This window comes from Delphinapterus leucas, chromosome 13 (assembly GCF_059928025.1).
Source record: "Delphinapterus leucas isolate spDelLeu-1000000601 "Yukka" chromosome 13, BTC_Dleu_Yukka2, whole genome shotgun sequence".
Lineage (NCBI taxonomy): Eukaryota > Metazoa > Chordata > Mammalia > Artiodactyla > Monodontidae > Delphinapterus > Delphinapterus leucas.
This window is the reverse complement of record NC_143141.1, coordinates 66,880,564-67,168,921: the sequence shown is the minus strand read 5'-3', so window position 1 is coordinate 67,168,921 and position 288,358 is coordinate 66,880,564. Positions and strand designations below refer to the sequence as shown.

The 288,358-nt window shown below is 36.7% G+C and overlaps 1 long non-coding RNA gene across 1 annotated transcript; it reads left to right on the top strand.

Annotated features, from left to right (window-relative positions):
• The first annotated feature begins 74,786 nt into the window (after positions 1 to 74,786).
• Positions 74,787 to 278,720, top strand: LOC111174892 (uncharacterized). Its single transcript, XR_002644584.3, has 3 exons — positions 74,787 to 74,841; positions 100,329 to 100,473; positions 277,162 to 278,720. It is a non-coding gene; the product is annotated as an uncharacterized LOC111174892 (long non-coding RNA).
• Positions 278,721 to 288,358: the final 9,638 nt, after the last annotated feature.

The following is a 288,358-nucleotide window of genomic DNA, read 5'->3' as shown; positions in this document are numbered from 1 at the left end:
CCACAACAAGAGGCAATAAATTCTCAGTTAGTTGATTTCCTCCCTGAGAAGGTATTCCATAGCAGTGAGGGCTTTGCTAAATGTTCAGTGAATGAATGAATAGATGGATGGTTAGACAAATTTGCAGCAGTGGGAACTTCAGATGAAGAAATGATTGCTTTCTGAGTGTGCAGTGGTACCTTATTATTTGTCAATAGAAGGACTTTGTAAGTTGCATCCACAATCAAGTAAAGCTAATGTGAAATATCAAAATTCATTGGGAATCATTTAACATATACAAAAGAGTTGCATGGTATTAAGGACACAGACAAATGCAGTCTGCCAAGACTCAGTCAGGGTCTTTAAATTAAAAGAAAAATAACGAACAAATACATAACCTAGGATTGTGTTAAATACAAAGGGCTTTAGGGTTAGGCAGGAAGACATCTAGATCTTTTAAAACCCCCTCAATGCAAAATTCAATCAAATGATCAACCTGGGTGAGAACTGAAATAAAAAGTAGGTTGTGTGAACTGCAAGAATAAATTGTTTTGAAGTACTGAAAGTTTGAAGTATTGAAAAGGGCTCAGCCTCATTGTGTAGGTTTGAAACAAATCTCTCTAGAAGTTGACAGCTCCATGTCTCCTGTTCAAGATGTTATATAACCTCAGTTAACTGAGATAATTTTCTTCCTTAGTGGGTACACATATTTCAACTCCAGGATACTTAAAATTAAGAACAAAATTATTAAAAAGTAAAAATATTAGAATTAATTTTTAATCTTTGGAAGATACATGATAGATACTTTTCATCTATTTACAAAGTTTAAGATAATTTGATGTATTAGTGTGATAATCTTCTAAGCCCAATAATTTAAAGTGTAAAATTGAGTGAGAAAAACATAATTGTAGTAAAACATAATTGCTATGATTTTCAGTTGAAATCTAAGTTTATGTGGTGTTTTGAAATATCTAAAATAAATTTATATTCACAGTTCTTATAAAGTTGATTTAATTTATGTGAACTATTTATACTATAATCTGGAAAGTTTTGTGTGCTAAAGTAGACAATTAAAGTACTTTAAAATATAAATTCACTTAATTAAATTTGCAAATGTAATTGAAATATTTGAGGTTATGCAATAAAATTTGTAAAAGGAGCCAAGCATTATTCAAAGTCCCTTGAAAGTAATTATTTAAATTTGCTAGGTTTATAAATAGAAAAATAAGATTTGTATGCTAAACTTAAAGATTTAGCATAAAAATAGGGCTTTGAATTATAACTGTAATAATCTGAATATTAATTTAGAATACAAAGCAAACCACTGTCCAGTCTTTTGAGGGCACTGAAAACGCTCACAGCAACATTAATTTTATCTGATACTGCTTTACTAACGTTTATTAGAGTTAGGTTTAGCTTAGCTCTCACACCCCTAGGTGTTCATTTGATGCTGATTGAGTGAAAATGTCATAGGTAACTTAGGCAGCAATAGTAATTAAACTTGCAAATGCTAAACCTGAGGGTACTAGGTCAAGGAGGGCAGAATATAAAGCTAGTAAGGGAGAGTTTGTTAATATGGGAAAATTCTCCTGTGATATACTCTGACACCCAGTTTTAATATGCTTAACATCCGACACCAAGTTTTTGTTTTGTTTTAAGATGTTGGGGGAGGAGTTTATTAACTAATTAATTAATTTTTGCTGTGTTGGGTCTTCGTTTCTGTGCGAGGGCTCTCTCTAGTTGTGGCAAGCGGGGGCCACTCTTCATCGCGGTGCGCGGGCCTCTCACTAACGCGTCCTCTCTTGTTGCGGAGCACAGGCTCCAGATGCACAGGCTCAGTATTTGTGGCTCACGGGCCTAGTTGCTCCGCGGCATGTGGGATCCTCCCAGACCAGGGCTCGAACCCGTGTCCCCTGCATTCGCAGGCAGATTCTCAACCACTGCGCCACCAGGGAAGCCCCCGACACCCAGTTTTAATATGCTTCTGTGAAAACTCATAGAGGCTTGGAAAAGAGATTCCGGAACTGGCATGGCAGACCATAGAGGATGGAATCAAAAGGCCCAGAGAGAAGCATGCATGGTGTGTCGGTCCACTACATAAGACTGGAAAGCCTAGCAGCTGACTGGTAGCCTAGCAGCTACCTGAAAAGGGCCTCAGGGGACACTGCATATACCACAGCAATGTATAATGCTCTGGTGAGGGGCACTGACATCAATGGGAAGCACTGTAGTGCCTATTCTTTTTAGGCCAGGGCTGATAGTAGTAGATGCCAAGACCCTACAATAGCAGAGGCCAATTGACAGCTCTTAGGTGTCTAAACCAATGGGGACATGATTACCTTTATGGGCAGAAAAGTTAGAACAGCATCTATAAGGATCTATGGAGATGGATAACAGAGAATGCTGTTTCTAGGGAAAAGATAGAGAGGGGCAGCCAGTGAGAATATTGCTTAATATATACAACCCAAAGAGTTCAAGAATAGGTCAACAAAAGGCTGAGGTCAGATACCTCATTAGAAAGTCACTAACTCTTGACCAGCTTTAAAAACTGATCCTGCTATCAGACCCAGAAACCATCGACTGAAGGAAAGGCCAAGACACATGAGGAAGGACCATACAACAACAAGGCAAGTATATACAGTAATGATTCACCTAGTTCTTCCCTATAAGACCTACAGCTCTTTACTTTGGAAACCATACACTGAGAAATGAGGACTAACTGGACCTTTCAAGGGCTGTTGGATGTGGGGTCTAAGTTGACTCTGTTACTCAAGGACCCAAAGCACCATCATTAAGGCTCCTCTGATAGAGCAGGCACAGATGAGTCAGACACTTGACTTATGGCTCAGGTCCATCTCACTGTAGGTCCACTGGGTGTGTGGACACATCCAATGGTCATTTCCCTGTTGCCCAATGTACGATTGAAATACACTTAGCATGGATAAAACCTTCACGCTGATTCTGTGACCTATAGAGTAAGAACTATGAGAACCTTGAAACCCTCACAAATCAGGTCAAAGCTAAACTTTACCTGAAACCACATCCTTACTCCTGCTTTCCTCCTTTTTTGAAGGCTGTTCCTGAATTGCACTTCTGCACTAAGTCATGTGCATTTGAATCCCTGACTCAAGTTCTGTCCCTAGATAACCCAGTCTTCAACCCTGTATGAGTTACCATATTGAACTATATCTTAGACTGTTTGTAGTAGATATGGTAAATCACTATAATTTAAGCATTTTGTAAGTTGGAAATGTGAGTTATATATTCATAAACCATATCTCTTATAGGAAAGTTAGATTTTTCTTTCAGAAGTTGATACCACATTTTCTTGGACATACTAAAAATTTGCCAAGTAGATATTGTTGAAATGAAATCATTGTCTGGAAACTATGTCTGAAGCCTAAAGCTGATTTTGATATTGAAAGTAATCTATACTTCTATAATTCCTACTTGGTTTCTCTGAAAAATATATAGAAGACACCAGTTTTTCCATGGTACATTACAAAGATGGATCTTTCTATACTTTTTCAGGTACTAAATCAAGGTTTCTTAGTTGTGATAGGTTTTTCCTAAAGGTTAAAGTGCTTGGAGTTCTTTCTCCATACTTTGATGTACATAAATTAGAGCTATGGTTAAGCCTTGATATTTTCCTATGGCATATTTTGCTGGACACTTTTATCCAATTTATAGGCCCAAATTTATTTAAGATTAAAGAATTATCTTGGTTTCTTCTACATCTCCTTTGAGTTTGGGGAAATTAGAAATACACACACACACAACTCTCTAGAGAAAATGGAAATTAAGAGATTGACAGCTGTCTCCCAGTATCTATTCTCTACTTCCTTCTCATAGAAATAGAATCTATTTTTAACTGTCACATGACCGACTAGACTAAGTTCTGGACAATAGGGTGTTAGCAGAAGTGAAATGTGGAACTTCTAGCTCATGTCCTAAAAGGGAGGGGCATGGCTTTCTCACACCCTGCCTCCATTCTGTCGCTTGGAACACGAACATGATTATATCACATCCTGAACCAAGATGACATCTCAGGAAAGGAGAAGCACCAGGGCCCTTAAGTGACCACAATGTAGTACAGCTGTTACAGAAACCTGTTATGTGAGAACATAAAATACTTCTATCTTGTTTAAATCACTGTTGTTTTGGGTCTATGTTACATACAGCTGAAATATCCTAACTATAATATGTAAACTTTTAAGTTTGATACATTATCTGCAATTTCCCAAGTTTATATATTTTTGTGATAATTAAATCTTCCCCCACCCCCTGTTCTTAGATCAAAAGTGAAATCAAAGTGAGTGGGTAAGGCCTGTTCCATATAAAATATTTTTCTGAGGAATACTGAAAGGAAAATACAGCTATAAATTACTAACTGAGGACCTTTCTGAAAAGGTATAGCTGATACCAGTAAAAATAATTGAACTGTGGGACCATGATTGCTTTACCTCTTAATGTTATCCTTGATTTTATAGGGTTTAAGTTTATAAAAGGCTCAGAAAAAAAACAGCATCATGTGGTATCACAATGTTGATTAGCATTAAGTTGATCCCAGGCAAATTAGCAGCTGCAGAATCTTTAAAAAGATCTCATTCAGGTCAATTGTTATGTATACCTTTCTGGCATGCCTATTGAGAACATATCTGAACAAAAATAGATACAGAATAATACTTGTCTATCTCTTGCAATTGCTGAATTAGAGCCATATGCTTTTCTAATACTCACTAGTACATTATAGAGTCAGCCTCTCATGATAATGAACCTCAAATCAAATGATTCTGAAAGCTAAGTAGATACTGAGTCCCCATTTTAGTGTTCTTTTTATAAAGTATTTGTATTTTAATGTCTGTGAAATTTTGATTACAGTTTTTCCCAAGTAGTATTTTGACCTCAAGAAAATGTTTATTAAGCACATCATCCCTGACTTGTTTTACTACCGTTACCACTACTGTTACTACCAGCATATAACACAGTGGGTAATGGGTGGAGAAGAAGGGAGAGAAAAGGAGAAGGTGAAGGGAAGAAAAGAGGAGAAAATAGGAGAAGAGTAGGAGAGGATTAAGGGAGAATAAATGAAAAAAGAGAAAGAGAAGTTGGAACAGGACTAGTAGAGAGAAAAAATGAAATTACAACTTCAGCTTCAACAGAAATAAGTTCAGTTCCATGAAAGCCTTTGCAGATAAGGCTTTACACTGGGACCAGAGTTGTGTGTTTCATGTCTCTAAGTGGCTAAAAGTTTAGCTATGCTGTAAAAATACAAGCTAATAACATAGGATGAGGTCTGACTCTCTGAACTAAATACTTATTTCTTTGGGCATAACCTGTGCTAGAAATTTAGCCAAATTTCCTTTGATAATTTCTAGTATTTTTTCTTAAAACTCCTTGATAAACATGGTTAAGAGAAAAAAATATCCATAATATCCACCTCTATTTGTTATTGATCATCTTTTCACGATAAAGGATTGTCTTTGATAGATTTTACAGTAAGTTTCTCCAGATAGCCTTGACCTCTTTAGTATAAAATGAAAGACCTTTAGTATAAAATGAAAGAAAAAAAATACCTGGGGAGTATATTTAGAGGTAATGTTAACTGCATTTGGTTGTCATGGAAACTGAAAATTTTTAAATGATGATGAAGTGATTGCCAAAAAACACACACAAAACAAAGCACTTGCATGTAGTTGTTATGGTAACTGTTCATTCTGACAAATATTTTTCCTTTTTCTCTAAATTAATCATCTGAAATACTAGTGTCTCAAAATTGCTACAATGATGCATTTAATATAAAATGTATGTTATACTAAGGACAGATGTTAGCTTGGAAATATCTTACACTTATGTGAAGTAACATAACATCTGTATGTGTGTGTGTGTGTGTGTGTGTGTGTAAGTTTTAGTTTATGCACAGAGAGAGACATCCCTAGATTGTTAATAACTAAGAGTCACTGTTCCAGGCTAGTTGTTTTGAAGGCTGCCTCAGTTGGGAGAAGATGGGCAGTGATTCAGGGAGACTACTAGCAGGGAGGAAGTAGGTTGCTCTGCTCACTGGTGGTAAAGACAGGGGAATGAAAAAGAATTAATATTTATTAAGTATTTAAAGAGCTGGGAACTAGGCTTTTACATTTGTTGTCTTGTTTAGACCTAATAGTTATTAGTTCTTTGTACTAGTATTAACCTTTCAGGTTAGTACTGTTCTCATTTTACAAGTGAGGACACTGAGTCTCAGAGATGCTAAATAACTTGCCCAAGATCATAGGTGAGTATGTATGGAGCCAGAATCTATATATTTCTGTATTAAAACCCATCCTACTCCTTTGAAAAATGGCTGATTCTAGGACTGGAGTAGAATATACTCAAGATGAGCCTGGAACATCTTGTAGTAATGGAAAGTAAGATAGTTTTAAAAAAAACCAAACCAAAAGAAAACCTGGTGGCGCAGTGGTTGAGAGTCCGCCTGCCCATGCAGGGGACGTGGGTTCGTGCCCCGGTCCGGGAAGATCCCACATGCTGCAGAGCGGCTGAGCCCGTGAGCCATGGCCGCTGAGCCTACGCATCCGGAGCGTGTGCTCCGCAATGGGAGAGGCCACAACAGTGAGAGGCCCGCGTACAACAAAAAGCAAACAAACAAAAAAACAGATGCATTGAATAGGGTGTGCCAAAAGGGACACAGGAACCAACTGAAAGAGCTCCCAAAGGCTAAGGCTTGAACAGTTTGAACAACAAAATAAAGTATATTGGATTATATTTCAAAGCATAAAATAAATGTTCCTGGATCCATACTTATGTAGATGATTGAATAAATAAATACATGGGGAGAATAGACAAATTTTCTATATAAAAGTTGTCCAAATAATTTATATGGGTGCTCCTCCCTCAGGGAGGTGGAACGTAACTCTCCATTCCCTAAGTGTGGGCTGTGCATAGTGACTTCCTTCCAAAGAGTACAATATGGAATGGAGAAAAGAGTAACTGTACAGTGGAGAAACCTGGTAAACACTGCCTTAGCCTGGTGAACAAGTTAACATCAACAGTGGTAAGTCGTATTGATAGTATGTACCCTTGATATGTGTAATTAGAATGACACTTGACTTCTGTGATCTTCCTCCCCAATGCCCAAATGCTACCAATTAAGGGTCACTCTACAAAACACCTTGGTGAAAAAAGACATTGGATAAAAACTAAGGAAAATTGAATAAAATATGGATAGTTAATGATAATGTATTGGTAGTAAATTCATTAATTATGACAAATGTATCAAAATTTAATGTAAGACATTAATAATGGGGAATTGGGGTATGAAGTATATGGCAATCTTTTTACTATGTTTGTGATTTTTCTGTGAATCTAAAACTACAAATATTAAACATTCTACATTCATTATACCGCAATGTAGGCCTTCCTGTTTATAACTGCTTTTCTTCTTGACATTCATTTTGTCATAATTTTACCTGGAAAATCATAGTTATGCAGTGGGGAATGTGATTTATGTCTGGTCTTCAACCCAACTCTGTATCTCCTAGGGATTTTTGTGTACCCCAGGCTTAAAAAAATAATAGAATGAGGAACAGAACATAAACTATAACATGTTTCTTACACCCATTTTCACTTTTTGACTACCTTTTCTGTCTGCCACTGTATGAAAGTCCTTTGACTTTGTATTGATATTGATGTGTGCCAATGTTACTCTGGGCAAATTACAGATCTAATACTAATTTTTCTCAAAATATTGCAAATGTTAATATTTATCATGGCACCCTTAATATAGTGCAGAAATCATTTGTCTCTGCTGGTAATAACTCCTTTAATAAAAGCAGCTGTATGTAGGCTTAGAATAACATTTTTATTATTTTTTAACATTTCTATTTTAATCAGGAAAGTTCAACATGAAAAAAATCTTACAGGTACAAAGAGGCTGTCAGGTTTTGTGCAAATTTTGATGGTATTCCTTAGATTTTTATTTCTTGAAAATTGGTGTTATTGGAAAAACAAGGAAAAACAACAGTGAAAAAACTTGTGAGTCCTGTGGACTTCTACTGGCTTCAAGAAAATGCCAGGTGTCAAGGGGTCAAGTTTCACTGGTGTTTGTCACAGGAGCCTCAGCATATCAGCCAGACTTTCACTTGTATTTATTTTATGCTTTTATTATATTTTATATGTTTTAGGGTCTCTCAAGTGTGCTTTTATGTTTTCACTCTCTTAAATAGAATATCTCTTATAACTGTGTTCCATGTGACACAGCAGAATGTAGTTGTCAGGACCACAGTGAAGGGATGATAGACAATAGATGTAACTTTAGACTTATTTTTATCACTTATTAACTGGTTCTCAGTTTCCCTATCTGATAAATACTTGGCCAGTTTGTTGGTAGATCAAGTAAAATAATTTGTGAGAAAAAGTGCTTGTAACTATAAACACATAAATTAGAGAATTACTCCTATTACTATTGATGAAGGAAAACTATATAGAAAGGAGCAAAACTAGTTGTTTGAAATAAGGCATGCCTCACAAAGGATGAAGACAGGCTTCACATAAGTGCCTATAAGACCAGCAGTGTCACCTTCCACACATGATAATGAATTATCTTTCCTATGGTGCATAGATGTGTTTTCCACATGACATATTAATGGGGCATACTTGACCTGAACTTTTAAAAATGCCTTGTCTATGTATGTTTAGTGCTATTCCAGCTCTGCAGAGTGGGCCATGTATGAAGGCCATGGACAGGCAAAACCCAAGTTGGTTCCCATTATTTGGGGAGAAAAACAAGGAACAGTCAAAACAGAACCACAGGGACCAATGTATACCGAGAATTGTGTAATGTTGGGGGTATTAACATTCTATTTTATAGAATTGGCCTGTTGTATATTCAACTCTTCCTTGACTCTTCTAGGAAATGCTTGATCTCTTCTTTTCTTGGACAAAGTTCTCAAATAAGTAATCTGCTGTTTCCATTTCTCCTGTAATTCAAATTCTACTCCAAGAAAACCCCAGTTATGCTGTCTATGGATGGAAGAGTTAGAAACAGAGCCAACAAAGTGTTGAAAAGGTTTCTTGACATTTCCAAGGCCCTCTGGCTAGAGGATGTGCTAAGGATTTAGGTTGAGGGAAGTAAATCTGTTCTTTTAAGAAACTGAGTTGAAAGAGAGAAGAACAGAGGAGTCAAGTCCTACACTTGGGGAAATATGTCTACAAGTTGGAAGTGGGAAGAGGAGTTAGTGAAGTAAATAAAGATGGGATCTGAGGGGTACGGAGAGAGTGAAGATAGAGCAAAGACAGAGCCATCTCATGGAAGATTACACATCAGCAAGAACAGCTTTATTTTTGCTGGATTTCTTTTTTGGATTGCTTTTGAATAAAAGCTTTTGCACATTAAAACAATGTGTGAAGATCAATAGACTAGAAAATCTTCTACCTATCAATTCTAATTCAAGCATTACTTCCTCTGAGAAATAAAAAATAAAAATAAACACAGGCATTGACTACACCACTACATTACAAATCTAATTTAAGCATCTCTTCTTTCATTTGAGTGAATCATACTGTCTGTTTATAGCCTTATTTCAAAATGCATTGTACTTGAAATTCCTTACTGATGAATTGGGAACTGTAATTAAATGCATACTGGGAAAACATATTAGTTTGAGAGTGGAAAAAAAATAATTTTCACTAAAATAATATTGGAATATGGACAGTAATTTTATCAGCGACTACTCCCTCCACTCCCGACTCTTGAGAAACTTTGGTAGTTCGTACATCTCATTACATCACATTAATATTAACAAGCGTAGCAGCAGTCTATTGTGGCACTTCTGTTTTTGATTTTTCCACTTGATGGAATAGATCCTGGCTAGTGGAACAATGTTGGCCCAGTAATGATTCCCAATTTAATATATCTTTAGCTTCTCTCTTTAAATCTTGCACATTTTATCATAGACACCAGCATAAGTGAAGAGCTATAATCCTGTTGGCATTATCTACTTTCCTATCTGGAAGCACTGTGGAATTTCTATTTCCTTTTGGAACCAGTGGAGTAAATAGGAATAGGAAATCTTACCAAGCTATGAATTGGCATGAGAAGGGTAGTAACTATTAGGTTCCAACCTTTTTTGTATTCATGGGACTTTGTTTCTTATTGAAGTAAGAAATAAGAACAATTGTAATTGTTATGTTGAGTAATTTTCTTTATCCAAAGACCTCTGCTTCAATTTCACTTGTATTATTTTTTATTTATTTCATGCACTTATTGCCTAGAATGGGCTAATTCACATTGAAAATAGTCATTTCTTTAAACATAATAGTTCAGTAATAACAGTATATAAGGCAAATTGTGTTTTCCAAATTCAGGTCATATTTGGCATTATTTGGGAAACCTTCACAGAGGCTGACCTAAAACTCATCTCTAGAGTGCCTGCACTTGGAAAGTGGTACGCCACTCTGTCTTTGAAAAAATGATGCAATTTAATATTCTAGGATCTTCGTTGTCATAGGTGTTATAGTTCATGCACCAATCTTTTCCTACCGGTGCAAATAGAAAAGCCAAAGCGGCTCTGGCCAAGTTCCAAGAACATTTCAGTGCTCTTCCAAGCCACTTGGAAATGGACTTCAGTGATGCAAATAAGCAAGATAAATATACCGTTTAAACAGCAACTAATCAGATTTGTCCCCGTTTTCTTTCTGCTTAATGAAAGGTGTACTCTCAAAGGCTACATAGCTCATAGGTACCTCTGTCTTTGTTTTGTAGGCTACCCTGAATACCTGCATTTGCTTTGCAATGACTTTAAATGGGTCTCTAAATTTGTGGTGTGTCCATCTAACCAATATTCATCTTCCTAACATGGAAACCCCTATAAAAGCCATGTTCTTTTTTTTTTTTTTCTAGAACCTAGAACCGTGCCTGCTACAAAAAAGATATTAAAGGTTTGTTAAACATGTGAGTGGAGGTTTGAGTGATAGGTGGACTGTATTCTATCAATCTATAGGTATAAGAGTAACTCCCACAGATGAATTATTCTCTCTTGTGAAGTTAAATTTTTTTCTAAACTCTGTCTTTTTCCTTTTCTGTCCTGTTCTTCTTTTGAACCTTTCACTCTGCCAAGTGAGGATCCAAATGTCTAGTTCTCTGAAGAAGGCTTCACTGCCCTGTTGATCCTCCTACCAAATTCTTTTAGCCTTCCAGCTCTCACAACCTACCACCATCACAGACTGTTATGTTGCTTTTAAAATGGATTTTCAGTGTCAATCTTCCACAACAAAATATATGTTAAAGTTCATAGAGATTCACAGAGTTTCTATTATCTGTGTACCTGCTCCTTTCTTTGCACTCCTCTGTCATGTGGCAGAGGTCAGAAACAACCTGCATGTTTTATGACTGGAAAGAGATATGAAATAGGAGGCTTATCCTCCCTTTCTTGTCTGTCTCCAGAACACAGAGAGTAGTTTACTGCTTAAAAAAAAGGTTTATTTCTTGAACTCTATGTACCACGTGGATGAGAACAGGGAAGGGGTGATCCTGGCAGCTTGAGACACAGCTGATTACAATGAGGAGAAAACCAAACAAATGTTTTAGTGTTTAAAAATCACTATTGGTGGGCTTCCCTGGTGGTGCAGTGGTTGAGAGTCCGCCTGCCGATGCAGGGGACACGGGTTCGTGCCCCGGTCCGGGAAGATCCCACATGCCGCGGAGCGGCTGAGCCCGTGAGCCATGGCTGCTGAGCCTGCGCGTCCGGAGCCTGTTCTCCGCAATGGGAGAGGCCGCAGCAGTGAGAGGCCCGCGTACCGCAAAAAAAAAAAAAAAAAAAAAAAAAAAAAAAATCACTATTGGTACTGAAATACATAGGACTTGGAAGGAGTTCTGAAGACATGGAGAAGTATGCAGACTATGGGAGAGATTGCCTAGTTCTCAGTTTCTCTAAGGAAATGAAACTGACAAATATCATCACAGAGTAATTATGCCAAAAAGCAATCAAAATGGTGAGTAGATATAATTAGCATTTTTTGTGATCTACAAATCTTTAGTAATAAATTTTAAAGTAATAATGACATTTGGTTTCATTTTACACTGAGCCCTTTAATTCTGTCCAATGTTTATAGGTAAACATCTTCCTGAAATCCTCAAATTTGCTGCCATTATGATGAGATAGGAAGAAAAGAGTGCTGACACAACACACCTGTGCAGTACTCATAAGTAAGGCATAGCTCTGACAGCCATTGAACATATATAAAATAGCCACAGCAACCTCAAGAAAGATTGAGAAAGTGACAGGTTTTATTTTACATAAAAAATCATTTTAATGGAAACCCTTACACCCAACTTTATAATAAAATTAACAGTAAAGTTAAGCCTATAGAGTTGAAAGAGAGGCCAGGATCATATTCATGTTCAGTTAATGAAATACAAAGAGGTGACTCTTTTTTTTTTTTTTTGCGGTATGCGGGCCTCTCACTGTTGTGGCCTCTCCCGTTGCGGACGTGCAGGCTCAGCGGCCATGGCTCACGGGCCCAGCCGCTCCGCGGCATGTGGGATCTTCGCGGACCGAGGCACGAACCCGTGTCCCCTGCATTGGCAGGTGGACTCTCAACCACTGCGCCACCAGGGAAACCCAGGTTACTCTTTTGAATCTCAAAATGAGATCCTGAGCGAATGCTGAAGAGTTTAAGTGTGGCAAAAGTATAATTTATCCTTTACTTTTATATAACTGTGATGTCCTCTCCCTTGGAGTATTTAAGGAATGCATGCAGATTTTGTTACCTTACTCTAGAATCAAATAACTCAAGTGGGAGGTAGTCAAAGAATAAGAATCAAAATTATTAAGAGAAGGAGATGAGGATATGTATAAAACAGCTGCTGTCAAAGTCAAAACTTAATGATTAAACTGCCCATTTTTGAAGAATAAAAGTTAAAATGGATAATTATGTGAGAGATAAAGAGGCCCTTAAAAATATATATATATATTAATTTATATATATATAAATTAATCAAATTTTGATGATGATCTGATACTAAGGATCACTCTATTGAAGTTCAAAAGAAGTTCATTTATACCCAACATAGTTTATGATCTGGGACATCATGAATTTTAAAATAAAGTCTATAAATGGCTATAAATAAGTTTTGGAAAATATATTATGAAATGCATGCTGTTTGGGAAATAACCCTAAACTTTTGCTGCTAATTCAAGGAGTGTATTAATCTGTTGTACACATGACACATACTTTGGTGCTTCTGTCAGAGAAAAAGTCACTGAGCTGAATGGACAAAGGATCCATTCTGGTGAGGTGTTTATCTTCTTAATTGAACTTATCATTTAGGAAATGGTGATGCTAAGTGTGCTGAGATATGGAAAATGTAAAGAGCTTTATTTCTTATAGCTGTACTTCCTGTTCATAGCTGGCTTCAGACTGACCATTGGATGGAATAGGTTTAGGGATGAATATATACTAGTTGAACACAGAATAGTGGATTCATATCATAGTCAGCTTCAGAGGAAAAAGGAGAGGCCTTTTTTCCTTTCTAGAAAGTATGGACATAATCCATTTCTGTGCAAGACCAAAGTGCCTGGATGAAGAGTAGACATTTAATGAGTCATTTCACATGTTAAATTTTATTATACAACTGAACACAGCTGTGAAAAGATTTTTTCTAACATCACATGTGGAAATTTTCTGAAAGACCTGACTGATTTTTTTTAGAAATACATGAAAAAATTTTTAAAAAATATCTATTCACCTATGTATTTTGATCTTGCTTGCACACATCTAGTTCTTTAATGCAGACACTCATATCCCAGTTTAATTCATGTATCCATATTTATTGAGTGCCTTGTTATGGTAGGCAATATTTTACATCCTTTTAGACATGCTGGCTTTCCTTCCTGTCACTAGTAAAACGTGCTGAGAATGAGTTAAGGATTTTCAAGGGTGATCAACACATATCACTATGACAAAATAAGCTTTTTCCTATTTGCCTCACACTACCCAAGGGTTAGCTGGGGCAGAAGAATCATCCACGGTGTCATTGTGAAGGAAAGTGATGGGTACCTAATCATATTTTCCAGATATCTGAAATTCTAACTATAGTTAGTCTGCAATAGCAGTTTCATGAAGTTGACAGTTTCTGTAAGAACATATAGAGCATAGAATGCATGTTGGGTCCAAGTTAGTGTAAATAAGAGTCTTATTTTTAGAGAATTAAGTAGACAGATAAGGTTATATATGTGTCTTTCACATGCTATTCATTGACAAACTTAGATTTGCAAGAATCTGATGGGAAATATGATTACATCAACACTAGGTCCTTTTCCCTATTGCCTCTTTGTTTCACTATATATACCTGAATTCAAGATAATATTTATAGTCATTCCCTAAGGTATCCTTGACTTGAGTAGCACAATTAAATTTAAAATGGGTTTAGTTATTTATATCTTCAAGAGGCACTATTGCCTTTTTCACTGGAAACCCAGCAGAACTACGAGACCCTAATTTACTTGCACAAAGTGATGCTTAGACCTCTAGGCCAAAATTGTAGATATATTTGAATTAGATAGTTTAAGTTTTATAACCCAATATTCTTACTTGTTGCACTGGCTCCTCAGCACTAAAATGATGGAACCTAGCAAACCTAAGGAGGACTGATGGCCTAAAGAAATATTTCCTTCCTTGTTGAGAACAGACTAGTTTTTGACTGTTGAGACTGTTCAGATATCCTTACCTCATACTCAGTAGTATCCAGATTGTGACCTCCTTGATGGTAGGGGTAGTATTATGTTTAATTTTTGATTCTAGTGTGCAGCACAGCTTAGCATAGAGCTTGATATTTGCTAAGAATCCATAAAATATAAGTCTAGGCTTTAATTTCAACTTGGGCAGGAAACCTGAAAGGAATAGTTGCCTTTGTATGATATCCATGCAGCACTGGGTCAGTGCTAAGCACCTTCAGTTCCTCTTGCTGGTTTTTGATCCGTATGTCCCTGGACACTGACCCCTGAAAATCAGTTATCCCTAGATCTGTGTTTGAGTCATGCATCTCTTGATCCATTGCTGTTCATCTGGTTTCTAAGTCTTTACCTCACTGATTATTTGGATTCAAACCCTATCTCCTTTCATTACACAAAGATATCTTTGACTTATATAGTACAATTAAAATCAAAATGGAATTATTAATTTGTTCCTTGACTGTTATTTTTTCTTTGTTCACTTAAAAACGGCATCTTGCTGTTTGCTCCTACATCATCCTAGGCCCACATTCATAAAAGAATTTTAAAGCAGGAAGGCCCTTAAAACTAGCTTGCCTCCACAAGAACCTCTTTTTCTGAGATAAAAAGAGGTTTTGAGGATTAGAGAGTTACGCAGTTTGTACAATTTCACATAATGAGTTAGAAGTATAGCTGAGGTTCTACTTTCTCCACACATCATTGACTTCCTCTGTTCCTTTAGAATGTTCATCTGGGTCTCAGACCTTGCTACTATTTCTATTTCTTAGATGCCAAGACTCACTCGATTGTCTCAACTTTCTCCTAGGAGTCTGTATCATGTTTCTAGATCTCTTTACTTCCTGGGAATGAAGATTAGTGTTAAGCTTCAGACACGGTCCCAAAATTTCACCAGGAACACAATCTTCTGGGTTTCTGATAGCTCCAATAGCACAACATCAGAACCTGCTTTAGGGGTTCCAGAACCCAGGGCCCTCTTCAGTTTTTAGAATGTAGATTTAGTTCCTCTCTCTCCAGAGTATGAGGAGTTTAGCTTTTGCACTCCCTTTCCACCCATGTAAAACCATGAACTCAGTATTCAGTCTATAATTTAAACCTTCTATCTTCTTGAGCCTTGGAAAAACATCCTATTGATATGGAATCAGTGCCTGCTTGGCATCTGCATTAGCCTGCCCCTTAATGAGTTTTTCTACTACCTGCTGATAGTGCCCCCTCAGTGACAAACTTTCCACTCTTCAACCCCTGACCTACTTCTCTCCTTGAGAATCACCTTCTGTTTATGACGGGTTAAGTATAAACTGACAGCCACAGGTACAGAGAGTGACGTACCCAACACCCAGTTCAAGTCCAGTTCTTCCACCTCCAATTTCTTTTATTTTCTTATTTTCCAGGCATCTGCATCATTGGTAATCCATTTCTCTTTCTTGTAGATTTTGTCTGTATTTCCCTGTTGCCTTCTTTTCTCCTTCTTCCCCTGTCTTCTCTTCCTCCCCTCTCTCTTTCTTTCTCTCTCTTTCCCTCTGACCCTTCCTCTCCCTCTTCCTTTTTGTCTCCTGAATCCTTATCTTCAATCTGTAAACATTCTCAAGTTTCTCTGATTCTAAAAAAAAACCAAAGACCTCAAACTCCCTTAGCCATACATACCACTTTAACTATCATCCAGTCTCCTTCCTATAAAAGATATTTCAAAATTATATTTCCTCAGCTTTCCTTTACTTCTCAACACACTGCAATCTGGCCTCCAATTTGAACGCTCTACTTAGATGACTCTTGCCCCCTTTAGCAACAATTCTGAAATTGTCAAATTCAAGGAGGACTTTTGGGGGTTCTTTTCTTCTACTTTTTTATTCTTCCTTGATTATATGTATCAGAACTTCGCTTCCCACCTGTCATGAAAGTGTTGCTGTCAACAAGGGATCCATCTTTATCCATAATGACAAAAATGTACTCTACCTAGGTAATTTCATTCACACTCAGTTTCAAGTACAACAAATATTCAGATCACCCTTAAGTCATGTGTCCTCTCCAGATTTCTATTTTGACTCATATGCAACCATCTGAAGGACATCTTCACCTGTAAGTTTTATAGGTTAAGAATGACGATATAATTTACTGCCCAGAACAAGAGACTTTTGAGAGGAAAGAGGGTGCTATTACTAAGCTAGGATAACAGGCATAAATCAGCACTGTTCAGGCAAAGCACGATGCATGATCATTCTATACAGGTACCTCAAGCTCAGTGTCTAACACAGAAGTAAACTAGTCAACTTTATTTCAAACATTACCTTCACCTTATATTCTCAACATTATTTATTATTGCCGCCAACCATCTGGTCATCCAAACAGGAAAACTAAAAGTAATCTCTGACCCCTCCTGCTCTTTTACCCCATTCCTGAGTTTACCTCCTGAGTATTGCTTGAATGTGTATCTTTCTCCATATATTTACAACTAATCAATATGGCTTACAAAATATTGAAAAATAGAAATTCAAATAAATGTAAGATGTTATTTTTCTCAATTTAGTGGTGTTTAAGGTATGCATTGTATTGATATTATTAACTCATGGCCATTTGAGGAACTCTAGCCTGCTTTGGGAAATTTTGGTCTCCTATTGGCCTGGCACGCTAAGCTCTTCATGGTCAGGTAATTGTCTATATCAGCATTTTCTGTTTTCTCCCATATTCACCTAACACCGTCAAATAAAGGTAATTGCAAACGCTTAGCTTGATATAGAGAAAAAAAATGCAATTTTCCCCAGTGGCCTTTCTGACATTTTGTTTGCCTGTCTCACTTGTCTTCCCATTTCAGGCCTCCTGGGACTTCTCCCAGGTGAGGCAATTATTATTAGTATGATTTTAGTTTGCAAGCTGTCTCTAATATGCCAATGGGTAGCCCCAAACTAGTAAATAATTACATATCATACAAAAACACTGTTTGTCTTTTTACTATAAGCTTCACAGCCCCAGAGCAAATTAATCTTCTCATTGTATGCTCTGTTACTTATAGTAAATATATCACAAAATATAGTAGAAAGAGAAAATAAAATCTTTTGATCACCAGAAGAAAATGGTCAACAAACAAGTCTGATTACTGTTAAGTGTTAAGGCTTGTCTATGTTTCCACATCTAGAAAACACACTGTAGGAGTCAGAGTTAAGTTACTTTTATCTACATTTTCATTTGATAAAGAACTTTATTAGCAAATGAAGTAGCTTTAATATAGTAATAAAAGTAACATAGAAACTGTATTATTCCTTCTTTCAATTCTTATCATCAATAATTGGCCTAAATGGCTCTATTTTTCTTGCACAAAATCTAGAACTTTAACTTCTATGTGCCCATTTTCTTTGTCTTTCCTTTGATTGCAAAACAAATTTTCTCCTTTTATCCAAAGCTAGTCTCTCCCTCGGCCCCACCTTTCCTTTGTTCTGGCCTCCATCTCCTTTCATGTCAAGACTATGTTCCCATAGTCACCCTGTCTCTCTTTTGCATCACAAATTGCCTCCCCTTTCCCCACCTACCTCTCTCTTCCTTAATCTTCTCCATCTTGGCAGGTTGCACAAACATCTACTTACCCACCCAATCCTCAAAGCAGGTGTCATTCTTAACTTACCACATTTTATCATCTCCCAGCATCCAAACCATTCTGAAAAATTTTGCTTCCAAAGAACATCTCAAAACTGTCCATGTCCCTTATCTTCCCTCCCTCAGCTCTAGACTAGGCCACCAATATCTCTCACTTGGGCTCTCTTGTTTCCCTAATATTTAGGCTTTACATTATAGCCAGAGGAATCTTAAAAATGTAAATCAAATAATATAGCTCCCTTGGTGCAAACTCTTAAAAGCCTTCTAATATATTCAAACTTCTTACCATGGCTCTACCAGAGCCTCTTAGTCCTGCATGATCTGTCCCAGACTTTCTTCATACTCAGCTCACATCACTCCTTCCCTTGCTTGTTTCTCTCCAGCCATACTGGTCTTCTCCTTCCTGAATATATGACAATAATGCTGTAGGTGACCCTTTGTGTACCTATTGCCTTCAAAGCTGTTCACAGAGCTACCCTTTGTCATCTGCCTGCTCAAATGTCACCTCCTTAGACTTTATTGGTCACCATTTTCAAAATTATTCCTTCCATAGCCATCCACTGTTAGTCTCTATTATGCCCTCCTACTTTATTTCCTTTATGGCACTCATCGAACAAAAACTCTTAATGATCTGATTTTGCTATTTGATCACTCATTTATTGGCTGTTTGTTCCCACTTAAATGTAAGCCCCAGGAGAGCAGGGACCTTGTCTTTCTTGTTACCAGTGTGTCTTCAATACTCATAACAGTACCTGGCACACTCACAACTCCAGGCCCTGGTGTGAAAGACACCCCATAGAGTTTTTCAACATGGATCTCTGAGTCCATGTCTCTCGTTTTGGTTAATCTGATATATTTTTGTGTGTGTGCTTTTAGGTTTGTATTTACCTGAGCCTTTTCTTTCCTTTAGTCTTACTGGGACAACGGATTTGACATTGTATAGAAGGAAAGAGCCACAAGAGGTGTGCAGAGTTCCCATGGCTACCATTTTAAAATGTGAAAAGTCTCCACACTAAGAGATAGAGTGCATTTGAAAATAATGACTAATTCCTATGAAGTTATTGGATCTACAAAATTAGAGCCAGAGAAACAAAAAATTCAATTTAGTGATGTAACAGCCTAGGGGGAAGGTTGCAGAGTTACATAACAAAATGGCAGAATGAGGCAAGGATGTGACTCAAGCACAGGAAAATGGGTTACATTACCACCTTCCTTCTTCAATTAAGGACTCTAAGGTAAAGTGCCTAAAAATGGAAGTCAGCCTGACAGTTGGGATTGTAAGAAAAAGTCACCATGGATATTTGTAGCTCCAGACCTTATATATCTGGCCTATATTTCTGATCCTTAAATGACCTTAATAACCTTCTGAGAAGATGTGTAGGGTGATATAATTATTTCCTTAACATCCTTAACTGCAGGAAGATTTAGGGTTAAATGTACAAATTACTGATAGAATCGTCTCTATAGCATTAATTCTTTTGTGCTAAGAAAGAATTTGTCCAAATTTAGGGTTTTAGCCAGTTGTAATATAAAAGCGGATTTGGCTTTTTAAAGTAAAAAATTAACCTTGTGATTCTAATTTAAAATATGTCATTGAGTAATTGCTTTAGACTTGTAATTTACTAAGATGATGTATTGGGAAACTTAAAATACTTTAAGAATCACCATATTTTTAGTTTTAATTCTGCTGGTTTTATTAAAAGCATTAGGGGAAATTTTATTTTATAAGTTAGCCAAACTACTTAAACAGGAACTGAAATATATTAAATTTATGAATGCAATTTAAAACATTGACGGTGTTAAGTTTATAAACGTGATCATGGTTAAAATTCACTGGATATATAAACAGAATAAAAAGATTTGTATGTTGGATGTAAAGCTTAAGGACAAAAATGGAGTTTTGAATATCAGAAATAAACAACTAAATTATATTTTTGGAACTTAAATTTACCCTCGAGACATCAAGTCTAGTGAAATTGGAGGTAGAAGGAGATTTGCACTTGAATCAAAGAATTTCTTGTATTATAAAGAACCAAAATAAGTCACATTTTAGGTCATGAGCTGTCACAGACAATGCAAAGTCAGTGTAATAAGAAATTCTGAGTTTTAGTCTTATCTCTCAAACTTTGTTCATTGCAGTAGTGTTGTCTGCTCTCAAGTAGTCTACAGAGAAGTAGAAATTTTCTAAGTTGACCTCTTATGAGCAACTCACTACCACAGGCACTCTGTACCTCTTTCATCCTCACAGAAAACTTGCCAAGTAGGTACTGTTATTCCCATTTTTAAGTGATATAAATGATTAGGTGCCTTACCTAGTCATACAGCTAGAAAGTGACAGAAGTGAGGTTTGAACCTCACACTTTATAATATTAAAGCTTGTGCTCTTTTCACCTAACTTACTTGCTAATGAGTTACTGTGTTATTAAGCAAAGTAGCTACAATTACGATCAGTCTTTATTGTACGTCAATGCCTTGACCTTTAAGTATCAACTGTCAGGTAAGTAGATGGGTGAACTTTTTTAGGGTGAAAGAATGAGAATAAAAAAAGTGACTTTTATCTCCCTCAAATTGTACTAGGTGGGCAGATGCTTATTTTTTGGATTTTCACTGTTTGTTTTTATATTTTTTGTAAACAAGGGATACAATCACTATACTCTGACAATGATACGTCAAATTGTGATGGCAATTAATTTAGAACTTCAGAAACTTCTGTAAATAATGTGATGTGTAGGAGAGAATTTTAGTAATTTTCACTATTTTATAGGTGAACTGGCCAAGGAGTGTGTGTGTGTGTGTGTGTGTGTGTGTGTGTTCCCATCTTCTGTGAAACCTGTATTAGCAAGAAAATGTGAGGTTGACATTAAGTCCGTGTAGATTGGGACACTGACCTTTATCAGGGTAGAACAAAGAGTAATTAGCTGTTTTGAGGTTTTACTGGTTAGGTCCTGACCTGTTGAAGAGAGTCAGCTGTATGCCTGATGCTTTTATGGGGCTACAGATGACTGACTGTCAGACTACATTTATTCAAATTAAATTATGAATAATGAATAATAGCAGTTTTTAAAAATATCATAACAAAACTCACCCTCAGGTCATTTGTGTTGGGTTCACCATGGCCCTCAAGCAGTTCTCAGCTGGGGAGACACTTATGTGGATCAGCTTCTCTGAGTTTTTGTTCAGGATAAAACTGAATGTAATCAGAATTACAGAATTATAGAATTATAGAATTATAGAATTACAGAATTATAGAATTATAGAATTATAGAATTATAGAATTACAGAATTATAGAATTATAGAATGAAAGTAATCTTTCATTCTATCCTGTTCATTCATTCTCTGAGGTTTCATTCTGAGACATCTCTCTTTGGCTTGTACATAGATGTCTTTTCTGTGTGTCCTCATATGGTCCTCCTTTGATCTGTGTTGTCTGTGCTTTAATCTCTTCTTCTTATGAGAGCACCATGCATATTGGATTAGGGCCCACTATAACAATCTTATTTTAATGAAATTGCTTCTTTTAAGGCCCTATCTCCAAATACAGTCACATTCCAAGGTATTGGGGATTAGGGCTTCAACATATGAATTTTGTGGGGACACAGTTCAACCTATAACTGTAAGAAGTAAATTCATCTTTGTTTTCCTCCTGCACCAAGCTGTAGCTGTAGATCTTATTTCTTTAATATAGGTTGGTTTTGTGTCTCTCCCAAAAGATACGTTGAAGTTCTAATGTCTGGTCCCTGTCAATGTGGCCTTACTTAAAAATAGGGTTCTTGCAGATGTAACCAAGTTAAGATGAGGTCATACTTGATTAAGATGTGTCCTAATTCACCATAACTAGTGTCCTTATAGGAAGAAAAAGCCGTAGAAACACACACAGGAGAGATGGTGGAGGCAGAGTTTGGAGTTATGCAGCTGTAAGATAGAAATTCCAAAGATTCCTGGTGGCCACCTCAGGAAGCTAGGAAAAATCAAGTGAGGATTTTACCCAGAGTCTCAGACGGAACATTAATTTGCTGACATCTTGATTTCAGCCTTTTAACCTCTACAGCAGTGAAAAAATAAATTTCTATTGTAAGCCATTCTAGATATTGGTAATTTTTTAAAAAACCTTTATTGGAGTATAATTGCTTTACAGTGGTGTGTTAGTTTCTGCTTTATAAGAAAGTGAATCAGCTCTACATATACATATATCCCCATATCTCCTCCCTCTTGCGTCTCCCTCCCACCCTCCCTATCCCACCCCTCTAGAGGGTCACAAAGCACCGAGCTGACCTCCCTGCGCTATGTGGCTGCTTCCCACTAGCTATTTTACATTTGGTAGTGTATATATGTCCATGCCACTCTCACTTCGTTCCAGCTTCCCCTTCCCCTTCCCCCTGTCCTCAAGTCCATTCTCTACATCTGCATCTTTATTTCTGTCCTCAGGAGATGGATTGTATGGTAATTCTTTTTTTAATTTTTTGAGGAATCTCCATTCTCTTTTCCATAGGGCTGCACCAATTACATTCCCACTAACAGTGCACAAGGTTCCCTTTCTTCCACATCCTCACCAATGCTTGTTATTTGTTGTCTTTTGATAATAGCCATTCTGACAGGTGTGAGATGATATCTCATTGTGGTTTTGATTTTTGCATTTCCCTGATGATTAGTGATATTGATCATTTTTTCATGTGGCCATCTCTATGTCTTCTTTGGAAAAATGTCTGTTCAGCTCCTCTGCCAGCTTTTTAATTGGAGTGCTTGTTTTTTGGTATTGTTTTATGAGTTCTTTATATGTTTTGGATATTAACCACTTGTTGGACATATCAATTGTAAATATCTTTTTTTCCACTCAGTATGTTACCTGTTTGTTTCATTAATGGTTTCCTTCCCTGTGCAAAAGCTTTTTAGTTTGATGTATTCCCATTTAATTATTTTTGCTTTTGTATCCCTTGCCTGAGGAGACAAACCAAAAAAAATATTACTAAGACCAAAGTCAGTGTGTACTGTCTATGTTTTCTTCCAAGAGTTTTATGGTTTCAAGTCTTACATTTAATCTTTAATCCATTCAGTTGGGCATATAGATATTTTCAAGTGTTATACCCTCTTGTTGGGTTGACCCCTTTGTAATTATGCAGTAGTCTTCTTTGTCTCTTGTTACAATATTTGTTTTAAAGTCTATTTTGTTTGATATAAGTATTGCTACTCCAGCTTTCTTTTCATTTCTGTTTGCATGGAATATCTTTTTCCGTCCCTTCACTTTCAGTCTGTGAGTGTCTTTAGATATGATGTGTGGTAGCATATATATGGGCCATATTATTTCTATCCATTTAGCCATCCTATGTATTTTGACTGGAGCATTTAGTCCATTAAAGTAATTATTGATAGGTATGTACTTATTGCCATTTTGTTGATTGTTTTCTTTTTGTAGTTCTTTTTTGTTCATTTTTTCTTTTGTTCTCTTCCTTTGTGATTTGACAACTATCTTTAGTGTTATGTTTAGATTCCTTTCTCTTTATTTTTTTAATAGATAATTAAAGGTTTTGGTTTGTGGTTACTATGATGATAATATATAATTACAAATGTATATAGCTATTAATGATCTCTTAAATTTGAATGCATTCTAAAGGCTCTACATTTTTAACCCTCTTTCCACATTTTTTGTTTTTGATGTCATATTTTGTATCTTTTTATATTGTGTATTCCTTAACTACTTATTGTAGATATAGATGGTTTTACTATGTTTGTCTTTTAACCTTCTGCTAGTTTTTTAAGTGGTTGATCCACTACGTTGATTATGTTTGCTTTTATCAGTGAGATTTTTTTCTTTCATAATTTTTGTATTTCTAGTTGTGGCTTTTTCTTTTCCACTTAGAAAAGTCCTTTTAACATTCCTTGTAAGGCCATTTAGTGGTGAACTCCTTTGGCTTTTGCTTGTCTGTAAAACCCTTTATATCTCCTTCAATTCTGAATGATAATGTTGCTAGCTAGAGTATTCTTGGTTGTAGGTTTTTAAAAATTTCAGCACTTTGGATATATCATGTCACTACCTTCTGGCCTGTGAAGTTTGGGGTAAAAAGTCAGCTGATAGTCTTATCTGAGTTCCCTTGTATGTAACTATTTGCTTTTCTCCTGTTGCTTTTAAGATTTTTAATTTCTAATTTTTGCCATTTTCATTTTAATGTGTATTGGTGTGGACCTCTTTGTGTTCATCTCATTTGGAAACCTGTGCTTCCTGGACCTGGATGTCTGTTTCCTTCTCCAGGTTATGAAAGTTTTCAGCTATCATTTCTTCACATAAGTTTTCTGCCACTTTCTATTTCATTTCTCCTTCTGGGACCCCTATAATGGAATGTTAGTATGATTACTGTTGTCTCAGAGGTCTCTTAAACTATCCTCATTTAATTCTTTTTACTGTTCAGCTGGAGTGATTTCTACTACTTTGTCTTCTAGATCACTGGTCTGTTCTTCTGTATCATCTAATCTACCATTGATTTCCTCTTGTGTATTTTTCATTTCAGTTATTGTATTCTTCAGCTCTGATTTGTTCTTTTTTGTATTTTCTAACTCTTTGTTGAAGTTCTCACTGTGGTCATCCATTCTTCTCCTGAGTTCAGTGAGAATCTTATCATTACCTTAAACTCTGTATTGGGTAAATTGCTTATCTCTATTTTGTTTAGTTATTTTTTCTGAGGTTTTTGTCTTGTGTTTTCATTTAGAACATATGTCTTCTTATACTATCTAATTATTAGTGTTTATTTGTATTAGGTATGTCTGTTTAATCTCCCAGTCTTGGTGAAGTAGCCTTAGGTAGGAATTGTCCTATGGGATCCAGCGGCATACTCCTCTCTAGAGCCAGATGCTTCAGGGATATTCCCTATGTAGGCTGTATGCATCTTTTTGTTGTGATGGGGATGACTACTGCTGGTGTGCAGGTATGTGTGGCTGTTCCCTGGCCTAGCTGGCTGCAAGGTTCTGCCATGTACAGTTTCTGCAGTTATGCTAGTGGGTAGAACAGGTCCCCGACATTGCTGGCTGTGAGTTCCAGGGATGCGTGACTGCTACAGGTACATTGTGGACAGCCTAGTCTCCCAGTGTGGCTGGCCATGATGCCTTGTGGTGTGAAATTTCTGCAAGCACACTGATCAGCTAGAGGGAGAGTTCCAAAATGGTGTCCATTAATTCCAGTCTCAACATGATAGACAAGATCACAAAATTGGCTTTCCCCAGCATCTTAGTCCCAGCTGCCATCTGCTTCTCCAGGACCCTTTCAAAGATCAGAAAGTGGGCCTGACCCCAGCATCTTTCAAAGTGCTCTCTCTGTGCTGGTACTTGGATCAAGTGAGATTTTGTTCATGTCCTTTGAGAATGGAGACTTGCTTTTCTACAGCCCTCTAGCTCTCCCACATATAATCCCCACAGATTTTAATAGCCATAAATTTTGGAAAGTTGTCTTCCTGGTACAGGACCCCTGGGCTGGGGAGCTCAATGTGGGGATTAGACTGCTTATTCCTCAGGGAGGACCTCTGAGTTGGGATTTTCCTTCTACTTGTAGGTCATTGCACCAAGGGTGTGGACCCTGTTAGTTGGCTTCTTTGCCTCTTCTACCCATTTCATTTTGGCTTATTCTTTATATCTTTAGTTGTAGAAAATCTTGTCTGCTTTCTTTGGGTCTCTCTCAGAGATAGCTCCTCTACAAGTAGTTGTAATTTTGGTGTGCCCATTGAAGAGGGTGAGCTCAGGATCTTCCTGCTTTGCCATTTTTATCCAGACCCCAGAATTTGGCTATCTTTAATGTTTGCTATAACTGTAGATATATGAAACTTCAATTTCCTTTAGCTTCTTTTTTTTACTCCCCTGTTATCTTTAGGTTTCCCTAGAAATTCCTTCTTAAATAGGGCCTGAGCCTTTCAGTTCTTCCAGCTGTAATCCTCTGTTATTATACGGAAGCCCTCATAGTAAGGTGTGGGGAGGGGAAGCATTGTATAATCTTATGATTAGGTCTAGTTTTGTAGTGATCCTGTTTCCCACACTTTGTCTGGGCTGCTCCCAGCCAATGGCTAAGCAGAGCAGGGATAAGGCCAGCACATTTCTTAGAAATGGAGGACTTCTCTGAAAGGTGACTTTAGATCAAGGACTTCCACTGTCTTTGTCAAACTTCCTTAGAACTGCACTGCCTTCTAAAACTCTTCCACTCAACCTCCCTTCCTTCCCACTTTCCTTCACAAGGACCAGACCAGGATGTGGTCTGACAGCCCTCCTGGCCTCCCTCAGGTTCCTTCCCAATTCCCTTCATTTCTTCTCATAATTCTGTTCCACATTTAATCCTGTTTTGGCATATGCTTCTCAGAGGACCTAGATTAACACATCTATTTATATTAAAATAAAAAGATAAGTTATAGAGTATTAATTGGTTTTTAAGGCCAAACACAAAAATTCAAAGGCATTCTGTACTTTTGGTTAAGTGATTTGCACTTTAATTGCAGACCTCTGTAGTTAAAGATTCATCTTCCTCTGATAAAGTTATTTTATTGGAAAAAAATGTAACATACTTTGCTGGTCTAACCAGTAGGTTCTCATCAAATGCTTATGAAGTAATTCAGTGCTTCTTGTAACTGACTTACTTTTAAAAATAACTTCTAAAAAATATATAAAATTGAACATCTGAATTCCCTCTTTGCTACATATCAATGTTATCTTGTATAAGCATACTGATGAACCCAATTGGGCTTAAATTGAGAGAGCATTAATGATAGTCTCTGAGGTTCTAGCTGAAGTTCTTGTTGTCAATAAGCAAGCGGTCATTTAGCATGTCCTCTATTGGGAATCATTTTGATCAATTTAAAATATTAAATTACCTTAATTGGGGAGACTATTTTCTCCTGCTAATACTAATTTCAAATACAAGGGTATAACTGTTTAACTTTTTAGAATTGACTAGTATTTTCCCTACAATCTAATAAATAAAAGAGTTCCAATCGTATGTAAATTATCAGTTGTTACCAATTTAACCCTAAGGAGTAGCATCTCCTTTCAGAATTTGGAGGTATTATGTCTCCATCTTGATCTTATTTCTTCTGTCATTAGCTGTGGTCCTGAATGCATCTTCCTTCTTTTTGTGATATATAAGTTAGGGTAATTATTAGCAAAGTCTAAAAATGATAAAATAACTTCTACATTTAACAAACATTTCTTTGTTTTGCCAACTCTTTATAAGCGAAACATTGGATTATAAATTTTATGATGAATTTAGGAGATTACTCATATTTTTGCTTTCTTATAACCTTTACTAGGCATTTACCAGGTGGTAGAGGATGAAATGTTCAAGTAGATCCCTCCTAAGTGCATAATAAAAACTGGATATGATGGCCTTTAGATATATAGAATGTTCTATCTATCATCTATCTATCTGCCTATCTTTCAGATGTTAAAAACAAAAATATACATTGGAAACAATACTGTGTATTTTGTAAAGTTGTGATTTTAAGGTAAACAAGAGATAGTATTATTACAGTTTATCTACTCATTAAAATGTGAACTTCACATTAGTTGATTGTATAAATATTTTGTTGAAACACATTGTAGGTTTGATCATTCATTTCAACCAGAAAATTATGAATTTCAATTATTACCAGATATATTTATCTGGATAATTCAAAGGTGGTGAACTAAAGGGTAGTGCTAAAGAAAGAAAGGAAAAAAGAGAAATTATTTTAAAAGTAGAATTGGTACTATTAATGCCGCCTGAAAGTATGTGAAAAATCATGTAAAATTATTCAAGCTTTAGGGAATTGTAACAATCCTGGGAAAACAATGGATAGGGCAAGAAGAATGATTATACAGCCATATATTGGAGCTATTTTATATATGCGTTACTGGCATTTACATTTTTAACTTAGAGAAACATAGTACTGTTTTACATATTTCAGCACTATGACTTTATCAATAATTATTTTCTAATAAATATATATAAACATATGTATACATGTATACATATGTTTATATATATCTTACAGAAATGCTATATTTTGAGACCTTTAAAAACCACTTTTAGGTTTTAAACATTTGGCAGGGACTGCATGCCCAATTATATAATGAAAATCATTAGGTAAATGTAATTAGTTTATTACATATATACTGTAAGTTCTACTTTGTGGAATGTTATTATTATTATTTTTTTCTTGCTAGATTGTATTGTTGGAAGGAATTGAAGTTAAGGAGCTGGTGCCTCCCTCTTTGTCACAGATTAGAGGAGGTGAGGATTGGTTTGAAATGAGTGTGGCACTGCCCTACAAGGAAGTAAAAGACTTTCTTTCAACTTGAACAATTACTTTATTTAGGACCTAGAATATAAACTCTAGCTAAATCCTCATTTTATATTGCCTCACAGATACAGTTTTTAGTGATGGTAGGTTTTTAGTCATAACAAGTCGGACAGTGTGGAAGCCATTGTGAGTGCTATTTTTGCTCTACCAGTATAAGGGCATTGTGTTTTGTTCTTTAATTAGCAGGACATCCATGGAACTGTTGTACGAACTAAGTGAAATTTTATATGAAAATCATTTTGCTGAAGAGCAGCAAAGTCATTTTGTTTGATAACAGGGGGAAGTAGTATTAATATTAAGATGATTTAGCCATGTTGCATTTTATTTCAGTGATTTCTTTCTTAACCATTTTTAGCTAAACCTGCCAGCTCAGTATCTGTAATTATGGCACATAGTAAAACCAGCCAAGCTGTTAAGTACACGCTCAGATGTGGAGCTACTGCTCTAATATATCACTCAATCATTTTCCATTATACAATGCAACATTAGTCACCATTATTGTAGTGTGCAGCCTTGATAAACAATGCTAAAGGAGAAAATGTAGGGAATATTGCCTGTTTTTTTAATCTCTGCATCTACATTATGTTTCTCATGTGGTTCTCCTTGCTTCAATTCATGTGGTTTCAGTTGTTAAATTTGCACAAATTCTTAACATAAAAGTATCCCCAAATGTGTATGTTGTAATTAGGTTGTAATTCTGAGCAGAGGTTCTAGTGACATTTAAGAGCAAACTGAGGGGCCGGTGGGATACTGCCAACTCTGGGGAATTTAGAGAGGGAATAACAGAACTAATTTATGCAAGTCTAGGAGCTGATGATTTTATGCACAGCTACTTACAAAATAGGAAATTTCTTAGTTGTTGTCCCCCTTTATTTCTCTCAGTTCAATCCTTACATCACAACTGTTATATATCTAGTGCTTTAGTTTGCATCAGTTAAAATAAACTTATTAATTGCAATTTGCTTTGTTCAAAATATCTGTCTTCACCTCTAGGAGAGCATCATATTGGAACTTCTAGATTTTAAACTAAACATCTCTCTCTAAAAAATCTCACAAGTTTTAACCATTGAAAATTTGGGACCTGATGAACAGAACTCTTTAAAGTTCAGATGACATACTTGCTAAATTAACATGAGCCAACTTACACCTGAAGATTTTAAAAACTGTGAGAAAAACATTGATCTGTCATACAAAAGGAATTCAGAACACAAACTAAACAACTTACGGCAGTCAGCGTTTTGGGTATTTGGTGAGAAGTTTCAGGCGAAGTTAAAGCCAAAGATGGCACTCAGAGTTCTGGCCCTAGACTGAAGTGAGCCTTGCTCTTTGTGCCAAGTTTTTGCTTTGTGCAGAGCCTGATGTGTCCCCACCCCACATTCAAGGGTAGGTCCTCCCTATGAACCTCCTTTCCCCTTCAGAGGGTGGCCTTCAGATTGTGCCCTCTGGCCTTAGGACCTTTGCCACTGGGTCTGCCACTGCTTTACTGAGAGTGGCAGCCTGTACATCATTGAGTGCAGTGTCCCCACTCTTTATCCAGGTACTGCATCACTCAGCCTGTGCTTCTGCTTGTCCTGGGAGTGTTTCAAGTGCTTCCTGTCTTGGCCTTGCCGCTTTTCAGGCCACGGAGGGGAACAGAGGTCGGTGCCTTCTGATACAGTCTGTTCTGTCCTCCAGCACCCTCAGCTGAGCTGACACCAGCCACAACTTCAGAGCCAGTCAACAGTGTTGTCAAAGATTCTTTCTGTTTCAAAACCAAAAGGAAAATTAAATTTTCAATAACCTCACCACAGTCGCCTCTGTAGGTTCATAGCAAATCAGAGTGCCTGGGCATAGCAAAGAAATGGTATCAAAAGACCACTTTCATTTGAAAATGGATCACCGGTGGGAGTATCTGACCATGCCTCCAGTGTGGGAAATAAAATCAGGAGTTTCATTCTATGTTCTTATTTTGTAGATATGGAACTGAAGAAAAAGAGACTTGTCCAAGGGATTTAGGTTGCTTCCTAAAGGAGAGGTCTGATATAAAAGCTTCTCTTCAAATTTGTCACTAGCTCATGAATCTCTGGATTTAGGTCCATCCTGTGTTTTTAATACTTTGTTTTCCTGAATTCCAAATGTCCTTCCCCTTCCTGTGTGCTAATCCAAATCCTACTTAGCCTTAGCCTGTTTCCTCTGTTAGGATTTTACCAATTAGATAATCTCACTTTAACTTCTTTCTTTTTAGGGTCCGTATGCTTTTAGTGTCAGGACTATAGAATTTAATTGGAAAAGAATTATCATTAAAATACAGATTCTGATGCGGTACATCTGAGGTGGGACCCAATATTCTTCATTCCTGACCAGCTCCCAAGTGAGAGCAATGCTGCTGGTCCCTGAGTCATTTTGTATGATGCACAGTATAAGTTCACTGATTCCTAAGTACTTCACTTTTTCTTTTTATTTCATAACTTTAGGATTTATTTATTTTTTTAACATCTTTATTGGAGTATAATTGCTTTACAATGGTGTGTTAGTTTCTGCTTTATAACAAAGTGAATCAGTTATACATATACATATGTTCCCATATCTCTTCCCTCTTACATCTCCCTCCCTCCCACCCTCCCTATCCCACCCCTCTAGGTGGTCACAAACCACCGAGCTGATCTCCGTGTGCTATGTGGCTGCTTCCCACTAGCTATCTATTTTACGTTTGGTAGTGTATATATGTCCATGCCACTCTCTCACTTTGTCACAGCCTAAGTACTTCTTGTGAAGAAGAGCTGTGTGGGCATCATCTGGAGCCATTTGTAAAATGCCAATTCTAGGGTATTTAACTTCTTAACCTCTCTAGATAGTCTTCTAATCTGTAAAATGGAGATATTATTACCTACCTCGCAAGATTTGTATCATGTTTGTACAAGATAATATACGTAAGATGTCTGGGCTGTAACAGGTACTGAATTTATTGTGATTGGGACGTGATATTTTAGTTTTATGTATGTTAGTTCTCCTCTCAACTAGATTGCAAGTCATTAGAGGGCGGGGATCAATGGTTTTCTCCCTTTTTGGTCTAACCTATTGCTATCACACAGCTGAGAGCAGAGCAAATGCTTAATAGATGTGTAACGATGTGACTCAAAAGGAACTTCCTCTTGGCCTTTTCATGTTTGGTCTCCCAACTCGCATTAGCCAGTGTCAGGTAGTTCTGTTTCTTGGATCCTACCCAAAGGCTGCTGAATTTAACACTCATGCCCTGAGCAACTGTCCCATGTCCATAGAAAGCTGACCTAACCCCAGATTATGCCATGCCCAGTGGAAAATCAGAATGCTGGGTAAACTCGAAGGCCAGTCTGAGATTCAGATCTATTGTAGCTTGGGTTTCAAACTCAGAATTTAATCCTGCTTCATACTGAATTTCCAAACCAACCTACACTGTAACTAATCTGACTACTCTGGATTACCCAGGAGTAAAGGTGACCTGACATTAATCCAATAATTGCTTCATCACATTACCACTGTACTTATTTGTTTACTCCTCTCTCTTTGCCACCAGACTGTAAATACCTTGCAGGCAGAGTATGTATTTTACCTTTGGATTCTCAGTAGCATCACAATATAAGATGTATAGTAGATGATAGTTTCATGGGATAACTCGAGACCTGTGTACCTTTTCTGGATTGGAATGAGAGAAAATAAACATTTACCTGATGTTTATTAGACTTATCTTCAGAAGTTAAATTAACTTTTTGCAATCAAGTCATTTGCTTTTAATTTTTGCTGTGATCCTGGCCATGTGTCCCCACAAAAAAATATTTCTAAGCCAAATCGTCATAAATAATTGTAATAGTGGTAAGAGCTATTCTTGATTATTTACTATCTGTCATGCACTTTGCAAAATTCCTGTCAAATACTCACAGTAATCCTGTGAGGCAAACATTATATCCATCTTACAGATGAGGATACTAAGTTCCCGTAAGTTAGAAGTCATGGATTCAAACCTGGATTTTTCTGAGTGTAAAACTGTGCTCTTGATGATTCTGATATATAGCTGCCCTGTGTTCTAATTTAAAAAATTGACTTGAGAATGGAGTAAACCTTTCAATATTATGTTTAATAGAGACATGAATAATTTTTACAAATCATTAACAACTGCATTTCAGGCAATAAATAATCACTCCTAACCACTAGAAACCAGAGTGAGCTTGGCATAATGGAGTTTTCACAGACCTTAATATCAGGGCATTAGAATATGAATCTCATCTCAGCAACCTACTTGTTAAGTAGCCTAGGACACATTTCATAACAGCTCTTTATTTCAGTGTTTGCATCCATAAAGTGGGAATGATGATATTAATTGCATGATTGTTGTTAAGTTTAATGATAAGTAAATATTTGGCATAGTGTCTTCCACATAGCCCACTCAATAAATAGTAGCCACTTTCATCATCCTCCTACTCTACCTGGATATCCTGCAAGTTCTTTTTAGCTCAAAAATTTCCAACCAAGGGCATTGTTTTTCTCCAAATTTCTGCTTTCTTTGTCTGTTTTTTTTTTCCTGCTAATTTGGTGACAGGCATGTGTCAAATTTTATATCAAGCTTTCTTTAAGGAAGGAAACCTAAGAAGATTAAAATCCCCTCTTAGTTGGGACATTTTATTAAAGGAAAAAAGAATGATCAAATAATCTCGATTAGACTAAATACAAGAAAAAGAGAATATCTGGTTAAATGGAATTCCTCTTGACCAACAATTAGCTAGATTGGTGGGTTAAAAGTTTCCCAGAAGGAATCTTAAGCCATTAGCATTTATCAGAAAATTGCTTAAGCATTTTACAGGGTATGTTAATTTCTCTTCCAGAGGAGATTGGTCGTTTCATCGTGAGAAAGGTTTTATCTTCTACTGGGATGGAGCCATGTTGCCTTACCTCTTTCTCCATTAACAACATCCTGCTTTTCTGGCCCAGAATGTCTCTTCCCAGACTGTGGTCTCTTAACTAATCATCATATCTCCTGTCTCTCTTGAGCCAATTCATCTTCCCTACTATAAATGAAACTGTCTTTCTAAAATACAAACCTAATCATTCCACTCACTAAGTTTAAAAGCTCTCCATTGCCTGATCATTGAAATTTTAAGTCTTTAGCTTGTTCCTTCACAACTTGTTCCCATCCTCCTGATCAGACTTATTTTCATTTGCTCTTTTTAATGAAAGTTTTCTTCTGTTTGTAGAAAGCCCTTTGCTAGCCCTTTACTAGGTGTTCTAAGGACTTGACACACCCATGTATCCTTCTTTATGCTTTCTCCTTCTTGTCCTTTTTGTAAAATTTGATTCATCCTTAAAGACTTTTATTAAGTAATACCTGTTCTCTGAAGTATTTTTCATAAATATCCCACTGGGATGAATATTGCTCTTACCTCCCAAGCAATTAATTAACCCTCCAATATTTTATTCAACAAACACTTATATGGAACCTAATATGGGCCAAATACTATATTAAGAACTTTATAAATATTAACTCATTTATATTTAATATAAATATTAACTTATAATGACACTATGAAATACAGTCCTTTGTATTCTTGGATGCAGAACTTGTGAATACAGAGGGCTGACTGTACTATGTTATTTCATATAAGGGACTTGAGCATCTGCAGATTTTGGTATCTGAGGAGGTCCTGGAACCAATCCCCTGCAGGTACCGAGGGAGTCTGTAGGTATTAATTTTATCCCCATTATAGGTTAAAACCCTGAGGCACAGCAAGGTTAAGTTACTTGCCCAAAGTCATACAGGTAGTAAGTGTCACAGCTGGGATTGAAACCCAGGCAATGCAGTCCTCAGGAGTCCATGTTTTTAACCACTATGCTACTATGCTAAAATGACTCTTGTAGACCATCATACATTGCATTAAAAATATATTTTAGCGCTTATTACATTACAGTGTTTTTATTTTTATATACCCACTTCCCCTGCTAAACTCTTTAAGGATAGAAACTAATTGCAATTCCTGGCTCAGCACCTGGCATGAAATGAGTGCTCAATAAATGCTTGTTGAATTTAGTTGATTAAGATTAAAACTATTTTGTTTTTCTTCCCTTTGCTGGTAAATGGACGTGCACGGCAGTAGTTTGCCTTGAGGTTTGTTTATACTCAGTGGGAGGAAAGGTAAGAAGATAAATGCAAGTTAGTTTAGCAATAAAGAAAGGCAATACTAGTAAATGCTCAGAAAATACCATTAAATACTATTATAGCAGTTCTTTTCAGAAATGAATATTTACTTTAGGTATGTAGTGAGGGAGACAGAAGGTTACACAATAATAGAGCAACTAGCAGGCCCTACTTCAATAATGCACGTTAACTGACCAAATGTCAGTGGAGTCACACACACAATTCATGCAAGTCATTGAAATAAATGTGTACACTTTGAACATTGCTAAATGAGGTTGACCTATATTCTTATGAAAGGGAAATGCTGTTTCTAGTAGAAATCCTGATAGCTCAAGATGGAAAAGCTGGACTAGTTGAATTGTCAGAGGAAAAAAAAATAAACAAAACCCTTCAGAGGGAAAAAATAAAAGAGGATCAAAGAAAAAATAATCATTTAGGCTTTATCATTATCATTTATGAATATTCTCATGGAATCATTTTGTAAGTACATGAATAAAATCTAATATGACTATTGGATTACATGTTATATATGATTTGCTTCTAATTCTTCAGTACAGATTTAACTATATAAAAGAACTAGAGCTTAATATCCAGTAAAGTTATAGATTCAAAGTTAGAATTATTTAGATGAAAGCTACTTCAGAACATATTGAGTGCAAACTCCCATCTAATACAGATTTTGCTATTGTTTCTATAGTATTCTTTAGAAATAGTTCATTCTTACTAAACCCATCCAAGTCAGGAAACTAAATATTTCACACAACAATCCTTTCCATTGTTGCTCAACACCAGTAGTTAGAATGGCAATTAAGTAGAATAATTTTAATTGCAGTCTCATATGAAGTTCAGTGCTAAAAAATACCTTTATATATATATATATATATATATATATATATATATATATAAATGAAATAGTTTGCAATAAAGTACAGGTTTGCTACAAATAAGGAGATTTGCTGTAGTAATCTATCATTTAAAGAGAGGAAAAGGGTACATCTTTACCAATAATGTTAACATAAATAAGTGATCAGGTAATTTCACATGATTTTTATACCTTTGGTTAGTCTTAATTAAAACTCTGCCTATAGCACTTTGTTGGCAGTAGGGTTAATAAATGTGTTTCAGAATAGCATGTCTTTAAATGCATTCTTTAAATCAGCTGCGTTATCAATGTTATCCCATTTTGTTTAAAAATACCTAGTCTTTGTACTACTGAAGTTACTAGAAGGGAGACATTCTAAACACTATCTCACAAAATGCTCAAAACTATGAATTTTCTGTTTAGTTATCTCTTCCCAAATAAGTATCCGGAGATAAGTGTCCCTTTTGTTATATGGCAGATTTCTTCCTATTGAATGCATCACTATTAAGTGCAGAACACATTTAAATCATTGGTGACATCATAAAGACTTTACATTTGAACAGCTGAAATATTTCTTTTACTTTTTTTTGCATCATTAACTTACAAACTTAACATGTATTTGGTGTCTACTATGTGCCAGATAGACCTTCCTTAGAAGCTAAGAGCATCTAGTGTTGGAAACAAAACAAAGAAAAATGAAACTACATAATATTCTCTATATTAAGCATTTAAAATGAATAAAACTAGTTGCTAAGTGTTTTAAATGTATTTTCTGTTATTAAATGCATCTATTGCTGGCATTTATTAAACGCTTACCATATGGCAGTCACTATACTAAATGTTTTATAGATACTTGTTTATTCCTCAGAATAATCCTTATAGAGTAGATACTTTTATTACTAATGTTTTATCCATTTTACAGACGAGAGAAGTGAGGCACAGGGAGCCTCATGACATTTTCAAGGTTATACAGCATCTCATTGGCAGTGCCTGGACTCCATGGCTGTATAGGAAGTGTTAATGAAAACAAACTCCCAAATTATTACTTTAATTGTATACTTAAAAATATCTGCAGGAGAGCCTTTCATTCTTTTTTTATTAAGACACAGACAGTAGCAATAGAAGGTAAGAAAACCATCTCCACAGACAAATGAGAAAAGCCAGACCTTTTATTTAGAAGGAAACTCAGGTTTGCTGATGAAGATAATAAAGTCTTCTATTGAGATTTTAGTGAGAACCTGAAAAGAACATTTAAAGAGGCAAATGATCCAGTAAAGTCTCTTTGAGAAGCAAAATTCCATAATTAGGAGAAAATGGTAAATTGATTTGTGACAGAGAGACTTGTTCAAGTCCAGCCCCAATATTAGAAAAATAAATGACACAAAGCAGGTCCCTAGATGGCATTTTACTTATAAAAGTTTCTTCACAGACTGGCTGAATGGATACAAAAACAAGACCCATATAAATGCTGTATACAAGAGACCCACTTCAGACCTAGGGACACATACAGACCATAAGTGAAGGGATGGAAAAAGATATTCCATGCCAATGGAAATCAAAAGAAAGCTGGAGCAGCAATATTTGTATCAGATAAAATAAACTTTAAAATAAAGACTGTTACAAGAGATAAGGAGGGACACTACATAATGATGAAAGTATCAATCCAAGAAGAAGATATAACAATTATAAATGTTTATGCACCCAGCATAGGAGCACCTCAATACATAAGGCATATGCTAACAACCGTGAAGGGAGAAATCGACAGTAACACAATAATAGTAGGGGACTTTAACACACCACTTACACCAATGGACAGATCATCCAAACAGAAAATAAATAAGGACACACAAACTTTAAATGACACAATAGACCAGATAGTTTTAATTGATATTTACAGAACATTGTACCCAAAAGTGGCAGAATACACTTTCTTCTCAAATGCACACAGAATATTCTCGAGGATAGATTACATCTTGGGGTCACAAATCAAGCCCTGGAAAATTTAAGAAAATTGAAATCACATCAAGCATCTTTTCTAACAACAATGCTGTGAGATTGGAAATAAATTACAGGAAAAAGAAACTGTAAAAACACAAATGCATGGAGGCTAAACAGTGCACTACTAAATAACCAAGACATCACTGAAGAAATCAAAAGAGAAATAAAAAATACATAGAAACAAATGACAATGAAAACACGACAACCCAAAACCTATGGGAAGCAGCAAAAGCAGTTCTAAGAGGGAAGTTTATAGCAATTCAATCTCACCTCAAGTAACAAGAAAAATCTCAAGTAAACAATCTAACTCTACACTTAAAACCACTAGAGAAGGAAGAACAAAGAAAACCCAAGAAGTCAGTAAAAGAAAAGAAATCATAAAGATCAGAGCAGAAATAAATGAAAGAAATGAAGAAAACAGTAGCAAAGATCAATAAAACTAAAAGCTGTTTCTTTGAGAAGATAAACAAAATTGATAAACCCTTAGCCAGACTCATCAGGAAAAAAAGGGAGAGGATGTAAATCAATAAAATTAGAAATGAAAAAGGAGAAATCACAACTGACACTGCAGAAATACAAAGGATTATAACAGACTACTACAGACAACTCTATGCCAATAAAATGGACAACCATGAAGAAATGGACAAATTCTTGGAAAGGTACAATTTTCCAAGACTGAACCAGGAAGAATTAGACAATATAAACAGACCTATCACAAGTAATGAAATTGAAACCATAATTTAAAATCTTCCAACAAACAGAAGTCTAGAACCAGATGGCTTCATAGGTGAATTCTATCAAACTTTTAGAGAAGAGCTAACACTGATCCTTCTCAAACTCTTCCAAAAAATTGAGGAGGGAGAAACACTCCCAAATTCATTCTACAAGGCCACCATCACCCTGATACCGAAACCAGAAAAAGATATCACAAAAAAGAAAATTATAGACCAATATCACTAATGAACATATATGCAAAAGTACTGAACAAAATACTAGCAAACAGAATCCACGAACATATTAAAAGGATAATACACCATGATCAAGTGTGATTTATCCCAGGGATGCAAGGATTCTTCAATGTATGCTAGTCAACAGTGTGATACACCACATTAACAAATTACGGAATAAAAACCATATGATCATCTCAATAGATGCAGAAAAATCTTTTGACAAAATTCAACACCCATTTATGACAAACACTCTCCAGAAAATGGGCATAGAGGGAACCTACCTCAACATAATAAAGGCCATATATGACAAACCCACGGCAAGCCTCCTACTCAATAGTGAAAAACTGAAAGCATTTCCACTAAGATCAGGAACAAGACAAGAGCCCACTCTCACCCCTCTTATTCAACATAGTTTTGGAAGTTCTAGCCATGGCAATCAGAGAAGAAAAACAAATAAAAGGAATACAAGTTGGGAAAGAAGTAAAACTGTCACTATTTTCAGATGACATGATACTATACATAGAAAATCCCAAAGATGCCACCAGAAAACTACTTGAACTAATCAATGAATTTGGTAAGGTCGCAGGATACAAAATTAATGCACAGAAATCTCTGGCATTCTTATACATCAACAACGAAAAATCAGAAAGAGAAATTAAGGAAACACTCCCATGTACCACTGCAACAAAAAGAATAAAATACCTAGGGATAAACCTGCCTAAGGAGGCGAAAGACTTGTACTCAGAAAACTGTAAAACACCAATGAAAGAAATCAAAGGTGACATAAACAGATGGAAAAATATACCATGTTCTTGGATTGGAAGAATCAATATTGTGAAAATGACTATACTACCCAAAGCAATCTACAGATTCAATGCAATCCCTATCAAACTACCAATGACATTCTTCACAGAATTAGAACAAAAAATGTTACAATTTGTATGGAAACACAAAAGACCCCGAATAGCCAAAGCAATCTTGAGAAAGAAAAATGGAGCTGGAGGAATCAGGCTCCCCAACTTCAAAGTATACCACAAAGCTACAGTAATGAAGACAGTATGGTACAGGCACAAAAACAGAAATATAGATCAATGGTACAGGATAGAATGCCCAGAGATAAACCCACACACATATGGTCACCTAATCTATGACAAAGGAGGGAAGAACATACAATAGAGAAAAGACAGCCTCTTCAATAAGTGGTGCTGGGAAAACTGGACAGCTACATGTAAAAGAATGAAATTAGAACACTACCTAACACCATACACAAAAATAAACTCCAAATGCATTAAAGACCTAAATGTAAGACCAGACACTATAAAACTCTTAGAGGAAAACACAAGAAGAACACTCTTCAACATAAATCACAGCAAGATCTTTTTTGACCCACTTCCTAGAGTAATGGAAATAAAAACTAAAATAAACAAATGGACTTAATTAAACTTAAAAGCTTTTGCACAGCAAAGGAAACCATAAATAAGACAAAAAGCTACCCTCAAATGGGAGAAAATATTTGCAAATGAAACAACAGACAAACGATTAATCTCCAAACTATACAGACAGCTCATGGAGCTCAATATCAAAAAAGCAAACAATCTCATTAAAAATGGCCAGAAGACCTAAATAGATATTTCACCAAGAAAGACACAGATGGCCAAGAGGCACATGAAAAGATGCTCAACATCACTAATTATTAGAGAAATGCAAATCAAAACTACAATGAGGTATCACCTCACGCCAGTCAGAATGGCCATTTTCAAAAAATCTAGAAACAATAAATGCTGGAAAGGTTGTGGTGAAAATGGAACCCTCCTGCACTGTTGGTGGGAATGTAAATTGATACAACCACTATGGAGAACAGTGTGGAAGTTCCTTAAAAAACTAAAAACAGAACTACCATATGACCCAGCAATCCCACTACTGGGCATATACCCTGAGAAAACCATAATTCAGAAAGAGACATGTACCACAATGTTCACTGCAGCACTATTTACAATAGCTAGGACATGGAACCATCCTAACTGTCCATCGACAGATGAATAGATAAAGAAGATGTGGCACATATATACAATGGAATATGACTCAGCCATAAAAAGAAATGAAATTGAGTTATGTGTAGTGAGGTGGATGGACCTAGAGTCTTTCATACAGAGTGAAGTAAGTCAGAGAAAAACAAATACCATATGCTAACACATATATATGGAACCTAAAAAAAAAAAAATGGTACTGATGAACCTAGTTGCAGGGCAGGAACAAAGATGTAGACATAGAGAATTGACTTGAGGACACATGGTGGGAGGGGGAAGCTGGGGCGAAGTGAGAGTAGCATCGACATACATACACTGCCGAATGTAAAATAGTTGGCTGGTGGGAAGCAGCAGCATAGCACAAGGAGATCAGCTCGGTGCTTTACGATGACCTAGAGAGGTGGGATAGGGAAGATGGGAGGGAGGCTCAAGAGGGAGGGGATATGGGGATATATGTATGCATATAGCTAATCACTTTGGTGTACAACAGAAACTAACAGTATTGTGAAGGAATTATACTCCAGTAAAGATCTATTAAAAAATAAATAAGCTTCTTCTAAGAAGGTTTGCATAGTGCAGCTCACAAACTGTTACCTTCAACAGCAGCATCTATTACCCCCTGTGTCTTTCTGTCCTCAGAAGAGAGCACAAGAATATGAGGATTAAAGACATATTGGATCTAATTTGGTCAAGGAAAATTCTTGCAAGTGAAGAGATCTATTTATCTTGTAACTAACTACCTGCTGAGTTTTTTATGCCACAGTTTAAACACTGACTCACCTAATTTTTACCAAAACTTTTACAGATGAGTAAACTGAGGCTATGGTTTTAAGATGACACAATAAATTATGGAATCAAATTTAAACCCAGGAGGGTTTCTTGTACATCTGCAGTGACATGCACCTTCCTCCAAAACCCTTCATTCCATTAATCAGTGCTTTCCCCACTCTACCTCTGTTGGTAGCTTATCTCTTTAAAATACCTTTTTCTCAAGTTTTTAAAGCACCCACAACTAGACTCAGTCCCCTAGGAAAGGTTTAATCAAGGGTGTAATTATGCAATAATAAGGCTCCTATGAGATACTGCATTGTTTAGCTGTCTACAATAAGTGAATGATGAATATGAATTTGCCAACATGGAAGGATATTCTACTTATATGTGAGTTAATTCTGACAGATCATCATGTGAAAGAAATGCCCATGCCACTTAAAAACATGGTGATATTCTGTAAGTGTGGTGTACTTTTAGCTGTCAAGTAGAACTTAGGTGAGGAAAGGATATGGAACTGTCAAAAACTTGTAGGCTGACAGTGTTATTCAATGCAGATTGTAAAATAAGATGATGGATTCTTTCCAGAGAAGTGTCTCTCTCTGTGGACATGAATCAGTGTCATACTATCACCAAAGCACCAATCTACTTTGGTCATAGTACAGAAAATAATTGGCTATCCTAAGAGAACTTGAATTGTCTTTCTAGACATCATCAAGAAAGAACAAAATTCAAATTTGTGATTTTATAAATAGCTTAAGAGATGTTCAGAATAAAGGGACCATTATGTATATATAAAAAACTATTCCTAATTACATTATAAATTTAAAAATAAATAATTGGATAGGAGATGACATATTACACCAAGGGAATGACTGAAAAGTCCTGAGCAGATTCATTTGACCTGACTTAATCTGAGGATACACTGAGAAGTGATAGAGACCATTTAGAAGGCTGTGAAACTGCAAACCACCATGTGCACTACATGGACATTGGCTCTTCATGAGGACTTGAGCCATGTTTACCACAGAACTGTGGGAATTTTGTTTGATAAGTGTGGCCTTTGATATTGGCAGGGGCACGAAATAGATCACTCAGGGCAGAGGCGTGGTGAAGAAAATCCAGCTAGAAAGACAGTCTAAGCATATGTTTTATAATCAGTCCACTGTAACAGTTGGAAGTGACTGTGGCAGAGAATGTGAGATTTGTATATAGCATCTGAGGCCCTGCTCTTCCACTTATAATTCACAGGAAGTCTCTGAGTCTCAGTTTCTTCATCTGTAGACTTGGAATAAAAATACCTACATTATAGCATTGGTAGGAGGATTAATTATTTCATGAGGTATAGAATGGTAATCAACAAATGTTTTTATTATGATTATTATGAACAAGATTGGAACATCTACATGTACCTGTCCGGTTTTGCTAGGCTCTGTGAGGTGTAGCATGACATTTCAGACAAATGTCTTAGGGAGATGGATCTCTGGGAATCTGGGGGAGGAACACAAAAGCACAACAAATAGAAAACAATAGATAAGGGCTAAAATATTGGTCTTTGCTGATTGGCAAAATAGAAATTTACATATTTATTAGCCAATTTTCCTAGTTAACTTTCCTTCTTACCCCAGCCACACACACAGAAACAACCTTGCCTGCAATGAGCTGGTTCTTTGTAGCTTACACAAAGGATGATCCCCCAGAGCCTGAGGACAGGTAGGAGATTGCACTTCCTTCTTTCCCTCTCTCTGTCTCTCCGTCTCTCTGTCTCTGTCTCTCTCTCTCTCTATATATATAAACATATGTGTATATCCTTGTAAACAGCACCCAGATCATGATGCAGAGCATTTCCTTCACTAGAAAAAACCTTCATTCCCCTTCCCAGTCGATAGGCCTCTTCCAAGAGTGTTCCAAGGATGCGTATACTGTCCTGATTTTTATCGTCGCAGATCACTTTTGTCTGTCCTTGAACCCCATATAAATGGAATCATGGCAGTATGTATTTTTTATTGTTTAGCTTCTTTCACTCAGCATTTGTCTGTTAGATTAATCTATGCTTTGAATGTATCACTAGTTATTTTCTATTGCTGTGTAGTATTTCATTATTTGCCCATCCTACTATTGATGGATGTTTGAGCTATTTTCAATTTTGGGCTATTATAAATAAAGTTGCTATACATATTCTCATACATGTCTTTTGGTGGCCATAAGCATTCATTTCGCTAGGTGTATATACCTAGGAGTAGAATTGCTAGGTCATAGGGTATATATACTGTGAAATATTTTTCCAAAATGGTTACTATTAATTTATATGCCCACCAACAGTATAAGAGAGTTCAAATTGCTTGGTATTCCCAGTGTTCCGTTTAATTATTATTTTTATTTTTATATATATGAGTATGAGGACAATGCTGTTTTACCAGGTCTTCAGGGAAGGAAACCACACATTCATTCACAGAAATTAAGATAGAACATATCTGACCACAGTTGTTCTTGACTTAAATCTTTAGCCTGGCTTTTGCCTGGCTATATGGTATCACTCCATCACTTCTAGGTTTGGGGCACATCTTCAGCTTCCTAATGCATTTTGCATTTTGCTTATTCTACTATGGTAGTTCCACAGACTCTTCTAGAGGTGTTCCATTTTGTGACATCTGCAAACATGATTCCGCTACATACTTATCTGCTGACTAAATGTTGATTAGCAGTGACCCCAAGAATAGATGAGGAAGGGTCAATTCTCTGGACTATACATATCACAGCACTATTCTCGCACTTCTAATTTTAACTGCCTTTGCACAGTAGACATTTGGTAAATATTTCTTGAAATGAGTTGACTTATTTTTTTTTCTCTACAAAATAACTTTAACTTGTGCTTTCTCCTGTTATAAACGTTGCATTTTCCTGGAAAATTGCACATGGTTTGTATATTTATCTGAAAAGCCTTAATTTGTCTACTTCAACGCTTTCAGTCTTAAATGATATGATTGGACTAAGCGATATTGTGAGCTTTCTAAAACATAAATCTGCACATAATAGTGCTCAAAAATTAGCTATTAACCATTTTTAAGCAGGACTTAGAACAGCAGTATAGGCAACTTAGCATTTTGAAAATTATTTGCCTCAGACCTGTGAAAGAATCTGTTAGATACTAGAGACAGTACCTTTAAAATTCTCATTAAAATTATTTGCCCATGCATTAGCAGTTTGGTGGACTAACCATTACCATACCCACATAACATGTCCGGAAACATGTGTTATCTCTGACTTTCTAACAGCTCTGTAAAGTTCTCATTTTACAGAAATAAAATCTGAGTCTGGGAGTTAAAATTGTATTTGCCTAAAGTATACATATTCTAAGTGGGAATTGTCATCATTAAAGTACAAATATATTTGATATCAAATTTCTTTAATATATGATAAAGTGAAATTAATAAAGTTGACCATAATTGATATGATTTTAAAGCACTGAGCAAGTGAAAAGAGATGAGAATGCTGTAATTTTTTTTTAAATTGCAGGCACCCATATTTTTACAGGGATAGATACAAACTGCTGTGTTGTCCACATGTGAAAGGAACTGGGAGAGAACTGAGACCTCTTACTCATTTTCTTTCTGTTTGTTCTTTTCTCAAAGCTTTATTTGAAACATTTCTAAAGACTTTCAGAGCATATTATTTTCCCTTTATGCTGAAAAAAGCCTGCTTATTATAGCTTACTTTCTATTATTATCTTGCAACACATTCCATGCTGTCCTTTGTCAAATCTCAATGGTGTGGCAGTTTGCTCTTGATGATTACTTTGTTGGAGACCTGCCTTATTTTTTCTACTGTTTACTTTTTCAAGTAAATGTCTGTATATGTTTTTTCTTTCTATTTTCATCAATGCCGTTTACCTTCTTACAAATTCTAACTTATGGTGTGTCTGTCTGACTTTGAGCAAATGGAATTGAAAAATTCTGTAGTATCAATTCATCTAGGCTAATTTGTGCATGTCTAAATACATGTCTTTCTGAGCCCCATCAACTATGGAGCTAAACATTGGATCATGGTGAGTGAAACCAGAATTTTTCAGCTGAATTTAATCCTAGTATTAGCCTAGATTTGTTACATTTAAGAATTTACATATTCAACTACAGAAAAACCTATTGGTGTTAAAAATAGGCTTATTTGATCATGTGATTAATTTATACTCTAAATATCAATCAGAAAAGCTGATAGAACCATCATCAGATGAATTTTTTTACTATACCATTTTTTTTCTGTTTAATATTCACTTCCTTCCAATTCTTGATGTTAAAATTTCAATGTTAGTAAAAAACACAGAATCTGAAAGGGCTCCATTTGTCTAGTTAATATGAATTCTATTAAGACTCAGGACATCTCTCTTTTCTACTGTACTGCTCTGACATTTAGGTACTGCATGAAAGCCAGTTAACTATACACACAGCTGCCAAAGTTATCACCTGAGCTTCATTTCAGATAAAGTTACTACTTTCTTATGTCCAGAGGAAAGTAAGCCATAAATTCCTACCTCAAAAGTAATAGTAACAGGGTGATGACAATTGAATAGTAATCACAACCATATATTAATTGTTTTAAGCTGCAGGGGTAGGGACAGATGATTGTCACAGATTGTCTCTGCAGGTCCCACTGAGACTTTAAACGGTGACTGTCTGTCACCTCTTCATTCTAAATTGTTGCTGAGCTACTCCCCCCACTTCTTCTCCTTCATCTTATATCTTCTTTGATTCTTGTCTCACAAATTATCAAAGCCTTTCCCAGAGTTTCTTTGTCGTCATTATCATATATATCCAGATGGGAATATCTTCTTGTCTGGCCCAATTTTCAGAAATGCAGTTTCTGTGTATGTGTTAAGAGAAAGGGAGTCCTGTGGCTGAATAGCTAGCAAACCTTTGACATCTTTGGCTGAATGACATCTCCAGTTTTTCCCAGGCAAAGAAAATAGCTTTTAGAACACTGATTCAGTCTTATTGGGGGGATATATAAAAAGGAGCTTCTGATTTCAGTAATCAATAGCATATTAAAATATCACATTTCATATATTTTAAGCAAAATAATGAATGTCCAACTATATTATTGTATGTATGTATTCATCTTCTTTTCAGAATTTTAGACTTATTGGAAATAACGCTTATGAACATGAATTGACCCTATATTCAGAGGTCTTCTCTGACCCTGTATTCCAGAGATTTAATAATTTTAAATTTCAAATCAAAAGCTTTGAAGTTACATGTTGTTTTATGCATTTAGGATAGCTGGTTGTCATCTCCTATAGCACTAAGTTGCCTTTCATAATAACTTATCACTCCTGATTAGGACTGTGGGAAGGGACAGTGCAATATTGGCTGCAAGAATTGACAAAGTAAAGTCAGAAGCCCTGGAATAATCTTGTAACTGCAAGTTTTATCTTTAGTTTAAAATATATTAATAAAACAACTGAAGCTAAAAGGTCATCCACAGCTTGAGGTTGAGGACATTGTTTTTGTGGCAAGGCTCTCTCCTAAGAATGTTTAACTAGAAGATTGCACAGTGGGTGACAGCTCTTCAGGTACTGGGCAAGCGCCAGGAGACCTCCCTAATAAGGTGTAAATATGGAGCTGATGACCATCTGTGTCCCATCAGGTAGAAAGTTCTTGGGGACCATCCATCCCACCTTGACATATAATGCTGGCCAAATGTCTTAGGATCTTCCTGCTGTTTTAAGCTTCTCTAATATGCAGCTATTTTTTCTTAGTATTTAGCAATAACAGTATTTTTGTGTTGCCTGAGTAATTCCTCTTGTGACTAGAGACTAGACAAAAGTTGTAGGAAAGAACAGAAATATTAAAACAGATACATTAGAGAAACAGTTTTCCATACTGGTGTAGTGCATGCTGGATGCTGACTCCAAGACTCTGAGGTTCTTCACAGAGCCATCCCTACATACAGAACTTGATGTGGCTTCTTGTAGTTCCAATTATGCTAACTAGGATGTGGGGCTCTTAGCAAGGTTCTGAAATAGAAAGTGCCTTTTGTAGACAGGTAATGAAGTCCAGGAAATCTGATGGTGCAAAGGTGACTGGGGTTTTTGCCTCTTAAGGGAAAACAATCTTTTTCAACCGCCTTTCTTATAGTTGTATATGTTTAGGAAAAGCCCACTATTTTCAAAAAATGTTCAAAAGACAGTAATTTCCCAGTGTGAGCCTACATTTTTTTACCCATTACGCACAGATTCTGCTTTGTGTCCCTTCTAAAATGTGTCCACATCTTAACCTAGCTGATGCTGAAAATTTCGTGCATTTATCACTCCACCTCATCACTACTGAAGTTCTTTTTTTTTTTTTTTTCTTCTTGTTTAGTGGACTTTTGTTTTAGGAAAAAGAGGTTAGATTTACAGCCTTGGGAATGAAAGGTGTCTCTTTTGAAAAGCAGAATAAATATTATATAGAGAGTGAGAGCATTTGTGCAAATGCAGGCAAAGAGCTGTTTCTGCTCTTTTCGGCTCCTCAGCATGCGAATTCCCGCCAGTGCTTGCTGACATTTTTAATAACAGCATGAGTAGCCAAGAAACCAACTGAAGACCTTGTGACTAAGTGGGAAAAATGCATAATAGAAAAAGGAGTGTGTAGTTAATCCTTCTTTCTGGGGTAATGGAATCAGAGCATTGGAGCAGAGACTCCCAAATTATCAGTATCTGACTTAGCATGCTTTGGGTTGTTTTCAATAAAATTTTTCTGTCTGATTCATTTATATAACTCAGAAAATAGAAAGACGATCCTATTCACAGCACAGTTTTAGACCATCTTGAAAGATACAATGTATAAAACAGAACTCTGCCCTGAATAATAAATGGCTAAATTATTGTGCAAGGGAAGTATGGAGTTATTGGTACAGAAAATAAGTACTATAAGAATTCAGAGTCAGAAAAGTCAATACGAGACAAGTGGACAGGAAGGCTTTATGGGAATAGGTAGAACTTGACCTTAATCTTGAACAATAAGTGGACTTTTTTTGATAGGTGTAGAGGGGGAAAATGGTAGCAAGAAGCACTGAAGGTGGGACTAAGAAGAGGTTGGAAGAGTCCGTTCTCAGGTGTAAAGTGATCACGAACACTTGATGGAAGGAATGGAATCCAGCTGTGGCAACTCAGTAGGTGAGGAAGTCAACATTTGCTTTGGGGAATGAATAGTGGTTAAGCTATAACTTTTTTTTTAAAAATTAATTAATTTATTTATTTTTGGCTGTGTTGGGTCTTCGTTTCTGTGCGAGGGCTTTCTCTAGTGGCGGCAAGCAGGGGCCACTCTTCATCGCGGTGCACGGGCCTCTCACTGTTGCGGCCTCTCTTGCTGCGGAGCACAGGCTCCAGACGCGCAGGCTCAGTAGTTGTGGCTCACGGGCCCTGTTGCTCCACGGCATGTGGGATCTTCCTGGACCAGGGCTCAAACCCGTGTCCCCTGCGTTGGCAGGCGGATTCTCTACCACTGCGCCACCAGGGAAGCCCAAGCAGTAACTTTTGAAAGAATTTCTCTTTCTGGCTCCTCTTGACCATGAGAGACAGAGTGATAATTTCTTTAATTACGAGTTAAGTAAGAAAGAGGTGTTCAAGAAGGTAAGATTTTGAAAGCCACATTTGGAAGGAACGAGTTGGCTGTGATGGCTTGCCTGCGGATACTTTGAAGGTAGAACTCCTTCCAATCTTAAACTAGTCACACCTGGATCTGTAGAGCTCAGGTGAGAGGGTCTGGAAATCATTTTGAAAACAGAGATAGATAATAAAGATCCTATTGCTATACCAGTCTTCCAGGTGCCTATATAAGATAGAACTTTACAGCAACTTTATGAGGTAGATTTTACTATGCTCATTTCAGAGATGAAAAATTTCAGCTTCTAGGAAGTTATTTGGCTTGTTCAATGCCCCACAAATACAGGGTGACAGAGCTGGGGTTTAACTTCAAGAGCTTCTGCCTTTGCACTCATGCCCTTTCCATTAACCTGTATTACTTTGTCACATTATGTGGGTAGAAAGTACAAAACAACAATGGCAGTGATCTAGAAACGTACACATTTTTTTCTAAAGGCTAATCATCACACAGATGAAATTAAACCAGAAACAGATACGAGATAGGACATAATTTAGTGCTCTTCTACAAGTCATTATTATAGTTACAGAGATTAAGGTTTGTGCTTCTTTTCTCATGCATCCCATCAATAAACACTACTATACTCCCAGCTCTCCATGTTTGTATAGTTTACAGAGTACTTTAAAAATGTTTTAAAATAATCTTCACAAAAATTCATTAATAGCAGGTAGGGTATGGGCATTATTTCCAATTTTTGGAAAGAAAAACTGAGATTCCAGAGGTGCTAAATGGTAGAGCTAGTAGCTAAATCCAGTTTTTGTTTCTAAATCTAATGGTGCACTTAGTTCTAGGTATCTCAAATGCCAGCACTATGTCACCCATGTTGGCTTTTGGAAAAATGACTAGGTGTGATCTGTTCTTGTTTTTTATCTGACCATCACAGCTATTGCAGCCTGAAATACTATTCTAAACTTTATAGAAGATACTTCTCTACTTATAATCATTTTCTTTATCATTTTCTAATCCAGAGTAGTTTATATTTCCCAGTTAGCTATTCTTGGAATGGTTCTCAGGTTACATCTCTATTTTCATCTAATTTTTCAGTTACTACTTTTAAGATTTCTTAAAAAATATAAACCACTACCCCTCACATCAAACAGGATAAAAAAATGTTAATAGCCCTGATTATTATATATTAGGACTTCGAATCTGGTGTCAGTGGAAGCATCTATATGTCTTTCTCTTTTTGCATAAGTTCAGTCATGGTTAATTATTCATTGAATAATTTCATGTCATTGAAAGGGCAGAAAAACAATATGGGGAAAAATCCTGGTTTCTTAAATTACACTGATCTTTCCTTATAGATAATATGGATAATGGCCTCCTTTTAAAACTAAATGAGGTTACATATTGGACTTGTAAGTTTGTCACAGATTTACCTCACTTTTAGCACCCAGGACCCTTTGAAGCCATTTGGAGCCTCATGCTGCTTTTTTCCATAGTCTTTGCACCCTGATGGCCCAGGCACACTTAGCTCTGCCATGTCGAGCCCTGGGAGAAAGTCAAGGTCAAACTACTTGGCATTTTCCACACCAGAAGGCAGAGTCATTGTAGGAAATGGGTGACAGCCCCTGTATGAGAGGGAGAGAGAGAGAAGCAGCATGCATTTCCTATTCACTCTAGTGTAATGCGAGGCTGGGCCTGCAGGGTCCCCTGTTATTGCATTCTCTTACCTAAGGTAATCCTGAGAGGTATTACCACTGGAAGAAAAATAGAAAATGCAATGGGATCATCCTCAGCATTAACTATATTTAAATGTGTTCACTAGTCTTGAACAGTTCTCACACACTGATAATGAAATAAGGAGAAATTTCTTCAATGAGAAAACTACATTCTAACTCTGAGATTAAGTCAAAATAATTGAAAACACATGTAGGGGGAGCAAAATATGCCACCCCAAAATGTGTCTCTTTGGCATAAAGATTTTTTTAGACTGATCATTTTTAAGAAACAGAAAACCCAGGGAATTTTTCTTGTTACCTCCCCCTAACTGCCTAAAAGAATTTAGATAGAGCCCTATTCCAGGAAAGAAGCTATCAGATAGATAATTATAATATGAACTAGGTGTGGTAGACAGGGAAGAACCTATCAGAGTCTAAAATTTCTCTCTGTCCCATTGTCTCTGCATGGCCCAGCAAACATTTATTTACCAAACATTTGCTTTTCATCTCCATGTGAGTTGCTTCCTCCCCTTTGAAGTCCCAAACCATACCCCAAACTTCCTCTTTTGTCTGAAGATGGTATTTAAGGTGAGGGCTTCAGCCATTTTGGAGAGTTACCCAGTTTTCCTGGGTTTCTCCCATGTATACATACTATTAAACTTTGTTTAATATTTCTCCTGTTAATCTGTCTCATGTCAATTTAATTCTTAGACCAACTGGGAGAACCAAGAAGCGTAGAGGAAAATTTCTTCCCTCCAAAACAAGGTAACAATGGAAAGATTCCTGTGGCTGTGGATACCACGGGCTCCATGCAATTGAAAAGGAAAAATGCACACACAAAAAGAGTATCTGAAGAAAACACATGAGGAATGAGCATCAAAGAAATCAATAGGAAAAATCACCTCCCCTAAGTATAATGTCAAGGAAGCTCTATTGGAAAAAAATGTTGTAATACCTCCTCCTAGAGGAGTATGCAGAGGTAAAGGCAAGCATTTTTAAGACTAGAAGAAACTACTCTGGAATTTAAAACAAAAACTAATAATCTAGGTGACAGAGACCTATAGAAGGTGTTTATGTGTTCCGTGGGGAAAATAAAATTAATGAAAAAATGAACATATTGCATTTATACACAACATATGTTTTATGCTATTCTAGTCCTAACACAGTATTTTTGTTATTCCAAATGATTAAGGATCCACTGTAATCCATTAAGTTTTTGTGGAATGGTTATATAGAATGACAACTCAATATTCTGCTGCTCTCCACAAAACTTTTGAAAGGCTTGGAGAATATACTTGGGTAGGGGAGGTTTTCCTTCTACCCTTCTAGGTTTTTGACTGAGACATCCCTGTAATAAAAAGACAGATTAACAGGAGAAAAAAAAAATAGAAGTTTAATAACATGTATACCTCCTGTATATGTGGTAGATACCCAGGAGAACTAACTCCCCAAAATGGCCCAAGCCACAACCTTAAATACCATCTCTAGCTAAAGACAGAAGAAGATGTTGGAGGGTAGGGGATTCAGTTATGGGAGTTTATCAAGAAAAGCACAGTAAACAAGAGTATGGCTGTTATACAGATTTAAGTCGTTTCCTTCTCCATTGATAAGAGTTTCCAGAGATTTGGTCATCTTTCTCTTCCTGGTACAGAGAGGAAGACACCCTTACAAATGGACATTTCCCTTATAAATGCAAATGTTTCTTACAAAAGGATAACTTCTACTCAGTTTTCAGAGCTTCTCCTGTGTCTGCTGTTTCTTAAAAATAATCAGCCTAAGATAATCCTTATGCCAAAGAGATATTTTAGCGTGACAAATTATGCTCCCTTGAACTTGTTTGCTACAAGAAAAGAACCACAAATGTACCTGGCAGGTTTTATAAATATACTTTTTCTTTAAGTTGGCTTAAATGTGTATTTTATTTATTTTTTTTGCAACAACTGTTTCTTTTTTTTCTTTTGGCTGCCTTGGGTCTTCGTTGCTGCGTGCGGGCTTTCTCTAGTTGTGGCGAATGGGGGCTACTCTTCATTGCAGTATGCAGGCTTCTCATTGCGGTGGCTTCTCTTGTTGCAGAGCACGGGCTCTAGTTGCGTGGGCTTCAGTAGTTGCAGCGCACGGGCTCAGTAGCTGTGGCTCGTGGGTTCTAGAGCGCAGGCTCAGTAGTTGTGGCGCACGGGCTTAGTTGCTGCGCGGCATGTGGGATCTTCCCAGACCAGGGCTTGAACCCATGTGCCCTGCATTGGCAGGCAGATTCTTAACCACTGTGCCACCAGGGAAACCCTAAACGTGTATTTTTAAAAGAAGAGGGGATCAGACCTGGCTGATACTCAGCTGTAAGCTGAATAGGTTATATAACTTATATCCTTTATCACTGGTCAGTATCCAGAAAGAATCAGTTAAATACTTAGACTATTACCTTGAAGTTGGGCATCTAGTGGACTTATACCTTTTTCATTTTATACAATATGAATTATTACAACATGTTTTGGCCCCAAATCAGAAGAGCAGCATATTCTGTTTCACAAGGTTTATTGTCCACTTCAGATAGAAAAATAAAAGGTATTTGCTAAGAGTTCTATGTCCTTTTCTTAAAGAAAAAAAGAGTAAAACATTTATTTCTGAATGCTGAATGAGAATATGAATATAATTGTGATATTTTTATTGCTTAATATTTTAAATTACCTAGACAATACATATTGTTCTTAACCTTAGAATAACTATACTGTCTTGTATACTAATATTAAGAACACTATTTTAATTTTTAAAATTGCAGTTATGTATATTTCTTCTTTCATTTAAAAATTTTCTGAAACAAGAAAAAACCATACTAAATTTGTATGATGAAAATATATTTATGATTTATTTGTGCAGAAAATAAAAACAATAAAGTCAAAAATTATACCTTCTCAGACATAATAATTGCAAGAAGCTGGCAATATTTAAATATTGAATGTGGGCTTTGAATTATTTCTCTAGGAGTGGTGAAAGTTCTTTGCTTCTTATTTACTATGAATTCATTGAATATCAGATGCTATCGCAGGCAATGAGATTCCAAAGGGGAAATCCAGAGTTTCTTCTGGGTTTATGGATTTGCACCTGAGTCTCTCTGGTGTTTAAGGGTGTATCCCTATCTTTTCATTACATGATCCTGATCTTTTTATGCACTGAGGCTGACCAGGGCCCAAAGTGTATTCCATAACTGTGCAACTGGATAATATTGATATTAATCATAATGACATAGGCAAATATTTATTTAATGCTTACTATGTGCCAGACTTATTTTAAATGTTTTATATTACTGAATCTTCACAAAATACCCATGAGAATGTTCTTATTGTCCCTGTTTTACAGATGAGGAAGACAAGGGAAGGGCCAAGATTGAAAAAGTTTAACTTGTTAATGGCACAACTGATGTGAAGAATGTATTTTGACTTTCATATGTATTGATATAACCTTGAACCTAATAACCCAACCAGTCAGGGACCTTTTTAATGTTAGTAATGTGTCATGCATGAATGGTGTTTCTACTCAAATGGACTGTGATCTCTTGAGGAATATTTCTGTTGAACTGTCTGAAGAGATTAATTCAGTCTTGGGTGAACAAGGAATCCTTCATGTGTTTATTGATAAAGTTGCAGGGCTCCATTCTCAGTGGTTAGGATATGGTCCTCTGGCCCTCTGTGAACTGCTTCTGAATCAGAGCTAGGCCTGGCTCTGAAAGGTTTCCTGTCCCTCATCCAGGTTTCCCAGAGTGCATCAAGCTTTACCTTTGGAGAAGGTGCTCTCACCTTGAGAGGCTGTGCTGATCTTTTGTTGTTACAGTACTCTGGTACCTTCTCTCTTTGAATCCTTCCTACAACCTAAACCTTCTTATATCCTGGATATTTCTGCCCTACCCTCATCAATTTGTTTTTCCTTCCTAGCAATTCTTTTTCTTCTGAAGCTCTGTCCTTCTGGGGGTTTATGTGAGATATCTGCTATTATTCCAGAGATTCTCAAGTACTTTCACTAACACAGCCCTTTTAATTTCTTAGTGACTCATTAGGTATTTGTTGCACTCACCCACAACTTGGAGGCTGTGGGGCCATCTTCCCTTTCAGCTAGTTGTTCTCAGACTCAGTTTCCATTTATAGTAGCATCCTCTCTCATTGGAAGGATATGTTGCCTATTTGGGGTTCCATCTTTGATTCCATTTCACTTCCTGCTGCTCCTGCCACACAATTGCTGTTTCTTCTAGACCCTGCTCTTGCGGGGAGGGGGTAAAAGGAGAGGGGGGAGGGTTTGGGTACACCCATCCACAATTTAGAGCTTCTGGGATTCCTCATCACCCAGTTTGTTAACATCATCGATGTTTCTCTCTGCTCCATTGCCCTTTTCCCTTAATTTCATCTGAAGACAATTCCTTTCCTCTTATCCTTTCTTAGTGGAATTCCTGTTCTTGTTTCATAAATTCAGCTTCTTCTCTTACCTCTCTGAGGGTATTAATATAACTTTTTCCTCTATCATCGTCTTCTTTTCTCTACATATTCTCCTTTTCTTCAACTTGCTTATTGCTTTTGTTTGATTTGTTCTGTACTTGTTACATGGGAATCTTTCTTCAGATAGTTTGAACCTGGCAAACTTAGGTTGTTTACTCAGATAAACAACCTTTATTTGTGAGTTTATCCACTGGACTAAAGGCTTTGCTGTAGGGTGATTTGCCAGGTCTGTTCTTTGAGGAGCCTCTGATGTCAGTAATTTTAGGTTACCCCCACTAGAACTGGTCAGATTTCCTGGAGAAGGACCTTTCAGTTTCTTGTGTGGAGGGAATAGAATTAATTGCCTTATCTGAAAGCAGACTCAAGAAATGGCATTGAATCTGGGCCTCAGTATTCAATATGTGTGTGTTCTCTTATCTTCCTGTTGCTGGTATGGTGTCCCTACCTTCAATCTGTTCCCAAACCCCAGGATCCTCTATATTAACCTCTGTAAAACATAAACCTCTAGTCTTATAACAAGATAGGGGAGAGGATATTTTGTAGAGGAGGATAACTAACTACATCTTGAAGAGTCTGTTTTCAGACCAATCTTCATTCCGTTTTGCAAATATAACTTTTGCCACCAGTTCTTTGTGGAGAATCAACAACGTGCATCAGATTATATCTCTGCTTTTTTCTGACTGCTAAGTCAGTTTAAGGTTCTGTTTTCCAGGTTCCAAAATTTTATTGTTCTTCTTTCCTATTTTGTTGCCTTTTTTGGGGGGGTTATGATGTTTGAAACATCTTTTACCGTTGTTTTAATGAAGTTTTTTAAGGGAATTAAAAATAAATTTATGCATTCAGTGCACTGTCATTAACCAAATGTTAATGTGCTTTGATAAATACTCAAGCATATGAAAAATCTGTATATATTTATGGGTCCTACAATATTTTGGGCCTCCTTGAGGACAAAGATTCTATATCTTTGAAACATTTTTTATTCTCACTTCTATATCATAATTGTCACAAGAACTGGGAGTTCTCTTATGTTCCAAGTCCCTCTGCAAGCACATTATCTGTTTTCCTACAGGAGAGATATTATCCCTTACTATGTTAATAATCTACTACATAGGAAAGTGCCCATCATAGACCTTTAATTTTCTGAAAAATTACTACCTTATATGAAAACTATAAAATGAATCCCTTGCCATTTTTTCCCCATACCATTAAATTCTGAACCATTAATCTTAGGTATTAATCACAAATGCCTAAGATTAAGTTTTAACTGTAACAAATGGGTGTTTCCACTTTGAAAAAGGTTGCTCACCCCTTTCCTTTCAACCAAAGTTTCCTTTATTGGATTTGTGTTCCTAATTATTTCAGAAAGACTTTTTAAAAGAAAACTGACTAATTATTTTTAGTATATTTTTAAACTTATCTATTGTTGTAAAGCAAAGTACCCCAAAACCTAGTGGCTGAAAACAATAATTTATGTTGCTGATAACTTTGTGAGTCTAGGAATTCTGGAAGGGCTTGACTGAGTGGTTTGTCTCTGATTCATATGACATCATCAGAGTACCCCAGACGTAAGGGATCTGGTTCCAAAAGGATGTCTTCCCTCACATATCTGGCACCGTAGTATTTTCTGGCCTCTCTCTCCACCTCGCGTCTGATCTTCTTTGTCCTCCTCATGTATCTTGGGCTCTCACAGCATGGCAGTCTCAGGCTAGTCAGACTTCCTACATAGCAGTTGGCTTCCTCAAGAGCAAATGTTCCACGAATAAGACAGGAAATGTTTCCCAGGACAGGAAGTAGGAGCTGACCTCAGCCTGGAAACTAGGATAGCATCACTTGTGTTACATTCCATTGATCAGAGTAGTCACAGAGCCTGCCCATACTCAACGGGAGGTGACATAGAGACCATCTCTCAATGGGAGGAATGACAGAAAATTTGCAGCTATCTCTAATCTGCTAATCAGTCTCTCTCTTTCCCTCTCTCTCTCTCACACACACACATATATACACACAAACACACACACAATAAACATATATACATACTACCTATAAAAAGATTTGAGGGCTTCCCTGGTGGCGCAGTGGTTGGGAGTCCGCCTGCCGATGCAGGGGACACGGGTTCGTGCCCCGGCCCGGGAAGATCCCACATGCCACGGAGCGGCAGAGCCCGTGAGCCATGGCCACTGAGCCTGCGCATCCGGAGCCTGTGCTCCACAAGAGGGGAGGCCACAGCAGTGAGAGGCCCGCGTACCACAAAAAAAAAAAAGATTTGGCCAATTTCAGAACCTAAAGCAGTACATCTGCAAAATGGTTGACAAAACCCATAAACACCAGCCATATATAGGAGAACCAGAGATCCCCTACCCCTTTTTCATTACTGTTTTCTAATGATATATTTTTAGTAGAAGTTCTCCCCATAGCTATGACTGATATCACTTCTGATCCCAGAGCAGGGGAGAACAAAACTTCACTGAATGAATTTTCTTAAGAGCCACCAACCTACCTATAATACAATGCTGAGATTGTCACTTCATTCCCCAGAGGGTGTGGCTCTGTTTGGACAATTCCCCACTTGCCATTAAGTTGGCAGAGGAAGAATATAAGGTATCTCTGCCAAGGAAATGTCATCTTTCAAAGCAGCAGCAGGCAGGAGCTATGGTGGCAGCTCCTTAATACCAGAAAAATAATAACCTCACAGAAGAGATGATCTGGACTGATCTAGCTGCTTGACCTTATACAAATAGTTATATTTTCTATGTGCCTTCATTTATAAAATAGAGCCAATAATTTTGTTTCCAAGGGGTTGTTGTGAGACTAAAATGAGGACAGTCATATAGAGTCACATTACATGGAAAAGAATGGGATATGGGTTTTTTGTCTATTATTATTAACATTATTATTATTAAGGAACAATATGAAAATGTAGTGGTATAACCACTTACAGGGTTGACATACTTTAGCATTCATTATATCTAACTTATTAATATTTAATATCAAAATATTGAGTTGTATAAAAGGGCTGTACAGAATCATTGAATCAGTGCCAGCTACAAGTACATTCAAATAGTAATTACCATAAGGAGCATTTTAAGATCATTTCGAAACTTCCCATAGGATGAACACTACAGCTTGTCAGTACCGTCCCTCTGATCTTTTCATATGGAAGTCTACTGAGGCTTCATCCTAAAACCATGAGATTTATCTGTACTAAATTGCAATAAGCTCAAGCTTTTGCCTGCAAGATGTGATGCAGTAAGTCTGTCCCTTTCCTTACTTGCATCTGGATGGCAGCTCATTAGGACATGGTCCTGTCAATATGATTATCATCATCACCATCATCATTTCACATATTCTAATCACATGTTGGTTTCAGATAATGAAAAAAAAAGTGACTTCAGCCTGCATCCCTGACCTCAGTCATCTATCATTTTGAGAGTGATCTGTTGGTATTAGAGGGGACTAAATATAATTACATGGTTGGGGGAGTGTAAACTATCCCCATTGCTAGGAAACAAACCAATACAGCCAGTCTTTGCAGCACCCCATGTGGCACAGCGGCATCACCTATGAACGAGTTCTTGGTATGAAAGAAGGTTTGCTCTCTTACCTGTGGCCTGGAGCTTGTGATCCTGAAACAATTCACTTACTAGAATTTTCTCAACAAAAGGGCACCAGCTTCAGAGACACACAGATCTGGATTCTAATCTTGGCTGTATTACTTAATGGCTTTTTGTCTTAGGGAAAGATAATTAACCACTCTGATACTTGAGTTATTCAGTTGTATAATGTTTATATTATAAAATTATCATAACAATGCATCTTTTTTTAAAAACTTGTTACCATATGGACACTCCCACCCACGTTATTTTGAAGCAATTACCAGATATGTTACATCTTGAAGTATATCAATGTATATCTTTAATACTAAAGAAATTCCTTAATAACATAACTTCTGTGAAATTATGATACCTAAATTATTAACAATAATTAATATTATTATTATTAATTCATAACATCAAATATTCAGCCAATGTTCATATTTCTCCAATTGCCTTGCAATTATTGTTATATTTTACAGTCTTTGTTTGCATTGGGATCAAAATAATGTCCCATATTAGTTGATATGTCTTTTAAGTGTCTTTTTAAAAATAAGTTTTTTGGGCTTCCCTGGTGGCGCAGTGGTTGAGAGTCCGCCTGCCGATGCAGGGGACACGGGTTCGTGCCCCGGTCCGGGAAGATCCCACATGCCGCGGAGCGGCTGGGCCCGTGAGCCATGGCCGCTGAGCCTGCGCGTCCGGAGTCTGTGCTTGGCAACGGGAGAGGCCACAGCAGTGGGAGGCCCGCGTACCGCAAAAAAAAAAAAATAAAAAAAAAATAAGATTTTTTTTTTTTAACATCTTTATTGGAGTATATTTGCTTGTAGTTTTCTTTCTTTGTGACATCCTTGTCTGGTTTTGGTATCAGGGTGATGGTGGCCTTGTAGAATGAGTTTGGGAGTGTTCCTCCCTCTGCTGTATTTTGGAAGAATTTGAGAAGGATAGGTGTTAGCACTTCTCTAAATGTTTGATAGAATTTGCCTGTGAAGCCATCTGGTCCTGGGCTTTTCTTTGTTGGAAGATTTTTAATCACAGGTTCATTTCAGTGCTTGTGATTGTTCTGTTCATATTTTCTATTTCTTCCTGGTTCAGTCTCTGAAGGTTGTGCATTTCTAAGAATTTGTCCATTTCTTCCAGGTTGTCCATTTTATTGGCATAGTGTTGCTTGTAGTAATCTCTCACGATCTTTTGTATTTCTGCAGTGTAAGTTGTTACTTCTCCTTTTCATTTCTAATTCTATTGATTTGAGTCTTCTCCCTTTTTTTCTTGATGAGTCTGGCTAATGGTTTATCAATTTTGTTTATCTTCTCAAAGAACCAGCTTTTAGTTTTATTGATCTTTGCTATCGTTTCTTTCATTTCTTTTTCATTTATTTCTGATCTGATTTTTATGATTTCTTTCCTTCTGCTAACTTTGGGGTTTTTTGTTCTTCTTTCTCTAATTGCTTTAGGTGCAAGGTTAGGTTGTTTATTCGAGATGTTTCCTGTTTCCTAAGGTAGGATTGTATTGCTATAAACTTCCCTCTTAGAACTGCTTTTGCTGCATCCCATAGATGTTGGGTCATCGTGTCTCCATTGTCATTTGTAGTTATTTTTTTATTTCCTCTTTGATTTCTTCAGTGATCACTTTGTTATTAAGTAGTGTATTGTTTAGCCTCCGTGTGTTTGTATTTTTTACAGATCTTTTCCTGTAATTGATATCTAGTCTCATGGCGTTGTGGTCAGAAAAGATACTTGATACAATTTCAATTTTCTTAAATTTACCAAGGCTTGATTTGTGGACCAAGATATGATCTATCCTGGAGAATGTTCCATGAGCACTTGAAAAAAATGTGTATTATGTTGTTTTTGGATGGAATGTCCTATAAATATCAATTAAGTCCATCTTGTTTAATGTATCATTTAAAGCTTGTGTCTCCTTATTTATTTTCATTTTGGATGACCTGTCCATTGGTGAAAGTGGGGTGTTAAAGTCCCCTACTATGAATGTGTTACTGTCGATTTCCCCTTTTATGGCTGTTAGTATTTGCCTTATTTATTGAGGTGCTCCTATGTTGGGTGCATAAGTATTTACAACTGTTATATCTTCTTCTTGGATCGATCCCTTGATCATAATGTAGTGTCCTTCTTTGTCTCTTCTAATAGTCTTTATTTTAAAGTCTATTTTGTCTGATATGAGAATTGCTACTCCAGCTTTCTTTTGATTTCCATTTGCATGAAATATCTTTTTCCATCCCCTCACTTTCAATCTGTATGTGTCTCTAGGTCTGAAGTGGGTCTCTTGCAGACAGCAAATATATGGGTCTTGTTTTTGTATCCATTCAGCCAATCTGTGTCTTTTGGTGGGAGCATTTAGTCCATTTATATTTAAGGTAATTATCGATATATATGATCCTATTCCCATTTTCTTAGTTGTTTTGGGTTCGTTATTGTAGGTCTTTTCCTTCTCTTGTGTTTCTTGTCTAGAGAAGTTCCTTTAGCAGTTGTTGTAGAGCTGGTTTGGTGGTGCTGAACTCTCTCAGCTTTTGCTTGTTTGTAAAGGTTTTAATTTCTCCATCAAATCTGCATGAGATCCTTGCTGGGTTGAGTAATCTTGTTTGCAGGTTTTTCTCCTTCATAACTTTAAATATGTCCTGCCAGTCCCTTCTGGCTTGCAGAGTTTCTGCTGAAAGATCAGCTGTTAACCTTACAGGGATTCCCTTGTGTGTTATTTGTTGTTTTTCCCTTGCTGCTTTTAATATGTTTTCTTTGTATTTCATTTTTGACAGTTTGATTAATATGCGTCTTGGTGTATTTCTCCTTGGATTTATCCTGTATGGGACTCTCTGTGCTTCCTGGACCTATTTAACTATTTCCTTTCCCGTATTAGGGAAACTTTCAACTATAATCTCTTCAAATATTTTCTCAGTCCCTTTCTTTTTCTCTTCTTCTTCTGGAACCCCTATAATTCAAATGTTGGTGCGTTTGATGTTGTCCCAGAGGTCTCTGAGACTGTCCTCAGTTCTTTTCATTGTTTTTTCTTTATTCTGTTCTGCAGTAGTTATTTCCACTATTTTATCTTCCAGGTCACTTATCCGTTCTTCTGCCTCAGTTATTCTGCTATTGATCCCATCTAGAGTATTTTTAATTTCATTTATTGTGTTGTTCATCATTGTTTGTTTCATCTTTAGTTCTTCTAGGTCCTTGTTAAATGTTTCTTGCATTTTCTCTATTCTATTACCAAGATGTTGGATCATCTTTACTATCATTATTCTGAAGTCTTTTTCAGGTAGACTGCCTATTTCCTCTACATTTGTTAGGTCTGGTGGGTTTTTATCTTGCTCCTTCATCTGCTGTGTGTTTTTCTGTCTTCTCATTTTTCTTATCTTACTGTGTTTGGGGTCTCCTTTTTGCAGGCTGCAGGTTCGTAGTTCCTGGTGTTTTTGGTGTCTGTCCCCAGTGGCTAATATTGGTTCAGTGGGTTGTGTAGGCTTCCTGGTGGAGGGGACTAGTGCCTGTGTTCTGGTGGATGAGGCTGGATCTTGTCTTTCTGGTGGGCAGGTCCATGTCTGGTGGTGTGTTTTGGAGTGTCTGTGGACTTCCTGTCTTGCTAGTTGTTTGGCATAGGATGTCCAGCACTGTAGCTTGCTGGTCGTTGAGTGAAGCTGGGTGCTGGTGTTGAGATGGAGATCTCTGGGAGATTTTCGCCGTTTGATATTATGTGGAGCTGGGAGGTCTCTTGTTGACCAGTGTCCTGAAGTTGACTCTCCCTCCTCAGAGTCACAGCACTGACTCCTGGCTTCTGAACCAAGAGCTTTCATCCACACGGCTCAGAATAAAAGGGAGAAAAATAGAAGGAAAGAATTAGTAGAAGTAGAAAGAGAGAAAGAAAGAAAGAGAGAAAGATAGAAAGAAAGGAGGGAGGAAGGAAGGAAGGAGGGATGGAAGGAGAAAAAGAAAGGAGATAAAGTAAGATAAAATATAATAAAGTTATTAAAATAAAAAAATAATTAAGAGAAAAAACAAACAAACAAAAAAAAACGGCCAGGTAGAACCCTAGGACAAATGTTGGAAGCAAAGCTATACGGACAGAATCTCACACAGAAGCATACACATACACACTCACAAAAAGAGGAAAAGGGAAAAAAATCATAAATCTTGCTGTCAATGTCCACCTCCTCAATTTGGAATGATTCATTGTCTAAAGGAGGGAAGGAAGGAAAGAAAGAAATAAAGAAGATAAAGTAAAATAAAGTTATTAAAAAAAAAAAAAAAAGGACAGATATAACCGTAGGACAAGTGGTGGAAGCAAAGCTATACAGACAAAATCCCACACAGAAGCATACACATACACACTCACAAAAAGAGGAAAAGGGGAAAAAATAGTAAATCTTGCTCTCAGTCCACCTCCTTAATTTGGGATGATTCGTTGTCTATTCATGTATTCCACAGATGCAGGGTACGTCAAGTTGATTGTGTAGCTTTAATCCGCTGCTTCTGAGGCTGCTGGGAGAGATATCCCTTTCTCTTCTTTGTTCTCACAGCTCCCAGGGGCTCAGGTTTGGATTTGGCCCCGCCTCTGCGTGTAGGTCGCCGGAGGGCGTCTGTTCTTCACTCAGATAGGAGTGGGTTAAAGGAGCCGCCGATTCGGGGCCTCTCGCTCACTCAGGCCTGGGGGAGGGAGGGGCACGGAGTGTGGGGCGAGCCTGCTGCGTCAGAGGCCGGCGTGACGTTGCACGAGCCTTAGGCGCGCCGTGCGTTCTCCTGGGGAAGTTGTCCCTGGATCCCGGAACCCTGGCAGTGGCGGGCTGCACAGGCTCCCCGGAAGGGGGGTGTGGATAGTGACCGGTGCTCGCACACAGGCTTCTTGGTGGCGGTAGCAGCAGCCTTAGCGTCTCATGCCCGTTTCTGGGATCTGCGCTTTTAGACACGGCTCGCGCCGGTCTCTGGAGCTCCTTTAAGCAGCGCTCTTAATCCCCTCTCCTCGCGCAGCAGGAAACAAAGAGGTAAGAAAAAGTCTTGCCTCTTGGGCAGGTCCAGACTTTTCCCCGGACTCCCTCCTGCCTAGCCGTGGCGCACTAACCCCCTGCAGGCTGTGTTCACGCCGCCAACCCCAGTCCTCTCCCTGCGCTCCAAGAGAAGCCCGAGCCTCAGCTCCCAGCCCTGCCCACCCCGGCGGCTGAGCAGACAAGCCTCTCAGGCTGGTGAGTGCCGGTCGGCCCTGATCCTCTGTGTGGGAATCTCTCTGCTTTGCCCTCCGCACCGCTGTGGCTGTGGTCTCCCCTTCAGCTCCGAAGCTTTCCTCCTCTAACACCCACAGTCTCTGCCCGCGAAGGGGCTTCCTAGTGTGTGGAAACCTTGCCTCCTTCACAGCTCCCTCCCACTGGTGCAGGTCCTGTCCCTATTCTTTTGTCTTTGTTTATTCTTTTTTCTTTTGCCCTACCCAGGTGCGTGGGGGGGTTTCTTGCCTTTTGGGAGATCTGAGGTCTTGTGCCAGCGTTCAGTAGGTGTTCTGTAGGAGTTGTTCCACGTGTAGATGTATTTCTGGTGTATCTGTGGGGAGAAAGGTGATCTCTGTGTCTTACTCTTCCGCCATCTTCCCGCAAGCCCTCAAAAATAAGCTTTGTATTTTAGAATAATTTTAGATTTACAGAAAAGCTGCACAGATAGTACAGTGGGTTCCTTAATGTCCTTTACTCAGCTTTTGCTAATTTTAGCATCTTATAAAACCATGATACATCAAAATGAAGAAATTAACATTGATACAGTATTATAAACTAAACTACTGACTTTATTCAAGTTTTACCAGTTTTACCACTAATCCAGGATCCATTCCAGGAGGTCATATTATGTTTAGGTTTTAGACTCTTTTAAACTCTAGTTTCCTCCTGCATCTTTTTCTTTTTTACAATGTTTTTCTATGAGAAATCAGAAGATTTTTCTTGCAAAAGTTCTCCAATGTAAACTGGAGCTGTATGTTTGTGCTATTTTAAACATGTTTATCTTTACCTTGAATTTATCATAAGTTGATATTAGATCTAAATGTTTGATCAAATTCAGGTTCAATTTTTTTTAATGTATTCAGTTAGTATTGGATAAACTACTTAATAGGCAGTGTAGTGTACTTCTGTAAGGAGATTCATAAGTATGTTTTTTCCTCTTTCTGATGTTATCAGAAACTGGTGATCATTGTTTAGGTCCATTAATCCATTAGGGCATGGCAGAATGGTGATTTTCTACTTCTATCATTTTTCACTCTGTATCAGTTGAAATATTTCCAAAAATAGAAATTTCTCCTCTTCAGTTACAGTATAGCTCATATAAAAAAGCAGAATAAATAATTAATTTCCCTCCTATATTACTAGTTTCAATTTGGTAATGTGGTAATTTCCAGGCATATTTTAGTGATTTTTATCTGTAATGTACTCTATTTTCATGGTTCCAGTTCAATTTTTAAATTATTTTTTATTGAAAGATTATTGGTTAGAGCAATTTTAAATTTACAGAAAAATTGAGCAGAAAGTACAGAGATTTCCCTCTCAAATATTCCTACTCCCCACACAGAACTTCTCCTATTATTCACATCTTGCATTAATGTGGTACATTTGTTACAATTAATGAAGCAATATTGATAGATTACATTAGAGTTCACTCTTTAAGATGTTCATTTCTAATGGTCTTGACAAATGTATAACTTTATCAGATAAGATGATAGCAAATATTTTCTCTCAGTCTGTGGATTATCTTTTAATTCTTTTAGGAATGTCTTTCACAAAGCAGATGTTTTTAATTTTAATGAAGTTTAACTTATCAATTTTTTCTATTATGGATTGTACTTTTGGTGTTGTATCTAAAAAGGCATTGCCAAATCCAAGGTCACCTAGATTTTCTCCTGTGTTATCTTCTAAAAGGTTTGTAGTTTTACATTTTACAATTAGGTCTGTGATCCATTTTAAATTGTTATTTATGAAAGATATAAGGTCAGTATCTAGATTTACTTTTCTGTGTGTAGATATCTAGTTGTTTCAGAACACTGTTGAAAACACTATTCTTTTTCTACTGAATTTATTCTGCTTCTTTGTCAGATCCATTGACTATATTTGTGTGGATCTATTTCTGGAACCTCTGTTGTGTTCCACTGACTTATTTCTGTATTCTTACCCCAATACCACATTTCTTGATCACTGAAGCTTTACAGTAAGTATTAAAATCAGGTAGTACCAGTGCTCTAAACTTCCTCTTCATTATTGTGTTGTCTATTCTGGGTTTTTCCCAGATAAACTTTAAAATCAGTTTGTTGATATCCGTAAAATAATCTGCTGGGATATAGACTGGGATTGGGGTTGTGTTGAATCTATATATCAAGTTGAGAAAAACTAACACATTAACAATATTGTCCTTCTCTCCAAAAACATGAAATATTTGTTTGTTTAGATCTTCTTTAATCAGTTTTTGACAGTGTTCTTCATATAGATCTTATACGTATTTTCTTAGATTTATACCTAAATATTTCCTTTTGAGGAATGCTAAGATAAATGGTACTGTGTTTTTATTTTCAAATTCCAGTTTCTCATTGCTGGTAAATAAGAAAGAAGTTGGCTTTTGGAGGCTAACCTTGTATCCTGCTAACTTGCTATAATTGTTTATTAGTTCCAGGAGTTTTATTGTTGTTATTGTTTCTTTGGAGGTTTTTTACAAAGACAATCATGTCATATGTGAACAAAGACAATTTTCTTTCTTCCTTCCCAGTCTATTTACCTTGTATTTTATTTTCTTCTCTTATTGCATTAGCTAGGCCTTCCAGTATGATATTGAATAGGAGTTATGAGAGAGCACATTCTTGCTTTGTTCCTAACCTTAGGGGAAAAACCATCTATTTTCTCAGCATTAAGTAAAATGTTAGCTGTAGGTTTTTGGTAGATATTTTTAATCATGTTGAGGAAGTTGCCTTCTATTCCCAGTTTGATGAGAATGTGGGTGTTGGATTTTGTGAAATGCTTTTTCTGCATGTATTGATTGAATTTTCAGTAAGATTTCTTGGGTAGTCCCTTCTTTGTTTTCAGAATTTCTTCATATATTAGAAATATAATGCTTCAAGTGACAATAAATTTAAATGAAATTAATGTGTCTAATGTCAACTCAAGACTCAAAATTATCTGATAGGCTGATATGTCAAGCTGAAATCCATAACAGACAAAAGTTAAATCCTGCATATCTCATTAAGTACAAGATGCGAAAAAAAAATTGGCTTGGCAGGAGTTCTTGGAAGAAATATGTAGCAAAATTTTGTTGGCAAAAATGTTAATATTAGATAACAGCATGACCTGGCTGGTTAACAACCATTTTGTAGTATTTAGTTTCTGTTTTCTGGGTGGCAAACTTTGAGAGAGTCCATGATGAAAGAGAATGTGTTGTGCATTATTTTCATAATTATCACCCTGTTGCAAGGATGTGCTGAGACCTCCATACCATGAGATAATATAGGTAATAGCAAGAATAGAAGCTAGAAAAATGGAGGACTTAATGTAGATGCATGATAAACAAATGAAAATATTTAATGGATTGCTATGTAAAAGATTATTTAGATATGTTCTTTATTAGCACAGAGCAGAACTAAGGGTAGCAGCTAAAACTTAAAACATATTTTAACTAACTATATATGTATAATCTTGCCATTAATATACTTGAGGTGTATCATTCCTTTTTAGTCAGTGATGGAATAAAGCAAATTCCTGGGGTATGCTGTTGTAGAGTTGCTACATGGGATGGAGTGTTAGGTTAAGAGAAATCTGAAGGGAACTTACCACTCAAAGTGAGCTCTTAGAACTCACTTGAAGAAATATATTCTACAATAGAGCACATGGTCTGTGTGCAGCCCTGGGTGGGGATACTAGCAGCCAGGGTAAGATGGAGAGAACATAAAAGAGTAGCTCGCCAGAGAGAAAGCGTTGGTAAAAGTGAAAAATAACAGAAAATACACCTTCCTCACTGCTCTGGGAGTAAATCTGCGAAAACATGCTCTTCCAATGGTCCATCATTAACATGAACACTATATCCTTCATGATTCCCACACCAATTTTGAAAGGCAGCTCAATTTTGCAGGGCTATTTCCTGGAAATAAGAATAGCTCTGGAAAAAGAAAGCAATTGAGGGAGAATGTTCAGGAATGGGACTGACCTCAAGAAAACAGTTTTGCTTTGAACTTTCTGTGGAGCAAGAGAACTTAAAAGCTCCCACCTCGAATTTTACTCTGTTTGCTTATAATCAATAGCAAAACAGTGCTCACATTCAGTATATAAAGGCTCATACGAGAAGGAATTTTAGGTGCTATGACAGAAAGAGACGTCTATAAGCAAGTCATGAAGATGATTCAGCAAGTTACAACTGTTTTATAAAGAAGCATTCCTTTGGTTGAGGTCATTTATTAGCAAGGGGTGAACCTCTAGAAAATAAATGGTTAGAAGGTTTGTTTTTTTTTTTTCATCTTTAATGTGAACCACCTAATAGGATTTTTTTAACATGGTGAATAATTATTAGTTGGTATTCTATTCTCTGGTATGAATAAATTTAAACTTAATACTTTTTTTTGTTTAAGGGTAACAGTGAAGATGACAATGGCCTTGCTCTTTTAAATAACTCCATTACAATTAGGAAGACAAAAGAAACCATAACTTTAGCAGATCATTAGAATTAAATTTGATACCAATTACACTGTCAAAAAAATTAATATAATTGAATTTATGTCAACAAGCTTTGACTATATTATTTATATAAAGATAGTTAAGACTCAATATAATCAATCTTATGAAGCATAGATGTAAATAATATAGTTGGTATTGGCTGAAGAATTCCATGTAGAATGAAATCGTACCTTCCTTTGATGTCTTATACAACTATTCAGTTGTATAAGGCATATTCAGTTGTATAAGGCATATAGTGCTAGTTCCCTATTCAGGGCATATTCAGTGCTGTGGCTTTCAGTTTTTCCTTTAAATGTTAAAACTCTCATAGTAAGAGACCTAATTGACACATTTCCAATTATTCTTTTCTTTTATGCTATTCTAAAAATGTGTCACTGACATTGAAGAAATGCCCCAATTAGGAATATAAAGGCTTAAAGCTGCCTCCTGTTGAGGGAGGCACATGAACCTTGTAAATGAACTCTTGTCATGCCCTACACTGTGCTTCATTGACATGAAGCACTGAGAACCCCTCTCTGTAAACTGACCCATCTAATCTGTTCTCCTTGTTCATGGGAAATCTGTGTAAAAATACACATTCATCAGTAGAATATTTGAAAGAGATAACTTTCCAAAAGCAGCAGAAGTAATTTTTATTATCCCTTCCAGTTGAATTTGTACTGGAACAAATTGCCATATTCTGCCTCTAAACAAAAGCTGTTTCTGAAGCAACATGGTTGCATCTGGCTGATTTTAAATTGTGACCAGTGGTGTGATTCTGACACAGTTAGTCCAATTGTCTGGCTAGATTTCTGGTGCTTATTAACCTCTTAAAGTAAAAGAAAGAAACATATTCAGTGAGTATAGTTACAGGCCATTAATGCCTATCCTTTCTCTTAATGAATGAGATACATAAAAGCAAAGAAAAAGACATTTTCTCAAATGCAAAAATGCCACTCTCCACTAATGTTATTATAAAAGGTATACTCGTACAAACTTCCAAAAAATTTCCATGTGAGAAAGGGGGAAAATACTAAGGAAAATTTAAGGGTGGCAAAGAGATTTAATTTCAAAAACTAATGCCCCTGGATGCTGCAGTTTTGTGTTGCCGTTTCTGAAACTGTGTCTCTCCTCACCTAGAGGTGAAGAGTATCAGAATACATTGGTGAGAGCTACCAAGGACACGCAAGGAAGGAAAGCCTGTGTCCCCTGTATCTAGCATAATAGAGCTGATTCCTGCCAGGTTAGAGTAATAATGAGTTAGAAGTGAAGCAGCACACCAAAGACAGTTGATAATGTAGGACTTCAGGATATATCAAATTTCTAGATAACTCCTCTTACCAGTAGAAAGGTCACAGATGGATAACTGACAAGTCAGGTCAAGAGAACATCTAGATTAAAGAAGTGTGGACATTTAGCATTTACTATTGAAATCTTCTATCCCTCCTAAATTACTCCTTTGTAATAAGTATATTCTTATTCTCTCTGGAATAAGTATATTCCCTGTGTAGAGCAGGTGCTTTTGAAGCAAAGGACAAGGTTTCCATCCTTGTATGAACCACCTAGCTTCAGGAAAAAATAGCAAAACATAAGACAAACATAGAAAAAAAAATTTCACAAGAGTAACAACAAACATAAAGTCTAGCAAGTAAAATTAGAAAAGCAACTTAAAGGGTATGCTATGCTAACACAAACATATAAAAAATGCGTAATTTTACAAGGCCCAGGGATGCCTTATTGACTGTTATAACCAGGAGTGGTTTTTAGCATTTGAAAAATGACTTGGGATTCCCAAACAATAACTACCTCATATATATAAGTGTGTGTGTATATATACGTGTGTGTGTGTGTGTGTGTGTGTGTATAAAAGTGGTTAGCTTTCAAGGTGGATATTTTCTGAGGACAAAAACAAACTTCCATTGTAAGACAAACCAAATTAACTCATACATTTGATATAGTCATTTAATAATTCAATCACACCATGGACCTGGCACTAGAGATGCAAAGATGATGCATGTCAGAAAAGATAGGTGTCACTCATATATAATTACTTAATTTATAGTTGTGTTAAACGCTATTGAGAAAACATATTTACAGTTTCATTTGAATATTCCATTGACATTATAACCAATTTAACAGCTTAATGGAATGAAATGAATTGCTTTTTAAAAGATTTTCTTCTTTCGGCCAAGAAAAGAAACTAAGTTTAAGAACAGAAAGAGGGACTTCCCTGGTGGCGCAGTGGTTAAGAAACCGCCTGCCAATGCAGGGGACATGAGTTTGATCCCTGGTCTGGGAAGATCCCACATGCCGCAGAGCAACTAAACCCATGCACCATAACTACTGAGCCTGTGCTCTGAAGCTCGCGTGCCACAACTACCAAAGCCCACGTGCCTAGAGCCTGTGCAACAAGAAAAGCCACCACAATGAGAAGCCCATGCATGCGAGAAAAAGTAGCCCCGGCTCATGGCAACTAGAGAAAGCCTGGGTGCAGCAACAAAGAATCAATGCAACCCAAAATAAATAAATAAATAAATAAATTTATAAAAAAGAAGAGAAAGCAATAAGAGCAACTTCCTGTCAGGCTGAGCTTCCCAATCCATTAGCACGGTAATTTTTTAAAAAAATTTTATTGGCGTATAGTTGATTTACAATGTCATGTTAGTTTCAGGTGTACAGCAAAGTGAATCAGTTGTACATATACATGTATCCACTTTTTTTGGTAAATTCTTTTCCCATATAGGCCATTACAGGGTATTGAGTAGAGTTCCCTGTGCTATACAGTAGGTCCTTATTAGTTATCTATTTTATATATAGTAGTGTGTATCTGTCAATCCCAATCTCCCAATTTATCCCTACCCTTCCTTACCCCCTGGTAACCATAAGTTTGTTTCCTACATCCGTGGCTCTACTTTGTTTTGTAAATAAGTTCATTTGTAACCATTTTTTTAGATTCCACCTTTAAGCGGTATCATATGATATTTGTCTTTCTGTGTCTGACTTACTTCATTCAGTATGACAATCTCTAGGTCCACCCATGTTGCTGCAAATGACATTATTTTGTTCTTTTTTATAGCTGAGGGACTGGGAATGTTTTTTAAAAGTATATATCAGAATACATAAAGATTGGCAATTTTAAAGGTGCATGAGGTTGTATGATAGATTAGATTTGCTATGGTTTAAAATAAGGTTTTGGGACTTCCCTGGTGGCGCAGTGGTTAAGAATCCGCCTGCCAATGCAGGGGACACGGGTTCAAGCCCTGGTCCGGGAAGATCCCACATGCCGCTGAACAACTTAAACCCGTGCGCCACAACTACTGAGCCTGTGCTCTAGAGCTTGCGAGCCACAACTACTGAGACCGCGTGCCACAACTACAGAAACCCACGCCCCTAGAGCCCGTGCTCCACAGCAAGAGAAGCCACCTCAATGAGAAGCCCGTGAGCTGCAACGAAGAGTAGGCCCCACTCACTGTAACTAGAGAAAGCCCACACACAGTAACAAAGGCCCAATGCAGCCAAATATAAATAAATAAATTTATAAAAATAAAAAACAATAAGGTTTTTTAAATACAGGATTCACTGTATTTAATAAAAGGAAAATATAATAGCTTAGGCAATGCATTTGGCCCATTAGCCTGTGTTCTTAGCCTACTGGGCCTTTCTATCCTCTCATTTAGGAATGCCTTTCATCTCCTTCAAGGTTAGCTCAAGCACCACTTCCTTACTGACACTTACTGGGATCAGTAGTTGTTGGAGGGGGTCATTGAGAGGACGTGACCACTGGATTGATCCATGAGCTAGACCAAGGGCATGGGAGGCTCCTCACCATCTCCCCTGTCTTTGGAATGCACATTCGGCCCACTGTTCCCACAGTGGGAACCGTTTTCAAGGACACAGACTTGAGAGAGTAAGGTGTTGTTGAGACCATCTGGACTAAATAAATAGGTGACTGAACCTAATTAAGGCCTCTGTATACACTTTTAAGACTCTGGTGGCAGATGCAGCAATCCAGTGGTTTTCAGCTGCCTAAGGCAAGCCTCATATGTAAATTCCCTTGCTTATGAAACTCACCACCTACCAATCTGGAGTGGCCTGCCTCTATCTTCAGTCTCTCCTTGCCCTCTGGTACTGGTACCAATTTGGAGACCAACAGTAGTAAGAACTAATAGTTCTTTATTTTTTTTAATCCCTGTTGTGTTATTGACTTTGGTGTCTTTTATAGTTCTTACCACATTAACCATTTAACTTTATTTTCAACTAAGTTTAAAAATTAACTGAAGGCTAATCTATCTAGTCCATCTGATTTTATTTTTTAAATTATGCTTTTTCTACTTTTAGCAGTTCAGTAGTAGATTAGTTTATTAGTCTTATTGATAGGATAAAAAATGGTGAATTAAGTATTTGCTCATAGAAATGTCTTTTTCTGTGTCATAAGACAGTGTTTCTGGATGAAAACAGTAAAATGAGAATCATATTTATTTAAATATCATAAAATGTCTGTCAATAATAGCAATTATAAATAGCAATGAACAGAATTTAATCAAAACTTCTCTTAACATAAAGTTTCTCAATCACACTTCATGAAAAATTGTTCTTCAAAGTTTTCCTCGAACTATGCAAAGATTGATAATAAATCAAATGTAATAAAGAATTAATTTTCTTAGGACAAATTAAATAACCAACTAAAGTCATTTTCCATTTTCATGATTCTGGAACCAAAACTATCTACAACCACCAACTTCCTTTCTGCATTAGCATGACATTACTATCCAGTTAACTCTTGCTCAGGAAGAGAAAAATTGCAAATAACTTTATCGTTCATTCTAAGAACTTCCCAGAAGCCCATTTAAAATGAACATAAGACTGTTCAATTTACAGTAGGTAGAATGAAAAGACTGCTTCTGAAGACTCCCTTTGAAACTCTTTCCTTAAAGCCTTAGCTTGCTCTGTCCATCAATCCTAAACTATTATATTATGAACCTTACCCCAATCCTGATGAAATATGTTGCTTTAAGCCAGGCTGCCAAACCTCATAGAAATCTCAATTTTGCTGTTCCTCCTCTGAAATGCTACCCAAATTCTGTTGAGCTAGTTAGCACTCCTACCGCAATAAGCAATAGACTCAATTTTCCCTTATCAACTGAAAATTTTGGTAACATTTTATCAATTCTTATTGAATAACCAAAGTCTCCTTTTTTCATTAACAAATTAGAGTTTATGCACACCAAACAAATTGTCTTCCAGGTTAGTTTTGAGTTCAGTAAATTTCTGGTTAAAAAAATAAAGTCTGTTTAAAGTAGTACTTGGCCTTCTTATGGAATGTATAAAGCTGTATTTTGATAAGGTGGGTAATGTTTGAAATTTCAAATCAAATATATCCAAGCTTTTATTAAATACAAAACTGCAACCGAAACCATTTCCTTTGACCGTTTAGTAATGTGGAGTTTATATATGAATGCTTTTTTTTCATTCAGGTAAAAAGTTTGAAATTTTCTGTTCCAATACTACAGAAGCAATGAGTTTCTTAAGTTATCATAGATCACTTTGGCTTCAAGTTTTTTTTTTTTTTTTTTTTCTGATGTACCTATCCTTTACTTGATTCTCCTATACAACTTCTTCTCAGAATAATGGTGTTTTAGCCGTTTAGGTAGCTTAAAGTAACTGAAACCGCATTAGCTTAGAAATTGGATGGGCCTGAGTTTTACTGTTTACTCTGTTTCATACTACCTTTGTCACTATTGAAAATTACCTCATCTTTTTAAGCATCAGTTTCTTCAGCTGCAAAATGGGAATAATATTATATAACTCCTAGGTTTGCTGTGAGGGTGAAATGGAATGGGAAATGTAAAGTACTTAGTACTGGCCTGGAATGTAGGAGGTACTAAGTCAGTGATAACATCTTAATTTTTGTTATTTACCATGTTATCCAAGGGCCTCACTTTAACGAGGGTACTTTCTCCTTCTAGATGACTCTATTTTTTGCTATCATATGCCTATCACTACACTGTTTCTTTAACTGGGGTACTTCTTTAGCTCATGGCACTTTCCTCCAAAATGTTCCATAAAAGATAAGCTTTCTCAGAGCCTACATTTCATTTGTTCAGGGAGCTCCACCTTCCTGCAGAGCTGTAAGCCTTAGTTTAAACTGTTATCCAAATTGTGGGCCAAATGCATTGCCTAAACTCTTATTTTTTTCCTTTTCTTGAATATAGTGAATCTTGTATTTTAAGAAATCTTATTTTAAACCATAGCAAATCTAATCTATTGTATAACCTCATGTACTTTTTAAATTGCCAGCTTTATATATTCTGATACACACTTTTTGAAAGCACAATTCGACAATTTTGTGCTCTGGTTTTGTATATAATGTATATACCTAAGACATTTTATGCCTCATAGTAACTTTTCCAACATTTTATTTCAGACAGCTCTACAATAAAGAATTGACCTCTCCTTGTCCTCAAGCAAAGGATACCTGGTAAGTTCCAGAAGCATAAATTCGTGTAAGTAATGGGAACTTTAGAGTTGCAGTCAGTAAGTGATTCAGAATACTCTGTGAGGGGACAGCTCCACTGGATAGCTCCCCCACACATCTAAAGGCATTGTGCCTTCTTTGTATGCGAAGATAATTCTACTGATCTTCCGTAATCAGTACAGTGTCTGTTGGATTTCCAATAGCAGGATTAGAATTATAAATTCTAGAAGAGTATAATGTAGAAGGACCTTGAAGTTTATCTAGTCCAGTTACCTTATAAGCAGCCAGAGGCTTAAAGACTTGCACAAGGTGACACTGCCCATTAATAAGAGATTCGTCTCTAGTACTCAGATTCTGTAACTCCCAGCTCAACACCGTTTATGCTTTACCTCAGATTTGGTTTGATTCATGCTCTTTCTCACTGTCTCCACTGGATTAATGATACATATTTGTTAGATGGATGACCAGAGGTGTTGTCATTTTTCTAAAGAGATGTCCATCTACCCTCTTCAGCTCAACAGAATCCATGCAACTTTATAGAATCCATGCAACTTTATGGAATCCATGCAACTAAATAACTCCTTTATTTCTGTCAACTTTGGAAAAATGAGAAAAAAATTTCACTACCAGGCATTGCATTGATCCCATTAGAAAGCCTTTTCATCATAAACAACAACAGATAGTTGTTCAACATTCACTGTGCTTATGGGATACTTTATCATTTTCTTTTCTCTCATTCTGCTGTAGGTATCTCTGTCAATCTGTATATCTCTTATAAAGAACAACTTTTGCTTAAAATTGTTCTCAGCTTTCTTGTACTCAAAGAAATAATCTATGTCTGAGCCTGCTTTTATACATATGCATTTGCTTTTGGGAAAATGCAAACCTCACACACTGGTTAAACTAATACATATGGCTACTCCATAGTAGGCCTCCACCATGAGAGCAAGATAGTCAAACTGCCTTCTACAATAGACATTTTATTTTTCAATACCAAACAAACATTCCTGTAACTGTATTATTTTCTTATAAATAAATAATTTAAAAGAGAAAATGTCACAAAGTTACTCTGGCTATTATGAATATGGTACAAAAGGGATAGAAAGAAAGACCAGTTCAGTGCTTAATGGGTTATATTCTTGCTGAGAACTACTGATGATTGGAAGATGATAGTGGTCTTGGAGATAGTAATAAGTGTATGGGTTTGGAAAAGTAGAGCCAAAGAATTTGCTGATGAGATTGGATATGGGGTGTGAGGAAAAAAGGCACAGTCGAGCATAATGTCTGGAACTCTTGAAAAGAGATGGGAGTCATTGCTGGATAGATAGTATGTTAAAAATGCCATGGACATAGAGACGGTCACACAGGAAGAGCGTGGAAAAGGTAATTGGGTTAAGTACTGAGCAAAAGGAATAGAAAAGTTGCATCCAGTGAGGCAGAAGAGATAAGCTAATACTAAAATCCAGAATAAGCTACTTTAGAGCGGGGGGAAGGTCATCTGTGCCAGATGGTGCTGAGAGATTGGTAAAGTGAGGGCAGAGGAATGCACATTGACCTTGGCAACTTGCAGCTCATTGGTGATCTTGAAAAGAAGGATTGTAGTAATGTGATGAGGAGGGATGAGCAATCAGAGTAGAGGTGAAGAGAGAATGGAAGTGGAGGAAATTGGTGTTAGCAGGAAGAAAATTAATTCAACAGATTTGGAGATGAAGTAAATAGGGATTGAAGTTGATAAGACAATTAGGGTTAAGGGAATTCTTTTTTTTGTTTTTGTTTTTTTTGCGGAACGTGGGCCTCTCACTGTTGCAGCCTCTCCAGTTGCGGAGCACAGGCTCTGGACGCACAGGCTCAGCGGCCATGGCTCACGGGCCCAGCCGCTCCGCGGCATGTGGGATCCTCCCGGACCGGGGCACGAACCCATGTCCCCTGCATCGGCAGGCGGACTCTCAACCACTGCGCCACCAGGGAAGCCCTCTTTTTTTAATATAGGTAAACAAACACAAAATAGAATCATGCAATGTAACTCTAATTTTGGTGTGGAGAAAATGTGTAATTTTCTCTACTGCTATGCTTGCCTTCTTGTTAGCTGCCACCTGCTGGCTAGAGGAGAAGAAAGTTAAAAAGTGTTTTTTCCAGGTAAAAGTTTAATTCAAACTGACTACTTAAATTATTCTTAAAAAGATTTCTAGAGATTGGTTCAAGATGGCAGAATAGGTGGACGTGCATTCACTCCCTCTTGTGAGAGCACCAGAATCACAGCTAACTGCTGAACAATCATCGACAGGAAGACAGTGGAACTCACCAAAAAAGATACCTTACATCCAAAAACAAAGGAGAAGCTGCAGTGAGACAGTAGGAGGAGTACAATCACAATAAAATCAAATCCCATAACTGCTGGGTGGGTGACTCACAAATTGGAGAACAATTATACCACAGAAGACCACCCACTGGACTGAAGGTTCTGAGGTCCACATCAGGCTTCCCAAGCTGGGGGTCCGGCAGTGGGAGGAGGAATTCCCAGAGAATCAGACTTCAAAGGCTAGCAGGATTTGACTGCAGGACTTTGTTAGGACTGGGGAAAACAGAGACTCCAATCTTGGAGGGCACACACAAAGTAGTCTGCTCATCAGGACCCAGAGGGAAGGAGCAGTGACCCCATAGGAGACTCAATCAAAACTACTGTTAGTATTGGAGGGTCTCCTGCAGAGCCAGGGGGTGGCTGTGGCTCACCACAGGGACAAGGACACTGGCAGCAGAAGTTCTGGGAAGTAATCCTTGGTGTGATCCCTCCCGGAGTCCACTATTAGCTCCACCAAAGAGCTGGGTAGGCTCTAGTGCTGGGTCTCCTCAGGACAAACAACCAACAGGGAGGGAGCTTAGCCCCACCCATCAGCAGACAAGTGGATTAATGTTTTACTGAGCTCTGCCCACCAGAGCAACGTCTAGCTCTACCCACCTCCAGTCCCTCCCATCAAGAAGCTTGCACAAGCCTTTTAGATAGCCTCATACACCAGAGGGCAGATAGCATAAGTAAGAAGAGCTACAATCCTGCAACCTGTGGAATGAAAACCACATTCACAGAAAGATAGACAAAATGAAAAGGCAGAGTACTATGTAACACATGAAGGAACAAGATAAAACCCCAGAACAACAGCTAAATGAAGTGGAGATAGGCAACATTCCAGAAAAAGAATTCAGAATAATGATAGTGAAGATGATCCAGGACCTTGGAAAAAGAGTAGAAGCAAAGATCGAGGAGATGCAAGAAATGTTTAACAAAGACCTAGAAGAATTAAAGAACAAAAAAAAATAGATGAACAATACAATAACTGAAATGAAAAATAAACTAGAAGGAATCAATAGCAGAATAACTGAGGCAGAAGAATGGAAAAGTGACCTGAAGACAGAATGGTGGAAATCACTACAGTGGAACAGAATAAAGAAAAAAGAAAGAAAAGAAATGAAGATAGCCTAAGGGACTTCTGGGACTACATTAAATGCACATTCACATTATAGGAGTCCCAGAAGGAGAAGAGAAAGAGAAAGGACCTGAGAAAATATTTGAAGAGATTATAGTTGAAAAATTCCCTAACATGGAAAAAGAAATAGCCACCCAAGTCCAGGAAGAACAGAGAGTCCCAGGCAGGAAAAACCCAAAGAGAAACACGCTAAGACACATTATTAATCAAATTGACAAAAATTAAAGACAAAGAAAAATTAATAAAAGCAACAAGGGAAAAATGACAAATAACATACAAGGGAACTCCCATAAGGTTAACAGCTGATTTCTCAGCAGAAACTCCACAAGCCAGAAGCAAGTGGTACGATATATTTAAAGTGATGAAAGGGAAGAGTCTACAACCAAGATTATGCTACACAGCAAGGATCTCATTCAGATTCAATGGAAAAATCAAAAGGTTTACAGACAAGCAAAAGCTAAGAGAATTCAACACCACCAAACCAGCTCTATAACAAATGCTAAAGGAACTTCTCTAAGTGGGAAACACAAGAGAAGAAAAGGACCTACAAAAACAAACCCATAACAATTAAGAAAATGGTAATAGGAACATACATATTGATAATTAGCTTAAATGTGAATGGATTAAATGCTCCAACGAAAAAACACAAGGTCGCTGAATGATACAAACAAGACTCATATATATGCTATCTACAAGAGACACACTTCAGACCTAGGGACACATACATACTGAAAATGAGGGGATGGAAAAGGATATTTCATGCAAATGGAACTCAAAAGAAAGCTGGAGTAGCAATACTCATATGAGATAAAATGGACTTTAAAATAAAGAATGTTACAAGAGACAAGGAAAGACACTACATAATGATCAAGGGATTAATCCAAGAAGAATATATAAAAGTTATAAATATATATGCACCCAACATAGAAGCACCTCAATACATAAGGCAAATACTAACAACCGTGAAAGGAGAAATAGACAGTAACACAATAATAGTAGGGGACTTTAACACCTCATTTACACCAACGGACAGATCATCCAGACAGAAAGTTTATAAGGAAACACAAGCTTTAAATGACACAATAGACCATATAGGTTTAATTGATATTTATAGGACATTCTATCTGAAAACAGCAGATTACACTTTCTTCTCAAGTGCACATGGAACATTCTTCAGGATAGATCACCTCCTGGGTCACAAATCAAGCCTTGATAAATTTAAGAAAATTGAAATCATATCAAGCATCTTTTCCGACCACAACGCTATGAGATTAGAAACCAGTTACAGGGAAGAAAATGTAAAAACACAAACACATGAAGGCTAAACAATATGTTACTAAATAAGCAAGAGATCACTGAAGAAATCAAAGAGGAAATCAAAAAATACCTTGAGACAAATGACAATGAACACACGAAGATCCAAAACCTATGGGACGTAGCAAAAGCAGTTCTAAGAGGGAACTTTATAGCAATACAATCCTACCTCAAGAAACAAGAAAAATCTGAAATAAACAAACTGACCCTACACCTAAAAGAACTAGAGAAAGAAAAACAAACAAAACCGAAGGTTAGTAGAAGGAAGGAAATCATAAATATCAGAGAAGAAATAAATGAAATAGAAACAAAGAAAACAATAGCAAAGAAAAATAAAACTAAAAGCTGGTTCTTTAAGAAGATAACGAAAATTGATAAACCTGTAGCCAGACTCATCAGGAAAAAGAGGGAGAGGACTCAGATCAACAAAATTAGAAATGAAAAAGGAGAAGTTACAACGGACACTGCAGAAATACAAAGTATCATAAGAGACTACTACAGAAAACTCTATGCCAATAAAATGGACAACCTGGAAGAAATGGACAAATTCTTAGAAAGGTATAACCTTCCACGACTGAACCAGGAAGAAATAGAAAATATGAACAAACCAGTCACAAGTAATGAAATTGAAACTGTGAGTAAAAATCTTTCAACAAACAAAAGTCCAGGACCAGATGGCTTCACAGGTGAATTCTATCAAACATTTAGAGAAGAGCTAACACACATCCTTCTCAAACTCTTCCAAAATATTGCAGAGGGCGGAACAGTCCCAAACTCCTTCTACGTGGCCACCATAACCCTGATACCAAAACCAGACAAAAATATTACAAAAAAAGAAAATTACAAACCAATATCACTGATGAATATAGATGCAAAGATCCTCAACAAAATACTAGCTAACAGAATCCAACAACACATTAAAAGGATCATACACCATGATCAATGGGGATTTATCTCAGGGATGCAAGGATTCTTCAATATATGCAAATCAAAAAATGTGATATACCATATTAACAAATTGAAGAATAAAATCCGTATGATTGTCTCAATAGAGGCAGAAAAAACTTGACAAAATTCAACACCAATTTATGATAAAAACTCTCCAGAAAGTGGGCATAGAGGGAACCTACCTCAACATAATAAAGGCCATATATGGCAGACCCACAGCACACATCATCTCAATGGTGAAAAAGTGAAAGCATTTCCTCTAAGATCAGGAACAAGACAATGATATCCACTCTCACCACTATTATTCAACATAGTTTTGGAAGTCCTCTCCATGGCAATCAGAAAAAAAAAGAAATAAAATGAAAACAAATTGGAAAAGAAGAATTAAAATGCCAGTGTTTGCAGAGGACATGATACTATACATAGATAATCCTAAAGATGCCACCAGAAAACTACTAGAGCTCATCAGTGAATTTGGTAAAGTTGCAGGGTACAAAATTAATGCACAGAAATCTCTTGCATTCCTATACACTAACAATGAATGATCAGAAAAAGAAATTAAGGAACAATGCCATTCACCATTGCACCAAAAAAAAAAAAAATACCTAGGAATAAACCTACCTAAGGAGGTAAAGGACCTGTACTCCAAATACAATAACACACTGTTGGAAGACATCAAAGATGACACAAACAGATGTAGAAATATACCATGTTCTTGGACTGAAAGAATCAATATTGTGAAAATGACTATACTACCCAAAGCAATCTACAGGTTCAATGTAATCCCTATCAAATTACCAGTGGCATTTTTTACAGAACTAGAACAAAAAAATCTTAAAATTTGTATGGAGACACAAAAGACCCCGAATAGCCAAAGCAGTCTTGATGGAAAAAAGGGAGCTGGAGGAATCAGACTCCCTGACTTCAGACTATACTACAAAGCTACAGTAATCAGCACAATATGGTACTGGAACAAAAACAGAAATATAGATCAATGGAACAGGATAGAAAACCCAGAGTTAAACCCATGCACATATGGTCACCTTATCTTTGATAAAGGAGGCAAGAGTATACAATGGAGCAAAGACAGCCTCTTCAATAAGTGGTTCTGGGAAAACTGGACAGCTACATGTAAAAGAATGAAGTTAGAACACTCCCTAACACCATACACAAAGATATACTCAAAATAAATTAAAGACCTAAATGTAAGACCGGACACTATAAAACTCTTAGAGGAAAACACAAGAAGAACACTCTTCAACATAAATCACAGCAAGATCTTTTTTGACCCACCTCCTAAAGTAATGGAAATAAAAACAAAAATAAACAAATAGGACGTAATGAAACTTAAAAGCTTTTGCACAGCCAAGGAAACTGTAAAGAAGACGAAAAGACAACACTCAAAATGGGAGAAAATATCTGCAAACCAATCAATGGACAAAGGATTAATCTTCAAAATATATAAACAGCTCATGCAGCTCAATATCAAAATAACAAACAACCCAATCCAAAAATGGGCAGAAGACCTAAATAGACATTTCTCCAAAGAAGATATACAGATGGCCAAGAGGCACATGAAAAGATGCCCAACATCACTAATTATTAGAGAAACGAAAATGATAACTACAATGAGGTATCACTTCACACTGGTTAGAATGGGCATCATCAGAAAATCTGCAAACAACAAATTCTGGAGAGGGTGTGGAGAAAAGGGAACCCTCTTGCACTGTTGGTGGGAATGTAAATTGATACAGCCACTATGGAGAACAGTATGGAGGTTCCTTAAAAAACTAAAAATAGAATTACCATATGACCCAGCAATCCCATTACTGGGCATATACCCAGAGAAAACCATAATTCAAAAAGACACATGCACTCCAATATTCATTGCAGCACTATTTACAATAGCCAGGTCATGGAAGCAACCTAAATGCCCATCGACAGACGAATGGATATTGAAGATATGGTACATATATACAATGGAATATTACTCTGCCATAAAAAGGAATGAAATTGGGTCATTTGTAGACACATGGATGGACCTACAGACTGTCATACAGAGTGAAGTAGGTCAGACAGAGAAAAACAAATATTGTATATTAATGCATATTTGTGGAATCTAGAAAAATTGTTCAGATGAACCAGTGTGCATGGCAGAAATAGAGACACAGGTGTAGAAAACAAATGTATGGACACCAAGAGGGGAAAGCAGGGGGTTGGGGCTGGTGGTTGGATGAATTGGGAGATTGGGATTGACATGTATACACTAATATGTATACAATAAATAACAAATAAGAACCTTCTGTATAAAAAAATAAAATAAACTATTCCTAAGGAAGAAGTGATCAAGTTGCCTCCCCCAGCTTCTCTCTAATATAGCTTCTCTCTCTTTTATTTGAGAGGAGGGTGTTGCATCCCTGTGGTGAAGGGAAAGACTCAGATCCTGTGTGGTACCATATTCTCTCCTAGTTGATGTTTTTTATTCCAGGTATTTATTGTTGAAGTCCATGGCTGCTCTACTTGATGATCTGCTCACTCTCATGGGTTCTCTGTCTTAGTCAAAGCTCAAGGATTCTCCCTGGCTCTCTCAGCATCCACTGTCATCCTGAGTCCTTGCCATTTCTTGTGTCCTACCTTCTGGTCCAGTGCTAGGGACCAGTCAGTGCTCCAAAGTCATTTCATCAGACAAGGCAAGTCCCAGGGAATCAGCATAGCATCCATGCACCCACATGATGAGGGCACATCCAGATATTTAAACATCAAGGCCATCCTCTGCCTGACCACACTGTACCCCCAAATCCATAAAATTATGCTTTGGTTTGGTTCACAGATCCAGTCAGTCAGAGATTTACTCTTTTTCCTGAGTCATAAATGTAGAGCACCCAATGTCATTGGTGATACTTTCATTAATCCAATGCAACTGAATTCTACACTGCAACCAAAACCAGGGAGAGGATTATTCAGACAATAACATGTGATGTCCTCCCCATCTCTGGAGGCAAAAAGAGGCAAGCTTTAGTACACACCCCATCTCTTTCTGCCTTGATGTTCTTTACTTAAATTTTAATTCTCTATGTTCTCTCTCAGTGTACAAAAATGGGAGGTAAAGGAGTTTAACTCTTCATTTTATCCTTCAGGGTGAAGGATTCCTAAGACCAACTAGGAGGAAAGTCATGCACTAAGAAAGGCAAATTCTGAAGTTTCATTAATTATATTTAACATATTACCCCGTGCATATTTTAATGTGTTGGTGATAATGATCTAATGGAGAGAAAGAAACCAATAGGGATAATTTTAGGGGAGAAGACCTTGTTGAGGAGAAGAAATGGGACTCTAAACCACAAATGAATGTGTTGACCTTTGATAAGACTAGAGACGCTTCACCCACTTTAACAGCAGATAACAAGGTAGGAAGTGTGGGTGTAAATACAGGAGGGTAGGAGACGTGACAGAAAAAACATGGATTTCATCCATATTCTCCATAAGATATGAGACTAGATCATCACCTGAAATTGAGAAGAAAGAGTGCCAAAGAATTTCACTTATCTGAAGAGAAGATGAGAAATGTTTTATAATTATTTTATTTTATGTGAATATTTTTCTCCCATTTGGAATGTAATCATATTTCAAATTATTCATGACCTCACCTTTATACTTATGTTAACCCCTCAAAAATTCTTTTTTTTAATTTTTTATTTGGGGTATAGTTGTTTTACAATGTTGTGTTAGTTTCTACTGTACAACGAAGTGAAATTCCCTGTGCTATACAGCAGGTTCTTATTAGTTATCTATTTCATACATATTAGTGTATACATGTCAATCCCAATCTCCCAGTTCATCCCACCCCCACACCCCACATCCCCCTGCTTTCCCCCCTTGGTGTCCATACATTTGTTCTCTAAACCTGTGTCTCTGTTTCTGCCTTGCAGACCAGTTCATCTGTACCATTTTTCTAGATTCCACATGTATACATTAATATACGATATTTGTTTTTCTCTTTCTGACTTACTTCACTCTGTATGACAGTCTCTAGGTCCATTCATGTCTCTACAAATGACCGAATTTCATTCCTTTCTATGGCTAATATTCCATTGTATATATGTATACATCTCTTTATCCATTCGTCTGTCGATGGACATTTAGAAGAAAGCTTTTTAAAAAATAAATGTTTAGTCTTACTAGTAATCGAAAAGTTAAATAATAAGTTATGAATTTATAGCTTTTATGTATTAGAAAAAAATGTTGTAATGCTCAGTTATGGCAAAGTGATGGTAAAATTTGTAACATACATTGTGTAAATGCAACTGAAATAAACAAAAATGTTTCATCCATTAAGTCTTCATTTATTCAATAACTACTTATTGAGTACCTGCTACTTGCCAGTCATTATTCTAGGCACCAGGATTGTATCAGAGAATAAAACAGACAAAAATCTCTATCCTTGATAAGCTTCCCTTTCAGTGGGATGAGGAAAACAGAGATATTAATAATAATAATAAAATATCAACAATGATTACCAGTTGAGGACTTATATGTTCCAAGTACTTTGATTAACTATTTCTATTCATCACACTATTTAATACTTAAAATAATGTCCCAGATTGTATAATTTTCACAAAAGCCTTATGAGGTAGTATTGTTAACCCTCGTGTCATGGATGAAAAGACTGGGAGCTTACGAAAACCACACAAGATAACACAGCACGTGACAAAAGAGATTCTGCCTCTCTCCTCAGCCTCGCTCTTCTCTCTTTACGATAGGCCCAGAAAATCACAGGGAGCCTAATTTTTGAGGAATAATGTATTGAACTACATAAGGATAAAACTTTCATAGTATTGTCAAAGAGAATAACATGAATGGAAATAAAATTGGAGTACACATGGCAGCAGATGGAGTTTATAAGGATCATGCAACACATGGGAAGACAAAAAGTGACAGTAAATGAGTGAAAAGGAGCACAGTGGGTTAGTTCGTCACATTTTAAGCACTATTCTCTGCACCCCCAGTTCCAAGGCATCTACCACCTAATCTGTATGAAAAGCTATTGATCAAAACTAAAACTTGTATTTATAATGCAGGTCTGTAATTGCCAAGAAATTTAACTATTCAGTAAATGAAAATTTATTCATAATGTGTGGTGGTCATTATTGTCAAGCAATTTTTTTTTGTTAAAAATCTCAATTTCAGAATCTGGACATGACATAGATTATATCAAACTACCTTAATTTGGGGAGCTTCAATGGATACTTATGTTTAGGTAGGGAGCAATATGTCTGGCTGGGGATACCTGTGTTCCTACCTAGAGACAGAAAATAAATGTGGATTATAGAATTACACTTCCAGTAACTACCCCAGCTACTTCCATTTTACTGCCATCTCTCACCTGGATTCCTAACAGGTGTCCCTGCTTCTACTTTTGCGCCTACCAATCTATCTTCATCTACCAGTTAGAGTAATCATGTTAAAATATGAGATGATGTCACTCTTCTGCTTAAAATCTCACAGTGGTGCTCCATTTCATTCAGGTTCAGAGACTACAAGGCTTTATATGTTTAGGTGTCTATAACCTTTATCATCTTAAGTCCTGCCACCTTCCTCTTTGTATACTTCATTCCAGCCACACTCATTCCTGTCCCATTTTTCCGACATGTCAGGCAGGTTCCCATATTAGAACCTTTGAGCTAGGGGACAGTTGCCTCTGCTCAGAAGACTCCCAGATACTTGCCTGACTAACTACCTTCCTCTTGGGGGCCCTTGCTCCAATGTCTAAACGTCACTTCTTCCACAAGACAGGTCTACTTCCAGCTCCCTCTTACTTTACTTTGCTTCAAACATGCTCGCAATATATCCATTTGTTAACAATAATTTCACTTTCCCTATGTCCCCCTGCAAGAAGGTAAGTTCTAGGAGGGAGGGATGTTAACCTATTTGGTTTACTATTATATGTCAACTTCTAGGTACATAGTAGACTATCAGTAAATATTTTATCAATGACTGGCTTTTTAAAAATATCTGTAACCAGCATTTCACTGCTGAATACAGTGACCTGCACAGAGCTGTTATTTGAAAAATAGGTGGATTTATTTATTTTCTAAACTTTGTAGGTGCTCTCAGATCTCCCTGATCTAATTTTCCTAGGACTTATACTGGCACTTACTTTCATATTTGTCCCTTCCTTATGGAGGAAACTCTGTCCATTTTCCTAATATTTAGAATTTAAGCATTTCAGTTCTTCGGGTGAAGTCAGTAGCTTGGAGATTAATCTCTCTCCTGTTTTCTCTTTGCTTGCCCTGAACAATTGGTTGCCTTTCCTAGTTGTGCCAAATTGGGGGCTAGACCACCATGTGTCAATTCCTTATTATTCCACTCACCCATCTCTCACTTTATCCTGTATATACACATATACTAAAGACATAAATTTATATTGCTAATAATCATGAGAATCATCTGGTCTTGATCATAGCAATTTTTTCATATCCACAAACTCTTCAATATATTTTGATATATAGGTCTTGTTATATAGGTCTTGATATATAGGCCTTGTTAGGACATTGCTCTGGTTCTCAATTTTCACAAGGTTTCCTTCTTAAAATTCTCCCTGTGGTTTCTAATGTACAAACTGGTAATTTTACTTTATTTTTATTCCTTCTCTCTCTTGAAGATAGAATATTCTATAAATCCTCTTTCTTGGAATATAGGGAGATCTTTTCACAGAGCTGTTTTGTCATTTACCTGTGAGGATAGATGGGACAGATTTGGGATTGATGGAAAAATTTCCAATTAGATCTATGTTGCCTTCATTTCCAATGAAAACAACAACATGGGTACATATGTATATCAGTACAGTCATTTGGTGTGTTTTAAAAACTCCCTGGTTAAGAGTAATTAGAAAAGCACTTCAGTTCATGGTGATGTCACACTGAGTAATATAAACCAACCCTCTTGCTGATTATAATTTAAAAATATAGATGGATTTTAAAAAACTTTCTAAACATCAATTAATTAACAAGATACTGAGGAATAACTAGAGTAACATGTAAGAGAAGAAAGAATTCAGAGAGATGAGCCTGGAGTTTGGCACATCTTTGGTCCAGGAGCATTTGCTAATCCAGAGGAGCTGCTGAGAAGGTCTTTGACAGAGTTTCAGGACTTCAGGGATAAAAGTTGGAGTCAAGGGTTTGCCAAAGGCAAGGTCCCTGGATGAACTTCCCTGTCTTAAATTTGAGAACCAAATCTAGGAAGAAGATTGAGTCAGAAGTAAAACAGTCTTAGAACAGATTGCAGCCCATGTCAAGTCACTTAGGTGCCACAGAAAAATTGGATGAAGGTGAACCTGTAAAACTAGGACTTCCAGGCACCTGTAAAGTAAATGAAAATTCTCCCTGGAAAATAATAATATCATCTTGAGCCTCAAATTATTTCAGCTGAAGTTTTCGAATGCTATGTCTGGCAACAAAGATAGGAGGCACAGGGAGAGAAGTCAACATGAAAGGGAACCACTACAAACAGCCCATAGGTATGTCAGAGTGGAAATATTATGCTAAGATTGGGGAAAAATATTATGTTCACTATACCCATAGAAATTAAAGTTGAACTTAAAAATATTATCAAGGATATGGAAACTAACATATTATGATTTTAAAGAAAAGAACTGACTAGAGGGCTTTCCTGGTGGCGCAGTGGTTGAGAGTCCGCCTGCCGATACAGGGGACACGGGTTCATCCCCCGGTCCGGGAAGATTCCACATGCCGTGGAGCGGCTAGGCCTGTGAGCCATGGCCGCTGAGCCTGCACATCCGGAGCCTGTGCTCTGCAACGGGAGAGGCCACAACAGTGAGAGGCCCGCGTACCGCAAAAAAAAAAAAACAACTGACTAGAAACTCTAAAACTGAAAAATAGAGTAACCAAAGTTAATTACTCAGGAGATGCATTTAAGGACAGGTTAGATACAGATAAAGAAAGAATTCATGAATCAGAAAATAGGTCAAAAAAATCCATCCAGAAGGAAGTGGAAGACGCAAAATATAAAAAGTGAAAAATAAAGAGACCTGGAGTATACAGTAAGAAGGTTTAAATATTTACTTGGAATTGAAGAATAGAGAAAAGTAGCCAAAAGGCAGAAGAAATATTTGCAGAAATAGTAATTTTCCAAAATTTTTGGAAGACATCAAGTAACAGTGTTACAAAGCCCCGTGAATTTCAAGTAAACCTGAGAAGCCTAATTGGATGGAAAAAATAGTATAAATCAGTGAATTTTATTCAATTGAATTGGAGGGTATTTTATTAGAAATACTCTGTTAATTCCCTAGTACAATTGATGTAAACCATACTAGGAAAAAGTTTGCTGGTTAGGGGTTCCACTTTAATCAATATATCTTAAAGGATTTGGAATTAACATACTTGTTTGAAAGTATATCTAAAAAATTATTGAAAGTGGTTTGTTTTATAAATTGGTTATACATTTTTCTTATATGATATATTTTCCTTGGAGTCCAATTTGTTTTCAACAATGAAAGGAAAATAATCGTAGCAATATACAAATTATCACAAATTGAAAATTAATGTGTTCTAAATTTATATATACTGACTTTAATATAGTGAGATGAAATCATCATTGTCCCATCAGGTTTCAAACTTTATATGAAACTGTTTATATAGTTTTAATATGATATTAAATTAAGCAAAACAGAACTCTCCAATCTCTGGGCTTCTGCTGCCCTCCTCTTTTGTTTAATTTTTAAAAAATGTTTTTCTTTGGTGGACATATGAAAAGGTTGAATAATGTAAACAAGCTTGGAGGAAAGCCTTCATACTTCTGTATATCTACCATCTAATTTTTTAATTAAGAGTGCCTGTAGATGACATCTCCAGACACTGTCATATATTGAGAGAGAGTATGTAAATGACAGAGGTTCCTCGTTTCCCAGTTTTCTTCTTCTGACTTTCAGACACTCTTTGTGCTAAATTTCCAATCTAAAGCTGAGATGAAGCCTCCAATTACAGAATGCAACTGTCCTCCTTGAACTATAGCTACCGGATGGTAACGTCAAAAATTCCCCACTAGAGGCTTAACAGGGAGTCAAGTGATGAAAGGAAATGAAAGAAATCTTGGCTGATTTTCATGAAATAATCTCCTGCCTGGCACAAGCCCATATTGGGCTTCAGAGTGATCTTCAGAGAGACCTGGGGAATGGAACTGAATGAGCCTTCACAGCAGGGCAGCAGTGCCTGTGAGACACACTGGGGCGTATTCAGGGCAGAAAAAATAATCAGAAGTTGGTAAATCTTGGTAAAGCCCGACACTGGTATCCCATTCGTCAGTGACAGTGAGGTCAAACCACTTCCCCTTCTCCATGTGCTAAGGAGAGAATTTCAGGGTGCATTACATATGAAATGGATGTTACAAACCATTTTTTTTTTTTTTTTTTTTTTTTTTTTTTTGCGGTACACAGGCCTCTCACTGTTGTGGCCTCTCCCATTGCGGAGCACAGGCTCCGGACCACAGGCTCAGCGGCCATGGCTCACGGGCCCAGCCGCTCCGCGGCATGTGGAATCTTCCCGGACCGGGGCCCAAACCCATGTCCCCTGCATCAGCAGGCGGACTCTCAACCACTGCGCCACCAGGGAAGCCCCATTTGGTTTTTTTTATAACATCATTTAGTGAGAGGTGCTCATCTTATTTCTGTCACAAGCAAGGATGAAAATGTGTACTTTCTGAAAGAGGGGAATGGGGATTAGAAGGAAATTAGGGCAAAGAAGTGTGAAAATAAGTGGAATTAAAATGGGGGGATAAAACAGATTTAAAAATAACAAAATAAAAGCAAAGTAAAAGTATGTATTGAGTACCATATTAGTACCTGATAATTTCATATGCTTCTTATGGAAACCATAATGGAGAAAATTAAAGTGAGGAAAAAATGTAAAGAAGAAATTAAAAACCTTCTATATTAAAATACACTCAGAAAAGTTTTAGTCTGCCCTTCCTTTCCTTCCTTCCTTTCCCTTTCCTTCCTCCCTCCCTTCCTTCCTTCTTTCCTTCCTTCCTTCCTTGCTTCCTCTATTTCTCTTTCCTAAAAGCTACCTTTTAAATTAATCTTTGAACTCATATCATAGACATTTTGGGAAAAAGATGCCTTATTTTATCTTTTATAAAACTTATGGTCTGGTGTATGTAAATTCCTGATACTACTTCCAGTCATTTGGTCTTAAGTTTTGAGGCCTAGGGAGCTATGTGAAATCCCTCTCAATTGTCCTAAAGCTATTCAAAATGAGTTTCCTTCGAGACTTGGCAATGGTTAAAAAAAAAGTAATAAATCTCCTCCAGTATCTCAGAATATAAGTAGCCTTACTTTTAAGTATGCATTGTGCTATATTCCAGGAGAGAAGTCTTTGCCATTGTGGGTCAAAACCTTTTAGGTCTACCAGACCTCTAGAGCTGCCATTTAGGTCCCACTAAATGGCTTTCCAGTTGTAACAAGGGCTTGTCCCTACATAGTGGCATTTCTGAACTAAGTTAGGACATTTCTATCCAGGTTTTCTGTGTTATGTAAATTCTTTGGGGGCCAGTTTCTTCTCCGCTGCCAGAGTGAGACTTACTGGTAAAGAAACCCAAAGTGGAATAAGAATAGAATAGTGAGTGATGGTGGCAAGTTGATCAAATTCTCAGCCAGAAAATTGAAAGGGAGATATCACATTTTGAAGTTGAGGCAAAAGTGTAATAATCTAGAGAAACTCCTCTAAAGTCTACCAACCAGGGAAAAGAGACTAAATAGGAGATCCAGTAAGTCAAAATGACATAAAATCAAAAACATCAAAATGACATCCATCTAAATTTATTATATATCACCTTTAAGGAATGAATCCTCCCCAGAATAACTTGCTGTACTGTCTCAGGTACTAAAAAATGGCCTTAGAAGTTAAGTCTTAATAGGCTCACTGAGTTGGTCATCTCTGCTCATGTTTTAACCTCTGGGCTGGTCTGAATTATACAGTAGCACCAGAGATGATAAAGGAATCTCATAAAAAGGGACATATCTGATCAAATTTAATCTACTTATTTTATTTTACAGGGGATTTTCCTTGATCCTAATGGTAAGAACAGAGAGAATATACTAAAACCAGGCTAGTTTAAAATTAGTGCAAGATATCTGGATGAGAAATCCCTCCTTTTCCTCCTTCCTTGGATATCTATTAGGAGCTGCAACACTCTTGGATTCATCATCTGAGCAAAGCAATCAAAGGTCTTTTCTCTGATGTGACCATTCTCATTACATTCTCTCCCAGTTTATGGCATTATTTGTCCATGATTTTCTAAGTATGCAGTGCCTATCTGTATCAGAGAGTATGTATCAGGGACATGGTTTTCTCATGTAAGGATAGGGTAGGATGGTGTAATCATGTAATGTAACCCAAGAAAATTAATGGTGCTGTATGAGTGTGTGTGTGTGTGTGTGTGTGTGTGTGTGTGTGGCAGGTGGGGTTGTTGCTTATAACATTTGGGAGAATTAACTCATGAGTGCCCTGATGTTTTTCCAGGTTGATTTTTTGGAACACTGTCCCTCTCAGCTAAATGTGTTGTTACAAGATGGGCAGAAGGGTGAAGGATAGAGGTGGGGATGTGGTGCTGGAAAACTGAGAAAGCTTCTTACCATATTTATGCATAGTTTGGCTTTTATTCATGTTTCGATCTTACATTTAAACTTTTTTTATTGCACTATAGTATTTACAATATTGTGTTAGTTTCAGGTGTACAGCAAAATGATTCATTTGTATATATATATTCTTTTTTAGATTCTTTTCTATTATATGTTATTACAAGATATTGAATATAGTTCCCTATACTATACAGTAAATCCTTGTTTTTTATCTATTTTATATGCAGTGGTGTATATCTGTTAATCCCATACTCCTAATTTATCCTTCCCCACCCCTTTCCCCTTTGGTAACCATAAGTTTGTATTTTATGTCTGTGACTCTGTTTCTGTTTTGTAAATAAGTTCATTTGCATTACTTTATAGATTCCACATATGAACTTCTTGTTGACCTGTATGAATTTTTTTTTTTTTTTCTGGCCGCCCTGCATGGCTTGTGGGATCTTAGTTCCCTGACCAGGGATTGAATCCAGGCCCTCAACAGTGAAAGTGTGAAGTCCTAACCACTGGATCTCCAGGGAATTCTCAAAAAACTTTTTTCAGTAGATTGTTAGAAGGTAAAAGGAGAAGAAGAGAATAGCGAAAAAAGATTATCATAGAAGTGGAAAACATATAGGGTTGAAAGGTGTAAAGTTATGCATGTAAAAATAAGTGGGGAGAGGGAGAAACTAAAATGTAAAGTTCCATAGTAAGATATTTAAATACATTAAGCGTTTATGGAAGGATTCAAAGCAAGAAAAAAGGCTTAGTGCTAACAAGATTTAAAAATAATCAAATGAGATACAAAAAAACAAGAAATGAGGACCCATGAGGGAGAGCGAAAACATTTCAAGTTGGATCCAAATATAGCTCTAATTAAGAAATAAAAAAGGTCAGGAGCAAAAATATAAACATTATTTTAAAAGTAGAAACATTTGAAGTAAATAAATTATTTTTAATAAGTAATTGAAACATAAATAATATATTTTCAATATACAGATAAAAAGTTTAGCTTTAAGAGAAAAGTAAAGGAGACTAAAAAAAATTCAGATTAAAATTTTCAAAAGAATGATTCAAAGTAGACAGAGTTAGTCATAAATTTCTTAGTTTGGATCTAATTTCTCCTGGTTAACAGATCCCTACTGAAACTATTTCCCTGATATAACTACTTTTCACCTGTCTCAAAATGCCCCAATAGCAGGTAAGATTTTAAGCCTCTAGCTGTGAAGGACACAGTTTGGCACCTTGATTCATCAGGCAGATAAGTGATCTAAGAAAATAGAGAAGAGGTGGGAAGAGGAAGAATCCCTAACTGCCCCAAAGACCCCAAGGAAACATTCTACTTTTTACTGATTGCCAAAGACTTTCCCAGAAGAAAGTGAAACTTCAAAGGTTATTAGGACAAAGCATGGGGGACAAAGTCCAAGGTTTAAGCAAGGATCACAGCAACTACATTCAAATAGCAATAAATCATATTAAAATGCTTCATCTTTGATGGGAATGTTCATAATTTGACTCTTCTTTCCAATCTTCTTTCTCTGTGTTCTCTTTTATTTGGCTTATATTGTAGCCAAACAGAAGAGTTTAATGTTACTTGTGCTTAGAGGCCACACAGATTTGAGCCTTTGTTTACACTGTCTTCTTCTTGACTACTCTCCCCGCCCATTCATATGAACATATCTAAATCCTCTCTCTCTCTCTTTTGTTTTTTTTTTTAATTGAGGTATAGTTGTCTTACAATAGTGTGTTAGTTTCAGGTGTACAACATAGTGATTCAAAATTTTTATAGCTTATACTTACTCCATTTATAGTTATTATAAAATGCTGGTTATATTCCCTGTGCTGTACAATATATCCTTATAGCTTATTTACTACATACATAGTTGTTTGTACCTCTTAATCCCCTACCACTATCTTGCCCTTAGCTGATCTGTTCCTTTGTATCACTTAGTCTACTGTTGATTCCTTCCAGTGTATTTTTTTATTTCCATTATTGTATTCTTAATCTGTGTTTGGTTGTTTTTTATACTTTCCAAACTTTTGTTAAAAACTTCTAACTTCTTGGTCTGACACACATTCTTCTCCTGAGTTCTTTGATCATCTTTATGATTATCACCTTGAACACTTTCTTGGGTAGAATGCCTATCTCTGCCTCATTTGGTTCTTCTTCTGGAGTTTTATCTTGTTTCTTTGTTTTGAGCATGATCCTCTGTCACCTCATTTTGTCTAATTTGCTGTTTTTATTTCTGTGTATTTATTTGGTAGGTTGGTTATGTTTTCCAACCTTGAAGAAGTGGCCTTTTGTAGGAGATGTGTATACATCTCAGCATCACACTCCCTCCTGGCCACAGGAGCTATATGCTCTAGGGGTGCCCCCTCTGTGTACTGTGTGGGTCCTTCTGTTGTGGCAGGCTGACTACTGTGAGTGGTCTGGTGTGTGTGGCTGGCCCCTGGCCTGCTCGGTTGCCAGGCCCTGCCTTGTTTGGAGGCTGCCAGCCACTGATTCATGGGGTCAGGTCATGAGGCAGCTGGCTGCTGAACCCCAGGGGGCCTTGGGGCTAGTCCTGGCTCACTGGTGAGTGGAGTCAGGTTCCAGGAGATATCAGGTCTTATGCTAGCCCACAAGTGAGTGAAGCCATTTACTGGAGCTAATGCCAGCACACTGGTGGGCAGAGCTGTGTCCTGAGCTCTGGCTACAGGGCCCAGGAGACGCAGAGCTGGTATTATACTGTTGGTGGGTGGGGCTGGTTTCTGACATAGCTGGCTGCAGGGTCCAGGGTGTTCTGAAGCTTGTATTGTCCTGCTGGTGGGTGGTGCTCTTGCCCAGCGAGTCCCAGGGCTGGTTCTGGCCTGTGGATGGATGACATGGGTCATCACAGCAGGCTGTGGGGCTGCAGTTGTCCTGGAGTTGGTGTCCACCTACTAGTGTGTGAAGCTGGTCCTGAGGCTAGAGGAGGCTAGCTGGTGTGTAGGGCAGGTGTCTAGAGGAGGCTGGGTCTGGTGCCTGCCCAATGGTGGGTGCAGCTGGTTCCCAGTGTCTCTGACTGCAGGCCCCTGGGGTTCTTGTGTCTAGTGCTTGCACACTGGTGTGTGAGGCTGTGATCTGTGCCCTCTGGTGGACTGAGCCATGTCCAAGGGCTACTGTGGGCTCAGTGGGTCTTTAAGGCAGCCTGTCTGCTGGTGGGTAAGGCTGTGTCCCAGCCCAGTTAATTGCTTGGCCTGAGGATTCCCAGCATTGGTGCCTATAGGCTGGTGGGTAAGTGCAGGGCTGGGTCCAGAGACTAAAAGCTAGAGGGAGGATTCCAAAATGGTGTTTGCCATCACCAGTGTCCATGTTGTAGAATGAGCTCCCAAAAATGGCTGTTGCCGGTATTGACGTCCCCAGGGTGAGTTCCAGTTTCCTCCTGCCTCTCCAAGAGACTCTCCAAGATCAGGAGGTAGGTCTGACCCAGACTCCTTTCAAATTGCTGCTTCTGCTGTGGGTCCCAGGGAGTGTGAGATTTTGTTTGTGCTCTTTAAGAGTGGAGTCTCTACTTCCCATAGCCCTCTGGATCTCCTTAAAGTAAGCCCTGCTGGTCTTCAAAGCCAGGTGTTCTGGGGCTCATCTTCCAGCACAGGACCCCCAAACTGGGGAGAACCTTGACAGTTGTAATTATTCTGTCACCCAGGGGTCACCCACCCAGGGGTATGGGTCTTGAATATACTGCAACTCCACCCCTCCTACCCATCTTGTTGTGGTTCCTTCTTTATATCTTTAGTTGTAGAAGATCTTTTCTGGTAATGATGCCGAAAAACTCGCCCTCTGTGCACCAGTGCCAAATCAAATCTCAGAAACAGAGTTTTAGGTGAAGTAGAAAAGAGGAGCTTTATCACTTTGCCAGACAAAGGGGGACACAGTGGGCTCATTCCCCTCAAAAACTATATGTTCTAACCTGGGAGAATTTAGTAAGGAGTTTTATAGCAATGGTTCAAGGGTGGAGTTGCTGATAAGATTAGGGTGTGTGCAGGGCCTGCCCTCCTTTAATCTGGTCTCAGGTAATCTCTTGATGAGCTTCTCTGATTCCTTTACTCTGGCTTCAGGTGGTCTTCTCTGGAATGAAGAATGCTAACACCTTCCATTTTTTGGAGGTTTTAGTTCTGTAAAGAGCTCAAAGATATTGTTATGTGTATCCCTTGAAGCAGAACCAGACCCTTCCCCAAGGTTGCACTATTGTATCTTGGCTGCTTCTCCCTTGTCTCTGCATCCCCTCTCTTCCCTGATTAGCAACAGTTCGAATCTGCCATTTGGAACTCAGGGAAGGTCATGAAGGCTGGAGTCTGTTCCCTACAAACAAGAAATGGGGGGCATGGAAAGTCTTCCATGCCCAGGAGCCCCACAGGGTCCTGCCTGGTTTCAGTAGGTTCCAGTTTTTTTCATCAATAGTTTTTCTGCAAATAGTTGTAGTTTTTGTGTGCCCATGGGAGGAGGTGAGCTCAAGGTCTTTGTACTCTGCTATTTTGGGAACTCTCTCTTCTCTATATTTTAAAACAACTTCAAATGTCATCTCTTCCATGAAGCTTCTCTCGTTTTGTGAGCCGAATGCAGTCTATTTTTTCTGTCTTATTGACCCCATTGACATTTAAGTGCTCAGCATTCTCTATAATATGTTAAAGTTACTTATAAAGATGATTAATTTCTTCTACTAGATCATAAGCATTTTGAAGAAAGAGTCCATGTCTGATTAATCCTGGCAACTTTAATTAAAATTAGTACTCTGCCTTTCCTGTGTTAAAAGGTATGATTCAAAGATAAATCATTACTTTCATTCATTCATTCATTCTCTCCTTTATTTATTTATTCAGTAAACATTGAGCGCGCACTTTGTCCTAGGTTCTCTTCTAGGTACTTGTGTCATTAAGGAACTTTAACTTTGGTGAGGAAAGATATTTTATTAACAAATTAAATATGTAAAGTATATAGTATGTTAGATGTGATAAGTGCCATGGAGAAAAGTGGTTGGATTTTTTTTGTATTCAGTAACAGTGGAAGCTACTTGCATTGCCTGAGTTCATCCATCTTCAAGCATGGTTTCTGGTTGTGGAGCTACCATTACTTGTTAAATGACACATAGTAGGGAACAACATATGGAGTAACTTGCTTTCAATTCCTGCCACCAGGGTCACTGTTTCAAAAACAAACCATAGAGAGCTGAGCACATGGGGCTGCAAAGTACTGACCACTTCAATCTTCTTATTTTACCTTTGTGACTGAGTTCACTGATCTTCTCAGGGTTTCCATTTAATGGAATTTGATTTTTTAAAAGATCCATGACTGAGTTTTTAATGTCTTTCCTGATGTCAACAATTCATCAAGGATTTTCTAATTATATTACACTCCTCTGAAATTGCACATTCATTTCACACTTCTACTCTGGAGAAGACACACTCTAAACTTAACTTGTCTACCATAGTGACAATATCTAATTAGAAGGAAGACTAAAAAATTCCAGTTTTGACTGTATATTTTTTAAAATATCATATTTTACTCTCTGTCATTCTTTTATCAAATCTTTCTTGTGCATCAGCCTGTAAGAAACACAGAATAAAATTCCATGACTGTGTATTTTCCCTCTCCAAATGCATTTGAGTATAAATCATTTCATTGACTTTAAATTTCTGAAATTGCATATATGTAAATACTACTGGTGAAAAATTTTTAAATAAAAAGCCAACTAACTTCTACTCAGATATCGCCGAGTAAATGCTCTGAGGAGATTCAGATTTAATTGGAGAGATGTAAAACTAGTCCAATTTTATACTATACTTGAAAAGATTACCTTAGGTATCTTGTACCTTTTAGTCTCATATAAAGACTTTGTAACTATGAATCTCTATCAATTAGAATTAAATTTTTTTTTTTTTTTGCGGTATGTGGGCCTCTCACTGTTGCGGCCTCTCCTGTTGCAGAGCACAGGCTCCGGACGCGCAGGCTCAGCGGCCACGGCTCACGGGCCCAGCCGCTCCACGGCATGTGGGATCTTCCCGGACCGGGGCACGAACCCATGTCCCCTGCATCAGCAGGCGGACTCTCAACCACTGCGCCACCAGGGAAGCCCTAGAATTAAAATATTTTTAATTAATGAATCTCATTTTAATTGGAATAAATTTTTACCAGGGTATCGACTGTTTTAAAAAAGAGTTTAAGATTTAAAAGATACATATTTTTTCTATGTAAAAATAGAAGTAAGAACCCCAATATCAATAAACTAATAAGAATCCAAAAGAAAACTATAAAATAGAGAATTCAAGTGTGTTCTCTTTAATTATTTATAACTTTTGGATCATTCATAAGCTTTAGCATAAAGTGAATTTTACTGATACAGTGTTTTTGTCTGTTTGATTGTTTACTTAAGAAGGAATGCTGGTAAAAAGTTTTTATGAGTCACATGAAGGTTTATTCTCAAGACCTTGTGAAATGGAGCAGGACCGTGTGGGGACCTCCCAAGTACAAATTCCTTCCATGTCCCCTGTTTCTTGTTTGTAGAAAATAGGCTTCATTCACTTCATTCAGCCTCCCTGACCTTCCCAGAGTCCCAAAGGGCAGATTCAAATAGTTGCTTATCAGGGAAGGGAGGGAATGCAGAAACAAAGGAGTAGCAGTCAAGAAACAATAGTGCAGATGTGGGACAGAGTCCTGGTTCCTCTTCAAGGAATATAAGTGACACCTTTAAGTTCTTCTGTAGGAACTAAGGCCTCCACCCAGGTGGAGGATGGTAACTTCAGGCTGAGCACAAGGTTCCTGGAACACTGCCCTGTTACCTCACCACCAACCAATCAAAAGAAAGTCTGCACATAGTGGAAGAAAACGAAGACTCTGACTCAACCCCCAAATGACTCTCCCTTTAAAAACTTTATGGTTGATCAGAATCTTCAGAATTTGTTTTTGAACATGAGTCCACCTTTTCCCCAGGTTGCCAAACTCCTGAATAAAGCAACCTTTCCTTTTTTAACCAACACTTGTCTCTTGAGTACTGGCTTTCGAGCAGCAAGCAGCCAAACCTGAGTTTGGTAACACTTGCATCAGTTTTTTTCTGAATTAAAAATCATGCAGTCTTATTGATGGTAGTTATTGGATGGATTTACTTTGTCCCTGGCACTTTACATGTAGGTTCCCATTTTATAGACAAGGAAGTTCAGTCTCAGGAATGACAAATGATTTGCTTCAATTCATTTAGCTGCTAAGTAGAAGAGCAGGACCTCAAATCCATGTCTGCCTTGTCCTAAGCCTTACCTCTTTACTTTGTTCCCTATTTCCTCATCATAGAAAGGCCACCTTTCCAGGTCTTTTGATATTTCTATCTTTACTTTTACCTGTCACCTTTGTATGAAAAAATAACTTGGTGTAGTGGTAACAAGAGTTTCAACTACAGTCTTTTGTTTGATTAAAAAATAATAGCACTGTACCTCAGATACTATGTACATATACTCATATACTGGAAAGTTAACAAAATAGACATGATTCTAAAACTCCAGAAAGCAGAAATGAAAACAGCTGTGGGAGCACAGACACAGAATTAGGAAATCTGTCCTGGTAGATTGGGGAGGTTTTGCCTTAGCTGATCTGTAAGAAGTGGGATTTTATTTGATAGAAAATAGGCACCAATAATTGGTAGTTTCCTTTCTTTCTATCTATGAATCTCATTCCCGAATTTATCAGTGACTAAAAGGATCTATGGAATACGTGGTTATAAAACTTGAATGTGTACATTCTTAGGAAGGCTAGATGTATTTTGTAATAAAAACTGATATCAGAGGAATTGTTCTCAAAATATGTTCTGGTCATTAGTTTTCATTAGGGCTCTTTTATTAGTATTTTTTTCTTTTAATCAACTTCAAATTGATCATTTTTCTTAACCTGCTCTAAACACTCACTGTCTATAAAATAGTGGTTTTGATGTGTTATTTTCTACTCATTGTAAACAATCAAACATGTTCAACATCCTTTGTTTAATTCATGCATATGCCACATAAAGTAATTTTGTATGCTACTACTGATATACATATCACACTCAGATATACTGTTTTTGTTTTAATTCTTGAGATGAATGACCTAATCAGCTCTTCTCATCTTTCTGATATAGGTCGCCAAAGAGATATGTTCCTGGATAGTCAATAAAATGACTGCTCTTGAATAGGCAGGTGTGGAACCACACTCAGTCCAATCAGTTGTGATCAGAGTTTGGGATCACCTGATCCAGAGTCAGCTCAGCAGGGAGCATGGGTAAGGTAGGTGATGACAATGAAACTTAACAGATATAAATGTTCACATTCATATAAACACTTACCAAATGATAAGTAATGAAGGCTTGCCTGGGTAATAGTTCAAAGGAAAAACTGATGTTGGTTTTGTTCATCCTAAAATTACTTTAGACTAAAATATGACAGAACATGTAAAGAAGCACACTGATCAACTAGTATGTGATGAAGATGGGAAGGCTCTATAATTTATAGGATATGTGAAATGACTTTATGAACAATTGGAGACTTCCCTTAAATTGTTGTCATATAGAAGAGAGGAAACACCAGTGCTGTATTACTCCGATGGGCAGGAGTAGAGAGGGTGGGTTTCGGAGCAATGTGAGGAAGAATTTTAAATCAGAAATATCCCGAAGTAGAAAGATCTAGTGGTGGCCAAGAAGAGGTCAAGTGCCCCTCTTTCGAAGAGGTAGGAGACATTTTTGAACCAAGAGAGAAATTGAACTTGATGATTATGAATCTTAACTTTAAGAGTATAAGAAATAAGTTAACTATTTACTCTTAAATTCATATATAAAAATAGGTTGTGCTAGGTGTTTACAAGAACAAATCTTGAAAATTTCATAATACTGAGTTCAAAGTGCTTAATGATTTCCACATATATCCTCCATTTTTAGTCATAAGTTTTTCTGAAAGTCTCATTTTGGAAAGAAACTCTCGATATTCAATTTCTGTTCTACAGAGATTTGTGTTCTTGTAAGTAAGTATTCTGAGTTCCAAGTAGTTAATCAGACTTAGTAAGGACTTTCTTGGGATGGTAAATTTAACTAAGCTGTTAGCTGTTAACCTTTGAAAACGTGAATCTGAACAGAAGGAAAATGTCCAATCTACAGACTGCTTTCTTAATATTTGGCTACAATGTTGCTTAATAGAGGTTCAGAGTGTACACTTTTTAAATAGACTTCGAAATATCATGTGGATATTCTTTATACTCAGTGAGGTGTAATACATTAACATTGTTACCACACATGTTGGGTAAAGGAAAGATAGCTTTATTGAGGAAACTGGCAATCCTGGGGAGAAGGTGGCCTCATGTCCCTAAGAACCAAGTCCCAACTCCCCAGGTTTTGCTCAGAGATTATATAGGGAAAAGAGGAAGGAGCTGCGTGCTGGGAAGTAGGTAATCTTTCTATTTTCAGGGATGGTTGTCTCAATCACGTGTTTCCAAGTAGCTGTCAAGTCTTGCTTGAGGTTGGAATATTATCTGAGCCATAAATCTTTGGTTAGCTATTCCTGGAGAATAAGGCACAAGGGTATATCCTATAGAACAACTAATCTTCAATCTTGATATGCATCAACAACTTGGTCCATCAGCAGCAAGCTAAGTTAATGCTGAAGTAGGGTAGAGGAGCTGAGAGTCTCTAGTTACAGTCTCACTGCCTCAGTTACAATATTTAACTTCCAGCTATGGATTAGTGTTGGTTAAAAAAAATAAATACAGGGTTTTAGTTAATGGGTGGGCATGTAGTGAAGAATGTCTAATCAGTAATCTCCCTCTACCCCAGATAATAGTTAGTGGTAGATCTTAAGGTCTGCTATTCCTGATCTTGCTGTTTTGAAATTACATTCATGATATGTAGAGTATTCTGATTCTGCCTGGTTTATTTAAGAGAACTTGGAGAGTATATTTCTGATAATAATGTTGATTGAAGTCACTGTTACTCTCAAGAATCTCCAGAGCAGGTTCTGAGAAAGAACAGATGTTTGTATATTCTGTTACAAATCCTGTAATTCTCCCTATAGCAATGCTGGATCATAATGCCAGAAAAGGTCTCTTTTATATTATTGAAATATATTTTAAAAGAATAATTTGATTTAAAACAAATTCAAAGCCAATTGCTCTAAAATCCCACCAAACTTACCTTAAAGTCACTGAGAACCTTGTGGCATCTCTAATGTTTATTTTCCCATATGGTACCAAACTCAGAGAACTTTGCCCACCGTGCAGCAAATTGACATGAGCAAGAAGACAAACAGAACAAGACAGGAAGATATTTACTGTACGGACTTTTAAGAAGCAATGGCTATTGACAACTCAACTTTGAACTGAAGATAGAAAACAATAAGCTACATATAGTTGGCTGAAGTGATAAATAACCATAGAGCCATGAATTATAAATATTCATACCAGGCAGAGGGGCAGGACTGCCTAGTGGAATGATAGAATCAACCATGAAGAAGATAACACTGGGCAAGATAACGTAAGTGACAGTTATTGGGATCAGACAGGAAGAACTAAATGAGTTAGATCTCCAACGATTAAGATATCAGAATGGGGATAAGCAGTAATGTATCAGTTAAGTGAAGAGTGGAAAGGTCAAGACAAGAAGTAACCCCCAAAAGAAATACCAGATATGGAAACAGTAAGACCTAAATAGTTCAAAGCCATTTGAGGTTCCTGAACAATTCTGGGAAAGCAGGTGCCCAGAAAAAATTATGACTCACGTTCATTTGAGTCAACCCTACGCCCAGATAGAATTCTAATTATTATTTAATTACTGATTTAATAATATGAATAATAATAAATGTTAATCAATTATTAAACTGATATTATTCTTAAATTCTATAGAGTAAACATTCTTCAATTCTTCTATATCAAATACTTCAGTGTCCCTATGACACTCAGCCTTCAGCAACCCCAAACCCAACACTCCATGTGCAAGTTCATCAACCTGTGTTAGTGAACCTACTTGTTCTGGTCAAATTAGTTCCATACACCTTCACTGATGACTATTTGGAGAATTGTTCTAAATACTCTTTATCAGTACACACTGTTGTTGAAATTCTTTTTATGTAAAAGTAAACTTTAATTTCTAACATGTCACTTAATGTCCGTTAATTTTCCTTTTAGATAAGACTATGTTTTGTCAAATATCAGTGATATTTGATCAAGACAGTAGGAAGCAGTATTTTTCCATGTTAATTTTCTGGTTATAGGAATCAAATGTAGACTTGGCACCTGCCTACCAAGCTCTGCCAAAGAATGTAGTTAGTGCTTAAAGAAATTCTACTTTTGACACCAGAACTAAGAGTGTGTTGACAGTTCTTTAATGAAGATTTCTGATACAAATCAATGACTTTCTCCTTAAACACATTATCTTCAGGTAAATGCTAAGATTAATGGGTTATATTTAGACAGTTAAAGTGTCAACAGAATTGCTTCTGTTATGCTGATACTATTTTGTGTGCCAGATATATGAGGTATACTATCCAGATGATAAAAATTGAGGATGTCCCAAAGTAAGCAAAAGCTCATTACATTCACCTCTCAATTACTTTAAAAAAAACAACAAAAAACAGATTACTTAATAGGCTTAACTCTGTGCCCCTCACTTCTGCATATTCTTGCTGCCAGGATTTGACTGTTCATTTCTAGCCATTTGACAGTCCACTAGCACTGTCACCAAAAAGGTGGGAAGGGAAGAAAGAGGAGGTGTAAATCCAGTCAATCAATTTCATAGCTTCATAGCAGTGATGGTGAATGCTTTGGTGGAGGAAGAGTTTTACACAAATGGCTAACATGAAAATTTCAGTGTGTTGCCTGATATTACTGTTTCCTGTAATGCTCTAATCTCTAGTACTCTCAACAACTTGACAAGTTGCACAGCAACTTGAAGTAGATATATATCAACTCAACAGCATTGCTGATGTTTACTCATGTGACACACCTTAGCATTTTCTGAGTAATATCTTGTAGATCACTACCATTATGAAATATTCATACTTTTTGTTTTAAAAAATCTAGCAATTTTGTTTTCTGTTGTATTTTGTGTTTCAGTAAAATAGCTGATTCATTCTGTGATTTCTAACAATCCAACCACTTATTAGAAGGTGGTGATCACTTGAATGCTTTGTTGATTGTGATAAATGGCAGAATAAATAGTAATATGCTGAGAGTCAAAAACCACAAAAATAAATACATACAAAATAATATCCATCAACATATGTTAGGCAAAATATCTCCTCTGCAGATACATCATACCTCTGCCATGTAGAGAAGGTTTTATGAGATTCACTTCCAATTTTAGATTGTTTAATTTCTAAAATAATGGTTCTTAATGATATGGCAAATTACAATTCTTCAAATTCTTAAGAATTACTGGCATAAGTCTTTGTGTAGTTCATTTATAACATAACTACAAAATGGAAGAGGGAAATATTTTATTCTCATTTATATTATACAAATAAACATTATGCTTTTAAAATATCTACTTGCTTGGTAAATTTCTACTGTAGATTTTATTGATGAGGCTAATTATTTTTTTACAGTAGCCCTCAGAAAGCTATAACTCAAATCTAAGTTGTTTCTGGATCTTTTTATTTATGTGCAACCATAACTGATACCTTATCTGATATAAATATGTATATTTTAATGCACAAGGATCTCTAGTACTGTTTATACCGCTTGTTGAAACTGTGAGAGATGAGCATAAGATAAATTCCAAAATTTCATTTTCTCCAACTCTGTTTTGACTTGCCTATTGTTTCATCTTTCATCTATTAAGGGAGAATATCTCATCAAATCACTATCAGTCATAAAATATACATTAAAAACAAATAAATCCAGCATACATTTATTGTCATAGCAGTATCTCCAGTATACTAGAGCAGCATATTCTCCCAACAAAAGATGTTTTCAGAAATAAAATCAATCAGAAAATTTAATACACTTCATCCAAATTAAAGTTTTCCATATAAAAGCAGATAAGGTGCCTTTGGCTATTACCAGTTCCTTGCATAGATGGGCCCACAAATTTAGAATACATCTGTTGTAAGCCAGGCAGTGGATAAACCTTGTCTTTTTAAATGTATCGACAATATTGCTGTCTTGTTTATTAGAAAAAACTGATTTTTTATAACACATTACAAAAATAGGAGTAGGTAACCAATCACCTGAGAAATCTACTTCACTTCTGATGAAAAAAAAAATTAAGTTGGCAGCCTACCAATTTATTTTATAAAGAGCACTGAAGTGGGAATATGCAGAATGTGTTTTCTCATGTAGTTTACAAGTCATTGCAGTACAAAGAAGAACCTTTAATTTGGTAGTTAAGGAATTTCCCCAAAGCTCTGGATGGCACAACATATAATTTTTGAGACATCTCTCTCTTCAGAAGAGATTTCATAGAGTAGGAGCTACACCATCACTGTGATCAACGTACATATGCTTTATTATTTTTTTAATAGATCTGTATTGGAGTATAATTGCTTCACAATAATGTGTTAGTTTCTGTTGTACACCAAAGAGAATCAGCAATATGCATACATATGTCTCCATATCCCCTCCCTCTTGAGCCTCCCTCCCATCCTCCCTATCCCACCCCTCTAGGTCATCTTGAAGCACAAAGCTGATCTCCCTGTGCTATGCTACTTCTTCCCACTAGCTAACTATTTTACATTCCGTAGTGTATATATGTCGATGCTACTCTCACTTTGCCACAGCTTCCTCCTCCCATCCCATGTCCTCAAGTCGATTCTCTGTATCTACCTCTTTATTCCTGTCCTGCAAATAGGTTCATCGGTACCATTTTTTTTAGATTCCGTATATATGCGTTAGAATACAGTATTTGGAGTCTGACTTACTTCACTCTGTATGACAGACTCTGGGTCCATCCACCTCACTACAAATAACTCAATTTCGTTTCTTTTAATGGCTGAGTAATATTCCATTGTATATATGTGCCACATCTTCTTTATCCATTCATCTGTTGGACATTTAGGTTGGTTCCATGCCCTGGCTATTGTAAATAGTGTTGCAATGAACATTGTGGTACATGTCTCTTTTTGAATTATGGTTTTCTCAGGGTATATGGCCAGTAGTGGGATTGCTGGGTCATACAGTAGTTCTATTTGTAGTTTTTTAAGTAACCTCCATACTGTTTTCCATAGTTGTTGTATCAATTTACATTCCCACCAACAGTGCAGGAAGGTTTGCTTTTCACCACACCCTTTCCAGCACTTATTGTTTCTAGATTTTTTGATAATAGCCATTCTGACTGACATTAGGTGATACTTCATTGTAGTTTTGATTTGCATTTCTCTAATAATTAGTGATATTGAGCATCTGTATGTCTTCTTTGGTGGAATGTCTATTTAGGTCTTCTGCCCATTTTTTAATGGGATTTCTTGGTTTTTTGCTATTGAGCTCCATGAGCTATTTGTACATTTTAGAGATTAATCCTTTGTCTGTTGCTTCATTTGCAAATATTTTTTCCCATTCTGAGGGTTGTCTTTTTATCTTGTTTATGGTTTCCTTTGCTGTGCAAAAGCTTTTAAGCTTAATTAAGTCCCATTTGTTTATTTTTGTTTTTATTTCCATTACTCTAGGAGGGGGGTCAAAAAAGATCTTGCTGTGGTTTATGTCAAAGAGTGTTTTTCCTATGTTTTCCTCTAAGAGTTTTATAGTGTCTAGTTTTACATTTAGGTCTTTAATCCATTTAGAATTTATTTTTATGTATGGTTTTAGATAGTGTTCTAATTTCATTCTTTTACATGTAACTCCAGTTTTCCCAGCACCACTTATTGAAGAGGCTGTCTTTTCTCCATTGTATATTCTTGCCTCCTTTATCAAAAATAAGGTGACCGTATGTGCGTGGAATTATCTCTGGGCATTCTATCCTGTACCATTGTTCTATATTTCTGTTTTTGTGCCAGTACCATACTGTCTTCATTACTGTAGCTTTGTGGTAAACTTTGAAGTTGGGGAGCCTGATTCCTCCAACTCTGTTTTTCTTTCTCAAGATTGCTTTGGCTATTTGGGGTCTTTTATGTTTCCATATGAATTGTAAACATTTTTTGTTCTAATTCTATAAAATGCCATTGGTAATTTGATAGGAATTACATCGAATCTGTAGATTGTTTGGGTAGTATAGTCATTTTCACAATATTGATTCTTCCAATCCAAGAACATGGTATTTTTCTCCATCTGTTTATGTCATCTTTGATTTCTTTCATCAGTGTTTTATAGTTTTCTGAGTACAAGTCTTTCGCCTCCTTAGTCAGGTTTATTTCTAGGTATTTTATTTTTTTTGTTGTGATGGTAAATGGGATTGTTTCCTTAATTTCTCTTTCTGATTTTTCATTGTTGGTGTATAGGAATGCCAGAGATTTCTGTGCATGAATTTTGTATCCTGGAACCTTACCAAATTAATTGAGTAGTTCAAGTAGTTTTCTGGTGGCATCTTTAGAATTTTCCATGTATAGTATCATGTCATCCACAAACAGTGACAGTTTTACTTATTGTTTTCCAATTTTTATTGCTTTTATTTGTTTTTCTTCTCTGATTGCCATGGCTAGGACTTCCAAAACTATGTTGAATAAGAGTGGTGAAAGTGGACATCCTTGTCTTGTTCCTGATCTTAGTGGAAATGCTTTCAGTTTTTCACCATTTAGTATGTTGCTTGCTGTGGGTTTGTCATATATAGCCTTTATTATGTTGAGGTAGGTTCCCTGTATGCCCATTTTCTGGAGAGTTTTTATCATAACTGGGTGTTGAATTTTGTCAAAAGTTTTTCTGCATCTATTGAGAGGATCATATGTTTTTTATTCCTTAATTTGTTAATGTGGTTATCACATTGCTTGATTTGCATATGTTGATGAATCCTTGCATCCCTGGAATAAATCCCACTTGATTATGGTGTATGATCCTTATAATGTGTTGTTGGATTCTATTTGCTAGTATTTTTTTCAGGATTTTTGCATCTATGGTCATCAGTGATATCGGTCTATAATTTTCTTTTTTTGTGATTTTTTTTTCTGGTTTCGGTATCAGGGTGATGGTGACTTCATAGAATGAATTTGGGAGTATTTCTCCCACTGCAATTTTTTGGAAGAGTTTGAGAAGGATGGGTATTAGCTCTTCTCTACATGTTTAGCTCTTCTGTAAATGTTTGATAGAATTCGCCTGTGAGGCCATGTGGTCCTGGACTTTTGTTTGTTGGAAGATTTTAAATTATGGTTTCAATTTCATTACCTATGAAAGGTCTTTTTATATTTTGTAATTCTTCCTGGTTCAGTCTTGGAAAATTGTACCTTTCCAAGAATTTGTTCATTTCTTCGTGGTTGTACATTTTATTGGCATATAGTTGGTTGTAGTAGTCTCTTATAATCGTTTGTATTTCTGCAGTGTCAGTTGTGATTTCTCCTTCTTCATTTCTAATTTTATTGATTTTCGTCTTCTCCCTTTTTTTCTTGATGAGTCTGGCTAAGGGTTTATCAATTTTTTTACCTTCTCAAAGAACCAGCTTTTAGTTTTATTGATCTTTGCTATTGTTTTATTTGTTTCTATTTCATTTATTTCTCCTCTGATATTTATGATTTCTTTCCTTCTACTGCCTTTGGGTTTTCTTTGGTCTTCTTTCTCTAGTTGTTTTAAGTGTAGGGTTAGGTTGTTTATTTGAGATTTTTCTTGTTTCTTGAGGTGAGACTGAATTGCTATAAACTTCCCTCTTAGAACTGCTTTTGTTGCATCCCGTAGGTTTTGGGTCGTCATGTTTTCGTTGTCATTTTTTTCTATGTATTTTTTAATTTCTTCAGTGATCTCTTAGTTATTTAGTAGCACACTGGTTAGCCTCCATGTATTTGTGAGTTTTACCATTTTTTTCCTGTAATTGATTTCCAATCTCATAGCGTTGTGGTTAGAAAAGATGCTTGATACGATTTCAATTATCTTAAATTTTCTGAGGCTTGATTTGTGACCCAAGATGTTATCTATCCTGGAGGATGTTCTGTGTGCATTTGAGAAGAAAGTGTATTCTGCCATTTTTAGGTGGAATGTTCTATAAATATCAGTTAAATCTATCTGGCCTATTGTGACATTTAAAGCTTGTGTTTCCTTATTTATTTTCTGTTTGGATGATCTGCCCACTGGTGTAAGTGGTGTGTTAAAGTCCCCTACTATTATTGTGTTACTGTTGATTTCTCCTTTCATGGTTTTTAGCATTTGCCTTATGTATTGAGGTGCTCCTATGTTAGGTGCATAAACATTTATAATTGTTATATCTTCTTGTTGGATTGATCCTTTGATCGTTATGTAGTGTCCTTCTTTGTCTCTTGTAATAGTCTTTATTTTAAAATCTATTTTATCTGATACAAGTACTGCTACTCCAGCTTTCTTTTTATTTCCATTTACATGGAATATCTTTTTCCATCCCTTCACTTTCAGTCTCTATGTGTCCCTAAGTCTGAAATGGGCCTCTTGTAGACAGCATATATATGGGTCTTGTTTTTATATCTGTTCACCAGTCTCTGTCTCTTGGTTGGGGCATTTAATCCATTCACATTCAAGGTTATTATTGATATGTATGTTGCTATTACCATTTTCTCAATTGTTTTGGGTTTGTTTTGGTGGGTCTTTTTCTTCTCTTATGGTTCCTGCCTAGAGAAGTTCCTTTAGCATTTGTTGTAAAGCTGGTTTGGTGGTGCTGAATTCTCTTAGTGTTTTTTTGTCAGAAAAGCTTTTGATTTCTCCATTGAATCTGAATGAGATCCTTGCTGTATAGAGTAATCTTAGTTGTAGGTTTTTCTCTTTCATCACTTCAAGTATATCCTGCCACTCCCTTCTGGCCTGCAGAGTTCTGCTGAAAAATCACCTGATAACCTTATCGGAAATCTTTATGTTATTTTTTGTTTTTCCCTTGCTGCTTTTAATATTTTTTTCTTTGAATTTAATTTTTATTAGTTTGATTAATATGTGTCTTGGTGTGTTTTTCCTAGGGTTTATCCTGTATGGGACTCTCTGTGCTTCCTGGACTTGGGTGACTGTTTTATTTCCCATGTTAGGGAAGTTTTAGACTGTAATCTCTTCAGATATTTTCTCAGACCCTTTCTTTTTCTCTTCTTCTTCTGGGTCCCCTATAATTCGAATGTTGGTAAGTTTAGTGTTGTCCCAGAGGTCTCTGAGATTGTGTTCAATTCTTTTCATTCTTTTTTCTTTTTTCTGCTCCTCAGCAGTTATTTCCACCATTTTGTTTTCCAGCTCACTTATTTGTTCTTCTGCTTAAGTTATTCTGTTATTGATTCCTTCTCGTGTATTTCTCATTTAAGTTATTCTGTTGTTCATCTCTGTTTGTTCTTTAGTTCTTCTAGATCTTTGTTAAACATGTCTTGTATTTTCTCCATCCGTGCCTCCATTCTGCTTCTGAGGTTCTGGATCATCTTTACTATCATTTATCTGAATTCTTTTTCAGGTCTATTGCTTATTTCCCCTTCATTTATTTGGTCTTGTAGGTTTTTACCTTGCTCCTTCATCTGTGACTTATTTTTTTGCTGTCTCATTTTTTTTTTTTTTTATAAGTGGGATTGTGTTCCTGTCTTACTAGTTGTTTGGCCTGAGGTTTCCAACACTGGAGTTTGTAGGCTGTTGGGTACAGCTGGATCTTGATGCTGAGATGAGGACCTCCGTGAACCTCAGTCCGATGAATATTCCCTGGTGTCTGAGGTTCTCTGTTAGTCCAGTGGTTCGACATGGAGCTCCCACTGAAGGAGCTTCAGCCCGACCCCTGGGTTGTGAACCAAGATCCCACAAGCCATGTCTGGTGGCAAATAAAGAAAGAGAGAGAACAATAATAAAGTAAAAAATAAAATTAAACTAGGAAACTAACAGCTATGTTAGAAAGAATATAAAAATAAAAATATAGATGAATCAACAACCAGAAGGTACAACAGTATCACAAGAGTAAAAAAGAGGAGGAGGGAAAAGAGAAAAAAAAAACATACAGGGAAAAGACCTTGGCTGTGGAGGGTGGGACCTAAGCAAGGGTGAGGTTTGGGCAGTGGGCAGGGCCAATGCTCAGAACCCAGAGGGCTGGAAAAGGCCCTGGGGGCTGTGGGAGGCTGGGGCTTAGGCTCAAAGAACAGAAGGGGCCCAGGCATGCTCCCCACCCCTTGTCTCAGAGGGCAGGGGCCCCAGCCCAGCAGGCTTCCAGGGCTCAATTTGGTGGGGCAAATGCTCTCCTCTCCTCTCCTGCTCCTCCAGGACCAGAGAGAAAACTTTGGAAAACTTGTATCTATAATTAAGAGCTTAACAACTTCTTAATACTTGAAGAATTTTGTAATAAGATTGCTGGTGATAGTAACTAAAGCTATATTTGGTTATATTATTGTGCAGTGAGGAGTTAACTCAGCAAGCTTGGGTTGTTAAAATTCTGCACATTCCAAAGAAAGAAATGGCCCTTGACTAACTCATGGTAGATAACATCTGAACCTTGCAATGTTTTGCCTGATAAGAGTGTTTTATATGCCTAAATTTCTGGACCATGCTCTATCAGCTCTAGGGAGCTGAAGACTGATTAACCACAGTCACTCATGAAAGCAGTATGTCCTCATTAACTGACCCCCAATACAATCTATGGACACCAAGGCTCAGGTGAGCTTTTTAGGTTGGCAATACTTTGCATGTGTTGTTACACATTTTTGCTAATACAATTAAGTACATCCCTGTGCTACTCCTTCTGATGTCTTGAGCTTGAGGGTGGGCTTAGGAACCCCCAACACAATTATAATAAAGTGTGTCAACTTTGGAAGAACTTTGTAAAGTGAATGACCAATGCACAATGTAACAAAATCATGCATAGATAAAAGATGCATAAAATGCAAGGTAGCTCAATAGATTTTAAAGTACAAAAAAGTTTATTGATTAGTATCAGATTCCACAGTGCAACAGACCTCTAAGAAACTAGTGCCACCTGTTGAGTTTTAGCGTAATACTAAAAAAAAATTTCCACAATTATCTGAAAAGGATATTAACTTACTCCTCCCTTTTCCAATGAGTCATAGCTTTATAAATCCCCATTTTCTTCCTGTGCTTCAACCAAACCAATATATTGCAAAAGATTGAATGTAGAAGCAGATGTGAGAATTCCGCTATCTTCTGTTAAGCCATACATTAATGAGATTTATAAAATAAAAAGCAATGCCACTGTTTTCACTAAATTGTCTTCTGATTTGGAACTATATTTATAATAAAAATATATTATTTATGTTAATAAGTAATGGCTTTAGTATTGTTATTTTAAGACTAATTAATAAATACTTTAAATTTTTCTCAATTTTAAATCTAAGTATAGCAATTAGGGATAGGTAAAATTCATGTAAACAAAAGGCTCTTGTAATCCTAGGAATTTTTAAGAGTATAAAGGGGGCTTGAGAACAAAAAGTTTGAGAACCACTGGGGTGGTAGCTAGATGTATTCCTTCTTCCACTTCTTCCAGGTTGCTAGCTCCCTTCTGTTTAGTGGGACCTGAATAGGAAGAGGGCTTTGTTCCTTATTTAATTTGCCCTGGTGCATTCCTCTTTTGTTTTCTCCCTCTTTCTTTGGCTAACACTGGCTATTCTTTGACAGCTTCTGTGTGGTTGGTATCTTAAATGCTCTTGGGTGCCTGGTTGATTTTTGTTCAAAGAATGCAGGGTATACAATGTCTGGAACCAAGGCAACCGTTCTTTCTACTTCTCTTTAGGGCCACATTGTCTCTCCAGTCTGTTTATCTGTGCATGTTTCCCTGTCTTTTTTTTCTTCTTCAACTAGTTTTAGCCTAAACATGGGTATACTTTACAAGTGCAGCAAGTCTTATCTCTTAAACCACAATTCTCAACTTCACTTCCAACCCTTGACTATATACCACAGTCTCTTCCTTTTGGGTCTCCTTGCCGGTCAGGTAAGCCCCTTTGGAGGGTTAATAGTTAGTTGAATCAAACCTAGCTAAGTTCCTTAAGTCCACATGGCCCTGGATACAAATGTGCCCTTGCCGTGTGTCTTAGTTTAGGCTACATGACAAAATACTATTGACTGGGTGCCTTAAACAGCAGGAATTTATTTCTAACAGTTCTTGAGGCTGGGAAGTCCAAGATGAATTTACTTCCCTGCTAAGGGCTCTATTCCTAGCTTGAAGACATCCACCTTCTTTCTCTGTCCTCAAATGACAGGTATATAGAGACAGCTCTGGTCTTTTCCTCTTCTTTAAGGACAGTAATCCCATCATGAGGCCCTATCCTTATGATCTCATTTAAACCCAATTATCACCCAAGGCTCCACTCCTCAGACCATCACACTGGGGGTTAGGGCTTCAACATATGAATTTTGGGGAGACACAATCATTCAGTCCACAACATCATGGCAGTTGATATGAGTGCAAACAGCTCCACTGCTTCCCAAGACCAGGAATACCAAATCTCTCTTGTTCCCCCCACACACTTGCCTCACAGCTCTTGCCAAGTATCAGGTGGTTCTCAGGGAGTCCCCCCTCACTTAGGGAAGTATTACTAAGGAGGAGAAAAATAAAATCCTCCAAGCTTTGGATTCTTATTGTTAGGATTGTTATTACTCCCTCTCTAACTCTCCCCAGTTGTCTTTGTAGAGACTAGAAAAGAGGTAGGAAAGGAATAGTGGAGATGGTTAGGTCTAGAAGAGCGGGTTCTGCTAACATTTAGGATATCCAAGAGGAGATCCATGGCCCAGAATGTTTACAACTTCCTTTGGAAAAGAAGGTTCTTAGTACATTGTCCCTGCCTTTGGATTTCACTAGCCAATTCTCAGGAGGTGTCACTCAACATTCGTTACATCTATATCAGAATTTATATGTAACAGGTATCTGAATAAATATTCCAAAGTCATACATGGATTTTGAATTGTGTATTACATGCATAGCATGGTGTGTGTGTGTGTGTGTGTGTGTGTGTGTGTGTGTGTGTTAAGAAAATCTCTTAACAGAAATATTTTGTAGGGAGCTAAGGAGTAGAATACATCTATTATAGAAACGTTTAGTGCAATTTTGGCAGATCAAACTAAATTGCTGATAGGTGTAAACTCTTCCAAAGAGAAAATAACGCGTTTTAGGTCAGTTTAACCAATACTTATAGAACATCTGCAAAAGGAGTAAGCTGTCGTGTTGCCTCAATAAGCTTGTCTTTCAGTGGAAAGACATATATAAAATTAGTCTATTTGGTTGAAGTATGTTACATAAGTTAAAATCAAGGAACTGTGGAAAATGTAGGAGGGAGGAGTGGTTCCAGCTGGCATGCTAAGGAAAGAGTTTAGATATCAAGTTTGAGCTGGAGTAGAAAAAAACAAAGAGAGAGAGAGAGGGAGAGAGAGAGAGAGAGTGTGTGTGTGTGTGTGTGTGTGTGTGTGTGTGTGTGTGTTTTGGCCAGGTGAATATAATGATTGGATTGTAATTGATTAGGAAGAAAAAATAAACCCTAAACCTCTAGGAGAAATGTATGAAGGCACTAACTGGGAAAACACATACTCCAGGGTCAATAGTGTAGGCAGTAAAAGAGTTAGGAATATGGGATAGGGATGGGTTTTGGCTGAGGATAAGAGTGGCAGGTAGCATGGCTTAGACTAACAACACACTGATGGAGAAAACCTCCCTGCCATTTGGGTGAATAAAATTTTTGTGACTTAGATTATTTAGTAATAAACAGTTGTTTTTATCAACATTAGTACTAGTTATTTACTACATTAGAAAATACCCTAATACTACATACAATTCAATTCTTAAAATTATTACCATGAAATCTGGCCTTTCAGTCTTTTTTCCCTTTTAAAAAAGGCAGGAATGACTCAGCAAGTTATTTTGTAATGAGAAACTGTAAAATCATAGGGTACTTACTTTCATATATACTCTGTGTACCTGTTACCCCATTTACCAAGAATGCAAATTTTGTTTCTTGTCCCGTGAAAGCCAACTAGTGGAATTACAAATAACAAATAATTCTAGATAGAAAAACAGAAAGTGGCAAAATCCAGACTTATTAACTGTGGCTACAAAAGCACCAAAAAGTATATCAGTTGCCAAAATATATACTATTGTAAGTTGGTATTGAAGCATCCTTTTGGCCTGAGATATGAAGTTAACCTCTGGCAAGGTCAATTCACATCACTCCAGACTTGGGAAGGATGAATCAAGGTCACCAAATCTGTTCTGTTTAAGAAAGATTAATGATAATCATCCGAAGAAGGTTGGGTGGAGGTTTGCACAGGGGTGAGGAAAGTGAGGGGACAGGAAGGGTCCTCAGTTGTGGTGGCTACCAAGTGGGACGGCTTTCCAAATGAAAGGAAGGTTGATCCTTGAGGAAAAGTTTCAGCAAGACTGGAAGAGGCTGGGATGAGATGAGGTCCATCCTGAGAATCCAGAAAGTACATGTGAGGAAAGAGCTGCAGTTCAAAGTAGCTTTTGGGCAGGATTTCTATACTCTGCCTCACACTGAATACCAAATAACCTCAACTTTCATTAACAGATAATAAAATAAAGTAAAACAACATAAAAATAAAAACCCAACTCCTTGCCAATCACTAACAATTGAAGAATAAACAAATAAAAAACCTATTTTCTAAGCTGTCCCTCAATACACCAAAGAAATAGAAACCACCTCACCAATTAAAGCGGGAATTTCCATATTATTCATCTTGAGTTCTTTAATTACAATTGCATGGTGGTTGTTTTAAATATTCATAAAGTACCTACAAAGAATTTTGGACTCCAGGGAGTAAAATAAATTGAAATAGGTCCTGCTTTCTCCAACTTACATTTGAAACCTCTTTATATAGATTTGTTACTTTTTATGTTACTTCTAATGTTACTTATTAAATGTTTATGTTACTTCTAATGTTACTAATTAAAGGCAGGAATTCTAGCACAGTGCCTGGGATAATGCAGATGATATTCCTTTCTAGGCTTTTATTAAATTTTCATTCTTTTTTCTTTGGATCCATCTTCAGCTGGCAAGGTTTTCAGAGAAGTCCAAAGTACTTGACATGGAAAAGGAAAATGCTGTAGTCATAATCCACCAAGAAACTTCTCTTTCTAGATATAGTAGGTGATAAACTTCACACAGGAATGAAACATGTTTGCCCTTGCAAAATGACAGCCAACCCAGAAATTAAATAAGCTCATATAACCTGGTTAAACCAGATAGGTAAGTCTTTTCTTCCCCTACAAGTGAAACAGTAGTTGACCCACTGTACTAAGTATGATAATCTGAGGTAAACAATCCAGTTACCAGTCTACTGAAAGCTTCCTTGAGAAGTGCGAAGCTTCTGTCTGTCTTCTCTACCAGAGTCACTCTTATCACATCTAAATATGTACTGAAGAAAGAATTTAACCCAATTTCAAAGATGCAGTTTTTTACATCCTAAGCAAATAGCAAATGGAACTAAATCATTTGCTGTTTTAGAAATGTGGTAGGAGCTTATCATAATAAAAGTTATTATTAGGTAAACTTGGCTGGATCATAAATTAAACATGCCTGTAAAATATAGTTTCAAGATAATATACTCTACCGTAAGTAGTACACTTACATAAGCCTATAAAACTATTATCTCCAAGATAGTTGTGTTCAACCTGAGCTTCTCAATTAGTGTCGTAACACATTTCTGTTCTTCTGAACACTTTTTTCTTTTATAGTTAGAACACTGTAGAGAATTTAGATTCTAGGAAAATATCTTCTTTTTAATAAATTAAATGCTGAATGGCCTTTCAGATTCACAGTTAACATCTGTTACCCATAATTAATTGTCATCATTAATGAAAACAAGTGAGCTATTAGCACAGAGTGAGTCAGTCCAGTACGTTTTACATTTAAGTTGGGTGAACTGAGGCATTTTCGTTTTGCCATCTTTCTCAGTATAAGATATTTCAAAGGATTGACTGTTGGAAGAGTTCCTCCTCAGCAGTGTGTGAGTTCTACCTGACCACCACAGGTCTCTCACTCCCATGCAGTAGCTAACTTTGAAGAGAGCAAGTGTCTACAGTGGTTTCAGCAGCTTCAGTGAAGTTTTCTTCCTTTGCATGGCTAAGTACACTTACTTGACGTTTGTCTTTTTCACTAAGGATCATCTGAAAGTTCAGAGATAACAGAACTATTTAAATATTGGAATTAAATGTAATAACTTTAATTAAACTTGTCTTTAGAACTTTTGCCTACTACCGTAATCTGCATCCTGTTTTTAACATCAACAAACATTACATGGTTTAAAAAAACATGGGAAAAATTGATAGTGAAAGAATAGAATGGAGAGGGGGAGCCACTGTGGAAACAGTTATTTTTCTTACTATTTTGTTTTTGCCACCTTTCTGATTTGTTTTTAAATAGGTAGCAAGACTAGATGTGCTGCTTAATAATTCTGATTTAATGATTCTGATATGATTGTTTTCACTGAGAAGGCATAGCTTAAAAATTCCAGCAGGACTTGCAAGTTAAAAATATGAAGAAGGGGCTTCCCTGGTGGTGCAGTGGTTGAGAGTCCGCCTGCCGATGCAGGGGACATGGGTTCGTGCCCCGGTCCGGGAAGATCCCACATGCCGCGGAGCGGCTGGACCCATGAGCCATGGCCACTGAGCCTGCGCGTCCGGAGGCTGTGATCCGCAACGGGAGAGGCCACAGCAGTGAGAGGTCCACGTATCGAAAAAAAGAAAGAAAAAAAAAATATATATATATATAAAGAAGAAGAGGAGGAGAAGGAGGAGGGGTCTGGGCAGGGGGAGGAGGAAATGGAGTGGAAGGGGAAGAAGAGGGAAGGGGAAGAGGAAGAACAACACAAGAACATTTGAAAAATCTCATGAATTAATAGAAATCTTCTTAAAGTTTCATGACATTTCTTTTCAAGAGTAGTAAAAAAGATATCCAGCTGTTGATATGGACTTCTCACTGGAGTTCTTTTCTCAGGAAGCTGGAGTGAGCCTAACCAAACCTGACAAACTTGAGTTGGTTTCTTAGAATTGCAGAGGGACCAGAGAAAATCAACCTGCATAATAAAAGAAAAGCATTTAATAGGAGGAGAAATTAAAGAGATTTTGTTAGTAAGGTTAGAAGCATGAAAGAAAAGGATAACTGTGTTAGACTGGATCCTCCAACAGCTGATGCCAAGATAGGATTAAACGTGCTAACATTTTAAGTGAAGCAGCTGCTAGAAAAAATATGAAGGGAGCCTAAGACGGCTGGAAGAGCTTTTAGACCACAGTGCAAGTCTGACCCTGAGTGAAAGAGAGGGAAGGAAGGTCGAGTGCAAACATTCTTGACTACTGGACAGTCTGAGGAATGTTTGGCAAGGCTGTCAGGTGGTCCTCAAGCCAGAGTCAGATGTCAGAGGTCCTGAGTCTCCTAGGGGTCGAGCATCATATCTGCCTTAGTTTCCCTGGCCACTATCAGTTGATTGTTCAGTGCCTCTTCCATGGTGGGTATTTTCCTCTGGACATTAACATATGATATAGAAATCTTCACATTTGGTGCTTACTTGAATATATCAATTCACATTTCTCTACTCCAGACCCTGGAAAGTCTCTGCTTTTTCAGCCTTTTTTCTTGCATGACCTAACTAGATGGTCAGGCCATTGGCCATTACCCAGTAAGCTCTCTCTTCCCACCTTGGGCCACTTCTCTTTCCACAGGTCCACTATTAGTCATTTCCTCAGTTCCCAAATTAATAAATAAAACAGAACTGGACTTTGGCCATCGTTCCACGTGTCCCCTCTATCCCCCCATCCTGATAGAGAGCCAGGATGGTGATTTGGGTCTCTGGGATCAAGATAAACTCACACCTTGTGTTTGTAAGTCCTCAAAATATTTGGTTATTCCACCTTTCCTCAGTGTATAGTCACCCAATAAATAGGTCCCTTTGTGGAGAGTCTGGGGAATTATCATGGTATAAACTTGTCATAGTGTTGCAGGGTCCTTTCTTCTAGGGACCTGAGCATCTTTTTAGTATTGATCCATATCTGGGAACTGAACAAGGGATTGTGGCTTTTTATTGGGTGATCACCTTCCATTACCTTAAGCACTTTGTTATGTGCCTGTCTGTTTTGCTATTAGTTCCACATTCCTTGCTGGTTACCTCCTTGGCTATACCTCTGACCTTGCTGGTCTTTATGGAAGTTATGGCCTCTTGACTTCTGAGAGTAAAGCCCCATGACTTGGCCTTGATTATTTCAGGACCCAAGATCCCCATGAGTGTTAATGAGCTCAGCTTTGTCACCTACCATCCTAGGTCTTGGGACCAGGGCCTGCAGAGGATAGCTACTAAAAAACTTCTTAGTGATGCTGGTGCCCTTTCACTGTTGCATTCCTGATGGCCTTGGTGAATGCATTGTCCTTTGAGTCCTCTTATAGAACATAATCCTCTGATGTGTCATCTGGCCTTCTGTAGCATATTCATTGTAGCATGCCCATGTCCCTCAGCCTCTTTATTCCTTTCTCTACATCTACCAGGGCAGGGAAGTCATTTCTATCTCACTGTGATTAGCTGTCTTTTTTTCAAGGCTTCTAAGAACCACTCCAGCAGCAAGATTTCTCCATCCTCTTGGGTCCTGTGTCGTGAAAATGGCCCTCAAATCAATGAATTTCTGCAAGACAGCCTTATGTTCTAGCCCCTCAATCACACACATTCCAAGTCCAATCCCAGGAGCACTCGTCTGGCTCCTGCTGGTACATGTGGCTAGCTTTTTTGCATTTTTAAAGTGGACCCTGCAGGTCCCAGCAGGGTCTTGCTTGGAATTTAATCCTAGTTGTTGGCCTGGGAACTAGAATGGAGGTGGGAGAAGTTCCTCAGGAACCACCTGTTGCCTTACTGAGGCGAGGCTTCTTCAGCATTTGCTAGGATGGTGGAAATGCTAGCATCTAGTAAGGAAGTTTGAGCCACCTCTTCAAGCCCAGAGAATCCAGGGTGTACTGCAAACATCTGCTCAACATGTAGAGCAAACATCTTCAAAGCTTTCCATCTAGATATCTCCCTCCCATGTTTTGGGACTCTAGATTTCTCCCACCAGGTTCCTGACCTTTATATACACACTTGCCTTGACTGAACATTCAAATATCTTTGGAGCTCTCCTACAAACAATTACATATTCAGTTCGCTTCTCCACTATGTCTGCCCCTCCACTGCAGGAGAGAAGAAACTCTTTTTTTTTTTTTTTTTTTTTTTTGCGTTACGCGGGCCTGTCACTGTTGTGGCCTCTCCTGTTGCAGAGCACAGGCTCTGGACGTGCAGGCTTAGCAGCCATGGCTCACGGGCCTAGCCGCTCTGTGACATGTGGGATCTTCCCGGACCGGGGCACGAACCCGCGTCCCCTGCATCGGCAGGCGGACTCTCAACCACTGCGCCACCAGGGAAGCCCGAGAAGAAACTCTTTGTAAGCTACCACGGAGGCTCTCTGGCTCCCACACTTAGCTATTAGGTGCTTGTTAATAGATCCTCAGACCCTTATTATCTTTCTGCATGTCATCGATACAACTTTGAAGTAATCAGCCAACTTGGCTCTCTTTGTAAGTATTGAACCTGTAATTTTCAAATGCCTGCATCATTGCACCTGGCACAGAATTCCCCTCCACCAGTACATTTTCTAGATCACCATTATAAAATCTTTAGCAAATATGCTACCATCTTGTGTCAGGCGCTATCTGTACATCACTTAACAACCAGGATGGAGTTCCCTAGGTGGGTGAGCCAGTCCTAAGTCCCCATTTTACTGCCTGTTTTCTGGTACCACTCCTGGTACCACTTCTGTTAGTCCCTCTGAGAAGCAGATGCCAAGATGGGATTAAATATGCAAGAATTTTACTAGGGGGAAACTCTGGGAGGAAATGGGGAGGGAGCCCAGGAAGGCTGGAAGAGCCTTGTAAACTGTAGGAAAGCAGGAAGCAAAGGTGAGCAGAAGTGTCCCAGTCAGCTGTGTGTCCTCCTGTAGTTTTGGCAAGGTCATCAGCAAGCCCTTGAGTCAAATACCTATGTCTCCCAGTATCAGACCTGCTTTAGTATCCCTGCAATGGTCAGTCATTGGCTGGAAGCAGTTTCTGGGATGCTGTGTGGCCTGGGCCCAAATGTGGTAATGGATTTCAGAGCACAAGAGCTGGCCAATTTTGGTCCCTGTTGTTGGAGGTCTGCAGCTTCCATTCTTATGGCCACGCTGACCAACAAAGGTGGAGGAAAGATATCTGTAGACTGGGCCCCCACTCTGATGTCCATACTTAGGGGAATCAAAGCAAGAGGGGGTGCTTTTTTCTGCAAGGGAATCCACTGTAAGGAAGGATTTCGTTCTCAATGATTCCATGCTGGAACAGACTTTCATTGAAGACTTTGGAATCATTAAGCCTGAACCTTTCTATTTATAGGGTGTTAATTTAACCAATTATGGTGTCCAAGTGGGAGTGGAGGGGGTCATGTGGTATAGAACTCATATGTCTTTACATAAGCACTAAGTTTTTCCTTTTGTAAACAGAGAAAACAGGTTTCTCTTTAACCTCAGTAATTCTCTGAGTCTTTAATCTTCAAAAAGTTATTATGCAAATTGGGACTCTCTTATAAGGTAATTAAGTGTACAATATTGGCAAGCACTACAATGATGTAATGTTTACTCAGTGCTGAAGTAAAGCTTTTTTTTTTACATCTTTATTGGAGTATAATTGCTTTACAATGGTGTGTTAGTTTCTGCTTCATAACAAACTGAATCAGCCATACATGTACATATGTTCCCATATCTCTTCCCTCTTGGGTCTCCCTCCCTCCCACCCTCCCTATCCCACCCCTCCAGGTGGTCACAAAGCACCACCAAGCTAATCTCCCTGTGCTATGCGGCTGCTTCCCACTGGCTATCGGTTTCACATTTGGTAGTGTATATGTGTACGTGCCACTCTCTCACTTTGTCCCAGCTTACCCTTCCCCCCCACCATGTCCTCAAGTCCATTCTTTTCCTCAAGTAGGTCTGCATCTTTCTTTATTCCTGTCCTGCCCCTAGGTTCTTCATGACCGTTTTTTGTTTTTTTTTTTTTAGATTCCATATATATGTGTTAGCATACGTTATTTGTTTTTCTCTTTCTGACTTACTTCACTCAGTATGACAGACTCTAGGTCCATCCACCTCACTACAGATAACTCAATTTCGTTTCTTTTTATGGCTGAGTAATATTCCATTGTACGGCCAGGCTTTTTGTTTAAAACAACGTGTTTCAGTAAATCTTGCTTGAGAAATGTTGGGATAGCTTAGCTTATAGCTTAGCTTATAGCTTAGAAAATTTTTTTTTCTTTTGCAGTACGCGGGCCTCTCACTGTTGTGGCCTCTCCCATTGCGGAGCACAGGCTCCGGACACGCAGGCTCAGCAGCCATGGCTCACGGGCCCAGCCGCTCCGCGGCATGTGGGATCTTCCCGGACCGGGGCACAAACCCACGTCCCCTGCATCGGCAGGCGGACTCTTAACCACTGTGCCACCAGGGAAGCCCAGAAATGTATATTTTTAAGGGCAAGGCATGAGATTAACAGCTTCATGCCACTGACTTCATAATTCTACAAGTTGATTTTAAAGTATTCTTTTAATACATGTCCAGAATATAAACTTTATTATTGGTAGTCAATAAGCATGTATTAGCCTCAAAACATGCACCTCTGTTAATGTCACTTTTTAAGATGACATCTTGCAAGTTCTCTAATTGTTTTTGTTTTTTTTCTTCTAAGATGATCAGCAGTTTAAACAGCTCAGAAGGCTTTGTTAATTACTGGGAACATATGATGTCCTAGCCCCTAGTATTTACATCAAGTCTCAAGAAAAGTTATTTCCTTTTTTTTCCAATTATTTAGGAAACTACAAGTAGTTACTTAATTGTTGAATATCTGAGCTAGCAACTGGATCCTCAGCAATGACAAGTTTAAACCCTGGGAACTGAGAGACAGTTGTAAAAGGGGATTGCACAAGGAAGCAATTTCTGTGCACTCTGAAATTTGTCTTTTAAATTGTTGGAAATAAACAATGTTGTATCTCTTCAATAGAAAGGAAAAATACCCTAAAGAATCCTCCTCTGCAGAAATCTTTCATTGCTTCAAGATTCTTTAGAATTATGGTGTCTCCAAAGTGCTGCTTTATTAAGATGTACTGAACCACATAAGTCAATGTTATCTTGAAGTTCAAACACATCAGATAATAGGAACCACTAAATAACATCAAAGCTGTTATAAAGAACAACTCAGGAGGATTTTAAAAGGAGTCTTTAGATTTGATCTATGTGAATAAACAATACTGTGCCTGCCCATTCTAATTATAATTACTATAATACACAAAAGTTGAGTAATCGTAAAGTAAAATTGTTGTCATGGGAAAACTCTTATTCCACTGTTGCATGATTCTAGTTATTTTAACATGGCAGAGCATACGTGCAGCTCTGAGGATAAGAAGCACTTTGGCATACAGATCTGAGAATGAATCACTTTTTGTATATACAAAACTCTGAAAAAGCCATGTGAAGGCTGCATGATGTGTGAGTGGTTTTAAAATATTTCATCAAGAATCTTTTAATTTTGCAAGAAAAGAAAATACTGTTTACCATTAAAAGGAAAGTTGACAGATATGACACCCAAATATGAACAAATTGAGTTCTGATTTATCTGAACAGATATTTTAAAAATAATTTCAGACCTACAAGGTCATTTCTTATACATCTCTCAGATTAAGATATTGAACAAAACATGTTTTTGTTTTCTTTCAAAATCTGGGTTCTAGTGTAAGAGAAGTTAGTGGCATTTTCTGACTGCCTCCCTGTCATCTTTTTCACAGACTCAGGGCTGTGGACACTGAGCAAGGCAGAGAGCAAAAGAAACATTGATGAAGACTCTCTCTCTTCAAAACACTTAATTATTAGTATTCCTTACAATCATTCATACAATCCTTACAATCAGTCAAGCCCTCAAATGGTATATAATGTCTGGTATTATTTTTCTCCATCTTCTTCACAGGTGACCTACAAACATTTTACAATGTAGATATCAGAGGTCAGATAGGAGCATGCATGTCTTAGGCTTTTTAAAAAATTTTAAATCCTCCTCCAATAGGAAGTTGTCCCTGATAAACTTTGAAAAGCTGTTTCTTTTTAAATTTATAAGCTTTTATCTGGAAATAATTTCAGACTTACAAAAGAGTTGCATGAATAATACTAGCATGAAGAACACACCTGTATACTTCTTATCCAGATTTATCCATTGTTAACATTTTACCATTTGCTATATAATGTGCTCTTTTTCCCTGTCTCTCTCTCTCTCTCTTTTTATGTATTTATATATAGTTTATATATGTATATATATATATATATATATACACCATTTGATTATTTCTTTACTTTCTGTCATAACAAGATGTTCAAGCTTATGCTTATCTTATATTTAGCCTGCCGCAGCCCTGGAAACAAACTCTCTGAGGAGCCTTCATTCCTTTCAGTGGAAAATTATATTAGAGACCGAGATCTGAGTATGAGGTGTGCTCATTTCTACAGGGTTGTCATTGCTTCTTATACCATTCAGCAGGCAGAACTAGGAAACATGTACATGTGTATAAATGCACACACGTGCAAATAAACACACAATACACATACATATGTATCCATTCTGCCCATAACCTCTTCCTTGCTTTACTCTTAGCTAGAAGTTATGAAATACTCATCAGTATATGAGATATATTCATGAAAGTACGAAACACTAAACATTAGTTGCTTTATCAACATTTTCCCAGTCATCTTTGGTTGGATGAATCTCATCCTTGTGTTGATTATCATGTTTCGCTTTCATTTCTGTAAAATCTTTATTTTGCCCTCCTACCTTTTTCCGTTTCCTGTTTTCCTTTTACTGTTTCATCTCCAAAGGTGCACCTTCTTAATATATATGATTCTGTTCCAGAAGCAGTGCATCTTTGAGGCTGCCACTTCTGGTGCTGTATACTTTCAAGTTCCTTTCCTGTGGTCAATTCTATGAATTAGTAAGTTCTGACATATGTTCAGTATTTTATCATTTATTTTTGAGCATTTTCTTTTTGATAATGATTTCATCTATGCCTTGAAAGGATTCAAAATGAACCTCCCTAAAATGTGCCACTTTGTCATGTGGATTACTTTGAGCTGAAGTCAATCAAGGCCCAGAAGACTCAGGGAGAGCTTTTTACTCCCTGTTAACTTCCTGAAAGAATTTAGATAGAGGGCCTGATTCAGGAAGAGAGCTATCACCAGAAATAACTACAAGGAATATAGACTAGGTGTGGTAAGCTTGGGGGAAGCTAGGTAGGGCCTGGAGATCAAACCCTTTTTCCCATTGTCTCTGCATGGCATAGCAAACATTTGTTTACTGAACATTTGCTCTTCCCATCTTCCTGTGGATTATCTTCCTCCTGGTTTTAAACCCAGACCCCTACCCATTCGCCTGAGTTTAGAATGGCATATACACCACAATTGCCTGACTGCCTTTGGGTCTCACAGTCTCAGCGGCCCCCTGTACATATATAATTAAGTTTGGTTTTCTCCTGTTAATCTTCCCTATGTTAATTTGATTATATCAGTCAAAGAACAAAGAGGATAGAGGAAAAGTTCTCCCTCCCCTACAGCTTCATCTCAGTCCTTTGCTCTCCTCTTATTCTTACTCAAGGAGAATTGTTAGTCTTCTCTCTTCTCCCTGCATCCACAGGCTTGCAGCACAGAGCTGGCAGTGGGAAAGACATTGGAATTTTTGCTTTGTTTCTTTTCTACTTATAGATAATTATAAAGTTGCATTTTCCTGTCTCCCCAACAAAGCTTAAAGTATTGGTTCTATGTGGCTTATTTCTTCTCCCTGTTGATTTTCTGGAGTGCTGATTAATCAAAAATAGTTTCTTGCCTTTTGAAAAACCTTAAAAATATTACAGGCATAGAATAAATATTTTTATAGAAATTACCAGTTAGATTTAAATATTTAGAAGTTAGAAATGTGAGCCAGACACCAAATCTTCAGTTAATTTGGGGAGAGTGAGTAAGAGGTCAGAAAGTGAAAGGGACCATGTAGGAGAGGTGAGTAGGGTAGCCAGAGGGCAGTGGGGCAAAGTGGGAATGATACAGGAGAGCAAAAATATAATGGGTCAGAAAAGCACTGGGGAACAAAGTTTTTTATCATCTCCCGAATAAGAGGTTTTTGAAAATCAACAGTGTTTAACGTAGAGCTTTTGGGGAAGTGGTATCCTCAAAATAGAGCTATGGGGAGGGAATATTCTGTGAATAGTTGCTTTCCAGAAAATAAAAAATTGGTGAGTAGTGGCACATTCAGATTGGAGAGGCTAAGTCAGGCAGCATCAGGATTAAAGTACAATATATGGAGAATGGCTAAGGATGGCTGGGATGCACCCACCCCAGGGTTGGAAGAACTGTTCTTAAATAGAAATCGCATACAAAGTAGCTTCAATGAAGGCACAGATAAGTCTGCAATTTGAGTCAGAAGTTTATACAATGGTCCAAGCAAAGGGCCCTAGGAGAAACAGATGTCTCATCTGTGGGCACTGAGGCAGACACAGGCAGAAGTTCCTGGTTGAGTTTGTAGGGGAGGAAAAGTATTTTTTCTTCATATTTCTAGGTTTTCAGCTGGGTTTCTGTAAGAAAAGAGAGATTAACAAGAGACAAAAAAAAATTTTGACATGTATATCTCATTACACATGGGAGAAATTCAGTCATGAGTTACTCAAAGGGATGTTTTGGACTGAGGCTCCTACACCATCTTAAGGAGGGGGTAGACTTCTGGACAAGGGGAGGTAAGTTATGGGAAGGTAACTAGGAGAAGTATAGCCAACAAGGGTAAGGGTTGTTGTGCAGATCAGAGTGGTACCTTCTCCAGTGATGAGTCTCTTGTGATTAAGAATCATCCTTCTCTTTTGGGTACAGAGAGAGAGAGAGAGAGAGAGAGAGAGAGACCCTTAGAAATGTACAAAATGTAAATTTGCTTTACAAAAGGGAGACTTTTTTCCTTTCTTCAGAGCTTCTCCTGTGTCAGCTATTTCTTGAAATAATCAGCTCAAAATTATCTTTATGCCAAAGAGGCATACTTTGGGGTGGCACATTCTGGTTTACGAATCAAAGTCCTGGTAGGTGGACCTGTAAGCTTATGCAGATAAAGACTGGAATGGAGCTGGAGATCTACATCTAATCTACTGAGAGCTTTAGTCCTTTCCGTTTAGCAGTCTATAAATACTGTATGCCAATCCACTCTTTTCTTGCCTCCAGTACTGCAAAAGAGATATAGTGTCATCACTTTCTCCTTTTTATGGGTTATAGTATGATACTTAGATATGTGTCCTTCATTCACAATTCAGTGAAATCTCTCAATCTGTGGACCTAGCACTCTCTTTAATTTAGGGATATTGTTTATTATGATATAATTAAAGGTTCTCCTCCATCCTTTTTATTCTTTAGAAGCCCTCATTATTCAATATTAAGTTCTCTTTTTCCTCCATATTCTCTTCTCTCTATACTTTGCCTCCACTCTGAGACAGTTTTCTCCTATTTTGCCTTCTAGACCGTTAAAGCGGGTTTCAACAGTCTCATCTCCAATTTCAATTTATTCACTGAATTGTTAAACTATGAACAGTTATGTTAAACCATGGCTTGCTTAACTTTAATTTCCTTAAGTTTTATTATTATTATTTTAAATTTGGGTTTTCAGTTGCTTTTTTTACGTGTTCTGTGTGTTCTGACTGACATTTCAGAAGCTGAGAGGGATAGCTAGTTCTCTATATTTAGCTCATTGTAGCTTAAGCATAATAGTAGGAGGGTGTGGTTGCAGTTCTACACTGGTAGATTTCCAACTGGCTGTTTCTCTTTGAGGCATGGCCTCAGATGTAGAAGCAGGCACGTTCCAGTTTGTAGCAGAAATACCTGGAGGAAGTCTACCTGTTCTCTAGTTTCCTCTAACTCTCACAGTCTGAGAGTCATGGAAAACCTGGTTCACTTGTCAGCTCCTCTAGGTATTGTGGGCCCCAAAGGAAAAGTCAAACCTACATAGGGTCATTGTCAAATGGTACCCTTTTCCTACCATGAAGAGGTGCTCTCTACAAATCTCTGAGTGCCAGTGTCTTCCCATAAGATGCTACTTGCTGGCTCATGCATGGGAGCCCCTGATAATATCTCTAGGTCTTCATGCTTAGCCCACCATAAAGAAAGGCCTGTACCAGTTATCTGCAGTGAGATTCCCTTAAAGTAGGGTTACCTGATAAAATACAGGACACCCGATTAAATCTGAATTTTAGATACACAGTAATTTTTTTTTAGGGACCTACTTATAGTAAAAAAAAGTGTTCATTGTTTACCTGAAATTCAAGTTTAACTGAGCATCCCATATTTTTATTTGCTAAGTTGAGCCACGCTACCACAGAGCTCAAGGCCATCTTGCACATAGCTTCCTGTAGGGTCATGCAGAAGGTTGAGGCAGGAGGAGCAGCTAGATTGGTCTTGAGAGGTAGAGGAAAGAGGTTCAGTTCTTGTCACCATGTTCCAAATCTCTTTGTCTACAATTTTCTACTTCCCTTTTCACTTTGCCTATCATATATATTCTCCACAATGAACAAGACCTTATGAGCTGACCCAGGAAATAAAAACAACTATAATAAAAGCTTTCCCCGCTAGAATCATGTGCTTGTAAATACAAATATTTTGGTTTCTTTTCCAAATCAATGATTTTATTATTATGTTAGGTTGTAAAGCAAAATCTAGCTACAAACTATTTCAAAGAAACAATTTAAAATGAATAATTAAAAAGTAGTTAAAATAAAGGGACACTAGACAAAGGAAAACAAAATATTTTAAAAAAAGGAAAAGAGGAAGAAAGCAAGAGTGAAAAGTCAGTAGCAGATTATTGGAAATTTAAGTTTAAAGTCACTAGACAGGATAAAGAAGTACATAATGTAATCATAAAAGCACAGTTTATTAAGAAAATATATTAGCCAAACATCTACATCTTATACACAAAATAGATAAAAACACAAAAAAAGTAAGAATTGACTAGAAATAATTATAATGGAAGACTTCCCTACTCTCAAAATTATTCAAATTGAATGACCACAAGAATAGCAAAATAAAGTAAAGGATACTCAGGATCGGGAATTAATTTTTAAAAAATAAGTAGTTATAACATACTATTGGTGAAGGGCCTGTAGAGTAAGGAATGTTCTCATAGGGTGAAAAACTGGAGGAAAATAAAGTGTTATAAGAATTGGAAAAGCAATGGGGAAACATCTACTAAATTGAACTTTCAAAAATCTTTTGGCCCAGCAACCCATTAATGGAACTCTTTTCCATAAAAGGGAAAACATTAGTATATGAAGTCGAGTAGACAGGAATGTTTACTGCAGTATTGTTTGCAAAGATAAAACAAAAAAAGGGTGGAAATCAAATGAACGTCTCTCAATAAGAAAATGGCTGAATTCTATCCTTACCAAGGGATATATGTCAGTTGAAATGGAGGGAGTTGTAGGAGTTATTAGCTGAGAGAGAAAATCATGATGCAGAAAAATACATATAATGTGATATTTTAATTTATATTATTTATCACTTAATGTATAAGTTTATATAGGGTTGAATGAACAAATGAAGAAGCATGGGTCAAAATATATATATTAACACAGTTTCACTTTATGTTGATGGGTAAGTGGGAGAAGGAGAAAGAAAATGAGAAGGGAAACCCAAGAAGAAAAGGGAAAAGATAAAAATTCTACCTCACAATGAAACATTTATCTGAGCTAATCAATGAATTTGGTAAAGTAGCAGGATACAAAATTAATGCAGAGAAATCTCTTGCATTCCTATACACTAACAACGAAAAATCTGAAAGAGAAATTAGGGAAACAATCCCATGTACCATTGCAACAAAAAGAATAAAATACCTAGGAATAAACCTACCTAAGGAGACAAAAGACCTGTATGAGGAAAACTACAAGACACTGATGAAAGAAATCAAAGATGATACAAACAGATGGAGAGATACACCATGTTCTTGGATTGGAAGAATCAACATTGTGAAAATGACTCTACTACCCAAAGCAATCTACAGATTCAATGCAATCCCTATCAAACTACCAAGGGCATTTTTCACAGAACTAGAACAAAAAATTTTACAATTTGTATGGAAATACAAAAGACCCTGAATAGCCAAAGCAATCTTGAGAAAGAAAAATGGAGCTGGAGGAATCAGGCTCCCTGACTTCAGACTATACTACAAAGCTACAGTAATCAAGATGGTATGGTCCAATCAAGACTGGCACAAAAATAGAAATATAGATCAATGGAACAGGATAGAAAGCCCAGAGATAAACCCATGCACATATGGTCACCTTATCTTTGATAAAGGAAACAAGAGTATACAATGGAGTAAAGACAGCCTCTTTAATAAGTGGTGCTGGGAAATCTGGACAGCTACATGTAAAAGAATGAAATTAGAACACTCCCTAACACCATATGCAAAAATAAACTCAAAATGGATTAAAGACCTAAATGTTAAGGCCAGACACTAGAAAACTCTTAGAGGAAAACATAGGCAGAACACTCTATGACATAAATCACAGCAAAATCCTTTTTGACCCACCTCCTGGAGTAATGGAAATAAAACCAAAAATAAACAAATGGGACCTAATGAAACTTAAAAGCTTTTGCATAGCAAAGGAAACCATAATCAAGATGAAAAGACAACCCTCAGAATGGGAGAAAATATTTGCAAACGAAGCAACTGACAAAGGATTAATCTCCAAAATATACAAGCAGCTCATGCAGCTCAATATCGAAAAAACAAACAGCCCAATCCAAAAATGGGCAGAAGACCTAAATAGACATTTCTCCGAAAAAGATATACAGATTGCCAACAAACTCATGAATGGATGTGCAACATCACTAATCATTAGAGAAATGAAAATCAAAACCACAATGAAGTATCACCTCATACCAGTCAGAATGGCCATCATCAAAAAATCTACAAACAATAAATGCTGGAGAGGGTGTGGTGAAAAGGGAATCCTCTTGCTCTGTTGGTGGGAATGTAAATTGATACAGCCACTATGGAGAACAGTATGGAGGTTCCTTAAAATACTAAAAATAAAACTACCATATGACCCAGCAATCCCACTACTGAGCATATACCCTGAGAAAACCATAATTCAAAAAGGGACATGTACCACAATGCACATAGCAGCACTATTTACAATAGCCAGGACATGGAAGCAACCTACAATTTACAGTTATTTACAATAGCCAGGACATGGAAGCAATGTGTCCATCGACAGATGAATGGACACATTGATGATGTGTCCATCATCATGATGAATGGACGGATGAATGGGTAAGGAAGATGTGGCACATATATACAATGGAATATTACTCAGCCATAAAAAGAAATGAAATTGAGCTATTGGTAGTGAGGTGGATGGACCTAGAGTCTGTCATACAGAGTGAAGTAGGTCAGAAAGAGAAAAACAAATACTATTTGCTAATACATATATATGAAGTCTAAAAAAAAAATGGTTCTCATGAACCTAGGAGCAGGTCAGGAATAAAGATGCAGATGTAGAGAATGGACTTGAGGACATGGGGTGGGGAGGGGAAGCTGGGACGAAGTGAGAGAGTAGCATTGATATATACACACTACCAAATATAAAATAGATAGCTAGTGGGAAGCAGCTGCATAGCACAGGGAGATCAGCTGGGTGCTTTGTGACCACTTAGAGGGGTGGGATAGGGAGAATGGTAGGGAGGGATTCTGGGGATATATGTATACATATAGCTGATTAACTTTTTTATGCAGCAGAAACTAACACAACATTGTAAAGCAATTATAATCCAATAAAGATGTAAAAAAAAAATTTTAGACATGATCACGCCTGTGAACTTATGTAAAGATACATATTGCCTTATGTGTAAATAAATTAAATTGACTAATTCTTAAAAAAGTCTTTGGATTCCTACCCAATATATGCATATTACAGAAAAAATCTTTGCTCCAGATTTTGATCTCAGAATTTATCTTTTCTTTTCCTCTCTTTTTTGTGAGTCTTGTTTACCTATGTCTATTGAAAGTTTGTTCCCTCAACAACCCCAGGTCAGAAGTAGGCGTCTACTTTTCAGCGGGGATCTCACACTAGTGGTTTCTATTTTGTTGTTTCCTTCCTTTTTAAGCATTTCCTGCACAGCTCTCTGTCAGGTGCTCTGGAAGTTTAGAGAACTGTATCATTCAATCTTAGTTTTGAAGGAGCTTTCCATATAGTTGGAGAGGCATGTGTACTTAAAATATTACAATTTTAGAATAAAGCACTGCATATGCTGGTATAAGCCAGGACCTAATTAAGAAATGCATGCAGTCTAAATAAATAAAAGGCAAAATAATAGTGTTTGTTACTTAGTCCAGGCTCATATGGCTCACCACATAACAGGCCAATAAATCGAGAGATGAGTTGCTGGGGCATTGAATAGTGACTTTATTTGGAAAGCTCACAGACCGAGAAGATGGTGGACTTGTGTCCCAAAGAACCATCTTGCCTGAGTTAGAATTCAGGATTCTTTTATACCAACAGGGGAGGGGATGTGATTGGTTGTTGCAAGTTTGGCATCAGAATCCTTTGTTCTTCCATCTGTCCAGTAGGTTAGGTCATGATGTTCTCGTAAACTTCCAGTAAGACAAATATTATTCTCTGTTCTGCAACTTTTTATCTCTGTATGAATGGAAAAGTGTTATACCTTTAAAGGTCAGAGCCTTGAGAATGGGCTATCCTGTATATTTCAGGCTATAGGCAACATTCTTAATTGTAGCAAAAGCAATAGAATACAGAGGTTAAAGTAAAAGAATCAGATCCAATATGGAGACAGATTTGTTCTTCCCTATTACATGTTCGTAAAAGGGAGAATTTGGGTTGGAGTGATCAGGAGAGAATTCGGTGAGGCTGTTAGGACAAGGACTAGGTTTCTGAAACATATGGCTAGGAAGTAGAAGGGTAGAAGGTATTCTATGTAGGCATGTTTTCTGAAAAAGAAACCAACACTCTCTAAAAAGGAATGAAGAAACACCACAGAGAAAAACATAGCATCACATTATTTGATAATGAGAATATCTATCCCCCAAGGGATGACTCTTTGCTAAATAAACCTACCCAATTGCTTACTACACTGAGGTGGGAAAATAGGTCTACTCAACACTAGCATTCCTTGAACACAATAATAGCTAATGCTTCTTGGATATTCACTACATTCCAGACACTGTATATTTAGAGGCAAGTAAACTGAGTCACAGGTATGTTAATACTTGCTCAGGGTCACATTGCTAGTGAGGGGTAGAACTAGGATTGTAACCTGGGCTCATAACCTCTATGCTGACTGCCACTTTAACAGTGGCCACGTTACAAGGCAGTGGTAGAGTGGCTATTGGACTGGATGTGGAAACAGCTTCATTACACGAGAGTACAGATTTTAAAACATTTATAAAAATGAGATTCTAGCTATGCAAACCAACTTCCTACTGCATCAGGGAAATACCTTCAGGACCAATGGTAATTAGTGAAAGGAATCTTTAGATGACTTCTATAAGCACTGTAGTGGGAATGTAGCAGGGTCCCCATGGCATATTTTATACTTGCTATATAATTTAGACAACTGTCAGCCCATGGGGAGCTCATATTTAAACTAATTTAAAATAAATGAGTAATTAGCTTTTCATGAGCTAATGAATCAAACATTTTCCTAAATGGAAAACAAATCATGTTTATAGCTTAGCCCTCAATCTCAGCTATAAGTCCTATAATTCACTTAAAAATAAGCTCTCTGGCCTTTGGTTAAAAAGCAACTTGGGGGCTTCCCTGGTGGCGCAGTGGTTAAGAGTCTGCCTGCCGATGCAGGGGTCACAGGTTCGTGCCGCGGTCCGGGAAGATACCACATGCTGCGGAGCGGCTAGGCCCATGAGCCATGGCCGCTGAGCCTGCGCGTCTGGAGCCTGTGCTCCGCAACAGGAGAGGCCACAACAGTGAGAGGCCCACGTACTGCAAAAATAAATAAATAAAAATTAAAAACAACTTGGTCTTTTTCCTCTGGAGATATCTAGATTTTCATCACCTACCAGCCACCTTAATATACACTTGATATCAAAATAATGCATTTTGATTTGTTCCATGAGTTTTTTTTAGTGAACAAGGTACACTGAATGATCTTTTCAAGATAATTTACAATGTGATCCATGTTATAATTAAAACCTTTATTTGAAATGGTGGGGATAAAAAAGTGGGTAGTGTTTAGAATAGGAAATTTCAAAAACAAAACAAATGAATAAACATAGAAAAATGGAAACAGATTTATAGATACAGAGAAGAAACAGGTGGTTGCCAGAAGGGAGGGGGGTGGAGGGAGGAAAAAAATAGGTGAGGGAGAGTAAGAGGTACAAACTTCCAGTTGCAAATATATCTCTATCTCTATCTATCTATTTATCTATCTATCTGTCTATCTAATTTTTCTACATTTTAGGCCCTATGCTGAGTTCTTTACATGCAGTATCCAAATGGGCCTCATAGTAATTTTAGGTGGTAGTATAATTACTATCCCTAATGTAAATAGACTTACTCTCCAATTCAACATTTACTGAATATCTATCATGTGTCAGACATTGTGTTACACAGGACCCATCCCTTTGAAATGTAACCATCAAGAAACACAAAGTCCCTATCTCCCAGCCTCTGTGGGAGTGTAGGAGCCTAACTTCTTCCCAAATAGCAAATGCAAATGGCCTAATCATATTAACCAACTTCCCTCTTCTCCTAATATCATCCAGTACTTTTCCACTAGCTCATGCTGATGTTTAAAAACTCTCTCACCTTTTGTTTCAGTAGTAGGAATTGAGTTTAATTTCTCCTCCTTATTGCAATTATCTTGAATAAAGTCTTACTTGATGAGGCACAATTTTTTTTTTTTAATTACAGATCTATTCTCATAGAACACAGTGTGAATGGCTGGTGGCCTCCTGGAGTGGCCCAATGTGTGGTCCTGGTCAGGCTAGAAGTGGGTGGGGGGACATTGACACATGATTACATAACAACACAGCTACAAATATTACAAATGCTAATAAGAAAACTGCAAAGTATCGTGAGAGTTTTAACAGTTAACCCAAGCTGAAGCTTCTAGGAAAACTATAGAGAGAAAAAAATCACATTTAGATTCCATTTGAGGTCCCACTTGGAGTATAATTAGAATTGTGAGGTAAAGACAATGTGTATGTCTTTCAGATGGAAAGAACAAAGGACAACTATCAAATAGCTTTGGCTACAAGAGTGTAACAGAGATAAAAGAGATTAAAAGATAAGTAATCACAGACTTTCCCCCTCTTAACAAGAGATACAGGACTCAAAGGGAAGTGGACTGTGCAAGCTGAGTTTCATGGCTACTCTTAGGTAGCAGCAGTGGGTGGATGAGGGATGAAGCCCAGAGACTGCATGTGTCAGGGAGGAAGAAATTCTCCTCTACCCTTCTAGGTTCTTCTGGCTGGTCTAAGAATTAAATTGACAGAAGACAGATTAGCAGGACAAAATCAAACACAAATTCAGTAACATTTATACATGGGAGAGACACAGGAGGACTGAGTAACTCAACAAAATGGCTGAAGCCCTCAGCTTAAATACCATCTTCAGCTAAAGACAAAAGAGGATGTTGGGGATAGTGATTTGCGACTTCAAAGGCAAGGAAGGCAATTCACATGGAGTAGGGAAAGCAAATGTTTGGTAAACAAATGTTTAGACCCTTGTTGGGAGGCAGAGATATTGAATAATATCCTCCAAACTAAGAAGGAACTTTGAGACCAAAAAACAAATCAGGCAACTCCATAAAGTGCAATTATGAAGTTTACAGGGGGTAACTTACATACAGACAGGGTTAGGCAGACAACCATCCAGAGATATTCACAGCTGTACTTTGCATGGCCAAAAGGGGTACAGGGGGTTTTAAAGGGGCCAAAACTAAAAATAGAATCTGACTTCCAATTGAAAAGCACATCCACTCCCACAGGAACAGAGGTTTTCCTCCCCCCAGGGGTCTCCTGACCATTAATGCACCTTTAGGTTCTTGGGCTACAGGAAGGAAGGTATTTCACCTATTCTTAGAACTCAGAGGCAAAAGGGATGGAGCTGACCGAGAAGTGGACAGTGACTGACTGCTGAAGCGGAGCAAAATTTGCCACCAAAATACGTCTCTTTGGCATAAGGATTATTTTAGGCTGATTACCTTTAAGAAACAGCAGACACAGGAGAAGCTCTGAAAACTGAGTAGAACATGTCCTTTTGTAAGAGAAATCTGCATTTATAAGGGAAATCTCTATTTGTAAAGATGTCTTTCTGTCTACCAGGAAAAGAAGGATGACTAAATCTCTAGAAATTCTTACCAGTGGAGAAGGCTGAACAGATTTAAATCTCCATAACATCCATACATTTGTTTACTGTGCTTTGCCTGATAATATCTTAAAACTGGCTTTTCACCAACTCCCCCCCTCCAACAACATCTTCTTTGGCCATTTTGAGAGTTACTCACTTTTCCTGGGTATGTATATGGGAGTAATACGTGTTATTAAACTTATAAGTTTTTTTTTCCTTTTTCTGTTAATTTTTTTTTTTTTTTTAGGGAGGCCTCAGCCAAGAAACTAGAAGGGTACATGAAAAACTATTTTTCCTTCCTTTGATTGCCTTTTCCCCAGAGACACAGTTCCCCCATCTCAGTAGCCTCCATAAACACAGACACCCAAGCCTTGAACAACACACACTTGACTAAAAAGTTCTCAGCACCTTTCTCATGCCTATAGTCTGAGGAAACCGAATTCTAGACCTAAGTGACTTCTGTTAAAAGGAGCCCTCTTCTCAATGAGCTTGACAGTAAAGTTATTCTTTAACAGGGGCTGAGTACTCAAGGAACCCCTATTCTTTGGTCCAGGCCAACACCTGCTTCAATAGAGCTTTGTGTGTATATTCAGATAGACAGATGATAAAGTAAAAAAAAAAAAAAAAAAAAAAATCTTAGGAAATATGCCTCCACTCTGTGGTAAATTCCCATTCATGAGAAAGAGTTAAAATATTTATTTCTGGTACAAAAGGGATCTCATCTATTAATCCTTTTTTTTTTTTTTCTTTTTCAATTTTCTCCCTTAGTCATACTAATTGAAATTAATTTCCAAAACAAATTTTAAAATAAAGCTTGCAAAATTTCTCACATTGGAGAGGTGAGACAACTTAGAAGGTATTTGTTATTCTTTAATTAATGTGTCGAGCACTGTTCTGGATACTGTAGGTACAAAATAAATAGGTCACCCCAAGCCCTTAGACTTCTTGGGACAAGTTGCTGTTCCTACATATCTCTAGATCTTGCCTATGATTTCCTTTCCAGGCACACTTCATCACTTTATTTCTGGTTTGTTGTTTTTCAATTTCTGTCCCATTCCCTCAAAGCTCATTTCTAGTTGGTCAGGAGTCAGGAAAGCCTTCATATTTAAAATGAACTTTCAACTGATATGCAGTGAGTGGATATTGCTAGGCAAACAGGGAAGGAAAGGCAAAGAAGATTTAGGTAGGAGGAACCGCAGTTTCTCACACAGACATGTCAAATAGTCTGATTTATTTGGTGAATTTTAAGCAGTTCAATATGACTGGGTGGAAAATTCAAGGAGTGATATTATAAGGATGCAAGTGTGGAGAAGGAAGCAGGGGCTAAATTATTATCTTGTGATAAAAGCTGTTTAGACTTTATTTTATAAGAAATCTGGAGAATCAGTCTTAATCTTGAATCAGGGAGTTTGGTCCTGCTCATATATTTCAGGAAGGAAAAAAAAAAACTAAGCTATGTAAAAATTAATAAACGGAAACCTCCATTAAATATATTTGAGAGACACGGTTCGGGGCTGGTGCTGGAGAGCTCTCACTCCGTGTGATGATAGCCGAGTCCAACAGAAAGAAGAAATACTCCTCTTTGTACCTGGCAAGGACTCAGCCAGTGAAACACCATAGACTCTTTTTTACTATACCCCTCTCAGCTTCCTTCTCCTCTATATAAAAGCCCGCCCTCCTCCTTTCCATTGCCTTGGGAGCTTATTACAGACCACAAATTGAAACTCTCTGCTGATCCTGAATAAACCTGTCTTTGCTGGAGAAATATCTCGCAATCTATTTGTTTCAGGTCAACACAAAAATACGAGAACGTCTTGTATCTTGTATCACTTTTTTTTTTTTTAAATTGCAGTATAGTTGATTTACAATATGTGTTAGTTTCAGGTGTACAGCAAAGTGATTCCGTTATACATACATGTTTCTGATCATAGGACACTATCTCCCCTTCCACAGTCCTGACCTAATATCAGACAGCTTCTTCTTTAACCAGTGCTGTGATAGGGGACTCAATATTTAAAAAAAAAAAAAAAAAAAATCAATTAACTGTTAGCCAGCCCTGGATGTCTGCTTATTCTTCATTTGGTTGAGGTAGAATTGTACTCTGTGAAACTTTACCAAACTGTTCCTCTAGTTCTGCTCTCTCAAGCAAAACTGAATAAGCATTCTTCTTCCACATGACAATTTCTCTTAAAATATTAATTTCCTTTGAAGCACGCTGTGGAAGAAATTTCCTACATTGGTCTAGAGATTGGTCTGGGTGACCTCCATAATTCTATTATTCTATGAAACAAGTATCATAATAAAGCCGTGCAAGTACAATAATGAAAATAACAACTACTTTCTTTTTTAATGTCTACCAAACATTTGTATTCATATGAAAACAAATATTTTAAAAATTTCATATTAACAAACATTAAGCCAGAAAAAGCAAAAGGCAAAAGTATGTGCATAATATGATCTCAAATATTTGTAAATATATAATATTTGAAATTCTTATCAGCATAATAATATGATCTAAAATATATGTAAATAATATACATAGAAAAAAGACTAGAAGAAAATATTCTAAAATATTAACAGGATTGCTTCTAGTTGGGAAGATTATGTTTTTTAAAAAATCATGGTTTGCACTATTTCCCAAATGCTCTATAATTCACATACATTATTTCCTTTTTTTTTTTTGGCTGCACCATGCAGCACACAGCATCTCAGTTCCCCAACCAGGGATCAAACCCATGCCTCCTGCAGTGGAAGCATGCAGTCCTAACCGCTGGACCACCAGGGAATTCCCATGTACATTATTTCTATAACAAATGTTATTGAAATCTTTTTTTTTTTTAACATCTTTATTGGGGTATAATTGCTTTACAATGGTGTGTTAGTTTCTGCTTTATAACAAAGTGAATCAGTTATACATATACATATGTTCCCATATCTCTTCCCTCTTGCATCTCCCTCCCTCCCACCCTCCCTATCCCACCCCTCTTGATTGATGGGCAGGTGCCAAGTCTTAGTGTTAATCTTTACAATAGCCCTGGAGAGTTGGCATTATTATTCTATTCATGCAGATTAGAAAATTAAGGTGAGTAACATACTCATATGTGTGTAGCTGCTAAGTGATGAGCCCAAGATTTAGGTGTAGTTCTATACTCCTATTTCTTAAAAAAAAAAAAAAAAAAAAGGATACCATACAGTGTTACATCTTTTCACACTTCGGTAGGTTAATTAACTTTACTTCTCATTTTAAAGAAGTTTTAAATGTTCATTAATGTGCATCAAACTGGAAAATATTGTGAGTTCCTAGGACATTCTTATTGTACCATTTTGATCTGAGACCCAAACCCGTAGATTCCAGATATTTTAATTAGACACAGTTTTTTTTTTTTTTCTATGAGTAGCATTATACTCCTACATTGCTTTAATTTTTTCAGGGGAATATAAAACTTTGTTAGAGTAATTACTCGAATATTGTCAGACAAATGCTGAACATTTTGTTTATAGTACTTTAACTTTTAATTAAAACAGCTAAACAAAGGAAACTATGAATTAGGAAAGAATAAAGCAAAATTGCATTTTGGGAGGCCTTACACATTCTGGGGTTTGTTCTTTAATAAAACTTTGCATGTGCAATTTTAAATTTTTTAATTAATTTTTTAGAATTTATCTTAGAGCCCTAATATAATTATTATAATTAATAATTTGATTACTTTGTCAACAAAACATTAATTGATTTTAAAATCTGATAGTGTCTAGCAGTTTGTATACTACTAGGCTTCTTTAGTTCTCCAGAAGCATTGTTTTATTTAATTATTCCAAATATTTATATAAAAAGTATGAATTAGGTCAATTAAAAATGTATAAAAATTTTGAGTATATTTGAATCAATATACTTAAATCAAAATTATTTAAAGTAGTGCTTTAATTTTGAATATCAGTATATTATTATGGTATCAGAGTGTTTGATAAATGATCTTAATAAAATGATGAGAGAATTCTATTCTTAACAAATGTCTAAAAGCCTGGGTTTTGAAATCTATTAGACTGAGGCACTAACTCATTGTGTGATCTCAGGTCATAACCTCCCTGCTCCTCAGTATCCTCATTACTAAATCGTGATGATAATGTTCTCCTCACAGAGACCATGAGTCAATGATATGGGACATGTGTATAATGTATAGAGCAGTTAATATTGTCTGTGATTGTGAGGAGATCATATCAGCTAATCTTTTGAGAATAAAGAAAGTAGATATGCTTCTGCTGTTAGGAGGGAAAGCATTCAGTCTTTCACCATTAAGTATGGTGTTAGCTGTGAGGTTTTACAGTTGCCCTTTTTCAAGTTGAAGACATTCTCTTATCCGTCTATTTTTCAGAGCTTTTTTTAGACAAAGATAATGGGTTTTTTAAAATGCTTTTTATGCATCTATAGTTTTTATAATTGTCACTTGTGAACATTATAAATTACAATGATTGATTTTTAAATGTAAAACCAAATTTACATTCCTGGGATAAATCTGATCAAGTCATGATGTATTATACATTTTATATACTTTTGGATTTGATTCATTAATGTTTTCAGTATTTTTGCAATTACGATTATCAGGAGTATTGGTCTGTTATTTTATTTTCTTGCAATCAAAGTGTGTTATTATTCAAATATCTTTCCAAATATCAGGTTTTAATATTAGAGTAATGGTGTTAGATGTTAGAAAGTGTTAGGAAGTATTGTCTCTGCTTCTATTTTCTGGAAAGGTTTTTTGTAGGACTGATACTATTTCTTCCTTATATGTTTGGAACAATTCACCAGTGAAGCCATCTGGGGCTTGAGTTTTCCTTGTGGGAAGGTTTCTAACTATGAATTCAATGACTTTAGTAGATATAAGACTATTTAGTGTATCTATTTCTTCTTCACTGGGCTTTGATAGTTTGTATCATTCAAGGAATTTGCCCATTATCACATTTATTGACAAAAGTTTTTCATAATATTCCCTTACAATCCTTTTAATATTATAGAATCTATCATTATATCCCCTCTCTCATTCCTGATATTGGTAATTTGTGTCTTTTATCTTTTTATCCAATTAGTCTGCCCAGAAGCTTATTAATTTTATTGATCATCTCAAAGAAACAGATTTTGGTTTAATTGGTTTTCTTTTTTTCTGTTTTCTATTTCATTAATTTATACTCTTTATACATTGACTGTGATCTTTATTATTTCCCTTTCTTCTACTTGCTTTGCTTTTTATTTGCTCTTGTCTCTCTGGTTTCTTAAGGTTGATGCTAAGGTCACTGATTTGAGACATTTTCTCTTTACTGACATAAGCATTTTGTGCTATAAATTTCCTCCTATTTACTGCTTTAGTAAGATCACACAAATTTTGTATGATGTTTCAAAAGATTTTTTTTTAATTGCTTGTGCTATCTTATCTTCTCAAGACAACATTACCAAACGTTCATGCATTACAACCTTGTTCTTGTGTGTGTGTGTGTGTGTGTGTACATTTGTGTCTGTGTATTTCTTTTGTTCAGTTGGTCAAAAAGATCTAGAACTGGAACTGATACCATATTGAAATAAGGACAGAGTAAGTGTTTTGCTTATAGTCTGGCATGAGCCTCAAGGAAAAGGATGTTCTAGTCATTTTTATAATCTCTCTTGTGGCAGAAATGATTGGTAGGGCTGATATCCAATCACAGGTTTCTTATCTCATTTGAGGAGGGTTAATAATCAGATACCTCTCTAACTCTTAATATCAGCATAAAGTGGCCAGGAGGCACAAGTATAAACAGAGTTATCACAGAAGAGTTTTGCAAGCATTATATTCTATTTGTGCTAATATGTGAACTTTATTTCTTCAAAAGGTACATACAGATTTTAATAGTACTAATTTTATTCAAACTCATTTTTTTCTCATGAGAGAGGAAAAGTCATACAAGGTACAGGGTAAGACATCAAGATTTAAAGAGGAAATTTGATGAAATTTGTTCATCAATAAAATGTCCAGTTCAGATTATTGCAACCTGTGCATTATAATTGTGCTTGATTTATTTTAATAGTGTGTTTATTTTGATTTATTTATTTTGTGAGTGAAACCTTTTGCTAACTAAATAAATTTCACACACGCATAGAATTTAATTTACTGAATTGTCGATTACAGTCATCATAAAACATAAAAATAAATATTATTAAGAACTTTTACATATAAAATTACTACCAGTTACTGAGCAATGAGTGCATGTACATTATCTCATTTAATAGTCATAAGAGTTCTGCATGCTAGTTATTATTATCCCCATTCTGCAGATTAGGAAATCAGGCTCAGGGTGATTACCCTAATTGGGTCATACAGGGAGTTGAAACAACATTTGTCTGACTACAATGCCAATGCTTTCCACTTTGCAAATACACTATTTCAAAGAAATTAAATTATAGCAGCATTTATTTAACAACATTTATTAAGTTATGTACACACTTTAGGCCAAGCATTTTGGTGAAGGGATTCTAATCTCAGACAAATTAGAAGCCCAGAAATGACTAATAAACATTATCGTCAGATCCCATCTATATTCTGAAACCAAGAATTAAAACTTAAAATATCTAAGGTTTTACCAATAAAATTGCTGCATAGAAGGAAAATAGGTATTTTTCAAGTCCTAATGGGTATTTTCAAGTCCTCATTAAATTAAGACACAAATGGATTTGTATCATTATTACGTATGACTATAAACTCAAACTCACATTTATTTTTTTCCTGAAAAATTACTATGCTTGAATGACAAAAAAGGCTATGCCTGTGAATTTACTATCTCTTTACAGAAAATCCCAGGCAGTGCATATCATCTCTGAGGAAGAAAAACAGAAAAACAAAGCCCCGTATGCACATGTGAATGTGTTAAGGGAAGTCAATCATCCAACTTTCTTGTCTTCCCATGGTCCCACAACAGAGACCTTGGACTTGAAGTGAACTTGGAATCTCTTAGCTTTCTCTGGTGGGTCCAAAGTGTTCAGGCCTGGGACTGCCCTTAGTTTTGTGAATAGCCATGCCAGGAAGTTCTGGAAAATTAATTTTCGTATCATCCCTGTCCTGGACTTGGATATTGTAAGATCAGGTAGTGAAAGGACACGGTTCAGTAAAAACTTAAAATTAATTCATTAGATGCTTCTCTGAGCCAAAAAGTTTGAAAAGCCTAAGAGAACTACCTCTGAGGTAGCTTCACAAATACTGAATAAGGAGGGATCACCATAGGTCATGAAAGTGAGCATTCTCTCAGGACAACTTTTCATTCACTGGCTGGTCTGAAAATAAATAGCCTGAAGTGCTTTGTGCACAAGAGCCATAAAAATGTTCATTCTGCAGGGTGCTTACCATATTCTTCATTAGCTTCTGGGCATCTCAGCACGTTTAATTATATGCTCTTGAAACCATTGAATTAAGTTGAAAAACAAGTTGAGAAAACTTTCCTGAGTAGAGTGGGGATGTTGATTTAGCTTCAAAATAAATTCTACAGTTCTCCAAATTTTGACAATAGTATTGTTAAGGACTGAAGTTGCTGTGGAATTGTAAAACACTTGGCTGCTTGAAGCCAATTTCTTTAATAAAAATGGCAAGCAGAGTTTATAGCTTATAACTATGTGTCTTAACATCATCTCTTTCAATCTGTGTGTACCACACTGTTCAAAGGGCACATAACGATATTGTTAAGCAGTACCATCCCTCTCTGAAGGTGACATGAAGAGCTGCTTACATGGTATAATTTTTTTCTTCATGTAACATTTTTTTTTGTAATAGAAGTATATAATAATTTTTCAAAATTCAAAGAATCCTAAATAATAGAAAGAAAAAATAAATAAAAACCTCCTCGTGACTCTTACAACCTAGGAATAAAATCACTGAAAACACATTTAGAATATTTGTTTCTATAATAAACAAAAAATATATATAAGGAGTTTTTATGAAAAAATAGGGTTAATTGTATTTAATCATAATTTATATGCACTGAGGAAATGAACCAAATGCATTTTCTCAGGCTTTACTTAATCTCAAAAGCTCAGAAATTTCAGTTAGTCTTAGAATGTTTATGAAAAGCTTTGCATGACCCAAAATATCATTTGTTTATGTACTTACTAACTCTGTGATTATTATGCATAAAACAAAAAACCTAATGGGAAATTATTCCCTGCTCCTTCTCTCTTTAATGTAAAACTAGTTTTGCTATATTTTATGTCTTTCTTTAGCAGGTCATTCCATTACTGGAAATTACTTTCAGCACTCTTTTAAAATGGCTTCATTGTCGGGTTTCCCTGGTGGTACAGTGGTTGGGAGCCCGCCTGCCAATGCAGGGGTCACAGGTTCAAGCCCTGGTCCGGGAAGATCCCACATACCGCAGGGCAACTGAGCCCGGGCGCCACAACTATTGAGCGTGTGCTCTAGAGCCCGCAAGCCACAATTACTGAGGCTGTGTGCCACAACTACTGAAGCCCGCACACCTAAAGCCCATGCTCCACAATAAGAGAACCACCGCAGTGAGAAGCCCCACACCTCAACGAACAGTAATCCCCACTTTCTGCAACTAGAGAAAGCCCATGCACAGCAACAAAGACCCAATGCAACCAAAAATAAATAATAAATTAATTAATTTTAAAATCTTATTAAAAAGATAAATAAAATGGCTTCATTGCCTTCATTTATAAGTTTTGATTTGCTGCATATATAGTATAGTCCTAGCACCAATCAATTTTTTTTACATTCATTTGTTTTAGTGGGGTTTTTTTTTTTCAGTTATATAATGAGCACCTTCTTACAGCAAAGGGAGAAAACAGTTGTGTGATTATTCACATTTGTGGGTTTTGCTCCTAGCTCTAAGACTCTAGACAGCTCCTGGGATGGATGATAAAGGACTCTTCTAACATTTGGTAGATGGAGGTGGGAATTTTAGTTTCAAAATTAAGCTTTTCTCAGCCCTAAAAAAAGAGACCATTGAAACTATCAATTGATGCCTCAATCTATTATCCTATTAAGGACTCTCCCTATAGAACGAAGAAAGCAGTGGTGGGTTTATAATGGGCTAACGTCTATAATATATGAACCCATGGATACCACCTTTCATTAATTAAACATATGATGGCTCTGTCTAGACACCTAGGTTCTAGTTATCTACTCATCATTTGGACTGGTGGAGCAATTAACTTCTTTTGGTTACTCTTAGGATAACAATATTGCTTAATCTCTTGTGCCAGACACTGCTAATTGCTTAGCCAGTAATCACGTTCCTCTTTTCTAAATTATTAGAGATCTGACTTTGCTCCAAATGTTATCATGATCAGTTACATTTGCCAACTTCCTTGCAGCTAGGGGAATTATTTCGCCCAGTTCTGGCCTGTGAGATTTAAAAATAAATATTCTGGGAATTTATTTAAAAGTTTTCTTTCCTTCTATGGATTCCATCCACTCACTCTCCTCGTCGCTTTTTTATGCTGGAAAGGGAGATGGAAGATGTATATGGAGCAGCCATTTTGTGACCAGGAGGAGGAAAACCATGCACTATGGATTGCAGAACAGAAAGATTAAATAGCCTGGGTTGCTGATGGCATCTTGGAGCTACTATACCAAGCCTGGATGTCCTGCACCTGTGCTTCTTGTTATGTGACAAAAAATAATCCTTTTAAGATGCTATAGGTAGGTTTGTAAGACAGGCAACCAATGCATACTTTACAGGTGGTATTGTGAGAACTAAATAAAAATATAAAAATGGACTATCCCTGAATATCACAAAAGCAGTTTACATTGATTAGAAATCTAATTATTTTTTTTGTTGTTGTTATTGTTGTTGTTTGGTGAACTGTTAAGCTCCCACATGACTTTAGGAGCACGAAAATTAATTTTATTTAAAAATTTATACATAGGTGTCAAATTTATTGGGTAGGCACTGGGAATATAAAAATGTCACCGTTTCTTCTCTCAAGGAATTAGGTCTAGTAAGGCTAAAGATAAATACATTTTTACATAAACAAAAAAAGTAAAACACTGTGGTGAATCCAAGGAGTGCTTCCTGGAGGAGACATCTGTGTTGGTAGCAAGTGCTAGAAAGTGAAGAGATGAGAAAGAGGGGAAATATTCAGGAGCAGAGCAGTAAGTGAAAAGCAGGGAAGTTTAGCTGTGAGATGTAGTTCACAAAATGTAGTTCAGAATTGCAGAAGCAAAGGATAATAAGATGATGAGGAGGCATTGCCTTATCAGAAAGGACTTTGATGTTGTGTTTACAGTTTGGAATTTTATCCTGAAGGCAATAGAGTAGCTCTCAAGAACTTTATACCAGGAAGGATGATACTTGGCACGTTAGGCAGGGCACTGGGAGAGGTGTGGACAATACTGCTTGAAGAGGACAAGAACAGAATGAGAAAACCCAATTAGAATACAATAATTATAGTCCAACTGAGAGATGGTAAGGATGGGAAAGTGGGACAAAATCAGTAAATAACGGAGATAACAAAGAAAGATTTCTTCACTGATTGTATGCGTGTAAGAATTTGGTAGAGGCTGGGGGTGTGGCAGAAGCAAAATGTAATAACATCTCTCACTACTATAAATTTCAGGCCTGTATTCTTGACCATTAAAATTCCTTATAAGTGGTAGCCAAGCAAAGATGATATCCAAGAAAAGAAATGCTCCAAAAGTTCCAGAACATGAGATGATTTCTTGAGATTAGGTTTTAAAAGAAATCACCATTGTTTTGTAGTTAAAAACTAACTCTTAAGTAACCAAGATGTCTTTCAATAAGATAAATTGATAAGCAAATTGTGGTACATATAGACAACAGAATATTACTCCATAGTAAAATGAAATGAGCTGGCAGAACACATGGAAGAACCTTAAATGAATATGGCTAAGTGAAAGAAGGCATTCTTAAAAGGCTACATATTGTATGATTCCAATAAGACATTCTGGAAAGAGCAAAACTATAGAGACAGTAAAAAGATCAGTGGTTGCCAAGGGTTTAGAGGGAGAGGGACTGAGATGAACAGATGGAACACAGGACATTTTGGAGGCAGTAAAACTATTCTGTTTGATACTGTAGTGGTGGATGTGTGGCATTATGCATTGGTCAAAGCCTATAGAACTGTGCAACACAAAGAGTGATCCTTAATGAACTGTGGACTTTAGTTAATAATAATATATCACTATTGGTTCTTGAGTTGTAACAAACACATCACACAAATGCAAGATCTCAGTGACAGGAGAAACTGTATTAGTGTTGGAGGAGGGAACCATATGGGAGCTCTACTTTCTGTGCAATATTTCAGTAAATCGAAAACTGCTCTAAAATATAAAGTTTATTAGGAAAAAGCTTTCCCCCAAATAAATCAAGTCAGAGTAATAGTAAGTCATAGAAATATTTTTTTTTCAAGATAGGAAAATCTTTGAGCACAAGTTCCTTATCATACAATTCATCCTTCAACAGAACTTTGAACTCCTAACTTTACTTTTTCTTCCCATTTTTTTCTTTTCTTAATAACGACCAGAAACTCTCCTGAGCTTCATATTTTCAGTCTAATGTTTCTCATCAGATCAAGAATAAAATTCCATAGAGGGTTCTACTGATAAATTAATATCTGACACTTTGGGGTTTTCCTCCTGACTTATGGATTCTTTAGGTTTGCAAAACTGTATTTAAGCTGCTCTTCTTCAGACTCTGCAGTTCTGTTGTCAAAATCTGGCAAATATTTGTTACTCCTGTCATGTGCAATATGCACTTCTAGATGTTACCATGGCATCCAGTACCATTCAACTCTAAAGACCAGAGAAATTAACCCATGGGGAAGGTAACATTTCCTTCATGTATGCATTATGTGAACCACCTTATTGATTGCCTCTCACTGTGGCCCTCCACTAATGATTTTCAAGATTCCCAGGTGATTTCTGACTTAAGTGTTTGCTTCAGTGATAGCCAAAATAAATCAGTTTCTAGAGTTATTGACTAATATATGTATGAGACACCCTGAAAATCATACATGCCCATTCCTTCAAAGTTAGTTATCATATTTAAAATAATGACATCATGCACCTCTATCTTGACATTGCTATTTAGAGCCGGATTCCTACCCAAATATAATTTCTTTGTAACCAAGTTTTTTTCTTTTTTTAATTAACTTATTTATTTTTGGCTGCGTTGGGTCTTCTTTGCTGTGTGCGGGCTTTCTCTAGTTGGGGTGAGCAGGGACTACTCTTCGTTGTGGTGCACAGGCTTCTCATTGCTGTGGCTTCTCGTTGCAGAGTACAGGCATGCAGGCTTCAGTAGTTGTGGCACGCGGGCTCAGTAGTTGCGGTGCACAGGCTCAGTATTTGTGCCTCGCAGGCTCTAGAGCACAGGCTCAGTAGTTGTGGTGCACAGGCTTAGTTGCTCCACGGCATGTGGGATCTTCCTGGACCAGGGCTCAAACCCGTGTCCCCTGCATTGGCAGGTGGATTCTTAACCACTGCCCCAGCAGAGAAGTCTGTAACCAAGTATTTTTAGCCAAACACAGTATTACCCAGCTAGATTAAACACTATTTTCCAGGCATAATTCCAAATGACATAGTTATTCCTTAAATAAAATATTCTCTTAAATGGAGAAAGTATGCTACTACAAGCAGCTATATGCTAATAAAATGGACAACCTAGAAGAAATGGACAAATTCTTGGAAAAGTGCACTCTCCCAAGACTCAACCAGGAAGAAATAGAAAATATGAACAGAGCAATTACCAGTACTGAAATTGAATCAGTAATTTAAAGACTCCAAAAAATAAAAGCCTGGGACCAGATGGCTTCACAGGTAAATTCTACCAAACATTTAGAGAAGAGTTAACTCCTATCCTTCTGAAACTCTCCCAAAAAATTTCAGAGAAACACTTCCAAATTCATTCTATGAGTGCACCTTCACTCTGATACCAAAAGCAGACAAAGATATTACCAAAAAAAGAAAATTACAGGCCAGTATTACTGATCAACATAGACGCAAAACCCCTCAACCAAATAATAGCAAACTGACTCCAGCAATACATTTAAAGGATCATACACTATGATCAAGTGGGGTTTATCCCAGGGTGTAAGGATTTTTCAACATCTGCAAATAAATCAGTGTGATATACCACATTAACAAAAAACATATTACTACCTCAGTAGATGCAGGAAAAGCTTTTGATAAAATTGACCATCAATTTATGATAAAAACTGTCCAGAAAGTGGGCATAGTAGGAACATTCCTCAACACAATAAAGGCCATATATGACAAACCCATAGTTAACATCGTACTCAACAGTGAAAAGCTGGGAGAATTTCCTCTAAGATCAGGAACAAGACAAGGATGCCTACCCTCATTGCTTTTATTCAACATAATTTTGGAAGTCCTAGTCACAGCAGTCAGAGAAGAAAAGGAAGTAAAAGGAATCCAAATTGGAAAGGAAGAAGTAAAACTGTCACTGTTTACAGATGACATGTTAATATACTTTGAAAATCCTAAAGACACCAACAGAAAACTACTAGAGCTCATCAGTGAATTCAGTAAAGTTTCAGAATACAAAATTAATATATATAAATCTGTTGCATTTCTATACACTAACAATGAAAGATTAGAAAGAGAAATTAAGGAAACAATCCCATTTACTATTGCATCAAAAAGAATAAAATACCTATGGATAAATCAGCCTAAGGAGGCAAAGGACCTGTTCAAAAACTGTAAGACACTGATGAAGGAAACTGGAAGATGACACAAACAGATGAAAAGATATACTGTGTTCTTGGATTGGAAGAATCAATATTGTTAAAATGACCATACTACTCAAGGTAATCTACAGATTCAGTGCAATCCCTATCAAATTACCAATGGCATTTTTCACAGAACTGGAACAAAAATTTTTTTAATTTATATGAAACACAAAAACCCCTAATACCCCAAACAATCTTGAGACAGAATAACGGATCTCAAAGACTCATGCTCCCTGACTTCAGGCTATACTACAAAGCTTCAGTAATCAAAACAGTATGGTACTGGCACAAAAACAGACATATAGGTCAATGGAACAGATAGAGAGCCCAGAAATAAACCCACACATTATGGTCAATTAATCTATGACAAAGAAGACAAAAATATACAATGGAGAAAAGACAGTCTCTTCAATAAGTTGTGCTGGGAAAACTGGATAGCTACATGTAAATGAATGAAATTAGAACATTCTCTAGCACCATATAAAAAACTAAACTCAAAATGGATTAAAGACCTAAATGTAAAACCAAATACTATAAAACTCCTAGAGGAAAACATAGGCAGGACAGTCTTTGACATAAATCACAGCAATATATTTTTTGATCCACCTCGTACAGTAATGGAAACAAAAGCAAATATAAACGTGGGACCTAATTAAACTTAAAAGCTTTTGCACAGCAAAGGAAACCATAAAAAAATAACAACAACTATGGAATGCAAGAAAATATTTGCAAACAGTATGACCAACAAGGAATTAATTTCCAAAATGTACAAACAGCTCATATGGCACAATATCAAAGAAAACCAAACAACCCAATCAGAAAATGGGCAGAATACCTAAATAGACATTTTTCCAAAGAAGACATACAGATAACCAAAAGGCACATGAAAAGTTGCTTAACATTGCTAATTGTTAGAGAAATGCAAATCAAAACCACAGTGAGGTATCACCTCACACCAGTCAGTCAGAATGGCCATAATTAGAAAGTCTACAAGCAATAACTTCTGGAGAGCATGTGGAGAAAGGGGAACCCTCCTACACTATTGTTGGGAATGTAAATTGGTGCAGCCAGTATGGAGAACAGTATGGAGTTTTCTAAAAAATAAAAATAAAGTTACCATATGATTCATCAATCCCACTCCTGAGCATATATCTGGAGAAAACTCCAACTTGAAAAGACACATGCACCCCAATATTCATAGCAGCACTATTTACCATAGCCAGGACATGGAAGCAACATAAAATTCCATCGACAGATGAATGGATAAAGATATATATGGATATATCTTCTATATATACACACACATACACACACACTCACAATGGAATATTACTCAGCCATTAAAAAAGAGTGAAATAATGTCATTTGCAGCAACATGGATGGACCTAGAGATTATCGAACTAAGTGAAGTAATTCAGACAGAGAAAGACAAATATCATATGATATCACATATATGTGGAATCTTAAAAAGGGCTACAAATCAACTTATTTCCAAAACAGAAAGAGACTCACAGACATAAAAAACTTATGGTTACCAGAGGGGAAAGGGGGAGGGGGTAAATTGGGAATTAACAGATACACACTACTATATATAAAATAGATAAGCAACAAGGACCTAATGTATAGCATAGGAAACTATATTCAATATCTTTTAATAACCTATAATGGAGAAGAATCTGAAAAAGAATATATATATATACATACATACGTACGTATAACTGAATCACTTTACTGTACGCCTGAAACGTAAATCAATTATACTTCAATAAAAAATTATTTTTAAAAAGGGACTAATCGAAAGAACTTCATATGGGGTTCTATGGTGATTCCACATTAAGAATTCTGAATAATGGGAACATTATTAAAATATATTACATTCTCCTTTATTTGAAGGAAATGACACTCATTTGTACATTACTGGGTTGGCTTGTTAAAATCATGCTCTTTATAGTCCTATCATATTAAAAAATTATAAAAATCAAGAACTACAAAGGGGGAAAAATAATGGTTTTTCCCAACTAGTTTTTTTTTTCACCTTATAAATTATGCTAGAAACAACAACAAAATGTTAAAAATAAAGTGTGGATTTAAATCTTTAAAAACTTAAGTGACATTGATATTAATATGCCTATGTTATTCAGGTATTTCTTAGTGCCTCCCAGTAATTTGGTTTAATTCTGGAGACCCAAATAATAATTCCATCAGACCCCTTTCATTTTTTTCATTACCAGATATTTAGCAGTATTGGAAATTCCTCTCCAATTGGTTTCAACAATACAGTTGTTCTTTGTTATCCTTTGAGGGATTGCTTCAAGGGCATCCCTCCCCCACACCTCCAGCCCCCAGGATACCAAAATTCGCTCAAATCTCTTATATAAAATGGTGTAGTATTTGCATATAACCTAAGCACATCTTCCCCTACACTTTAAATCATCTCCAGATTACTTATAATACTTACTGTAAATGCTATGTAAATAGTTGCCAGTGAGTACAAATTCAAGTTTTGCTTTTTGGAACTTTCTGGAAAAGTTTGTGAATATTTTCAATCTGTGGTTGGCTGAATCTGTGAATGCAGAACACATGAATATGGAGGGCCATCTATATTTGTGACAATACTTGATCTGTTTTGACAGTTTATGCCTGAGGAAAGATGAAGCCTCAATTGACATTTCAGCTCTTCTCCCTCTCAAATTTGCCAACAAATAATGAATACATATGAGAAAAGTGTTTTACCAAATCACCAAATCACATGTACTTAGCAAGAGCTTAGCGTTAAATTCCACTTCCATTTGTAGCTGGTAGAGAATGGACGTAAGTGTGAGGTAGGTCTCACATTGCCGTCCGTTACTTCCCTGATCTGGTTGGTTGGTTTGGCTCTTAGATATGGGTTTGTCTGAACCCTTCTCAGTAGAGTTGTTAGATTTAGCATAAAAATATAGGATGCCCAGTTAAATTTGAATTGGATTTTTTAGGGGTATAATTATGCCCAAATATTGCACAGGACACACTTATACTAAAAATTATTTATCTGTACTTCAAACTTAATTGAGCATCCTGTATTAATCTGGCAACCCTCCTTCCCAGTACAGCCAAGTTGGAAGACATTGCCTAGTTCCATCATGCTGAAAAATGTCATATGTATTGTGGGATCTTATGCAACCTGGGGAGGATCAAATGCTGGCACATGGAGACATCGTTGCATTGGTCTTTAAGGGGCTGTGGTCTTTCACCAATTACTGAGACATGAGAGGTCATGCAGATGCTCAGCCTGAATATGAGAGTAAAGATTTAATACTATTTCTGAGTCATCATTTATAGGGTATTACAATGTGAAATTTATGTTCACCTGTTTACATCAATGTGGTGTGTGCATGTGACATATCAGTGAAATGAAATTGAACACTGGGTCATTTCCTTTGCTTATATGCACCCCTTATAGTCCAAGAAAATGGAAAAGAACAGTGCTTTTTCCCTTAAGAAGACCTCCTATCTTGGTTTTATTTTGCTATGAACTGGCTACCTTGTAAAAAGAAAATCCCACCAGAGAGGTTCTTCAAAGAGTATTTACGAGCCTCAATTGATTAAAAATGGCATCATACAGTGGGTACTTAGAAGTTACTCCATCCTGTAATTAACTTTAGTCTTTCCTTAAGGGTTCTTTAATTAACCAGGCATTTTCTAGAATGGAATCAGTATGCCAGAGGCATTTACTGAAGATGCCTGGATCAGTGCCCACTTCACAGATTAGCAATCTCCTACTAGTCTCCTAGGGGTCCTCCTCCCCGCTCTTCTGATTATTCCTTTATAAATGAGTCATTTTATCGGGTAGCTCAGAAAGTCCGTGTCACATAAACTGATGGATACATCATCCACTCTTCAGGACACCAGTGCTCCATCTGTATGCTCACTGTTGCTTGGTCAGGCATTCCTTGGCAGATTACTTTTTCATTTGGATAACATCACTGCCAGGTTGTTAATTGTGTAAGTTTGTTTATTTCAGTGCTTTCAATTCTGAAGAATCGTCTACCTCATTCTGATTCAGCACATTTTAAAATTATTTGATTAAGCCAAGCTTTTTTTTTTTTTTTTTTTAACTCGGTGGCAGGATCTCACTTCTTGTTTGATTCAGTGGGGCTAGTTTCCCTACTCTCTGTGCCCTCAGTGGTTTCTCAAAATTAGTTTTTGGTCCTACATCAAAACACGTCCTAAATTTTCTGCTACAACAGGCTGCTATTTACCAGTTTAATCAGAACCCTTTATTTTTTGAACTCTTTACTGAGGCGCTAATATGCACACACAAAAAATACAGTTGTGTCGATTTTTCTTTTCACAAAGAAAAAAAGTTAATGGATTTTCACAAAGTAAGCATTACCAGCATATCAGAAGTTCCCCACTCTCATGCCCCTTTAAGTCATTACCCCTCAACCAAGGGTAACTACTGTTCTTATTTTTAACAGCATAGATAAGTTTTGCCTAATTTTGAAGTTTATATAAATGGATGTACCTTTTGTGTCTAATATCTTCTACTCAACATTGTATTTGTAAAATTAATCCCCATTGTTGGAGAAATTGTAGCTTTTTCACTCTCATTGCTGTATAATATTGTGTTTTGTGAGTATATCACAATTTATGTATTCAAAAGTTGATAGGCATTTGGATGGTGATGCTGTGAAAATTATTTTGCATGTCTTTGGATGAATTTCACACGTTTCTTTTGGTACATACCTAAGAGAGAAATTTTTGAATTCTAATTTAATTTTATAACTAACTCATGCATAGTATATGTCCTTGAATTTCTTTCCTGCATCACATTCTGTCAACCTAGTATATCTTGTCCTCCACGTTTCTGTTTTAACTTGCCTCTTCTTAATGACTTAGCACAAACATGATTTAACCAAAATTTCATTTATAGTTCTAATACAACCTTAATTTCTCAAGGATTTAAGGTCATTGTCCCCAGTTTTACCAGCTTATACTCCAGCTCAGGTTTCCTCTGGCACCATTCCCCACATGATTATTTCTAGCAGTCCCATAGGGATTTCTTGTATGTGCTTACTTTTCTAGATGCTGTTTATTCCCTGGTATTCACTGGGGCTCCGTGATGATACACTAGTGGAGAAATCCTAAGTAGTTCTGCTCTATCAGATATTTTCCCTTTTTGTTTCAGAAGCAACAGCTTTGAGTAAGAAAAGTGGTTTATGTATGTGTTTAGTTTTCTTTTGTTTCTTTCTTAGTTTTATATGTGTCTATATAGGCTCACCATCAGACTCAGATAAGAATCCAGAAGAGATGGGTTTATTGACAAATCCAAGTAAGTGAATATAAATGCCATTATATACTCAGAGTTTATTTTTCTATCCAGTCCAAGGATTAAGTCAAGTTATCATTGTCTGGTTTCTTAGTCCCCCGAGGAAAAACAATTTCCCATTTATGCAAATTAACTCTTGGGTGACTTTAACCATCAGTTTTTCATGCATAGTCAAGGCTGTCAGAATCTAGCTTCATATAGAGACCCCACACAAATATTCAGTCTTAATGTTTATGTTATCCCAAATGTCATGGTTGATTTCACCAGAATCCTTGTTAGGCTTAAGGTTATGTTACTTTGCAGTTTGGGGTAGACAGATGTAATGAATATGGAAACATGAAGTAATTAAATCCTTATTTCTCTTTTACAGAAGAGAAAAATACTTATGTGAATGAACAATTTCCAGATATACAAAATATTCATATGTAAAATCAAAATTGCAGCATTATTTTTGCACGAAGTATGCACTCTATCTAATTTATTGAATCTCTTTAGTTCTCAATACCTGTAGCTCCTTTAGCATCCGTACTTCTTTCCTCTCCCAGATGCAGCCCCACTTTCCATCACATACTCCTGTGTGTCTGCACTCAGCTCCCTTGCCTGGCAAATACTGATGTAGTTAAGTCCAGTTTTCAGCTCTTCCCCAGTTAACCCCTTAACTGCTTGTCAGAGAGCAACACAAAGCCATGCTGACTGGTCTCACCTTAAACTTATAGCCATGATTCTTACATGAGCTCTTACCCTGACCAGCAACTCTACTACCTTTCCCTATTTAATGTTTCTCCCTCTGTCTATTTTATACTTTATTCTCTGTCTTCAAATTCCATCATCCTATTCACCTATTCTCACTTCCAGCTGATGACCTTGAATTTTCTTTCATTAAGAATGTGGCAGCATTCAGACGAGTACTCCTTCATTTCTCCCCACTCCCTCCATCCCTCTGTGTCTGTATCCATGCATTCAGTTTTCCCCCTTTCACCATGAATGAACACTTCTACTCCTGTCTAAGGCCAGTCTCTCCATTTGTGACCTGGTACACATCCCATTTTTCTTAAGCAAAGTTGTTGCTCCTGCGATTTCTCTTCTCTGCTGCGGCATCCGCTCTTCCCTCCTGCCAGCAGCAGCAGCAGCAATCTGTAGACCCTACTGGGAGAGCTGTCTGGACTCACTGTCTTCACTTCCTCAGCTTATTTTTCATGAAACCACTCTACTCAGGTACTTGTCCACGCACAACACTGAAACCCATTTGTCAAGGTCACCAATGATTTTATCACTGTTAAAATTGGTGGTCAATTATCAGTCTTCATCTTCCTTAGCCTCTAAGATGTTTTTGACATAATGAAACCATCGTGAAACTTTTCACTTGGCTTCAGGATCCCGCACCCTCTTAATTTTCCTCTGATCTCACTGTCTACTTGTTCTCAGTCTCTTTTGTGCTAGCATCCTCATTTTTCTGACCTATGTACATATTGCCTTACCTTTAATTATCTGTAATCCCTCATTAGATGATCTCATCCAGGTCTGTGTCTAGCTAAAGTACAATTCAGTTCTCACAATTCCCCAGATTCTCTCTTCAGCCCAGATTTGACCCCGAACTTCAGATTTGTGCAGTGGTAGCTCCTTTTGGCTCCGACTTCACATATCACAACTAATCTCTTGACCCCTGCGTCCTCAGCGCGCTTCTTTCTCAGTGTTCCTTATTTCAGCAAATTTCATCACTTCTGACCCTGACACTCATAACAAAATTTGCCTTTATCCTTGCTTCCTCTCTTTTTCTTATAATCCATAGCAAAAATATTATATATGCCACCTTCAAAATAGATCCAGAATCAGAACAATTCGGACAAATTCTACTGCTACACCATTGCCCAAAGTGTTCTTTCTTGCCTAGACTTCTACTATTGCTTCTAAAGTAGTCTCCCTGTTGCTTCCCCAAGGCTTCTTCAGTTTATTCCCCAAATGTCAGCCTTTGAAATATAAAACTTGGTCTGTAACTTCCTTGCTCAAAATTATTCAGTGGCTTTTCATGACCCTTATAATAAATGTCACGGTCCTTGCCTTGGGCTAAAATACCCTGCAAGACAACGATGGCCTCATCCCCTGGCTCTCTGTCCTTTGCTCACACACCTGTCTGCAGCAATAAGGGCTTTCTTACTACTTCTTGAATAGGTTAAGGAAGTTCCTATCCTAGGGCATTTGCACCTTGTAACACTCAATCTAGAAGTATCTAGAAGTTATTTCTTCACTTACTGAGATTTCTATCTAAAAATCTCTTCCTCAGAAAAGAAAATAGTTTTCTTATCAACGTATACCTAAAATAGCTGCCCTCGTTGGTCTGCACCCCCTTACTCTGGCTATTCTTCATCCCCAAACACGTATGTATTTGTGGGGTTTTGTTTTACCGTGTTTATCTTAACTACTAGATTATAAAATCCATATAGACAGGGACTCTATTTTGTTTACCAGTCTATCTCTAGTACATATAACAGCATCTGATGTGTGGTAGCTGTTAGTAAATATTTCATTTATTAAATACATGAATTGGGATAGAAGAAATAATCATTCACCTGGGAATGTTCATAAGTGAATCCTGTTTTTAACAAAGACAATTCTCCCCTACCCTCCACCTTGGGAAGAGGAAGGATTTTTTTTCTTACTGAAATCAGTTTAAATATATACTTTAAAAAGAGATGGATGGGGCCTCCCTGGTGGCGCAGTGGTTGAGAGTCCGCCTGCCGATGCAGGGGACACGGGTTCGTGCCCTGGTCCGGGAGGATCCCACATGCTGCGGAGCGGCTGGGCCCATGAGCCATGGCCGCTGAGCCTGCACGTCTGGAGCCTGTGCTCCGCAACGGGAGAGGCCACAACAGTGAGAGGCCCGCATACCACAAAAAATAAATAAATTAATTTAATTAAAAAAAAAAAAAAGAGATGGATGGGTAAGGGAGAGCAATTCAGAGAGAATCTGGTGTTGGAGGGTATTGGAGATGGAAGAGTGGACAGTACAATAGCTGCTGTGGGCTTTGATTTAGCTTGTAATTGGCCTCTCTGCATCTTCTTTGACTCTCCTTCAGTTTCCTCTCCACTATTGATAGGGATTCATAGAAGCAGGCAGGTGGGATTAGTATGGCTCTGAACTATTTAAGATTTTTCATAAAAATTGAAAAGATTTGTACTATTTTGAAATGACTTATGCTCTTAGCTCTTTATTTTTCTGTTTTATTATTATTTTATATAAAAGACAAATGTAACATATGTCAAGAGAGAAATTTTAAACAGTGCTATTGAAACAAACACCTGTGAACATGCTACCCTTCTTAAGAACTAGAACATTTGATTGATATACTTGAGCCTCGTTGTATGCTCTGCCTTGCTTATGTCACCTTCCACACACATACACCTTGCAGGAAACCACTTCCTTGAATCATTTAATCATTTAATTAATCATTCCCTTTGTTTCTTTATTGTTTTACTACATATTGATGAATCTCAAAAAATATAAGTTTAGTTACTTTAAATAAACATCTTATAATTTGCATTTTTCATGAAAATTGGTAGCAGGGGTGGACTGCTGATGAGAACTTTTTTTTTCTAATTTACACATTTATGTTCCCTTTTCTGACTTCCATCTTTCGAGGGCACTGGCTTTACCTCCCATCTCCTTGGTGCCTATCAAACCACAAATTTTGAGGCCCTAGGAATCAGCATACACAACTAGGCAAATACAGGTTCAAGGCCAACTTACCTCTCTGGATTCAGGCTTTCTAGTCATTTCTGAGTCCAAAGGTTTTACCTATTTCCTTCCAGTGCAGACAGTAACATAAAATATTTTATATGTGCATTTGACACATTATTTTAGGTGTTCTCTATTGGCTTGTCCACCTCTATGGGAGGTTAACCTATCTTATTTCTCTCTTTAATTGTAACACCACTCTGAGGCCGAACTGTGGAAATTAGTCTTTATGAGCCTACACATTATGATAAATTTAAACGGAAGACTTATCTTAGCTAAACAATGATTAGAGATAATGTAAATGTCTAAGGGATTCCATGAGTTTGAAACCCAGATATTTTATGGGGCAAAAGCAAGTGTGCCTTTTTCCTATAACCTTAGTGAATGCTCACCAGGTACTTACTATGTTCTAAGCACCTTTCTAAGTATATTACTTGAATTCATTCACTGAACCCTCACAGAAACATTACGAAGCAAGTATGAGTTTTATCACATTTTATAGATCATGACACTGAAGCACAGAGAGCTTAAGTAACATACCTAAGTCCACACAATTAAGTAAGTGGAAGAGCTGGAATCTAAGAGATTGGGAGAGAAAAGCAGTTGAATATGACTGTTCATATAGAGCATAAAAGAAGAGAGAGTTATTAGAGAACAAAAGGGAGATCCTGAAAATACCAGCCCTTGCAAACTCCTGGTGGGAAAGAAAGATCATTGTTTCCTTACTCTACTTTGATCTCTCATAAGTGTCCAACTATTTGTGCACATTTTTGGTCACATAACTGACTTCCTTTCGTGTTGGCAGATAAGCCAAATCAGAAAGAAAATAAGAACCAGGTGTCCTATCAGAGATGTTGGGTCACTTGGAATTCTAGGGTATAAATACAGCCAAAGCCCTTTAAAGACTTGGCGGGGTGGGGAGGGGGTGGTAATGGATGAATGTAGTACCATAAGCTAAGGCCAATGCAGGCTTGTGAATCTGGGCAAGGGCTGAGGAGTTAATAAGTGCTAAGTTGGCTGGTTTAATATATGTACAAAAGAGACAGAATTGGTGGAGGTATATGAACACAGATTGAAATAGGAAAGAGGCACATACAGGAAAAAAAAATGGGCTCAGAGGTCTTATCAAGGAAATATGTCAGAACCTTAGAAACGGTAGGCCAGCAGGAGGTGAGATGCAAGAACGGATGATGAATGGGATGCTAATCCAAGAAGGTAGGAACATAACAACTGGATGATCAAGAACGTAGCTAGTCTGACTTGACACTAAACTGGATAAATACTTCACTAATGCTCTTAATATTCCCTGCTTCCCAACTAGAATTTTTCAGTACACAGGGTAGAGGTTGAATATAAAACGAGTTGGTTTAGTGGCCACATCTGCCAGGTTTAAAAGGAGTAAGGGGCAAGGAACCAGGTGGACCATTAATCAGCATAATATGTCATTAGAACCATTCTTAGCTCTATGGCCTCTGTCACTTAAGTTAACAAATACATCATTAAAAGGGTCACCTTTCAGCCTGGAAATGGCAGATTATTACCTTCCTGATCCCACCTCCCTGCTCTGTGATCTCTCACTTGTTTCTAAAAACCTAGTGCTGATAGCAAAAGTAGATATAAAATTCCTTTTTTTTTTTTTTTTTGTCTCTGACCTACACTGTGGCTCAAGATCCTATTTAAAATAAGGGTGTTCAAAATTATAATTAATTTTTTTTATCTTGCCAAACAAAATAATGGGAATGCTCCATTTAGAATACGTTAATTTGAATAGTAACAGGTTCTATTACTATTTTATATGCCAAATATTTGAGAAAAAATCAATACTGACCTAAATGAGTCTTTTACAATGTATACTATTCATGTTTTTTTTTTGTTTTAATGAAGTATGAGAAATTTGAATCTGAAGACCTTATTATTATTTACAAGAAGTATATATAGTCACTGGAGAAGAATAAAGGGAAAAGCAAGTTCAAGTAAACAAAAGATTAGAATAATTAAAGGAAGCTAATAGAATCTCAGCAGGAAGTGAATCTCATTGACGCCTACCTCATTGAACTGAGTTTGCAAGTTCATTACCCCTTCTCACTGTGTGTGTGTGCATGTGTGTGCTGGCCTGTGTGTGTGTGCACATGTGGGTGTCCATGGCACATGTAAACAACATAGTAAAAGAGTGATAAACAGCAGAATCATGGTAAAATTCTAGAGCTGTAGTGTTTATTAGACATTATATAGTCCTCTGAGTGTCTCATTTTGAGGACAATGTAACCCAGAAAGGTTAAATGACATGCCTAAAATAAAACAATTTGCAAGTGGCAAAAGGAAGCAATTTGGCAAAACTATAAAAGTTTCAAGGAAGAAACAAATAGAAACTAAAGAGATTAGGTGATGGTTTATTAGGCTTGTTGGGGGGAAATGCTGTCACCAATTCCTTTTCTTTGTCTTTAGCTATTGTGTCCCAAATTTTTGAAAAAGATAAAAAGATTAAAAATCAATAAAATAAAAATTAATGAATTGAAACTTGTGGGATGCTTAGGGCTCTAATACTTCTGTTTTTCATACAAAGGGTCAGCTATCAAATAGTTAATATTAGGCACAATTTTTTGTCCAGGAAGTGTGAAAATGGTTTAAGACATTTATGACAAAAACTTAACTGCTAAAATCATAGTGGTTTAAAGAAAAGTCAATAAATTTGTTCATCAATTCCAAGTGCCACTTACCACCCAGTGTTCGCAAACATAATTGGACACACAGAATGTATAGGGTTGGCCAAAAAGTTCATTCCTTTTTTTTTTTGTAAGATGGCTTTAGTAGTGCTTAGTTGTCTTTAACTTCATTCAAAATAATTTTGTTAGATTGTATCGTGACAGCTGTCATATTAGCGTGCATTAAAAAAAAAAATCAAAATTGGTTAATTTTTGTGTAGCCATTCTAATATTGAAGATGGAAGAAAAAAAGGAACATTCTCAGCATATTATGCTTTATTATTTCAAGAAAGTAAAAACGCAACTGAAACGTAAAAAAAGATTTGTGCGGTGTACGGAGAAGGTGCTGTGACTGATCGAACGTGTCAAAAGTGGTTTGCGAAGTTTCGTGCTGGAGATTTCTCACTGGACGGTGCTCCATGGTCAGGTAGACCAGTTGAAGTTGATTGCGATCAAATAGAGACATTAACTGAGAAGAACAATCAATGTTATAACACTTGTGAGATAGCCAACATACTCAAAATATCCAAATCAAGTGTTGAAAATCATTTGCCCATTGCTTTGGGTTCCACATAAGTTAAGCAAAAAAACCCTTCTTGACCATATTTCCACATGGAATTCTCTACTTAAATGTAACAAAAACGTTCCATTTTTAAAACAAATTGTGACAGACAATGAAAAGTGGCTACTGTACGATAATGTGGAATGGAAGAGATCATGGGGCAAGTGAAATGAACCACCACCAACCGCACCAAGGCTGGTCTTCATCCAAAGAAGGTGATGTCGTGTATATTGTGGGATTGGAAGGGAGTCCTCTATTATGAGCTCCTTCTGGAAAACCAAACGATTAATTCCAAGTACTGCACCCAATTAGACCAACTGAAAGCAGCACTCGACAAAAAGCATCCAGTATTAGCCAACAGAAAATGCATAATCTTCCATCAGGATAATGCAGACCACATGTTTCTTTGATGACCAGGCAAAAACTGTTACAGCTTAGTTGCGAAGTTATGATTCATCCGCCTTACTCATCAGACATTGTACCTTCAGATTTCCATTTATTTCGGTGTTTATAGAATTCTCTTAATGGAAAAAACTTCAATTCCCTGGAAGACTGTAAAAGGCACCTGGAAGAGTTCTTTACTCAAAAAGATAAAAAGCTTTGGGAAGATGGAATTATGAAGTTGCCTGAAAAATGACAGAAGGTAGTGGAACAAAAGGGTATAAAGTTTTTGGTGAAAATGAAAAATGTGTCTTTTATTTTGACTTAAAAACCAAAGGAAATTTTTGGCCAACCGAATAGTTTCTTGACTAACACAGAGCTTACTGAAAGAGTAGTCTTTCAACAATTTATAACTAATGTTAAAGTTTTGGTAATACAGAACTGGAAAATTAGCAAGTGAGAAAAAGAGAATCTAAGAGTATAAACTGCATAGAGGGACACAAGTAAAGGCTAAAGAAATGCTGAGAATAAATATTTAGCTACAGGAGTAACTGAACATGAGAGGAGGATGAGAAGACAGCAGACCTATTTTTACACAAGAGAGTCCCATCTCATCCTTCATACTTAGGGTAACCTACCATGGTAAGGAGTGAACAGCTCAGAGCAGCTTTTCCTTCCAGAGACGGAGTTTGATAGGCATCAATCTGGCCTTTTAATTTGGTAGGCTCTCAGCCTAAGAGGATCAAAATGCAAAATTCTGGATGGAAAAAATATATATCAAGGTTAAAATATTTGAGCTTCCAAGCTGCAGATTATCATTTCTAATAAATTTATTCTTCTACAACCCATTTTTACAAAGAAATAACTAAGAACACACTCAGGCCAGTTTTCACACCATATATGTGTGAAAATCTTGATTCATTTAGCAAAACATTAACTGAGCATACTACTATTTGCGTGCAATTTCCTAGATAATGGTGGCATAAAGATGGAAATCATCTGATTCCTGTCCTCAAGGAACTTATTTTCTGAGAGCGGAGAAGACATGTACATAAATAATTGAAAAGCAAAGTCAAAGCCATGGATATCCCATGCGAGTGACAGACACATGCTCTTGTAGGTCATTCGTACAGCCATTCAACAGATATTTATTGCACACTTTTTATGAGGCAGGCATCTAGGGACACAGTGGAGAAAAACCTCTGTCTTCATGGAATATGTGTCATACTGAGGAAACACAGATAGTAAACAGTAAATACCATACATTAAGTTGTGGTAAATCCTTCAGAATAAAATAAAGCAGTGAGGAAGAATGAGGGTTCTGACAAGAATGGGGTTGGTATAGGTGAGATTTGCTATTTTAAGGATGGTGATCAGATGAGAGAGAGAAAGAGAGAGAGGGAGCGAGAAAGAAACAGATTAAGACAGACAGCGAGAAAAGAGAGAGGCCCTCAGAGAAGACACTTATACTTGTTGGATATGGAGGTTGTCAAACTCAGATTCAAGATACATTGAGGGGCCAGGTGAACCCTGTGTTAAACCTTGCCCTTGCCTAAATGCCTTCACACACATACATATGTGCATACATATAGACATACATACAAAATAGAAAAGTAAAATATAAATATAGAATACTTAGAAAATATTTAGTGGGTTGATGAAATAGAACATGAAAGTCTTCCTTCCGCTGCAACCCCACCACGAGGACAGGACTACTACTGTTTTGTAGCACCAGAAAGCCTTGATGAGAGTATTTTAACCTAAAGAGTACTTTATATCTTGCCTCCTCTGCTCTGTTATCTTGGGGAAAGTGTGGAACTAGTTCATGTCTAGTCACATGTTAGACTGCCTGAGGGGGCACTTTTACTGTAGAGAAACTTCTTTAAATAACATGAAACATATGATAATAATCTTTAGGTCAAGTGGAAGCAAATCTTGGACAAGAAACAATACTGCATTTTTAGCCCTTTGGCTCCGAACAACAGCCAAAGGCCACGAAACATTCTTCTTCTGTTATTTTGCTTTTGGTTTCTTTTGGTGATCTGTATCTGTGTCCTTTTTCTTTTTCTCTCTGACATGAAAGATTTCATGCTGTAGTCTACACATTCAGGGCGAGAACCGTGTGGTGATTGCCAGCTACAATTAGCAGAGCAGTTCAGGGAATTGAGAATATTTTACAGAGGAATAAAGCCATGTAGACTGGCCCAGAAAGTGGCCTGAGCAGAAGCAAGAGACCTACCTTCAGGGCATCCATCTAGAGCAGAGATCAGGAAACTCCTTCTCTAAAAGGCCAGAGAGTAAATATTTTAAGCATTGCAAGCCGTGTGGTCTTGTTCCTAACTACGAAACTCTGCCATTGCAGCGTTACAGCATTTAGAGACAATGCATAAATAAATATGGCTGTATTCCAATAAAGCTTTATTTTTAAAAACAGATGGTGGGCTGGATTGGGCCCGTGAGCAGTGGTTTCCTGACCTCTGATCTAGAGAACCCTTGGCTGCTGGCCTGGTCCTGGCCATCAATGTGTCTTACAACAGGTCCCTATCTAGTCTCCCTGTCTCCGGTTGACCTCTTACCATTCTGTCCTCCACACAGCTGCCAGAGAGATTTTTCTAAAACTCGCATGAGATCATGTCATTTACCTGATTCACTTCCTTAGTTCTTATATCATATTGTGCGTATCTGTCACTTGGCCATGCCTGCTGACTCACAGTCTGTTTCAGTCCGGTTCATCTGCTGTCCTGCTCAGACGAGGCTCCAAATCACACCTACTGTTGAAAACTGACTTTACTACAGTGTCGTCGGGGCCTCGCTTTCCCCAGCTACATCTCAGATGTGGCCCAAACATAAGTGCTATCCCCCGCCATCAACACTGAGGCCTCTTGCGCAGAGAAGAATGAAACCTCCTTCATATCAATCAGGAACTTCCTTTACAGGGATAGATCTAATGAGGCAAGATCTCAGAGGTTTTAGGTCTTCCAAGATATTATTTATTCTAACCCACAGTTTCACTGAGATTTTCATGGTGCTTCTCCTAAATCCTAGACCTTGAACAGTTTTATTTCCCTACCTTTATCAACTGCCTGGTCTTTTATCTTAAGGCTGCAATATTTGCTAAACCCACTATTACATCTTGCTCATTCACATGCATAAAGCATGCATCTTTTAAAAAAATACATCTTTTAAAACCTGCATTTGATCAATACTCTAGTTACAGTCCTCCCAATCTTGCGTTAAGATTTCAGAAAGTTTTAAATTCTCAAATAATAGGTTTGCTACACTCCTAATTACTTACATGGATTAATACGTTTACTTCACAGGAATTCTTTAAAAGTAAGTACCATTATAATCTCTGTTTTTTAGATAAGGAAGCTAATGAGACAAGGGCTGAAGTACCTTGTTTATGGTATCCACTGGGGAATTGGAGTCCTTTGTCTTGACCATTTCATATCATTTACTTGGCTCAATCTCGTATTCCAGTCAAAGCTATTCCAACTTGCTTCCTTTCTAGAGATGAAGCACTGAAGCACTCTTAAAGATTCTCTGTAGAGATATGTATCTCCACATACTGTTGTCCAATGAACGTATATTATGCATCCATTCCATAACTGTTAGCTGGATCTTAAATGCATTTTAAAATAGTAACAAGGGATTTGAAATAATTTTACAAACCCTAAAGATCTATATAAATGTTAGAGAAAAGTATTATCTTTCAAAGATATGTATGTTTTATGGAATAACACACAAACTATATATATTATTTATGTATAGCACATATCATACTAAAGAAAATAAAAATTTAATTATTGGACTATGAACAAGAAAAAGACATGGTATGCATAATCATTTGTTCAACACAATTTCCTCATTGCTCTGGAGTTTTAGCAGGAAACTTGGCTTTTTCATGCATAGCCTTAATGATTTTTTGTCTACACCTCCGTAGGTAAATGGACAGTTAATCACTGTGTTTTCTGATGTTGTCCTTGTCTTTCTCAGAAGATATTGCTATATTGCAAAGGCTTGGCTATCAGCCTCTCAACACCCTCCAAAAGGAGGATAAACTCAAAAAATGAATCCTTGATGACATAATTTTGTCTAAGTAATGATAGTGGCTTACATTTATAAAACCTCTGCATCCCCCCGCAAAGCATCTACATTTCCATTGTTTTATTTGATCCTCACAATGGTGCCGTGAGGAGCATAGTGGCAATTTTATTGTCCACATTTACCCAGGAGGAAACTGATGTTCAAAAGGGTTAAGTGACTGGCCTGTGCATACAGATAAGGATTTCCTTTAACAGTGTACCCAAGTGTTCTGACTTCCAGTCTGTGAAAACGCTCAGTCAGGGTCTGGACTGTCTTTGCTTCTGGAAAAACACAGCCTACCCATACCCTTCAGGGACTTATTATACTTTTCCCAATACGTTTGTAGATGTGTTGCTGAATCTGCTTTCCTCATCCCCTTACCTCATTTCACACACAGTTCACCCACTCAGTGGCCAATACTTACCCACTTGCTGTGCTCCTGATTCTTAGCTTCCAGGTCTCCAGTTTTTAAGCCTATTTGAATACATCCTGCTAAGCTGTCCTTATTTCTAAATCTTAGTTCTTCCCATATGGAATACTGATTCCAGACATAAATTTCTTGGTAACCATCCCTTCATTTATCAATTGTTGGGAATCATCCCCCTTGCACTTACCTTTTTTCTCCTCTCAGAGGTAGTCCATATGGGTACATTCTGACACTACAACTAGGCATGGACAACAGCCTGCCCCATATAATGAGTATGAAAACATTGCTCAAGGATAGCTAGGTGATGTTAACTTACACATTTATTTTATTTTGTACAGCATGGATTTTAAGTGTCAAATATCTAAATCATTTTTTTCTAGACAGAGGTTAATCCAAGCTCTAATACCCTGGGGGCACATGGCTGACATTAGAAGGCTCATAAAACATTAAGGAAATGCCATATGAGAGGATACAGAGCCAAGAATATGATGGCATCAAAGGTTAGGAGGATTATAAATACTCAAATTAGGGAACTAATAGAACCAGAAGTCAGAGAGAGTGAGAGTTAAGAGGACAGCTCAGTACAGCAAGTCCATAATGGGAAGTCAAAGGTATAGGGAGAGATCTTCTGGGAAATTGCCAGAAATGGACCTTGCTAAAGGCAGTTCGTTCTGCATTGAAAAGGGACTGAAGACCAGATGAGAGCTAATGAGCGTTACATCTCCTCGTTATACAGTGTCGCACATTATACCTCATAGAAACCGCAGTCTTGGGGCTATTCCAAGATTATTAATTAATAATACAGGAGAAATTACATGAATGGAAGTACAGTAAAACATGTCATCTCAAAACGTTAGCCTGGCAAATTAAAAATAGAATCCCAGCTTTGATGTTTACACAAGAGTAAATCAATACATGTTAGATTTAAAGTACAAAATAGTTTACTCTCTAGAAATAAAAACACACTGTTTCTTAATATCATAAGTCAACTTTTTTCCTATTAGGAAATTTTTGTTTAGTTCACAAAAATATGTATTTTGAGTCATGTACCATATTCTCAATGTTTCCATCAATTTAAAATGTGTTGCTAGTAATGCATGTAAATGCCTTAAACTTGAAAACCAAATGACACAGTGATATACAGCTCTGCCTACATTGTATACATCTTTTATGACATGTTTCCCTTGCTTTAACACTCTATGGCCGTAAACATCAAGGAAAACTCTTTACTATTTCAACTGAACACAAACTAAAAGCAGGTAAACTATTTTAAAAAAACTGTCACCTATAATATTGTGCCAATACATTATAATGGAAATTATACATATTACATGTTCGGGCATTCATTATAGAGTGTTTATACCAATGGCTAAAAAATATATATGAGCTATATTACATTATATCTATTTAATTTATGTCCTTTTTTATTTTATGTATTGGTTATAAGAAATCATTCTTGCCTGACAACAATTACTTTTTCATGTCAGATTTCAGAAAAGCTAAGGTATCCAAAGAAGTGACCCATTTTATTATGAATGGAATACCAAAAATCGTCTATGCTTTGCCTAGACCATGAATATTTACTAGGGTTAGAACTGTAACTGGATCTACTTCAAAATTCTCTTAATTGGAGCAAAAAGTCAAACTGACAAATAAAAAGCATAGCAATTGCTTCTACAGATAATAAGTGTTTTAAGGGGAACGGAGAAGAAGTTTTCAGAAGGCCATGAATATCCTAGCCTCTCTGTCTCAGATTGACTGAGAACAGTAAAGAGCAGCTGAAAATAAAATGTTAGCTAAGGCTCCTAAAGGCAACTGTGGAGCACACAATGGCATTAGTGAGTAGAGGTAGAGATGGCAAACAAGGGTTGCATTGAAAGGTCTGTTCTGTAGAAAGCTATTTTTAGTAATGAATTCTTGAGAAAATATCCTCACGTAGAATGTTTAGACTGTTTAATAGTTTTGTTGTTGTAGTTGTTGGAAATATTGCTTATTTTAGATTCCTTTTACTAACGACTAGTTATTAAGCCACATGTCATAAATAAACGTAATTGGGTTAAGACATTAACAGTTGGGTTTGCATTCATGGCCAAAATATGCTCTGAAGAAAGAAAAGAGGCCGTGGTAGTATGAACCACAGTTACTGAAATACACAGCTCTCCCTGGTGCTGAAACCCTGTTTTAGAGGTCATAGGGATTGATCCTGATGTTTAGTGTGTTCTGCATGACAGCAAGAAGGTCTGGGAATATGCCAAAAACATTATAGCCTATATCCTAGAAGTTTGTATAAATAGAAAATTTATCTTAAGTTTCTAACTCATTTTAAAAAGAAGACATCAAAAATTCAGATTACTCAGTCTATGCTGGGAACTATTTAGATGATTTCTGATATTCAGGAAAGGATATGGGTTGTTATCTCACCAGGGAAAGCACCATTGAATTTATAAAGGCAGAATAATGGTGATATATCTATTTCCAAAAGAAGAGACAGTATTCTACAGCACTCAGTAAGGGGTGGTGTTTACCCTGCTTACCCAATCTGGCCACAAAAGTCTTTACTATGCATTTTAGTGGTTTCCATCCCTATGTTGTCCCTTGTTGTCATTTCACTTCCCTGGAGCCAAAGAAACAGAAACATATGCATTTTCTTTTTGATCAGGCTTATAGTTCTGAACAGCTTCTACTGCTAACATGACTGACAGTGTATTCTAATATCAATTCTTTCACTTCTGGTCCATTGTTTTTTTCTCATTTCAGAATTCAGACTGGGGTCTCTGATCCAGTGCCTAACATTCTTTTCTCAGCTAAAACCTTGGTTTCCTACACAGACCACAGTTTAAGTGGTTCCTCCTATGGCTGTGCTGTTTCAGATGGACAACCAGCCTGCTCTTCTCACCACCATTTACATAAATATCCAGCTTGGGTATTTTCCTTGACCCTAAGAATGGGAACCAGACAAGTGGGGTCCATAATGTCTAAATGTCTTTGTTAAGACATTAATACATGGGAGTATTAATTTAGCCATGCTTTTCAAAGGTAAAACAACACCCAGAATATTAATTAAGTACCTGCAATATACCAGGTATATAGAAAGCTTTATCTTAATTAATATAATCACATTCATGAGAGAGTGATATTACCATGTCCATATTTATAGCTGAGGAAACCAACTCTTAGGTGAAAAAGGTTAAATAACTCAACTGAGATTGCCTACTTATAAATGGTAGAGCCAGAAAAAATTGTCTGTCTCATCCAACACCATGATGTTTAACTTCAAAGTGATTATCTGAAAATTGACTGAATTTATACAAGTAAATGGACTATGAACATTTTATCAATGGTAAACACGCACACACACACATGCAGTCATGGAGAGAGGAATATATACTTACCACTCTAATGGGCCTCTAGTGGTAAGTCTGTCCCTTAACTAGGAGGAACTAGAATGGTGAGAATCTGGATTTGATCCAAATACTCTTCTGCTCTGTGTCTCTATTCTCTAAAGTATCATGATTTGCCACATGATTTCATGGTGGCTCAGTTGCTTCATTAAAATAGACTCTAAAGCATAGTAGTTAGCAGTATAGTTCTAGGGTCTTATGGACCTGCAGTTCATGAGCTACATGACGTTGGGCAAGTGATTTGGTATCTTTGTTTCATCACCCTTATTTGTAAGATGAAAAAAGTAACAGCTATTTCGTAAACTTGCTGTGAGGATTAAGTGAAGTATTATTTACAAGCTTTTACTTTCTGGCTTACAGGGAGCACTCAATATATGTGTGTTATCATGGTACTATTTGTTGTTACTATTATTTATTTGTAGTAGGACAGAAGGTGTCATTCTCTTTGTTAGCTGCTCAAAGATGAGTTTTCCTGGCAAATGTTTAATCCATTTAACTTTTCTTGCTTTAGCTATTTCTCTTTCTGTTTGTTGTTTTACAAGTGCACCAGCATACCAAAGGCATGGCTTTCCTCCAGTGCACATGTCTAAAAACACCTTCTAGAAAGTATTTGATGCTAAAAAATTCCTATGATTGCCCAAGATAACTTTTGCAATTGTAGAAAGTTTATAAATTATTTTGGCATAAGTAAAATGAAGAATGACTTTTGAGCTGTGTGCTATTTAGATATTTTATAATAGCACACTCTTACTTAAAAACTTCTCTGACGGCAGTTACTTGCTGCCTATTGTGTTCCATAAATCTAGTCTCTGGTACCTGAGAGTTGAAATTTTATAATTTGGCCACCCTGTCCATACTCACAGGTGAGTTATATATTCACAATGAATCAACTAAAAGAGATGATTTCATCTAAGCCTCTCATTAATTTAAAACAAGAGGAAACAGGGAACTCTGCTTCTGGCAATGGTGGAATAGGAGATTTTGGACCAAGTCTTCCATTGATAACAAGTACAATACCTGGACTTAATGTAAACAAGCTGTTTGAGGGAATCATAGAGCTACCAAGGTAGCAAGAATGTGTCTGGATAATATCTGAAAGAGAAGAGATGCCCAGAGAAGTAAACCAAATATTTTGTACCACTCTTTTCCTTGAGCTGACTATGGGTGGTTAAACCTGAAGAACTAAACAGAACTTTCTGTATATTTACAGGAATAAGACAATAAAAATTAAAGTTCAGGACTCCTAAGGAAGAGGGGCACTGTTAAGGGTAATGCAGATATAGGTCATCCCTCACAAGGACTGAAACTTAGTTTTGAATCATATCAGTACCTGAATTTAGATGATTTTCTCTAATCTAGCTGTGTATCAGAGATAAAAGTAAATTCTTCCTATAGAAGTTAATGTTGAGAGCTTCAACTTACCACTATAACAATAACTTTTACTAAGTAAGCACTTAGTAAAAAATAATCAGGCATACAATTGAAGACCAGACTGGACCTAAACTGAAAAGTTTTTAAAAAGACAATAGAAACTGACTCATAGAAAGCCATATAATGGAGTTATTATTATCATCTTTAAGATGTTACATGGTTAACATACTCAAATAATTGCAAAAATGAGATTGGGAATTAGAATTTCATCACATAACTAAGAACTATTAAAAATCAAATAATCACCTGAAATTTATACCATATTATATGTCAATTTTATCTCAATAAAGCTTGGGAAAATCAAATAAAAATGAAGAACTGAATAATATAATATCTGAATGAAACAACTAATCGATAGGATTAACATCATATTACACATATCTGAAGTGCTAATTAGTGTACCATAAGATGTGTTAGAAATGCAAATGTCAAAAACATGACTAGAAAAAAAACAAAAAGAAAGAATAAACAGGAACAAAAGTTTTTTTAAAAAAATGATATTTGGAATATAATGGAAATATCCAGCATATGATGAAAAAGTGAAAGAGAGTGGAACTGAAGCAAAATTGAAGAGACAGTTACCAACGTATTCCAAAACAGCAAGATTGTAAAACAGCAACAGCAATCCTAGATATAATCATAGTAAAACTGCTGAAATAGAATATCTCAAAATCAATCAGAAAAAAAGGCATTATCTTCAAAGGAGCAAAAATAAGTCTGACAACTGACTTCTCAACAGAGACAATAGATGCCAGAGAAAAAGACAAAATGAAATTTGAAAGGATGGCAAGATAATACTGTAAAAGAAAAATTCTGTATCAAGAAAAATTATCCTTCCCCAAATGCTGGTTGGGATAAAGATAGTTTCAAATTAAAAAAAAAAAAAGTAGACAAAGAGATTTTTTTCAAAAGGCAGATCTGCACTAAACAAGAGAAGGTGTTCTTCAGACAGAATGATGCAGTCTCAAGAGGAGGCTTACAGATTTACAGGATAATGAAGAGCAATTGAAATGGTAAATATGTAAATCTAAGAGTATGGTTAAAATGTAAATAAATCTAAAAGAATATTGATTATATAAAACAATAATAGATTCTTTGATATTTAAAATATGACGCACAGATTACTTGAGAACAAGAATACATAACTCAGGATGATGATTAAGTTTCAAAGATCCTTGAATACTGTAAGGAATATCAATAGTTCTATTTCATTAGAGGTTAATACATCCTAGAATACAAGTTGTAATCTCTAGGGTAAGCACCAAATGACACATGTAACAAGTGAGCTAAGGAAAGGAAAAAATAGTTTAACAAAATTACTTTAAAAAGCAAAGAAGCTAAAATAAATAGACAAAAACAAACAAAAGACATGAGACAAAAAGGAAGTAAATAATATGAAAGATCTATGTATCTATATTGGTAATTGCATTAAATATAAATGGGTTAAGTTTTTCACTTAACTGATAAGATGATAGGGATTATTAGATTAGTGAAAAAAAACAAACAGATATGTGCTGTTTATAAGACACACCTCAAAATAAAATATAACCCAAAGATGATGAAAGTAGAATGATAAATAACAATGTCATTAACAATAGAGGAAAGGTTGATAAATGGAACTATACTGATATTGGGAGCTTTTGTTCATCAAAGAACATTATTAAGGTAATCTAAATGTAAGTCACAAAGTGGATAATATATTTGACATACAGATAACTTACAAAGAGTTTGCAACTGTATATAACCCTACAATATAAAAGAGAATTTCTGCTCGATGGAACAAATGGTGAGAAAGTTGAACAGGTATTTTACACACAAAAACAAATATCCAAATAGCTAAAAAACATACATAGGTACTCAACATCATTAGTCACCAGGAAATTAAAACTATCATGGATATAATACCATGACATACACAACAGACAGGTGAAAATTAAAAAGACTGATACACTGCTGTTTAAAATGTCAGTTACTACAAACATTTTGGAAAACTTTGTCATTATCTACTAAATTTGGAAAGATAGGTAGGTAAGTAGGTAGGAAGGTAGATGGATAGGTAGATATTTTGCTAACTAGCATTTCTACTCTTAAGTATATTCCATAACACACACACATACTCCACATATTTGTTCACCAAAAGACATGTATAAGAATGTTCATAACAGCATTGACCAAAAGAGTGGAATCAACTGTATAAGAAGATTAAATTACAAGATATTTATGCATTGGAACAGCATAGAACAAAAACAACAAAGGCAGTGAATTACTGCCCAATACAACAACATGAATGAATATCCAAAACAAAATGTTGGAAAGAAGAAGCCAGATTTAAAAGGTGCATAATGATAAATCCTTTATATAAAGATCAGAAAGAGGCAAAACTAACCCATGGTGTTAGCAGTGAGAGTAATAGTTACCTTTGAGAAGGAAGGAGTGTATAGTGATGAAGGAATGGATAAAGGTGAGGGCTTGTAATATTCTAATTCTTAACCTAAGTGACAGTTAAATGAACTTGTTCTTTTTAAGATGATTCATAGAGCTGTACAATTATAAATTTTGCCTTGCTGTGTATTTGTGTTATACTCACAAAACTTTTATTTAAAAAGTAACAGATCAAAAAAGAATATTATTTCAGAGTTATACTCCATAAGAAGAGTATACCTGATATTTTCCCAGGCTCTCTTCCTCATAATTTTCCTCTTCTTAGTTTTTTTTTTTTTTTTAAAATGAAACCTATAATTTCACATAACATTTGCCAGTTAATGGAGAGTTTGACCTTGCCTGTTTCATAATATGTATGTTGTGTTTAGAATCTGGAGTCTCTTAGCATGCTTTACAGATGTGAACCTTGTACTTCAACTCAATTATGTATTCCCCTTTTCAACTCTGAGCTCCTTTTCAGCAGCTATGATGTTTTATTTAATATTTGCATTCTTTTTTTTAAGTTTTTTTGATGTGGACCATTTTTAAAGTCTTTATTGAATTGTTACAATATTGCTTCTGCTTTCTAAGTTCTGGTTTTTTGCCTGTGAGGCATGTGGGATCTTAGCTCCCTGACCAGGGATCAAACCTGCACCCCCTTGCATTGGAAGGCCAAATCTTAACCACTGGACCACCAGGGAAGTCCCAATATTGGCATACTTAACCTTTAGCAAAGTGTCTCACATATCCTAATATAGTCAAGAAATGTTAAGAACTCATTCATTCTTCTAACACATAATTATTGAGAACCTTCTAGGGACTGTGCACTATTCTACTATTCTTTTTTTTTTTTTTTTTTTTTTTTGGTACGTGGGCCTCTCACTGTTGTGGCCTCTCCTGTTGCGGAGCACAGGCCCTGGACGCACAGGCTCAGCGGCCATGGCTCATGGGCCCAGCCGCTCTGTGGCATGTGGGATCTTAGCAGACCAGGGCACGAACTGGTGTCCCCTGCATTGGCAGGCGGACTCTCAACCACTGCGCCAGCAGGGAAGCCCTATTCTGCTATTCTTGATGTTGAGAGCAATGATCAGTATAGAACAGGCTACCATTCTCATGGATTGGTTGTAGGTAGCTATTTTTCCCTGAACCCACTATAGAGAGGCCATTTTTTTCCCATGGTGCATTGCTGAAATACTGAAGCTCAAAAGAAAAAGAAGTTCCCAAGGCATTTCCAGTAAACACCTCCCCTCCAAGGCCATTTTGAAATAGACAGCATTACCTAGAAGATCTAAGGCACCATTATTTGATTTAGAAATGTTCCTAGTTGGAGGCCCAAAATGGAAAAAAAAATCTCTATAGTTAATGAGAGTTCCTTTCAGGCCAAAGTTATTAAGAGCCATAGCCTCAGTCTTCAATCTCTTATGGTTCCAGGAAGAGAACCCTAGTATTTTGGTAGCACAGACTATCTCAAGTCATGTGTGTCACTGTGTATATAAGGGATTGGGACCATGGCTGCTGCTGGGGCTGGTAGTTCACAGCACGCACATTTCAGCATTAAATCAATACCATGGTGAAAAATTGAGAGTTGAGTGATATCCTGTTCAGAAAAGTAAAAATGTTACCTTGCTGTACAAAACAAAATGTTCAGTCTCTGACAACTCTTAATGGTGCAACAATTAAATCCATTCTATAGGAAAGATTGAGAAAGCTGTCTATTAAATTTTGAGTGCCCCCAAAATACTTCTTTATCCAAAAGTAACTGCTACAGCCAATTGGCATGCCTGAAAACCACTCTTAGAGTCACTTCTTGGAGTTTTTTTTTTTTTCTTTCTTAATACCTCTTATAAAATGTGAATACTCTTGGAAGAATCAACAATAACTCATTTACACGAAAAAATTAATGGCTCATATGATTTTATATTTTAAGATGGCCACATTGGCCCCCTGTGGAGTGCAAAAGGGAATGGTGGAGGGCTCCACAGAGTGTGGTATAGGGGGAAAGACTGTGGTTTTTGGTGTCAGGGAGACCTGAGTTTAAATTCTGGCTCTGAAACGTTTTGGTAATTTGCTGTTGAACAGACTATATGATCACTCTGAACCATAAGGTTGTATGAAAAGAGTGACAAAATACTTTCTTTGTGAGGTTTTTACGAGGAGCAAGTTAACATGCAATGTACATAGCATTATACCTAATAGAGTGCTTGGCACCAAATAGTTCCCCAATATAGGTAATTTCCTGTCTTGGAGAGGGGGGAAAGTATAAAAAAATGGAATGGCATGTCTCTGGAGAAAAGTATAACCATTTTAAAGCATGACTTGCTGTGCTCTGGTAAATTCCTTCAGAAGATGGAGGAAGTTGTGTGTCAATAGAATTCTAATTAGACTATCTCAGGAGATGTTACAAATATTAAAGAAGGCAAAACAACCAAAAAGAATGGAGAAAGGTTAAACAATCTGTTGGTAAATTAATGTTAGATTGCTAGCAAAAGGATGAGCTAACAGACTGAGGTAACATGTGTTGACATGATGGGTGTGAAAAGCTGGGAAAGCAATAATGTTGGAAAAGACTTGAGGGATTGGTTGTCATCCAATTAATTAGCTGCAACACATGCTTGTGTGATTTTACACCACACAGAGGAATTTTCCCACATGACAGTGATGTGAATGCACCTGCCACATCACATTTAACAGGGCCTCTCTAGTCTCTTAACATTGAAGGAAAATGGGAATGATCAAGGCCAATGATTAAGGCTTTTTGTAGGCTGTTCTCTGATGAAAAACTTAAGTAACAGAGGGCTCAGAATTTGATGGGGATAGCCACATGCATATCAATACAAATTTATTATAACATGATCCATTATTACATAATTAGAAAATTATGAGGCTAGTCACATTCTCCAATCCTCACTCTCTGAAGTAAAGCCTGGGGATAAGACTGTTAGATTATCACATAGAAATCAGTCATGTCCCGTTTTGCTGGGATCTGCTGGATTTCCTGATGGGAGCCTCTTGACAGAGTTTTTTCAATCTGTTCCCCCTTCTTGCTTCCTGAACCAAGTCTGCCTTATCTCAGACTACCGCCCCAAGGTAGCTCATACTCCAAACACATCAGACTACTGACCATTGTTTAAACAGATTCTGGAATTTCCTATTTCTCTGTCTTTATTCATCCTATTTCCTTAGCTTAAGATATTCTCCTTCAATTATCAACCCTATGCTAGTTATTCTTCAGTTTATCCCTCCAGATCCACTATCTGTGCTGCTCATTGACCTGGGAGGCTGACCACTTTGGGCTGCATTACCTGGACTTTTGCCCCCCAGCTTCTCATTGGGTTTGGCCAATGGGAGGTATTGGCAGGAGATGGAAGAGTGGGGGGGTGGTGAAAGATTTAGTGTTTTTTTTTTTTTTTTTTTTTACAGTGTCTATAATCCTGTCCAAAGCCACAACTCCCCTACTATAATACATAATCCTTACTTTGAGTCACAGTTATGGTTTTCTTACCCTGACCCTTCCAGCCTAAGGATGGTAATGACATCATGCTCTTGTTCGCCTGAGGATGCTGTACTATCCCTTGTTTGTTCCCTTAACACTGCCTGCACATTTGTACTAGTCTCTTCATTGGATTTTCTTCAGTCTTTTTGAGAGTACCATCCTCATACACAAAATCTTTCTCAGTTCCTCTATTTGGGATTGATACCTCCATTTTCTGTGCTCCTGGTGTAATTATAATAGTCACTGCAACAGCTGTGGAATCACAGGTCATGTGCTCTGGTATACAAAAATATAATAATTTTGCTATATCTCAGCTTAGTTTTTATTTTGATTTTTCTGTTCCAACTTGATGGCAGAAATTTAATTATCAATTTGAGGTCACCCTACCTTCAAAGTAGTGTCAGATTTGGAGGGAGGCTGTGTAGCCCAGGTAAGGTGGCAGAGCAACCTGAGCTTCAGTCATCAGTTCATTCAGGTACATATGTGTAATGGATATGGTGATGCCGGGTCCAGATCCCTCTTCAATGAAGGGCATGTGGCCCCAGTTGCTGAGATTACTGTCAAGAGACAGCCTTCAGCTGATGCCACATTACACAGTGTCTTAACCTTCCTGAGGCTGTGTAAACTCAGTAGCAATCCACCGTGATCATGTAGAGCCTTAGCCATTTTGGTCCTGTGCGTGGCAGCTTTGAAAGGCCTTTCTAGTTCCATTGTCTGTGAGGTTGGCTGATGCCTTTGTCGGTCCTGTGGCACAGCACCACTTCTCCTTCTTTCCTGACCATTTCTTCTACCTCCCTTCCACAGGTTTTGATCCCAAGGGCCCTTCCTAATAAACTTTGTGCACCATAAACTGCATTTCAGAGCTTACTTTTTTTTTTTTTTTTTGTGGTATGCGGGCCTCTCACTGCCGTGGCCTCTCCCGTTGTGGAGCACAGGCTCCGGACGCGCAGGCCCAGCGGCCATGGCTCACGGGCCCAGCTGCTTCGCGGCATGTGGGATCTTCCCGGACTGGGCACGAACCCGTGTCCCCTGCATCGGCAGGCAGACTCTCAACCACTGCGCCACCAGGGAAGCCCCAGAGCTTACTTTTAAAGGATCACAATCTGCAAAAATATCTTTGATGCTACCTACTTCTCAATAACCAGTTGTAGCTGAAGTATCCCTTTTTCCTATCTCCTGACTCTCTCAGGTTTGCCTCCCTCTTTCCATCTGTGCTCTATTAGTTATCTATTGACGCATGACAATGTTGCCACAAACTCAGTAGCTTGAAACAACATGTGTTTATTATGTTTCATTTTCTGTGGATCAGGAGTGTCATGCAGGTTAGTTGGACTCTGATTGGAAAACGCACAAGGTTGCAATCAAAGTGTCAGCCAGGGCTGCAACCTTATCTGAGGCTCAGTTGGAGAAGGAACCACTTCCAAGATCCTGTGGTTATTGACAGCATTTATTTTCTTGTGGCTGTTAGACAGTTTTTCTGACTGTCATCTGGAGGCCACTCTCAGTTCCTTACCGTGAAGGTCTTCCCAGTGTGGCTTCTTGTTTCCTCAAAGCCAGCAAGGAAAAGAGTCCCCTAGCAAGTTAGTTTTCAATCTTAGGTTATCATGAAACTGACATTCCATCACCTTTGCCATGTTCAATAGGTCAGAAGCAAGTCTCAGTTCCTGCCCTCACTCAAAGGGAGAGGTTATGAAGGTTTGAATCACAGGAGATGGGAATCACTGGGGCCTCCCTAAAGTCTTTTCACCACACTATGGAAACTGCAAGATTATCTACGGCCCTGTCTGTCTAGACGCATCAAACAGCAATTTTGTTCTTGGCATCTTACTGTCTCTCTAGGAATCTCTCTGGAGTGTAGGGATCAAAACATTTGTCTCTCAGGGCTAGAAGAATCTTGTCTCATTGATGCTTCCCCTATTTCAGAGGAAAATGAGGCACAGGAAGGGAATGGAGAGAACCGAGACCCTAGCAATGCTGCTGCAGTGGTGGGCGGGGTTGAGGGTGAACTATGCCTAGTTCCAGGGTCTACTCAATAGTTTTCCCTCATGTTGCCGGGAAAGGGGAAGAGGAGGGGCTGAGGAGGGTTGAGGAGAGAGGGAGGATAGAAGAAGCACTGGTCACACTAGGATGTACATTCTCCATCCCAGAGACAGTTAGAGTACTAAACAGTTACATTTAGCAACAGTTGGTATTTAAACAAATACTCAGGTTGACAATTTAGTCTAGGATTTTCTACATTAGAATTTAAACCACTCAGCTTGACACTAATTCTCAGACTTACAGGGTAGAACAGAAAATTCGCTGGAGTTGTTCAAGGGAGAGAAGTCTTAGACATTCTTACTAAGCTAAGAAGCAGCAGATTCTCATACCATCTCATAAACCTAAGGACACACCTCTCCACACCTCTGCCTATCAAACATTTCATATTCTGCAGCACAAGGCAGAACATTCAGTGCATAGTTTTGTTCCGTGGTATCCATCTCTTTACACTGATCTTCATTGCAGGAGCTGACCTTAAGCATAGATGAAGTAGGGCTTCACCTGCCAACTTGGTGGGGGGCTGCCACAGCGTCTTTGAGCCCCCAAATAGCTTCTTGCCACTGCCCTGCCCTGAGCTTACCTTTCATATCCATGAACTCTCTCTTTAAGTAAAGTTATGACTTAGCATTAACAATATGTCAGCAACACACTAAAATCTGTACGTGCATGAAAAGAATTCCAGGTGTATTATCAACAAAATTAATCTAACCTAGCCCAGTGAGAGTATTGAAGGTGTTCTGTGATATTCTTGTATTGCGTGACAAGGAAGCACAAAAAACGTAAGCATCATATATAAAATGATTGAGTGGGAATAGGGTATTAAACATATTTTGAGCATCTTTTATGTTCCAAGAACTGTATTATATACTTCACTTATGCCATTTCATTGTATTTTCATAATCACCTTGCAAGGTACATATTAAAACGTCCATTTTATAAATGAGAAATCAGGCACTTAGAGATGTTAATAAATTGTCAATGTCACAGAACTGGTAGGGATTGACCCAGGATTTAAACTTGAGTCTGTGTCTTATAAATCCAGCTTTTCACTTGCCATGTTGCCTCCTGGAATTAGTAAAACATATGTATAGCCCCAAGCAACATTTCTGGGGACAGCTGGGAGGAGTGAAAAATTTAGGAAACAGGGGATGGAAGAATGTGCTCCCAAACTTCCTCTTTTTTCAGCAAAAGATGTTTAGAGAAATTGGTCTGCTTCTATTCCTCAGTAATTTTCTGTCTGAAATTTGAAACACAGTATCCCCTACAAACAAACTCAGTGAAACACATTACCTCCCTCCCATTTCTTCTTAAATAAGAATAAACGCCCACTCTGTGACACTGGCTGAAGGACTCCAAACCATTACAAACAATAACTGCCTGATAGCCATCTGACCCTAGATAGAATCATTTCTGTTAGTCAGCAAACACTTGCTAGGGAGTTAAAGAGAAGGGGTGTGAGGGCTGTGCAGAGGGAAAAGAAGAACCATCAACCATCAGTAAAATCTTTCCCTGGAATAGACTTACCCTTGCCATTTACTCATAAGTTATAAGAAATAGGGAGAGAAAGAAACCCATTTGTATGAGAATCAAAAGCTGAAACCTGTAAGGGATGGATCAGTGGAAACTGAGCATAATTAATAATTGACTTAAATGGGAAGAAGAGTAGAAAACCCCTTTCAGGTGAAAGTGATTATAGTACAAGACCTGAAACATGGGGGTGTTTGGTCAATCATAACCGTGCCAACTCCTATTATGATTCCTAAACGCATGTTGTATAAAGAGAGATGAGTGAGCTAGCCACAGCCAGTTGGTTCTACACCGATAAGTTCTAGAGAAAACCTCTCATGTATGCAATACATATAGAGGCACATGTATTTTCTTGTGAATTAGACATCAAAGGAAGTAGTTTACTTTCTAAAGTCCATAACTTGAAATGCATATGCCTTAAACTACAGGGAAGAGAAAGTTTTAAAAGCTATTGTTTTATTCTCAGTAGCACTTTCCCTGTCATTAGCAATTCAGATGAAGTTCAAAGGTGCTTTCATATTGGCATCTATAGAGATGAGGGAGATCACCTAGCTCAGGAACATTTTTTTTTTTTGCGGTACGCGGGCCTCTCACTGTTGTGGCCTCTCCCGTTGCGGAGTACAGGCTCCGGACCCGCAGGCTCAGCGGCCATGGCTCAGGGGCCCAGCTGCTCCGCGGCATGTGGGATCCTCCCGAACCGGGGCACGAACCCGTGTCGCCTGCATCGGCAGGCGGACTCTCAGCCACTGTGCCACCGGGGAAGCCCCGGTTCTTTTATTAATAACAAAAAATACTGTACTTTCTTTCCTGTCAAGTTTCTTCTTTTGTAAAGGATTGTTTATCACTTTTTCCTTTAATATCCTACCTTGAACATTTATTTTTTGTTGTTCCCTAATTTGACTAATTGCATCTTCTTTGCCTCAGATGTTTTCAGTTCTCTAACGGCATGACCAGCACTTTCAGGAAGGGCTTTTTAAATCTATCTGGTCAATTAAATACATTCCCAGGAATAAAATAAATTTTACTCAATTTTCCAAACAGAGAAATATAAAAATTTCAGAGGTTTAAAATTTTTTTTAAATCTTATTTTTATGTCCCTGAAGTCTCCTCAATCTATTTTCAAACCCAAACTAGACTATATAGGGAAATAAGAAAGGATTTTCTCAGAAGGCAATCTAAATTGTCCTTTGCTAATAGTAACACTAATTTCACTATAGCCATCAGTTAGCATTTACAAGGGCTAAGGTTTGTTCTGATACTTATTTCAATTCATCCTTTTCATTATACATTGTATACAGTGAAGCATAATTTAACTTGTATCATGTCAACAAAATAATGATTAATCTATAAGTAGAGGTGGGCCAACAGAGATTTCTGTTCAGTAAAGGGAATAGAAATTATTTCAGAAATATTCACATTTTACCAAAAAAAACCCCACTGATGAGCTTGCAAATACTTTACAGCTGGTGTGGGTGAGGAGCAAAGGATCCAAAGCTATGGCCCTCTCCTTTTGTATTTTAGTAATATATTCCATCATTTCATGGTGCACACTACTAAGGTGCACAGAATCATTTAAACAAATTTTAGTAATGCCTTTAGTGTCGTATAATAGTCTCTGGATAACCTTCCGAGTTCTTTTTAAAAATATATTTATAGGGCTTCCCTGGTGGCGCAGTGGTTGAGGGTCCGCCTGCCGATGCAGGGGACACGGGTTCGTGCCCCGGTCCGGGAAGATCCCACATGCCGCGAAGCGGCTGGGCCCGTGAGCCATGGCCGCTGGGCCTGCGCGTCCGGATCCTGTGCTCCGCAACAGGAGAGGCCACAGCAGTGAGAGGCCCGTATACCACAAAACAACAACAAAAATTTTATATATATATATATATATATATATATATATTTATTTATTTAAACACATTTTTGATTTTATGAGAAGACTTCAATAACCTGGGTAAATGATACAAAAAGGAAAAATGATTATGCACTATCACAGTTCAGCAGTTCTTGGCCATAATCATGGACTTTTTTAAAAGATAATTTTAACTTTCTTTTGAGATTTTCAATAGGAGAGTTGTTTTCAAAATTTTAGAACATGTCTTAATATATAGGTATCATTACTAATAAACACTGTTAATAAACATTTGTACTATGAAATATATTAACTTTGTTTCTATTAAGAAATCTTCTTTTTCTCTGTTACAACCTTGACTTATATCAAATTAAGCAAAAGGATGTTGAAGAATTGGTGGGCAGAAGTGTTTCATAAGAAAGTGACTAATATAAGCTGAATGGAAAAGAACAACATTTTCATCTTCATTGTTATTGAAATGTGTTATTCAAGGAATTGAAAAATGTTCAATTTATCCATGTAAAAATGCAGTTATTGCTATATGTACCTCAGAAAGTGCCTAAAAGCAGGAACAGTGTTATTATATTTACAAAGCACGTTGAAATTCACAAAGTGTGTCCCTCTTGAGCTCTTAACTCTGTAGGGACAAGTATCATTTCCTCCATGTTTGAGCAGGAAAACCTGAGCTCAGAGAGATTCTCTGTAATGAATTTCTGGTTTCCACACATAGCCAATGTGACCAGGTGTGGTCAGGCCTTCTGCTCCATAATCCAGTGATGTTTCTCCAGAGGAGAATGAACTGGGTTGAGAAGAAGATGTATTTGGCATCTTTTATGGCCTTTTTAGAACCTTCAACTCCAACTGGCCCCCACACGTTAAAAATGCCTGTGAGCTGTGTTGTAGGCACGGTATAAGTATCAACACGTTTATCTTTTTCACCTATTACATGGCAGTAAATGAGAAGTTACACAAGTATTTTACTTGTCACACTCCCACAGTGATTTTTATAGAAAAATAATAGGGGCAGGGGTTATGAGATGATTCCTGAGGTCCCTTTCAGCTCTCATATTCTGTGACTTTACTGTGCTGGAGCAGAATAATGCTCACAAAATGCACACCGAATGAATTAATCCACTTCAGACAAATGTGAGTTATAGAGCTGTCATTTCTGAGAGATAATAGTACTGACGGCATCATATTACTGACAGCATGCCTCACAATAATTCTTAGCTTGATATAATGCTGGGAAAATAAAATATTTGGAATTTGTTTTTTCTCTGTTAATAATTTTAGACTATGAGTCTGCAGACTTTACAAAGTATAACCACGGACATAAATTTCAGCTATTAATTTGTTGGCTCAAAATCTCTTTCAAGTTCCTTCTCCTGCCATCCTGGAACAACTTCTTCAATACCTCCAGAGATTCACATAAATGACTCAATAAGGGCAAGAACTAACCTGATGACATTTACATTTTAAAGTGATTAATTTGATCTGAAGTCTTAAGGAAGAGCTTTAAGAAGAGGCAGGGTCACCGATTATGAAAGAGGAGGTGAAGACATTTCAGAAGGGATGAGAAGGTGATTACAGGAGAGGAGGTGAGAACCAGGCTCCTGAACACTAAGGTTTGCTGGCAAAACTTCAGTGGGGATTAAGGACAGCTGGCCTGAAGGCATCTGAAAGGAAAAAAATAAAGTGTGACTGCTATGAGGAGGCCAGTTAGGGAGAGATCTTTAAATCTGCAAATTTTTTTTCTGCAGCCTCTGGGCAGTTAGCATCTCCGGGGGTTTCCTACACTGAAGGAGGCTTTTAGATGTGGAAATGAATATTATTTGTCTTCCACTTAAAAGCTTGCTCTCACTTTTGCTCTATAAAAATGGAGAAGGACCTGAATGCCCCTCTGGGAGCTTAGACCCACAATGTATCCAGGTATGCCCTGGCTGTGGCAGACCTCTCTGAAGGATGTTCATGTATCTGCTGACCCTGACTGTAAATTCTAGCCTGAACTAAGCGACACTGGGTAGGTGATCCAGAGCCCCATTTTTAACGTGTGGGGGCCAGTTGGAGTTGAAGGTTCTAAAAAGGCCATAAAAGATGCCAAATACATCTTCTTCTCAACCCAGTTCATTCTCCTCTGGAGAAACATCACTGGATTATGGAGCAGAAGGCCTGACCACACCTGGTCACATTGGCTATGTGTGGAAACCAGAAATTCATTACAGAGAATCTCTCTGAGCTCAGGTTTTCCTGCTCAAACATGGAGGAAATGATACTTGTCCCTACAGAGTTAAGAGCTCAAGAGGGACACACTTTGTGAATTTCAACGTGCTTTGTAAATATAATAACACTGTTCCTGCTTTTAGGCACTTTCTGAGGTACATATAGCAATAACTGCATTTTTACATGGATAAATTGAACATTTTTCAATTCCTTGAATAACACATTTCAATAACAATGAAGATGAAAATGTTGTTCTTTTCCATTCAGCTTATATTAGTCACTTTCTTATGAAACACTTCTGCCCACCAATTCTTCAACATCCTTTTGCTTAATTTGATATAAGTCAAGGTTGTAACAGAGAAAAAGAAGATTTCTTAATAGAAACAAAGTTAATATATTTCATAGTACAAATGTTTATTAACAGTGTTTATTAGTAATGATACCTATATATTAAGACATGTTCTAAAATTTTGAAAACAACTCTCCTATTGAAAATCTCAAAAGAAAGTTAAAATTACCTTTTAAAAAAGTCCATGATTATGGCCAAGAACTGCTGAACTGTGATAGTGCATAATCATTTTTCCTTTTTGTATCATTTACCCAGGTTATTGAAGTCTTCTCATAAAATCAAAAATGTGTTTAAATAAATAAATAAATATATATATATATATATATATATATATATATAAAATTTTTGTTGTTGTTTTGTGGTATACGGGCCTCTCACTGCTGTGGCCTCTCCCGTTGCGGAGCACAGGATCCGGACGCGCAGGCCCAGCGGCCATGGCTCACGGGCCCAGCCGCTTCGCGGCATGTGGGATCTTCCCGGACCGGGGCACGAACCCGTGTCCCCTGCATCGGCAGGCGGACCCTCAACCACTGCGCCACCAGGGAAGCCCTATAAATATATTTTTAAAAAGAACTCGGAAGGTTATCCAGAGACTATTATACGACACTAAAGGCATTACTAAAATTTGTTTAAATGATTCTGTGCACCTTAGTAGTGCGCACCATGAAATGATGGAATATATTACTAAAATACAAAAGGAGAGGGCCATAGCTTTGGATCCTTTGCTCCTCACCCACTCCAGCTGTAAAGTATTTGCAAGCTCATCAGTGGGGTTTTTTTTGGTAAAATGTGAATATTTCTGAAATAATTTCTATTCCCTTTACTGAACAGAAATCTCTGTTGGCCCACCTCTACTTAATTATAGATTAATCATTATTTTATTGACATGATACAAGTTAAATTATGCTTCATTGTATACAATGTATAATGAAAAGGATGAATTGAAATAAGTATCAGAACAAACCTTAGCCCTTGTAAATGCTAATTGATGGCTATAGTGAAATTAGTGTTACTATTAGCAAAGGACAATTTAGATTGCCTTCTGAGAAAATCCTTTCTTATTTCCCTATATAGTCTAGTTTGGGTTTGAAAATAGATTGAGGAGACTTTAGGGACATAAAAATAAGATTAAAAAAAAATTTTAAACCTCTGAAATTTTTATATTTCTCTGTTTGGAAAATTGAGTAAAATTTATTTTATTCCTGGGAATGTATTTAATTGACCAGATAGATTTAAAAAGCCCTTCCTGTAAGTGCTGGTCATGCCTTTAGAGAACTGAAAACATCTGAGGCAAAGAAGATGCAACTAGTCAAATTAGGGAACAACAAAAAATAAATGTTCAGGTAGGATATTAAAGGAAAAAGCGATAAACAATCCTTTACAAAAGAAGAAACTTGACAGGAAAGAAAGTACAGTATTTTTTGTTATTAATAAAAGAACCGGGGCTTCCCTGATGGCACAGTGGTTGAGAGTCCGCCTGCCGATGCAGGCGACTCGGGTTCGTGCCCCGGTTTGGGAGGATCCCACATGCCGCGGAGCAGCTGGGCCACTGAGCCATGGCCACTGAGCTTGCGCGTCCGGAGCCTGTGCTCCGCAACGGGAGAGGCCACAACAGTGAGAGGCCCACGTACCGCAAAAAAATAAATAAATAAATAAAAGAACAATAGCTTTTATTGTCTCTTCCTTTAGGTAAAGCTAACTGAACGATGCTGTGATTAACTGTGGTTTCTGAATCAATCTGACTACACTTTGCTGATGACATTTTTAAGAAGACTTTAGAAACAGAATGCACAATCGTTTCAGTGTTCACCTCCCTAATTACTACTTATAATGCTCAGCTTTTGTCTGTACTTAACCATGTGATATCTTCAGATATTAGTAAGGCATTGAGCACTAAAAAGTGATTCCAAAGTATGGGTTTGCATCAGACCTACCTAGCTGCCACAGCACAGAGGCAGGACAAAAATATGGTACTACAGACCTTCCCTGAGGCTATTCCATTCTAATACACAAGTCAGCACTATTGATTTCATTTTTAAAATGTCTGGGAAGTGTGGTATTTTGTCAAAATTCAGGTAATATTCTGAGATAGATAGGAAGGAATGACTTGATTTTACACTATTTATTGACCTTAAAGAAGTCATTTTCCTTCTCTGGATTTAGTTTTGTATTATGTAAATTAGACATGATGAGTATCATCCCATATCTTGTAGAAATGCCAAGGAAAGGCAATTAAAAAAACATGGGAGAGGACAGTGGAGGGCTATTCAGGGCACTGCCAGACAGTGTCCCCCTGTAAAGGAGGATATCTTATGTTTCGACACCTTATTCCACTGTAGTCTGTAACGCAAATGCTTTCATTGTATCTTTAACTGTGTAACTGAAAGTGGGTAACACATCTGAATCTTCCCTAAATGCATAAAAAGTGAAAACTTGGCAGTCTTCTTTTTGCCCATCCTGCATTCAGGCTGCTTCTCAAATATAGGTTAAAATTTAAATAAAAGGTCTAAGCAGTAGCTTCATTTAATGCTCAGAGCTAATACAAAGTGGCAAAGAAATGGGAATTTTCTGCTGATGTGCCCCTGTAGGAAAGGAATTCCCATAGAAGACAAAGGGCTTCTCTGTTGAGTCAGGGTTAGGGGCCCCACCCATCCTTTGTGGTCTGTACATACCTTGATCATAGCAATAATCACACTGAAATAATATAATCCACATCAGGAGATCCTTCAGAGTAAGGTGTAAAACACTAATAAACGGAGAACCAAAATCAGTTGATCATTACAGCCTGGCTCATGGCTTTTCTAGTGAGGCAAAGGATTTGCCTAGTTGTCTTATGCTCCTTTTCTCCAGTCTCCCCATAAAAATCTCCATTCTCCCCATAAATTCCTCCATTCCTTTTCATATATCTCTCTACTGCTCCAAAGCCTCAGTAACGATATAGCTTGTTCCCACAAAAAAGTTGGTGACTATCAGCTTTACCCATGACCATGGGAGGGAAAAAGGTGCATGTCCCCTCTTCTAGCACATCACAACTCTTTAAAAGTATTATTGCAGTTTAAAATGATGTATAGAGCAATTAATTTCTACATAAGAGTTTTGTTGAGGAGCATCACAGTTTGACTAAGTATATTCTGTAGAATAACATAGCATCATGGAAAGAACAGTCCTTGTATTAAAAATATATTTTGACCTTTATGCTCAATCCCCTTAAAATATTTTTAAAGAATTTTTCTTTCATGGCTCTTTTGTAACTGTCCATTACTGAAAGAGTTGAAAAAGAAAAGATGGCAGTCTTGGGAATGTATAAAGAAGGGAATAAGTTTATACAATTGGGAAACATATTGTAGCTTTCCCACCAGAATATATCAAAACTCTCATTTTCCTGTCATTTTTGCCAAGCCAGAACACAGCTTCTATGCCTACCTACTGTCAGCAGATTAAGGCTTGTGCTATTATTTACATCATCAAGGAGAATTCACCTGCTGCTGTGGATGAAGCGTGATATTCCTGCCCATTTATGCTACATGCTCACAGGGACATATTTAACCAGGTGACACACTTATGGTGGCCAAAAGGCCAGAGCCCCATCCAGAGGGATCCAGAGCCCCATCCAGAGTCACCATTTTATAGTGACTAAAGTAAAATAATCTAGTAACTTGGTGACTACTCATTAATGGAGTTATTAAAGATTCGTGTTCAATAATAGGTTATTATCATCACATTTGTCAGTCATGTCTTCAATTGCTATTAATCACCCCAGGAATTTTTTATTTGTACATATTTTGAATATTATAAAAGTTACACAGAAATTAACTTTTCTAACTAAATTAGATCCTTTAATTTTTTTCATGCATTAGATCATTTTATCAGTTTAGTGTGAGTAAACAGTGGTGATGATTTCTACAGTCCCTTAAAGTATTTGATTTTCTGTAGCTACAACCAAAAAGTATAGATTAAGGAGCTATACATATTTTGTTAATGGGTTGATAGATAATCACTCTTAACCTAAAGCAGTAGGAATAAATATTGTGTCATAATTATACAGCTTAATCCCAACAGATTATTTTGTGACCTCCATCCTGGGTAGACACAAATAGATCTTATGTAATAAATAGAAGTTCAGTTTAATACATCCCATGGCTGCAAGAACAAAGTGATGGCTTCACTGAGCTACCCTTCCTTCCCTTCTCCTTTTATTCCTTTCTTCCTCATAAGGAATATTTCCATTCAGTCATATCACCATAACCAGTGGACCAATTACCTCTTGATTACCTTTTCCCAGCCCCTGTTAGTTTGTGCCTTGCTGCTTGTGATGGATAGAAGACTGGCAAAAATGGCTTGGGTGAACATTGGAACACTCGTCAGCTTTCTGTGGGAAGGCTATACCCTAGGATTAGTGATGCATTCCCAATTGTCTCATGGAACTCAAGGCATCTGGCAAAACTTATATGCCATTCTTCTCCCTAGAGTATTATCAATCTCTTGGGAAGTACTCAGCCTCCACCTGAATGCAATTCCCTGATGAGGCTTTCCAAACAACTTTGCTATGCTATGTTTCTTTGTGCATTCCACAACTCTGAGACAGTATCTCTGTGTCCAACCTTGTTCCCTTATTTCTCTCACAAACCTTTTTTTTTTTTTTTGGTCTCTACCTCCTTGTTTTTGCTTTAATTAAAACCTGAATTCTCTTCATAAAATCATTTCAAAGGGTAAGCATTACTCTTAATTTCTGCTTCTATCTCCAGATGAGCAGGTTATCCCTTGCCCAATGACACATTGTTTATTGAAACTCAGGCACAATTGAAGAAGGAGTGTAACATCGTAGTTTTTGGAGTCAGACAGAACTTATTAGCAATCCTAGTTCACTAACTTTGCTACCTAAAAGTTTCAAAAGCTTATTTAATTATAAATTCCTTCCTTCTCTAAAATGGAAATAAACAATATTGGCTTGGGTTCTTGTGAGTAAATTGATATGCACAATTTATATCACATAAATTGATATACATAAAGTATTTAGCACTTCCCATGACATGTAGTAAAAACTCAGTAAATGTTACCATACTTCTCTAATCATACTACCATATTTTCAGATATTTTTTGTGTGATGAGGCCAATGATTTAGTAGAAAGAATATGGACATTTAAGGCACTTTAAAGATGTTTATGTTCTGCATCCACCACTGTGTAGATGGAAGATCTTGGATGATATATTAATCTTGACATCTCAGTATGATCATGAATACCTACTTATGAATACCTACTTAATAACTCTATAGTGAGGATAAAATGTCATAATCAAGGTTTCTGACTAAAACACTGGCTGGTGTATAGTAATTGCTTCACAAATGATAGACAAGGCATGGAAACAGAATATTCTTCCCATCTTTGTTCTTGTCCCTAGACACACCTGAGCACAGCCTTCTCTATTCCATAACAGTCTTAGCACTGGCCCCCTAATTTTCCTTTTCACTCTGTTCCATCATTATTTTAGATAACTTCAAAATTACCTGACATTCATACATATCACATCAGTGATCAGAATTTGGACTATATTATCATTGAGAACAGTTCTAAGATCTTAAAATTTGAAATTGCTCTTTCTGACCTCCATGATTTCACATCACACTCCATCACTTTCCTCTCCGTCCTCACCAGGACCTTCATACCTTCTATCCCTCCATATTCTTAGAGTCAATTTGTTTCCCCCCTAACTCCACAATCAGCCATTCTACTTAACTATTTATACTTAAAAATTTCTAGTGCTTTATTTTCCTCAATATTCTGTTTCCTTGTGAATCACTCAAACCAACCACCAGTGCTGACCTCATTGCTTCATTCTTTATTTTTTGAGTGAGTTTCCATAGGATTAATATTAATTGTTCCCTTAAATTTTGAATTGAATTCACCAGTGAACCTATGTGGGACTGAATTTTCTTTGTAGGAAGGTTTTAATTCACAATTCCAATTTTTTTGATATAGGATTATTCAGATTTTCTATTTCAGTTTTGGTAATTTGTGTCTTTCAAGGATTTTATCCATGTTACCTAAGTTTTTTGTTTGTTTGTTTTGTGTGTGTGTGAAAACATTTAAGTTCTACTCTGGGCAAATTTCAATTACGCGATACAGTGTTATCAACTATAGCAGGTGTTCCCAACCCCCAGCCATGGACCGGCATCAGTCTGTGGCCTATTAGGAACAGGGCCGCACAGCAGGAGGTGAGCAGCAGGCAGGTGAGTGAAGCTTCATCTGCCGCTCCCTGTCGCTCCCCATCGCTCCTCATTGCTCTCATTACTGCCTGAACCATCCCCCACATCGCTCACATTAACCCAGTCCATGGAAAAATTGTCTTCCATGAAACTGGTCCCTGGTGCCAAAAAGGTTGGAGGCCGCTGAACTATAGTCACCATGTTTTTCATTAGATCCCCAGACCTTATTCATCTTATAGCTGAAAGTTTGTACCCCTTACCAGCCCTATAACTTGCATTTGTCTAAATTCATTTGGCATGCAGTTTGTTGTGCATGAACATTTGTTCCTGTCTCAAAATGGTGCCAGAGATTCTGTCCTTATTACTCCCTAAACTTACGGAAATGTTATCCATTTACAAAATCTATGTCAATCACCATTTGCTCTGGGAAAACTGACTTATTGATTTGATGTAGTGCCTCCTTCCTTGGATTTACCTAACAGTTTACTGGACTTCACTTAAGACTTTTACCTGATACCGCTTGAACTTTACCCATGTTGGCAAGTTTCAGAGAGAAGGAAATCTGATTTAATCATCTTCATACTGCTCATCACATCAAGTACATGAACAAACTCAAAAAGTGCACTTGAATTCAATTAGCATTGTTATAGAAGATAAATTGTAAGGTTCTTAAACTTAAGAATTAGATTCTGTCCCTTAGTCTTCAGCATAGCCTCTCATAAATTTCTAATTGTTTTAAAGTTACTAAACCCAGAAGCAGTTTTCTAGCTAGTCTTTTCTGAAGACAAGCTGGTTGAATTGCTTAAGAAGAATGGATGGGAGAAATTAACATTAAATAAACAAATCTTACTGATTACAGTCAGTACACTTCCTCTCACCCTTGTTCCTTCTCCTTTCCTACCACCGCGTACCCCCTCCCCTGTGTTCATAAAGAAGGCCATAGTTTTCTAATACTGATTCAGATATAACCCGTCCTGTCTTAGAGACGGAGCAAGTCTAGGGATTTTGTAATAGGGTATGTGTTAGCACTTTGCCTGGATAATTTGAAGCGTATTAGCATTTTTTTTTTTCCATCTTGGCATGGTATTTGGATAAGGGCAGCACCTCCAGCCTTTTCAGTTTACTAAAACTTTTTTTTTTTTTTTAGATGTTTGGGGTAGGAGTTTATTAATTAATTATTTTTTGCTGTGTTGGGCCTTCGTTTCTGTGCGAGGGCTTTCTCTAGTTGTGGCAAGCGGGGGCCACTCTTCATCGCGGTGCGCGGGCCTCTCACTATCGCGGCCTCTCTTGTTGCGGAGCACAGGCTCCAGACGTTGCAGGCTCAGTATTTGTGGCTCACGGGCCTAGTTGCTCCGTGGTATGTGGGATCCTCCCAGGCCAGAGCTCGAACCCGTGTCCCCCGCATTAGCAGGCAAATTCTCAACCACTGCGCCACCAGGGAAGCCCCTCAGTTTACTAAAACTTTTTAAACTGCCACATATTGGGCATTATTATTTCACTATCTTTCTAAAAGACAGGATGTTATCCTGCAGCTCCATACCAGGTCAATGATTTAAATCCAATTCTGTGAGAAAAGTTGAAAGTGTCAGACAATGAATCATTAGTACACATTTCCAGAAGAATCCATATCTTCCTTAGACGTTGCCTGTCTAACTTGGCCTAACTATGTTGGATGTGCAACTCACGACAGGACAACGGAATAAGTGGGTAGGATTGCTTGCTCAGAAATGTTCTCCTTTGTCCCTTGCTCTTTCTCCCTTTTTCCCCCTGCCCAATCTCAGAAGTGGACAAAAATATTTTTTTTTTCTTAGTGCTCCCATATTATGGGAAGAAAGGCAGTCTTGCAACACTTATTATAAAACTCAATTTCTTGAAGCCGGCTGCAGGGGGATGCTCATGAATAACAAACAGGAAGGAAAGGGAAATTTGTGAGAAACAAAAGGAGTAATTTTCCTGGGATTGAAAAATAGTTCAAAATGCAACAAATCAATAAAACAGATAAATCTGTGAGAAAAAGACCTGCGAGAGAGAATATATATTATAAATGTGCAGTTTTGTTACCCAGAATGCTCACAGTGAAACCAAGAGTAGAAAACTGGAGGTTTTTGAATCTCTTATAAACTAGAAAAAGCATCTGTTCCATGAGTTCCAGGACTGAATGCTAATGCTGCATGTACGCGACAGAGATTTTTACACCATGTTTTGTGATCTCTGACCTATGAGGTTACTTAGGTGTACCACTGCCTCCCTTACCTCACCCTGACCCTGAGTTAAAATGTGTGTTTAGTGTTGGAATGGTCTCTGGTGCATGTAATAACACTGTACTATTACTTAATAAAATATTTTATATCACTCCCAAGAATCATCAATTCAACTCACTATTCACCTGCTCCCTCCATGCCATCCCCCCAAAATAAAAGCCATATGCTTCAAATCCATATGAAATTGGGAGTAATAAAACATGATCTTTTATTGTATTATTTATAATCCAGAATGTTGTTAAGGGAAAAGAAAAAAAAAAAGCTCCTGTATTTCATCATCTCTGTCATTTGTTTGAGAGGATGGAAGCTAATGATGCATGTAATACAGTTGTGGACAGTGCTTTTACCTTTGGTTTTTTTCACCTGTTTTCCGAGAGAGCAATCAGTTGCTTGGCCTAAGGAAAGCAGCATGGATGTGATCCCAGAGGCTTCTCAGTTGCCACACAGTCATCTGGGAGAAGGAAATAAATAGCCCTCTTTAGGACTTAAAGTGGAGGTAGTCTTCCCTGTAGGTCTGCTGTTCCCCGCCATCTCAGCTGAGAGTTGCTGCAGACAAAGGTGTTGCAGGTCCCTCTTTTTCAGTGTGAGAACTGGAATACCTGACTATCGTTGGCCTAGGGAATTGGCACAGTTTTAGCAACTGTGAGGACTGCTCTCCATGCCTCTTTTATGTTTTAGATAAAATGCCAAGCTGTAAATGGGAATGATGCCCTGGGGGAAGGTCTGGTCTTCAGAAGGTTCTCTGAAGTAAACATTTCTGGGTATCTCACATACATGCCCTGATTATTTTATTAACGCTCTTCTGTTGACTTGTGCTTGTCTCAGCATATTTTAGACTTGGCTTTAGTGACCTGACTCACTCTTATTGACCCATACCCAGTCTGTGGCTTCATTCTACCACTGGCCCTTGTACCTAGAGGGTGTGAATGATACCCAGGCATCCTTTGGTACCTTTCTAAGAGAATACTGGCTGATAGGAGCAAATAAATAAATATAGCATGGTTAACATTTATGTTGAGTAGGAAGCATCCTACAGACCAGGTCTTTAGCTGTGTCCTCTTCCCCATTAGTTCAACTGTTGATCATGCCACCGTTTCTGTTTTTAATTTGCATGTTCACTTAAAATGCCAATATTTGGGGGGAAGTGAGAGTGAAATAAAATCATTATCAGGCAATAAAGTATTAATGTTAAAGCAGGCATTATTTGATGCCCAAGAACAATATTCAGATATAAGCCACTGAAAGTGGCATCACTAAGATTTGTTTGAGGAATTTGGGGAGTGGGGAGGGGGAACGGGAAGCAGATCTTCCATTATACTCCAGTGTTTTCTGTGTTCGCTTTACTAGCTAGCTTTACTAGCTAGACTGTCCCTTCTCCCTTTCAACAGCTGGCTATTACCAACTCCATGCCCACCATTTGTAAATGTTACTACGTTAAGAGCCCTAGTGAAATAATTAATTTCTCTGTAGTGAGTATTGCTTTTATTCTGAGGTCAAATTTATTTGGACATGCTTCTGGTATCTCAATAAAGTGTATCCATGAACTTTCATCCATGAACTCCAGTGAATATAGATATTTCCATGCAGCATTTTATTTTACTATTCTTTGCTTCCACATTGTTTGGTATTGCCTTCCTGTTTTCACATTTAGTCTATTTTCTGTCCCTCATTTCGTCTTTTGTTGAACTTTTATCAACTCTATTCTGTGGGTGTTATCAGTTCCTCTAGCAATATATCCCAGGTTTACTAATAAACAGTCTCTAGTTTTGGCTATGGCTAGAAAGGCTATTAGACATGAAATAAAAAGCACAGTGGAAATTGTGCTGTCTCTTTCCTTGGAGAGGTTTCAGCATTCAGGTCAGATGTAAGCTGGTTCACACAGTGTCATAGGCACAGGAATGGAACAGCATTCTTGTGAGAGCTGAGCCTGCCATTGTTTTCATAATAATCTTCTATTTGGGGGTTCAGTGTATATTTTATTGATACTTTTATATACAACCATTTTCATGATTATACTTCTCAAGCAGTAATTAAATTCAACAAATATTTATTCGTTTCTTACTTCATGTCAGGCACTATGTAAGTGCTGTAGTTTCATAGGAACAACATAGGTCTGCTCTTTGCCTCCTTGCTATTTGTAGTCTAGAAAGGATTCATAATAACAACACTTATGTGGCATTTCATAGTTAAACAAACACTTTCACTTTTCTCATCTCATTTGATCTTCATGAACTCTGGGAGTAATAAGGGTGGATGTTAACATTCCCATTTCACAGAGGAGGGAAATGGCTTAAAAAGATAAAGTGAGTTTCTCAAGGTCACAGCTAGTAAGGGGCAGGTTTAGGGCAGTGAGTAGAAGAAACTTTATTTGAAATTCTCCTATAAACATAGAAGTCCTTAAACTCCAATAACATGTGACTAAAGATATTTGCTTCATCACAGCTCCAGATTAGTATCTTTCTGATTATAATGGTCTCCATCATCCATCTTCCAAAAAATAAAAAAAAAAGGATACGGAGAATAGAATTGCTGTAAAGGCAAGCTATTTGACACTCTCCATAAAATATTATTGTTGTTTCTCAGTCTTATCCCAGGGGGATAGTTAAATCTAAGAAACACTAATTTATATGTCAGACCAATAGTATAGTCCAACAGAAGATCAATTTAAATGGACATTTATTCCTTGATTTTTATTTTTAAAGAGATACTAGTAGAATAAAAGCCATTTCATAAAAGAAGCTAATCTTTTTTCTTTGTTCCTTCTGGTTCCTGCTACAGTGCTGCCTGGCTCTCTCATCCTTAGTACAAAGGCAGAGGAAAGACAGAGTACCTCTTTATCATTAGTAGTCAGTATTTTTCTTCTTCTTTATAAAACTCGACACATGATTATTTTAACTAAGAAATTTATTTACATGTAATTCATAGCCTGATATACTCTGGTCTTAGAGTATATCAGCAAATATATGAAACATTTCCATAGCACTTTATGGGAGAATGAAGCACTAAGAGCTTTCCAAATATCTTCCTACCCTCTATGCAGCAGTGCACACCCTTAACCACTTCCTGTATCTTGAAGTTCTCTCTTCCCTTAAATTCTATAAGCCTGAATTTTGTCTAATTCTCTTCCTATCTCCAGTTCTCTAACTGCTTTATTTTTTTCTCATGCTTTTCTTATACTTGCAACTGCAGTAATTCCTTGAAGTTCTATCCTTATTACCCCTTTTCTGATAGAGCTCATCGTTTGATAGTGTATCAGTCATCTAATATGAATGACTTTCTAAGTCATATATTTAGTTTTGAATTCTCTCTTAAAGCCAATTCACCAAAGTATCCTCTGGATAATATCATCTTACATACTATAACTAATATTTTAGTATTTTAAAAAACAAATATCTCATTTCAACCTCAAATTTATTTCACTCAGCATGATGGTCTCCCTTTATTTCTGTTGGCAATACCTTTAATCTCCTAGTGTTGAAACTCAAGTTTAAACCTGTATTCATCATCCTCCCCTTTTATTAACCTATTTAATGAGCTTCTAAAACCTGTTAATTTCCTTTTTAAAAATTACAATTACTTTTGTTTGTTTTTATTTATACTGCTACCATCAGGTACTCTATTTTCACTGCTGTCAAATTTATTTTTTAAACATGGATATCATCAGTCTGTGACCACCATCAAAAACTGTCAATATCTCCCAATGTCAAAGGCCTGACAGGCAAGTCTGCAAGCCTGCAATGGCACTTTCTGACACTTACTCACTTTAATGTATATCTCAGCTTAAGTGTTATATTCTGTCCTAGGTAGATATTTTGTCTGAACTTGTTTTTATGGCTTTGTCCATGCTGTTTCCCCAATGGATGATTTCTCCTCTCCTTATTACCACATACTAAGAACTCCATGGATCATTTAGTTTGTTCTATTTCCCATATTCTGTGTAAGTCATCACTGACCATCCAGAATGGAAATACGTCTTGGCTCTGTTATGCTATAATAGATCATTTGGCCTTTGCATATAATGCCTTAAAAATTTAATTGTCCTTGGGCTTCCCTGGTGGTGCAGTGGTTGAGAATCTGCCTGCTGATGCAGGGGACACGGGTTCGTGCCCCAGTCCGGGAAGATCCCACATGCCGTGGAGTGGCTAGGCCCATGAGCCATGGCCACTGAGCCTGTGCGTCCAGAGCCTGTGCTCCGCAACATGAGAAGCCACAACAGTGAGAGGCCCGCGTACCGCAAAAAAAAAAAATTTAATTGTCCTTTATACACATGTATTTCCTATCTTCCCAACTAATTTCTAAAGTGCTTATTCCAGGGATTATGTCTTATCTCTTCTTGCAGCTGCCACAATAACTATACCAAGCCACTTTAGGCACTTAATAAACAGTTGATTGGTTGCATATAAAGAAGATAAATTCTTAATGAAAATTATTTATATTGAAAAACTATATATGCATGCTTTTAAAGATCATTAACAAGAATATGCTTGGTGGGAGATTGGTTCAAGATGGAGGAGTAGAAGGATGTGCGCTAACTCCCTTTTGTGAGAGCACCGGAATCACAACTAACTGCTGAACAATTATCGACAGGAAGATACTCGAACTCATCAAAAAGATACCCCACATCCAAAGACAAAGAAGAAGCCACAATGAGACTGTAGGAGGGGTTCAATCACAATAAAATCAAATCCCATAACTGTTGGGTGGGTGACTCACAAAGTAGAGAACAATTATACTGCAGAAGTCCACCCACTGCAGTGAAGGTTCTGAGGCCCAAGTCCACCCACTGGAGTGAAGGTTCTGAGGCCCACGTCAGGCTTCCCAACCAGGGGGTCTGGCAACAGGAGGAGGAATTCCCAGAGACTCAGACTTTGAAGACTAGTGGGATTTGATTGCAGGACTTTGACAGAAATGGGGAAAACAGAGACTCCACTCTTGGAGGGCACACACAAAGTAGTGTGCACATCAGGACCCAAGGGGAAGGAGCAGTGTCCCCGTAGGAGACTGAACCAGACCTACTTTTTAGTATTGGAGGGTCTCCTGCAGAGGGAGGGGGTGGCTGTGGCTCACTGTGGGTACAAGGACAGTGGCAGTAGAAGTTCTGGGAATTACTCCTTAGCACGACCCTCTGGAGTCTGCCATAAGCCCCACCAAAGAGCCTGTAGCTTCCAGTGCTGGGTCACTTCAGACCAAATAACCAACAGGGAGGGAACTCAGCCCCACTCATCAGCAAAAAGAAGATTAAAGTTTCACTGAGCTCTGCCCACCAGAGCAATACCCAGCTCTGCCCACCACCAGTCCCTCCCATCAAGAAGTTTGCACAAGCCTCTTAGATAGCTTCATCCATCAGACGGCAGACAGCAGAAGAAAGAAGAACTACAATCCTCCAGCCTGTGGAACGAAAACCACATTCACAGAAAGATAGACAAAATGAAAAGGCAGATAACTATGTATCAGATGAAGCAACAAGATAAAACCCCAGAAAAACACCTAAATTAAGTGGAGATAGGCAACCTTCCAGGAAAAGAATTCAGAATAATGACAGTGAAGATGATCCAGCACCTCAGAAAAAGAATGGAGGCAAAGATCGAGAAGATGCAATAAATGTTTAACAAATACCTAGAAGAATTAAAGAACAAACAGAGATGAACAATACAATAACTGAAATGAAAAATATACTGGACGGAATCAATAGCAGAATAACTGAGGCAGAAGAACGGAGAAGTAAACTGGAAGACAGAATGTTGGAAATCACTACTATGGAACAGAATAAAGAGAAACAATGAAAAGAAATGAAGACAGCCTAAGAGACCTCTGAGACATTAAACACAACAACATTCACAGTATAGGGGTGCCAGAAGGAGAAGAGAGAGAAAGGACTTGATAAAATATTTGAAGAGATTATAGTCAAAAACTTCCCTAACGTGGAAAAGGAAATAGTCACCCAAGTCCAGGAAGCACAGAGAGTCCCAGGCAGGAAAAACCAAAGGAGAAACGTGCTGAGACACACAGTAATCAAATTGACAAAAATTAAAGACAAAGAAAAATTATTAAAAGCAACAAGGAAAAAACGACAAATAACATACAGGGGAACTCCTATAAGGTTAACAGCTGATTTCTCAGCAGAAACTATACAAGCTAGAAGGGAGTGGCACAAATATTTAAAGTGATGAAAGGGAAGAACCTACAACCAAGTTTAAGATTACACTAGCCTGCAAGAATCTCATTCAGATTTGAGGGAGAAATCAAAAGCTTTACAGACAACCAAAAGCTAATAGAATTCACACCACCAAAACAGCTCTACAACAAATGCTAAAGGAACTTCTCTAGGCAGGAAACACAAGAGAAGAAAAAGAGCCACCAAAAAAATGCAACACAATTAAGAAACACCAAGGGGAGAAAATGGCAGGGGGTGGTGGTGATCGTGGTGGGATAAATTGGGAGATTGTGATTGAAATATATACACTAATAGGTATAAAATAGGTAACTAATAAGAACCTGCTGTATAAAAACTAAATAAAATAAAATTCAAAAGAAAAACAAATGCTAAAGAAACTTCTCTAAGTGGGAAACACAAGAGAAGAAAAGGACATAGAAAAACAAACCCAAAACAATTAAGAATATGGTAACAGGAACATACATATCGATAATTACTTTAAATGAGAGTGGATTAAATGCTTCAACCAAAAGACACAAGCATGCTGAATGGATACAAAAACAAGAGCCATATATATGCTGTCTGTAAGAGACCCACTTCAGACCTACGGAAACATACAGTCTGAAAGTGAGGGCATGGAAAAAGATATTCCATGCAAATGGAACTCAAAAGAAAGCTGGAGTAGCCATACTCATATCAGGTAAAATAGACTTTAAAATAAAGAATGTTACAAGAGATAAGGAAGGACACTACATAATGTTCAAGTGATTAATCCAAGAAGAAGATATAACAATTATAAATATATATGCACCCAACATAGGAGCACCTCAATACATAAGGCAAATGTTAACAGCTATAAAAGAGGAAATCGATAGTAACACAATAATAGTGGGAGACTTTAACACCTCATTACACCAATGGACAGATCATCCAGACAGAAAATTAATAAGGAAACACAAGCTTTAAGTGACACAAGAGACCAGATAGATTGAATTGATATTTTTAGGACATTCCATCCAAAAACAGCAGATTACACTTTCTTGTCAAGTGCGCATGGAACATTCCCAGGATAGATCACATCTTGGGTCACAAATAAAGCCTCAGTAAATTTAAGAAAATTGAAATCATATCAAGCATCTTTTCCAGCCAGAAAGCTATGAGATTAGAAATAAATTATGGGGAAAAAATGTAAAAAACAAAAACACATGGAGGCTAAACAATACGTTAGTAAATAAGCAAGAGATCACTGAAGAAATCAAAGAGGAAATCAAAAAATACCTAGAGAAAAATGACAATGAAAACGCAATGATCCAAAACCAATGGGATGTAGCAAAAGCAGTTCTAAGAGGGGAGTTTATTGCAATACAGCCCTACCTCAAGAAACAGGAAAAATCTCAAATAAACAATTTAACCTTACACCTAAAGGAATTAGGGAAAGAAACAAACAAAACCCAAGGTTAGTAGAAGGAAAGAAATCATAAATATCAGAGTGTAAATAAATAGAAACAAAGAAAAAATAGCAAAGAAAAATAAAACTAAAAGCTGGTCCTTTAAAAAGATAAAGATAATTGATAAACCTTTAGCCAGACTCATCAAGAAAAAGAGGGAGAGGACTCAAATCAATAAAATTAGAAATGAAAAGAAGTTACAAGGGACACTGCAGAAATACAAAGGATCATGAGAGATTACTACAAGCCACTCTATGCCAATAAAATGGACAACCTGGAAGAAATGGACAAATTCTTAGAAAGGTATAAACTTCCAAGATGGAACTAGGAAAAGGTTCCATCACAAGTAAACAAATTGAAACTGTGATTAAAAATCTTCCATCAAACAAAAGTCCAGGACCAGATGGCTTCACAGGTGAATTCTGTCAAACATTTAGAGAAGAGCTAACACCCATCCTTCTCAAACTCTTCCAAAAAATTGCAGAGGAAGGAACACTCCCAAACTCATTCTACAAGGCCACCATCACCCTGATAACAAAACCAGACAGAGGTACTACAAAAAAAGAAAATTACAGACAAATATCACTCATGAATACAGATGCAAATATCCTCAACAGAATACTAGCAAACAGACCCAACAACACGTTAAAAGGGTCATACACCATGATCATGTGGGATTTATTCCAGGGATGCAAGGATTCTTCAATATACACAAATCAATCAATGTGATACACCATATAAACCAACTGAAGAATAAAAATTATATGATCATCTCAATAGATGCAGAAGAAGCATTTGACAAACTTCGACACCAATTTTGATAAAAACTCTTCAGAAAGTGGGCATAGAGGGAAACTACCTCAACATGATAAATGCCACATACAACAAACCCACCACAAATCTCAATGCTGAAAAACTGAAAGCATTTCCTCTAAGATCAGGAAGGAGACAAGGGTGCCCACTCTCACGACTATCATTCAACACAGTTTTGGAACTCCTAGCCATGGCAATCAGAGAAGAAAAAGAAATAAAAATAATACAAATTGGAAAAGAAGAAGTAAAACTGTCACTGTTTACAGATGACATGATACTATTCATAGATAAGCCTAAGGATGCAACTAGAAAACTACTAGAGCTAATCAATGAATTTGGTAATGTTTCAGGATACAAAATTAATGCACAGAAATCTCTTGCATTCTTATATGCTAAAATGAACAATCAGAAAGAGAAATTAAGGAAACAATCCCATTCACCATTACAACAAAATGAATAAAATACCTAGGAATAAACCGACCTAAGGAGGTAAAAGATCTGTAGTCAGAGAAATATAAGACATGGATGAAAGAAATCAAAGATGATACAAACAGATGGAGAGATGTACCATGTTTTTGGATTAGAAGAATCAATATTGTGAAAACGACTATACTACCCCAAGCAATCTACAGATTCAATGCAATCCCTTTCAAATTACCAATGGCATTTTTTACAGAAGTAGCACAAAAAAATCTTAAAATTTGTATGGAGACAAAAAAGACCCCGAATAGCCAAAGCAATCTTAAGTAAGAAGAATGGAACTAGAGGAATCAGGCTCCCTGACTTCAAAGGTATAGTAATCAAGACAATATGGTACTGGCACAAAAACAGAAATATAGATCAGTGGAACAGCATAGAAAGTCCACTGATAAATCTATACACCTATGGTTAACTAATCTATGACAAAGGAAGCAAGGATATACAATAGAGAAAAGACAGCCTCTTCAATAAGTGGTGCTGGGAAAAATGGACAGCTACATGTAAATGAATGAAATTAGAAATACACAAAAATAAACTCAAAATGGATTAAAGACCTGAACATAAGACTGGACACTATAAAACTCTTAGAGGAAAACATAGGAAGAACACTCTTTGACATAAATCACAGCAACATTTTTTTTGACCCACCTCCTAGAGTAATGGAAGTGAAAGCAAAAATAAACAAATGAGACCTAATGAAACTTAAAAGCTTTTGCACAGCAAAGGAAACTACAAACAGGACTAAAAGACAGCCCTCAGAATGGGAGAAAATATTTGCAAATGAATCAACAGACAAAGGATTAATCTCCAAAATATATAAACAGCTCATGCAGCTCAATATTAAAAAAACAGCCCAATCAAAATATTGGCAGAAGACCTAAATAGACATCTCTCCAAGAAAGACATACAGATGGCCAAGAAGCACATGAAAAGCTGTTCAACATCACTAATTATTAGAGAAATGCAAATCAAATCTACAATGAGGTATCATTTCACACCAGTTAGGATGGGCATCACCAGAAAATCTACAAACAACAAATACTGGAGAGGGTGTGGAGAAAAGGGAACCCTCATACACTGTTGGTGGGAATATAAAATGATACAGCCACTATGGAGAACAGTATGGAGGTTCCTTAAAAAACTAAAAATAGAATTACCATATGACCCAGCAACCCCACTACTGGGCATATGCCCAGAGAAAACCATAATTCAAAAAGACACATTCACCCCAATGCTCATTGCAGCACTATTTACAATAGCCATGTCATGGAAGCAACCTAAATGCCCATCGACAGACGTTGGATATTGAAGATATGGTACATATATACAATGGAATATTACTCAGCCATAAAAAGGAATGAAACTGGGTAATTTGCAGAGACACAGATGGACGTAGAGACTGTCATACAGAATGAAGTAGGTCAGAAAGAGAAAAACAAATATCATATATTAATGCATATATGTGGATCTAGAAAAAAGTTACAGATGAACCAGTTTGCAAGGCAGAAATTGAGACACAGATGTAGAGAACAAACGTATGGACACCAAGGTGGGAAAGTAGGGTGGGAGGTGGTGGTGGTGGGATGATTTGGGAGATTGGGATTGACATGTATACACTAATATGTATAAAGTGGATGACTAATAGGAACCTGCTGTATAAAAATAAATAAAAATTAAAAAAAGAATTTGGTTGGTGATAATTCTTCATGAATTGTTCATAACTGCTTTAGGCACTCAAAAAACTAAAAACAAATAAAAATTCATTAATCAGTTTCAATTCCTTTGGCAGTTGACCAAAGTCCAAAACAGATGATGGACAAACATAAACAAATATTGTTTCAGTGTCTGGTTCTTTAATCCCAGGCATAACCTTCTCTAGGCTGTATCCATCCCTTTCTTTCTTCTAAATGGGACAATTATCAAAGCTTTTCCTACTTGATTGTTCCCAGAGAAGGTAAACTTGCTTACTGAGGTGCAAAAAATGACAAGTTGAAAAACCCATTTAATATGCGAGTTGAGCAGCTGTGGCCCAGTGGTGGTGGTGGGGCAGTTACATCATGTATTTACTGGATCCAGTATCTTTTAGGTTGCTTTAATAGGCAGGTTCTACATTGCGTGTTAACAATTTTTTTTCCCCAATAGCGTGTAAACCCTAGAGACTGAGAGATGTGCTTTATTCATTTCTGAATCCTCAGTGCCTATCAGTTTTGTGTACATAATTTGTTTGCAAAATTTATTAATTCCTTCCTTTTCTTAGTGCACAATAGTGTTTTGCCCTCTTTTTATCCAACAATAAGTGGACCACTTGTATGTCAAGTCATCAGCTGCCATTGGGTAAAATTTTGCTTAAACAAACAGATAAACATACACAAGAAAGAGGGGAGAGACTCTCCTCACTCCCCCCCACACACATACTTTCCTCCCTTTGCCTCTCCACCCACACATTAATTTATTAGACAGAAAATAGGAAAAGACTAAAGAAAATAGTCCTCCATGGTGCTGGGATTGTGACTCTGCTAATGATCTGGGTCATGCAATTCCACACTTCATCAGATATGAAGGAGAAAAGCAGTATTTCAGGCCTATACCTATAGGTCAGTGGTTCTCCACCAGGGGTAATTTTGCCACAAAGGGAACATTTGGAAGTGTCTTGAGACATTTTATTATTATTATTATGCTTTTGCGGTATGTGGGCCTCTCACTGTTGTGGCCTTTCCCATTGCGGAGCACAGGCTCTGGACCCGCAGGCTCAGCAGCCACGGCTCACGGGCCCAGCCGCTCTGCGGCATGTGGGATCTTCCTGGACCGGGGCATGAACCCGTGTCCCCTGCATCGGCAGGCGGACTCTCAACCACTGCGCCACCAGGGAAGCCCTTGAGACATTTTTGATTGTTCGAACAGTGTGTGTGTGTGTGTGTGTGTGTGTGTGTGTGTGTGTGTGTGTGTAGACACACTCCTGGAATCCAGTGGGTGGACACTATGGATGCTGCTAAACATCCTATAAAACACAGGACAATCCCCACAACAAGCAATTTTCCAGCCCCAAAAGTAAATAGGGCCAACCTGATAAACCCTACTTTAGATTGTAATTCAGTAAGTAAACTGGAAGCTTGAATTTTGCATTTTTAACATGTACTCTATATGATCTGATATAGATGATTCACAGGCTCTCAAAATGCAGATTTGTCCTTTGAATAATTATTTTATTTCTCTGTGATTCAGTCACGTGAGAAAATTATTAGGTGTACAGAACATTCAATTAAAACATTCAGTATTTTATACCAGTGCATATGATCTTCATTGATATGGAGTACTTAAAATGAGCTTCACGGACAGCCAGCATGACTTCTTATTACTAGCGGGAAGCCAGCCAGGGTTAACACCCACACCGTCTAGTCAAGTCTGACAGCCTTGTCGGCTCCATTGTCAAGACGTGCGCCTACACAATTACAGCATGTAGTCTGATCTGGTGTCCCACAAAAGAAAACTATTGTAGCAGATGACTGCTTCCAGGATCCCTGCTGTCAGAGAAAATAAGCCAGTCATAACTTCTCCATCATCCTGCTGCAGAGCATTTTCAGTGGTGCCTATTGCTGCTTCACTCAGGGACTACATGTTGTTTTTCTCTGGTAAATGGTCCGGCTAACTTTTGACCTTATCTCGGGTCATGTCATATTGATTCCTGTATTAAGTTACTGTTGCAAGGTAAACCTTTTTCTCGGCATTATAAAACTTAATACTACTTGTGATATGCTAACAGCTTCCAAGTCACTGTTTGGAGGGGAATACCATTTCTTTTTGTGCAATACAGAGCGTCAGCCACCCAAGAAGATAGCTTCAGCAGGGCATTCAGCAGGCTCTTCTTAATCTTCCTTTTCCCCCAGTGTCACAGTCTCAACCATACCCTGTCCACCTGTTCTGTTTACCACTTACAACCACAGCTGCCTTCATGGACCCAAGCAAGGAATCTCTATCTTTCCTCCATCTTTCCTGATAAAGTTGTTTCCACCTCCATTGCATTGCCCATGTTCCTTCTCTATTCACCATCTCTGCTTCAGTTTAACCCTTGAAAATCTTTGCTTCTAAAATTATAACTGCCTTCCATTTTGTTTCTCTCCCGCTTTTGTCTCTTGACTCCCTTTTAATCTACCTTCTATGGTACTGCCGGTTTTCCTTGTGAAACAACTCTTATATGTCATCTTGCACATACAATCTGCAAAATGATTGCCTATTACCTATAGAGAAAAATCCAAATTCCTCAGATAGGTAACCAAGACCGCTTATAATTTGGGCCCTACCTTCCCCAGCTGTGCCATAGATCGCCTCTCTGGTATTCTAACAAAATTGCATGACTTAGGTGAATAAGGCATATTCTTTCTTATCTCTGCTTTTTCTTGCATTGTTCCTTTTACATGGAATGCACTCTGTTTCTTCCTTTCTAGTAGACAAACTCTTATTAATATTGAGAGATGTCTCAAATTATAAAAAGTCTTTCTTGACCTCTCTGGACTAGGTAGAACAGGTCAGTTTCCCCAGAAAGCAGACTGTAAGACAGAGATTTACCTGCAGAAAGTTTATTGGTTAAATGTTCTTAGAATCATTATCTGTGTGATCTGTGTGAGTAGGAGAGTGGGAAGGAAGCAGGGATATCCAGAGAGAGAAGTTGAACAGTCATGCAGTCACAAAAAAGGCCTCAGAAAATTTTATGGGGAGGTCATAGCTAGCATGACTCTTCAGAGTTGTCCTGAATTCAGGCAAGGGGACTTGGCCTTTATATCTCAATGTTGGAAAGTCACTGTATGCAGATTGCCCCAGAAAGAGGTGAGACATGAGGTAAAGCCCAGGGTCAGTCCTAGAGAGGGACTCTGCTAAGAGCTGTGGATAACTCGTACGTCATCAGCTGGGGGAATGAGGACTGACACCTTTAAAGAGCTGCTGAGGAGATGTGGATGCAGGACTACATGGCATCCACTACACCAGAGTATCCATGTCTTCTGCTGCTACCTTTATTCTAGAAACTGGTATTTTGTACATTATTTGTTTACATCTTTTGTTCGCTAAACCAGGTGGGATAACACCCCAATGTAGCAAAAGTAGTTTGTACTAGCCCTTCATTTATTCAAGATAAAAATGTAGCTAAAGATAAATAACATTGATCTGCATACTCAGTTCTTAATTTTAAATGAGATTGGCATCTAGTTTTAATAATTGAAATTCCACAAACTTTTAACAGGCAATATTTATTCTTCTCATTAATAAAGGACTTAGCTTTTCTGTAACATCAATAGCATATTGTGCTATTGATACTGTGTACTTATGAGAAAGAGAAACCTTGCCATACAAATATCTGGACAAAATGAATGGAAAATAATATTACATGAAAATTATCCAAAAAACTTACCAATGCTCATTTGCAAAGAGAACAAGCTTAATATTCCTTTAGTGCCTGGCAACATACTTAGATTCCCTCTTACTTGTAGAAGAAAACATTATTACAAGATCAAAGATACATATTGAAATAAGAAAGCTGTGGCCTTTGAAGTTAGCTCATTTAGTTCTGATCATTAGATGCTAAAATATAATTGGTTCATCATTATGAATGAAACTATTCAGAAAATGTAATAGAGAGAGCTTTCATAACAATATATTTAGCATAGCATGTAATTACTCCTTTACTGTTTATACTGTTCATCATGAGTCAGTTGATGTCAACATTAAAATTTCATCTTGAACATTGCCTGGCATTTCTTTGTTTAACTTGAATCTTGAAAGTTAAATTCTAGATGTTTTATTCCTAATTATTACTTATTTTATTCCTTTGAACGCAAGAATATAATGAGAAAAATAAAATCTTTTTCTCACTTGTTAAAGATATGTTGAATCTTCATAGGTACCAGACACCATTCTTTATATAAATTACTTAGATTTAGCCAAAATGATGATGTAGCTATGAGTTACCATGTCTGAGCCTGAAGCTCAGAAATAATTTTACAAACCAGTTAACAACTGGGGCCACCAGAAGCTGGAAGAGACAAGGAAGTATTCTCATCTAGAGCCTTCAGTGGTAACTTGACCCTGATTACACCTTGACATCTTGATTTTGAACTTCTGAACTTCAGAACTGTGAGAAAATAAATTGCTGTTGTTTTAAACTTTAGGAAACAAATACATATTTTGGTGCCCTCTTGAATTGTCATTTGAAAAAAGAAAAAACATCAGTTTTTATTTATAAAACCTCTCCATTTATGATATTGTAGGTATTTAAGGCTTAGAGACTAACCAGCCCAATGTTGACAACATTCGGGGCTGCTAAATCTCAGAGAGCTAGCTCCCTCTAGCACCCAGAACTGGAGCAGTTTGGCACAGGCTGATGCATGGATGAAACAGAGTTAGTTCAGGCTGTGTGTAAATCTCCCACCCCACCTACCCACAAGCTGTGACTCCACATCTTTCTCACTCAACAAGAAGGTTTCCACTCTTCAGCTAAGAATGCTTAGCTCATTGTATTATTTTAGAGAGGAGGGCATTGAACCTCTAAGCTAAGACTTATCCACAATGACACAGTGAACTAATTTTTGACCCAGATCTCTCGTTCTTACTATCCTTTGCTTTCTGTTGGATAGGACACCTGGACCTGAGACTGAAGCATAAATATTGGTAACTCAGTGAAGTGTAATCATTTGTATTAGGAAGACAATATTTGTAAAATATATTTGCATTTGTCTTAAGTCACTTATTTCCAACCCATGTGATGCTAATTGTATAGGACATTGTTCAGATTAACCAAACATTTATAGATCACCTTTTATGCGTGCCACATTTTCATTTCTATTATCATGCTTATCATCATTGTAACTTCAGATGTGTCATTTATCCAAGGTAAGTAACACTTGTTTTCTAGTTCCTAGTCTGTTTTTCACTACTACTACTGCAAAAGGTAGTACAAACGGTGACCATATATTTTTAAGAGAGAAACAAGGCACTATTTAGAAACACACTGGGCAACAGGCGTCAACCAGGACTGTTCTGGTGCAACAGGACATAAAGTATAAATAAGCATGGTCTGGGATATTACCACCATATTTCTTTTAAGTTGAATTTTGAACATGATGATTGAAGGTGCTAACTCCCCAGTATGTAATGTAGTTATGTTTTAAGAAAAAGATATCTCTCTAAGAAGTGCATTGTAGCAGTCAAACTCAAAACTGGGATACAACGTAGTCTAAGATATAGCCTGGTGCAAAGGTTTGTAAGAATACCTAGAGTGCTCCCTGAGAAATCAGACTTAGTGGGAGTCACCCATAATTCTTGTTTAGGTTCACTCAAGCACAGTTGGGCTCACTGTCCTCCATGCTTCTTAACTCCTTTATTCACACCTCTTTTAGTGCATTTAATTTATTATGTTGTAACTTTTCATGGATGTGCCCCTCTCCCCCAGTAGAATGTGTGTCTTGTCACTTTGTGCCATCCTTGGTGCAGAGTGACAGTAGCTCACCATGGGCAAACTGGTTGGGGGGATATTACTGTGAACAGCAGATGGGCATACAAGAAAGCAGGCTTCTGTTTCTTAATCCTAAAACAAACACCCATCAGAGCCAAGAGCAGAGAAAAAAATGGGCCACATTAGTAGTTTGAATTGTTTATACATAATTTGACATAGTTGATTTTAATAATAATGGTTATCAATAAACATGAAAACAACAAATGCACGTATAGTGTTTAATATGTGCAAGGACTCTTTTAAGATACCTTCACACCAGTTATACACTGAGGACCAAAATGATCTTAACATGATTTGACTATTCCAGAGTCTTCATTAGCATAACTGTCTTATTCCAGAAGACTCTTGCCCAGGATGGTTAAAGTTGGAAATAACTGCATTGCTTGTTACAGGAATTCCCAAGACCCATTACCTCTTCAACAGAAAGCACTAACAGTGTATTGTATAAGAATTCTTGACTCTCTCTCCTCAAAATGCTCTCCCTGTTGTTTTTATCAATCCCAAACTGTTATGATTCTTAGCCAGTCCTCATCAGGACCCATATTTTGTGAAAAATCTGCTTTTAACCAGACTTCAAAATTTCAATAAATCCAGCTTTGTTCTCTTCCACTACAACATGCTGTCAGACACTGTAGAGGTTTTATTCTCCTGGATAAGCCGTAAACTCAGTTTTGTCATATCAAGAGCTTATAAATTGCTTTGCTCTTCTGGGAATCTCTCAGCAAGCACTTTACATATAACTAACTTAATTCTCACAGAAACTCTATGGTGTTTAGTGTACTATTAGTGTTATTATTATTCCCATATTGCAGAGGAGAAACTAAGCCCAAGGTTATTCTGTGAGTAGATGATAGAGCTGAGATCTGAATCTAGGCTGTCTGACCCTATAGCCAGTGTATCTGCATTATATTCCTGGGAGTCATTTAAAAGCCACTTTAATTGGCCTCATTTGGAAGAAATCTCAAAGCATTAGAATAAAGGAAAACACTTAAATTTAAAAAAGGGCATAACTAGAAATGCAACATTTTAAATATTATATCATTTACATAAATTCATCTATTATTCTCCATTTAAAGGAGAATTACGACATTTTCAATGGTCATGAAAAGTGTCTTAATACTAGACTCCTATCCCAGTGATTGCTCTAACTGATTTTAATTAAAAGGTTATTCTAATGCAATGTAACAAAATTCAGTGGTTTACTAATATTATCTATGATGGAATCAAGACTTCATATGTCAGTTAGCTAGAAGGATATGGCAAAACGAACACAAATATATACAGATAAATACAAATTCTGGTGTTTAGGCCTAAAAAATAAATTATGTTAAATGCTTGCTAACAACTAAAGCTGACTCACAATGAACCCTCCAATAAAGTAACTATTTAAGCAGAACACTGAAGACCCTCTTTCTGGAATATTCTGTATGACAGTTAAATATAATGATATTGAAATTTATTTCCAGCTACTAGATCCATACTACTGATATAACTGTGGTTTGACAGATCCAAAGCTTGCATTCAAGTTTTAGTAATGTGGCATTTAGTCAGCCAGCCTTCAACTGACATATTTACCTGAACATATTTTTTGGTTGTTGTTGGGAGGGTTTGGGCAAAGCTTTTTTACCTACTTATATACATGTTCACATAACTTTGGCCATGACCAGATGTCCAAAAAAGGAGGGAGACCTGGAGACAGAATTTATCATAGAGCTTGAACTCTGCATGAAGGCTGGCAGAGGAAAGAAACCATTTGTTTTAATTCTCTGATGTGTCTGAGGTTAGTTGCCGTCCTTCCCTAGCCTTCCCTAGAATTAGCTTGTCTAAGTGAATCCAGGAGTTCAGCCATTGAAAGTATGGCTGATTAATGTGTACCTGCCTTGAGTTAACTTGTCTCTGAGGGTAGGAGCCTCTATACTTGACCTTGAGGAACCACTTTGTTCTGAGCAGTGATTGCAGTAGTAACAGTGTCAGGAGTGTCAGTGACTAGAGGGGGTGCCTCAACTAAGGGACGCTGATAATGCCTTGGACCCAGGGATGCTAGGACTCCAGCACATAAAATCTCAGCTCTGCATTCAACAATGGCAATGTTGTCTAAGTAAGTTATCAGAGCACTTAGAGGGCATTAAGCTATGATGGCCAGAGCAAGGGTCTTTTCACTATAGGGCAACACAACTTTGAGGCTAAATTTCTTCTTTCCTTGACCACCAGAATCCTGAGCATCTGCCATGAAGCACTGAATGAGCATTTTTCTTTTTTTCCTTTTTCTTGAAACCATTAAAAAGTGGTCTTAAAGAAAACATTTGGTGAACACAAAAGGCTGAAACAAATCTTTTCTTGGCTTTTTAAAATGCAAGCATGTGTTAATATAATATTTCTCTGTGGTTTTTTTTAACAAGCTCTTTATTATTTTCATCAGTATTCTTCATAATTATTTTTATTGCTATAAAGAACTATATATATGTGCCAGAGGCTCAAGAGGGAGGGGATATGGGGATATATGTATGCATATGGCTGATTCACTTTGTTGTACAACAGAAACTAACACAGCATTATAAAGCAGTTATATTCCAATAAAGATTAAAAATGAAAAAAAAAAAGAACTATAAGATTAAGAATAGACTCAGGTAAATTTTTACCACTGTTGGGGATGGAGAAATTTCCCCCTCTACACTACTTGAGTTCTTGTGGCTAGACGAATAAAAAAATTGACCCAACACATATTAACCGGAGAAAAGAAACAAATTTTAATTCTTGCACATGGAGGTCTCACAGAAGTGGGACCTAAAAAGTGGCCAAAACAGGCAGCTTTTATACTTTAGACAAAGAAACAAATTTGTGAGGAATTGACAAACTTAGATTTGGGGTTCTTAATTAATCAAGACTCTAGACAGAGTTTGGGCTTGGGGTACTAAATTAAAGAAGTAACAGTGTTTTATAAGGCTTCTTGGCCCTGAATTCTCTATCTCTGGCGGTAAGGATGTCCTTCTACCTCCAGATGCACATTTCATATGGTAGGTTTATTTCCTGCTTTCAGGGGGACAGAGAAGGGTTGGAGTTTCCTTCTTACATTGGCTGCTTCTCAAGTAACTTCAATTCAAAATAATCAATATGCCATTGTGACATATTTTGGGGTTGTCTGCCCTGAGCCCCAACACTACAGTCAGAATCCTGAAGAGTTCCATCTTGCCAAAAACTTATTCAAGCTTTCGCCTGTGGTCAAATATTCCCCCATCCCTAACCTGTGATTTTCACTGATCTTTTCTCCATTCCTATAGTTTGGCCTTTCTAGAAAGTTGAATAAATGGAATCACAGTTTGTAATCTTTTGAGACTGGCTTCTTTCACTCAGCTTAATGCTTTTGAGATGCATCAATGTTATTGCATGTCAATATTCCTTTCCTTTTTATTTCTGGGTATTATTCCATTGTATGGATATGCTGCATTTTGTTTATTCAATCACCTGTTAAAGGTCATTTATGTTTTCTGGTTGGGGGCTGTTATGAATAATGCTGCTATAAACACATTTGTACAGAGGTTTTATGTAAACATAAGTTTCCATTTTCTAGGGCAAATATTTAGGAGTAAAATTACTGGGTCATATAAGTAAGTGTCTTTAACTTTAAACAAAATATATATTAATTTTATATTATATGATTATGTATATCATAACATATTTTATACATATAATTATATATCATATATAATAGATATAAATTTATTATAAAATTTATATATTAATATATATATATCCTTATAAGAAATGCACCATTTTGCATTTCTGTCAGAAGTGTGTGAGTTCCAGTTGTCTTGCATTGGTGTCAGCACTTGAAATTGTCAAATTTTGTTTTTCTCCCATTCTAAATAGGTATGAAGGGTAGTCTCATTGTAGTTTTAATTTGCATGCTTCTAATGGCTACTGTACTGAGCATCTATTAATATGCTTATTTGCCATCTGTGTGTATTTTTTTGGTAAAGTATCTGTTGAAATCTTTTGTTTATTTTAATTGCTTTTTTTTGTTACTGTTGAGTTATGAGAATTTTTTATAAATTCTATAAAAAGTCCTTTATGAATATGTGATTTGAAAATATTTTTCCCACTCTGTAGCTTGTCTTTTAATTCTCAGAAACGTTCATACAGCAAACATTTGTTTCTCTTTATTTTGATGAAGTCTAATTTTACAACTTTTTCTTTTATAGATAATGTTTTTGTTTTTTGTTTTTGTTATATGTAAGAATTTTTTGCCAAAGCTTAGGTCAGATTTTTCTCCTATGATTTTTTTCTGAAGTTTTACCTTTATTTGTAGTGCAATGACCTATTTTGAGTTAATTTTCCTATGAAGTGTGAAGTTTAGGTTGAGGGTTTTCTTTTTTGGTATATGGATGTCCAGTTATTCCAACATCATTTATTGAAAAAACCGCCCTTTCTGTATTGAATTACCTTGGAATCTTCATCAAATATCAATGAATCATATTTGTGTGGGTCAGTTTCTGAACTCTCTATTCTGATCCATTGATCTATGTTCCTCTCTTTTCTCCAGTGCCACTATCTTGACTACTGAAGCTTTATAATGAATGTTAAGCACAGGTAGTATGAGTCTCCCAATTTTATTTTTTCAGTATTATTTTTGTTTTACTTCCATTGCTTGTTCATATAAACTTTAGAATCAGATTGACTAAATGTATAAAAATAACTCCAGGGATTTCTTTTTTGGAATTACATTAAATCTATAGATCAACTTGGGGAGAATTAACATGTTAACTATATTGTGTCTTCCAGTTCAGGGAACATGATATGTCTTTTCCCTTATTTAGGTTTCCAGTTTCTTCTCTTAGTGTTTTATAGTTTTTAAACTCAGTTATTATTAGTTCTAGGATAGTTTTTCAAAATTCCTTGGAATTTTTTACATAGGCAAGCATGACTTCTCTGAATAAGGACAGTTTTCATCTCACATTTTCCAATCTGTATGTCTTTTATTTCTTTTTCTTCTCTTATTTCACTGGCTAATTCTTCTAGCACAATATTGAATCAGAGTGGTGAGAATGGATTTCCTTTTGTTCCCAATTTTAAAATAAATATAATCAGTCTTTTACTATTAAGTATGTGGGTTAAAAGTGTGTTTTTTTGAAATACTTTATTAGATACAGGAAGTTTCCCACTATTGCTAGTTTCCTGAGCATTTATGTAATGAAACAGCATTCTTGATTTCCTCTTGCACTGATAAGAATAATTCTAGTCAAAACTATATATTCAAGAAAGAGGTCATATTGGGAGTGGAGGGAAATAACTGAGTTTATTGCAAAGCTGTGTAGTACAAGGTCAGAATTGTGGTCTTTAAGGTGTCAATATTGAGTGACATTGCTTTGAACTCTAAACTAGTGGAACCATATATAACAGCTTCTCTATGAAATTTATTGGATGATATCTGCCAATTGAATAGCCACTAGGGAAAAAAATTTATAAAAAGACTTCAGGTCAGTATTTGCTTTATCAGGACTATATCTTTATCTTATATAAGGAACAGATTACCAGGTAAATGCAGGAATAGAAACTTTCTACATTTATAATGTATGTCCTATAGTCTTCCAAAAATATTTAAATTTGCTACAGAAATAAATATGTAGGCATATTATAGCGTAAAATGTTGGTTAATTAAATAATTGCACTATTTTTCAATTAATGCCTTACTGGCTACTAATTTTGTAAAGTTACATTTCTCTAGGTGTTTGAGGCTGATTAAACTCAGTCGTCTCACTGCACTTACCTTACACTTCTTTAGAAGAGTTGTTCATGTAGTTTTCTGTTACTCAATTTACATGAATAATTGCATCACGCAGTACATAGGAAGACAGGTTGCATAGGCCACTACCTTGTTCCTGAATGTAATTTAAGGTGTTGACATTACTTTAAAAACCTCTAAGTGTTTGCAGTTCTCACTACATTATAAATTATTGTTCCCAACTGAAATTTCAAAATAAGGGAGATAAGCCAATATACTCCTACTGTTATTGCCTGAAATCTACCTTTGGGAAGTCAGGGCATGGTCATTTATTGGTATGATATCATCTAAGGACGATTTTGACTGTCTTTGCCTGGAAAACTAATATTTGGTCTCTCAGTAGCTGGTATGAGGCATACAGTTTTGAGATTTTCAGGTGGCATCTTAAAATTTTATAGCTGACTTTGTTACACTGCAATATAAATTGCAATGTCATGAGGAATCTCTTTTTAATGCTTTTATTAGCTGTTTCTCCCTGAAGCAATTCTTAGAAGAGCACATTTTAAAATTTAAACAAATCTGAAGAGGGTTTAAGAAAATGTGTGGCTTGGCATAATTACAAATTTAGAGCAAAGACTATTTGTACACTCATTTTCTTACAGGTGAAATTTATTCATTGGGTTTAGCAGTGATGTTTTGTATTCTTGGACTGCACATCTCCAGCCAAATCTTTTTATTCAGTTTACTTTTCTTCCTTACATCTGTAATGGTATATTACTGTACAGAGATTTTACTTACACAAATTTAGAATTAAGTCTTTCAATATATGTGATAAAATTTTTAAATCCAACTCTTTCTTCTGTTGGGAGTATTATAATAAAATATCAATCAATATTGCTTCAACCTCTTTGTACCTCTATCTCTTCATACATCAAAAAATAAACAATTAACTAGTTTTCTTATCTCTTAGGTTTATTCTTTAGGGGAGTCACACAAACATGCATACACATGCAAGTATGCAGGTGTCTAAGTTCCACAGTTTTCTGTGTGACTAACAGTTTGACACAATGAAAAGAAGACAGCCTCTGGAATCCTATAGAACTGCAGTTAAAACTTGTTTTGCCAGTAGTTGAGTAACCTAGACAAAGAGTTTAACTTTTTTGGTCCTTGGATTCCTTAGTATGAAATAGGAAGGATAACATTTACCTTTTAGAAATATTATATTAAACTAGATGAATTCATGAAACTAGACTCAGCCTGCTAAGACTCAGACTTTAAGACCCATGCAATTAATTTGCAGCACTTACTGCAAGCTAAGGACACAAATGAAGTTATATCAGCCCATCTGGACTGAGTCATTAACTACTACAGTTGCTGACAGTGCACCCTGAAAGGAATTCAGGGTGAAGATGAGGATTGAGACTCTCTGTGCTCTGGGAAACCAAGCATAACAGGCCCTTAGATAGTTTGAGAGTTATATTTCAGGAAAAATTTTAATAAACCCAGATTCTTGCATCTTCCCATACATAAAGAAGCACTAAAATTATTAACTGAGATACCTGATCCTCATGCCTAGCAGTAACCTTTTACTGAGATGTATCCTTGACTGCCTGTATTTCCTAACCAAAATCACATTGGCTTTTTCCCACTTCCTCTTTGGAGCAGTTTCTCAGAGCTATCTGAGAGGCTGTATCCCTGGCTATAGTCCTCAATAAGTCCCCAAATAAAGCTGAAACTCACAGCTCTCACATTGTGCATTTTTATTTCAGTCAGCAAATACTTCCATATGTTCTTTTTTTAATATAAATTTATTTATTTTTAATTTTTGGCTGCATTGCGTCTTCGTTGCTGTGCACGGGCTTTCTCTAGTTGTGGCGAATGGGGGCTACTCTTCATTGCAGTGCCTGGGCTTCTCATTGTGGTGGCTTCTCGTTGCAGAGCACAGGCTCTAGGTGCGTGGGTTTCAGTAGTTGTGGCACGTGGGCTTCAGTAGTTGTGGCATGTGGGCTCAGTAGTTGTGGCTTGTGGGCTGTAGAGTGCAGTCTCAGTAGTTGTGGCACATGGGCTAGTTGCTCTGTAGCATGTGAGATCTTCCCAGACCAGGGATCAAACCCATGTCCCCTGCATTGGCAGGTAGATTCTTAACCACTGTGCCACCAGGGAAGCCCCTTCCATATGTTCTTGTTCTTTTCCTTTGAAGCATTAATAATATGAGATTTTATATTTTTACCATTATTTGGAAAATCTCTGTATATTCCATTAAATTGTAAACCCTATGAAGGAAGGAACTATGACTTTTTTGCTTACCGTCTGCTTTTGCAGCATTGGCAGAGTGTCTAGCACATAACAGGGTATCAATAAATTGTTGTAGAATTGTGTCTTTAATGTCATCTATCTTCCAGTGAATTATAGTGAATTACAGAGAGGAAAGTGCCCTGCTTTGCTACCTTTACTTTTTTAAAGTTTTTACAAAGATTTTATGTTTTTATTTAAATGTTCTTAATAGTTCTGTAATGTAGGTATTTCTATCCCAATTTGTCATATGAGGAACTTGTAGAACAGAGAGATTGTGGCTCAAAGTCACACACTAGTAACTGGTGAAAATGAGATATAAATTTAACCTCTACTTTTCTTTAACCCTACTTGAGATATAGGTTACATACCATAAAGTTCACCCATTTAAAGTGTATAATTTAAAAGATTTTAATATATATTTACAGAATTGTACAACCATCACTATATTCTAATTTTAGAACATTTTCTCACACTCATAAAAGAAGCTTTGCACCTTTTAGTAATCACTCTCCATCTCTTCCTTCCCTACTCCCCAGTCATAGGCCAACACTAATTTACATTCTGTTTCTATGGATTTGCCTATTCTGGACATTTCATATAGGTCATATCATATAGTATGTGATCTTTGGGACTAGTTTCTTTTACTAATTTCATTACTATTATAATGATTAAGGTTTATCCATATTGTGCCATGTATCAGCATTTGATCCTTTTCTATGGCCCAATTATATTCCCTTGTATAGATTTACTATATTCTGTTTATCCATTCATCAATTTATCAGCATTTGGAGTGTTTCCACTTTTGGCTATTATGAATAACACTCCTGTGAACATTCATTTACCCATTTTTGTATGTATATGTATTTTCAGTTCTCTTGGGTATCTACCTAGGAGTGGAACTGTTAGGTCATATAGTAATTCTGTATTTAACATTTTGAGGAGCAGCCAAACTATTCTCTAAAGTGGTTGTAACATCTTTTCATTTCCACTAGTAATGTATAAGGATTGCAGTTTCAATTCTTGTTTACTAGTACTTGTTACTGCTTTTCTTTTTCACTATAGACATTCTTGCAAATATGAAGTGGTATCACATTGAGGGCTTCAATCACATTCCCTAGTGACTAATAATGTTGAGCATCTTTTAATCTGCTTATTAGACATTCATATATCTTCTTTCAAGACATGTCCCTTCAAATCCTTTGGTCATTTTTTAATTGGGTTATTTTTCCTTTTATTGTTGAGTTTTAAGAGTTCTTTGTAAATTCTAGATACAAATCATTTGTCATATATATGATCTGAAAATATTTTCTCCCAGTCTGTGTGAACCACACATGTTTTTATTTCTGATGAAGTACAGTATAAAGTATCTCCTCTTTGATTGCTTGTGCAAAGAAATCATTGCCTAACTCATTTACTCCTGTGCTTTTTTGGTAAGAATTTTATAGTTTTAGTTCTTACACTTAAATCGGATACATTTTGATTTAATTTTTGTATATCATTCAAAGAAGGGGTCCAAATTATTATTATTATTTTATTGCATGTGGATACTCAGTTGTCCCAGAACCATTTTTTGAGAAGACTGTTCTTTCCCCCATTGAATTATCTTGGTCCCTTTGCTGAAAATGAATTGATCATAAATTTAGAGTTTATTTCTAGACTCTCAGTTCTATTCCATGGATTCTATCCTATTCTTATGTCAGTAATATACTGTGTTGATTACTGTGCCTTGCAATAAGTTTTGAAATCAGGCGATGTTGAGTGCACTCACTCAGTTCTTTTTTGAGATTGTTTTATTTTGGCTATTCTGAGTCCTTTTCATTTTCTTACGAATTTTAGGGTTAGTTTGACAATTTCTGCAAAAACAAAAACCAAAGAAACAGCTGGGGTTTTGATAGGAGTTGTGTTGAGTCTGTGGATTGATTGATATGGGGAGTTTTAATAACTTAACAACTCAATTTAATAACATGACTATAATACTCATGATCATAAGGCACCTTTCTGTTTATTTTTATCTTTTTAAATTTCTTTCAATGATGCTTTTATAATTTTCAATGTACAACTCTTGCCCTTCTTTTAAAAAATCTATTCCTAAGTACTTTATTCTTTTTGATGCTATTGTGAATGGAATTATTTTCATTGCTGGTGTATAGAAATATAACTGATTTTTGTATATTGATCTTGTCTCTTGCAACCATGCTTAATTTGTTTATTAGTTCTAATGTTTTTTTGGAAGATTTCTTGGGATTTCCTATATACAAGATCATGTCATTTACAAATAGAGGTAGTTTTACCTTTTCCTTTCCAATCTAGATACCTCGTATCTAATTGCCCTAGCTGGAACCTAATTGCCCTAGCTGGAACCTCAAGTGCAATATTGAATAGAAGTGGCAAGAGTAGACCTCATTTTCTTATGTCTGATCTTAGGGGAAAAGTATTCAATCTTTCACCATTAAGTACAATGTTGGCTGTAGGTTTTTGTAGATGCCTTTTATGAGATTGAGGAAGTTCCCTTCATTCCTATTTTGTTGAGTGCTTTTATCATAAAGGTTTTAGGTTTTTTCAAATGCTTTTTCTACATCTCTTCAAATGATAATGTAATTTTGTCCTTTATTACTATAGTGCATTATATTAATTGATTTTTGCGTGTAAATACAATTTTTATTGTTCTCCTTTTCTTACTGGAATATTCTTGACTCTAGTTCTTGCTACTCCATTCACTCAATCAATTGAAATTCTATCCACTTTTCCAGGCACATCTCTAATTAAACCTCTTTTAAGAATCTTTACCCCATAACAATTTGTATTATCCATGTGATTCTTTCATGATCTGTATTTCATCGTATTCATTCATGTGTGTATCACTTTTATATCACTTCATGTTACATGCATATGTGCTATATAAAAATGCTTCTTGGGGACAGGAAATATCCCATGCTATATTATACCATAGTTTCAGCAGAATAATACATACAGAATATACACAGAAAAGTTGTTCAATTAATGTTTGCTAAATTGCAAGGAGTTTCCAGTTTTGTTGAGGCCAATTTTCTATTAACTATGACATTGAAAGAGTTGATGTAATCACATTATACTCAAAACATGCTAAATTTTAATAAACAGATTTCCATTTTCACTGTCTTGTAATTTACTTGGGCCTTTTGTCTTCTTGATGTAAGGTTATGGCAGATATTTCAATATACGGATGACTATTTCCAGAACATTTGAACAGAAAATCCATTTTAAAAAATGTATCCAAGTGGAAAAAGGCATTTTCAGTTTTAACTCAAAAAGTTGTAAGTGTTGAACAATGTTGACGTGACATATATCCAATATCCAGCTTTCAAACGTTGAAGACAGTTTTATAACACTAAATTTAGCAGCTTAAGAACAAAATCAAAAACTTATCTGTCAAGCTCATGTACTGATTGTATATGCTGAAAATCTGATCCCCATCTAACTTATTTTTTAAGAGAGCTCCCGGAAATCCAGAGATTGCTTAGGATCAGTAAACATTTTCTCACTTTGATTATTTTGAATTAAGCTTACTTAAGAAATGACCAATGCAAGGAGGGCAGTTTGACGCTCCTCTCTGTCTCCCTGAAAACAGGAAATAAATCTCCCATGTGAAAGATGACCTCCCTGTACCAGGAGGTAAAAAGACGTCGTTCTCACCAGAGGCAGGGAGTTCAGGGCTGAGGAGCCTCTGCGTAAACCTTGTTACTCCTTTACTAATTTACTACTCAAACTCAAACTTGACTTAAATTCCTTACTAATTAAGCACCCAAACATAGTTTCTTTGTCCTGTCAATTCCTCTCAAATTTGTTGTTTGTCTAAAAAGTATAAAAACCCCCTGCTTTGGCCACTTCTTAGGTCCTTTTTTATGAGACCACCGTGTGCACAAATTAAATTTGTGTCTTTTTCTCCTCTTAATCTCTCTTGTGTCAAGTCACAAAATCTCAAGAGGGGCAGAGAGGAAAATTTCTCTCTCCCTAACAATGCATTTGCGAGAAGAAAAGCTAGCCCGGTTGGTTGTGGCTCCAAGGATTAGCTCTCAGCACAGGGCTTCTGCTTTCTGCAGCACACCAGGTAAAGACAAAAGGGCTTGAGTGTGAGCCTTTGTGATGGGAAGAATCACTTTATAAAGGAAACAACCACTTCATTTTTTTCATGTCTCTGAATTCAGATGTTCACAGCCATTTAATTGAGACATTTAATAAGAACCCATTGGGTATAAAGGAACTTGCTAGATGTTGGGATGGTTTTGAGGTAAGCAAGTGAGAAAAAATAGAATTAATTACAATCAGTCATTTTTCCTCTTTAAGGCTATTAAGGACCAGTTTAAAAATAAATTCAAACAGATATAGTATTTTTTCCTTCTTTTTTCCCATAAAGAGTTGTTTTAATTTTCTGTTGCTCAAGGCATGGACTAGACTGTGCTGGGAGAAATGATTTCTACCAATTGACTATGAGACCCTGGAAAAATCTTTTTACCACTTGTACTCCATCCATTCACTTGTAAAAGAGTTTGACTAGAAGATCTCCAAAGTGATTTCTATCTCTCAAATTCTATAATTCTGCCTTTGCTGTTCATCCCCTAAGCCCTGCGAATATGTCAGTTTAATATAGTGATTACAGTCACATCATTGGGGTACTTATCCAAAGCGTGCCTGTTGCAGTGTTACTGAATACACCAGCTTACCTGGAACCTGGAAAATTGGACAGGGGCTAGCTAAGGAGAAGTTCAACTACATTCTTTTTGCAAGTAAAGCATATTTAAAGCACTTATCTGTCCACATTTATCTGGACATAGAAAAATTCAGTTATGTAATTGACGATTAGCAAATGAAGAACCCTTTTCCACTAGTTTAGACAGTCAATATAAATTTGCCATATTGATAGGCTTTGACTACTCATGTGTGAAGTGGTATATTTCCCAAACAATGTTCCGAAGAATACTGCTGTTTCTCAAGATATTTCTAAATCTTTTCTTTGAGTGTAAGGGAGAACTCCGTGGCCAAATAACCTTGGAAATTTTTTATACTCCCCCCTACCTTTGAATATTTACAACAGTGCATATTAACTAACTAAAGGTTTTGAGAAGGGCTACAGTAAGGAAAGCACACATCCTCAAACCTACAGGACCACTGTAACTTTTTTCCATGGAACGCCTCTAGGTTTTCAGAATGTAGATCCACAAATGAGAATTTCAAGAAATGGTTTCTTACTTGTTAAATTCTCCAGAGACTTCAAAATTTGTCTAAAATAGTCATGCTATATTGTTTTTGCACTTTTTCCTTTGACATCTGCTAAATGTCATCTCATTATTTATGGCTCAGTTTTTAAGAGCACATTTGGTATGCTTTTCTGGTTATTGTCCCTTTCTTATTTTTTCCTCAGCTTTGTTGTTGTTGTTAAGCCATATCTAACATTTCCTTTCTAATTATTCTCATTAAATATTTCTGATATTTCTTCTTTCTTATATTTTAGTAAAAGTATGCTTTATAACATCCACATTTAATTTCTGCTTTGATGTTTATTGTTTAGTGAGGAGCAGTTAGAGGTATTGGGTTATTAGCTCATGTAGTATGACACAAAAATTTTCCTTTGTACCCAGAAGTTACAGGGATGGGTAAAATTCACCATTTCTACTCCACAATTTATAGAAACAGGAAATGCAAAATAGCTATGCAAAGAACTGCTCTAGTGAGGGAGACACATTTTCTCTTTTATGCTCAAGATTCACCTTCCATAGGAAGATTCTCTTAGCACCTGACTTCAGCTCATTCTGATTCCTCCTTAATTGTTCCTTCAAAATGGATTCATTTTATCTTACTTTCTTAACTGTTCTGTATGTTTTTGGCTGTGGCCTCATAAGATTATAAACTCCCTAGGAGGAGGTACTGTAAATATTTTTGCATGTTTGTATATCCACAATATTATGCTTTCAAAAATTATTTTTGAATGAATGTGGGACTATCTAAAGGAATAAAAAGACCTATGTCTTTACTTGAATTCAATTTAGGACTTACACATTGAAGACATGAGGTAACATTGAAATTTGGGGGGCAGGAAAAGCTAACCTCTACAGAAGTGACTTCCTATATTGAGAGGGAAATGAGTGAGAGAAAAGAATGCACATCTGTTGATAAAAAGAACTATTCTAAGTTATTTGTATTAACCATGTCTCCAGAGCCATGCTTCACGTCAGTCAGAGGCAACACCATGCCTATTTTCTGAGTGGTAAAGGGGCTTGCTTATGTGATCTCAGCAGAGCCTCAGTGTAAAGTCCCATCTGATTCCAAAGGCCATGGCCTTTCACCATCTCATCATGACTAAAAGGCTGTGCTCTCTGGTTCAGGTAGCATTGCCTTCTACATATAGTAGGGCTTTACTAGCCTATCTTTTATGGATAGATATTGGGAAACGTTACAATTTTGAGGTAAGAACTGTGGCTAGAAATAGTCAACAGCAAAATCAATAAATAATTTCTGGTTATTATTTCTTTCCTTATAAAATGGCTTTGTTTAAGCTGACTAGATATTAATGTATGAATTTAGTGATAATTATTTTTTTAACAAATAAAAATTTGGTTAAATGTTATGAAATGGCCAATGAAAACTCAGACTGGCAAACTTTTCTTGAAATGAATATATATAAATAGCTTATTATACTGAATATAGAAAGTTAAGGAGAGGATGAAGGAAAAAGGGGTAAAAATAAGATTGGATGTATGCTCTGAATTCCATGCAGTCTAAACACCAAATATTAGGAAGTAAATTTTGGTAAATCTAAATGGTATTTTATCTGACATCTCCCTTGCAAGTCTGATATTGACAACAGCTTGCCTCTCTGTGCTCGGATACTTTTACTGACTTTTCTATTCAGTGCCTTGTCATGCAGTACCAGAGTGATCGGATGAGTATAGTTTCCGTTTGAGATTAGTATTGGAATCTTAGAAATCTTACAGATACATTTATTATATTTCCAAAATTTTTGTACTTACTTAACTAACCGGGGTGGGGGGGGCGGTTTGCTGCTTTATGTAGTGTGGTTTGGGGGAAGGAAACAATTTGCTAGAGCTAATACAGATAGTTTCAAAGTTATATCATAGTTTCTGTTAATGGAGCTTATAACCCTAGAGAAAAACATACTATTAAAACAGTTTGGCCAACTTGCAAGAGTGCAGTAATGAGTTTTGTGGCTATGGCTGTAGTTGTTGTTTTTCTTCTCTCTAAACCGTATAATTCTCCATCTCCTCCTTGCTATTTTTAAACTAATTTTGCTCATTCCCACTGCCACCACACACAATTTCTTCCTTGGAAAACGAACAAAAACCATTCTGTGTTACTTTTTATATATAATATGTTGTGAACTGATTCATTTAATAATTCTGACAAACATGAAGCCATGTCTCTATCTCACTTATAGTATTTGATGATTTTCTTAAGTGAATCCTGAAACAACGTGAGATTTTATTTTTTATGTTATTATGAGGTCACTGTACTCTGCTCTTACAGATCATACAGCTTTCACTTCTATCTTTATCTTTTTATTTTTTCCTCTTTTCCTTATCTTAGTCCACTCCCAAATCTGAGACTTTACCTATTTTATACATTTTCTGTATTTTGACCAATTCTTTAACAAGTAATTGAACTTGTAGTGATTGGTCTCCATTCTAAAGGGTCATGTGTATGAGGAGTATGTGTAGGTAAAATATGAGATTTGATTATTTTACCTTAACAAAATTCAAAATCAACCAAAACTATTGTACAATCGTTTTCTGTGTTTTTTTTACTAAATTATTTTTTAAAGCACTTTACTGAGGTATGATTGACATACAAAAAGCTATACATATTGAGTGCATAATGTATACAACTTGATGAGTATACACTGGTGAAACCATTACCACAATCTATGCTGTAAATGTATTCCTCGCCTCCAAAAGTTTCCTCTTGCCCTCTTTATTTATAATGATGATGATAAGAACACCTACCATAAGATTTAACCTCCTGGCAAATTTTAAAGTATAGTTGTCCCTTGGTGTCCTCAGGAGATTTGTTTCAGGAGCAAACCCCCATAAAACTGGCAGATGCTCGATCAAGTCCTTTTTATAAAATGGCATAGTACATGGCCTTCTGTGTCCATGGTTCCATATCTGCAGATTCAACCAACCATGGATCAAAATCTGAGGCTGGTTGAATCTGTGGGTGCAGAACCCATGGATTTGGAAGGCCAACTGACACAGTATAGTATTAAACTATAGGTATTATACTGTATAGTAGATCTCTAGGACTTATTCATCTTGTATAACTAAAAGTTATGTTTCATTGCCCTTCAGCCTAGATTCACAAGTGACGAAAAAGAGACTTAGAAAGATTAAATAACTATTTCAAGTTCATAGGAGCTATTAAATAATGTATATTAGTCAGGATAGGTTAGGTTATGCTCTAGGAACAGATAGTGCCTTAAACCTCCCTGGCTTAAAACAGTAAATCTATTTCTCATTCATGTCACAGTCTGAGTTGGACTGTCCTCCATTTTATAATTACACTACCTGGAGCACATAGCCTTGAACGAGATCATTGCAAAGGAAGAGAAAGATGGTAGAGGCACGTAGGTGCTTAACTTCTTGACATGATAACAACATATTTTATAGTCCTTTGATCAGGACCTGAAACTACTCCTATAGTTCCAACCTAAGCCAAAGGGAGGTTAGGCACATGGAAACTTCAGTAAGCATTAAATATTTCTGCCATGTAGTTGAAAAAGTTGAATTCAAATTATTAAAGTTCCAAGGCCCACACTATGCTTTCTCCAGTAATTTTCATTTCAGTCAACAATGTAATTATTTTCAGGATTTGCTTAACAAATAAAAACTGAGATGCTTTTATCTCAACAATATAAATAATTAATGTTTATGTTTTGTAAAAATAGTAATAATAATATACAGGGAATGGTGTGTGGCTTTTATTTTATTAACCTAAAATTTTATAATGAATCATTTTCTATGTATCATTCCCCAAAACGTATTTGAATGGATATGCATATTTATTAAAACATTTCTCTATTGTTGAAAATTTAGGTTGGGTCAATATTTTGATTATTATAAATAACACTGCATTGTGTTTCATGTATAGTTCCTTTATTTCAGAATATTTACTTCAAATAGATTTCTCGAATGGCAATTATTGAGTCAAAGAATGTTAACAACTTTAAGGCACTTTACAAATATTACTAAATTGCTTCCCAAATATGTTGCATCAGCTTGCACTTTATTAGATATGCATGAGAATATGTCTATCACATTTTTTGAATTTTATGTGTACTTGCAAATTGTTTGAAAGTAGACCTCAATTCTTATTCTCTCATAACTGAATCATTGTTTTATCCTTCTTTGAAGAAATGTAACTTATTGCTTCCTTTATCATTGGTTTTTAATAACTTTTAGATATATTTCAAAATTATATTCTTTCCTTGCTCATGTGATTTTCTTGCCTGTCTTAAGGACTGACATCTTGAACCTCTTTATTCCTCTTATCTGCTCCCTCAGTTCTTTCGTTTATATCAAAACACTCAGCAAATGCTTTTTTCCTCATCTCTTGTTAGATCCTTTTCTCCTCATCTGCTTTTGCTAATGAAATTACAGATGGCAGAATGTACTGAGATGGAGAGATTCTAGTAGTAAAAAGATAAAGGCATAGGAAGGATACTGTTGCAGGGCAGACATTAGGCTTTTGTGTTAGGATGAAAGTGCATTGAAAAGCTCCCAAATGACTTCTATATAGTGTGGAATTAACTAACAGGATAAAACACCCATGACTGGATTATCAGTTTACTTCTCCTTGTATGAGGTTAAATATCATTATTTTTTTAACGTCTTTATTGGAGTATAATTCCTTTACAAAGTTAACAGTTCAATCATTTAGATCATGTTTATAAGACACTGATATTGGAAAATCCGCTCAGGAATGCCAAATTCAGAAAGATGATTTCTATTTCAGGAAACTGACCTCTGCTTCATTCTAGGAGCTATATTACCAGTCTCATACCTTCTATTTTTCCATTTGTTTTATTTAATCAACGTAAATGCAGCTTACCATACCTGTTCTATTGATTTTTGTAACAGATTTCAGTAGTACCCACAGACAGAAACAAAGACAGATTCCTCTTATGCTCTGATTGATGCATTCTTTTACCACACATGACAAAGTGATAGATGTACTTAGTTAACTTTCTCCAAAATCGTTAATGCCACACTCACTGGTTGGCTACTCAGGGATTGGTTAAGTAGCTGTCATACATTTGTTACCTGAAACACTGCAATACTGAATAAATAGCCTATTAATTTTCTTTCAAGATCAACTCCAAGGATCAGTATGAAATACATAGAAAAGAAGTAGAAGAATATACCATGAGCTTCAGAGAGATATTAGATACTGCAAAATTACAACTTAAGCCTGAGATTAAAAAAAGAGAAAGTAAATTGATTTTCTCTGAATTTACACTTGGGAAAATTATTGAAAATGCTAACAAGTTTTCTTGCAAGCCATAATTTAGATGTTGAGTTCTCGGGTATATGTACATAGCATCTAAGTTTTAATCTCAAACCCATAAATATACACAAGCAGTAGAGGGAAAATTTTTATTTTAGAAAACTTTCTAGATATGAGACAGGAATAGAGAATATAGAAAATGTACAGATTAAGCTAAAAGATAATAATTTCACAGTTAGCAAAGGAAACTAATGAATAAATAATTAACACTCCAGGAAAATGGGGAAAAAAGTTACTGACCTAGAAGAAATCCATCTAATACTAATACTTTAGTGAGGCAATTTAATAGTTCCCTTCTATATTTTATATCAATATTACTCCCATTGATTCTTTAAGTTATAATGAGATTTTCCCTTATGGAATAAAAAGCTATGGTTTATCTTTCTCTTTGAACCCAAGATAATTTCTCCTTTATAGTTAATGAGCAGTAACTAAAGTATAAGAACCAGTTAGTCAATTGAATATCATGAAGCTCTAAAAGCTTAAAAAGGCTGACTTGCTTTTTCTCCTCCTTATTTGTGGTTTCTATGTACAGTTGAAAAGCAAAGAATATTTTCCTCATATAGAGTATTTTCTGTTTTGGGGAAGATTAATTTTACATAGTAACTTTGTTCCTGGAATAGCAGAGAGGAAAGAGAAAAAATTAATAATAATATCTTATATCTGTCTTATACCCACAGAGAAATGTGGCCAACCAATGGCCAAGAAAACAAAAACATAAACAACAAACACTTCTAAAATAGCAAGCCTCTTTATCCACAGAGAGTTAATATTTGTTCAAGTAATCAAAAATGGAAAAGATTTAAAGGGATGAGCTGGATTGTACAGTTTTCTGTAGGCAGAAGGGGCAGAAGAAGGGAATGTTGTCCTAACCCTGCTATCAAGAAATTTGCAATCTGATGGGGGAAAAGATTACAGACATATACTAGGAAAATCAGTTATTAAAAGATATTTGTCTATTCATTAAACAAGTATTTATTTTGAACCCACTATATTCCAAACAAAGTTCTGGAGTCTGGGGAAGACAATACTGAATAAGATAAAATATAGAGCTTACATTCTACCAAGGCAGGAGACAGACAATAAATAAACAAAGACAAAAACAACCACAGAGAGGCTATGGAGTAAATGCAAAGAAGGGAATGGGCTAGACAGATACTGGTAAGGGATAAAGTGTAGATTTTTTTTTTTTAGGTACAGTGGTTTGGCAAGTCTTCTCAGGAAATGGCTTTTGAGCAGAGACCTGAACGATGACAAATACCTAGTACCTGATGTTCCAGGCATAAGAAGCAGCAAGGTTAAAGGCCCTGAGGTGAGAACAAAGTTCAGGAATTGCAACAAATTGAGGAACTGAAAGGAAATGTAGCTGGAGCTCATTCCTGTGTGTATGTGGGTAGGGGAGGAGGTGAGGAGGTAGTGAGATATGTACTGTCAGAAATGACTGAGATCATTTTGGCCAGCATGGTTTCCCAGTCAGTTCAGGTAATATGTCATGTCACACTCAAATGCCTCAGCTTTATGGCTTGAGGTATTAGAATAATAACATTGTATATCTCTTATAAAACCATTCCCTTTCTATTGATTTTTGTCCAGAGAGATCATCATCGTGTTATTATGATTTACATTTAGCACTTACTCATCCTTACTGGTTTGTTGAACAATCAATACTCTTTGTCTAGAAGGCAGAAGCCATCTTTATTTCTCTTATCTCTTTTTGGTAAGCATGAGGGAAGGATCACTCTTGCACTGAAAAACAAATTGCTGTGGAAATACGAGTAATAATATCATGTTTCTCTGGTATGTACTAGCAAATTACATTGCTTATTCAGAAAGAATCACTTCTGCTCTCAGCCAAAGCTTTGTAAAATCCAGGCATTTCAAATTGCACCCCACAGCCTGGATGCCTTCATTCAGGCAAAGCTGAGTCCTGAGGCACTGCTACATTTAGAGTAGAGAGCTGCCCTTTAAATCTAGTCAACCAATCATTGACTTGCCTATTTATGATTGAATTTTGCTCTAAAACACCCATTTTAAAAGCATAACCATTTACCTAAATATCTTTCCATGATACAAATGTCCAACTACTTTCATAACCCCACATTATCATTGTTAGCATGTATTATATAACTTGCATACATGTACTGTGTGGTTAAAAATGAATTATGTCACCTCATGTTCTAACTACCTTAAGAAATAATTTCACAGACATGTTCTTATTAATTTCTAAGTGCTCATAAGTATTGTTCTGTATAATTTTGTCCATTTGTCTGTCTCTACTGGATACTAAATAACTCAATGAATATGCTTTCTTTACCCCAAATTTAAAAACTTAGATCTTTATAAATTACTAAAAATACAAATATAACTTAAAATTTATATTCACAGCTAGAGCTTGGAAAAGATAGACTCTCAGCCAAAACTCAGGGCAGATGATATAATATTAATGGATGACAGAAAATAAGGACTACTCTAGCCTAATTAGTTTCTGTCTGTGTTATCTTTGAGAATCATTCATTTGTTCTTTTAAACTATATTCACTAAATATCCATTATATGCCAAGAGAAATTTCAGGCACTTTTTATACAAATAGCTACTGCACACAGGGGTCAAGAAGCAACTAAATAATTATACTGTAATGTTATAGTTGCTACAGTAGAGTGGTGTAAAAACTCCAGGGTGAAAATATGATAAAGGCAGCCTAAATCTAATGGTAGAGGTCAAAGATGACTTTCAGAGAAGGTAGCCCTTAAGAAGGTACTTGAAGCAGGGGTTTTCTTTTTACAATACAAGATAATGTATTCCAGGGAGAGGGAACAAATATGCAAAGGTATAGAGTCATTACTGAGCATGATGTATATGGGATAGGAAAGATAGTTCCCTATGTTTGTATCAAAAGAAGTAAGTAGTAGATAAGTTTGGAGAGTATGCAGGAATCAAATGTGAACATTTTTATACAGGAATGTAGCATCAGGGGAAGTAGGAAGTGTTTTGTATGGGGGTTCTGGGTTGAGGAATGACACCATTTTCTAGAGTATCAACTATGCTCTACCATGCAGGGATTATTTAGTATTTCAGAAGATCATGGACATGACAAATGGCTGATTCTAATCCCAATGAAGGAAAATAAAAGAAGTAAACAGATGTTACTTACATTTCATCTGATTTTGAGGATTCCAGGAATGAGAATGGCTAGTAAATGTAGAAGAAAATGGTGAATATGGTTAGAAGGTCTTGAGATTCATCCAAAAGCCTCCTGCATTTATATTAACCCAGGGAGGAGAGGGAAGGAGAGATGGAAAGGCTAGGAGTGGAAATGTAATGAGTCAGAGTGAGGAAAAATGCCTCAGCCAAGGCACCCCGATAAGATGGTCTTGATGGAGGTACTGGAAAGTACTTCAGCTGAGGCCCTGATAAGGAAACCTTTGAATGGAGGTGCCTGAGTTAGGAATGAAGATATATGTATGAGTATGGATGGTCCAGGGGAACCTGGGTCCTTGACTGCAACTCTCTCTAGAGAACTGTCATGCACTGGCTGTGCACCAAGTCTTGTGTGGGGAGGGCAGCTTTCCCCATGAAGCCTGCCAGGCAAAGCCTTGTAATTGCCTGTGGTCTGGCCTGAGGAATCACATATATGCCTTTTGCCCAGTGCCGGACTCTTCAAATACACACATGCGCACACACACACATATATATATTTATCCTAGAAACTACTCATGTTATAAATATGAGCAATGCAAGCTCCTCAAAGGTGAATCTATAAGATGTTCTGGGAAGTTCATAATAAACTTGTTATTGCAGTTGTTTGATTTTAGATACTTGGCTTTATTTTAATTTGATTTTAGATACTTGGCTTTATTTTAATTTTACCAATTGGCAGGTCCCATCTCTCTGTTAAGGCAGAGATGTTTCTTTCCTGAAGAAGATGTTTCTTCTTGATTAAATGTACAGCCTACACCACAGTAAAGCACTATCTGAATGAAAACAATTGGAAATGTTGTTTTGTCTAAGAAATAGCTAGAGGGGTTCATGTTTAAAACTTTTTCAGGCTGGCACGCCCAAAAATAGTTTCTTTCAATTTCCTATTAAAATACATGGGAAAACAAACAAACGAAATATCGAAACCCACAACACTGATAATTAGGACAAAGAGGCAACCAACCGCCAAAAGTTGGGAGGATTTTACCCTAACTGGAGGGCTGGGGAAGAACTGGATTAAAGTGTCTTATTAGTGGCCCACATCAGATTGCCTCATCTGAAATTATTGACAATTTTTATTACTCCCCTGCCCTTTGTCATGCTTTTTTTCCAGAATAAATAAAGGTCTTTACGCACAAGAAATATGAGCAGCCATCATTCTAGTACCGTGTGCTACCCTTTGAGGCAGCCAGAGTACAATACACCCAAATACCTGTAAGTTTCTGTCTTTGTATAATTACATTTTAATATTGATAAAGCAACTGGGCAGACAGAGGGAGAGGGATATGGTCAGTGATACACTGCATCTTGGAAGGCATAATCCTCACAATCGAGTATTGAATATGGAAGTGGAAAGAGAAAGAGTTCTGGAAGCAGTAAGTATTAGGAAATTTAGTTTTTCATCTTCAACATCAGTGCTTAGCTCAACACATCTACACTAGAGAAAGTGTGTGAGGAAGGACTGGGCAGAGTTATACACACTTACCTGCTATCCAGCCAAAAAACTCAGAGCAAAGAAAAATCTATATACCCACTTTGTTGGTGTGGGCAAACACTGAGTCTAGCCAAATCTCTCCCTAGTTTAAGAATGAGTAAACAATCATATACACACACATCGTGAGGCTCACAACAATATTGTAGAACAAGCTAACATTATTATGAAGATCAAAAACAATGTTTCTTTGGTAGTTAGATGAAAAATAACAAAGTAATGTGGCATTCTCAGTAGCTGAAAAAATGAAAATCTGGATGAAATAGGGCTAGAAATAAATATTGAGAGATCAAGCTGAAATTAAAATCAACAAGATAAAGGGACAAGGGAAAAGGGAGAGAGAAGGAAATATTAGGATGAAGGGAGCCTGGAAATGGAATTGAAAGATTACAATCTGCATAAGAGGTAAGAAAGATTAAAACTGACATAACAGATAGTCAGTGACAAGGAAGAAAAAATTGTCCCTGAGAAAGAAGAGGAATAGGACAAAGAGATGAAATGCTAATGAAACAGTTAAGAAATGTGGAGGTCAGGGAACATATTTAGATAAATTCTGTCAACATAATAACATTGCAATGTAAAGAAAATATTCATTCCTGTATTTAAATTTATTTATAGAATACTATTCTGGATTCTGGGGATATAGAAGTAAAGAATATGGAAATGTTTTGGCTTTTATGATAAGAAGGACAGAAAATAAACAAAAAGATAAAAAAATAAATAAAAGGACATCAATATTAATAAGTGTTACGATGAACAAAATATAGGTGAGCGATGTGAGAGAATGTGATTAGAGGTCACTTAAAGTTGAGTGGTCAGGGAAAGCCCCTCTGAGAAAGCAGCCTTTAATCCAAGGCAAGAACAATAAACAAGAACAACAAGCAAGAACAACAACAAAAAACTCTGGAACAGGAATAGTCAGGAACATTCTGGAAAGAAACAATGGCTGTTGAAAAGATCCTAAAATCGGAATAAGCTGGTATATTTCGGGAAAAGGAAAAACGTATATTTTGACTATACTGAGCAAGCGAAAGAGGAAGGTCACAGGTCAGAGAAGAAAAAAGATTATTTAGGACCCTCTAAGCCAGCGTGAGGATTTAGGATTTTATTGTTACTACTATTGGAAGCCATTGGACGATTTTTAAGATCAGGATTGACAAAAATAAGACTTACTTTTTAACAAAAGATCTTCTTTGCTGCTGTGGAAGAATGGAAAATAAGGAAATATCTAGGAGGTCTTTCAAGAAGTTACTGAAGCATTCTAGGTAAGATATAATTGACAGGTGTGTTAGCAGTGCAGATGGAGACAAGTAAACATGTGTTATGCTTTGAAGGCACGATTCATATAGTTATTGAGATACTTCATGTAGGATATGAGGAAAAGTAAGAAACAGAGGATCCAGGTTTTTGTCTTAAGCTGTTAGTTGGATGATCAGGTATGTGTGCTGGAGTATAGCAGGTTTGCATTATGTATGTGTGTGTGTTTCTGTGTGGTGTGGGAGGAGACCAAGAGTACTGTTTTTGAGGCTGGTTAAGTTTGAGATCCATGTTAAAACTGAGATGCCCGTGTGATATCAGAGTGGAAAGGGTAACTTAACTATTGCATATATGTCCTTGGTGTTCAGAGGTGCACTCTGGACTAGAGATGTAAGTTCATGAGTTATTAATAGATAAAAATCCAGGTGGAAAAGATACATAATACACAAGGGAGTAAAATCAGGCTGCTCTAAGAGTCTCTGCATTATTAAGTGACAGAAGCTAATGGAGCAACATATGTAGAGTATGGAAAGTTTTAAAATGTGGATCAATATTTTATACTATGTCAAATTACTTATCATATATGAGGGCGAGAATAAGCAATTCCAGATATGTACATACTGCAAAAGTATACTTAACACCCATGCCTTTATAGGAGGGCACTTAAAGTCATGCTTCCAAGCAATTGAGAATGAATCAAAATTTAGTATTCAGTAATAATGATGTGGTGGGTTTGTACTCCCCTTCTAGAAATATATTCTAAGGAAATAATCTGAAATATGGATGCAAATTTATGCACAAAAATGTTCATTGTAGAGTCTTTATCAGTAATGAAAATTGTAGTCAACATTAGGAGAATGTCCATATGGTAGAATACTAGGAAGACATTTAAAATTATGTTTATGAATAATTTAAATTACATAGAAAACAATTATGAAACACAGATAAATGAAAAAAGCAGTATGCCAAATTATAGGTACAGTATCATCACTATCAATCTGTGTAGAAAAACATCCTGGAAAGGAAAAATTTAAGTGTCACTGGTGTTTGCCTCTGAGAGATGGACTTACTCTTTTCCAGTTTCATTGTTATTTTTCATAAATGAAAAAAGCAGTATGCCAAATTATAGGTACAGTATCATCACTATCAATCTGTGTAGAAAAACATCCTGGAAAGGAAAAATTTAAGTGTCACTGGTGTTTGCCTCTGAGAGATGGACTTACTCTTTTCCAGTTTCATTGTTATTTTTCATAAATGAAAAAAGCAGTATGCCAAATTATAGGTACAGTATCATCACTATCAATCTGTGTAGAAAAACATCCTGGAAAGGAAAAATTTAAGTGTCACTGGTGTTTGCCTCTGAGAGATGGACTTACTCTTTTCCAGTTTCATTGTTATTTTTCATACTTTGTAAGATTTCTAAATCAGTATTACTTATGTAATGGAAAACTATGTTTAAAAATTTTCAAACTTGGAAAGGCATTGTAAAGTTTATGAAAACATGGGATAATTGTTATGATATAAAGCAAAGTGAAAAAGCAGAATAAAAATTCAGTATGCATTACTGATTCAAACATATAAAAATGTAAGTAAATAGTGCATGTGGAGAAGCTTAAAGAGACAATCATACAAAAAATATCAGTATTCACAGGAGTCAGAGAATATTGTAAATTTCAAGTTAAAAGTGAGTAGGGAAACAAACAAAATTCTAACAGTTACTGTTGGAACTCCCTTCAGGACTGCAAGCTTATGAATGCAGAGATTAATGCAGAGAAAGAGGAATCTAAATGGAGCAAAGGTAGTGAATAGAAAAGGGAAGATGAAAATGTAGACAAAGCTCAGGAAAGAAAGTCAATCCCAGGAAGAGAAAGTCCAACACTAAGTGCCAAAATCCTGGACACAGATCAGAGACTTACTAGAGTCTAGAGCAAGGGGCCTAGAAGGGGCGTAGCATTGGAGGCAGCCTCAGAGCTAATGGGAGAGAAGAGATGCCCCTTCAAGGCATGGTAGTGTTTGAAAAAAAAAAGAAGAGGGAAAAATTAAAGGCCCTGCAGAAGCAGCATAGGACCACAAAATAAGACAATCCATCCTCAATGCCAACCCTTAATGAAACTACATGTCACTATACTAGCAGAAGAGAGCACTCATGAGATAGGAACCCTGTCCACAAATACCTCAAAATAGAAAAAAATCAGAGCAATTCCATACCAAACTACTCAAACAAAACAAAACAAAACAGAAAGCTTTTAATCTGTTAAAAATGTTTCTAAATATCCAGTCAAATGGAGAACAAATCTATCACAAAACAATCTCAAATGAATTAAATAAATCAAGTATATTTTTAAAAAATGACTCTAAATTCAAGAATTAAGAGCAAAAATAAGCAAAAACAAAAAAGTGTGAAGTTCGATAAGAGTTGACAGAAAACTCAGGAAAGAAATTTTTTAAAAAACTTAAAAATATAAAATATTAAGGATAAAATTCAAGGTGCTCAAGGGAGAATAAAACTGAATGAAAATTTAATAAAGGACATTGAAAGAAAAGGAAAATAAACACCAATATAAACATTAAAAAGAGGAAAATTAATAACAGCTAGGAAAAAAAAGTGTTTAAAATGGAGGACATGAAAAGAATATCTATATGTTTGGAACTAGAATCTCTTAAGAAGAATAACAAAACAATGAAACTAAACTAATATTTATAACTATAATCCAAAAAACTATTTTCCAGCAAAAATTAAATCTATGTCAGCATATTGAAAAAAACTCATTGTTGTATCTGGAAAAGCTTGGGCCAGGTTGACTACTCAAAAACATATCAAGGTAAAATTATTAGACTTTAAAGACAAAAAATTCTTAGAGCCTACAGGAAAAACGACAAAATTATTTATAAAAATAAGAAAGCAATATGGTCACCAGATATTTCAAGAGCACATCAGCCATGGCAAGGTGATAGTGGAGAAGGATTTTCAAGAAACTCAAGAAAATGTAGTGTGGGCCAAAGATTTTATGTCTAGCCAATCTGTTCTTCAAATATTAAAAGTGCAAAACCCTCTAAAGAAATCTATTAGAGGAAGAGCTCCATCCTGGAAAAACTCAACAATGGTAAGTATTTAGTATATTTAATTTTCGATCTAGATCTAAGACTAAAAAAGGAGTGAGGACATGGTGGAAGAATAATACAGATGGCCCCAGACATAGGATAGTTTGAGTTATGACCTTTTAACTTCATGATGGGGGTAAAGCAAAGAGCATTCAGTAGAAACCATACTTTGAATTTTGATCTTTTCCCTTCACCTGATGCTGGGCAGTGGCAGCAAGCTGCAGCTACCAGTCAGCCACGCAATCACGAGGGTGAACAACTGATCCACTTACAACCTTTCTGTACCCAGACAACCATTCTGTTTTTCACTTTCAGTACAGTAGTCAATCAATTACATGAGATACTTAATACTTTATTATAAAATAGGCTTTGTGTTAGATGATTTTGCCCAACTGTCGTCTAATGGAAGAGTTCTGAGCACATTTACGGAAGGCCAGACTAAGCTACTATGTTCAGTAGGTTAGGTGTATTAAATGCATTTTCGACTTATGATATTTTCAATTTATGATAGGTTTATCAGATGTAACCCCGTTGGAAGGTGTGGAAGATCTGTTTATAAACATATTTATCACAAAGTAGGAGAATGCAACTAAGAAATGAAAGGAAAAGAGAAAACTAGAATATGAACACTAATTGTAATATAAGTATTGGGTAAATATCAAGGAATGCCATTTATTTATTTAACATCTTTATTGGAGTATAATTGCTTTACAATGGTGTGTTAGTTTCTGATATATAACACAGTGAATCAGCTATACATATACATATATCCCCATATCTCCTCTTTCTTGCATCTCCCTCTCACCATCCCTATCCCACCCCTCTAGGTGGTCACAAAGTACCGAGCTGATCTCCCTGTGCTATGCGGCTGCTTCCCACTAGCTATCTGTTTTACGTTTGGTAGTGTATATATGTCCATGCCACTCTCACTTCGTCCCAGCTTACCCTTCCCACTCCCCGTGTCTTCAAGTCCATTCTCTACGTCTGCATCTTTATTCCTGTCCTGCCCCTTGGTTCTTCAGAACCATTTTTATTTTAGATTCCATATATATATATGTTAGCATGCAGTATTTGTTGTTCTCTTTCTGACTTATTTCACTCTATATGACAGGCTCTAGTTCCATCCACCTCACTACAAATAACTCAATTTCATTTCTCTTTATGGCTGAGTAATATTCCATTGTATATATGTGCCACGTCTTCTTTATCCATTCACCTATCAATGAACACTTAGGTTCCTTCCATGTCCTGGCTATTGTAAATAGAGGTGCAATGAACATTGTGGTACATGACTCTTTTTGAAATGTGGTTTTCTCAGGGTATATGTACAGTAGTGGGATTGCTGGGTCATATGGTAGTTCTATTTTTAGTTTTCTAAGGAACCTCCATACTCTTCTCCATAGTGGCTGTATCAATTTACATTCCTACCAACAGTGCAAGAGGGTTCCCTTTTCTCCACACCCTCTCCAGCATTTGTTGTTTGTAGATTTTTTGATGATGGCCATTCTGACTGGTGTGAAGTGATACCTCATTGTAGTTTTGATTTACATTTCTCTAATGATTAGTGATGTTGAGCATTCTTTCATGTGTTTGTTGGCAATCTGTATATCTTCTTTGGAGAAATGTCTGTTTAGGTCTTCTGCCCATTTTTGGATTGGGTTGTTTGTTTTTTCGATATTGAGCTGCATGAGCTGCTTGTAAATTTTGGAGATTAATCCTTTGTCAGTTGCTTCATTTGCAAATATTTTCTCCCATTCTGAGGGTTGTCTTTTGGTCTTGTTTATGGCTTCCTTTGCTGTGCAAAAGCTTTGAAGTTTCATTAGGTCCCACTTGTTTATTTTTGTTTTTATTTCCATTTCTCTAGGAGGTGGGTCAAAAAGGATCTTGCTGTGATTTATGTCATAGAGTGTTCTGCCTATGTTTTCCTCTAAGAGTTTGATAGTTTCTGGCCTTACATTTAGGTCTTTAATCCATTTTGAGTTTATTTTTGTGTATGGTGTGAGGAAGTGTTCTAATTTCATTCTTTTACATGTAGCTGTCCAGTTTTCCCAGCACCATTTATTGAAGAGGGGAATGCCATTTAAAACTGGCAATGCAGATAGAAAAGAGATTAATTTTAAAAGGAGCAGTTCAGGGCACTAGTAAAGGTATAATACAAAGGTAATCACAGTTTTAGAAAAGTATAAATCTTCTTAAATAACGAAGCAAGGAAAACAACTAACAGTGAGGGGAAACACAGTAAATGTGATACACACCGTAATTATGGCATAAAATGATGCAGCAGAATTGAGGCAAATCATATTCATAATTATCAATGAGCTTAACTCACCTAGCAAAGAAAAGGATTTTCAAACTGTCTCATGAAGGTAAACCTAACTCTATGTATATATGACACACCTGAAACCAATTAAATCAAAAAGGCTAAAAATAAAGAGATGGACAAAGATATGCTGGGTAACTGAAAGCAATAAGAAAGCAGATACCAGACTAAGGAGAAATAAGCCAAAAACAAAAAAAGAGAGAGAGAGAGAAAAAACACTCAATGAAATAAAGACATTGTTTTTAAATGCTAAAAGTCATGGTTTACAATGAATATTTAACAGCTGTAAATAACTATGCAATATATAATTAGAATCCATGAGTCCACACTGATAAAGACATACTTAGATAGATATTTTAAATTAAAGATGATAGATGAATAGATACACAGAAGGTAGATAAGGTGAGGGAAAGTTCTTTCTTATGATGAAATGTCAACTAATCAATATGAAAGAAGTAATTAATGTGAAAAAATCACTATTTTACAATTATCATAGTAAAAATTGATTCAGGCAAAAATTCATCAAATTCAGCATCTTATGGGAGGATCAAGTTTGATGAGGGCAGGATATTTACATAGTTTCCAAATTATATATTTATTCTAAAAGTCAAATTATATTAATGCATACAAACTGTAAGTGCAGAAACTGGATAATCCCTTAATGCAGTCATTTAAACAACATCACAAGTAAAATACAAATGTATATCATATGTCTTGGAATGTGATACCTTAAGGATACAATATGCCTAATGTCATATTCAAGCCAAAAATCCATAGCCTGATTCAAGTTTGGGGAAAACATCAAACTGTAATTGAGAGACACTCTATAAAATAACTGCCCTATATTCTTCAGATATATCAATGTCATGTAAAATAAAGGCTAAACGTAACTGCTCCAGATTAAAGGAGGCTAAAATGATGCATCAACTAAATACAATATGAGATCCCGGATCTCTCTTGAACTAGAAAACAAATTCTATAAAGATATTATTGGGACAGGTAGAAAATGGGCTGTAGGTTAGTTAGAAGTATTTTATCAAAGTTAAATTTCGTAAAATTGAAAAATAAATAAGTTATATCTTTGAAGGTAAGAAGAGCCTATGAAAATCAGTAAAAAGAGAGGAGGGTAAAGGTGATTGGTGTTGATGTGAGTAAATTCTCACTCTTTATTACATACTGTAAGAATTCCTAGGATTTTTGGTTTACCCAGTTTCTTGACACCCTCTTGTTTGGTAGCATGGGAGGAGCTGTGGAATAGAGCCAGATTTCTGTTCCCATTATGACCCAAACCCGAAATGCAAAAATGTTCTTGGGACTTCACTGAATTGTAATGGGCTCATCAGCAAAAGGGAAGACATAAAGCCCATGGCCATTGGCTCTCGGACTAAGCAGTGTAATCCCAGCTATCCTGAGGGACATCTTATTACAACACAGATATTTCAAAACCAAAAAAAAAAACCAACGAATCTACCAACCTGTCATAAATCTACAAATATGAATACATTTGAAATAACCCTGCTTTCAATACAGAGGAAAAAGGTGAAGAAAATATGTAAGAACATAAAATATGACTCCATTATCTTCAAAGCTCTGACAATTTTAATTTGAAATCTATTTTTAATGCATTAATTTTTTTTTCTTTCAAGTGGAATTTATTGAGCCTTTTTTATGGTTGTGTGTTAGATGTTGAACTGAAATAGCTTCTGAATAGTCTATTCTTGAATTATTTCTCTTCTCTCCATTTCTAGTGCTAGTTCAATCTCTCAGTGTAGTGACTCAAGTACTTCTTAAGTGATATGGCTACTTAAGTTTATCTCCCATATAATCTGTCCAACCTGTGACCTTCAGATTTATCTTTGTCAAATATAAATCTGCCCATGCTACACCCTGTTTTAAAATTTTAATAGTTTTCTTGCTCTGTAGGATAAAACCAGATGCCTCAACATATTACACTTTTTTTTTTTTTCTCCCAACCTCCCTTCAGTTGATGCAGTGTTACTTTCTGCTTCTAGAAAAAACATATCATCCTTTTATACTTTTGCTTAATCATGCCCTCCTTCTTGGAGTTATTTTCCTTGTGCTTCTAGGACACAGAGGCCTTAATCAAAATGTTTCTTCTCTCACCCAACAATATTTAGAGCCCCCAAGTCTGGGATCTCATGGCCCATTGTATCTGACCTCTTTTGTGCTAGTGTTTATTTCTACAGTGCTTCTTTTCCTCCTAACTGTATCATAGCATCTATGATGAAGACATCTCATCTTATCACAGTGCTTGTGCAATGTTTGGATTCTGTTAGTATTTTAATAAATATTTGTCAAATAGAAAGATAATATTTACCATGACTACATAATTAAGTCACCTGGAGAAGAAATTAAGATATTAAGAGAATGGTATATACAAGAAAACCCCCAAAGACTTCAGAAGCAAGAACTCATGTTGCACAAACAGACTGAATTCATGTACTTCCCATTACAAAGTTTCAAACTGTACCTAATGATACCCCATTAACAACACCCAAGATGATTTTGAAAACATTAAAGATGTTGGACAGAGTTAGACATCTGGCTTGAAATAATTCCAGTGGGATATAGACAGGCAGTCTCTTTGAAGTAAAGATATTTATGGAACACAGAAGAATTATCAAATACCCTACCTACTGCCAAAGAGCTGCTGCAACCAAATATTAAATAATGTGAAAGAGAAAATGAGGCCACAATTCTCTCAATGGGATATAAACCAAGAATAGGCCTTGTCTCAGACATGTATTTGGACACAAGCAATGCATTTGTTCAATAGTCTTGTCTTTCACACAAAACAATAAAAAACGAACAGAAAATAAAATTTTGCATTTCAGAAATTTAACTCATTTATTAATTTTTGAGTAATGCTTTGATTTCAATCAAGGGCAATATAAAAAAGTACGAGTTTAATTACTAAGTGTATGACTTTTTCTACTTACATTGTTTTCATATTTTTTTATTTTAAGTAGACCTATGTGAATACTTCAAATGATTCAATTATTAATAGTACTTAAAACTATGAACAAGAAAAGAATTATTTTTTATGGCACAGTTTCTCTTATTTGCATACATAATGACACATTTATCGGAGGCTTTTGAGAGATAAGAAAGCGGTGGATAATGTACAGAATTTATAAACATTTCCAGGATATCTTTATACTTCCTTATTGTCCTCCTTCTCTGCTGTGGGATTTGAGTCATGGTTCCTTTCAAACTACATTATAAACAACCTGAATTTCTCTGATTATATTTTATTCCTATTTCCTCCTCTTTCCATCTTGAGGAGAGATGATTACCATTTGTAATGTTGAAGATAGTTATGAAACCATCTTCCCTTTTTAATTTCCTAGAATATGTCCAACTTCTATCTTCCTTCTTGAGATTGTTCAACCATTACTGCTTCTGGTCCCTTTCCAGATTCTTCACAGCAGTCATTTTTCAGAAAATCATGCACACCTGATAGAGGGATAGAGAATGATGTAGGGGGATACACGTATCACAAAGGTTCTGCTGGACCACGCTCAAAAATAGAATCCATTTAGCAAAAGGAAATTCCAACATCTTTGCAGCAGAATTTTATCTCAGTGGATCAAGCAATCTCTCTGGCTTGAATTGGGTTCCTGGGCATTGAAATTATGGTAGGATTATCACTTGTATTATTTGATTAATCATGTGAATAGTATCCCACCCACTTTTATGAGTCATAATCCAAGTTCTTCAGGGATTGATGATAATACTAATAACAACAATAATAATAATAAGCAATGATACTTAATATTTATTGAACAATTGTCATGTGTTGACACTTTGTTAAGGGCTTTAGATATATTACCTCATAACAACTGAATGAAATGAGGAATATTATCTACATTTGACACATGAGAAAGTACAGAGTGATTACTTACCCAAGAGCCATAAGAAGGCAAAAACAAAATATGATCCCAAGCATAATACCCAGGGCCTGAACTCTTAGCCACCATTTTATATTGCTGCTGGAAAGGAAAATCTGAAGATGGTAGGAAAAATGAGATGGTCAGTTGTTGGTAGGACATGGATAATTCACCTCAATTCACTAAATGTTGATTGTGAACCAGAGTGTAGATAAGTCTAGTGAGGTCAGAATGCATCCAGAAAGATGTTAACATGCTCTGTAACAGTGGGAGGATATGATTTCTAGACAAATTCAGGATTATATATGTGAGATAGTGAGGTATCTAAGGTCAGAAATCCAGGAAATCTTGGCAGACCAAAGGGTTTAGGCGTATATAAAATATGAGAGCTGACATCTGTCCACTGTCCAAGAGAGCCAGGTGAACTTAAGGCATCCAATCATTCAGAAGGTGGAGCAGTAGAACATTTTGACATCATTCATTAAGGGAGCCTAATTCTGGAGCAGGAAGTATTTGTCCTTTAGACTCACATACTTTTAGAAAGACAGTTTAAGAATCTTGGGAGTAGTTTCAGTTAGAGGGAGACTCTGAAGAACTTAGGTATATACTCTTTCTGCCTATGCTAGTTCCTGAGATTACTAAAATGATTCTGTTCTTACCATCAAAGGATTTATTTTGTCTTTTGTGAGATAGCCATATACCCAGAATGAAGCAAATGAAGCAAATGATCATAGCTGACATGTATTACATGCTCAGTAGGTGCCAAGCATTATACTAAGTACACTCTGATGATACGTTACAAATGTGAGAGTATGCACTAAATGTTAGGTGGAAGTCCAGAAAAGGTAGTGGGGACAGGACTTGGGTCATAATGGTAAGCTTCATGAGAGTAATGAATGTTGGGAGGTACTTCTACATGGGTCTCATTCATTTCTCATGTCTTATGAGCACAGGCACTGTTTATACAAACAACTTTTGTTCTGAACTATCTTTACAAGCATGTTTGTATACTAAACAGTCATGAAAGGTAGAAATAGTGTATCTTTTCTTGCAGAACAGAAGGCTGTCCAATATGGTAAAAATAATGCTTCCCTCTGGGGAAGATTTTGGGCAGGCTTGTTTGCATCCAGTGTAAAAGATTCAGGTCTCCTAATCTTGAATTCCTTGGCTGTGACACAAACCCTTGAATACATAACATCCACCTGGGTTGCTCCATGTTGCTTTCATGAGATTTGTGGGCCAGGAGAACCAGTGCAAACATGAAGTTCATGAAGCTTGCTATGCTTTGAGTAATAAAGTCCTTTGTCTCTGACCCAGGAGTTTTATGTCTTCTGTCATAAAACTGTCATAAAACTTCATCAGGAAACTCTGGTAGACTAACCTGTTAGCTTTTAAGTAGAGATCCTTTACAGTTCTTGGCAATAGACCTTAAAGAAAGGATGAAACTTATAAAATCAGATAGGGATAGTAAGACATCTCAGAGTAAAACACTGATACATGAATTGATTAGGGTACAAAGAACAGATCAGTTTGATTAGGCTTACGTATTTGAGTAGGGAACTAATGTTAGACAAACTGAGGTTAGATATTATAGAACTTTGAGCAGTAAGTAGTATGGAACTTAATCCAAGAAATTCAAAGAGCCACAAAACATTTCAAAGCAAAGGATTCTTTCCTTTTCTGTTTATACTCTCTCTTAAAAGGCCCCACCTGGTACCTTGATTTTACTAATCAGCTGTAGGCATATCTTCTTCACAATATGGACAATCCATCTATATATATACTTAGCAACAATCCCATATTTTCAAACCTTTCTAGATAAATTACTGTTTACACATAATTAAAACTATAGTTGATTCTAATTCCGAATTAGTGATTCTCACCATTAAGTTGCTACCAATATTCAGGTGAGAGAAATATTTCATTCGCTTTTGAAAATGATTACAACTGAGATTTCTATGTTAATTTCATCTGCGATAAAGTATAATTTATTATTAACTTGGCTTTACAAAGGAACTAAACAATTGGTGACATTCTTATGGGAAAGCTATTTATGTGATGAGTTGCAACTGGGTTCATTTCTTTCTGTTCTTCTGCTTTTCTCAAATAGTTAAATATAGACCCTAGGATTTAGGTATGAAAAATAAAGTACAACACTGGGATGTACATGTGTATATTTACTATTTCTGCCTTTGGTGTCTCACATAAATTGTCTTTTGAAAAGTTGTACATTTCAAAACAGTACTTATGAGCTTATAGTGAACTAGGTTCATCTATTCACTGTAGAAAAAGAAAGAAAGAAAGGAAGGAAGGAAGGAAGGAAAGAAAGAAAGAAAAAAAAGTTGCTCTAATTAAATGTGAAGTACATTTCATACTTTTAGTATTACATTTGGAAGGTAGTTAATTATAGGTATTGAAAAAGGATAATCCTTATTCAAACCCTAGCAATCAATATGTTCTTAGTATAGTGCTACTACTTATCTTTTTTTTTTTTTGCGGTACATGGGCCTGTCATTTCTGTGGCCTCTCCCGTTGCGGAGCACAGGCTCCGGACGCGCAGGCTCAGCGGCCATGGCCCACGGGCCCAGCCACTCCATGGCATGCGGGATCCTCCCGGACCAGGGCACGAACCCGTGTCCCCTGCATCGGCAGGCGGACTCCCAACCACTGCGCCACCAGGGAAGCCCTACTTAACATTTTAAGCCATGAAAGTTCTTCTACTCTAGCAAGAACCATAATCTCCAAGAAAAAAAAATTCTCATCAAACATTTGATTAAGAGAGTGAACTCTAGAGAACTCTTTGAAGATTTCTCTATTAAAAAATCAGGGCTTCCCACATGCCGCGGAGCTGCTGGGCCCGTGAGCCATGGCCGCTGAGCCTGCGCGTCCGGAGCCTGTGCTCTGCAGCGGGACAGGCCACAGCAATGAGAGGCCCGCGTACCGGAAAAAAAGTAACAAAAATCAAATGATATTTTAAAGCATGATATTTATGTTTGGCTGAACAGCTAGAAAAAGAGAATTACCTTTTGACTCCATCACAGAATGAGGCACTCTGTAGCATCCTGCTAAAAGAGAATGCTGTTTCTGCTGAAAAGTGAACACGTTGTAAATCATCATAACTCTTATTAACATGTAAACATTAGGCTAATCTCTCTCCAGGATTGGCTCATTATTTATTTTTTCAGGGGTTCACAGGGAAGATTCTTTGCTTTCTGTTGTCACTCACAATATGTGACCTTTATATTACGAAAGCTGTATGTATGTATGTTTATATGTATGTATGTATGTATTTAGATAGATAGATGATAGACAGATACAAATCTGGGGTAGAGATGGCAAATAAATGACAATGTGCTACTGCTCTCACATTCCATGCCCATGACAGATATTACTTCGTACCATGTCCAGAAGTAACCTCAGATTTCTTCACAGAGCAGTTCTCTGGCCAAACACTAACAAAGAATGAAAGCCTGGGAATTAAAAGAGTATTCTTGCTCTAATAATATAATATATTTGATTTCTAAGCCACATTGGAATTCTGGCTAAGTGTAAAATTCTTACCCAAGTAATACATAGGCCTTCTTTAGTTGAATCCATTGCATACCTGCCTCATATATTTGTCCATTTATAAAATATTTGTCACTGCACAGCTATTATAGCGAAGCACTGGTTGAAAACCTGCCAAATTTTATGTATCTAGAAGGTCCCCAAGACATCATCTACTCATGCTGCTTCATATTACACATGAGAAAGTTGAGATCATATAGGGGAAATGCCTTGATCAAGATCTTACAACTAGCAAGTGACATAGCCAAATCTGGAACCTAGGACTTTGGAAGAATTAATTTAACTAAAATCTGGTTCAAGTCACATTTTTGTACCTTAACTTGGTAAAGAGATGTCTCCAGACAGAAAATCCCAACAGCTGTTTGTCATTGGGATTCAAATGAAAGAATTTGAATACTTGGGCTAGTTAATAGAATAGACAAAGCTTCTTAAAAACAGTTACTAAATTTTGGGTACAGTGGTATCTCATCTGTATAATGGGGGAAATGCAAGTATCTCATACGATTGTTAAGGAGATTAAATGTCTTAGTATAATTAAAGCATCTAATTGAAACATTGGAAGCAGTCTTTTACAATGTATTTTCTAGTATATTATTTTTATTTAAAAAATTTATCTTCAAAAATAGCACCATTACAAAATAGTTTTATGAGTAAATTGAAACAACCCTCAGAGAACTTTGTCGTTCATGTTATAGCAATCTTTCAATTCATAGAATATTATAGCATATATTATAATATTATAGCATAAAGAAATCAGTTTAAAAACTCATTTTAAAAAGTTCAAATAACTTCCAAATCACAGTTTTAAAGAATATGAACACACAGCTGTATGAGACTATATACATACACACAAACACAAATATAAATACTATAGGTCATTTTTGCTAATAAACCTAGACTTTAAAAAAAGTAAGTAGAATTCAGAAATACATTTAGAGAAGTGAATAAGGTTTCTACTAGGGATATGAGTTTAGACAAAAATTAGAAATCTGCTTATTTGTTATACTATGTTAATAAATTAAGGTTAAAAAATCATATGACCATCTCATCAGCTACAGGAATAATAATAAATTCAACACCCACTCTTGGTTAAAATACAAACATGCAAACTTACATTAGCAAACTAGGAATAGAAGAAAACTTTTAAAATTTCATAAAGCTCATTTTTAGAAACCAAAAAACAAGCATCACTGATACTATAAGTAAATCCAGGAGCAATATAAGGTGCCTGATTTCATTACTGCTATTTGACATTGTACTGAATGTTTTGACTCAGGGTTTCTACCTTTGGCACTGTTATTGTAGACCAGATAACTCTTTGTGTGGGAGACTGTTCTGTGCAGTGTAAGATGTTTACCAGGATCTTTGATTTCTAATCACTTGATGTGAATAACATCTCCCTAGTCATGACAATCAAAAATGTCTCAGGGGCTTCCCTGGTGGCGCAGTGGTTGAGGGTCCGCCTGCCAGTGCAGGGGACACGGGTTCGTGCCCCGGTCCGGGAAGATCCCACATATTGCGGAGCGGCTGGGCCTGTGAGCCATGGCCGCTAAGCCTGCGCGTCTGGAGCCTGTGCTCCGCAACGGGAGAGGCCACAACAGTGAGAGGCCCGCGTATCGCAAAAAAAAAAAAAAAAAAAAATGTCTCAGGACGTTGACAAATGTCCCCTTGGGGAAAGAAAACAGTACCCAGTTTATAACCACTGCTTTATCAATGAAAAAAGACAATATTTCAAAAATACAAATTATAATTATTGGAAAGGAAAAAAAATATTTTCCGATAATATAATTGTTATAACCAATTAAAATATATTACAGGAAAAAAATCATGACTCCAATAGTAACTAAAACTAAATAATTCTTTATAATTCACTTGAGAAGAAATTTTCACAGTATGAAAATTACAAATCCTCAGCATAAAAGAAATCCTGACTGAATAGAGGAATATTTCATGTACACGGATAAGAAGAGTTGATATTGCAAAGTCAACAATTCTACTCAAATTAATTTGTAAGCTCAAAGCAAGCCCAGTAAACTTACTGACACACACATACAAAATTTAAACTGGAAGAAGAAATGTACAGTTAACAGCTAAGAACATTTTAAGCAAGAACAATGATGGATGATTTACCCTGCTGGATGTCAGAATACTCCATAGAAGTATAATAAATACGTCAACATGGAATTGGCCTCAACACATACTGTGATATGGATCATTCCTGAAAACATGCTAAGTGAAGAAGCACAAAAGGCTACACATCACATAATTTCATTTATATGAAATGTCCAGAATAGGTGAATCGATAGAGATGGAAAATAGATTAGTGGTTGCCAGGGTCTGGGAGTAGGGGATTATTGGGACTGACTGCTAATGGATTTGAAGTTTCTTCTGGGGAGTGATGAAGTGTTCTAGAGTTAGACACTGATAATGCTTGCACAACTCTGTGAATTGTATCCACTAAATTGTACACTTTAAAAGGGTGAATTTTATAGTATCTAAATTATATAACAACAAAGCTGTTACTATTAAGAAGCATGACATTGGCCCAGAAATGGAAAACTGGATAATTGGATATGTTCAATAATCTATAAATGTTATATTATATGTATATATATCATGTATATTCTATATATTGTGCCTATAAGGATAATATATTACATATATTATATATATTATCCTTATAGAATTGTTATATATAAAAAGAGGTATGAGTAATAATATTGATATTTTCAATTCATGGAGGCAAATGTGAGCTATCAATAAATAATGCTGTAATAATTGACTACCTCTCAGGAAAAGAAAACCGTTTACCTACCTCTAATCATTCTCAAGCAAAACTCATGTTAGATTAAAAGATAAACATTTAAAAACTACCTTTCACTCGTTAGAAGAAAGTAAAGGTAAATATGGTTTTAAGGTAGTGGTATATGGTGTGTAAGGCTTTCTTATGCAAGTCATAAAATACAAAAGCCATAATAGAAAATGAGTTGACAGCCTATAAACTTATTTACATACCACAAAACTCTGTAAAAAGTATAGAAAATAAAAATACAAAACAAAACACCAGAGAATTATTTGCAATCTGTAAAATAAATTATATAGTAGTAAAAAAATAAGACCACTATAAGATAGTCTTGCATATTCATTAAAAAACCTAGTGAGAGACATGAAAAATATTAAATAGGGCACAGAAAAGAAAATTAAAGTTAGTAATAACTATGAAAATTGCTTAACACAAATAGTAATTAAGGGAACGTAAACTGAGCCAATGAGATACCATTTTCCCCCATAAGATTGACCAGAAAAAGAAAAAACAATCTAGTGTGAGTTATTTGTGTTGAAAATTGAGCCTCTCATATACTGTGAATATGTATTGCTTTTTGATAGAATATTAGAATGGCTGGATAGGTGATTGATGCTACCCATCAATAGATAGATGATTGATAGATAGATTAGAAATACTGGGAGGTATGGCTATTCCAATTCATAGAGATAGATTTAACATCTCCACCAAGAGGTATGCAATGGTATATACTGAAAGATTTGGAAATAAGCTGTGGCACATTTTATTTTTTTCAAGATGACTATAAAAATATTTATCATTGCACACAAATTTTCAGAAATATATCACTCCCTTGTCGAGATAGAGTTTATCACACAAATTTTCAGAAATATATCACTCCCTTTTGAGAGAGAGTCTATCTCCCCATTTATTAAACCTGGGCTGAGTTTGTGCTTTCACTCACTGACAGAGTCCTGTGCACAGGAGGCTATTTGACTTCCTAGATTAAGTAACAGTTTCTGGTTGGCCTTCTGAGATCTCAGCCAACAGTCATTACCAACTTGCCAGCCATGTGGATAAGCCATCTTGGAAGCAGATTAAGCAGCCATTAGTGAAACCACCCCAGATGATGCCACATGGCATATACAGGATGCTTCTCACCAAGCCCTTTCCCAATTACAGATTTACAAGCAAACAAATGATTGTCATTGTTTTGAGCCACTTAGTTTTAGGGTAGTTTGTTACTAACAACAGATAGCAAGAATATAACTTAAGGTTTTATTAAATGGCAGATGATTATACTATAGTATGTAATATTACATAGCCTCTTAAAAGAATTGTGTGTGTGTGAGTGTGTGTGTGTGGACATGGACAGATTTAGGACACCCCCAAAAAATATCTGTTTCTAAATGTGCCCACAAGTATACAAATAGAAAACAGTGGGGAACACGTCATGGAGAATATTTTTTAAACCTGACTTTATTAAAATTTTACAGTAAAAATGAATTGGTCTGTTACTTTTATAATTAAAAATAAATTTAAAACAATAAAAAAACCTAGTAATAAGTAGCAAAAGCCTATGTGAATATACAGTTGCAATGTGGATGAAGAGGGGGTGAAAGCTTAAATATTTCTAACAGCATTTTAGGATTTGGGGCTTAAGAGTTCTGACTGATTCCTCTTCAATTTGGATTCAAAGCATTATCAAAATATTTGCAGTCCCATCTGGAGCTATGTTTTTGTTGTTGCTATTTAGAACAGTGTGTTTGATGAATGCTAAGGCAATGTATGATCAGATTTTTAATACCCTCATTGGTGAAATAAATGGGGACAAGCCTTTTGCTTCATTTTATTACGATTGTCAGAACTTGCTTATTACATGAACTTGCTTATTTAAATATCTCTGAATATCTGCATTCTCTTTGCCTATTCTTGGCATCAAACACACAAACAAATTCCTATTAACCTGCACTCTGGGGACTATTTATGCTAGCAGAAAACCCTCTATTTTATGTAAGAGACATGAACTTTGCTCACTGGCACTAACTTGGTTGATTCATTTTTTGCTCATTCATTTTGGTGATCTAAAATATAATATTAATAAAAGTAGCAACATAATAATAGAATAGCCACACCAAAGATAGCTGAAATGTAAGGAGTACTTAAGGAATATGTGCAAATACACAAAATTAGAAACTGCAACCACCAGAAAGCAGACAGCAGAAGCAAGAACAACTACAATCCTGCAGCCTGTGGGACAAAAACCACATTCACAGAAAGATAGACAAGATGAAAAGGCAGAGGGCCATGTACCAGATGAAGGAACAAGATAAAACCCCAGAAAAACAACTAAATGAAATGGAGATAGGCAATCTTCCAGAAAAAGAATTCAGAATAATAATAGTGAAGATGATGCAGGACCTCAGAAAAAGAATGGAGGCAAAGATTGAGAAGATGCAAGAAATGTTTAACAAGGATCTAGAAGAATTAAAGAACAAACAAACAGAGATGAACAATACAATAACTGAAATGAAAAATACACTAGAAGGAATCAATAGCAGAATAACTGAAGCAGAAGAATGGATAATTGACCTGTAAGACAGAATGGTGGAATTCACTGCTGCAGAACAAAATAAAGAAAAAAGAATGAAAAGAAATGAGGACAGTATAAGAGACCTCTGGGTCAACATTAAACGCAATGACATTCGCATTATAGGGGTCCCAGAAGGAGAAGAGATAAAGAAAGGACCCAAGAAAATATTTGAAGAGATTATAGTCGAGAACTTCCCTAACATGGGAAAGGAAATAGCCACCCAAGTCCAGGAAACGCAGAGAGTCACATACAAGATAAACCCAAGGAGAAATACACAGAGACACATAGTAATCATAATTGGCAAAAATTAAAGATAAAGAAAAATTATTGAAAGCATCAAGAGTAAAACAACAAATAACGTACAAGGGAACTCCCATACAGTTAAGAGCTGATTCCTCAGCAGAAACTCTACAAGCTAGAAGGGAGTGGCATGATATACTTAAACTGATGAAAAAGAATAAGCTACAACCAAGATTACTCTACCCAGCAAGGATCTCATTCAGATTCGATGGAGAAATCAAAAGCTTTACAGACAAGCAAAAGCTAAGAGAATTCAGCACCACCAAACCAGCTCTACCACAAATGCAATAGGAACTTCTCTAAGTGGGAAACACAAGAGAAAAAAAGGACCTACAAAAACAAACCGCCCCAAATTAAGAAAATGGTAATAGGAACATACATATCGATAATTACCTTAAATGTGAATGGATTAATGCTCCAACCAAAAGACACAGGCTTGCTGAATGAATACAAAAACAAGACCCATATATATGCTGTCTACAAGAGACCTGCTTCAGACCTAGGGATACATACAGACTGAAAGTGAGGGCATGGAAAAAGATATTCCACACAAATGGAAATCAAAAGAAAGCTCGAGTAGCAATACTCGTATCAGATAAAATAGACTTTAAAATAAAGAATGTTACAAGGGACAAGGAAGGACACTATGTAATGATCAAGGGATCAAGTCAAGAAAAAGGTATAACAATTATAAACATACATGCACCCAACATAGGAGCACATCAATACATAAGGCAACTGCTAACAGCTCTAAAACAGGAAATTGACAGTAACACAACAATAGTGGGGAACTTTAACACGTCACTTACACCAATGGACAGATCGTCCACACAGAAAATTAATAAGGAAACACAAGCTCTAAATGACACAATAGGACAGATAGATTTCACTGATATTTATAGGACATTCCATCCAAAAACAGCATATTACACTTTCTTCTCAAGTGTGCATGGAACATTCCCAGGATAGATCACATCTTGGGTCACAAATCAAGCTTCAGTAAATTTAAGAAAATTGAAATCATATCAAGCATCTTTTCTGACCACAACACTATGAGATTAGAAATCAATTACAGTGAAAAAAATGTAAAAAACACAAACACATGGAGGCTAAACAATACGTTAGTAAATAAGCAAAAGATCACTGAAGAAATCAAATAGGAAATCAAAAAATACCTAGAGAAAAATAACAATGAAAACACAATGATCCAAAACCTATGGGCTGCAGCAAAAGCAGTTCTAAGAGGGAAGTTTATAGCTATACAATCCTACCTCAAGAAACAAGAAAAATATCAAATAAACAGTCTAACTTTACACCTAAAGGAACTAGAGAAAGAAGAACAAACAAAACCCAAGGTTAGTAGAAGGAAAGAAATCCTAAAGATCAGAGTAGAAATAAATGAAATAGAAACAAAGAAAACAATAGGAAATATCACTAAAACTAAAAGGTGGTTCCCTGAGATGATTAAGAAATATTGATAAACCATTAGCCAGACTCATCAAGAAAAAGAGGGAGAGGACTCAAATCAATAAAATTAGAAGTGAAAAAGGAGAAGTTACAACAGGCACCACAGAAATACAAAGCATTCTAAGAGACTACTACAAACAACTCTATGCCAATAAAGTGGACAACCTGGAAGAAATTGACAAATTCTTAGAAAGGTATAACTTTCCAAGACGGAACCAGGAAGAAATAGAAAATATGAACAGACCAATCACAAGTAATGAAATTGAAATTGTGATTTAAAATCTTCCAACAAACAAAAGTCCAGGACCAGATGGCTGCACAGGTGCATTCTATGAAACATTTACAGAAGAGCTAACACCCATACTTCTCAAACTCTTCCAGAAAATTTCAGAGGAAGGAAAACTCCCAAACTCATTCTATGAGGCCACCATCACCCTGATACCAAAACCAGACAAAGATACTACAAAAAAAAGAAAATGACAGACCAATATCACTGATGAATATAGATGCAGAAATTCTCAACAAAATACTAGTAAACAATTCAACAACACATTACAAGGATCATACACCATGCTCAAGTGGAATTTATCCCAGAGATGCAAGGATTCTTCAATATGCGCAAATCAATCAATGTGATACACCATATTAACAAATTGAAGAATAAAATCCATCTGATCATCTCAATAGATGCAGAAAAAGCTTTTGACAAAATTCAACACCCATTTATAATAGAGACTCTCCAGAAAGTGGGCATAGAGGGAACCTACTTCAACATAATAGAGGCCATGTACTACAGACCCACAGCAAACATCATTCTCAATGGTGAAAAACTGAAAGCACTTCCTGTATGATCAGGAACAAGACAAGGTTGTCTATTTTCACCACTATTATTCAACATAGTTTTGGAAATCCTAGCCATGGCAATCAGAGAAGAAAAAGAAATAAAAGGAATACAAATTGGAAAAGAAGAAGTAAAACTGTCACTGTTTGCAGATGACATGGTACCATACATAGAGAATCCTAAAGATGCTACCAGAAAAATACTAGAGTTAATCAATTAATTCGATAAAGTTGCAGGATACAAAATTAATGCATAGAAATCTCTTGCATTCCTATACACTAATGATGAAAAATCTGAAAGAGAAATTAAGGAAACACCCCCATTTACCACTGCAACAAAAGGAATAAAATACCTAGGAATAAACCTACCTAGGGAGACAAAAGACCTGTATGCAGAAAATTATAAGACACTGATGAAAGAAATTAAAGATGATACCAACAGATGGAGAGATATACCATATTCTTGGATTGGAAGAATCAATATTGGGAAAATGACTATACTACCCAAAGCAATCTACAGATTCAATGCAATCCCTATCAAATTACCAATGGCATTTTTTACAGAACCAGAAAAAAGATCTTAAAATTTGTATGGAGACACAAAAGACCCCGAATAGCCAAAGCAATTTAGAGAAAGAAAAACGGAGCTGGAGTAATCAGGCTCCCTGACTTCAGACTATACTACAAAGCTACAGTAATCAAGACAATATGGTGTGGGCACAAAAACAGAAATATAGATCAATGGAACAGGATGGAAAGCCCAGAGATAAACCCATGCACCTATGGTTAACTAATCTATGCCAAAAGAGGCAAGGATATACAATGGAGAAAAGACAGTCTCTTCAATAAGTGGTGCTGGGCAAACTGGACAGCTACATGTAAAAGAATGAAATTAGAATACTCCCTAACACCATACACAAAAATAAACTCAAAATGGATTAAAGACCTAAATGTAAAACTGGGCACTATAAAACTCTTAGAGGAAAACATAGGAAGAACACTCTTTGACATAAATCACAGCAAGATATTTTTTGATACACTTCCTAGAGTAATGGAAATATAAACAAAAATAAACAAGTGGGACCTAATGAAACTTCAAAGCTTTTCCACAGCAAAGGAAACCATAAACAAGTTTAAAAGACAACCCTCAGAATGGGAGAAAATATTTGTAAATGAATGATTGGACAAAGGATTAATCTCCAAAATATATAAACAGCTCATGCAGCTCAATATTAAAAAAACAAATAACCCAATCCAAAAATGGGCAGAAGACCTAAATATACATTTCTCCATAGAAGACATACAGATGGCCAAGAAGCACATGAAAAGCTGTTCAACATCACTAATTATTAGAGAAGTGCAAATCAAAGCTACAATGAGGTTATTACCTCACACCTGTTAGAATGGGCATCATCAGAAAATCTACAAACAACAAATGCTGGAGAGGGTGTGGAGAAAAGGGAATCCTCTTGCACTCTTGGTGGGAATGTAAATTGATACAGCCACTATGGAGAACAGTATGGAGGTTCCTTAAAAAACTAAAAATAGAGTTACCATATGACCCAGCAATCCCACTACTGGGCATATACCCAGAGGAAACCATAATTCAAAAAGACACATGCACCCCAATGTTCACTGCAGCAGTGTTTACGATAGCCAGGTCATGGAAGCAACCTAAATGCCCATCAACAGATGAATGGATAAAGAAGGTGTGGCACATATATACAATGGAATATTACTCAGCTATAAAAAGGAACGAAATTGGGTCATTTCTAGAGACTTGGATGCATCTAGTGACTGCCATACAGAGTGAAATAAGTCAGAAAGAGGAAAACAAATATCGTATATTAACGCATATATGTGGAACCTAGAAAATGGTACAGATGAACCAGTTTGCAGAGCAGAAATTGAGACACAGAAGTAGAGAAAAAACTTATGGACACCAAGGGGGGAAAACGGCAGGGGGTGGGGGGGGTGTGATGAATTGGGAGGTTGGGATTGACATGTATACACTGATGTGTATAAAGTAAATGACTAATAAGAAAAAAAAATTAGAAACTGCAAGAGCAAAGGTTTGAACCCAGGTTTCTCTGATCCCCAGACCCAGTGATCCCCTTAACCACTGTGCTATCTCCCTTGATGAACTTTCACCCTTACATGGAAATGTGTCAGAAACCCCTCACCAATTTCTAGTCTCTCCTACTTTTATCACCATAACAATTTCTCACCTTCTGGAGTAGCATAGGAACCCTGGACTGAAGGCTCCAACCAGCCTCTCTCAACCCTTCTCTGTTTTATCCTGTTGCCACTGATATATCACATGGCAACCAAATTATCTGAGTTTCCCTTTGGACTGTTTAACTTTAGTCCTATAAACCTACAATGTACAAGCCTCAAGACTTTAAAATAAAAATTATGTCCAATTTGACCACAATATTTTTTTATTTTTTTGCGGTACGCGGGCCCCTCACTGTTGTGGCCTCTCCCGTTGCGGAGCACAGGCTCCGGACGCGTAGGCTCAGCGACCATGGCTCACGAGCCCAGCCGCTTCGCGGCATGTGGGATCTTCCTGGACCGGGGCACGAACCCGTGTCCCCTGCATCGGCAGGCGGACTCCCAACCACTGCGCCACCAGGGAAGCCCAAACAACAATTTTTTAGATGTGCTTGATGGGTAAGTTTAGAGTTTATTCAGATATGCAATCTGGCATTTTCTTTTGCCAGTCCCAACAATCCAAGAATACAGTCTCCCAGAGATATTGACATTTGTAATATTCATTTCCAATTTCTTGAACTTCTGTATACACTTTTGAAAAATATATTCTGCATTGGATTTTTTTCTCTGTTCTCCTTATTTCTCTTTAACTGGATTAAAAATCCATTTCAAACACTACTTTCTGTATGCATGTCAAGTAGTTTACAAAGCATCAATGTTTCTTAAGAAAAAGATTCATTAAGTTGGTTCTATTTGTTAAAATCTAATTTTTTTAAAAAAACAAACTTCTGCATACAAAATCTTTGTATATCTAAGCTAGAATTTACCTTTCCACCTTTCCTAAAACATATGACTTAATGGGTGTTTTCACTACTGCACTTCTTTGTTTTTAAAACCGTTTGATTAATTACTTGATTCAGAAGATGTGTCTCTGGATCCACTCCTAATACCTTAGTTGTTGCTTAGAAGTAACTCAGTTTTTTCTTGGTTTTAGGAAGCTACACACGTGAAAGCAAAGAATGAAGCCATGGAATGTTCTTAAATAAATAGCTTTATGTTTTCTAAATATTAAGTGATAATAAAACAGAACGAGTCTTTGAGCCTTTGATCCACTGTGGGTCTGTCATGGAGGCACATTGGAACTACAAATTAATAATGATATGAATGATTGCTAGAGGAGTGTCCTGATTTTATTCTAGCTATGTCTTTTATTCTGTCCTGTTCTCTTTTCTTCCTTTAATATAATTTACATTTTGCTTAGCAGATTATTAATAACTATTCAACAATTTTAATTAGGAGACCATCTTTTGGAGATTGTTCTACCATTCAAAGAAAGGAATGAATAATGAAGGGCACAAACTGACCATCCTCGAATCCTCGCAAGGCATAAATAGAAATAGAAAAGAGAATTATAGAAACTATGAAATAGAAAAGACAATTGAAACAGAACTGTTACTTTCAGATCTTTTGTTTTTTTCATCATCAAAAACGCTAAATATTCTGGCCATTAGACAAAAAGTTCTACAAAAAGAGGTCTTTGTTATTTGTATCAATCCAGTGATTAGCACAACACCTTTCAGGGAGAAATGCTTAATAGAAGTTTCTAGACTTAAGTGAATGAATGAGAAGAGGAGCTTAGAATGGGTAAGGAGAGAATACCAAAGGATTTAAGGTCATTTAATGAGAATTAAGTGGGAAATTTTCTAAACTTCATTAACTTTATATGAATAACCCTAAAGTATGGGTATACTATGACTATACTTATCACAGTTGTTTGCCAAGTTTCTAGAAGGTCCAAAGCTAAAATGTGAAAAGGCAGACTTGATCTTCACAGGCAGGCCCTCTTAATTTTAAAACAATTGATACTAAGAATTTCATCAGTATAATTGGTAAGATTTGCTGAGGATTCATCAGACTGGAAGCAATAAAAAAAATGAATGACAATAGATAGCTAGTGGGAAGTAGCCGCATAGCACAGGGAGATCAGCTCAGTGCTTTGTGTCCACCTAGAGGGGTGGGATAGGGAGGGTGGGAGGGAGACACAAGAGGGAGGAGATACGGGGATATATGTATAAGTATAGCTGGTTCACTTTGTTATACAGCAGAAACTAACACAACATTGTAAAGCAATTATACTCCAATAAAGATGTTAAAAAAACGAAAAAAATAAATTTTAAAAAATCTAAAAAAATAAATCAATGACAAACAATGGACAAATGGGTTTGTATAAATTTCAGGAAAAGCTAGTATTAATTAGGAGCTAATTATGGTAGGAATGGATATGGTCTCTTCTTGTTTTCTTTATAGTTAGGGATATACACACTCACACACACACATGCACACACAGGCATGCATGTGTGAATCAGAAGATTTTGGAAACTCTGTTTACTAATCTATATGAGATTCACTCTGCTATTTTCTATTCTACTTTGTTTATTTGGTGAAAGGAAAAATTTGGTTCCACCCCACCTAGTTTATGTCTACATCTACTAGTGGTTTGCAAACTATAGTTTAAAAAAACATTAAAGTAGGGATATAGGGAGACAAGATCCTATGATTTGAGATGTTTGTGCCTGAGAACACTCCTACACTTGCATCTAAATGAAAATTTTCAGTCATTGCACACATGCTTTGTTGAATTCATTAAAGTGCTCAGTGCGGGCTTCCCTGGTGGCGCAGTGGTTGGGGGTCCACCTGCCGATGCAGGGGACACGGGTTCGTGCCCCGGTCCGGGAAGATCCCACATGCTGTGGAGCGGCTGGGCCCGTGAGCCATGGCCGCTGAGCCTGCGCGTCTGGAGCTTGTGCTGCGTGGTGGGAGAGGCCACAACAGTGAGAGGCCCACGTACTGCAAAAAAAAAAAAAAAAATCCATAGTGTGAATTCCCACCCATGTGTCAGAAAGATGGAAGACTACGGTTTACCTGCAACTTCTTGAACCATGCCTCCGTACCAGCACAGCTTTTGTGCTTCCTGGTTGAGAAGTGAATACAGGTGTTTTTCTAAATGTTGAAACAAAAGGGACTCACTAGTGAGCTGACATGAGCCCAGAGCTCAGATTTTGAAAATCTAAACCCAAGGCCTATCATCATCAGGCTGCATAGAGAATAGGAAGTGGTGAACAGGGCCCACTCACAGACCAGGGAAGCTGTCCAGGGAGACATCTCTATGTGCATGTCACTTTTAAACATGTTGCCATAAGAAAGGAAACTGACAGAGCTGTTTCTCCCAGAAAATCATTCCGTTGTTTGCACAATGCCAACACTTGTCTTAGACATTCACATCCTACACCCTCTTTCTCCTTACTTTTAATTTCTTTTCATTACATATACAGTTTAAACTCTGTTTTTTTTTTTTATTATTATCCTAAAGATAAAACAAACACAGAAATGGAGACGTAGGTAAGCAGAGATGGGGGAGTGCATAGAAAACTTGAGCTCTTAATTTCACATTTTTGTGTTATAAAAGCTTTTCAGTGTTAAGAGGTACTTGTCTGGGTCTTAGGTTAAAACACACACATAATTATGGTTTCTTTGTGGAATCAAAACGCCTGATGCATCAAAAAGCATGGTGTCACCACAAGCTGGTGGACCTCACAGTAGAGACTCTCTGCCAAAGCTTTTTGTATAAAACGTTTTTCATAAATAAAATTTTACTGTACAAATTTAGTTCATGAGACCAGAGTGACCAAATCATATATTGGCATACACTGAGTATTCACAAAGATTTAATTATTATTATTTTTGTTATTGTTCATTTTTTTTTAACCAGAATTTAGGAGACAGAGGCAATGACAAGGAAGAAAGTTGTATCCCTATTTTGTGGAAGGAAATGTCATTTTATTTTTCTTCCAGACCTGGTTTCATTAGGCTCCTCTTTGTGAATTTTTTCCTAATAATAAACTCCTTTGGGCAGCATGTTTCCCTTCTCTGTACTTTTCCAGTTATCTAGAATATATTTAGTGCAAAATAAAAGTTAGCTAAATCAATGAATAGATAAGTGCATGAAAGAAGTTAACAAGAAAATAAAATTAATCAGATCAGGTATTTCTGTTAATTTGATATTTTAAAAATATTGCTAATGCAAATACTTTGTTTTGGCCCTAAATACCCAATGATAGAATCAAAAACTTTTATTTATTTTTGAATCAGCTAAGAATTATGTCCTTTGTTTTGTTAGTGTACACTAGAACTCAGTCCTAGGCCTTACTGCCAAATTCCTTGTAAATACCTTAGATTTCAGTTCACAAGGGTATTGGGATCTAGCCATGAGAAAGAAGAAAAAGAAAACACTTAACTTGGAGTCTTATTTAAAATAATTACTCATCTTCTCTAGAAAATATCATAGCAATGTATCTAAAAATCTAGCACTTTTTTTTTTTCTCTCAGAAAAAATTAGTAACTGCTCATGCAAGTAACTGGATGTGACCAGGTTTCTAAATGGGGATTGAGAGTTTTCTATGTATTGTTATTAATTACCTTTTTTTTTTTGGTTTTTTCTGTCTTCTGAATATTTATCAAGGAAAATAACGGATGCATATAGGTAATAAAATGCAAATCGTGGATTCAGTCCATGGTTATCCATGGAAGGACGCAGAGGACAACCTGGGACCGTCTTTCCCAGTGTCAGGGTTTAGTTCAAGCTCTCCCAGCAAGGACACCAAGAAGTCCTGCGCAAGAGCTGATGCAGTCACTGATTCCTCGGTTCAGAACAGATGATTGCTAACATCTCTTCTGTTACCCTGCAGGTTTTTGAGAGTTTATAATGAGCGAAATATAAAGTGCATTATTTAATATGAGTTTTAAGAAATGACCCCATTGTTAAATATATAATGTTGCATACAGAGAGCTAAATATATATATACACACATAAGCATATATATATATATATGCATATGTGTGTATATATATTTCATATATATGCATATATATTCCATATATATATATATATATATATATATGGAAAAAAAGAATGAGCTATCATGATGAAAAGAAACCTGATGGGGTCTTTGGAAGGAGAAAGGAGTTTATTTCTAGAGAAAGCTGACATAAGAAAGGAATTAACTGTCTTGGAAATTCTGTAAATATATGTCTTTAATTTCCAATGTTTACCAAGATCAGAAAATTCCAGTATTAAAGATTACGATTATGTGGTTTATTTTGAATTTATTGTTAACATAAAAATTTTTTAATCATTAAAAAATTACAAACGTTTGCAATATTGTGAACATTGGCAGAGATATAATGGAATCACTGTGTTGGCATTTGGAGTATGTGGCTTCTAAATGCCTTTTCTTTTTGTAGGATTTGTTCACACATTAATTTGGATGCCTACATTAAACTGTATAATTGCTGTTATACTCTCAGATCAGTTCTAATTATTCTAGTACTGATTATTCTATTTGTGGGCAGCTTTCCTTTGCTTTCCTTTTTTACTATACCCTATGCCACTCCCAAAACAACTTCTGATACATAAAAGAGGCATTATTCTCATAGTCCCTGACATCTAGTTCTACTTTTATGACTTGGGTGAAACAAATCTCTAAGAAGACTCACTAATGGGACAATTTAATGGATTCCTTTTAATCTCCACACTTCTTGTCCTTTCTGTAGCATATGAGACATTTGAGTCAGTGAAGTATGAAAACCCTGTTTCTACAAGTCTTTTCTTTGGCTTCTGTGCTGTTATGATGTTATGTTCCCTTTTGTCTCCTTTACTTACTCTCCTTTTTCACTCTTCCTTTATATAAGCACATACTAGAATTCACCATCGATATTTTCTTTTTCTTTTTTTTGTAGTCACTCACTGGTTACCGTGTCTTTCAATTTTCCAGTTATAAGGATCTCTAAAGTTCTTTTCTTTAAGCCTCAGCATTCTCTTAAGTCTTGAAAAAAATGATTCCCTGGTTATCTCAAAAATCTACATGCTAGGGCTTCCCTGGTGGCGCAGCGGTTGAGAGTCCGTCTGCCGATGCAGGGGATACGGGTTCGTGCCCCGGTCCAGGAAGATCCCATATGCCGTGGGGCGGCTGGGCCCATACGTCATGGCCGCTGAGCCTGCGCGTCCGGAGCCTGTGCTCCGCAGCGGGAGAGGCCACAACGGTGAGAAGCCCGTGTACCGCAAAAAAAAACCCAAAAAAACTACATGCTAAAAATTCAGTTTTTTATTTTAAGCACTATTTCATACTCACCCACTTCCAAACCAACTTCTCTTCCTGGTCTGAATGTTGTCATCATCTACTGTATCTCAGATTCAAAAGCTTGATGTCAATGTTGACTTTGCCTCTTACTTCATATGTCAGATACAATCATTTACCAAGTCCTACTGAATTTTTGAACGAATTAATTCGGCACCTATTATATGACAGAAATGACATTTAGCACTTAGTATATACTATGATTTAAATCCTCAGAACATGACAGTGAAGGCATATTACTGTCCACATTATGAAAAATTTGGAAATAAAGGTTCAGTGTGTGTAAGAAACTTGCCTAAACAAGCAGAAGTTGGGCAGGAACTGGCATTCAAATTCAGGTTTCTTTATAATAATGTCTAGTGTTCATTCCTCCAAACTATATTATTTTTATTTCCATAAAGTCTCATAGCCTTCTACTCCTTCATAGTCCTCTTAATTCCACAAAACACTGCACTTCTTCTTGCCTGTACTCTGATTCTAATTCCTTGTTACTTCAATTTTTCCTAAATTGCATCTTTATCATATTACTCTTCAATAAATTTTAACTGCTCCTCGTTTGCAAATTATGTTCAGATCCATTAGACATGTTTGTCAGTTGGAACTTCTTGCTCATGGTCAACAGAAGGTGATTCTGATTAAGTTGTGCAAAACAAAAGGAAAAACAAAACCTTTATTACCCCCCTCCCACACACACACACAAACAAGAAGTTTATTGTAAGGATACTAAGGGGCTTACTAAAGTAAAGGAGAAGTGGGGCCTTGGGAAGGACCAGAAAGTGGGCAGATTCTGATGGTGGGATTCAGAACCTTTGCATGTAGGTGCTGAAGTTGATTTAGCTCCAGCAGTCCTTTGGTCCATGTGCCTCCTTGGTCAAGGCTCAGATTCCCAAGTGACAGATTAATTGGCCTACGTGGGGTTGTATGTCTACCTCTTGGGGAGAAGGATGAATGGTAACGTTATTTATAATCTTAACTGGACCCCAAGGTAAGAGGAGTGAAGCACTCTGAAGAAAATAACTCTGCTGTTACCCACAGAAGGGAGCAGAGGCACCCACAGGCCTAAAAGACAGGTGTCCACGTGCAAAGCATACAGGTGCTCCAATTCAGCAGCAGCCTTTTTCAGTGTCATCACCAACTGCCTCTTCCTACCATGCAGCCCAGGAATTCTCACCATTCTCCATACATGCTATAAGCCTTTCTGGCCACTGTTTTTCTGGAGCATTTGCTTCTCCTATATCTCTAGCTAACAAAACCCTTCCTATCCATATTGGCCCTCCCAAATGGCTATTATTACCATTTCAAGATTTCTACAGATAGATAATTTCCTGCTTTTTCCCTTTTTCAAAGCATTTCCTTTTGCTCATCTTTAACAGTACTTTTTAACATCTGCCTCGTATCTTCTTTTCTAAAATGTATGCGCTTTGAAGGCATGCATCATGTCTTACTCATCTCAGCATCCCCTCTAATGTTGAATATGAGTTCCTATAGCCTGTGGTGATTAATAAATATAGGTATGGTTATTTTTCTTATTGTTGCTTCAAAGTGCTGGTTTGAATCTATAATGCAATTGTATCATTTATCTCCAACATCATTGTAATGTCCTTTTTTTTTCTTTCTTTTGGCTGCATTAGGTCCTTATTGCTGTGTGGGCTTTCTCTAGCTGCGTTGAGCGGGGGCTACTCTTCATTGCGGTGTGCGGGCTTCTCATTGCGATGGCTTCTTTTGCTGCAGAGCTGGGCTCTAGGCATGTGGGCTTCAGGAGTTGTAGCACGTGGGCTCAGTAGTTGCGGCACGCAGGCCCTAGAGTGCACGGGCTTCAGTAGTTGTGGCACATGGGCTTAGTTGCTCCGTGGCATGTGGGATTTCCTGGACCAGGGATCAAACCCATGTCCCCTGCATTGGCAGGTGGATTCTTAACCACTGTGCCATCAGGGAAGTCCCCATTGTAATGTCCTTGATGGGAAATTACACACACAGCATTTTAAAATATTAATTTATACCCAGTAGGTAATGAATAAACGTGATGATTCAGTGTCAATTTAACAAAGTTGAATGGCAATCTAACAGATTATTTGAAAAAGGAAGATCAAGTTACTGAAAGGAGAAGGAAGAGAAAATAGGCCAATAATGGTTAGACATTCTCCTAACACAGCTATGAGGTAGGCATTATTATTCTTATTTTACATATGAGGAAATTGAGGCTTAGATGGGGTTAATTTCTTACAGGAAATAAAAGTTATATCCAGGATTTTTTCATATACTGATTGTTCTTTCCATTAATTGACAATTTTATAAATCTAAAATAATGAATATATGAATATTTTTTTAAAAAATCAAGTAACCCAGTGGGTTTTATCATAAAAATGAGCAGTTTTCTGTCCTAACCTTCACTATCCTAAAGGCAGCCACTCTTCATCATTTCATTTTGGAGTATTCTTTTGGTTAGCTCTGTTTTTCTAGATAACATGCATATGCCACCCTCTCTTGATGGATTATGAGTGATAGATGGCCATTCTGCTTCAAGCAAAAAATTTTTTAAAGGCTAAGAACAAGTTACAGAATACTGTAAAAGAAGGACAAGATAAATCCAGGTAGCAAATACCCTAATAAGAAAAATAATTCTTAGAAGAGGAAATAATCATCCACTCAGTGCAGAAATTAGTAATCAAGGAAGAACAAAATCTATTAGCAAGAGCCTATATTCAACCATTATATTAGAAAGAGGCAAAACCTGTAAGGATACAAGGAAATGGACCCTCAGATGCAGTGTTGGAAGGAGTATAAATTAACACAGCTATTTTGGAGGGGAATTTGGTAGCATTGCCCTAAATGCTAAAACAATGAAAAACAAACAAAAAAAAACAAAACTCGTGCACACTGTCCTCCAGTAATCCACTGCACTGTATCTTAAAGAGAAGCACCTGGACATGTGAACATCGAGATGTGTAAGAGGGTGTTCACTGCAGCATTGTTTGCACTAGGGAAAACTGAACAACTTCAAAATCCGTCTTCTGCAAGGTGCCTGGTTATATACTTTGCTCTAATTTTATCTTGTTATTTGCCTTATTTTATCTCTAAAAACAATTTCAAATATTAGCCCTTTGCTTCACAAATGTTGCACATATTTTCGGCTACCATTTATTGTCTAGCTTTTTTCCACATTCTTTCTCCTTTCAAAATTTTATCTTAATTCTAATCAAGTTTAACTGATCCATTTTGGCTTTCGCTTTATGGATAGTTTTTGGGATGGCCTTTTTTACCCCAAAGCCCTAAACACATTCTCCTGTATTTTTCCTATTGCCTCATGGCTTTAATTCTTTAAATTCTTTAGTGTCTGTGGAATTCTTATTTTTATTATGAGGAAAGGAAAAGGAATTCTTTTCCTTTTATTATGAAAGGAAAAGAGCTCTGTTTACAATTCTTTCTCACTTCCCAACAATTTCTCTAAATCATGTCTTAATCAATGCACCTCATATTTGGACCACAATTTCTTTGACAGATTTTGTTTGCCCTGGCTTTGCTGATTGCATTATTTTCTTTCTTTGTAGAGAAAAAACAAAGTAGACTTCAATGAATCACTTGCTTTCAGCTCCATGCTGCCCTCTCTTGCTCATTCTGTCCTCTATGCCCTCTCAGAGATGGAATAGTACAGGAGCTGTGCCTGGCTTATTTTTTCTACAGGCCTTCTGCATGTTCTAGGCTGCAGGCTCCTCTGTCCTGCTTTTGATTTGTTCCCTCTATGAAGAAATTAATGAAATATCTCATTCCTTTTTAGTAAGGCTTTACAACATTTACATTCTTTTAGTATCATGATAATGAGCACTGTAGAGAGAGGAGGCGGAAATATCAATACATGTGTATAGCTCACTATCATTAAAAAAAATCTACCGCACACTGTTTAAAGTTGTCACTGTATTACCTCTTAAGGTTAAGTGAGTGTATCCATGTTCTTGCTGGAAAAAAAATGATATGAGAAGAGGTTTATTTGTGCATTTAAATAAAATATCTCCAGGTTTCAAGTGTTTGAGCTCTAATTGTTCCTTATTAGCAAGATGTGACTGGATCTTCAATTATATCATTACATAGTTCAATCAGGACTCAGCTAGACTCTTTTTTACCCCCCCAAAGCTACTTATCTCTAATTTCTCAAGTTACTTAAAATTGACCCAAACTGTAGAGCTTTTAATGGTCATTCAGATCACCAGAAAAAAAAAAAAATTAAGCTCTGTTAATATAAAGGAATCATAAAAATTATTCAGGCTATATTTTCTGAACTTATCTTTCTGATCTTTCTTGGATGCTTTTCTGATGCTCCCTCCTTCATCTGCCTCAGATGCTTCTGTCTGTACCCCTTTGGGGGTGGTGATACCCTGCTGACAGCCAGAACTTTATCACTGTCATCATGTAGGACACTAGTCCAACCTAAGGCGCCTCAGCCGCCAACCACTTTTCTATTGTCATTCTCTACCAGCTGTCATTGTTGTCATCAAAGGCGTAAGTGACACTCTGACTAGTACAAGTAGACTAAAGAGGAAGCATAATCCTGTGAAAACTGCAGCTACCTAGATGTCAAAAGATTTCAAAGCTATTCACATTCATATCTTATTGAATGGCACACATATCATTGAATGGCTCCTGCAAAAAACCAATATATTGTCTTACAAACTTTTGCTTTTCCTTCAAATAATAGATATCAGGTTGTTTGTTCTTTAGTTTACACACATAGGGATGTATATATACAAGTTTGGAATGAAAGAAGAGGATGGGAGATTGCATCTAAAAGGAGAAGTGCTGAAAGACCTAATTGATCTATTGGGTTGGCCAAAAAGTTCGTTCGGGTTTTTCCCTGACACCCCAATACATTGTTGCCAGTCAGGAGCTGTCCCTGGTACCAACCTCAGCAGTGATATCTCAACAATAAACTGAAAAGAAGAGGGAGAATTTGTAGTGGGGAGGAGATAAGAACACAAACAAACTTTTGCCTACCGAAATCAAGTTACAGATGAGGGCCACCCACGCCAGCAGTATCCCCTTCCTTTCTGTGGCTTTTTTTTCAATTTCTTCTCCCTCATTCCTCAGGACCTGGATCCCAGTGGTGCTCTCCTAATTTCTCCTGTTCCAGGGAAAAGTGAAATAAACACCTTTACCTTAGCATTGGTAATTATTTTGCTTCTTAAGGGAAGATACACTCTAACTTAAAAAAATCCACATTTTGGTAAAATAAAATAGAGAACCCAGCAATAAGCCTCCACATATACAGTCAAGTGACACAGTGCCAAGATCATTCAATGTGGAAAGGAGAGTATTTTCAACAAATGGTGTTGGTAAAACTGGATATCCACATGCAAACAAATGAAATTGGTCACTTACCTTATAACATATACCAAAATTAACTCAGTATGGATCAAAGATATATCTGTAGGGCTAAAACTAAAACCCTAGAAGGCGTTTGGACTTGGCAATAATATCTTGTATACGACACAAATAATACAGGCAACAAAAGGCAAAAATAGATAAATTGGATTTCATCAAAATTAAAAACTTGTGTGCATCAAAGGACACCATGAAGAAAGTGAAAAGGCAACCCACAGAGTGGGAGAAAATATTAGCAAATGAAAGTCTCATAAGGGAGTAATATCTAGAATATGTAAAGAACTCTTATAGATCAACATCAAAACACCAAAAAAAATTTAAAATAGGCAAAGGACTTGAATGGACATTTCTCTGAAAAAGATATACAAAGTGTCAATATCCACATGAAAAGATGCTCAACATCACTAATCATTATGGAAATGCAAATTGAAACCACAATGAGACATCACTTCACACCAGTTAGGATGGGTATTATCAAAAAACAGAAAAAAACAAGTATTGGTGAAGATGTGGAGAAATTAGAACCTTTGTTCATTGTTGATGGGCATGTAAAATGGTAAAGCTGCTATGGAAACCATTAGGGCAGTTGCTCAAAAAAATTAAATGTATTACCATATGATCCAGCATTCCACTTCTGGTATTACTCAAGGAAGTAAAAATAGAGACTCAAACAAATATTTGTACACCTATGTTCATAACAGCTTTATTCACAATAGTCATAAGGTGGAAGCAACCCAAGTGTACATTGACAGATGAATTGATAAATGAAATGTGGTGGTTGCATTAACATTGTGAATGTATCAGTTCTTAATGCCACTGAACTGTGTTTTACCTTACATATAATTTGCCACAATGTAAAAAAATGTGTATATGAAAAAAACCCACAGATTTTGGAAACAGCGTATAATTACATTTTAACCTCAATAATTGAAAGACAACAATGCTTAGTTTACCAAAGACAATTTAGTAATGAATTACAAAGATGGATAATTGGAGCCCTCTCATACAGTCATTCAAAATATTTAGCAAACATGCCAAGGACACTGCTATGGGCAAACCAGATACTGTCACTGCTCTCGCTTGGAATCAAGGAGAAAATCAGTTAACCAAATAATGACAAAAAATCAATTTATAAATATCTAAAAGACCACGTAATCAGCTGTATCTGTATTGTATAAGCACTGAAATCTTTATCTTTTCTCAAAACTTCCTTGAAAACCATTTCCTTAATATTCTTTCCTAATACAGGTTGTAAACTCTGGTAGGATTCAAAGGACTTTTAGTCACTGTCCATTAATAATTATATAGCTTCTTTTGTTTAGGTAATAAAAACTCCAGTCTAGTAGACTATCAAAACAAACAAACAAAAGATCATACCATTTAAATCTTCTCTTCTCCATCTCAGACCTTATTTATCCTCAGAGACCTACAGAGAGGAAGAGAGAGATTATAGATTACTTCTCCCTTCCTTGCTTTTCCCCCTCTCCAACTATGTAACTGCAGTTTGGGAACCATTAGAGTTAGGGGGTAGGTAAAAGGGGGGAAGTGGAGGAGTGATAAAGTACAGGAAAAGTCATATTTAATGAGTAAATTTTAATCCATAAATAAGACTTTTGAATTGTGGCATATTCTCTCTGGTGGATGCTTTTGTGTGTTCCTTAGAGATTTTTCTGCTAAGGCCTTCCAACCATAATTTCTTCTAATTGGTGGCTTCCCATCAGGCTGGCATAAATCTCCACTCTTTCCCCAGTTCTCCCTCTCACCAAGCTTTTGCATCCAGTGGTACTTTAAGGTACTTTCTGCTGAGGTCACTTCTTTACTCAAGAAAACATCCTTTTGTGCTCTGTCTTTGGCGATAGTGCAGCTTAATTCCATTGCTTTTATTTGCATTCTTTCTCTCTCTCTTTTACTCTCGGCCTCTCTATCTCTGTCTGTCTCTCCTCAAGTAAATGCACAGAGTCTCAAGAACCTGCTTATATCCTTATGTAAACCACAGCACATGAAGAGTTTTTTTCCCAAATAATCAAATAATAAATTCCAAATACTGTTGATCCTTGAATAATGTGAGGGTTATTGGCAGTGACCCTCTTCAAAGTGGAAAATCCATGTGTAACATAGGCCCACCCTATCTGCGGTTTTGTAACGGTAGATTCAACCAGCCCTGGATCATGTAGTACGTATTTATTGAAAAAAAAATTGAGTATAAGTGGACCCACACAGTTCAAACCAGTGTTGTTCAAGAGTCTACTTTAGTCTCCAAATTGACCTTTTCTGTTGTATCCTATAGGTGAATGATGGTCTAATGCTGGCAGAAGTAGTTTAGTAATGCCTTTCTTAAGCATTCCTTATAGGTAGGTGTATAAGTCTGCTAGGGGTGCTGTAACAAAACACCATAGGCTCTGTGGCCTAAACAACAGAAATACATTTCTTACAGTTCTGGGGACTGTGAAGTTGAAGATTAAGGTGTTAGCCAGTTTGGTTCCTGGTAAGGACTCTCCCTTGCTTGCAGATAGCTGTCTTCTGAATTTGTCCTCACATGGTAGAGAAAGAGAAAGACCTCTGGTGTCTCCTTCTGTTATATGGACACCAGACCTATAAGATTAGGGCCCCACCTCATGACTTCATTTAATCTTTCACTTCCTCAGCAGTCCTGTCTCCAAATACAAGTACATTGGGAGTTAGGGTTTCAATATAGGGCTTGGGTGCGGGGGTGGGGGAGGAGGGGGAATATTTGGTCTATAAAATCAACTTGTATTCCTATTTACTTGGGATAATACCAGGTTACATCTGTGGTGAAAGCTGAATTTTTAATAGCATTCTATTTTATTCACAAGTTCCAATTTAGATGATAAATGACAGAGTCATCTTATATATAAATGTTCTAGAACTTTAATTTAGAATGTATGAACATTTAGAACCTATTGTTTTCAACCTTTGGGGCCTCTGACAAAAGTCTGAGACAATAGGAAAATTTGAATTTGAAAATCAGTTACAATTATAAAATGTTATATAGAGGAAATATATCGGGCACGATGAGAGCATACAGTAGAGGTACCAAGCATAGCTAAAATGGTGTCAGAAAGGAAATATTTCAGCCAAGATTTAAAGATCACCATAAAATAAGTAGGAAAAACGGGTAAGGAGATGGGGCTGAGAGATCAGGTAGTGACACAGCAGAAAGGAGAATGTCCTGGGTAAAGAAAAAACTAAGCATAAAGTTCTGAAGTAGAAAGAGACATGAACTTTTAGAGGAACTTCAAGAAAACCATTATGAATGGAGTTCACAAAGTGAAGTGGAGAGAAGACAAGTGATGTCTCCTTCTGTCTAGGTTATAGAAAGTAGCATCTCCTAGGTTTAGTATTCTAACAGTGAATAAAAGTCAGATAGACTGAAAAATCATAACCTTTCTTGAGTCAATCAAAAGCTGAAATCATGGGGCAATTAAGTAGCCTGGATTTAAGTGAGGGACAGGCATCTCAAAAGAGAAGGATGGATGGATTGACTCACCTGTGGGAAGCACAGGAGGAGAGAGTGACTGTCATTCAAGAATATAAGAAGAAATCAGCAATATTTTAACAAATTGCCAAAAATCTAGTGTTGAGGTGGTATGCTAGACTGGAATAGTGGAGGATTCCAGGTATAGGAAGAGTTTACACATCCTTGCAGACTCCTTTCCATTGTCCGATAGCACGTGCTAATAAGCATGATTAGGGGCAAGGCAGGAGACTAGAGAGAGCACCTTAGTGACGCAGACATGCCGGAGGTGGTCAACTACTACTGCCGGAAAAGTATGAAACCCTACCCTCTGGCCAGACCCTTCACTCATGTGGAGTAAAAACCTCAAAGCTCTGTGAGAGTGAAAGTAAACCCTGTTACTCTCAGGGCACAGGCAAGGCCCATTGTGGCTGCAAAAATGGTACTAGAAAAAAAACTTCTATCCCTAATGAAGGGCAGAAGTGTCCAGTCCAGGGATTAAATACTTATACCACTAGAGATATGTTAACATTGAGAGAAGGGGAAGGGTAGGAACTTCCACCTAAGACTAAAGTCAGGTATAAGGTAGGGTTTGGTGGCCATGGGAGATTATTATACAAAAGTTAGGGTATAATTGGCATTTTGCATTTGATATCATTTATATTTATTGAACTCAGTTTAAACAGTATGGAGTTTCCTTAAAAAACTAAAAATAGAACCCTCCTACATTGTTGGTGGGAATGTAAATTGATATAACCACTATGGAAAACAGTATGGAGTTTCCTTTAAAAACTAAAAATAGAACTACCATACACCCCAGCAATATACCCTGAGAAAACCATAATTCAAAAAGAGTCATGTACCACAATGTTCATTGCAGCTCTATTTACAATAGCCAGAACATGGAAGCAACCTAAGTGTCTGTTGACAGATGAATGGATAAAGAAGATGTGGCACATATATACAGTGGAATATGACTCAGCCATAAAAAGAAATGAAATTGAGTTCTTTGTAGTGAGGTGGGTGGACCTAGAGACTGTCATACAGAGTGAAGTAAGTCAGAAGGAGAAAAACAAATACTGTATGCTAACGCAAATATATGGAATCTAAAAAAAAAAATGGTACTGATGAACCTAGTGACAGGGCAGGAATAAAGAAGTAGACATAGAAAATGGACTTGAGGACATGGGAGAGGGGGAAGCTGGGGAGAAGTGAGAATAGCATCGATATATATACACTACCAAATGTAAAATAGTTAGCTAGTGGGAAGCAGCCACATAACACAGGGAGATCAGTTTAGTGCTTTAAGATGACCTAGAGGGGTGGGGATAAGGACGGTGGGAGGGAGGCTCAAGAGGGAGGGGATATGGGGATGTATGCATGCACATGGCTGATTCACTTTGTTGTGCGACAGAGGCTAGTGCAGTATTGTGAAGCAGTTTTACTCCAATAAAGATATATTTAAAAAAAATCCCTTTGGAAAAAATAAATTAAATAAATAAATAAATAAATAAAAATAAAGTCTTGCAATTTTCCAAAATAATTTTCAACACTAAAATTCTGTGATTTATTTTACATTAGGGTGTTTTGTGTTTGTGGAAAAACTAAAAACAAATAAAATAATTTAATTTTAGGTTTGCAGTTTGAATTACACTCTTTCAGATTTTTTTAAAATGTATACACTAGAGAAAACTATATTTTTAAAACCAGTTTCCATCAAATTCAGATTGTATGATCAGTAGCAGTTAGATGATTAATATGTGAACTTAGTAATTGTTGTGGGTACACTATTGTTTCCACTATGAAAACAGTATGGTGGTGTCTCAAGAAATTAAAAATAGTACTACCATATGATCTAGCAGTTCCACTTCTGGGTATATATCTGAAGGAAATGAAATCATGATCACAAATAGATACCTGCACTCCCATGCTCCTTGTAGTGTTATTCACAATAGCCAAGTCATGGAAAAGCCATAAGTGTTACTGAGAGAAGAATGGGTAGAGAACAATGGAATAATTCAGCCATGAGAAGAAAATTCTGCCGTTTGCAACATGGATGAACCTTGAGAGCATCATGCTAAGTGAAATAAGTCCGGCAGAGAAAGACAAATACTGTATGTTCTCACTTATTCATGGAATCTTAAAAAGCCAAACTCATAGAAGTAGAGAGTACAGTGGTGGTTGCCAGGGGATGGGGGAATTGGGGAGATGTTGGTCAAAGGGTCCAAACTTCCATTATAAGATAGACAAGGTCAGTGTGCCTAATGTACAGCAGCGTCAATATAATTCACAACACTGCATTATAAAATTGAAAGTTGTTAAGAGAGCAGATTTTAAATGTTATCATCACACACAAAAAAGATAATTATGTGAGGGGATAGAGATGGTAACTAATCTTGTTGAGGTAATCATTTCATAATATACATGTGTACCAAATAACCACAATGTGCACCTTAAACTTACATATCTTATATGTCAATAATATCTTAATAAAGCTGGAAAAAATTATTTGAAGAGAATTCTACCATAATACTGCTGTGATGCTCCATTATATTGCTAGAAGAAGTTTCAGTACCATGGACAGATTTAGGATAAATCCTACCTATTTTCTAACCAAGACTGCAGAGAAAATCACGGTTATATTGATTAAAACAATGAACTGAAATTATCTAATTTCATTGAATTATTTGACTTTTCTAGATTATTTATACAATTCTATATTTAATACAATTCATTGATTAGGAAATTTTACATATTTTGTTAAAATATGTTAATTAAACATTCTATTTCACAAAAAAAATGATCATGCTAAAAGTACACCCTTCAGATAACCATTACTACAGGTGAATAAACAGCAAGGCTACAAAGATATTTCTTTGGTACCATTAATAACCTAGGAGTCATTTCTTCAACTTATAGACCCAGTAACTTGGAGGAAATAGCCTCTAATGTAGGAGCCTTTCAAACTCCTGGATATAGAATGATGGTAAACATTTTGGTTAGTCTCATACCTGTGGAACTCTCTTTTAATTAATTAGTTAATTTTAGCATCTCAGAGTGTTGTGGAGAAAGTATTGATTTTGAGGAGACAGTTTTTACGTTTGAGTTTAGGGCTGGACTAGTCCTTTAATTCTCTTTAATACTCTGGATCTCAGTCTCCTCTGAGACTGTACAGCTAGGTGATCTGAGAGGCATAACTAGATAATCTCAAAGTTCCTGTAAATATACGATTCAATCATAGAGAAGCCACATTTGGCTATCAGTGCTTTCCTGTCACTATGCTGTTCAGCATCTCTTCTAAAAGCAAGCCCAGGTGCTCTGCCAACTAAAGGCTTTTTTTTTTTCCAGATCTTGAAATCGTAGCAGCCACCCCTTGTGGGAGGCAGTGGTGAGCTATGGACTCATTTCCTCTGTGACAACATCATTAGAAGCCTTCTTGCAGCTTGGCATGCCTCTTATAAGCTGTGGTAAGCATTTTAACCATGTTACTAGATGTTTTCATTACCTTAAGTGATATTTGGCATCACTAGTGCCAACATAGCTTGTCACCAAGAACCACAGACCAATATCTGCCTCCCCCCACATCTATCCTAGTTACTCAGGCAGTTTTGCTTTCTGATGAGGATTATTTCAGGCTGCAGAAAACCACAGTGTCTTACTCCATGGTTACACAAATCACCTCCTCAATCAAAGCAGACAGATTCAGGTAGCAGTATACACTGACTCCTGATAGAGAGAAAGCTTTGAATCTGATGAGCTGGAAACGCTGGAGTAGCATTAAAAAAAAAAAAAAGATGTGCTAAAAATGTCTGTAAATGCCTTGCACAGAGATTGATGTATTACTTCTCATAAATGCCTTTGTCCAAATAAACATTCTCAGGTCAAGGGCAAATAGTCATAATATTTTAATAATCTTGTTTTGAATTTGTGTTGGACATATCAAGGGTAACATAAAATGAAGTGCATTGGCTAAAGGAAGGTAAAAGATAATGTGTGCTGTAGTATATTTGAAAGATTGTTGTACTTCCAGTCAGAAGTACAACTTCCTGGTTGTGACCCTCCGTATTCCTCTCACTGTCTGTGTGACCACAAAAGCCACTTACCCAATATAGCCCCCTATTCCCTGGCCCATAATATTGGGTTGACTATACACCCTTTTAAGGTGCCTTTTCATCTAATAGTTCTTGATCTAAGTGCTCAGAGTGAGACAGCATCTGTTTTTTTTCAGAGCTTCAAGGCTTTCCCCTGACGCCACTTTACTTCTTTTGTACTTCACTATCTCTAAAACACTCCAGCTCTTATAAGTTAGCAAATTAAGATGCACACATTTTCAATATCGTCCCATAATTTATATGTATAAGAAAAATATGTGCTGAACCTGAATTGCTATCTGCAGAATTTAGGCAAACACTGAAATAAAAATAATTCCTTTGTGTTTTAGTCCAAATTACCAGGACCCCCCAACTTTATATAGTGATGAATAGAGGCACCTTAAGTGGAGAATATAAATTTTATCTGTTATATTCATGTAATTGGATACTAGTGGTCATTAAAATTATTATGTGAATTTATATTTATTATGAAAAGATATTTATGACATATGAATATCAAAAAGCAGCTACAAAAAGAGTTTAGTATAACCCCTTTATACTTATTTATATATTCACATATATTACAAATAATTATATATACATATATAAATGTTTGGAAAAGTATGTGATTACCTATTAAAGGATTTTAACTACTTTTTCACTTCTCACTATTATTTGAATTTTATGTAACACATATGCACTACTTTAATACAAAAGAAAACCACATTGAGATTGAAAAAAAGTAAATCTTTCAAATCAAAGTCCAAATTGATTTCAAATATGCTTTTTTCTAAACCTTAGTAATTATTATATTAAGGCTTACCAACATGTAATTAGATTGCAATTATTATTTCTTATATTTGTGGTACAAACTGGTTATTTCTTTTTTAGGCAAGAATATACACAAACTGAGGTGTATCTATATAAATAATGTGTTTTCATTTTCAAATTCAAGCAGTTATGAAAATTATTCTCAAAAAACCAAACTGAGTAGTTTACTTTGGCATTTTCTGTTAACCTTTCTCCTGACAGTGTTTGCGAGCAGATGCCCAATAAATGTTTTTGAATGAATAATACCTTTTAACATTATTTAATTACAATAGTTAGATAAAGATAAGGCATCTTTAACCTTTAGGAAACATGGAAAGTTAAATGTTAGCCCCTCTTTTATAAATGAGAAAACTAAGACAGTTTTAAATTGCTAAAAGTCTCTGATTGAATGTCCATGGGTTTTCTTTTACATTTCGGAGAAATTTGGTGATGTGTTTTGGAGTGAAGAGTGACCTGTGTTCACAGACTTAAGCTACATTACCACTGAAAACAGCCTGAAATGATTTTACTATATTTTATTTAAAAAAATAAGTTCATATGTTGCAAAGTGTTTACTATAAAATATATTTAAATGCATATAAATTTGAAAAAAAAAGTAAAATAATTCTGTAATCCTACCCTCTAGAGAAAATCATTGATAACATTTTGGTTATATAATTTACATTTTTTTTAGCCTTTGTGTGTATGTCTGTGTGTGTGTGTGTGTGTGTGTGCATGTATTTTTTAAACCAAGGAATTATACTGTACTATCTACTGTACTTTATAATGTGTCTATGTTACTAAAAATGTATGAGCACCTTTGAATCATGTTAAATATTTTTCTTCTATTTTTCTTCCTATTTTATTCTATAGATATGCTTTCATTAATTTAAACTGCTATAAGTGTTCCTCCAAATTTTGGAATGCTTTTTTTTTTTTTTGATCTATAATTGAAGCTTCTCAGAATGGCTTATCAACTAAAGTCTTTGCTAAATTACAGAATGCTTCTAGATCCCATGTGTCTTAGTTTGTTCAGGCTGCTCTAACAAAATACTGTAGACTAGATGGCTTATAACAACAAAAGTTTGTTTCTCACAGATCTGGAGGCTGGGAGGTCTCGGATCAAAGTGCTGGCCAATTCAGTGTTTGTTGAGGGTTTCCTGGTTCATTGATAGCTCTCTCTTCTCTGTGTCCTCCCACAGCAGAACAGAGAACAGATCTCCCTGAAGCCTCTTTTGTAAGGATACTAATCCCATTCATGAGGTCTCTGCCTTCATGACCTAAGCACCTCCCTAAAGTCCCATCTCCTAATCCCATCATTTTAGAGGTTAAGATTTCAACATATGAATTTTAGGAAGACATAAACATTTATATCATAGCACCATTTATTACAAATATTCTAAATCCAGAGAAAAACAACAACAAAAATAGTACAGCTATCAATGATTGTGACGTTTTAACAGAAGTGAAGAAAGCTATACCTCTAAATACTTTGCCATCGTATCTCTATCAAGATTGGACTGCTGTCACATTACTAAGCTGATCTCTCATTAGTACCCAAAGATGCTCCAGCCAAAATGGCAGATTCAACTGTACTCTTTTCTACAGATTCAGTTATGCAGGAGGCCGTTATTTGGAAAGGAAGGTATAGGCAGAAAGAGGGAGCCAGTTGCAGCTGACTTTGATGTGCATTTAATTATTTACACTTTAAAGTAGCTAAGAAGAATAAGATATCTGGCATTTTTTCTTTCCCTCTTATAAACCTCAGGGAACTGAGTCAGGAACTTGGGCAATGTAAATGTCAGGTCTAACTATCTGCCTCGACCTCTTTGCTTTAGTAGCAGCACCTCTTTAAGCCAACTGAGTGTGGCTTAAGAGAGTTGAAAGAAAAATGCCTTAAATGGGCAAGACTCCCCCAGTCAAAGCAGAGCAGAGAATTGAACCAATTATCTAGACAGTTTAGGGCAAGACAAGGAAGGGTTTCTGGACATATCAGCCAAATAGAAAATGAACACAAAAAAAATTGAAAGCATCAATTATCATCACAGTTCAGCTCTTGCTTTGCGAAAAGCTGTACAAATGATGTTCCTGAGTATAAATGGCAGAGAGATGGAAAGTAACTAAATGCCACTCATTTATCCTGATTGATTCAAACCTACCAGTCTCAAACTTTTTGCCCCAGTCAATCACCGCCCTCTGCTTTGCCTCTAAGAAAGCCTAGATCCACAAAACTCTCAACCATTGTCTAATCATGTGTTTTAGGGACCTGTTCTTACAGGGAATTGGCAGCTGGTTTTCAGTAACATCCCACTCTCATTTTAATTGCCATCCTCTCTGTCATTCCTCCAGGTTCCTCTCCTTCCCTCCCCTTTCTCACCCGCTTCCAAGTACCCCATGATATATGCCCTTCCTTGGCCTCCCAAAACTTCATGTTTTGCCTGGACATTTAGGTCTGTGAATTATGATATATACTTGCTTTGTCATGATGCACCATTCACTGCCATAGTTTAAAAAGCAGATGTATATTTTATAGCTTGCATTATATGTGATATGTTAATATGTTAATGGGTTAACTTACCATCCTACAGGTTAGTTTTAGATTTTAATAGGGATTAGGTGCAACTGGGACTGGTAACTTCTAAAGTATTAAACCACTGGAGTTACAACAGCGTGGTAATTTCAGGCACTGTGGATGGATAATGAGGGACAATTGTGGAGCAGGTGGACCTCTTATTGCCTATAAAACACACCCCCTGTGATGTCAGGCATAAAGCTGGATGCCTGTTAAATCCAACTAGTGTTTTATGTTTTTCTGCTTTATTCGGTTGAAATATACTATCATTACTATTATGTTAGGCACCTTCCTTACACCTTCCTCACCTCTTTCTCCTTTATTAACCATTTCAGTATTGCTTCCTGTAAAAGTCTAGAAAGGAAGATGTTCCTTTTGCTTCTGCTAGTCTTACATTTTTAAAATTTCTATCCATTCTTCTGCCTGTCCAAACAAAAGTGATCAAAGAAAATCCTGTCACTTCTCCTACTCATAGGGAATGGGAAAAAGAAAATGACACCACCAATGGCCTACCCTAGTGACATTTATTGGTTTCAACAAATGTCATGAGAGGCAGATTTGGAGGAAAAAAAAATCTGAAACAAAGCCTGAGCTTTGCTTTAAAATAGACCTAGGTTTGTTTTAGTTCTGTCCTTTACTAAGCATGAGAATTTTACCAAGATGCCTGATCTATCTGGACTTCAGTTTCATAATCTCTATATTGGAGGTAACATTATTTACTTCAAAACTTTATTGCTGGGATTGGATGACATGTTTATGAATTGCTAATGGTGTAAATACACTATGTTCAGTGAATGATAGAACACTATACCAAATGTTGCAGGAGTTACAGACATGGGTTGGATAGACTTGCTTTCTCCAAGATACTCACAGGCTAGTAGTGAGTTAAACTGATGTCACAATAGCTATAATTCTGAATATCAAGTAAAATCTGATGTTACTGACTAAATTGTATCTCTACAAAAGTCATACATTTGAAGTCCTAACCCCCACTGTGACTGTATTTGGAGACAGGCCCTTTCAGGAGGTAATTACTTTAAATGAGGTCATAAGGGTGAGGACCTAATCCAATAGGACTGGGGTTCTTAGAAGAGGAAGAGATACCAGGAGTACACACACACAAAGGAAAGGCCATGTGAGAACATATTGAGAAGATGGCCTTCTGACAGAGACCTCAGGAGAAACCAATCCTGCCGGCACCTTGATCTGGGACTTCCAGGATCCATAACTGCTTGAAAATAAATTTCTGTTGTTTAAGCCACCCAGTTTGTGTTATGGAACACTCGCTGCCTAAAATACCTGATATCAGAGAAGAACAGTGGGAATTCAGAGAAGTTTTCTGTTTGTTTCTAGTTGAAAGAAGTGTTACTGAGTCCAAGCTCCTACCTCTTGCTGTGCTACAGGCCAGTAAATCTGGAGATGAGGTGTTGGGGCAAATAGTGACTTTATTCAGAAAACCAGCCTACCGAGAAGATGGTGGACTAGTGTTCCAAAGAACAATCTTACCTGAGTTAGAATTCAGGCTTCTTTTATACTAAAAGGGGAGGGGGTGTGGCTGGTTGTTGGACACTTCTTGGGGCAGAAATCCTTTGTTCTTGCAGCTGTACATGGCAGGTCTGATCACAATGTTACTATAAACCTTCAACAAGACAATTGTTATTTTCTGTTCTGCAACTTTTAATCTCTATCTAAATGGAAAAGTGTTATACTTTTAAAGGTCAGAGCCTTGAGAATGAGCTATCATGTATATTTCAGGCTCTAGGCAACATTGTTTTACAAACGTGCAGAGCCAGCATGATAAGCACAAACAACAAAGCGCAAGGGTTAGAGCTAAAGGAATAGACCCAATATGGCATCAGGTTTGTTCTTCTCTGTTGCAGAAGCAGAGAAAGTCTACATGGAAGTAAGCCTAGGAATATAGGTGGGTGTTGCATAAAGGGATTTGGGAGGTGGGAGGGGATACATGTAAATACAGGGAAGAGCCCGCAAGCCTGGTTGGGGGAGATTGGAGACCCAGGGGCAGAGCACAAGGGACAGAACAGGGTAGCTCAGGGGGTTCCTTCAGACATAGTATTATTTCTTCACCTTGGGAAGTTAAGCACATAAAAAATAAATGTGACTATATGTACACATGACTTTTTGGCATTAAAATAATTAAACGTACAGGTTGCTAGAAATTGCGTCTTGGCCCAGAAAGGTCTGAGGCAATTGTCCTCCATAGTTGTATAATCCATTTCATCCATTGTGTTAGTATTTTATATGTAAAGGACATGTTTTGAGTAATAGAATTAGGTATCTTTTGAAAACACTTTCTCTCTCAACCAAGGAAATAACAGAAACAATGCCTATTTTACACATAGGCGCTTTTGAATCAAACAATTTGGATTAGATTCTTGGCTCCCCAATTTGTTAGCTGTTTGCCTTTGACAAAATCCTTATTTGCTGTAAACCTCAGTTTCCTTATCTATAAACATAATAATAACCACTACGTCCTACTTCAGGGGGCTAAGTTGTGAGAATGAAATAAAGTTGTGCACATAAGCAGTTAGTACAGTGCTGGGAACACAATAAATATTAACTATCATTTTAATTATTATGCTCTAGTACTTACCAGGAAACAGGATCACACAGGTTGCTGTCTTTATATAGCAGCCATCAAATCAAAGGGGGTGGTGTGATCTGATGGAAACCACTTATTCACCTTCACTTTTATTTTACCCTGCATTGAAGTTAATTCCTTTGTTCCTAGAATAAGCATTACACACATCCTTTGGGCAAAAATAATGATGGTTCTAGGAGTATTTGGGGAAAATATAAATACTTTTGTACTAAGTTGTTGGCAGTCTTTACCTTACAAACAGATCATGTTTTTCCACAGCCAGCTAAAACAGGACTCTAAGGAAAAATATACTTTGATGAGGTTTAAGTTGAAGAGATATATTTGTCATACACTCAGGAAAGTAGGTTCAGGTTAAGGTTTGAGTGTAGTGTTGGGCAGCCCTGGGTCACTGTCAGCATCATAGCCCCAGGAAGATGGGGTTATCAAGAAGGAAAGAGATGGATGCAGATTTCGGTAGTCCATGCATCCTGAAAACAAAATGTACATAGCTTGTCATTTTCCTAGAGCAGTTATGCTCTGGTCATTTATTAGATATAAGTTTATAACAACAGGCTGTTTGTGGTACAGTATAATACATCTGCCCAAATTCTCATCTTTCTTTGTAGAAAACAGACCAAGCCTCCCTATAGCTTTGCATATGAAGTTCTAGGGATCCATGCATTACCCTTTCATCAGTTCTAGAAGAGAAAATGCCCCTGATTAAACCCCTAATCTCCTGAGAAATGTTGCTAATGTTCTTTATACTTTTAAATACCAATGAAGGGCTGGATTTTTTTTTTTTTTTTGGAAACACATATATTACCTATTATGTGTCATGGATGTTTAAAGAGTTTATAGATACTAACTAGTTTAAACTTTGTGACAACTTTATGATGTAGAAACTATTATTTCCATCTCTCAGAAAAAGAAGCTGAGACACAAATTAACTATATACAAGTTCACAAAGTAGATAAGTGGTGAAGTCAGGATAGCAAGGAAGTTTACTGTCTTTGTTTTTGTTTTTGTGGTACGCTGGCCTCTCACTGCTGTGGCCTCTCCTGTTGCGGAGCACAGGCTCCGGACACGCAGTCTCAGCGGCCTTGGCTCACGTGCCCAGCTGCTCCGCGGCATGTGGGGTCCTCCCAGACCGGGACACGAACCCGTGTCCCTTGCATCGGCAGGCGGACTCTCAACCACTGCACCACCAGGGAAGCCCAACTGTCTTAATCATTGAACTTCTATCAGTAACTACTACCAGACACAGAAGTACAATACTTGGCCTTCCCCCATCCATTTTCTAATCTCTTTGGATCCCAGTGACAAAGTTCATGGTACCATGTTGGTAAAATACAGTACCTACCTCCACATAAGCTATTCTATTTTGGTCCTGGATATTGCTTAAGTTACACTTGCCTAGCACAACAAATAGAAGCTGGATGCTGATATTAATCCAGAATTGATACTATTCTTAAATGGATAATCTTCCAATTATCTCAAACAATAGCGTATTTTCCAAGTTTCTCAAGCTATCACCGTTATTCTACAAACAAATTATAAGTAGGAGTATAATTTATTACCCCAAATCCTAGGAATGTAATATTTTTTTTAAATCCCAGACCTTTTCTTTTTAAGAAGAAAATAATTTAAATTTTTTCCAAAAATCAAATTGTGTAATAAGAATGGATATACATATACTCATTACACACACACGGTATGTATATATACTCTATATAGATATATGTACCCTCTTACTTTTAAAAATCATTTGTATACTCCAAAATGCATACATAGCCTAGAAAATCAGATCAGTGATCTAAGGTTGTATGGCAGTTATCTTCATCCAGAGGACACTACTGCTTGTTTTTATTGTGCCCTGTCTCATTGACCTTGGATGAGCCTTGATTACATATCAGTCACATGAGCTTTTTTTCTGTCAACATTATGTCTTAGATTTTTTGGCTGCTATAACAAAATACTACAGACTGGGTGGCTTATAAACAACAGAAATTTATTTTTCACACTTCTGGATGCTGTAAGTCCAAGATCATGACACCATCATAGTTGTGTTCTGGTGAGAACCTGTTTCCTGGTTCATAGACCAAGTTTTCTGACTGTGTCCTCACATGGTGGAAGGAGCTAAGGAGTTATCTGGGGGTCTGTCTTATAAGGGCACAAATCCTATTCAGTTGGCCTCCACCCTCATGATCTAAGCACCTCCCAAAGGTACCACCATCATATTGGGCATTAGGATTTCAACTTTGTGAGGACACAAACATTCAGACTGTATTATCTTAGAGCTGATTTTCTTACCTAAATACTCGGTCCCGGCCCTTGGCACCAATTGAGGAAAACGAGGACAAGGGTTTGAGAAAGAAGGAAAAGGAGTTTATTAATTTGCCAGCAAATGAGGAGAGTAGCAGACTAATATCCAAAGGCTACTGTCCTACCTCCTTAAGATGGCAGGACCGTTTTAGAGGCGAGCTATTTAAACATGGGTCGTGAGCTACCTGACTGGGACTGCACCAGCTCATAGTGTTGTGATGTCTTTTATCTTGATATATGTTTTCTATAATGTGAATCCTGGCCCTTGAGGTTGTCTGCCTCTGGTCATGATGTCCCTGATAACAATCCCAAGTTTCTGCAGTTCTGTGAACAAAAGGGGAACAAAGATAGGAAAACAAGATACAATGCTTACATTAATTAGTAACATAATTCTTAGAACTAGGAGTACAGTTTTGAGGAGAGGGAAAGAAGAAAGCAGGAGGAAAAAAATCCCCATCTTTCCCTGGTCTGCATCAATTTCTTCATAAAAATGTGGAGAAGGTAGTGAGAACAGGTGTCAAAACTTGAGACAACAAATGGCCTATTTTAAAGATCTCTCACAAAACGTTGCCGCCTTAGACTCATTCTCATTCTGTTTTTGCATCCTTATCACTAGCATAGGTAGTAGAGCATTGTGGGTAAGAGTATAGCACTGGACCGCACTGGCCCTGGACCTGGGAGTAGACCTTGGGCCAACTTGGCCAAGTGATTCAATCTTTCAGTGCTTCAGTAGTTTTCATCTGCAACATGCAATTAATAATAATAATAATACTCCTGCCTCATAGGGTAATTGTGATAATCAAGTGAATATATTACATAATATATAATATATATTATATTATATATATAATATATGTATATATATACACACATCAATATGTATATATAAATTATATATATAAAATATATTCATTGTATACACTTATTATAGTAAAATATACATGCAGATGTGTTGTATATTACATATATGTAATATATATATATATTCCTTAAGATACACACATACACACATAAGTGAGTGTCTGCTATGATTATGTGTTTACTGTCCTTTGCTATCAATGAGTTCATGATACATATAGAAAGAGATAGGGAGCATATTGTATAGTGATTAAAGATATAGACTCTGAAGTAAGATCACCTTTGACAATTTATTCGACCTTTAAAAGAATTTGCTTCCTCATTTGGAAAATTGAGATGATAATACTATTTACAGGATCATTACAAAGATTAAATCATTTCCTACCTATAAACTATCTGGCCTAATACCTAGCATATACTAAGAGCTTAGCAACTATAAGCTTCTTTTATTATTATCATTTTTAATGTTATTATTATTAGATCAATTACAATAAATATTTGACCTGTTATTATTAGTATTAGTATTAGTCTTAATTTTAGTATTAAATCAAGCACTCATGGAACTTTTCCTAATACAGAATATGTGTTCCTATATTGCCTATTGTATGTGGTATAAAGCTGACTTGCAGTTTGAAGTATGACCACAGAATATTCATTAAATATCCTAAAAATTAGAATTTAACCATTGCCCTTTAAAATTCCTCTTTGATTATTTTCTGCATGTTTTTTCTTTCCCTTTGGAAATCCTAGGCTTTGCCTTGCACTGTGTCTCTTATGGAGTTGAGCATACATTATTAGCACAGTCAAGTTTCTGTGTAGTAATAGAAGATAGCAGTTCTCTAGAAGAGGACTTCAAATTAATTTTTAAGCAGCAAGGCTGCTGTTGCACTCTCCATCATTGTCAGACACTCCATTCTTCCTACGTGACCAGGAATAACAATAAATGCTTTTAGCAAGAAAACCCCCTGCCAAAATCCACATCTTTAAAAATGGACTCTAAACAGACACCTCATAATAAGCCTGCCATCATCTCTGATCTCATGAAATAATCTATTAGCTAACTATCAGGTTGTTCATTAACTGTCCCTTCTTCACACCTTAGTTAGATATAATATGAAATTTGCTTTCTTTAATTCACTGTTAAAAATAAAACAATTACATTGCTCTGATGTATCCTTTTAAAGGACTATGGTCTTTATCTCTATCAACTTTTGTCCAGTCCAATGATATGGTGTTGTAGCAATCCTAAAACCTTCTATGTCTTTGCATTTAACTACAGTAGGCACACTGACC